General features: G+C 47.5%; 2 protein-coding genes across 6 annotated transcripts; one reads left to right on the top strand and one right to left on the bottom strand.

Moving 5' to 3' along the window:
• The first annotated feature begins 16,046 nt into the window (after nucleotides 1–16,046).
• SDR42E1 (short chain dehydrogenase/reductase family 42E, member 1) lies at nucleotides 16,047–27,130 on the top strand. Of its 2 annotated transcripts, none has more exons than XM_022583083.2 (3): nucleotides 16,047–16,135; nucleotides 24,208–24,300; nucleotides 24,871–27,130. In XM_022583083.2, the coding sequence occupies exons 2-3, from the start codon at nucleotides 24,233–24,235 to the stop codon at nucleotides 25,982–25,984; spliced, it is 1,182 nt and encodes a 393-aa protein (XP_022438791.1). In that variant the 5' UTR covers nucleotides 16,047–16,135; nucleotides 24,208–24,232; the 3' UTR covers nucleotides 25,985–27,130. The 2 variants fall into 2 exon arrangements, with proteins under 2 accessions (XP_022438791.1, XP_089759471.1); XM_089903345.1 differs by having other exon boundaries at nucleotides 16,085–16,140.
• Nucleotides 27,131–54,836: 27,706 nt separating this feature from the next.
• PLCG2 (phospholipase C gamma 2) lies at nucleotides 54,837–203,269 on the bottom strand. 4 transcript variants are annotated; one of them, XM_022583086.3, is made up of 33 exons: nucleotides 203,150–203,268; nucleotides 197,161–197,399; nucleotides 143,309–143,452; nucleotides 140,982–141,075; nucleotides 140,228–140,275; nucleotides 132,555–132,639; nucleotides 130,955–131,038; nucleotides 118,718–118,761; nucleotides 117,086–117,158; nucleotides 112,214–112,315; nucleotides 111,271–111,389; nucleotides 109,652–109,737; nucleotides 108,141–108,261; nucleotides 107,393–107,561; nucleotides 103,919–104,023; nucleotides 102,279–102,368; nucleotides 101,471–101,646; nucleotides 100,160–100,360; nucleotides 99,164–99,283; nucleotides 94,893–95,073; nucleotides 93,362–93,433; nucleotides 89,955–90,064; nucleotides 87,165–87,261; nucleotides 85,732–85,798; nucleotides 83,929–84,086; nucleotides 79,364–79,466; nucleotides 77,629–77,838; nucleotides 76,052–76,197; nucleotides 75,006–75,120; nucleotides 73,898–74,065; nucleotides 69,411–69,499; nucleotides 59,893–60,077; nucleotides 54,837–59,199 (listed from the first exon to the last, which is right to left on the bottom strand). In XM_022583086.3, the coding sequence occupies exons 2-33, from the start codon at nucleotides 197,351–197,353 to the stop codon at nucleotides 59,157–59,159; spliced, it is 3,798 nt and encodes a 1,265-aa protein (XP_022438794.1). In that variant the 5' UTR covers nucleotides 197,354–197,399; nucleotides 203,150–203,268; the 3' UTR covers nucleotides 54,837–59,156. The 4 variants fall into 4 exon arrangements, with proteins under 4 accessions (XP_022438794.1, XP_022438795.1, XP_089759469.1 ...); XM_022583087.3 differs by lacking the exon at nucleotides 203,150–203,268 and adding an exon at nucleotides 200,023–200,233; XM_089903343.1 differs by lacking the exon at nucleotides 54,837–59,199 and having other exon boundaries at nucleotides 59,963–60,077; nucleotides 69,373–69,499.
• Between the last annotated feature and the right edge of the window lie 2,415 nt (nucleotides 203,270–205,684).

Here is a 205,684-nt window from a genome sequence, read left to right as displayed (position 1 = left end):
CAGTACAGTGCAAGCAGCACAGAATAGAGCAAGATTATCACCTCCCCTATCCCTGAAGTTATATCTTTACTTATATGTCCAAAGACTCGTTTGCTTTTTTGACAGTAGTGCCCTATGGTTTACTTCCATTGTGTTTGCTATCAAGTAAAATTCCAATCTTTGTAGTTTTCTTGTCATTAAAATTACTTTGTTGTAAAATATAATGTGGAGAAACTATCCAAAATATAAATGTAAGTAAATATCCATTAGTCCATACTGATATAGATAAATGATTGAAAAAGTAAATAAATGGAGAAAAGACAAATCTCCCATGCAGAAAATTCCCAAATAATTTATGTAGATATACCCACTCAGGGAGGTGAAACAGACCTCACACTTGAGTGTGGGCTGCACATAGTGACTTCCTTCCAAAACACACAGCCTGGAAACTGAGAAAGAGAGGAACCTGACATGGAGAAACTTGACAAACTCCATCTCAGCCAGGTGATCAAGGTCAACATGACCAGTGATAAGTCATGCGATGAAAGTGGCACCATTATCATTGCAGGACATTCTACAAAACACCTGACCAGCACTCTTCAAAGCTGTCAAGGTCATCAAAAACAAGGAACTTCTGAGAAATGGTCACAGCTTAGAGGAGCCTAAGGACACATGATGAGTAAATGTATTGTAGCGTCTTAGATGGGATCCTGGAACAGAAACACAACAAGGACATCAGGTAAAAAGTATGGGCTTTAGTTAATAATAATGTATTACTACTGGCTTCTTAGTTGGGACAGATGCCCCACAGTAATAGATGTTGACAGTAGGGGAAAGTGGGTGTGAGTGTACAGAACTCCATACTACCGTCACAATGTTTCTATAAATCTAAAACTATTCTAAAATAAAAAATTTACTTAAATATATAGTAATATATAAATATAAAACTATTAATTTTATAATAAATATAATGGTACATATTATATGCAATATATTATAATGTTATTTATTTATATTATAATAAATCATAAATGTAGCAATAGATATAAATATATCTAAGTAAGCTTTTTATCTTAATAAATTTATAGGGAATTACGAAGATAGTACAGAATTTTATTTATATATACATATACATGTATGGTACATATATATGCATACATAGTGATCTATTATATATAAATATAACAAGTATTATATAATATATAGTTTTATGTATTTGAGATAATATATAATTTTACACATTATATTATATATATATATATTCCAACAAATGAAAATAAATTATAACACCTTCTTGGTCAAGAAGAACGTTGTCATGGGACTTCCCTGGTGGCGCAGTGGTTAAGAATCCGCCTGCCAATGCAGGGGACACGGGTTCGAGCCCTGGTCCGGGAAGATCCCACATGCTGCAGAGCAACTAAGCCCGTGTGCCACAACTACTGAGCCTGCGCTCTAGAGCCTGTGAGCCACAACTACTGAGCCCGTGTGCCACAACTACTGAAGCCTGCACACCTAGAGCCCATCTCCGCAACAAGAGAAGCCACTGCAATGAGAAGCCTATGCACCGCAACAAAGAGTAGACCCCGCTCGCCGCAACTAGAGGAAGCCCACGTGCAGCAACGAAGACCCAATGCAGCCAATAAATAAATAAATAAATTTATAAAAAAGGAACATGGATAGACCAAATCATTATGTATAACAGGAACGAACATAGTGTTATGGGCCAATTATACTTCAAAAACAAAAAAACTCATAGAAAAAGAGATCAGATTTGTGGTTTCCAGAGGTGGGTTGTGGAGGGGAGGGCAAATTAGATGAAGGCAGTCAAAAGGTAAAAACTTCCAGTTACAAGGTAAATAAGTACTAGTACAACATAGTAAGTATAATGAACACTGTTGTGTAAGTTATATGTGAAGATTGTTAAGAGTCTAAGTCCTAAGAGTTCTCATCACACACAAAAAATTCTTTTCTGTTTCTTTAATTTTGATCTATACAGGATGGTGGATGTTCACTAAACTTATTGTGCTAATCATTTCATGAGGTATGTAAGTCAATTTATTATTTTTTATTGAAGTATAGTTGATCTACAATGTGTTAAATTCTGCTGTACAGCGAAGTGATTCAGTTATATATATATGTATACTCTTTTTTCATGTTCTTTTCCAGTATGGTTTATCATAGGATATTGAATATAGTTATCTGTGCTGTACAGTAGGACCTTGTTGTTTATCCATTCTGTATATAAAAGCTCACATCTGCTCACCCCAACCTCCTACTCCATCCCTCTCCCAGCCCCCTCACCACAAGTCTGTTCTCTATGTCCATGAGTCTGTTTCTGTTTCATAGATAGGTTCATTTGTGTCATATTTTAGATTCCACATAGAAGTGATATCATATGGTATTTGTCTTTCTCTTTCTGTAAGTCAAATCATTATGCTGTGTACCTTAAACTTATATAGGGCTGTATGTCAATTATATGTCAATAAAACTGGAAGAAAAAATTTTAATCCATGACTATGCCCATTGCATCAAGGTTGTTTGTAGGTAAAATCCAAATCTGGATCTCAGCTTCACAGAGGAAGGTATCCTATCTTTAAGTGTAGTAACATTTTATATTTTTAGTTTGTAGGCTGCAAAACTCTTCCTGTGTAATTTTCTTAGAAAATCTTTGCTGTGATTCTGGCTGATAATTTTCCTGGGACTGTAACTAAATAATTGGACTGCAACTTAATAAAAAAATTCCCAAATTTTTCGCTTCACAGACCAGTAAACTATTTTCAAAATGAGACAGATGCACATGGAGTCACAAATATTTAGCTTTGCCAAATGAAAATGCATTAAGAAATCAACTACCGACAGTCTACACAAGAAAAGATATTTTAAAACTGAAAAGATGGACACAGTCTCAGAATAAAATGTGGTCTCATACTGATTAATTTTAACTTTATAAGAAACTTTCTATGTTGTCCTCCTTTTTCAGGTATCACCCCAGAAAAGAAAAACTTTGTCACCAAACTGGCAGCAGGCAATGGATTGCCACTTGGGAACCAAAATGTGAGGTGTAAGAATGGAAAAGGTCTTGTTCTTAAGACGACAGAATTTCATGCTCAAGAGACGTAGGGAACAAGTTATGGATTCTGTGGATAGGAAGCAGCATGTGAAATCCCAATACTTTTATCTCTGCTCTTGTTTGGGGGCCCCTCCCCTTCTTGACTCTTAGCACTGACCACAGCAAGGGGTAATAAACAACAAGCACCAAAATGGAAAAGCCAAGTACAAACGCACGCACAGGATCACATACACACACCCTTTAAGTTCAATAAGTATGTTTAAGCACGGATTACAAGGTAGTCCTCCTTCTGCCAAGTAGGTTTGTAATCTCGATTTAAAAAAAAGATTTAAACATTCCTCTGCCAACCTGGTGGTAATTTTGGCTTTAGGTACACATAGATATAAAACCTGAATATTCCAAAGTCTTTGGCTTTCTGGGACCTTCCTTCTCTCTCATAAGGCTGGAGTCCTAATGCCTCATACAGAGCTCGACATTATCCCTGAGGATTTGGGGGGAGTTACATTTCTCATAAAGCATTTCCTGCCACCAGCAGGTCCAGGTCCGGGTCTGGCTCCTACCAGCAATTCAGTTCCCTTGGACCCCAGTGATTCCCTTCAGGCGGCTGCGTGGGACCCTGAGCCCAGAGCCTTCTCTTCACACGGCAGAATGATCACCGTGTTTGTCCTCAGCATGAGGGTGAGTTGAGACAGGCTGCACTTCTGTTCAATACCCTTTCACACAATCTCCTGCGGCGTCAGCACGACAAGGCTCTCCTGTGTGACAGACTTTCCCTGGAAGCTGCAGGGTGGGAGATGGCCACTAGGGGGCTGCTCGAGGACTACCCGAGCATCAATTGCTTACCATCGCTGCTCAGTGAAACCCCTTGGCCCTGCCTGGCCCGGAGCATTTTCTCAGGCTGATCCTCTCCCCGGGACTCTACCCTGCTTGCTTCCAGTACTTTTGTGCTAATGAAATAATTAAGTGGAATAGCAACGGGTGAAACAAAGGAAAGTTTAGCTGTCCTGGTTGAAGCCGAGGTGAGGTACGGGCAGCTGTCCTGCCGGGCTTTTCTCTCACCCCTGAGGCAGCCCCAAGGCACCGCCACAGGACCCAAGGGCTCCTGGACACATGACCAGATGATCTCTGATTTAATCTAAACTTGCAGTGAGGAACCTGAGGAACAGAGAGGGGATAACATTCAACTAGAGTCATACAAACAATGAGCATCAGAATTTGGTATATAACCAGGGCTCTTGCTGTGTGTGTGTGTGTGTGTGTGTGTGTGTGTGCGCGCGCGCGCGCGCGTGTGCGTGTGTGTGTGCATGTGTCTATATGTGTGTAGTTGTGAATATATATGAGTGTGTATGTGTGTGGGTGTCTGCGGGTATGTGTGTGCATATATGTGTAGGTGTGCGATTATGTGTATGTTCACATTTGTGTGGGTGTGTGGGTATTTGTGGGAGTGTGTATGTGTGTGGGTGTGTCTGTGCGTGAGTGTATGTACGTGTGCCTGCGCTGTGTGTGTGCAAGGCTGATGTGGCTTCCATCCTTGTTCCATTACAGCTCTCTAGCCCAGCCACTAAGCATCTCCGTGGTCTCTGCACTCTGTAAACTGGAGACAATGTTAACAGTATTTCCCTCACTGTGTTCTTAGCAGGATCATGTGAGCTCACGGCCAGGTAAGCGGTTGGTACGATGTCAGGTTCAAGGTGCTCATTCAATAACGGCTGACTTCAGGGACGCTGACCTTACTCCTGAGTCAGGAGACCATCCTGACCTTCATTTTCGTGACCTTTTTGCTAACATTTCCAACCGTGGAGACCATCCACAAGCCAACTTTGCCCTTATTAGCCACTTATGACCATAAATCCAATAATGAAGCAATGAGGGTGGATGGGATGGAGTGAGCTACTAAAATTAAACAGTAAGAGATTGACGTAATAACTGGTTTTTGCTTATTTCATGGTTCCTCAGTTACTTACCTAGTGTCCATTCAGTGCCAAGAACCCTCGTAGTCCTTGAGGGACCCAGTGTGAGCAAAGGAGTGGAAAGCTGGGCTCGTGATCCATCATCCTTCTCTCCCATACATTGTATATCAGAACAACCATATTAGTAAAGGGACAGCTTTAAAGATCCATGAGCTCTGTTTTGATTTATCCACTTGGAGACTGACAGGGGTTCTCCATCCACATAGCTCTACTTCTTATGAATACATTAAGGAATCAGCCCCCAAATATTTCTGCCCATGTATCCAAATATTTCTCTCTCTCTTCTTTTTTTTTTTTTTGGCGGTACGCGGGCCTCTCGCTGTTGTGGCCTCTCCCGTTGCGGAGAACAGGCTCCGGACGCGCAGGCTCAGCGGCCATGGCTCACGGGCCCAGCCGTTCTGCGGCATGTGGGATCTTCGCGGACCGGGGCACGAACCTGCGTCCCCTGCATCGGCAGGCAGACTCTCAACCACTGCGCCACCAGGGAAGCCCTGTCTCTCTCTTCTTATTCTCCCTCTTAAATGTCTTGAAATTAGTCTACACCCCGGTCTCCACTTCCTTTTCTCACTCTTGGAAAGGACTGGAGTGTAAGAATTCTCCCCTGAAAGTGGGGGATGGTGATGACATGAATGCCCCACTCTCACTAGGCTGAATGTTTTGCCAGCTCCTTCCTGCAGCAGAAGGGAGGCCATGCGTCCCCTTCCATGTTGGTCAGCCAAGGCAGAGAAACCATTCCATCGAGGCAGTGATGACAACAGGACCTCTGAAAGCAGTTCTTGAATGGGGTCTAGAGATAGCACTCGCCTTTCACTGATCCATGGCGACATGAAGGTCATCAGTACGGACAGTGTATTGAGTCTGCATACGATTGAATTCATTTAATTTAAAGGATTATCTTTGGAGAGTATAGCCTTCCTCTCTTTTTGGCATTAAACTATCTTTTCGTGTATGAAATGGTGGTGATAGGATATCACAGTTTGGTTGTTGTTTCTGTTTTGATGCCCTTACTTGGCAAAATTAAAAGTTGGCGAAACTGCGTGTCTCCCAGATTTTGATCTGAAATCTTACCAGTGTTCAAAATTCAAAAACATGGGAGTCACTCTAACATACAACGTGGTGGATCTGAGTAAGATAAATCTTGGGTAGAAATCCAACTCTGCTACTTACCCGAATGTATGAACTGCCCTCTCTTCTCTGAGCTGCAGGCTGTTCACCAATGGTGGGATAATAATTTGTACCTCGTATTGGTTATAAAGATAATCTATGTAAACGGCCTGGCCTATCAGCGTTTTCCATGGCAGCCATTATCACAGGAATCTTTTCAGCCTCAACAAAAACTCCAGCAGTATAATTCTGTCAGTTTCCATCCCTTCTTGGGATTTACAAATTGAGAAATAGGAGCTGCAGGCAACCAATGCACAGTTTGACGTGGCTTCTCTCCTGCGGCCATGGCTCCCAGGCTGAAGGTCCACAGAAAGAAACGTGCTGGCATCTGTATCTCCAGAAGGGAGATTAAACCTGGGATGAATCTATTAGAAAGAAGGCATTTCAAAATTTGGGGGCGCAGCTGAATACCAAAAGTAAATTATACCGTAAGCCAGATGTTCCAGGAACTTCTTTTCCATTTTTTTTTTTTTTTGGCCTGAAGGAAAAGTTTTAGTTCATAATGAAAACAATGAGCAGAAATTGCTATCACAGAATTGTTCGTGGTTATTTAAAATGAGACCATTTGAAAATAATCAAAGATGTGCACAATGATTTATAGAGAAAGTTGTTCATTTCAGTGTTATTTTTCATATGTTAAACACAGAAACATCCTAAATGGCTCACCATAAAGGATTTGTTGTATAAATTACAGTACTTTCATATGATGGACTGCTATGCAGCCGTTAAAAATCATGTTGTTGGAGAATACTTAATGACTTGAGAAAACTTTTGCAATATTTTTTGAGCAAGGAGAGCAGATTATAAAGTAGAAGATATGATATGATCATATTTTATGTCCTCATAACCCAGATATCAGTAGGAACTTCCTAAACTCTGGGATCTAGGTAAGACTGGCTCAAATTCCCAATCCCACAGCCTGGGGATGTCAAAGCCTTACTAAGATTTCTTCAAGATCCTAGGGATCTACCTTCTCACAGCTCCTTCTGCTTCTTGTAAGTCACTGCTTCTCACTACCATTCTGAGCTCAGTGTGAAACCCAACCTCTCTTTTTCATTTGTAAAACAAAACGTAAAGCAGTAAAGTCAACTTTATTGAAGTTTCTCCTACTTTTAGAGGCTTGGAAGTTCAGGTGGGAGGGATGGAGGGGATGCAGGAGCATCACTGTAGTTGCATAAACAGTGGCCCCACTAGGATATGTTCAGGTCCTAAATCCATGAACTTGTGAAGGTGACACTATCTGGGGTAGAAGGGACCTTGGCAGATGTAATTAACATAAGGCTCTCTAGATAAGATCATCATGGATTATTAGGACGGACCCTAATTCCCATGAACAGAGGGAGATGGGGTGAAGACCCCGTGAAGATGGAGGGAGAAGTTGGAATTATGGTGCCACAACCAAGGAACACCTGGAGCCACCAGAAGCTGGGAGAGACAAGGAAGTATCTTAGAGCCTTCAGAAGGAGGATGGCCCTGCCGACACCTTGACTTTGGACTTCTAGTCTTTTGAACTGTCAGGACAAATTTCCGTTGGTTAAGCCACCAAGTCTGTGGTAATTTGTTATGGCAATCCTAGGAAACTAACACAATCACCGAAGTGCACGTAATAGTACCGGGAGCTTTAACAAGGGCCTACATGTCCTCCCACCATCAGCACTGTGGAGTGTCACCGACCTCATAGATGCTTCTTTGTGCTTCTCTCACTGTCTTTTTAACCCCCTCCTCTTCCTCCTTCCCTTATTATCCCATGGACTTTAACTTCTCCTTCTATCCTGCAGATTTCTCAGCTCACAGCTCACTCTAATGCCCCAATTTACATGTTCCAATCTTGCTTCACCTGCATCCTTCCCCATCTCAGTGAGGGCAAGGTCATCCTTCTAGTAGCACAGCATACAAGCACTGGACTCCCCTTGACTCTGATCTTTGACTCAACCCCCAACTAATCCATCAAGAAATCTTGCTGGTTCTACCTTCAGAACATATCCACTACCTGACGACTCCACTGCTACTAACCTGGTCCAGGCTACCATCACCTCCTTCCTGGATGACAGCAACAGCCTCCCAGTGGGTCCCTCTGATTCCACCCTTGTCTCCCTCCAGTCCATTCTCAACCCAGCACTGGAGAAATCCTTTCATAACCTTAGTGCTATCGCGTCACTCATCTGCTAAAAACCTGGCAAGGTCTCCCCGTCTCACCCAGGGTAAAAGCCAAAATCCTCAAGTGGCTCCAAGGCTAGATAATCTGGCCCCTGTTGCTCTCAATCTATGACTTCTATCCTGTTATTCATTCCATTCTAGTCACAAGGTCCTCCTTGCCGCTCCTCAAACACACGGGCAGGACCCTCTGCCTTGGAGTCTCCCTCCAGCTCTTCCCTCTGCCTGGAATACTCTTGTCTACTTGCTTAATTCTCTCACCTTCTCTGATTCCTTCTTCAAGGTCTTCTGCTCAAGGCACCCTGCCCCCACTGCCTTCCCCCTCAACCTAAGTAACAAACTCATGGCAACAGCAAAGGCTACAGTCTGTCTATCTATCTATCTATCTGCCAAAAATGAAACAGTTGTCATGAGAATGTTGTTATGTTCATTCAAACTGAAATATGAAGTCATTTTTTCTAACATGATCATTAAATATAATTTGGGGCATACAACTCAAAAAGAATTCAAATACTTTGATCTGCCTAATTGATTGCACAATGTGGAATGGCTTTGCCAACTATATGATGAATATTTTCTAAACTGAATGAGGTAAATCTTGAATTACAGAGTTGCTTTAAAATATGTTTAAGACACATGATAAGGTTAAAGTATTTTATCAAAAATATTGTGTTCACAAGATTGCATTTGTGTTGAAATGAACACTGTTTTGATTTACCCAATTGTGAGGACACCTAGTTAAACAAGATTCTTCTGAATGGAAGAATAACAGCCATTCCACAGGGATATCCCACTAATAGGCCGGAAGACTTTCCCCTGGTATTTTCTCTCTCCTTCCACATTCTCAACACCCTGTGGTCCATGTTGTGCCTTTGGTCCCCAACACCCTCCCCTGTGTTGCCCCATTTCATCCTACTCTCTTACCTAAGGCTGTCTCTCAGCTTTATCTTGTTCCACAGGACTTTGGGGAATGGTGCAGGGGCCAGGTGTCTTTCGATCCTGAGAGTGGAAGAATAGAGAGAGAAGGCAGCGCTGTGGTCTGGCTTCAGGATGGATTGCCTAAGAGATGATCAAACCTTGCAGACCACCAAGATTAACTTGCTGACACTCTGGGGCGTTCCTCTGGTTAGGAAGCCATCGGGAAAACACAGTGGAAGCAGAAGGGATGGAAAGACAGAATGAGTCCAAGAGACTGTGCGAGGCAAAATTAAACTAATATGCGAATGAAGGAAAAGAAGGGAGGTATCAAAATGGTACAGCCCAGGACTTCCCTGGTGGTCCAGTGGTTAAGACTCTGTGCTTCCACTGAAGGGGGCACGAGTTCAACCCCTGGGTGGAGAGCTAAGATCCCGCATGCTGCATGGAGCGGCCAAAAAAAAGAAAAAAATGGTACGGCCAATGACAGCTATTGCTGGAGATAAGCGATCCACTTCTGGACATCAGGTGAAGATAAATGGACCATCCCCATAAATACATCCTAGTGCCAAATTCTTATGTATTTGGGATTCGTCAGCTTGGGGTTCAGAGTTGAGACGAGGAGAAATGCAATGTTCCTTTAAGTGAAGGATGTAAACATAAAAGAATAAAAGGCTCAAGGTTCAGTCTTAGGTTTTACACAGTTAGGAGCTGGGAAGAAAATACAAAGGAGCCAAAGAAAGAAAATGGAGAGGAAAGGATGAAGGAGGAGGAGGGGAGGGGAGGAGACAGAGAAGAACAGAGAAGAACATAAATAGTTAAAGGAGAAGGCATTCTATAGGAAAAGTTTAGGATAAGCAATATCGTCTGTGACAATGCCTGACAACAAGGGAGGGAAGGTTCTTTGCAAAGAAGGAAAATCTAAACAAATGGTAAATTTTAATTTGTCTTACATAACTGAATCCCTAATGACACATCTGTGCAAGAATTACATTTAGTATCATGTACTGAACCCATAGCATTCACAACACCGCCTTTGGGTTTATGGATGCATCTGAATAGTACATATGTTGATTTTCAAGAAACGCCACGTGAATGTTCCTTGCAAACAAAGATGGAGAAATAAAAGGAACTTCATCTCTGTACTGTGTACCACCTAGTTACATTATACTGTACTGCCATGGTCTCTGAGGGAGGAAAACACTTGGGTGTGCTGTGGGTTAGGTAAACACTCGCTAAATATTGATGCATGCATAATTAAAATGACTAAAATAATCCTGGCATAAAATTACCCTCACGGTTGGAGGAGAGACAAAATGAAGTAATTTGATCATGAAAATTAATACACGTCGACCCTCGGTTTTCAATGCAGCTAAATGAAAACCCCTTATTATTCAAACCTCACTTTCCCTCCTGCTTTGTGCTTTTTTCTCCTTGCCCTAATAAGGAAGGAGGGGACAGGAACATCCCAGTGGAAAAGCCATCCTATCTAGGTGGTGGAGCAAGAGAATTATGTTTATTTTTCTACGGCAATGGCTCCTAAACTTTTACATGTATTGATTTTGCCACCCATGACACACTTTCATGGGCATATCTGGGGTAACAGGCCATCCTGTCCTCTCCCACTCAAACAACGTTGAAATTATGAAACTGGCATTATTATAGTTGTAATCTTTCTTAAGTAACAGTTTTATTGAGCTATAATCCACAAATCATACAATTCACCCATTTAAAGTATACAAATCAGTGGTTTTTAGTATTCCCAGAGTTATGCAACCATCACCACATTTCATCACCCCAAAAGTACGTACTGGTATTTCCTGGGATCAGTTTCCAAATAAACTACTTGCACTTGAATCCTTGCCTCAAGGTCTGCTTCTGGGGAAGCTCAAACTAGGACACGGTGGTTTTCTCTCACAATCCAATCGCCAGAATTCCTTGCAAAGCCTATTCTGAGATACATCACCCCCTCCTAAGAGGACTCCCCATATACAAGAAGGAAATATTGATGGGGTTTGTTCTTCATTTCCTGAAAGGAATTCAAAAGAAGCAGGTCTGGAGCAGATGTCTCCTGGAGGACAATCCCCAGTCATTGTGGGGATGAGCGTCTTTTATAACCGGCTTCTTGCACAGCAGTGGGGAATGGGCAGCTGAATGATAAACCTAGCTGCTGTGGTTGTCATTCCTAGGATTGTCTTACCTCTCACTGTATTGTCCCATGCTTGGCATGACGCTTAGAACACAGCAGGTGCCCAACACATGCTCTCATTTAATAAAGATATTCTTTGCAGGCCAAGCTGAGTTCCAGTCCACAAGAAGGGAAGAAAGAGGGCAAGCAATTTCTTTTTTAAGCTTGTGATGTAGAAATTGCACACATAACTTCCACTCACACCGTATTGGCAAAAACTTAGCCACATGCACACATCTAGCTTCAGGGGAGGCTGGTAAATGTCGTCTTTATTCTGGATTATCGTGTGCTAACAAAACCCTATTATTACAGAAGAAGGGAAAGGTATATTTTGGGTAACAACTAGCAGTCTTCCACAAAGCACACGTTGGTTTTGTTGGTTGGTGTAGTATGTTCTTTGGTTATATGCCAAGAATCCCTTCTCTTTAGAAAGCCACGTCTGACATGTTCTATAATAATCTTTCTCTGTCCAGTGCTTGGGTGGGACTGATTCCCATCTGTGGTAGGCAGAATAAAGGCTCCTACACATATCCAAGTCCTAATCCCTGGAACCTGTGAATATTACCTTCCATGGCAAAAGGGACTTTGCAGGTGTGCTTGAGTTAAGGATTTTGAGACAGAGAGATTATCCTAGATTTTCTTGGTGGACCCTAAATGGAATTATAAGTATCTTTATAAGAGCGAGGCAAAGGAAGACTAAACTATAGAAGAGGGAGAAGGCCATGTGACAACAAGGGGAGCAAAGAGAGATTTGAAGCCCTATGTTCCTGACTTTGAAGATGGAGGAAGGTGCCAGGAGCCAAGGAATGCAAAGAATATGGCTCTGTAAACTGCAAAAGACAAGGAAACAAATTCTCCTCTAGACCCTCCAGAAGGAGTCAGAGCTGCCAACACCTTGACTTTAGCCCAGTGAAATTAATTTCAGATTTACAGCCTCCAGAACTGTAAGAGAATACATGTGTACAGTTTTAAGTCACCAAGTTCGTGGTAATTTGTTACAGTAGCCATAGGAAACAAATATACTATCTCAAGGCAGATAATAATCCAGTTTCAGTCAATCAGAATATATTATCTCCAGTGTTTGGTTAAGAGATAATCACATGACCCATGACTGTCCAATCACAGTCTTCCCTGGGACTTTTGCTAAATGTAACAGAAGAAATCGTCTTTCTCAAGGATCCAAGGATAAGGAAGTTGTTGGCTTTGGTTGCCAATAAATCCCATCTTGTTGCCCTAGGAAGAGAACCACTCAAACAGTAACAAGGGGAGCTGAGAGATGGGGAGATAGAACTCTGATGATGTTTGAGGCCCTGAAGCTAGATCCAACTTTTGAGCTTCCAGTTATAGGAGCCAATCATTTCTGCCTTTGATTTACCTATACTGGGATGGATTTCTGTGATTTGCAACCCAAATAGACCTGATTAACATGGTTGGTATCTACATTCTTCAATCTCTGAAAACAGTGAAGAACAAAAGTGGCAGAGGTAAGCTTTGCTATCTCCGGGGGCCTTTTGTGACCTACTAAGAAAGCTCCAAATACCTGAGCCCTGAGCAGAGAACCCTTGGCCAAGATGCTCAAAATAACATGTAGTTTTAATTAGCACTATTTAAACTCTTAGTTTAATCAGAGAAGGAGAAAGGAAAACCATTGACCCAAATAGGATGCTTGATAATTCTGAATAAGTGCTGTAAATGCTTATAAGAGAAGGTTAAGATGCCTAATTGCTGAATAAATGAAATATAAACATTCATTTTGTTACTTGGAGAGTTCTTTAATATGTAATGGGGAAAAACAGTGTATGAAATGCCCTGCAAGTGATAAATGCTTGTTTCCTTTTCATCAATTCTTGAAACCATTAACCACCATTTAAAGGTAACTCTTTTTTTTCCTATTTATTTCTCCCTTTGGAATCTTTTTCATTAGTGGAAGAAAATAGGTTTATCCAGGAGATAGAGCAGCATAGTAGAATGAGCATGGAGTGGAGAGGGATTTGGAGTCTGAAGCCTTGGCTTTTAACCCCAGCTTTGCCAATTACTAGACCTGTGACCTTGGGTAAGTTGCTGAATCTCACCTGGGTTCCAGGTGTAGCATGAGACTACTGTCAGGAATCTCTTACGCATATCTCAGAGTTGTAGTGATAAACACCTTTCAGAGCAGTATCTCTCAGTCTTTACTGTGCATAGGAATTCCCTGGGGACTTCCAAATTTTGAAAGACTTTTGTGGATTCTTGTTACATTTGGAGTGGGACCCAAGATCTGCATTTTGAATAAGCTCCCAGGCGATGTTGATGTTGCTGCTTCGCACTTTGGGGTAACAAGGTTTAGGGTGACTTCCAGGCTCACAATGATTTTCCTTCTCTAGAAACTGCCTCAGCTTTTAGTGGTGGGCTATTAATAGTTGTGCTTGTACCCCCTTGCCAAAGCTGACTACAGTAGAGGTGATTTCTGACCCAACCTTGGCCAAAAGAAGTTCTCACCTGCAAATCCGGTTTTGAACAGAGACAACCAGAGCTGGGACATTCATTCACTTGCTCGTTCATTCGGCAGTTCTTTTCAAATTCTCTCTGTTCCAGATACTATAATGAGCAGTGGGGATATACCAGTCAATCAAGTGGGTCTGTGTCCTCATAGAGCATTCACTCTAGTGACATACAAGATAATTTCAGATAAGCTAAGTGCTTTGAAGTGATTGGCGAATTTCAAGGGCTGCAGGAGACCTACTTTAAACAGGTGTGTTGGGGAAAGCCAAGCTCTGCCTTCCCTTTCTACAGTGACCCTGGAGACCACATGTTGAATACAATGGTGTAACAAATGAAAGAAGGCTGGGTCCCTCGTGATTGTGTGCAGGGGAGCCACTCACCCCTTCTCTGAAGGCTAATTGGACTGTGATGAGAGTGAGAAATAAACGTTTTTTCATTAAACCACTGAGATTTCAGGGTTTATTTATTACAAAAGCTAGAACTGTTTACCATGAATACACAAATTGTTAAAGTCTTTCTGAGATTCTAAAAGTTGCCCTTTTTCACTTAAATTAGCTAGAGCTATTCTCTACTACTTGAAACCCAAAGAACCTTAATGGATACACTTTCTGCGAGAACCTGATGAGCTAATAGGTATAGTAAAGTATAAAGTGTTGGCCATCTGTGAGGAATTATAACAGTAAGCTGATGTTTCTGAAATGTATCCACTTTCTGGATATATTATTAGGGAAAAAAACTAAAAAAGCATTGACATATAAACTCATACTGAGGTCAGTTTCTTTCTCTGGTCATTTCTGTCTTAGAGTTCTTATTCAGACCTTTACAAAATCAACTCACTAAATTGCAGTGGAAACTAAGGAAGTAATTATAAAGTTTATAATTTTCCCTTAAAACATAAGTGCTTAGATTTTAAAAGAGTCCTTGGTGGCATAATAATATTAACATTTAAATTTGCCACAATTCTTCTTATGGGCCATCAACATGCAGTAAATCTGGGCAACCCTTAGAGGACCCTGAAATTCCCCAAAGGAAATCTGTCTTACATACTGCAGCCTTGGAGGAATCTTTTCTTCCTTGGCTACTGGTCTGAAGAGCATGTTGCTGGTCACCTAGCCCCCTCACTAGCCTTCCTCTTCTCCTCTTCTAATCTTTGTACATCCAGGGCAGCCAGAGAAAAGCTGTTCCTTAAGACTACTTGGTACAACCATATCTCAGTCTCCTAAGACTTATGGCTGAACCCCAGTTGAGGACAAGACAGACAGACAGACAAGATCAGAGAGGAAAGATTAGAGACGCCGATGCTGGGGACTTAGCTTTCTTCACATGGCCTTCATCAATTTTTATATTCCAGGGCTTGAGGTTTTCCTTGTGACTTTGTGGTCCCAGTGAATATTTAGCAGTAAATGACTTACTTCATATAAGCTTCTTTGAGTCTGCATGTGGCAAGAGAAGCGTATGAAGTCAAACTCCCATCCTTTGAGCCACCAAAATGAAATCCTTCCCAGCCAGGGGTCAATTCATGTGTGTGTGTGTGTGTGTGTGTGTGTACACAGCGCCTGCAACTTTCCATAGAACCAGACTCCTGACGAGGAGACAAAATATTGGCCTCTCCGGGAGACCTCTGAAGGTGGATGCCAACGTTCCTTTCTACATCATTTTTAAGTCTTTGGTTCCTTCAGCAGCAAAGGTTAGTCTTAGCATCATTGCCTGCTCAGTGATCAGAAATGGAACTGTAAAAATAGGGAAAACATGGAAACTCAGAGATAGAGATTTTAAAAGATACATGAAGAGTGAATATTCAGGAGTCTGGAGTCATCCATCCACCCATCCATTCATCCATACAAGCAATAACTGATTGAGCTGAGCCCCTCCTATTTATCAGGCACTGCCTGTGCTCAGCGTTGGGGGTGCACAAAGACGGAGGTGCAAGTCTAAAGGCAGAAATTGGAGGTAGTTACAGCAGTAGATGTGCCCTGAAAGGGCTCCCGCGAAGCTGGAACACATGGGTTGGACACGTCGGGGAGACTCATGTAGTGAGCATGATGCATAGGTGACTGTGGACGAGCAACCTGCACATCATAGAGATGCCAAGACCTCCGCGCTTCCTAGAGAGGCCCGGAAGTGGAGCCAGGTGGCCGGTCTGACGGCTCCGGCGATCGTGATAGGCCTGGCTTGCAAGTTCTCGAGCAGACCCGGCGTCGCTGTCGTTTTCTGGTACTGTGAGTGGGCCTGGGGAGGGGGGTCCGGTCCTCCGCGGGGACCTGGGCTCGGCTGGCGGGGGCGCTCAGGCTCGCACGGGCGTCGGGGCCCGCGGACGGCGACCCCGTCCGTACCTGCGCCGGGTGGCAGCCCAGGTGGGACGAGCCCACTGGCTTCTGGTACGGGGCGCGGTCGTGAGTGATGATGACCGAAGTCCTCCCCTCTCTCGGATTCCAAGGAGTGGGGCTCAGCGTGGCTTTCTAGAATGTCGCGAAGGTCTAAAGCACAGGCTAGCTTCTTTTTCTCGTTTTCTTTTTTCTTTTTTTTTTTTGCGGTACGCGGGCCTCTCACTGTTGTGGCCTGTCTCGTTGCGGAGCACAGGCTCCGGACGCGCAGGCTCAGCGGCCATGGCTCACGGGCCCAGCCGCTCCGCGGCATGTGGGATCTTCCCGGACCGGGGCACGAACCCGCGTCCCCTGCATCGGCAGGCGGACTCTCAACCACTGCGCCACCAAGGAAGCCCTCGTTTTCTTTTCTTTTTTTTTTTTTTTTAAAGATATCTGGGCCCCAAGCTCAGAGCTTTCAACAAGCATCTGTATCGAGCTAGACTTGATTCACATTTTTAATTTTCATCGCACTTTGGGGGTAAAGATTACCTTCTCTTGATGACAAATGATTCTGGTTTTCCATTTAAGTGGCCATGTAAGGTTACCATTTAAAATGAACGTATTTATTGTTAAAAGATAAGTAGTTTTAAATGAAACACAATAGGGAAGACATAGTACCAGAGATACCAGGTGTGACAGAAATTATGAACGTGGGAAGTGCACAACACTGCATTGTCCCAAGCCACCTGGGGACTCCTACGGACCTGGCTTCAAGTCCTAGGTCCAGCTCAGCCACTGACACCAGCATAATTTGTGGACCAGTTTGTTTGTTTGTTTGTTTTTAAAAGATTTTTTTCCAACTTTACTAGGATATAATTGACGTATAACATTGTGTAATTTTAAGGTGTACAGTGTGATGACTTGTTACGCCTATATATCGTGAAATAATAACCACAATAAGGTTAGTTAACATCTCCATCACCTCACAGAATTACAGTTTTTTTGTGTGTATGGTGAAAACTTTAAAGATCTACTCCTTTAGCAACTTTCAAGCATGTAATACAGTATCATTAAATATGGTCCCCATGCTGTATGTTAGATCCCCAGAACTTAATTCTTAGACCCTTTGACCAACATTTCCTCATTTCCCCCATCCCGAAGCCCCTGGCTGCTCTCTGTTTCTAGAGTTCAGCTTTTTTAAGGTTCTTTGTATAAATGATATCATGCAGTATTTGTCTTTGACTTATTTCACTTAGCACAGTGCCCTCAAGGTCCATTTGTGTTGTCACTAATGGTAGGATTTCCTTCCCTTTTCAATAGCTGAATAATATTTCATTGTGTGTGTGTGTATATACACACACACACACACACACACACACACACACCACATTTCCTTTATCCATTCATCCATTAATGGGAACTTAGGTTGTTTCTGTGACTTAGCGATTGTGAATAATGCTGCAGTGAATATGGGGGTGCAGGTACCTTTTCCAGATAGTGATTTCATTTACTTTGGATATATTTATGCGTAGGCAAGGTTCTTAACCTCTAAGCCTTTTCCTCATATCTGAAAAGCTGAGGATAATAACTACCTCAGAAGATTGTCCTGAGGCTTCAGTGGTAAACCTTAAAGCACCTAGCCCATAATAACTAATAAATATAGCCATAGTTGTTATTTTCATTTTAGCAAGGAGGAAACAGGATCAGAGAGGTTCAGTGACTTTGCCAGGGTCACACAGGGAATTGGTGGGAGAACCAAGTCTAGGACCCAGATTTTCTGATATCTAACCTAGGAAGCTTAACCCTGCCTCCAAACTCTACCTCATGGGAGGGGATGGGGCGCCTCCTGCCTCCCCGCTGGAAATTGGAAGGACTCCTATCAGGTTGCAGAATATGTTAGCTGTTAAAGCCCCTACAGGACTCTGGTCAGCACTGACTTGGCTGCTTCAGGTCAGGGACTCTGCACAGCCCCGAGTGCTTGTTGTGGTTGAGGCGTAAGCTGTGGAGTCAGACGCACCTGGGTTCCAGTAGGTACAGCTCCCTGCTCCCCCATCTACTAGCTGCAGTAAATGGGATTAAGCAATTAGTACTCGCCTCAGAGGGTTGTTAGGAGCGTCAAGGGAAATGATTTGTGGGGAAGGCCTAGCGTGATGCCTGGCACACAGTAAGTGCTTAATAAATGCCAGATGACAGTACTTTGATGTGTTGAAGTGGCAGGCATGCTGACCTAGAGGGGAGGAAGCACAAGTGTAGTACTTGCAGGTACAGCAGAAAATGGCATTTGAAAAGTTTGCAGAGCATTCCCTGCATTTGGATTTACCGGGTGTGTGATCCACCAAATACTTCTCGTTCCTGCAGACATTCCTGGGGAAGTGGCCTAGGCCTGTATGGAGTTTATGTGGTTGTTTGGGAAGCAGGTGGGCAATACCAATTATAAAATTATGTAATTACTTTTATCATAAGCATCATGAATAATTGCAAGGATCTTTTGTGCAGCAAATATCTAGGCAAAAGGAGTTTGAGTGGGTAGCTGGATGAGAAGATAAGGTGATGAGAATTAGCTTCCCTGCCCACCGTCAGTTGTATTCAAAACTGTGTGTGCAAATACCACTGTTTGTCATGAGTATATCAACCTTCCGCTTAATGCTGTGCCCTTAGTTTTCTTCCCAAATGCATTTGGCCTTTTAGGTTTTGCACCTCACATCCTTTTACCTGTATCAGGGTGACTCTCCTTATTGTTTCTAACTTCTTCATCTTTATGGCCTTGACTGCTTTGTATTGAACACAAATAACTTTCAGATCACATATGGAATTTCAACAGCACCATTTCTAAGCCCTCTAGTCTCAATATACTTTCCTGGTCTCAATCCAGTAAGAACACAGTTACCTTTTGCCTCTGGTCAGTACTTGGGCAGTAATTTAAAACACACCATCAAAGGGTTAAACTACCTGGAGATATTTTTATCTGCCTTAAAGTAAATACAGTAAATTTTTGTTTTTATGAAAGCCATCTTCAATTCTGCTCTCTGTTCCGTACTCTAGTGGCACCTAGGTTTGTATATTGCATTATAATACCGGAGAGTTAGTGGCATCGTCCTGTTGAACCCTGGAGATGAAGGAACTGTGTGCATAAGTTAAGGTTCTTATTACTGATCCTTCGCAGTTAATTAGGTCTTTGTAAATCTAAAGTACTCCCAGTCATTTTTATGAGTTTCTTCTCATAATTTCCCTGTGAGATGTCAATTTTATTACCCTCGTTCTATCTTAGTATTATCAAGGGGTCAGGCAGATTTTAAATTTCATTTCTTCTTGTTTGTAATTAAGATTCCTTTTTTTGGATCGTGTGCTTAACCTTAACCTGTATCTACTAAAATGACGGCTCAGATCACATGTGACCCTCCCCCCCACCCAGAGGGAAGCAACTACTGAACAAAGCCACGTTTTGGAAGAGCCTTAAAGAAACTGAGATTATAAACACTGGTCTGAGTACCCAGCCCTAGAAGGAATCGGGTGGAAACTAATAAAACAGAAGCCATGAAATATGAAAAATCAGGCAGCTGATTGAGAGAAAACTGTGTACACTCTCCTTCTCCCCGCTGGCTTAGTGTTCGTGGGAATTTCTTTTGGTTGCCTGCAAAATGTGTTTGCAGCGATTTTTCTGTGCTCGTTGACGCAGGGAACCAGGAAAGGAGGAGGTGGCCTCTGGGTGATACCGTTTGTTAATGGCTGGTCATCTGCGAAGGTTGCAGGCTTCTTTCATTGCTGTTTGTCTTGTGAAATGATTACGTTTTCCTTACTCGTCACCACGCGTCTGACCCTGCAGATCAGGTCAGTTACACCAGTTCTTGCCCCAGATCATTCTGGAACGAGTTGGAAGGTAATGAGGAGTAGCATGAATAGGCCTGACAGGTACCCTGAAGCATTGATAATTTAACTTGTACATTCCTGGCGTGATTAATGTGCACATGAGCCATGACTGACCTGTGGTCTTATGACTGGACTGGAATGTGCAGTTTTAAAAAACAAAGGACAATGAAAGATTAGGAAGAATTTCTGTTGGAAAATTTTTAACTGGACCCTTTGAGGCCTTGTCCATTTTCTGATTTCCTTACAGAGGAATTCTTGTGGAGATGCTAAGAATATGTTAACCTTTTTTATCTGGCATCCTCTTAACGAAAACCCTGTTAACCAAACAGAGCAGTTTTAAAACCCATGTGGGCTGTTTCGGTTAATGACATCACCTTCCTCACACTTCAGCCGGGCCCCGCCTGTTGCCGCCGCCTCATCCTAATTTCAGTTGAGCACCCTGGCATTTCACCCTCATCGGCCCTTGCCTAGACTCTTTCATCCTCCAGGGAAAGCTTAATCTTTCACAAGGACCAAAGTGAGCCCGATGTTCCGTAAACGTACAAAGACCCTCTGTTGTCTAGAGCAGCGGTCCCCAGCCTTTTTGGCACCAGGGACCGGTTTCGTGGAAGACCATTCTTCCACGGACTGGGGACCGTGGGCGGGGGCGATGGTTCAGGCGGTAACGCGGGCGATGGGGAGCCGCAGATGAAGCTCCGCCCGCCCGCCGGCCGCTCACCTCCTGCAGTGCGGCCCGGTTCCTAACAGGCCATGGACCGGTCTATAGAATAGGGAACCCCTGGTCTATAGAATAGAGTTCAGGCTCCCCCAAAGGGGATGCCAAGCTGTCTCCAAGCCGACTCCAGCCATCTTTCCGCCCTAAATCACCAGCCACACACTTCGGCTTCAGTTTGCACGCCCCGTATCGGTTGCCCAACACAAGCCCACCCTGTTGCTCTTCTGTTCATGTGTTTTGCCCCCTCAGCCTGTAGTAGCCCTCTGCCTAGCCTCAGCCTGCCTCCGTCCTCCCGTTGTCCCTGGTCCGCTCTAGTGCTTACTCTTCAGTGAGGTCTTCTCGGACCTGCCCTTCAGAATCAACATATCCCATCTCCCTTCGACCTCGGTGCCCCCACGTCACCTGGTTTATACCGACATTGCAGTAATCTTGGTTTCTCCTTTTTGCCATGTACTTTAGGTATTTGTAGAAGCTTCTCTCCTCCAGCATAAGCTCCAGAATGCAGGAATTCTGTCTCATTTTGCTTTATGTCATTTTCACGCCAGAACTTTTATTTTTAAGAGATGTTAAATTAAAATGGCAACATTGATTGGCATACATAATAACGACTCTTAGACACTGCAGTGCCCTGCATAATTTGTGCCCATCATCATTTTACTAAATTGCATGTATTATTTCACAGTGTTCAAAATCATCCATAAGCAACAAATACTTGTGAGTATCTACTGTCTCTGAGGTTCTGGTGGGAACACGCCAGTGAGAAAGGCTGAAGGTCTCGGTTCTCATGGCACCTATGTTCTGTTGGAAGGAGATCGGTAGTCAAAAAGGAAACAAATAAATTTAGATAGTGAAATGTGCGATGGAGAAAACAGAGCAGCGTTTAGATAAGGGAGAGCTCTTCAGGAAGGGGTAATCAGAAACACCTCTTTGCGTTGAGTAAGTGGCCCTTGAGCAGACCTAAATATTGAGAAGGATGCAGCCAGGCGAAGATCTGGTGCAGAGGTGGTTCACCAGAGGTGAAGCAAGAAGTGTGTATAGGGACTGCCCTGGTGGCTTAGTGGTTGAGAGTCCACCTGCCGATGCAGGGGACATGGGTTCGTGCCCCGGTCCGGGAAGATCCCACATGCCGCGGAGTGGCTGGGCCCGTGAGCCATGGCCACTGAGCCTGCGCGTCCGGAGCCTGTGCTCTGCAACGGGAGAGGCCACAGCAGTGAGAGGCCCGCGTACCGCAAAAAAAAAAAAAAGAAGTGTGTGTAGACCTCAGGGCACAGATGAGCTTGGCATCTTCAAAAAAGGGGAAAAGTTCAGGTGGCTGGAGGGTAGAGTACCAGTGGTGGAAGAGTGAGCTGAAGTCAGAGAAGGAGGTTGCCACCAGGTCATGATGGTGACAGTAAGAAGTCTGGGTTGAAATGTCAGTGACTGACATCTTTTGTGTTTGGAAGCAGCATCTGTTAACAAAGTCACGTGATTACGTTAAATGATAGAATTGACTACAGCAAGTTTTATGGCTACTCCAAATCCAAGTGGGAGTGTTCTGCACTCCGAAAATAATAGAAACATAAGGTCACTGTTGGGTATATTAAAGGGACACCGGGACGTTCATTCTTTACGGATTTTCTTGTAAGCACAGCAGTGGCAATTGCTTTGTCAAACCTTGGGACTCCATCAGCCATCCTCCACATCATTTTGCTCAGTTTTCCTAATATTTCTCAGTCTTCTGCATACCCTCAAGCCACTGAGACAGTCACTTGCTGAATCTTGTCTTCAGCTGTCACACCAACTGGTTTCTGCCTGAATGATCTGATTGGCTTTCCCGGCACTCAGATCTCCTTAGTAGAGTTTTCCAGAAGAACCCAACAAACTTTTTGTAACCCTGTGCTTTTGAGAGACCTAATCATGGTATGTGGGAATGTAAGAGAAAAATCAAATCCCCAGACTGTAGAGCCTGAAGAAAAGAAAATTCAAGAAGTGACATCCGTGGAGCACCTGCACTATGTCAGGCATTTTTCATACACTACCCCATTTGGTCTCCATAAGCCTGTGAGCTTATCATTAGCTCCGCTTTTTAGATGCAAACAACAGGCAAAGAGAGATGAGCTTGTCCAAGTGATAGGGCTCTTGGTTGCTTGCAGTCTCCCTGTCTAACCGCACCGCTGAGTGTCTCCAGTGACTTGAGTGAGTGTGTGTGTGTGTGTGTGTGTGTATGTATGTATTCCCAACACATTTGAGGACCCGCATGCCTCCTGTTCCATTTCTTCTTAAGTGGAAAGAGTTGAGTGGCCCGCTTTTTGCTTGTTCTGTTTTGTTTTTGAGAGAAAGGGCTCTTGGAGCCTTGAGAAAATAATAAAAATATAAAAATAATTATTATTTTAGCATAGAAGAGGAGGGAGGGAGAAGCAAGATCCCCATAGGTATTGAGCACATGCTGTACTTAGAAGATTTCCTGGGTGGGGGAACATGGTTTGCTACACAAAGGATGTTTTTGTCCCCCCCCCCACCTTTTTTTTTTTTTTACATATAGGGTTAATAAAACACCAGTATTTTTTTAAAATAAATAAATAAATTTATTTATTTTTGGCTGCATTGGGTCTTCATTGCTGCACGCAGGCTTTCTCTAGTTGCGGCAAGCGGGGGCTACTCTTGCGGTGCGCGGGCTTCTCATTGCGGTGGCTTCTCTTGTTGCAGAGCACGGGCTCTAGGCGCATGGGCTTCAGTAGTTGTGGCTCGCAGGCTCAGTAGTTGTGGCTCACGGGCTCAGTTGTTGTGGCACACGGGCTCAGTAGTTGTGGCGCACGGGCTTAGTTGCTCCGTGGCATGTGCGATCTTCCCGGGCCAGGGCTTGAACCCATGTCCCCTGTATTGGCAGGAGGATTCTTAACCATGGCACCACAAGGGAAGTCCCAAAACACCAGTATTAAACTGTGCTGTAGTGTGCTGTTTAAAAACAAAGATGTTGGAAATTGCTTTAAATTTCTGTCCTGGATTTTTTTCTGGTGTGTGGGGAAAATGCCTCTCCCTACCAAATGTGAACGACTTCTTTTCCAAAAGGCTCTAATTTTCTGAGGATTCAGAATAAATGCCTTACATTTGGGGAGTGCTTTGTGGTTTTCAAAGCACTCCCATGTACGTTATCTTATTTAACCTTCACATTGACCTTGCCAGGCAGTCAGGGCAGATATTACTGTTCCCATGATTCATAGGTAGAAATGTGAAGCCCAAGAAGAGAAAGGAGGGGTGTGGGGAGGAGTTGGTTAATGTCACAAAGCCATGACGGGAACCCAGGTCTTAGCTTTTCTTTCTACTCGAGCGATTGCCTTTTTGTTTTTGTTAACCCCACATGAGGGACAATCACATTTACGTCTGGATCAGTAACAGTGATGCGTACTGCTTTCTTATAGGTCCAGTTATCCTTGACTGCCATATATGGATTCCCAGAACTCTCTGAAGGAAACAGTCCTCGTTACGGGAGGAGGTGGCTATTTTGGCTTCCGGTCAGTGCATCTGCAAAATCTGTCCATGGAGTTATTTTATTAGTAGTTGCTGGGAAAAGTATAGCTTTCAGCTCACACTAATGCGGTGTAGACTTTTACTTGTTTGTATAGTGTTAAACCAGGAAAAAACCGTGTTGCCCACAGCTCAGATACTGAAATGGAGAACTACAGGTACATGCTGCTTTAAGAAAAATTCTTTATAAAGCCATTGAATTCGGGAGGGGAGATATGCACACTACCGAAAACAGTTTAACATAATCGCTGTTTTTTCACAATTACCTTATCATTCATAAATATTCTGAAGAATAGATGGTGGGTCCTAGAATGGGGGGTGGGGGAATGTAACATGTAGACATCACCGTCTTTGAAGATAAAGCCTCTCTCATTTTAATTTAAGTGAATGTGAAGATTCTCATTTTTGAATATTTGCATAAGTAAGACTTGTACCAGTGAACATGTAAAGTGAGGAGCTCAGGATAAGCCAAGATGACTGGGAAAATTATTTTACACACTTTTCCTAGGCACAGCTTAATAGTGATTTGATCTAACTTTTACTCTTGCTTGTTTCAGCCTAGGCTGTGCTCTGAACCAGAAGGGAGTCCGTGTGATTCTGTTTGACATCAGCAGCCCTGCTCAAACCATTCCAGAAGGAATCAAGTTTATCCACGGAGACATCCGCCACCTCTCTGACATAGAGAAAGCCTTCCAGGATGTGGATGTCGCTTGTGTGTTCCATATTGCCTCTTACGGTATGTCAGGGCGCGAGCAACTGAATCGAAACCTGATTGAAGAAGTGAACGTGGGGGGCACAGACAACATCCTCCAGGCTTGCAGGAGGCGAGGGGTGCCAAGGTTAGTTTATACGAGCACCTTCAATGTCATCTTCGGAGGTCAAGTTATCAGAAATGGAGATGAATCTCTGCCTTACCTACCTCTTCACCTCCATCCTGATCACTACTCTCGGACCAAATCTGTTGCAGAGAAGAAGGTGCTGGAGGCCAATGGTACAGCCCTGGAAAGGAGTGATGGGGTCTTGAGAACCTGTGCTCTGAGGCCGGCTGGCATCTATGGGCCTGGAGAACAGAGGCACCTCCCCAGGATAGTAAGCTACATTGAGAAGGGCCTGTTCAAGTTTGTGTACGGAGACCCCAAGAGTCTGGTTGAATTTGTCCATGTGGATAACTTGGTGCAGGCTCACATTCTGGCTTCAGTGGCCCTGAAAGCTGACAAGGGCCACATTGCCTCTGGGCAGCCCTACTTCATCTCAGATGGAAGACCTGTGAACAACTTTGAGTTCTTCCGGCCTTTGGTTGAGGGCCTGGGCTACAAGTTCCCATCCATCCGCCTGCCCTTGACTCTCATCTACTACTTTGCTTTCCTAACCGAGACGGCCCACTTCATTCTGGGTCGACTGTACAACTTCCAGCCCTTCCTCACCCGCACCGAAGTTTACAAAACCGGCGTCACACATTACTTTAGCCTAGAGAAAGCCAAGAAGGAGCTAGGTTATGAGGCTCAGCCATTTGACCTCCAGGAAGTAGTAGAATGGTTTAAAGCCCATGGTCATGGCAGAAGTCCTGGAAGTCGTGACTCTGAGTGTCTTGTTTGGGATGGGCTGTTGGTCGTACTCTTGGTTATAGCAGTTCTCGCATGGCTGCCGCCTTCTGTGATTCTGTCAGTGTGAAGGAGGAGCTAGAAATAAGGAGCTGATCACACTTGCTGAGATGGTTTTCAAGAAACACAGGTTTCGGACTTGGTGGCACAGTGGTAAAGAATCCGCCTGCCAATGCAGGGGACATGGGTTCAAGCCCTTGTCCAGGAATATCCCACATGCCGCAGAGCAACTAAGCCCGTGTGCCACAACTACTGAGCCTGCGCTCTAGAGCCCTCGAGCCACAACTGCTGAGCCCGCGTGCCACAACTACTGAAGCCCCTGCGCCTAGAGCCCGTGCTCCGCATCAAGAGAAGCCACCACAGTGAGAAGCCCGCACACTGCAACAAAGAGCAGCCCCCGCTCGCCGCAACTAGAGAAAGCCTGCGCACAGCAACGAAGACCCAACACAGCAAAAATAAATAAATAAATTTATAGGAAAAAAAAAACCACACAGGTTTGAAAAATAGATAGATAGATAGATACCTGGTGTCAGATTTTGGATCTCCAAATCGCTGCTTAAGAATAGATTCTTGGATTAAGTCTTCATTTCCTACCTCCTTGCACAAACCATGAAGGGAGAAATAGAAGGGAAAGAGGAAAGAGTTATGGGGATATATGTATAACTGATTCACTTTGTTATAAAGCAGAAACTAACACACCATTGTAAAGCAATTATACTCCAATAAAGATGTTAAAAAAAAAAAGATAAGTTTGAGATTTGGTTCCTTGGGTCCTTCTTTCGATCAGTACAGTACAAGTCATTCTGGAGCCATAGAGCTAAGCTTGCTTAGATGGGAAATGTCTTGTTTGAATTTCTCAGAAGCCAAAAATGTACTTACTTCCATTCCATACACTCGGTATCTGCTTCACGTGGGCTAAAACACACACTGATACGGGAACGGCAGAATGCTAACAGGCTTGAAAATGTGTGAAAAACACCAACTGGGCTACATCCCTACAGCCCAAGCCTCTGAGGAGATGGTGGCCGTCACAGAGGAGGTATTTGCTGTTCACGGCGTGCGTTTTGGGAATTAGCTTTTGCCCTTTGTGACATAAGGGTGTTATGCCTGTGTGACCACATGGTAATGTTGATGTTGACACAAATCACAAATAGACCTTTCTCTTGCCTCTCAGGATTCTTTTGAAGGTTAAATTAGACAAGGCATATAAAGTGCCACTCAACATGCTTAAGCCATTTTTTTTTTTTTTTTTTTTTTGGTGTACGCAGGCCTCTCACTGCTGTGGCCTCTCCCGCTGCGGAGCACAGGCTCCGGACGCGCAGACTCAGCGGCCACGGCTCACGGGCCCAGCCGCTCTGCGGCACGTGGGATCCTCCCGGACCGGGGCACGAACCCGCGTCCCCCGCATGGGCAGGAGGGCGCTCAACCACTGCGCCACCAGGGAAGCCCTAAGCCATTATTGTTATCAGTATTGTTATTATGCATTCCTTATGAGGGTTTTCTTCCTCAGGGTATTCTGTTTAGAGGGTGCTGATGTGACTGACCTTTCTGGAATGCCTTTGTGGTGTGTCCTCAGAGTCTGTAACGAGCATGTTTAAATATATTCAGTGTTTGTAAAGTTGTGGTCTCCGAGGAGAGATCGAAGTCTAGGAAACAGCTAAAAAGCTGATGATTCATGAGGATGTTCAAGCTAATGATGCCATTTGCAATTAAAAAATAAAGCATAACTCTCAAGTGATAGACTGGTTTTCTTACTGGGAAGAATTTCGGTTCTCTGAAGGCCACTTCCAGTGAGGAATGTTCTGAACGATGGCAGCATTGTCTGGCCACCCCGGTGACTGCTGTGGCACACGTTCAGGTTGCACTGTTGCATGGGAACCAAAGTGGAAAGAAGACCCAGAGTCTTTACCCATTCCATGATTCCAGCTATAGAAAGGACAGTATTCACACATCTTAAGAAGGACAGATGGCTGTGGAAAGTCATGTTAGAGTTGTCCTGAGAGTATTTGTAGGAGGAGGATGCTGGAGAAATAGGCCCTGGCACCTGCCACCTGGCTGTTTTGGGAAAAGCGCTCAACTTGATACCAGAAGACCTGTAACCATGAATATCTTGTGTGGCCTTAACCAAGTAGCTGAAAGCCTCTGTAGGGCCTCATTTGCCTCCTTTGGGAAATAGGAATGACTGTATTTGCCCTTTCTACACAGGGTTTGTTGTGAGCGTAAAATAAGACGCAGCGAAAGTACTTCTAATATATAAATTGCAATGTGAATATGAGGTGGTGGTAGTGATTGTTTTTAGTAAAGTAACTGTAGAGTCTTTTATACCATGAGATGCTTTTGCTTTTTAGTCTGAAGTGAAGTTGTCTGAGTACCTACAGCATATGTAACACTCCAGGTGCTCAAGGGCAGGTTTCTCTGCCCTTTACAGACTTACAGTCCAGTAATGGCATGGTGTGTCCATACGCAAAGGTGACTGAGAAACCAGGTAAGTACAGGAAAACATTGATCCGTTGTTACTGAGAGGTCTCACAGACTTTCAAAACATGTTTTTAATGAAGTCCTTCAAAAGAATGATAGACATTTCTCAGTTTTCTTAAATTAGGTATACTGAGCACGGGGAGGGGGGTGTGTTTCTTGTTTTGTTCTTGTTTTACACAATCAAGGTGTCTAAATGAAATTCAGGATTGATAAGTGGGCTTTATTGTCATCCAGGTATGAGACATTTGGCCTTTCTGCAACATTTGACACAGTTGTCCGCCCTCTCCTTGAAACACAGTTCCTTTACTTTTCATGCACTTGAACTCTTTTGGCCTTTCTCCTTGTGTTAATTATTTATTGCTCCATAACAAGTCACCTCAAGACATATCTTAAAATAACAAACATTACCTTATAGTTTCTGTGGGTCAGGTATTTGCGTGTGGCCTACCTGGGTAAGCTTTTGCTCATGGTCTCATGAGGGTCATCTCATGATGTCAACTGGTGCTGCAGTCATCAGAAAGCTTGACTGAAGCTAGAGGATCCACTTCCAGGATCATCCCCGTGACTGTGGGCAGGAGACCTCAGTTCCTCACCACGTGAGCATCTCTGTTGGACTGCTTGAATGTCCTCATGACACAGCAGCTGTCTTCCCCCAGAGCAGGTGATTCAAGAATGCAAGGTGGAAGCTGCAGTGTCTTTCATGACTTACCCTCAGAAGTCACACACTGCACTCCACAATATACACAGTTCCCACAGGTCAATCCTCTTCAGTGTGGGAGGGAGCTACCCAAAGGTATGAGTACCAGAAGGAAGGGGAGTGTTGGGGGCCATCTTGGAGGCTGGCCTGTACCCTCTGACTCATCCTTCCTTTTCCAGGAAAGGTAGCTCATATACAGCTACACAGTTTTCTCAGCCTGCTTCCACTCAGTAGAATTTGGGGTGTCCAAAGGCCTCTTTGCCTTTTGTACCATATCCCTGTCAGTCCTAATTATTCTGAACACTATGTGTCTCCTCTGAGTCTTCACTGCAGTTCACTCCATTAGGCAAAAGCCACACCCACAAATTTCTTTGAGATACATTCTTCTCTACTTGGGGTTTCTGCTCAGACTGCTGAGGGACAAGTGCCCTTAAGCTTCCTAGAAGCCTTGCTGTTTGAACAGCCCTCTGAGGCACCCCCTTAGGTCTCTCCTGGGTCTTAATAGATTTTAGCTACAACCTTGGTCGTGCACTGTCATTTCCATAATATATGGGCTACACAGGTTAGCCCTACTCCACATGGGAGGAGACTCAAGGACATGAATACCAGGAGGTGGGGATTATTGGAGGCCATGTGGGAGTCTGCTACCACATTTCTGCATCTCACCAGTTTTCCCATCTCCTCCACACCAGTTTTACATGGTAGATTTCTTCAGTGCTCAGTGCTAGGCCCTCTGCTAACACCAAAGTTTCTCCCTAAGTGATCTAGTTCAAGCCCCTGGTGTTAATCTCTATTCTGAATACATACTACTACGTTTATAGTCCCGGCCCAGACCATTCTTTTCAGCTCCAGACCCACCCAGCCAGCCACCTCTGCATCTCCGCCTGGATATTTCACAAGCACCTTTCAGTCAACATATCCAAAATGGAATTCACAATCCCTCCAAAGTCTTACAGGGTTCCTTTCCTTAACAGATGTCACCAGGGTTGAATTTCTCATGCCAGAAATCTGGGATAATCTTTGACACCTGCCTCCTGTTAACTTGACACACCTAATCCACCTTTAGCCCTTGATCTTACCTTCTACTCACGCCCAGTGTACAGGTGTTACTTCTCTCCCCTTAGGCTCCAACAATAGCCTCTTTTCTCTTCCATCTGCATCCACTTCTGCATCCCTCCATCCCTGGATCCATTCTCCACATACCAAGCAGAGTGGTCCTATAAAGATGTAAATCTATGTCACTTCCCTGCTCAAAGCTCTCTAGGTTTAGGTTGAGAGTCCTCACTGTAACCTGAGACTCTGCCTGATCTGAGCCCCACCTACTGCTCCCTGCTCATCTCACACTATGTTACCTTCTCTGCCCAGCTACACTGGCGTCTTGCAGGTTCCTAAGTTCCAAGCTTCTCACACCTCCTGCCCCACTTATTGACCTTATCATGTTTATTTCATATGTCAGCTTAATTTTCTTCCAGAGGCATTCTATGATCCTAACAATTTAGGCTTGGTCCTCCTGCTACAAGCCCTCATAACACCCTGCTTTTATAGCCTTTATCACAACCGTAATAGTTTGAGTAATCATTTGTGGAATGCCTGTAAACTCCACGAGGGCAGGAACTTCATATTGCTTGCTATTGTACCCCTCGTGCCTAGTACAATACAGGAATTCAGTAAGTATTTGTTGAATTAATGCTATTTTTCTTTCTAAGGGTGACTATCCCTTTCTGTCGCGTATATAACTTACTGTTACTAATCTCTTGAAGACTGGGAAAATATCCAACCTATTAGAATTGTGTGTTGACTAAGTCAAGACTAGATGAAGTCTAATAAATAAGTAATGTTATTCTCCATATGATATGGTGGCACTCCCTCCATATCTGAGCCGAAACTGACCACTTTAAAGAACTCAATCTATTATCTGAAAGGCAACTGCTTTCCTTTCTAAGGTCAGGAGATACTGCAGTTGAGGAATTCCATTATTCTACGGTTCCCAACTTTCCTCCCCTTTCCTCAACCATGGGTGGAATCCCTAAACTTGCACAGAGCCATGAAATGATGGCCACACTGTGGGTATGGAGGCTCTCCTAGACGCCTGGGCATAAGCCACCCAGTACTGCCACCCCAACCTCTGCTTCCAAAGAGTAGGTGGGCAGTTATCGTAAGCCTTTTGGAGGATCACACCATGTGACAAAGACTCCTGTCATGGAACCCAAAGGTAATGCCAAAGCTGCCCATGTCTGCAAAAAGGAAGAGGGGCCTAGTACGCCTGTTCAAGCCCCTGATGTCCTTCGTGCTGCTCCTGTCATGGGTGGCAGAGGTGCCCTGTTACGAATTGTAGCAGTTACCTGAGGGCCAAATGACCAATTGTGACACCAATTTACCTAGGCTATAGTATTTCTCAAGCCTACAGAGTAGGCCCAGGGATTCTTTTCAAGAGGTTTAATTTTCCTAAATCACTTAACATGGTGACTGTAAGAAAGCCAGTATTGCTTTGTCATAGATTTAATTGGTTTACTAACAATTCTTGGGGCAACTTCTACCTTGTATTCCTTCCAGATCTCCAGCAGTTCTCCTAGCCTTACAGACACGTTAGAAGAAATAGCCTGCAGAATTCTACCCCCCTCCTCGCACCCACCCTCAACCCAGCTGTGCACCCTGGAGCTAATGGCCCCCCTGTTAGCCGGCAGTGGCAGCTCACACCAGCAGTTCGTGGCTTATTAAAACTGCCGCTGTTTGCTAGCATCCCTTGCGGTGGCAGATGACACTCCACTCCCCTTTTCGAAGCCAGAAACCCATTCCCAGCCCTTCGGTAGGGCTGACCTCCACTTGCAAGGCCTGACCAATCAGAAGGCTGTCATCCTTCTGACCGCAGTCATTGGGCCAAAGTGAGCCAATGAGCGTCCTCCTCTCAACTTTTCTCCGAAAGCTCTGGAGGGCAAGTATTTTTGCGGAGGTTGCTTCTGTGGGGTGGGTAGGCTTTGGGGCTACCGTGGACTGGCCTACCCCGAAGGAGAGACTGAATTCCGATAATGTTTGGGCTCCTAGCTCCCAGCTGTGAATTAAGTACAGCCGGACCAAGAAATGGAGAGAGAGGAGTTCCTTGAAGAAGTCACTGCGGCTCTGCCACCCACCCGTGCCCAAGGCTAACTTCATCCTGGATCATGCTGTCATGTGAGTCTCGGTATATTTTATTTTCTGCTTAGTCTTTTGAGTTGGGTTTTTCTCCATGAATTGGAAAAGGTCTTGGCTTATAGTCTCCACAGCCCACTCCTGGGCACAGGTGAACATACTCTGTGGTTTCCAAAGACACTCCATTCTCCTGTGTGCCCTCTTCCTTAAAAAGGGGGCCTCTTTTAGCTCCTGGGGAACTGAACATTTGCTGGAGTTCTTCCAGAACGGACTAATTTCCTTTTCTAGAGTCGTGTACGTTTGGGCTGGGCCCGTGTTGAAGCAGTCTTGTTCAACCTCTCTTGTTCTATGATAAGAAAATTATTTGACAAAGTAGTTTGTTCCTCGGAATTTTGGCGTCCTGTGAGCGCAGGGACCATGCCTGTTTTGTTGAGTTCTTTATTTAGAGAACATGTTCCTTCATCGATCCAATAAATGCTTGTTGATTGGCTGAATGCATTTATCAGCCAGGTGACCTCACCTGAGATTACGACTCTGATATCCCAGTTATTCCTTCCTTTAAACCTGTAGCTCCCACCCCTACCTGAAAAAGAGAACACTGGAGGCCCAAGTTTAAAAATACAGTATTTAAAAAGACAGTATTCCATACAGTATTATTAACCACAGTCATCATGCTGTATATTAAATAAAAGTCTCTAGATTTATTTCTGAGGCTCTCGTGACAAAAAAAGCTAACTATGCGAGGAGAAATGTTAATTAGCTTGACTGTAGTAATCATTTCACTTTGTCTATGTATATCAAGTCATCATGTTTTGCACCTTAAATATATACAATTTTGATTAAAAAAAAGAAAAGAAAATACAGGTTCTAGAGGAGTGATGTCATGCAGAATAGGAGAGCGGGAAGCTCTAGGGTCAGTCCTTTGCCAAAACAACCACTAAACTGGGAGGAAATTGAACCAACAATTGCAGAACCCTTATGTATACTTTAACACACACACACAAGAAAATATATATATGCGTAAATATATGCAAAGTCTGAACTCTTCCCCTGGCGATTCTGGTTCAGGTCTGTGTGTTGGGAATCTGCACTCCAGGTGTTTCTTATCGTCCAACAAAGAGGTGGAAAATGCTGCCAGATAACAAACACGTGCTCCCTTTGCAAGACGCTAAGTGAGCGGCTCCTGAATTCTCATTGCTCTTCCCCTTCCAGTGCTTTGCTACAGCAAGTGCTCAGCACACCTTTGCTGAATGAATGGAGGGGGAGATGGGGCTCACCAAAGGACCTTAGACTCAGGTGGCCTCCTGCGTCCTCTTTTCAACAATAGGCCCAGTTGTTTGTTGACTGACAAGCACGCTACTTCTCAGTGCTGACTCCTCCAGGCCACCTGGAACCTGCTTCCCTTGGCCAAAAGGATCCTATTTAGCAACCCATCCGGTTGGGCCTGGTTACCTGATCTTTTGGGCACAAAGGAGCCATTTGCTATTGAAAATCTAACCAGAAATGGAGTCAACCAGACCACAGCATCTCTAAGCTATGCAAATCCATACGACGTTACCCTTCTGTATTTTAGAACTCCATGCACACCAGGGAAGATACTTCTGCTATTGAACTCAAGTAATTATGACGGAGGCAAAATCTAGCTTACTACCAAGAAATCACATATAACAAAATGACCTGGGCAAGTGTCTTTCAGCCAACAGGGGTTGATCTGCAGTAATTTGCAATGTTTATTTTTAACAGTTGGTTGAAGCATGCAAGTAATTAAAAAATTCTTCATTACTAATATGTCGAATTTTAATCCTGGCAAATATTCTAGATGTATTATTTTTCTCCGGTCCTCCAGGGGAGCCTTATTACAGATCTAAAAGTAAAATACTTTCTTACCAATACATATTTTTAGATTTTGTTATTAGAATGAGTTGCCATGCGCTCCTAACCACCTCTAGGAGCTAGTGTCCTGAATAGCTAGTATGAAATGCTGCCCAGCTTTGAAGAGAAATTATTTGCTGTGTTGCTGGGGCAATTACAACACCCTCACTGAGTTGGGGTCATGCAACCTCTTCAGGGGATTTTTGCCTCTGGGCATGTTTATCACTGGGATAATGATGGATGTAATCCATCACTCTCATTAACGAAATTATTCAAAGAAGGTCATTCTTACTAGTTAATTGCTACTATTTGTTGAGCTATGACTATGTGTAAGACTCTCTATATTTCTTAAGCTCATTTAATTCTCTCAATGCTTTAAAAGTGGGCACTTTTTATCATCTCCAGTGTACATGTGAGGAAATGGAGCTCTAGGGAGGTGGAGTATTCTTGCCCAAGTCACTTGGCTAGGAAGTGGCAAAGCTTAATCCAGACACCAACTCTTTTTTTTTTAATTGCAGTATAGTTGATTTACAATGTTGTGTTAATTTCTGCTGTACAGCAAAGTGATTGAGTTATACATTTATATACATTCTTTTTCATATTCTTTTCCATTATAGTTTATCACAGGATATTGAATATAGTTCCCTGTGCTCTACAGTAGGATGTTGTTGTTTATCCATGCTGTATATTAATAGTTTGCATCTGCTAACCCCAAACTCCCACTCCATGCCTCCCCCAACTCCCCTTCCCCTTGGCAACCACAAGTTTCTCTGTCTGAGTCTGTTTCATAGATAAGTTCATTTGTGTCATGTTTTAGATATAAGTGATATCATATGGTATTTGTCTCTCTGACTTCACTCAGTATGATCCATGTTGCTGCCAATGGCATTATTTCATTCTTTTTCACAGCTGAGTAATATTCCACTGTGTATATGTACCACATCTTTATCCATTCATCTGTCAATGGACAGATGCTTCCATGTCCTGGCTATTGTAAATAGTGCTGCAGTGAACATTGGGGTGCGTGTGGCTTTTTGAATTATGGTTTTCTCAGGGTATATGCCCGGTAGCGGGACTGCTGGATCATATGGTAATTCTATTTTTATTTTTTTAAGGAACCTCCATACTGTTCTCCATAGTGGCTGTATCAGTTTATATTCCCACCAACAGTGCAAGAGGGTTCCCTTTTCTCTACACCCCCTCCAGCATCTATTGTTTGTAGATTTTTTTGATGATGGCCATTCTGACCATGTGAGGTGATACCTCATGGTAATTTTGATTTGCATTTCTCTGATAATTAGTGATGCTGAGCACCTTTTCATGTGCCTCTTGGCCATCTGTATGTCTTCTTTGGAGAAATGTCTATTTGGGTCTTCTGCCCATTTTTTTGATTGGGTTGTTTGTTTTTTGATGTTGAGCTGCATGAGCTGTTTGTATATTTTGGAGATTAATGAGATGGTATTTTTTAAGTTTCAGGTAGATGATACCATGCTAGAGAAAAAATGGTAACCTATGCCTCTTTGCTTTAAATTTTGATATATTTAAACACTTACAATTGTTGTTGAAACTGCACAGTTCAGATTGGGACTCGAACTCACAATCTCTGAACCACACTCCTTTGCATGGCACTGGAACCCAGCCACACTTCAGGTGTGACTTGAACTCACAATCTCCCAGCAAAAACTGCACACCTGGTCACAGGACTTAATGAAGCTCAGGTTCTTTATCTCTCAGTGCAGAAGGAATTCAGCGAGAGGAAAAGTGATAGGCAAGTAGATTATTAATATAGGACGTTTGTGAGGGATACAAAAGGGCAGGTGAAAGGGCTCTGCCCCGAGAATTAAGTGGGCTACATTTTTATAATTAAAGGAAAGCGGGGAAGGAGAGAAGACCACCTTCTTCCTCATTCTTTGAGTAGATGTCAGGCTTACATCACTAGCTCCTCCTTCACATCAGGCAGGAGAGTGTTTGACCCTGTGAGGCCAAATAGGACTGTCATGGCGCTATTCAAATCAGCAGAAGGGTGGTAACATACACTAAAATATGTTAAATCATCTCAGGTCTCAGTATAACGAGGGTCTTCTGCTTCGGGATGTCACCTTTCCCTTATATTCCTGTCCTTGGTCCTAAGGATCATTATCTTGCTGAAGTCGACCAGCAGGATGCAGGCCTCATTTTTTTCGCTTAATGACCTAGGGCATATCTTGTCCTTTTATTTAGGGTTTTATAGTTCAGCAAGCCTGCTTCTTTTCGCGGTGTTCTGATAGTTTTCCTGAGCTATCATTAGCTCACAGTGGTCTCCCCAAATTCCCTAAAGCTCCTTCTCTATCTATAATCCTCCAGTGGGATTTCTAAAGCTACCTGTGTAACGATCATACTCTATCCCTATCACTGTGTCTTGGTTTTAAAGCTGAAAGGGTCAAGCTCTTAATTCTGTATGCAGAATACTTCTTTTCAGTTTTAAAGTAACTATAGATAATTCATAAATGAATTTTCCTTATAAGAAGTTAAAACACTGCAGACGAGGCTGAAGAACCCTTTTACCAATGTGTCCCAAATTATGTATATGTAGGTATTGTATAGCAAATTAGGCTGTAGTGTTCATTACTATTTCCATACTATTGTATTCTACCTCACATTTTCTTCTGCTACTTGTGTTTCTCACTGAATTGTGCATCCTGATGATCTACTGGTAATAGTATATATTCCTTGTTTGCTGATGTAGGAGGTGTGCAGGTATATGAATATGGTGACTGTATGTCCCAGGTCTGACTGTATGCCCAGGACAGTTGTGATTTTATGCCTGTAGTCCCATCCGAATTTTTAATACTGCCCCTTTTCACTCTCAAATGTGTCCCATTTTGTTTAAGGAATTATATGGTCACTCTCTATATAAGATACTACAGTTATAATAGAAAGGATTACATATTTTCCCATAATATCTTTATTACAAGTTGTAGTGAAGTGGTTTTGAGGGAAAAATAATCACTTTGAATGTGTACAGTAGAATCTAGTAGGAAATGCTAAATTCTGAGTATGCAGCAATATTCTACCAACACTGAAATATCGTTATAAAATTACCTAGCTAAACAGAATTTTATGTATGTGTTTATTGGCAATCCTTTAATGTAACTGGCAGCAAAACAAATTTACTGGTGGAGGAGAAGGTAATCTCACATCCGAGAGTGTGAGAGCAGACACTGGCACTGTACTACACTGAATGCTGGTAACTAGAAAAAGTCATGATGTAAAACATATTTGAAGGAATGCCTCTACCATGCATGCAGAATAAAGCAAATAAAAATGGACAAAGCCATGTAGCAAACTGTAGTACGTTTGAATAAATTCCTCTGCCAGTAGCCATTGTGCATGTAAAAAAGTATTTCAGCCAATATTGGTACAAATTATGCAGGACAATGAATACACTTGAAAGAATTCCAATACCAACCTTTTGATTGAAGTAAAATAAACTATTTCTCAGGATACCATGGTATTCACGCAACAAGAAAAACATTTCAATTCAAATAGAACTTGCTATTTCAGTAAATACAGCAACCTAAGTCCAAAAGTATTTGTAAAATGCATTATAAATGTTTTACTTTTCATTTTTGCAAAATTTTAAAAGCCATCTGTGCTGCCTGAGCGCCGGTAATTCTCCTTATGATTGGCCATCACCGTGCTAGTAGTTGAGTCAATAATAGCCTCAAACGATGCATTGTCATTCTCAATATTATGGTTATTATTCTAGTAATCACATTGCTGCATCAAACTTGGGAAAGCCTGGGCCAGCCCCATGGCAACAGGTGCTCAGGTGGAGCTGCCAGCCTGTGGCTCCCCAGGTGTGGGAAAAGCTCCTGTTCTATGTGCACACCAGAACTTCCCTAACTCATGTCGCCACGCACCTCTGGTTGTGCTCCATCTGATTTCCCACCTCCCTGCCGGTCTCCCAACGTCATCAGCGTGACTCACCTGCCCTCAAGGGTGAAGTCTGAGTGCAGGGAGGTCCAACTCCTAGGGTGCCTTTCTGCTTCCCACCCTGGGCACGATGCTGGGCTGCAACTTGGCTTGAAGGAGGAGACTAGGAGTGTGAGTTTGGTGGCCCCCAGTGTAGATCTTGCCTTTGTGATACTGGACCACAACATGTGTGACACTTTGTGATATGATGATGTTATGGAACCTGTCATATTTATGACCACCATAAGGTAGTCATACCTAATTCTTTTAACAGCTGCTTAGTATCAGTGGTTTCTTCTCACACCCATTGTCCAGAACTGAGACACACAGCGACTCCTAGACCAGCACTGGAAGGTAGTGAGGGAGATGGGGTCTGGGTGGGGCTTGGGTTGGGTTGGGTTGGCCACTCTGTTCGTCTGCCTCTGAAGTGGCTGCACAAGTTTACCCTCCCCCCAGACCTGCTAGTCCCTCACCCCAGTTTTCTCACATTTAAATTTTTGCCAATCTGATGAGTAAAAAATGATTTATCATTTTAAACAATTTACACTCCTGTGATTACTACTGAACATAGTACCTCGTCAAATACTTGGGAGACCTTTGGGTTTTCTCTCTTTTGAATTGCATGGTCACATTTTTCTCTCACCCTCTTTGTATGGGTTTGTAGGATATATTCAGGGTCATGTCTTTTATCACATAAGACATGGATAGGGTCAGGGGAGGACTAATTGGATGAACGTGGTCAAAACGTACGAACGTCCAGTTATAAGGTAAAGAATTACTAGGGATGTAATGTACAGCATGATAAATAGAACTCACGCTGCTGTACGTTGTATACGACAGTTGTTAAGTGAGCAAACCCTAAGAGTTCTCATCACAAGAGGAAATTTTTTTCTGTTTCTTTAATTTTGTACCTATATGACATGACAAATGTTCACTAAACTTGTGATAATCACTTCGTGGTGTATGTAAATCGCATCATTATGCTGTATGTTAACCGTATCTCCGTAAAACTGGAAGAAAAAGAAGGCATGGACAGTATCTATCTCCACTTGCCTTTTAACCTTGTTTCAGTTGTCTTTTAAATTATATAGTACTTCTAATTTTGACATCAAATTAATGCATCTTTTTGGGTTTTCTTTTTTTTTTTTAAGAAGATGTTGTGGGTAGGAGTTTATTAATTAATTTATTTATTTTTGTTGTGTTGGGTCTTCGTTTCTGTGTGAGAGCTTTCTCTAGTTGTGGCAAGCAGGGGCCACTCTTCATTGCGGCGCGCGGACCTCTCACTATCGCGTCCTCTCTTGTTGTGGAGCCCAGGCTCCAGACGCGCAGGCTCAGTAGTTGTGGCTCACGGGCTTAGTTGCTCCACGTCTGATCGTCCCAGACCAGGGCTCGAACCCATCTCCCCTGCATTGGCAGGCAGGTTCTCAACCACTGCGCCACCAGGGAAGCCCCCTGTTTTTCTTTTGATATTTATTTGTGAAAGTCTTTCCCATTCAGAAGAAAAAATATCGAATATTTCTTATAATAATTTTAAAGTTCTGTTTTTATACCCTGTTACCTTTATCTTGTATTTAGTTGTATAGACAATGGGAAGTAAATTCCTAACTTGGTGTCTTCTCAATGAACAGTCACCTGGCTCAGTATAATTGGATTACTTATCCTTCTACTAAATTCAAATTTGTTCTCTCCCTCCCCTTCTCTGTCTCTCACCCACCTCCCTTCCTCTCTCTCCCTCTCCTCCCCCCTCCCCTCCTCCCCTCTCTCCCTCCCTTCTCCTCTCTGTCTCCCTCCCCTTCTCCCTCATCCCCTTCCCTTCCTCCTTCCCTCTCTCCTCCTCTCTCTCCCTTCCCTACCTCCTCCTTTATGTCTCCCTTCCTCCCCCCTCCCCCTCCTTCTCCCTCTTCCTCCCACTTGTGAGTGTTTATACAAAAACCAAAATCAATCTTGAAGTGATATCTGCAGTCCTGTGTTCATTGCAGCTTTATGCCCAATAGCCAAGATGTGGAAACAACCTAAATGTCCATAGACAGATGAATGGATAAAGAAAATAATGGTATATACATACAGTGGAATATTATTCAACCATAAAAAAGGAAAGCCTGTCATATGTTACAACATGCATGGATCTTGAGGACATTATGCTAAGTTAAATAAGCCAATCACAGAGGACAAATATGGCATGATTCCACTTACATGAAGCATCTAATGTAGTCAAACTCATTGAAACAGAAAATATTAGAATGGTGGTTGCCAGGGGCTGAGGGGAGGGGGAAATGGGGAGTTGTTGTTCACTGGATTTAAAGTTTTAGTCATGCAGGGCTTCCCTGGTGGCACAGTGGTTAAGAATCCGCCTGCCAATGCAGGGGACACGGGTTCGAGCCCCGGCCTGGGAAGATCCCCCATGCTGCGGAGCACCTAAGCCCATGAGCCATAACTACTGAGCCTGCAGTCTAGAGCCTGCGAGCCACAACTACTGAGCCTGTGTGCCACAACTACTGAAGCCCACGCACCTAGAGCCTGTGCTCCGCAACAAGAGAAGCCACCGCAATGAGAAGCCCACGCACTGCAACGAAGAGTAGCCCCCGCTCGCCACAACTAGAAAAGGCCCACATGCAGCAACAGAGACCCACCCCAGCCAAAAAAAAAATTAAAAAAAAAAAAGTTTGTCATGCAAGATGCAAAATTTTACAGACGTGCTGTGCAACACTGTGCTCATTGTTAACAATACTGTCCACTTAGAAATTTAAGTCGGTACCTCATGGTATCTGTTGTTCAACATGGTTTTTCAAATATTCTTTTGCGTTAAAGTTTGGTAGAAGTTGTCCATAAAAATCATATGGAGTTGATGACCCCTGGAGGGCAGGTCTTTGGCCACTGTTTTTTCTTTGATTGTAACTGGATTGGTCTAGCTTCTAGTGATTCTTGGACATCTAATCATTTTTATCTTAATATAATATTGTCTAGTTTGTCTAGGCTCCCAAATGTTTATTATATTAATAGAGTTGAGTATAGTCTTTTCCTTTCGTTTTTAATCTGTATAGTTATGCATGCTCTTTTTTCTCTCCTAGTACTGTTCATTTGCACTTTCTTTGCTTTTTTCCTTAATTTATCTATTTTATTTATTATTTTAGTCTTTTTAAAAGGTCCGTTTTATCAGTTTTATTAGATTGTAGTTTCTCTGCATCATGAATTTCTTTTATATTAATTTCATTTTTTACTTTTGAGGTTTTTTCCTAGCTTCTAAGTTAAAAGTTTAGCTCATTTATTTTCACTTATTCTTGTTTTGGAATAAACACACTTAAAGGTTTAATTTTTTTGAGCAGAAGTTTTGTCCTTTCCCTTTAACCTAAAAATATTTTAGAAATAGGTTTTAAAGTTTTCAAGTGTAAGGACTTTGGGGGGATATCTTTACTTTGTTACTTCTTGTGGCAGTGAATTTGGACTTGTATTGGAGCTATTAAAAGAGTTCTTCCTCTCCCAATCCCCAGCCCCTGTGGCTTGGTGTCTAGTGAACATTTATAAATGTGCTGTGCTTGGACGAAACAAGTATCGTCTGTATACAAAGTTCAGTGTGTTTGTAGAAGCATATGTGTGCACTTGATCAAACTGTGACTTGCATTACTCAAAGGTTCTGTCCTTATTTTGTCTCTTTAAGCTATAGATTTCTGAGAGAGAACTCTGTCCCTCACTGTAATTAGGAACTTGTTGATTTTCTCTCCCAATCTGCTTTATGCTCTTCAAAGCTATGCTGTGAAAAGCATAAACGTTTGTGCCTATAACAGTTTGGGGCAGTGTTCTTGTTGTCAATGTAAAATGTTGCCCTTAGTGGTACCTACCTTGCATTGTAATTTGTCTGATTTAACAGTGCTACACCAGCTTAGCTTTTATTCAGCTTTGCTGGGTTCACCTTTTTATATAACTTTTTTCTTCCTCTCTTTCTGTTCTTTTTGAAAATAAAACTTTAAAAATAGGAAAGATGAAAAGATAATATAACGGCATCTTTTCATTCCCCAGAATTATTAGCTGCTAATGATAACTGTTTCTTTTAGTATGTCTCCCTCAGTCTCTCTTCCTCCCTCTGATCTCCACCCCCCCGCCCCCCACCCCCGCTGAACCTCTCCTTCTCCTGCCTTTATTTTCCATTGTTAAATATTCTTCAGTTTTGGTGGTCACCTATGGACGAGAGAGAGTGAGCATGCCTGTATACACTTTTGGTAGAGCAGTGCTGCTTGTGTGTGTGTGTGTGAGTGTGTGACGGATAATTTTATTTTTATTTATTTATTTAAACATCTTTATTGGAGTATAATTGCTTCACCATGTTGTGTTGGTTTCTGCTTTATAACAAAGTGAATCAACTATACGTATACATATACCCCCATATGTCCTCCCTCTTGTGCCTCCCTCCCACCCTCCCTATCCCACCCCTCTAGGTGGTCACAAAGCACTGAGCTGATCTCCCTGTGCTATGTGACTGCTTCCCACTAGCTATCTATTTTACATTTGGTAGTGATTATATAGGTCCATGCCACTCTCTCACTTCGTCCCAGCTTACCCTTCCCCCTCCCCGTGTCCTCAAGTCCATTCTCTACGTCTGCATCTTTATTCCTGTCCTGCCCCTGGGTTCTTCAGAACCTTTTTTTTTTTAGATTGCATATATATGTGTCAGCATACAGTATTTGTTTTTCTCTTTCTGACTTAATTCACTCTGTATGACAGACTCTAGGTCCATCCATCTCACTACAAACACCTCAATTTCATTTCTTTTTATGGCTGAATAATATTCCATTGTACATATATGCCACATCTTCTTTACCCATTCATCTGTCGATGGACACTCAGGTTGCTTCCATATCCTGGCTATTGTAAACAGAGCTGCAGTGAACATTGTGGTACATGACTCTTTTTGAATTATGGTTTTCTCAGGGTATATGCCCTGTAGTGGGATTGCTGGGTCATATGGTAGTTCTATTTTTAGTTTTTTAAGGAACCTCCATACTGTTCTCCATAGTGGCTAGATCAATGTACATTCCCACCAACAGTGCAAGAGGGTTCCCTTTTCTCCACACCCTCTCCAGCATTTATTGTTTGCAGATTTTTTGATGATGGCCATTCAGACTGCTGTGAGGTGATACCTCATTGTAGTTTTGATTGGCATTTCTCTAATGATTACTGATGTCGAGCATTCTTTCATGTGTTTGTTGGCTATCTGTACATCTTCTTTGGAGAAATGTCTATTTAGGTCTTCTGCCCATTTTTGGATTGGGTTGTTTGTTTTTTTGACATTGAGCTGCATGAGCTGCTTGTAAATTTTGGAGATTAATCCTTTGTCCGTTGCTTCATTTGCAAATATTTTCTTCCATGCTGAGGGTTGGCTTTTCGTCTTGGTTATGGTTTCCTTTGCTGTGCAAAAGTTTTAAGTTTCATTAGGTCCCATTTGTTAACTTTTGTTTTTATTTCCATTTCTCTAGGGGGTGGGTCAAAAAGGATCTTGCTGTGATTTATGTCAAAGAGTGTTCTGCCTATGTTTTCCTCTAAGAGTTTTATAGTGTCTGGGCTTACATTTCGGTCTTTAATCCATTTTGAGTTTATTTTTGTGTATGGTGTTAGGGAGTGTTCTAATTTCATTCTTTTACATGTAGCTATCCAGTTTTCCCAGCACCACTTACTGAAGAGGCTGTCCTTTTTCCGTTGTATATTCTTGCATCCTTTATCAATAATAAGGTGACCATATGTGCGTGGGTTTATCTCTGGGCTTTCTATCCGGTTCCAGTGATCTATATTTCTCTTTTTGTGCCAGAACCGTACTCTCTTGATTACTGTAGCTTTGTAGTATAGTCTGAAGTCAGGGAGCCTGATTCTTCCAGCTCCGTTTTTAGTCTCAAGATTGCTTTGGCTATCCGGGGTCTTTTGTACTTCCATACAAATTGTGAAATTTTTTGATCTACCTCTGTGAAAAATGCCATTGATAGTTTGATAGGGATTGCATTGAATCTGTAGATTGCTTTGGGTAGTATAGTCATTTTGACAATGTTGATTCTTCCAATCCAAGAACATGGTATATATCTCCATCTGTTGGTATCATCTTTAATTTCTTTCATCAGTCTCTTATACTTTTCTGCATACAGGTGTCTTGTCTCCTTAGGTAGGTTTATTCCTAGGTATTTTATTCTTTTTGTTGCAGTGGTAAATGGGAGTGTTTCCTTAATTTCTCTTTCAGATTTTTCATCATTAGTGTATAGGAATGCAAGAGATTTCTGTGCATTAATTTTGTATCCCTGCTACTTTACCAAATTCATTGATTAGCTCTAGTAGTTTTCTGGTAACATCTTTAGGATCCTCTGTGTATAGTATCACGTCATCTGCTAACAGTGACAGCTTTACTACTTCTTTTCTGATGTGGATTCCTTTTATTTCTTTTTCTTCTCTGATTGCTGTGGCAAAAACTTCCAAAACTTTGTTGAATAATAGTGGTGCGAGTGGGCAACCTTGCCTTGTTCCTGATCTTAGTGGAAATGCTTTCAGTTTTCCACCATTGAGAACGATGTTGGCTGTGGCTTTTTCATATATGGCCTTTATTATGTTGAGGTAAGTTGCCTCTATGTCTACTTTCTGAAGGGTTTTTATCATAAATGGGTGTTGAATTTTGTCAAAAGCTTTTTCTGCATCTATTGAGATGATCATATGGTTTTTCTCCTTCAATTTGTTAATATGTTTTATCACATGGATTGATTTGCATATATTGAAGAATTCTTGCATTCCTGGGATAAACCCCAGTTGATCATGGTGTATGATCCTTTTAATGTGCTGTTGGATTCTGTTTGCTAGTATTTTGTTGAGGATTTTTGCATCTGTTCATCAGTGATATTGGCCTGTAGTTTTCTTTCTTTGTGACGTCTTTGTCTGGTTTTGGTATCAGGGTGATGGTGGCCTCGTAGAATGAGTTTGGGAGTGTTCCTCCCTCTGCTGTATTTTGGAAGAGTTTGAGAAGGATAGGTGTTAGCTCTTCTCTAAATGTTTGATAGAATTCGCCTGTGAATCCATCTGGTCCTGGGCTTTTGTTTGTTGGAAGGTTTTTAATCACAGTCTCAATGTCAATGCTTGTGACTGGTCTGTTTATATTTTCTGTTTCTTCCTGGTTCAGAGTCAGAAGTTTGTGCTTTTCTAAGAATTTGTCCATTTCTTCCAGTTTATTTTATTGGCATATAGTTGCTTGTAGTAATCTGTCGTGATCCTTTGTATTTCTGCAGTGTCTGTTTTTACTTCTCCTTTTTCATTTCTAATTCTATTGATTTGAGTCTTTTCCCATTTTTTCTTGATGAGTCTGGCTAATGGTCTATCAATTTTGTTTATCTTCTCAAAGAACCAGCTTTTAGTTTTATTGATCTTTACTATTGTTTCCTTCATTTCTTTTTCATTTATTTGTGATCTGATCTTTATGATTTCTTTCCTTCTCCTAACTTTGGGAGTTTTTTTGTTCTTTTTTCTCTAATTGCTTTAGGTGTAAGGTTAGATTGTTTATTTGAGATGTTTCTTGTTTCTTGAGGTAGGATTGTATTGCTCTAAACTTTCTGCTTAGAGCTGCTTTTGCTGCATCCCATAGGTTTTGGGTAGTCGTGTTTTCATTGTCATTTGTTTCTAGGTATTTTTTGATTTCCTCTTTGATTTCTTCAGTGATCTCTTGGTTATTAAGTAGTGTGTTGTTTAGCCTCCATGTATTTGTATTTTGTACAGATTTTTTCCTGTAATTGATGTGTAGTCTCATAGCGTTGTGGTCAGAAAAGATACTTGATAGGATTTCAATCTTCTTAAATGTACCAAGGCTTGATTTGTGACCCAAGATATGATCTATCCTGGAGAATGTTACATGCGCACTTGAGAAGAAAATGTATTCTGTTGTTTTTGGCTGGAATGTCCTACAAATATCAATTAAATCCATCCTGTTTAATGTATCATTTAGAGCTTGTGTTTCCTTATTTATTTTCATTTTGGATGATTTGTCCACTGGTGAAAGTGGGGTGTTGAAGTCCCCTACTATGATTGTGTTGTTGTCGATTTCCCCTTTTATGGCTGTTAGTATTTGCCTTATGTATTGAGGTGCTCCTAGGTTGGGTGCATAAATATTTACAATTGTTATATCTCTTTCTTGGATTGATCCCTTGATCATTATGTAGTGTCCTTCTTTGTCTGTTGTAATAGTCTTTATGTTAAAGTCTATTTTGTCTCATATAAGAATTGCTACTCCAGCTTTCTTTTGATTTACTTTTGCATGGAGTATCTTTTTCCATCCCCTCCCTGTCAGTCTGTATGTGTCCCTAGATCTGAAGTGGGTCTCTAGTAGACAGCATATATACAGGTCCTGTTTTTGTATCCATTCAGCCAGTCTGTGTCTTTCGGTGGGAGCATTTAATCCATTTACATTTAAGGTAGTTATTGATATGTATGTTCCTATTACCATTTTCTTAATTTATTTGGGTTTGTTATTGGAGGTCTTTTCTTTCTCTTGTGTTTCCTGCCTAGAGAAGTTCTTTAGCATTTGTTGTAAAGCTGGTTTGGTGGTGCCGAATTCTCTTAGCTTTTGCTTGTCTGTAAAAGTTTTAGTTTCTCCATCGAATCTGAATGAGATCCTTTCTGGGTAGTGTAATCTTGGTTGTAGCTTTTTCCGTTTCATCACTTTGAATATGTCCTGCCACTCCCTTCTGGCTTGCAGAGTTTCTGCTGAAAGATCAGCTGTTAACCTTATGGGGATTCCCTTGTATGTTATTTGTTGTTTTTCCCTTGCTGCTTTTAATATTTTTTCTTTGCATTTAATTTTTGATAGTTTGATTAGTATGTGTCTTGGTGTGTTTCTCCTTGGATTTATCCTGTATGGGACTCTTTGTGCTTTTTGGACTTGATTAAGTATTTCCTTACCAATGTTAGGGAAGTTTTCAACTATAATCTCTTCAAATATTTTCTCACTTCCTTTCTTTTTCTCTTCTTCTGGCAGCCCTATAATTCAAATGTTGGTGCATTTAATGTTGTCCCAGAGGTCTCTGAGAGTGTCCTCAATTCTCTTCATTCTTTTTTCTTTATTCTGCTCTGCAGTAGCTATTTCCACTATTTAATCTTCCAGGTCACTTATGCGTTTTTCTGCCTCATTTATTCTGCTATTGATTCCTTCTAGAGAACTTTTAATTTCATTTGTTGTGTTATTCATCATTGTTTGTTTGCTCTTTAGTTTTTCTAGGTCCTTGTTAACCGTTTCTTGCATTTTCTCCATTCTATATCCAAGAGTTTGGATCATCTTTACTATCATTACTCTGAATTCTTTTTCAGGTAGACTGCCTGTTTCCTCTTCATTTGTTTGGTCTGGTGGGTTTTTGCCTTGCTCCTTCGTCTGCTGTGTGTTTCTCTGTCTTCTCATTTTGCTTACCTTACTGTGTTTGGGGTCTCCTTTTCACAGGCTGCAGGTTCGTAGTTCCCATTATTTTTGGTGTCTGCCCCCAGTGGCTGAGGTTGGTTCAGTGGGTTGTTTAGGCTTCCTGGTGGAGGGGACTGGTGCCTGTGTTCTGGAGGATGAGGCTGGATCTTGGCTTTCTGGTGGGCAGGACCGCATCCGGTGGTGTGTTTTGAGTCAGCTGTCTTGCTAGTTGTTTGGCATAGGGTGTCCAGCACTGTAGCTTGCTGGTCGTTGAGTGGAGCTGGGTCTTGGCGTTGAGATGGAGATCTCTGGGAGAGCTTTCACCATTTGATATAACGTGTAGTTGGGAGGTCACTGGTGGACCAGTGTCCTGAACTCAGCTCTCCCACCTCAGAGGCACAGGCCTGACAGCCACACAGCTCAGAAGAAAAGGAAGGAGAAAAATAAATAAATAAATAAGTAAAATAAAAGAATGTTATTAAAATAAAAAATAATTACTAAAAATAAAAATTTTTAAAGTAATTTAAAAAACGGAAAAAAAAAAAGAAAGGAGAGCAGCCAAACCAAAAAACAAATCCACCAATGATAACAAGCTCTAAAAACTAACTATAGTAAAAAAACAAACAAAAAGACAAAAAACAAAACAAAACAAAATGCACAGACAGAACCCTAGGACAAATGATAAAAGCAGAGCTATACAGCCAAAATCTCACACAGAAGCATACACATACACTCTCACAAAAAGAGAAAAAGAAAAAAAAAATATATATATATATATATCGTTGCTCCCAAAGTCCACCACCTCAATTTTGGGATGACTCATTGTCTGTTCAGGTATTTCACAGATGCAGGTACATCAAGTTGATGGTGGTGATATAATCCGCCGCTCCTGAGGCTGCTGGGAGAGATTTCCCTTTCTCCGTTCGCACAGCTCCTGGGGCTCAGCTTTGGATCCGGCCCCGCCTCTGTGTGTAGGTCGCCTCAGGGTGTCTGTTCTTCGTTCAGACAGGATGGGGTTAAAGGAGCCGCTGATTAGGGGGCTCTGGCTCACTCACGCCGTGCAGAGGGAGGGGCACGGAATGAGGAGCAAGCCTGTGGCGTCAGAGGCCGGCGTGACCAATATTGGCACCAGCCTGAGGCGTGCTGTGTGTTCTCCCCCGGGGAAGTTGTCCCTGGATCATGGGACACTGGCAGTGGCAGGCTGCACAGGCTCCCGGGAGGGGAGGTGTGGACAGTGACCTGTGCTCACACACAGGCTTCTTGGTGGCGGCAGCAGCAGCAGTAGCGTTTCATGCCCGTCGCTGGGGTCTGCGCTGATAGCTGCGGCTCGCGCCCGTCTCTGGAGCTCATTTAGGCGGCGCTCTGAATCCCCTCTTCTTGCGCACCAGGAAACAATGGTCTCTTGCCTCCTAGGCAGTTCCAGACATTTTCCCGGACTCCCTTCCGGCTAGCTGTGGCACGCTAGCCCCCTTCAGGCTGTGTTCACGCAGCCAACCCCCATCCACTCCCTGGGATCTGATCTCCGAAGCCTGAGCCTCAGCTCCCAGCCTCCGCCCACCCCGGCGGGTGAGCAGACAAGCCTCTCAGGCCGGTGGGTGCTGGTCAGCAGTGATCCTCTGTGCAGGAATCTCTCTACTTTGCCCTCTGCACCCCTGTTGCTGCGCTCTCCTCCACGGCTCCGAAGCTTCCTCCCCGCCACCCCCGTCTCTGCCAGTGAAGGGGCTTCCTAGTGTATGGAAGCCTTTCCTCCTTCACAGCTCCCTCCCACTGGTGCAGGTCCCGTCCCTATTCTTTTGTCTCTGTTGTTTCTTTTGCCCTACCCAGGTACGTGGGGGGTTTCTTGCCTTTTGGGAGGTCTGAGGTCTACTGCCAGCATCCAGTAGGTGTTTTGTAGGAGTTGTTCCACATGTAGATGTATTTCTGATGTATTTGTGGGGAGGAAGGTGATCTCCACGTCTTACTCCTCCGCCATCTTGAAGGCCTCCCCCCGTTTTTTTTTAAGCAGTTTTTTAAATTTAGTGTACTGTTCAGGTGCCAGTTCTTTTTTGTTTTTTCAGTTTTATTTAAGTATAGTTGACGTACAATGTTGTGTTAATTTCTTCTGTACAGGAAAGTGGCTCAGTTATGCATATATATATATATTCTTTTTCATCTTCTTTTCCATTATGGTTTATCACAGGATATTGAATATAGTTCCCTGTGCTCTACAGTAGGACGTTGTTGTTTATCCGTGCTGTATATAATAGCTTGCATCTGCTAATCCCAAAATACCATTCCTTCCTTCCTCCCTACCTTTCCCTTGGCAACCACAAGTCTGTTCTCTATGTCTGTGAATCTGTTTTTGTTTCATAGATGTGGTGTGCCTTGTATTTTAGATTCTGTATATAAGTGATATTGTATGGTATTTGTTTTTCTCTGTATGACTTACTTCACTTCTAGGTCCATCCATGTTGCTGCAGATGGCATTATTTTATTCTTTTTGATGGCTGAGTAATATTCAATTTTCTATATGTACCGTATCTTCTTCATCCATTCATCTGTTGATGGACATTTAGGTTATTTCCGTGTTGTGGCTATTGTAAATAGTGCTGCTATGAACATAGGGTTGCATGTATCTTTTTGAATTATGTTTTTGTCTGGGTATATGCCCAGGAGTGGGATTGCTGGGTCCTATGGTAGTTCTGTTTTTAGTTTTTTAAGGAACCTCCATACTGTTCTCCACAGTGGCTGTACCAATGTACATTGCCACCAACAGTGTAGGAGGGTTCCCTTTTCACCCATACCCTCTCCAGCATTTGTTATTTGTAGACTTTTTAATGACAACCATTCTGACTGATGTGAGGTGGTACCTCATTGTAGTTTTGATTTGCATTTCTCTAATAATTAGTGATGGTGAGCATCTTTTCATGTGCCTACTGGTCATCTGTGTGTCTTTTTTGTAGAAATATCAGTTAAGGTCTTCTGCATATTTTTCAGTTGGGATTTTTGTTTTTTTTTGTTCTTGAGTTGTATGAACTGTATAATTTGGAAATTAAGCCCTTGTCTTGTCCCCTCATTTGCAAATATTTTCTCCCATTCCATATGTTGTCTTTTTCACAGTTCCCTTTGCTATGCAAAAGCCTGTAAGTTTGATTAGGTCCCATTGTTTATTTTTTGTTTATATTTCTCTTGTCTTGGGAGATGGACCTAAGAAAACATTGGTACACTTTATGTCAGAGAATGTTTTGCTTATGATCTCTTCTAGGAGATTTATGGTGTTATATCTTACGTGTAAGTCTTTAAGCCATTTTTTGAGCTTATTTTTGTGCATGGTATGAGCGTGTGTTCCAAGTTCATTGATTTACACGCAGCTGTCCAACTTTCCTAGCACCACTTGCTGAAGAGACTGTCTTCTTCTCATTTTATATTCTTGCCTCCTTTGTGGAGGAACAATTGAGTGTAGGTGTGTGTGTTTATTTCTGGGCTTCCTATTCTGTTCCATGGATCCATATGTCTGTTTTTGTGCCGATTACTGTAGCTTCACAGTATTGTCTGAAGTCTGGGAGGGTTATCCCTCCTGCTTTGTTCTACTTCCTCAGGATTGCTTTGGCAATTCTGGGTCTTTTATAGTTCCATATAAATTTTAGGATTATTTTTTCTAGTTCTGTGAAAAATGTCATGGGTAATTTGATAGGGATCACATTAAATCTATAGATTACTTTGGATTGTAATGCCATTTAAAAAATATTAATTTTTCTAATCCAAGAGCACGGGATATCTTCTCATTTCTTTGAATTCTCGTTAATTTCCTTTATTAACGTTTCGTATTTCTCAGCATATACATCTTTCACGTCGTCGCTGAGGTTTATTATTTTATTTTTTTTTGACTTTAAAAGGATTGTTTGTTTACATTCCTTTTCTGATAATTCATTTTTAGTGTAAAGAAATGCAGCCAATTTCTGTATGTTAATCTTTGTCCTTCTACCTTGCTGAATTTGTTTATCAGTTCTAGTAGTATTTGTGTGGAGTTTTTAAGGTTTTCTGTATGTAGTATCATGTCATTTGCATATAATAACAATATGAGCTCTTCCCTACCAATTTGAATACCTTTTCTTTCTTTTTCTTGTCTGACTGCTGTGGCTAGGACTTCCAATACTACGTTGAAAAGAAGTGGTGAGAGTGGGCATCCTTGTCTTGTTCCAGATATTAGCGGGAAGTTTTTCAGCTTTTAAGTATTATATTGGCTGTGGGTTTGTCATGAAAAGCTTTTATTATGTTGAGATGTGTTCCCTCTATACCCACTTTCGTAAGAGTTTTTATCATGAATGGATGTTGAATTTTGTCACTTTTCCTGCATCTACTGAGATGATCATGTGGTGTTTGTCCTTTCTTTTGTTGACGTGGTGTATCACATTGATTGATTTGTGTGTGTTGAACCATCCTGGTGACCCTGGGATGAATCCAACTTGGTCTTGGTGTATGACATTTTTAAGTGTTGTTGGATTCGGTTTGCTAATGTTTGGTTGAGAATTTGGGGGACTACATTCATCAAAGATATTGGCCTGTAATTTTCTTTTTTGGTAGTGTCTTTGGTTTTGGTATCAGGGTGATGGTGGCTTCATAGAATGTCTTTGGGAGTGTTCCTTCCTGTTCATTCTTTAGGAAGAGTTTGAGGAGGATCGGTATAAGTTCTTTGTAAGCAAGCCTGCTTTTACATTTCTACCAAGCAGAGCAGCACTTCCAATATTTAAAAAAGAAATAAAACACACTATAGAGCTAAAACTACCTTTTCTTATCTCACTCACTGCCTTCCCTCCAACACAATCATTGTCTTGACTTTTGAATGTTCCTCTCTGTCCATTTGTATACGTTTACCTATCTATCCATATGTCTGTTACAAGCAATATGTAATATTGTTTTGCATGTCGTTTTTTAAATGTGTATAAATGGTATCACTGGGTATGCATGGTTCTGCATTTCGCTTTTCTCAAACTGTATTGTTTAAATGTATCCATGTTGTGTATATGTGCTGAGCTCCATTCCATTTCACCTCCTTATACTATTCCATCTTTCAAATAGCCTGCATTTTCCTGCATGTCCTCCTACTAATTTGTGTTGTTCCATTTTTTTTCCTTTGCTATCTTTGAGTGTATGTAGCTCCCTCCACTCAAATTATAGTTGTGAGATCCATCCATGCTGTTACAGCTCAGTGATTTGTAGTCGCTGTGTTTGCTCCATTGTGTAAAGACACACAGTTTAACAGTTGTGCAGTAGATGGACAGTAGAACTCTTTCAGGTTTTGCCTCGTGTGAATCACAGCTACAGACAGTCTTGTACATGTCCTCTGGAGGCATAGGTATGCACTTCTAGTAGGTATACAGTTGTCCCTCAGTATCTGTGGGGGACTGGTTTTAGGACCTGCTGTGCTACAATACTCCCAGGATGCTTAAGTCTCATAGTCGGCCCGCCTTATCCGCGGATTTGGCTCCTGCAGATTCAGCCAGTGTGGATTGGAAACATAGTACATTACCTGAAGTTTTGTTGAATCCACGGACGCGGAACCCACAGATACTGAGGGCCAACTGTATTGAGGAGTGGAATTGCTGGTCATAGGGTATGCACGCAGTTACCTTCGAACGTCTTTACAATGTAGTTTGCTACCAATTTACAGAGCAACCAGTTGCCCTACATTCTTGCTAGCAATTGATAGTATTGTTAGGCTTTTCAGTTTTTGCCACTCCAGTAAGCAATTAGTGGTATCTTATTGTCTTAATTTGCATTTTCTCTTACAGATAATGAGTAAGCATCTTTTCATTTGCCTCTCAGCCATTTGGATGTACTCTTGCCAGGTGCTTATTTATGAAATACACCTTTCCCTAATGAATTGTTATTGATTTAGAGGGATGGAGTCACATTTTGACTGAGGTTCTTTGTCAGATAGATTGTTACAAATGTCTTCTTCCATCCTGTTGCTTTCCTTTCCATTCTACTAATTATATGTTCTGATAAACAGCAGCTGGGAGCTCTAGCAGAGTCTAATTTTGTCTTCCTTCAGGGGTAGTGCTTTTGGTGTTCTGCTGAAGCAACTGCTCTCTGAGATTGTGAATGCCTTCTGCAACTGCTACTGTTTTATCTTCTCCATTTTGATTTGTAATCTAACTGGGCTTGATTTTTTTTTTTTTTTTTTTTGGCTGCGTTGGGTCTTCATTGCTAAGCGTGGGCTTTCTCCAGTTGCAGCGAGCGGGGGCTACTCTTCGTTGTGGTGCCTAGGCTTCTCATTGCGATGGCTTCTCTTGTTGCGGAGCACGGGGTCTAGGCTTGCAGGCTCAGTAGTTGCAGCATGCGGGCTCTAGAGTGCAGACTCAGTAGTTGTGGTGCACGGGCTTAGTTGCTCTGTGGCACGTGGGATCTTCCTGGAGCAGGGATCGAACCCGTGTCCCCTGCATTGGCAGGCGAATTCTTAACCACTGTGCCACCAGGGAAGCCCTAACTGGGCTTGATTTTTGTGTGGTGTAAGTAGGGGTCAGATTTCGTGTCTATTGGTGATGCTAAAATGAATTTGCTTAATAGATATAAATAAATAAATAAATGGCAAAAACTGTGAGTACTGACTCACAGCCAATGATCAATTGAGTTTCCACTGGACACAATTTGCATTTCTAGGGGCAAGAATCATCTGAATTACTCACAGTGGAAGGTGTAGAATCAGACAATCAGGACAGCTGGTAGCCTAAACATGTATTGTTCTTTGAATTCTCCTCTGAACCAGTTGTAACATTTTCTTGGTTCCTTTGTTAATAAAGGAGTTAAATAAATTTTTGGACATGTGTTCAATTTTATATCTTTATGAGAGTTATGATTTTATCTGTTTTTAAAAAATGACCTTTTAGCAGTTCTAATTCCTTTGCTTTTCACTCCTCCCTGTTTACCTTCAAGTGCAAGGGTTTGTCATAGATTGTTCTCAAGCTTTTGGACCAGGGTGACTCGTCCAGTCATCAGTGGATGAGGGCTGGGGATAAAACAGTTGTAAGGTACACAGTGTGGCTTCCTGCAAACGGGACTTGATGACAAGAAAATACAATGGCTGACAGCTCTCCTGTGCCCTATCACTTAGTCGAGAAATACAGGTGTTTTTAGTAGCATTATTGCCCCTCTAGCACAGAGCATTCTTCCAAAGACTGACAGATTGCAGAGGGGTCACGTGGTAGTTGTAGAAACTTGGGTTTCTACATAGAGTGAGCTTTTGCTGAAAGGAAGACCAGTAACCGAGAGAAAAGAGTAAAGGATAGAAGAACCGATTGTTTAAAGAGAACTGCAACTGTACCTATCTCGTGACCGACCTATTTCTTGTTTTTAGGAGAACAAAAAAAGTGAATAGCATTTAAAAACAATAACAACAAGATGCTTCCGGGTAGATTGCTGTATTCAATGAGACCAAATTTTATTTTTTTTAAATGTGACACAGCCGTTAAACTTTCACGTTAACAACAGCCAACATCTGTGTAACTCATTCACACGATCTTCTGTGTACACACAAGCACACACTACATAAAAAATAAATTAAGCTTTAATAATGAAACACATTTACAAATGCATCTTCTTAAAGCCTAGCAAAAAGTAAGAAATATAGACACTTCTGAGACAGGATCACTGTAGAAGCTGGCTCTTCAAGAAGAAAATATTTTGAGAATGAAAAGCCTGAGACAAATCACTGAGTATTCTTCAAATGCCAGTTTTGTAATTCTGCATATTTCTTCATCTACTTATTAGCTTTCTGTTGGCAAGAATATAGCTTTTAGGGTTGTCTCCAAAAAGTTAGATGTCACCTAAGTAGAAAGTTAAGCTACATTCCTTCTGAAAATTAAAAGAAGTAGAGCCCCTTTTAGCTGTCCTTATTTCCAAATACGACTCATCCTTAGTGGCCCTAGATCAACGACTGTAAAATTTTATGTTCAGAGACCTCAGCAGTGAATTTTGAAAACCGGTGTATGCCCTTACACATTTCCAAATTGATGTCTAAAATTTCTCATCCTAAATAGTTGCAAAGGATCGAAGTGCCGGCATGTTGTAGATGCTGCAAAATGGTTACATCCCCTTTAAATTTAGCCAAGAGGCTCTAAGTACAATAGGTGGTAGCCACTACCATCCTTTCAAAAAATTAAACAAGGCAATTTTTTAATGGTAGGAAATGCTACATTTTTCGTTTTTACTCACTGAATTTGTATTTTTATTCTACTTCCCCCTCAAAATTTTAGCCCAATTATTCTTGGCTTTTATGTTGTTTAGTTGCATATCTGTAACAAAATTACATATCCTGTCATCATAAGGCTCTTACATATTTTAAACTTCTTCTGGACTGAGTTTAATAAATAAATAGGGTGCACATTTTAATAAAGTACTAAATAAACACAGTAAAATTTCATTGGCAATGTATCACTTAAGGAGCTGAAGAAGGCTTCTCCCTCCAACTATTTCATCTCTGTATAGATTAATATTATCTTTGTTAGAATTGTCACGGTACAGTATCACTTCTATTCTCCCTTTTCGATTTTATGTGTGGAAATATTGGTGGTCTTTCACAGAGATAGATGGGAACAGAAGGAATTATGTGACAGCAGCGTAGCTGAATTCTTCCAACTCCTTCAGAACTACATGCTAAAATAAATACTCAGAAATCTTGGGTGTTCCTTCCATTTTGTTGAAAGCAAAGAATTGGGAACCACCAGCATTGCAGAAGGATTTGTATCCTGTTAAGAGGCTCTCACTTTCCAAACACCATATTTTGATGTTTACATCTTGAGTCATGCTCTACAGTCAGACTGACTATGGGGAAAGATGGTTTCTTCGGTAAGGAGAGAAAAGGGCATTTTCTCGGGCAGATGAATCTTAGGAAGGAGTACAATAGGAAGGGGAGGATCTGAAAATTGATCCACTAAAACTAACTCCTTGGAAAGGTCTGGTAGATTGCTAGGGGTAAGACTGGCCCACTTTAAAAATTATTGGCCTTGGGGGCTTAAGTTTAGTTTTTATTTAACTATGTCATAAAACATATAAATTATTAGATGATGTCGCCTTCTTAATTAATAGAGCAGCAGGTCCTCAAATGTATTCCACTGTAACTAGTCCCGTAAGATGTTTGTTGGCAAAAGTGTTCTCAGATCAAATTTGGGAAAGGGATATTCTACACCCCTCTTCACTGTGCACATTAGAATAGCCAAGCTTTACAGTAGAGAAATTAACTTTCTATAACCTAAATTTCACAAACTCAAATGATCTAACCAGCCTCCTCCATTTATATTTCCACGTAATAACGGATGTTCACCATTTCCTTTATCAATTAGAATAAAGACTATTTTACACATAGCAATCATGGCTTGACTCCATCGATGTTCCTGCTATTTCAGGTTGTTCCTATCAATCACGATTCTCCTTGACCTGAACTGGCTGTGCTCATTACATGGCTGTTAAACCACAATCTCAGCTAGATATTTTATACTTAGGTTATGTGGCATCTGGGCCCCTCACTTTCTCTGTCTCAACCTAGAGAATCCTACCACCACCAAGAGCCAGATTAATGTGTTACCCTATTAAGGGGAGAGTGTAGTGCCAAAGCAAATATTCTCTAATGGTGGATTCAAGTCACTGTAGCACGGAGGAGCAGGAGCCGGTTTTAGGGGAGAGGGTTCTTCCCAGCACCATTGAGAGTATAAACCCTCTCATGTGCCTGCTCTGTCTCTGCATGAGTATGGCTTGGTATGGATTCTACGAGATAGCAGCTGAAAAGATGCTTAGCTTCTGCCTTCTGTGCTACCACTTCTTAATTTTTTTGACACAGTAGCAGAAAATCCATTTTAAGCAGAAAGGGGATCCTGGTCTTACCTTTTGGCTTTAAAATGGAGTGAGGTGGAAGGTTTATGTCTTTTATTCATCCCTAGCTGAAAACAGGTAATGACATCAACACCTGAGCTTGTAGAGGTAATGCTGGAGCCAAAAGGGGCTTGTGGCTGGAGGTGCAATAATTAGGCTCCAGTGGCTTCCTGGCCAACAGCCAATGGGGCACTGGCCACAGAGTCTGAAAATTCCCTCCATGCAGTGTTCAATTCAGTGCCTTTTCCATCTAACCTTTCTTGAATGTTGATTTGAACATTTGCTACCATCGGGAATATTCTTCCCTCAGTTGCTGGCTGCCAAATAAAATAGCAACTCCAACTCAAGGAATAACTAAGTAATAAGAGCATCCTGACCAAGGTGAGGCTGTTAGGTACACTCAGGGCTTCATGAAAGATAAAACGCATTTCTTTTAGAAGCACATGGATAGGTTCCATGAGACCGGTAACCATGGCTTTTTTTTTTTTCTTTCCTTAATTTTTTTAAGACCTGGAACCCCCAGACTTTGGCACAGTGCTTGGTGTATGGAAGTACTTGATAAACTTCGGCACAGTGCTTGGTGTATGGAAGTACTTGATGAACTTGCGTGGAATGGAGGGATGGGGTCTTTTGATGAGACAGAGCATGGCTGCCTTTAAGGTACTCTCCAGCTAATTCGTGCACGCTAAACCCAGGATAATAAGGGGCAGGCGGAGTGGATTTCTAGGACACAGTTCCATCCAAGTAAAGCCACCAAGACTGACTGCTGGTTTGTGGCTCCCCAGCAGTCACTTGTTTCCCATAGTTCCCTTTTGTCTCCTAAGTTAGTTCTCAGTTCCCTGTGACCAAGTTGTGGCTCTACGGACCACTCCCCACCCCCCGCACACTATCCTCGCCTTGAAAAAGCCTTATTAAAGCATCACACTGTACAAATCATTAAACTGCATCTCAAGATGTAGAGGAGGATCATCTTGTCCTAAGTGAGTCTGCCCCTTTGTGGGTGGCCGAATCTGAGATTCTCTGTAGTTTCCTAAGGCTTCGCTCACTGCTCCAGAAAACTGGATAATCCAGAGAGCCTACCCTGTATCACGCCGTTTAAGCAGTGAGTGACCTCTTGCCTGTGGACAGCTGCAGCCCCGGAGCTTCCCTGTGGCTATGCAGCCAGCTCATAAGTGGACGGAGCAGGGGTGAGTGAGAAGCTGGCCGCGCCTTCAGGGGCTCTGATCAGCTCTGTAAGATTTCCACCCTTGACCCCCACTGCCCCAGTCACGAAGCAAGTCTCTGTCTTACTGGATGGGCTCCACCCCCAGCCCCGTGCCGTGTATGGCAGCAGGTGGGTTCAGCCTGCTGGTGGCAGTTAAAGTGCTTTGACCCGGGGCAGGGCGAGGGCTCCTCTCTGGGCCCTGGTAAATTCTGATGGCCTTAAGTGTGTTCAGATCGTTTCCAGAATCTAATGAATTAGTTCCTTAGAGATGGGGCTCATCTTCTGTGGAAGTCAGTTACCTGGGTCTTTAGGGGCCAGGGAAGGAATCCTGCTCACTCTACAGGTCGTGCACAGAAGCTCTAACCGATCAAGAGTTGCATTGCTTTTATTCAGTGAGGTCTGGAACACGAGAGGCCGAATGTGAGCAGGTTTTGGGGGTCCTCTATAGAGACTATAAGTTAAGAAATTGTCCAAGATGAGAAAGTTACCAGGAAATTACCCCAACTCATGCCACTTGGGTCGACTTCAGAAACGTCATCTCGCTGACAGGCTTGAGGAGAGGATGACCTCACACATGAGCATGTTCCCAGGGTCCGAAGAGAGCACACAGTCCTACATGCAAACACACGCGCACACACGACACCTTTACACATGGAGCCGGGCTTCTATGAGTAGAACTTGCTGTTGCTGACTCTCTTCTCTCTTAACCTGAAATGAAACAGATTTCACCGTCATCCATTAGTCTAGGACATGGGCCATGTGCTGAACTGTGACATTTCTCTGTCCACACATGTGCAGGATATTCAGGGCTGCAGGGTACAGGGCAGAGTTGGGAGAAGTGAGTCCCTGGCAAAGACACATAACTTCCGTGGATCTGTTTCCTCACTGGTCGTCGTCCTGGGGTCACTGCTACTGTGTAGGCGTGGTCAAGATGAAATGAAAGTAACATGGGTAAGGAGTCTCCACGCTGTCTGCAAGGAAGGTTGCTGCTGGTGTTTCTTCACGATAGCTCTTGGTGGAGCAGGACTGCCTGGCACACTTGGCTGGGCCTCCTTACGCGTCCGTAGCACAATTCAAAGCATCCCTTGTTGCGGAGGGGGAGGGATTCTGTTTCGATTTAGGGACCACTGGACTAGCCCATGCTTGGGAAGTCTAGAAGCGTTCCTTAAACAGTAGTGGTCGTGGCTTATTTGCACTCTGACCCTCAAGTGTCCCTCTCATGAGGACAGTGCGGCTTAGGGAAGGTGCAGATGCGTAAGCTCTAACTAAGTAACTGATGGAGCAAAGAGAAGTAGAGTCAAGGGTATCAGGATTTCTAAAGATGGAGGCTTTCCCGCAGCCCTGGCCCCAGGGCCCAACATCACAGTGGCTACAGGGTCTGCGGGCGGGGGGCTGACCCACCTGCGGTTGCACTTCTCCTGGTACAGCTGCAGCTGGTTCTCGTTGACGTTGAACTCTCTGACCAGGGCATCCCGGTTGGCGCTGCGCAAGTTCTGGTGTGTGTCGTACAGAAAGAGCTGGTTGTTCAGTTCTTCTTGCCGCCTCCGCAGCTGGCGGCAGGAGGAGTAAAGCTCCTCTTCGCTCTCCTGGAGAACAGAGGTGAGAACAACCATGTGGGCACAGTATCCTCCAAACCAGGATGTGGGGCATGGCACCTGGAGGGTGTGAGGGAAGGGAGCACAGGGCAGACCTGTCATCTGCTGGGACCTTCCCAGAAAATCTAGGGCCTCTTGTAACCAAAGATAAACTTGCAGTCACTTACTCCATGGGAAGCAAGCAGTTTAGAAACTCTGGTTCTCGAGGAGGGGGAGCTTTATTGTGAAACACTGAAATAACAAATGCACTGCCCACTGATCCTGTTTCTTAATCAAGTCTGTTCTTTTGTGGGTCTGTGTCACCTTCTGGCTCTCATCCAAATGCAAAGGCTCTGTGCTTATAGTGGAACACAGCAGGTGAGGCAGAGGGCAGCCTGGATGGGAGGTAGATTAGTGGTGGCCTGGGAGCTGGAGTGAGTGGAGACAGCTAATGAACAGGAGTTGCTTTCTGGGGTGATGAAAATATTCCCAAACTGGTCATGATGATGGTTACACAACGCTGAATAGACTAAAAACGACTGAACTCTATGCTTTTAAGTGGGTGGAATATACGGTATACGAATTATAGCTCAATAAACTTGTCACCCCTGCTGTGGCAAAAAGAGGCACGGAAACATTAGGCTATACCCCCAGAGATGGGCTTGTCACTCTGGCCAGTAACGACGACTCCCCTGTCACCGCCGCCCCCAGGCGTGTGACCCAACCCAGGCAGATGGGTAGCAGCCCTGGGCCTCTGGTCAGTGCTCTTGGTAAAAAGCAAGTTTCTTTTCTTGGGGATCAGTGGAAAGAGTGATGATGATTGTTTCCAGTTGCTAGCGGTCCCTTTGCTATCGCGTCGAGAAAGAGAGGGAAACAGAGCCACTGGGAGAGCACCTGGATCCAGCCATGACTGTAACAAGCCCTACTCCTAAACCCTGCAGTTGTCCGAGCCAAAATATTCCCCCATTATGCTAAGGGGAAAAAAAAACCCTTATCGGGTAAGGTGTTTGTATTTCAGCATGGGAGGAGGAGGATGTGTTGCCTCACTGATGTTTTTAAGAGGTCTCTATTGTGCAAAGGATGGCTACTCAGGGGGTGGGTCTAGTAGCTGTTACCACTGGTGCAGTAGGTCGAGAGACTCCAGGGCTACAAAAACGGGCATCCATATACACAAGTGGGCTTCTTTTGTCATTTATTTTTATAAAACGTGGCTCAGACCATAGCTTGGTCTGAAATATTTTTCTCACCTTAACGACCTAACAAACCATCATGGATATCCCCGGGGTAACAGCTAGAACTCTGACTTTGGAGAGTGGGGAGAGAGGTGGTAAAGGTTATTCTAGCCACTGGCACAGTGCCGAGGAGTAAAACGATGATTGTCTTTGCACAAGGAGTGGAGGTAAAATGGGTGGTTCTTGGTAACTGATTCAATGTACTGAGTGAGGCACTGGCAGGGGTCCATAGTGACTTCTCTTAAACGTTTATCCTTCCTCAAGGAGACCAGCTTTCCTTCCTATTAAAACTAAAGCAAAACAAAACGAAAGCCACATTGAAGTCTTCACGCTGTACTACAAATGGTCTCTTTTCACCTGCTCTCCGCCTAGAAGAAAACAACTTATGTTGCTTTCATATATGTAATGATGAGTAGCACTGATGTATATACACTACCAAATGTAGAAGAGATAGCTAGTGGGAAGCAGCCGCATAGCACAGGGAGATCAGCTCAGTGCTTTGTGACCACCTAGAGAGGTGGGATAGGGAGGGTGGGAGGGAGGCTCAAGAGGGAGGGGATATAGGGACATATGTATGCATACGGCTGATTCACTTTGTTATACAGCAGAAACTAATATTGTAAAGCAATTATATTCCAATAAGGATGTAAAAAAAAAATACACCTTTTCCACTAATGCTTTTAAAATTGCAGGGCTTTGTCTCCTTTTCTGAATCCCAAAGCATTTACAGCTGTGATATAATTTAGTCCTATGAGATACAACATACATTCAGAAAAGTACGTAAAACATATATACAGTTTAGTGAATAACTATAAAGCAAACAGCTATGGAGACACCAGCAAGTCAAGAAACAGAGCATGGTCTACTCTATGTACCCCTCCCAATCAAGACTCCCTCCTTCCCTCTTAGAATTTTGTGATAATTATTTCCTGGCTTTCTTTTGAGTCTGAGTTGTCACAAAAATTTAGTTTTTCTTTTCCAAGTCAATGGTTATTTCTGTTTTCTAATACATGTATCTTACCAATTTTTCTCACCATTGCTTCTTGCATTACATTCCTTCTTGCTTACCATGGTCATTCTTTTAGCAAAGTTTATTAGTACTAAATTATCTGTCTTTGCATTTCTGAAAATACCTTCATTTTGCCCTCGCTCTTGAATGGTAGCTCTTAGGATGTAGAATATCTAGACCCACAGCTGTGTATCTAAGGCATGTTGAAGGTACCCTTAGTCTTCAGGCTGCTATTGCTATACATGGAAGCACTGCTGTTATGTGTCAGTCGTCTGTAGTTAATCTGTCTTTTCTTTTATAATTTTCTCTTTACTCTGTATTCTGCCATTTCAGTAGAATATGCCTGTATGTGGGTCTCTATACTGCTCTGTTTATAGTTGGAGGATGCTTGTCTCTTCAATGCTGGAACATTCTCAGCCATGGTTATTCCAATGTTAGAGCTTCTCATTTTACGCTTTTTTTTTTTTTTTGCCCTTTTAGTATTTTTACCTTGTCTTGCTGTATTAAAGCAAATTCCCCAAACACAATCTTCACATTTATTAATTCTTTCCTTAACTGTACCCATTCTGTAATTTCCTACTTATTAATCTTTAAAAACTTTTTTCAGGACTTTTCAATTCGTCTTTCCAGGGATTTCTTTATTGGTCCTTTCATTCCTACCTTTTCTGATTAATTTTAAGAAGGGTGGCTCTTTTTAAAATCCATGCATCCACTGGGTTCCCTTTTAAATTTTTTTTTTAATTTCAAAGTTATTTTCAGATTCGCTGGAGTCAATTCTCTTGCTTTTGTGCTTGTGAGCTATATTAGCATTATTTTCCTTGAGTGTTAAAATTTTAACGTGCAAGCTCATCTGGAATGGGAAGTTTCTTTCCTCCCTCAGTCTATACACAGGCATCTGGTTTTCTGAATGCTCTAAATGGGGGACTCCCAAGGGCAGGGCCAGCAGTGTTACAGTGATAGTCTGGGGCTCTACGTTCTCAGGAATACTACTAACCCTGTCTGTGTCCTGGCTGCAGGGCTGTATCCACTTTTATCCCATCCCCTCAAGCAAGCAGCTGACCGCTGGCCTAAGTCCTGGGCACCTGCCAAATCTCTTTTTATCAAGGGTGTTTCAGAAGAGTGAAGCCCACTGGCCCCAGGCCATCTGTCTGTGTACAGCCTATGTACAGTCCCATTTGTATTAGCACACAAAAATGAAATACGTAAATTATGTATCCAAACACAAGGAGTAATAAAAAGAACAAAAGGCTAAGGAAAGACTGAATCAGTGAAGATAAATTTAGAAATGGCTGAACTGGTAAACCCAAATACAAAATAAATGCAAGAGCGAGGTTGTTTTATGGGAAAAACACAAACACAAGTCAATGAAGTAGATAATCCGTTATCTAAACTAATCTAGGAAGGTATGGAAGGCTTGATTTGTGATCCAGGATATGATCTATCCTGGAGAATGTTCCACGAGCACTTGAGAAGAAAGTGTATTCTGTTGTTTGGGGATGGAATGTCCTATAAATATCAATTAAGTCCATCTTGTTTAACGTATCATTTAAAGCTTGTATTTCCTTATTTATTTTCATCTTGGATGATCTCTCCATTGGTCAAAGTGGGGTGCTGAAGTCCCCTACTATGATGGTGTTACTGTCGATTTCCCCTTTTATGGCTGTTAGCATTTGCCTTTTGTATTGAGGTGCTTCTATGTTGGGTGCATAAATATTTATCATTGTTATATCTTCTTCTGGGTCGATCCCTTGATCATTATGCAGTGTCCTTCTTTGTCTCTTGTAATAGTCTTTATTTTAAAGTCTATTTTGTCGATATGAGAATTGCTACTCCAGCTTTCTTTTGATTTCCATTTGTATGGAATATCTTTTTCCATCCCCTCACTTTCAGTCTGTATGTGTCCCTAGTGGGTCTCTTGTAGACAGCATATGTACGGGTCCTGTTTTTGTATCCATTCAGCCAGTCTGTGTCTTTTGGCAGGAACATTTAATCCATTTATATTTAAGGTAATTATCGATATGTATCTTCCTATTACCGTTTTCTTAATTGTTTTGGGTTTGTTATTGTAGGTCTCTTCCTTCTATTGTGTTTTCTGCCTAAAGAAGTTCCTTTAGCATTTGGTGTAAAGCTGGTTTGGTGGTGAATTCTCTTAGCTTTTGCTTGTCTTTAAAGGTTTTAATTTCTCTGTCGAATCTGAATGAGATCCTTGCTGGGTAGAGTAACCTTGGTTGTAGGTTTTTCCCTTTCATCACTTTAAATATGTCCTGCCACTCCCTTCTGGCTTGCAGAGTTTCTGCTGAAAGATCAGCTGTTAACCTTATGGGGATTCCCTTGTATGTTGTTTTTCCCTTGCTGCTTTTAATGTTTTTTCTTTGTATTTTATTTGATAGTTTGATTAGTATGTGTCTTGGTGTGTTTCTCCTTGGATTTATCCTGTATGGGCCTCTGCGCTTCCTGGACTTGATTATTTCCTTTCCCGTATTAGGGAAGTTTTCAACTATAATCTCGTCAAATATTTTCTCAGACCCTTGCTTTTTCACTTCTTCTTCTGGGACCCCTATAATTCGAATGTTGGTGCAATTAATGTTATCCCAGAGGTCTCTGAGACTGTCCTCAATTCTTTTCATTCTTTTTTCTTTATTTTGCTCTGTGGTAGTTATTTCCACTATTTCATCTTGCAGGTCACTTATCCGTTCTTCTGCCTCAGTTATTCTGCTATTGATTCCTTCTAGAGAATTTTTAATTTCATTTATTGTGTTGTTCATCATTGTTTGCTCTTCAGTTCTTCTAGGTCCTTGTTAAACGTTTCTTGTATTTTCAGCATTCTGTATCCAAGATTTTGGATCATCTTTACTTTTATTACTCTGAATTCTTTTTCAGGTAGACTGCCTATTTCCTCTTCATTTGTTTGTTCTGGTGGATCTTGTCTTTCTGGTGGGCAGGACCATGTCCGGTCGTGTGTTTTGGGGTGTCTGGGACCTTGTTATGATTTTAGGCTGCCCCTCTGCTAATGGGTGGGATTGTGTTCTTCTCTTGCTAGTTGTTTGGCATAGGGTGTCCAGCACTGTAGCTTGCTGGTCGTTGAGTGGACTAATGTGGCTCTGTTTATGTACTGAATTTTTAAATTCAAAAGATAATTTTATTTTTGGTTTCAGATTCCAGAAGGTCTTTTTTAGAGCTTTAATGTACCTCCAAATAAAGCACTGATGTGTTAGGGTTCTCATAAGATGCTTCCGGCAGCTCTAGTTCAACTGCCAGGCACCTGTACCGGGTATTCACCTGGTCTTTCCTAGTCGCTACGTGCCTGGTTTTCCACTGCATGCTCATGGCTTTGTATGTGCAGCAGTCCCACCAAGGCACTGGGACACGGTGGAGGCACCTGGTTTCTGCTGTTTGGGAGCAGCACTGGTCCAACTCTGGCTGTTGAGGCACGAGGAGGGCCTTTCTCTCTGTCTCCAGGTCTCCTGACTGACTGTAAAGAAGTCTTTCCCAATCTCCAACGCCAGGTCCAGCTCAGCTCCCGAGTGCAGCACCCCCTACTCATCCTCCGGGACTTCAGTGTGCCCCGCAGCCCTTCTCCAGAGGGATATGTGTGAATCCACACATCGGCTCCGGCTGAGCCTTGCTGGGAACCACAGACCCTGGTCTTTCCAACTAGGCCACTCTACCCCTTGTACCTTAGCTCCCACCCAGCATGAAGGTGAGCGCTGCCGACCCCGGGATCTGTACTCAGAGATCCTGGGGCTGCCAGTTTTCTCGAACGTACCCTCCGGATACTGCCAGCTTGCCCGGCGATAATAATTAGGGTGACTATTCGAGCTTCCGTATTTCTCCTGCTCCATTCTTCTGAATCTCACAAGTTTAGATCATTTGAGTGAAGGAGGCCATTTTCAATTAAGGGCAGGATTGCATATAATACATCAGCTTAAAAGAAACTGTTTACTTCCAGAGCACAATTCGACATGTATCCAAAAATATATGGTCTTCTTTTATTTTCCTCTTTGACCTACCATTCCATTGCGGAGTAGCTAGCCTCAGGAAGTAATTTTTAATCAATGTTATATGAAGACCTTCATTATTATAAAGTGAAAACCACCTAACTGTCCATCAGTGGGAGAAAGGCTAAGTGAATTAGGGACCTCCACCTGATGAAACAGGCATTAATGGCTTTGAAAATGGTAAGAATATGGAAAAATGCTTAGCATCATCTGTGAAGTGAATAAAGGGCACATATTCATATTATATGAATCCAACTATGAAAAATATCAAAATGCTAGCAGTAGTTATGTACAGGTGGTTTATGGGATTTTTCCAACCCCCTTCCTTCCTTTTCCTACTTCTCAAATTAAATATCATAGGTAATAAAATGGTGTTAAAAAGACCCTTTGTAAACCATATATACAGCTAACAGAGTAACAGAATTGATAAGTGATTGTGACATTTAAATGGCTTCTTCAGAAAGGGCTCAACGTGCTTGCTGACATCTTTCTGGGGGCTTTAAACTCTTATCGCGGCCAGTGTTTTACGAGTAAACTCCATCTCAGCTCGCACCGGATCAATCATTTGCTCAGACAAGGCTTTCTGGAAGCTGTTTACCAGAGAGTGTGCCTAGCGTCACAGAGGATACAGTGATAAATAAAACGCGGTTTGACCTTGGGCACCCAGGTGTCCCAAACACACACCTCTCATCACAGTGTGGGGCACAGACGGTGCCTGTGAATGGCTTACAACCAGGTGACAGATGTGGAATTAAATAAAAGCTCGGGAAGCAGTAGCAAAGATGAAACCTGCACGTACTCAGACAACTTTTCCCCCGGGAACCCCACACAAAGCCCCCTCTTCCCCCCACCCTCTCAGTGGCCTCCCCAGCAGAAGCTTCCCTCATTAAGGAAGTCAAAGCTGGATAAATACATTTTCTTTTAAATACACTAGTTGCATCTGCCGCCGTTGCTACCTAGTCATTTAAATTCTTTATAATGCTTCCGGGTTGTTTAACGACAGCTTTGTAGAGCAGTGTGTAGACGAATGCTCAACGAGGACTACCAGGAAAGGGAGGAACGTACATAAAAATTTCATGTCGGGCTTCCCTGGTGGCGCAGTGGTTGAGAGTCCGCCTGCCGATGCAGGGGACACGGGTTTGTGCCCCGGTCCGGGAAGATCCCACGTGCCGCGGAGCGGCTGGGCCCGTGAGACATGGCCGCTGAGCCTGCGCGTCCGAAGCCTGTGCTCCGCAACGGGAGAGGCCACAGCAGTGAGAGGCCCATGTACCGCAAAAAAAAAAAAAAAAAAACAACTTTCATGTCGAGCTTTTCTGTCACTTCGAATCATGAAAGGTCATTTTTTGGATCCATAATTTAAGGCTCAAGTGAAAACTGATCTTCATATAAACATTACATTTACTTTGACAGAGTCCAAAGTGCTAACATTTAAAGTTTGTTTCAAAATGGAAAACCTTCATTATCCATCCCCTTATCTTTTTCAGACAGTTTCATCATCACGAGCTTATTTTATACCACCAAACTGTCACTGAGGTTCTTTGGCCCCACCTACCGTGCCTGGTATTTTTGCATCCTCTTCCACCTTGATGCTTCTAAAATGCTTTTGAAACTATCAAGGTTATCACAACTGAACGGAAGGCAAACAGCTATGCAGAAAACCTAACGTTAGGCTTTTTACTGCATGGGCGAGGACTATCCTTGCCTTCTCTCTTCCCCATTGGATGGTGCTCAGCTCTACAGGCACACCTGGGAGATACTGCAGGTTGGGTTCCAGACCATCCCAATAAAAAGTGAATAGTGCAGTAAAGCGAGTCACACACATTTTTTGGTTTCCTGGTGCATGTAAGAGTCACGTTTCCACTATACTATATTAACTATGTCTAAAAATCAATATTAACTATGTCTAAAAAACAATGTACCTACCTTAACTAAAAATACTTTATTGCTAAAAAATGCTAACCGTCATCTGAACAAGTCATGGTAATAACAGCCAAGATCACTGATCACAGATCACCATAACAAATACAGTAATAATGAAAGAGCTTGAAATACGCAAATTACCAAAACGGGAGCCGGAGACATGAAGAGAGCAAATGCTGTTGGAAAAATGGTGCCAACAGACGTGCTGGTCACAGGGTTGCCATAACCCTTTAATTCGTTTAAAAAACGCAGCATGTGCAAAGCGCAATAAAACGAGGGATGCAACACTGACCAAGCCCATGTCAGCCCTCCGGGTTTTCCAGGCTCTCCCGAGAGAACTGGGCGAGCACAGATTCACCCAGCCCATGCTGAGTGTTGCGGTTAGGGGAGTGGAAAGACCTTGGGAGATCGTACTGGCCACACATGGGGCCTAGTGGGGTTCGTTCTATAAGAGAGGCCATCACAAAGACTCGGAAGCTCTAGAATCACAATACATACCATCAAACCCAAGACCTGAACTGCCCACTCCTCGGTGCTGCATTCTTAACCTTGGTCCTCACCAACCTTATCTCATCCTCTTTCATAATTCAAGGAGGCCAAGCCCTTTCCATCAAGCCTACCCAAACTGGTTAACCAAAGGAGAGAATAAGTATCTTCAAGGCTGCTGCAAACCAGAAGAACAAGAAGGCAGGCTCCACCAACAGCAGACAGAACCACAAAAGGAGTGCCGCTCGCTGTGGGAACTTGAGGTCCATGAATTCCCTTCCCCAGGACAAGCCATGACAAAGCTTTGCTGAATGCTTGCAGACCTTTGGAAGGGATTACCGAAGACCAACAGGTGAGGTAAAGCACGCAGGAAAGATGCGTTTACCTAGAAGAGCACTGTCTTGCCTGGCTCTGGCTGAAATGAAACCAGAGAACTTCCAAAGAGCTTCCCCCTTTCCGACTACACAACCTCTTCACAGAATCGTACAGCATCCTGCCAGAAGAGAGGCCGCTGGAAGGAAAACCCTAGGACCTCGGAGGAAATCTGTAGCTAAAAGGAATCCTTCTTTTGTGATGTGGCATGTTTGGCTAGATAATTCTCCATGTGTTCCAAGTCCCTCAGCCATACTCATTGGTCGTCTCCACCCCACCAGCAGACATACATAGCTCAGGGCACCCCAGCTGGAGGGTCTCCACCCACCAGGACTGGCCGCATCTCACAGAAAACCAGGAGGGAAGCCAGCTCCATGTCTTCACTGTAGCCGTTCTTCAGAGGAACAGATCTAAATCCTGCAGAGTGGAAAAACAACACCAAGGCAGGCAGTTAATGTCACACCTTTGCTTTCTTGGAGTACCCAGGGATCACATACCCAGTACAAGGAGCAGAGGAGTCAGTGCCCCATGCTGGGGGCTGACTTCCTTCCTGGAAGCCACAGGTCCCACCCTGATGGTTGGGGGGAGAGGCTGCAGAACACAGCCTTGACTGACAGGTCCATCCGGAGAAGTGAAGTTAAAATACCTGCCATCTAGAAATGAAAATGACTCACTCAGAGCGAATAAAAACCCACAGAACATTGCACATTGAATTCAGAGCGACTACAGCTGTAATTTCAATTCCTTAAATACTCCTGATGAGGCCAAAGACTCAAAGGGTTAATGAATCCCCACATTGAGTTTCTCCACTTAGCCCTTTACTAAGCTTAGGACGAGGGAGTGTTTTCTCTTTAAAGATTTCCAAGGGGAAGAAATCTTCCTGCCCCCTGGCAGTTCACAGCAGCATTGATCATTCTCCTCTAAAAGCCATTCCCAGTTTACAATTAGGACCTGCGTCTAACGGTCTTTTAAATGTTTCTTTTTATTTAGGAGAGGGTTGAGGTGGGGCTGAATTCCCCCCACCCCTCCCCATTAGGTAATATTTAAGGCAACACCTCTCAAAGTTGGTTGGTTTGCTTGTTTTGGTGAAGTAGTATAACTGAATACACAGTAGAAATGAAAGTCTTGCTTCCACCCACTCATAACCCCTTATTCCAGAAGGAACCACTGTTAACAGTATCTTTCCAAAATAGCCTATGCATATGTTTGTTTCCCTTAAAATCGCAAAGGATAGTACCCTGCCCAGCAATTCTGTACCTTACAGTTTCCATTGACCACTGTATCTTAAGGATTTACTGTATAGCCCTAGTATCACTTTGAAAGTTTTTAAATTGAAATATAGTTGAAGTGCAATATTATGTTAGTTTCAGGTGTATTACATAGTGATTTGATATTTGCATACATTATGAAATGATCACCACAGTAATTCTAGTAACCATCTGTCCCCAAAGTTTGTACAATATTACTGGCCATATTCTGTGTGCTTTTATATTATATCCCAGTAGCTTCTTTGTAAGGGGAGATTTGTACCTTGAAAGCTTCTTATTTGCACTGTATCTACTGATTGTCTGGGACAAGCAACGCTCAAAGTAGGGCATGTGGGCTAGTTTCTCTGTGCCTTCCACCACTCAGGTTTTGGCTTGTTCGATGACTATTCTTATTTCTCTTAGAGAACCTTTTTTTAGTCTGTCAGTTGATTTATCACCTTTAAATAATATCTGTTGAATCCCTCACTTTCCACTGCTAATGATGAGGAAATTGGCATGCTTACGTAACCCTATAGCTTCTCTCCCTTTTCCTCCCCTAATCTGGGTAAGCTGTATTATTATTTCTCCATCAACGTGGTGTGTAATATTTGTGTTCCATTTTGTAACCATAATTCTCCCACAAAGGGAGGCTTAGTTCTGTAAAAGAACGTGACAAGGAACACTTGTATACTCACAACCTAAATCTTACCATTAACCTTTTACTATACTTATGTTTATCCACCCACCAATCTATCATGTGTGATATTTACTTCATATTTCAAAGAAAGATGAAGGCCTCTGTACACTTCTCCTTATGTCAGCATGAATCTCATTAACAAGAAGTCAATATTTGTTCAGTGTCCCTTTTGTGATATAAAATTTACACACAATGAAACGCACAAATCTTTAAAAATGTCCAGTGCTCACCACCTTCTTACTGAACTGAACTTTTCCATCGGTATTTTGGCTGGCTAAATTCGTCTTCTGTATTCTTGAATACGAGCTCATGGGACATATAATCCCTGGACTGTGCGTGTGTGAACACATCCATCCTGTGATTTTACACTTGAGTGACAGTGTGAGTGGGTATAAAACTCTCAGAGGATTTTGGGAACACTGCTCTCCTTGAATTTTGCTGTAGAGAAGTTTTCTGGCCTGTTTTCCCCTTAGAGGTGTTGGGAATTATGGTGATGTGGATCAGCTGTGGGTCTTATTAAACTGCAGATCCTGACTCCAGAGGTCTGGGATGGGGCTGAGATTCTGCATCTCTACCGAGCTGATCTATGAACAGTGCGGAAGCAGTCAGTCTAGGTGTTGATTGACGTTAGAACGTGCTGAACTGCTGTGCGCTGTGGCGTTCTGGGGGGCAGCCCGTGCACCCCGAGCAAAGTGGTGCGGCCCAGCGCGTGCCTCCAAAGTTGGAGAAGTGAGCTCTGTCCCTCCTTCGGCTGGACGTCTCCAGTTCCACATACCTCCTGTCACTGTCCAAACCTCATTTTTAGGAGCAGCCCTTCACATATATTGGGAGTAGGGCTGAAGGGTGTTTGCCGATTTCACTAAAAATAGTTTGGTTCCGTTTTTCTTCTTACTGGTTTTGGTTACATCACAGAGGAAAGGGAAATAGAGACATCTTTTGACACAGCATCAGTATTTTTGGCTTATTAGGAGTAGGGGAGGCACTGAGGGTGGCCTGCGGAGTAGGGAAGAACAGGGGGTTTGAATCCCAGCTCTGGTCGGAAAGGTGTGTGACCTTGACCTAGTTCATTAACATCTCTAGGCCCGAAGTGCTTATATTTAAAGAGCGGAGATGAGAAAACCCCTTTCACAGGACTGCTGTGAGGATTAAAAGAGAAAGAGTTTAAGGCACCAAGCACAATAAAGGCTGCTTCCTTCTTTCCCGAGCTCCAGCTGGCTTAAAAGCTTAAGTGCGTCTCTAATGACAATGGGCAGAGTTTATTTTCGAGTTCCATGCCTTATGCACAAAGGTATTGTTACTCTGTGTCACGCCTTCCATCAATATGGATGTACGAGGCAGTGCTAGCAGCGGGACAGAGAGAGAAGGTCTTACTGGGAGCATCTCACAGCTGGGGGAAGGGTCACGTTTTTTATCATCCTTGAGATGTTGTTTTTTAAATCTCTCCAAGCTAAGCCGTAGCATTTTCTAGATGATTCGACAGGACACTGTTAGGTGGCTGGTAAAGAGGGTTCCTCGGCTGACCTCTCTCTAAGCCTTGGGAGGGGCTATGGTTCACATCCCTCCTCAGGGACCCCGTAAGGAGGGGGAAACAGCAGAACCACTGCTCTGTGCAGGATGAGTCCAGGGGAGGTGGATTAGGAAGGGGTGGGCACAGTTACCACAAAAAGAAATGTGTCCTAAGCCTTACTTATTGGGCTCATGTAAAAGAGGCAAATCGCAGAGTAAAGTCCTGCGGCTAAGTTGCTGGGTTTAGTTTCCAGTGGGGCCAAGTTAACCAAGGGGGCTGGCAAACGTCAGGCCTCTTGGACCTTCCAGCTGCGTGCTCACTGCTGTCATTAAATCAGGAAGATGGTACTTCTAATCAGACAAGTTAAGTATTTCTCAAGTTCCCGTTTCACCTACTCATTCGCTTAGGACTGTGTTTCCTCGATAGGGCGGGCAGCCTAGGTCTCACCGGGTTTTCTCCGAGTGCCCTCTGAGGAGCTGGCTACACATGGAGATTCCTGGGCCCCCCCCACCAGCCTGGCTGAATGGGAACACCCTGGGATGGGCCTGCATCTTCTAACTGGAGCACCCACACACACAGGTCTAGTTGTAGAAATGATTAGGTGTATATGATATAAATGTAGGGACTATCTGGTATGCTCCAAGTTTAGAAAAAATTTAAAAAAAAAAAAAGGAAACAGGACCCAAGGTTTCCAAACAACATCAAGAGCAAAGACTATCTTTGTATACAAATCACTGAAATGACAGTGATCTTTTGCTCTCAAAAAATGACCCTTGGAAAATAGGGGAAAAGTGAGTGACCTCATGAAGAATTTAGAAGGATCTATGACTGGGGTCTCTCAGCAATACAGGGCCCTTCTCAAAGCATGAAGGGGTTTCGTGTGGGAAAGGAATCACAAGAAGAAGAAGTGAGTCAACCATCCCAACCTCATAGAAGAGGAAGGTGGTGCTCGGACAGCCCAGGTGACTTGCCCAGGGTGACGTGGGGAAAAGCAGGCCTAAGACTGTAGTTCCGGGTCTCTTCCTTCCCCGGGAGCACCTTACCAGCCCCTGAACCTGCCTGAGGAGAGGCCAACAGCTTCTAACCTTCCAAAATGAAACCAAACTACAGTGCCAGGTGGACCGTCAACTAATAATCCAGTTTCGGATGCAGAAGCCCCACTGTGACCAGCCCAGCATCTCATCCTGCCACTTGCCGCGGTCCCTGTCCCAGCTCACGGGAACTCCCACGAGATCAGCTGTCCAACCTACCCATGATTTAATAGAAGCCAGGAAAAAGGCTTTTTTCATTCTTTTCAAAGCCAGCAGCCCAGACCCAAAAGGATGCCAATCCAAGCCAAACATTATCATTAAAACGGGTCTTACCTGATTTGATTCCTTTAATGGGGAAAGTGGCATGCGCGAGAAAGTTGGGATCGCTGAACATATCTTCCTCGTAAACCACAAAGCGTAGAAACGCGAGGTTTGGGTCATAAATTTCAAATGTCACCTTCTCCTGTGTCGGAGCCCAAACAGGGCTTAGGCCGTTGTCATCTGGAAGGAGATCCAAGCTCACTTAGAGGCCCCGTTCGTCCTGCCCCCTCTTGGTTACACCATCTCTACATCCGTTGGCTGTGAATCTCTGTAGCAACAGTGTAAATACACATCTAGGCCAGGAGCTAAGAAATAATTTTTTTCCAATGCCATCACAGGCCTGGCCCTCAGTAAGCAGGTGGGGAGGCGACCACCGCCCCTTATAGATCTCCCACCTCAACCCCCTGGGATTGGGGGGTGGACAACAGTGCAGGAACAGGTAGGTTTGGACAAGAGAGAAGGAGACATGGGAGCCACATCCCTCGTCTGATGGGGGAGGTGGGTTAGGCGCTCTGAAGAGATAGTGGGGTTTGGAGTTGCCAGGGGAGAACCAGCCTCAGGGAGTAAGGTAAATAGTTAACTTTCACCCTCCACAAAGGCCAGTTTCACTGGTCAGCACGTGAGCTGTTCATCGGGCTACCTTCTACCAGGGGCAGTGGTCCCAAGCCTTAAAAGGCCCACAGTTCAGTTTTTTCCAGGCTTCAGATGGCAGAACAAGCATTCTCTGGGCTTCCCTGCCCCCTGTGGGTTAAGATCACCCAGGTTGGGCCGCAGCCTTTTGGGTCGGGTCAGCCACATCCTCTCTTAGCCCTGGACTCAGTGGGTAAGCAGGTGAGGGCTGATACACAGAACAGGGGACACCCCAGAGTGAGAGGGAGCTGGAGCCTTGCCGGGGCCTCCCAACGTGAGTTACAGGCTGCGAAACACAGCAGTGGGTCCATGTCCAACTCTTTCATCACGTGGCCCTTTGTTTCTCCTCCCCGAGCTCCCCAGAGCAGGCAAGGGGGATGAAGGGAAAGACCTGGACACCAGTGCGTTACCGAATCCCCGATGACTAGCATCCCCAACCTGTGATTCAACTCGCCTGAAGTTTAATTGAGGAAAGGACCCAGCAACTTACTCACAACTGTTGTTTTGAACTTGTTGTTGTCATATTCGGCTCCGCATATTTCCACCTCCACAAAGGGACATGCAATACTTCGTCCAGGTTTGGGGAGATGACGAGCCCCCAGAACCTAGGACACCAAAAGCAAGGATTGGAACTCTCCCGGCTCCATCCTGGGCAGAGCCAACAAGTTCCACGTGGGTGGGTTTTCATTTCTTCACTGGTGAAGTACTAGACCCTCCTACAGTGGACACCCCTACTGCTTCCCTTTTGTGGATGAGGAAATAGGGGTGGAGAGTCAGGGAGGATTCCACAGCTGTTAAGGATGAGCTGGGATGGCAGCCCCAGTGCCAAGAGACTCAACAGGTGGACCTCACCTGCGCACAGAAATGCATATGCCCAGGCCCAGGTAGGCACCTACAGAGATGGAGTTCAGTCACTCAGTTTTCCAGCCCCTCCCAGGAAAGGATGGGGGAGAATGTGGAATCCTTTTTGCAACAGGCCTTTTTTTTTTTTAATTTTTAAGAACTTTGGTTATTTACATATGCTTCAGTTTCTCTTCCTTAATCTTATGAGAAATGCAGTTCATTTCCCTACTTTGCATCATTTCCCAAATGGGAGAAAACAAAAACTCTAACAAAGAGACAACACCTTCTCTGAAAGTTGGACCAGTTTAGAAAAGCTTTCACCCCTCAAAGTGGCCACGATGGGGACAAGCTCTCTCCTCCACAAAGACCAGAGAGCCACTTCTCACATGTTTGATTCCCCATTTTTTCTGACCAGATGCTGACCTCACAGGGACCCTGGTGAACCCAGCCAGAGACAGATTCATAGCTCGCCCCCACAAACAAGGGGAGGTGACCAAGCTGGACCTGGGAAGGTGCCCTTCCCTCCCCTCTTCCCCTGCAATGACCGTGGCGGGCACTGCAATTAAGATCCTGAACCGTGTCTGGGTGTTGACGGTTTAAACCAGGTGACCGGTGTCCTTAGGCAGCGGGCTGGGCCATCCCCACGCTGCACAGCCCGGGCCCCCTGCGCGAGGAAGGAGGGCTGGGCCTTACCTTGACCGTCAGAGTCATCAGGATCTTCCTCTGGGACTCGGGCGGCATGGGGTCGTACTTCTCCGCCCTCATGCTCTCGGGCTGCAGGACGTAGCCAGTCCGCCCATTGAGGGAAAACAGGGCGTGATTCATCTGCAGGTACTTATCTGGGGAGGAAAGATAACTGCTGATAAAGTGAGGCAAGGAAAGGGGCCCCACGGTGCTGGGTAGGGGATGGTTTATACCTTTTTCCGAAAATAATTTGAGGCAGCTGTTAAAATAGGTATCAGACTCAAAAATATGGGTTTAAAAAAATCCATTAAAAACCAGTGTTACGGGAAGAAAATGTGGGATTAAAAAAATCTCAGACTGGGGACACCTTTCCAAGTAAGATACAAAATCCAGAATGTATTCAAAGCTAAAAATTGCCACAAAGAACAAAATTTCCATAAAAGTTGATGTGCTGTAGAAAAATCAATTTAACTCAACTGACAGGTAAATATCTATATATAAATTTAACCTGTTAAGAAATATCTGGTAACTGTGTGCTGTGAATACCTAAACCCCCTTAGAAAAACTGGGTAAGAAGCATGAATAAAGTCTGCAGAGAAGAAAACACAAATGCTTCTTAAGTACATGTTACTCATAAAAAGAGCAGTTACCAGTAAGGGAAGCTGTGACTACAATGTAACATCAGTTTTCACCTATCGAAGACTGAAAAGTTTTGCTAAAACTAAGTTGGTGAACTTTTGCCAAAAAGGGGGTAAACGTCTCGCGCGCTCGTACTCCTGCCTGCAGTCCCCATGGAGGGCAGGGTGGCTAAGTGTCTTCGCTCAGACCCTCCTGGATACAGGGGTGCAGTGGTTTTCCTCAGGGCCAAGTTGATCAAAGCTGTTTGACCCAGCCTGCACTACTGAGAATTCTGCCCCACAGATGTGCTTCCATATCTGAAGTGACGCTCACGTAAGGTTACAGGAGGCAGTGCCGTCTGTAGTAGCAAATGAAGGGAAATAACCTAAACGTGCCTCAGCAGGGGATCAGGTGAAGACCTTATGGTTCTGCTCAGGCACAAAAATACAAAGGAGACGACTGATCAACAGGTCCTCCAAAGAGGCTTAAATACCCACCAAAGTGCAGAGCATCGTGATTAATGCCACCCTTTGCATAAAGAAGTTGGGCGTGTTGGCCTTTCCCAGCATATGATTATCTCCAGAAGACAGCCTGGGCAGCAAGCCCTCAGAGAAGGATGGGCCCCGAGAGGGGACCGGAAGACAGCCACTGAACACCTGAATCCATTTGCCTGAAGCTCAATTCCTAGACTTGAGTGTATTTCCTGTCTCTCTTAAACGGGACTGACTCCGCGTCTGTCACTTGCCATCACGGAGCCCGTCACACGAGCACCGGGCATGCCCAGGGGTCCCCTTCATCACCCTGTTCAAGGGGATGAGCCTCGCGCTAGCGTGCTGGCTGAACTCTGACAATTCCTAAGACAAACTACGCGCTCTGGCCACCACATCACACCGCTGGCCCCAGCAGACTGTGCCTGGAATAATGCTCCATCGTCTCAGATTTATTGGCCACAATCAGCCCCCTTTTACCTGGTGTCTGGAAATTGAGTGCCACCATCTGGGAGCCACACAGCCAGAGGCGGAAGGGGTCGTAGTTGGAGGAGTCCACCCGCTGTCCCTTGGGGTAAACGCGGGTCAGGCCCTTTTGATTGTATTTCAAGAGATCGTTGGGTTTCTGTCTGACGATGCTGTCAGCCTTTGTCTCCACGAAGGAGCGGATTTCTCGGAAGTCGGGGTTTTCTGCACAGAGAGGGAGCCGCATTTATTCTGTGTCTCGCACATTTTCTTAACGCCTAATGTACTGGTGGGATGTGCAGGTCGTGAAATGAAACCAGGAATCTCTCCCGGATGAGACATTCAAGTGGTTATGACGATACTGCCATAATTGGTTCTGCTGTGGGCTTTCCCCTCCGGGGCGGTGGCTGGGGTGGGGGGGCGCTCCCAGATATTAAGAGGGAGCCCAGTGTTCCCACAGCCTTTTAGTCTAGGATTATTGTAATTTACTTTTGGTTTAGAACTACCAGTAGCCTTGTACAAGAAACCACAAAAGCGGTACAGTTACGGAAAGGGGGGTGTGGGAAATGGGATCTGCAGGGAGGAGGAGATCTGAGGAGTGGAAGGTGCGGACGTTGGATCCGGCTTCCTCATCAAAGGTGTTGCAGGCACAAGATGAGTGAACCCAGCACCTTGGTGGAGGGAGAAACGAATGCCAGCAGGAAGGGATGTGACAGGAGAGGGGATGCCTGAGTGGGTGAGGGGACAATGAATGGGAGGAGACTTGTGGGAAAACGCAAACAATTCTTTGCTCGGATGAAGCTCTGCTGCTTCACATCCAGCTGTGGTAGGAGAGCTCTTAACACGCTGAGCGTGGCCGCGTCTGGTTCAGAGCTATGACATCTTTCCCCGTGTGTGGAGGTACCCAGGGACCAACCTCCCAGTGACCACTAACGCTGAGGTTTAGTACTGCCGCTCTGGTCCTCTGCCTCGGAATTACAGATTCTTGAGATCAGAGACAGGAGTTGCTCAAAAGGAGGAAGAAACTATGAACAGGACCATTATTAGATGAAAGAACTTGCTACTTTGGAGGATTTGGTAGGAGATCCATTTTTGCATCCTTCTGCAGCAGGCCAAATAATGGCCCCCAAGGATATCTAGGTCCTGGTCTCTGGAACCTGTGACTGTGTTCCTTATATAGGAAAGGGACTTTGCAGGTTGATTAAATTGAAGGGCTTGAAAGGGGGAGATTATCTGGCCCTAAGTGAAACCACAAAGTCCTTATAACTGAGAGGTAGAGGGGGATTTGACTACGTAGAAGAGAAGGCAATATGACCACAAAGGTAGAGACTGGAGTGACATGGCCACAAGCCAAGGAATGCCAGCAACCATCAGAGGTGCAAGAGGCAAGGAACAGATCCTCCTCTGGAGGGAGTGGGGCCCTGCTGACACCTTGATTTCAGCTCAGTGATACTGACTTTAGACCTCGGCCTCCACGACGGCGAGAGAATAAATACGTGTTGTTGCGGCCACCAAGTTCTTAGTAACTTGTTACAGCAGCAGAAAAACTAATCCACCCTTTAAGAGGGTTTGCCTTCTGAAGATACCAGAAGGGCCTGTTTCACCAGCATCCTTGCCCTGAGGACAAACTGAAGGGGAGGTTCCCACTTAGCAGAGTTAAGACGAGTAGGAACGGTTTTCACAACGCCAGACTCAAATGGAATCAAGAGTTTTCCCCGAGGCTGGGGGGCAGAGTGATGGGAGACGGTACCTAGGTTGTCCTTGGTCTTGCTGGTTGGTTTGCAGTAGACGACCAGGTCCGAGAGCTCGATGGCGATGGACTGGTTCTTCTCCCAGTACTTCATGTTGTTCTCCTGTGTGGACCCAATCTCGAGTTTCAGCCCTCAAGCCGGCACCTGCGAAATCCCATCCTCCCAGCACCTGGCAGGCGTCTTCCTCCTCTGGGTCCCCTCTTCTCTTTGGCCCTCACACATGCTCACATCTTAAATGTGGTGGAAAGTTCTCCTCTCCCCTGCCCGTCCTCTTACTTTGGAAATTCTCCACCAAGCTGTCTCTACCCAGGATCGGTGTCTAGCTCGGTCTCTGACCACAGCTCTCGAGAATACAGGGGAACGAGGGCTCTTCTCTGTCACCACCCCTCTCTCAACCCTCTGCTCTCGGCGCGCTGCCCTATCCCTCCTCCTGAAACCACGCTGTGATAGTTCATCAGATTCTAGTTCTCAAGCCCAGGACCGCTCTAGGCCATGGCCTCCCTGTGCTCACTTGCTGTCCCCTGCACCCCACCTCCCTGCAGCGTGCGCCTCTCTGTGCCGAGGCCTCTCCACGGCCCGGGCCACACACCAAGGACTTGGGAGCCACTCGCCCTCGGAGGACCCACGGTCAGATCCACCTCCAGGTAAGGATGGGCTCTCACTCCACTCCAAACCAGACAACCCTCTCTGGCCTCACCGACTTCTGACCCATCCCCCATTGGCCAAGCGGGGGAACCCTAGAGAGAATATCGTTCACAGATGATAACGTTCACCATCCGGGAGGCGGCTTAGCTTCAGGCAGTGCACGCTAAGTGCTTGATGGATATTATACCTAAGCCCACACGTCCCTGAGAGGTACAATTTATCTCCACTCTTCCACGACATTACAGCACACACAGAGGTTGAGTAGCTTACCCCGGGCTCCACAGCAGGCCGAGACCAGATGCTTAAGCGATCGGCCTCACCTGTGTTACCACTCTGCTTCGCCCCCTCTCTCCACCCTCAGCCACCAGGTGCGGGAGGAGGCCTGTCTGAAAGGCCGCCAGGTTCACATCCCAGGTCCCTCTGAAGCACAGCGACGACGTCCTGGCCCCTCATCCTGCCGCCCCCATCCTCCTCCCTCCTCTGCAGGTCCGTCGGATTCTGGACGCCACCCAGATCACTCCTTCCCCAGGACGCCTTCCTGGGTAACTCCATCCAGGCCTGGGAAGGAGATGCTGCATCCCTCAAGCCTTCCAGAATGCCCACTGCCTCACCCGGTCTTGGCCTTGCACTGTCTCTCGTCCGACTATCTATGTTGGTGCCTTTCAACACTAGTGTCCAGACCAGTGTCCACACTGAGACACATCCCTTGGGAGCAGGACCCTGCAGGTGGTGAGTCTTCTGGTGACAGGTGGTGATTTGGTGACAGGAGCATCACAGTGGTTACAACTGTGGGGGACTGGACTCAGAGGCGGGTTTGAAAGCTGGCCCGATTTGCTGGCTCTGCCCGACGGCACAAGTCACCTAGCCTCTCTGTGCCTCAGTTTCCTCAACTGTACGATGAGGCTAACTTGAATACCTAACCTCCTGGAGCTATTGAGAGAATTAAAGAAGGAGGCCTCTGCCCTCACCGATCACGTGGCAAACAAGGGGTGCGACACGGATTGCCCCAGAAATGCCTTTCCGGGCCAAGGACAAGAGCATCCACTTTTTAAACAAGCAGGCGCGGGCACCCGATTTCTTCTGTAAGAATGCCTCCAACTCATGACTGCTGACAAAGATCCTGGGGCCCAAGTGGACCCTGGCAGTGACCAGCAAACGAGCTTTTTACATGAGCTCCGGCAGCAGCCACATCACCGGGGAAGATCTGAACGTGAAATCTGCCCTAGTTCGTCGAAGCACACCCAGCTTTCACCAGCCCTTCCCACACTCCCTGAATGTTCCTGGGCACAAAGCAAGCTGTAGCGGCAAGGCTCAAAGGGCTGGTGTGGGTGGGACGGGCACGGAGCAAGGGACAAAGAAGGTGTCAGCCAGATCGTCTACGGCCAGATGCCGTCAGGGAGACTGAAGCATTGTCTAAGCTCAAACCTCAGGTGTTCTTTCCTAATCCTTGTGTCAGTTTGGCTTTGTCCTCTTAGTACACAATTTTCCCCGCAGGTTATTTGGGGAGAGGAAACCCTAGCAACAACACAGCTCACTTCTAATGACAGTACGCCCACCTGAAGTAAGGGTGGGTTGAGCCAAGCCACAGCTGTGTCCACGTGTGGACCTCTGCCCTCACCAAGCACAGAGCCATGACGGGTTACGGGGCACCACTTTTCTTCTCAGCCTCAGCAGAAAACAGTATCAGTTCACGATGAAATACCAGTTGCTACTGCAAAATTGTAGAACAGTTACTCTCCAGACCCACAGGCCATCTCAGAGTTTGAAATGACAACACGCTTCATTGGTCAGCCTTTGGAAACTCACTAACTAGATGAATCTTAGTGACTGGTCTTCTGCCATTTGACTGAAAGAAGCCAGAGATGATGTGAAATTACAGAGCCCTGAGCAGGTTCCTAGGGCCTCGGTGAGGAGTTCCTGGCAGTGAGCTGAGAGCACACCTCGTGTTGCTTTCCCAGTGGCAGCATGGATCCACCTTGCTTGTTCCCACGCCGGCAAGCCCTATGGCTGGTTGTGCTCAGAGTGGAACCTTTGTCAATTCTGCTGACTCCTGTTCTGTTTTTTAACATTCGTATGAAACGTGGTAAGACTAAGCTGATGTAAAAGCTAATTAAAAAGGAATGTAGACCAAGGCAGCGAACAGCAGCCTTCAAGAGCTAGGCTTAGCTTCAGAAACCGTCATGTGCTGGGGAATGAAGGGGACAGCCTTCAAGTGAAGTCACATTTTCCTCCATTAAGAGAAAGGGAGAGAGCCAGGAAGCACCCGGCCGAGGGTGTCATCGCCATGCCCCTCCCCTCCGAGCCCCACACTCAGATGGGGCGTGAGTGCCTGAGAATAAAGTGGCTAAAGGCTTCCTCCTCACTGGTGTTTTTCTCCATTCTCAGCTACACGGGCCTAGAATCCCAAGTACTAGGATATGCTCAGGACAGTCACATGCTCGCAAATGGTGCCATGCAGACCATGACGACAACCACTCAACTGACAATGAAGACACACCTAGAAGAAGACAGGAGGAAGTTACCTTTCAGAGGAACCCCAGGACAGTGGCAACCCCCTGGGCCTCGGAGCCGCACTGCATTGGAGGCACCGAGGGCAGATGAGGTGGCCCCATGGGGGAAGGTGGGAATCGCCTTGTTGGCCACAAGCGCGTGGTTCATCCCAAGTGACTGATGTGATGACGTGACAGGTCTTGCGAAGAATAAGGACCCATATGTAGGGCCTCTGACTAGATTCTGGGATCGGGGAAGGACGGCAGGCCCTGTCAGGGAGGGTGCCCATCTGAACAGCTCTCGGCACAAAGTCTTCTAAAGAAGAGGACTTTACTCCAGGGTGTCGAAAGGATGAGTCGAGGGGCCTCTGGTGACCACAGACTGGCCAAGTTGCAAAGTCCCCCACAGGGGGAAGAAAAGATCAAACCAGGTACACTGGAGGAGGGAGACTCATCAATTATAACCCGAGGTCAGAGGGATCCAGGAGGTCCTGAGAAAGCCTTAAAGTCAGTCATAGAAGCAACTGGGTATATGGGAAACCCTAGAACTTCTTCCCAGTTCCGTGGCCACAAGAAAGAGCAGACAGCACCTTGCTCCGTCATCTAAGACACAGCAACACTTCCCCATGTCCTCCTGGCATGAAGACAACATGATGATCAAATCCTGTGGTGACCTGAGCCCTTGCCGTGTGTCAGGCTCTGGGCCAGCACTTTCTATGCATCATCTCCTTTCATCTTGTGAGTTAGGTATCTGGCTCCTCATTTTACTGACAAGGAAACTGAGGCCCAGAGAGGTGTGGTTACCTGCCCAGGGTCCAGCCCTGCCAGGATGCAAACTCCAGTTGGCTTAATTCTAACCCTCCTGTTCTTACCTAGAACCTCGCCCTTTTCAAAAGACCTCCAGACAAACCCTAATGCTCCATTGAGGATAAACCCTCAAAAGCTCATTCCCATCAAGACTGGAAGTTCCCCCCACAAGGATACAAACTTCTGGAAGGAAAGGGCTGTGTCTTATCGATTACAGTATTCCCAGGGCCCTTTCCAGTCCGGAGACGTGAGCTCAGTCAACGTGTGCTGGAAGGATCCAGGCTGCTTTGAACAGTATTTAGAAACAAGAAAACATTCCAAACGAGGAAGGCAAAACTTTCTTGTTAAGACACACAGGGCCTGACAGGCCCCAAACATCAAGGGTCACTGCACACACCGTGAGCCTTCAAAGGTTCAAACCAGACCCAGCTCCGCAGGTGGACCTCCAGTACCCGTTTCCCCTCCGCAGTGCTCCTATCGTCTGAACCACCCCCCCTGCCCCCCGAACTCTGTGGGGCCGCTGGGCCTGCTCCTCCGGCAGCCCAGACCCACCCCACCTCAGCAGAGTACCACAAGCCTGAGAATACCAGGCCCACCTGAGCCCAGGTGAGCAAAAGGCTTACCTTGGTGTCGATCTTCCAGGTGATCTCCCGGATGCTCTGGAACCACTCAAACAGCTCCTCCACCTTGTCTGTGGCAAACTCCACCGGAGGGTCACCCTGCTTCTTGGGCTCCAAGATAAAGACGAAAGGCTTCTGGTTCTTCCCCTGTGGGGCCTTTACTTTAGGAAAGGATAACAAAAGGCCTGATCAGCCTGTTAGAAAGCCAAAGAAGAACAGATTTCCACTTCCCCAGGCCACTTCTCTTATGACCCCAACCCAACCATCATTGTCAAAGCGCTGACCGGGACATCTACCTTGTATCATCAGGTAGCGGTCCACGTCTTAATGCGCAGTTCCTGTCAATGTGACCTTATTTGGAAATGGGGTCTGCAGATGTACGGAAGGATCTCAGGATGAGATCATCCCTGCATTTTGGGTAGACCCTAAATCTAGGAACCAGTGTCCTTCATCAGAGAAAGGAGAGGGAATTTGAGGCAGAGACCCAGGGGCGTTAGTTGGCCATTGAAGATGGAGGCAGAGACTGCAGTGATCAGCTTAAGCCACGGACCGCCAGCAGCCATGAGCAGCTAGGCATGGAATAGGTTCTCTCTACAGGGAAAGTATTTTCTGGAAAGAGAAAATGAAGGCTACGAGAGGAGAAATTATCGGCCACATGATATCACCAACAAAGATCTCTGGGCTCTCACGTGCCAGGCACTGCTCTGTATCTTCTTTAAGTCTAATCACAGCTTTTTGGGGTGCTACTCCTGCCCATTTCACAGGAGGGGAAACAGAGACTTGTTGAGGCAGAGTAACCCACGGAAGGTCACAGAGCTGGTAGTGGCAAAGCTGGGGCTCAAGTCAGACCCGACTCCACGCTCCCTCCTCATCACCCTGAGCCACGTGCCTGTGCAAGTTCAGCGCAGGATGATACAAAGGGTGACAGCAGGGCGGGCGCGAGCCCCCAGTGCCCCAGAGCCAGCTCGTCTGACAACTCGCAGTGGAAGCTCAGGCAGCTTCTGTGGTCACTACGGGGCTTGGTTTTCTCATCTGTTAACTGGAAATGGAACCAAGAATCCTTTGCCCACCTGCCTAGACTAGTGGACTGACGGACTACAGCAGGCACGGAGGCCGGCTATGGAAACACGGGCTGCTCAGAGAAGAAAGGCGCTCTGGTTTCTTGCCCAGAAAGTCTCTCCTCACTGCCTTCAGCTCCTTCGTCTGGAAGCTGCTATATGCTCACTTCAAAGGCCCAGGAAGCACCATGCAAATCACACCCCTGCCACCATGGTTGAGGCTGTGGGCTCCCTCCTGCACCAGACTCTGAGGGGGAGGCCAGGTTTCCCAACGCCCAGCTGAGCTGCCAGGAGGCTGCAGCTCTGAGAGGGGAAATGACAGGCCCAGGGTCTCGCAGCAACTGAGAGGCAGAGCTGGGCTAAGAACCAGACACCCCCAACTCTGTGCTCCACTGCAGCCCAGCCAATGTCTCAGCTCCTCCTAGAAAAGCATGGGAGACCCAGGCAGACCCCTGCAATGAGGACGATGATGTTGGGAATAACAACAGCCAACGTTAGTCCAGCACTTAATATATACGTACCAGGGTATATAATAACACCAGATTACAGCGCTTTACGGATGTTAACAGCATAGCAATCAAGATGTAAGATGACAGTCATTGACCAGCTTGGCCCAATACTCAGCTTCGGCATCCGAGTCGAAGCTAGAAGGACCCAGGACAGCTGACCCCCTGTCTGGGGCGGTCCTGAGGCCAGGCTGGAGGGAGATTTGGGTGGGAATCTGGGCTGAGACCATGTGTGCACATACCAACATTATAGGTGTTGAGATCCAGTATTCCTCTGCAAAGAGACCCTAAGGGATTGTCTTCAATAATCTGTGAAGAAACAAGACATAACTCACGTTCGCCTTAAAGGGAAGAATGAAAAGATAACCAGTTTCCAAAGTATACCGTTTAGCACAGGCACTGCCTCTGGAACTGTTTAAAATGCACTTTCATTACAGGCTACGTCCAACGGGGAGAGAGCTAAATAACGAAGCATGTTGCTGGTGGGGACCCAGCAGCGAGCAGGTGCTGGCAGGTTCAGCGTTTCATTTTCCAATCTGTAAAAAGGCACCTTGTGAATTCCAGAGCAGGTTTCGAAGCATTTCCATGGATCTGGTTTCAGAAACACCCTAGACCCTTTCTTCTGACATTATCAGGAAATGGGACTGGCCTCCTTTCCAAGCCCAGCTCAAGAACCTTCTGTGGCTCCCTGTGTCCTATGGGAGCAACACCTAAGCTCTGCAGTCTCGCCTCAAGGCTTTCCGGGCCCTGCTCAGTCTTCCAGCTCTTCCTCTCGCGAGGCACATTTGAACCATCCCAGGGGTCAGGTGAGGTGGGGAGTTTCCTGGTCTCGGGAAAGCTGGAAGAACTGTGTATCTGCCCATCACATGTACTACCCCACCCCTCCCCCAGGCTAATGCCGACTGTGCGGGTAAAGGGCAATGCGGGATGGACACAGCTGGGGAGGGGTGTGTGTGGGGGCGTTCACGTCTCTGCCTCAGGCCTAGCGCAATGAACAAAACTGTGTTTCCACTACCACACCTTTGCTTAGGCTGTACCTCCCACCTGCAGTTCCCTTCTGCTGGTCTCTGGCTGCTGAACTCTAACTTGACTTTTAACACTCAAAGGCCTCTTCCTCCATGCAGCCTTTCTAAAGTGTCCCGAGTCCCTTAGAAGAAAGTCTAAGATTCCAGCCTTGGAGCACCGCTGTCGCACTGAAAGTAGCTGCTCTTCGAGCCTTCTGAGCAAGAGGCAGCGGGGAACAGAAACCAGGTTTGCAATGTCACCAGGAGGGCCTCGACACACCTTTCCCTTGGGCCGGCCTGCTTACATCAAGCACGTTCTGAATGTCAGGCTGGCCAAACGAAATGTTTCATTCGCAAGCCGTTCTAAACAAAGGACATGGCCGTGGCCGTTTTCACTGCGGAGGGAATTCTGCAGATGCAAAGGCTTCCAGCCCAGCGCAGCAGCCTGATTTGAAACCTGACTGTCTTGTCACAGTGACCGTCACCCACAACTCGGGGGACAGTCCCAATTTCCCCGTCACTCTGCTGTCCCTGTTCGGGAGCTCCTTGGGGAACACAGGACAATGCGTACAAAACGTGGAGCTGGCTCAGTGGACCCCCCCAGAATAGGATCGGTGGGTCCCTCCCTGTGATCGGTGGGTCCCTCCCTGTGATGAACGATGGAGACTCACCTGCTTTTCCAGGTCCTCCCCGTCAGCTGTTGAAATGTCTTCAACGTAATTGGACGGGAAGTACTGCTGGATTCTGGTTCCGTAGTCTCCTTTCCACCTATATGGAAACACAGAGGGGATCAGAGGGCCTTGGCCAAGCGATCATCACTGCTCACCAGCTCCCAGCCGATGGGGGAGGGGGAAGGAGGCAAGTGACTGAGTGGCCGGAAGAGGGGGTCGTTATCTGTGACAGCGGAGCCTATCAAAGGGATCCTCTGCTTTTTTTTTTTTTTTATCAGCAGTGAGTGCTGGAGGTCACGTCCTCCCCTTACCATGATCCTAGTGTTTGGTCAAAGCCACCAAAAGTCAAAAGTTTCAGTGCTTTAAGTGGACATCAGACGCCATACAAGACAAAAGCTCAGCTCTAGCAGAGGCCCAGCCCCCTTTCAGGGAGGGCTGTGAATTTAGAGACAGGGGTGGGATAAGGAAGGTTCTGGAGCCAGACGGCCTGGAATCAAACCCAGTTCCACCATCAGCTACAAGGTGTCTGTGCCTCAGACCCTCCATCTGTACGTGGGGATCATCCCAGTGCCTCCCTCAGAGGGTTTTATTGGGACTATATGAGTTAACATACACTACAAGCTTTGAGTAGCACCTAGTACATATTAAGCGACCAACAGTGGTGGTTCTTGTTACTCGGCTAAAATCGTGCCCCCCACCCCTGACCTTCCCACCTCTGTAGCAACACTAATAACACGAGACATAATCAACTTTTGTACATGTCTTGATTCAACCAAACTGGCGGCACCTCCAAGGTGTGCCCCCAGGTCCAGTGCCTGGACATGCAGGGCTCCTCCTCCAACCCCTCTTGTGGGCCACTTTCTGCAGCCAGGGGGCTCCTTCCAGAATGCACCTCTGACCCCACCATGCCAATAGCTCCTGAGGCCTTCAAAATTAAGCCTAGACTGTTCAGCCTGGCGATCAGAGCCTGGAACGCTATAGCCCCAGGGGCTCCTGGACCCCGACTCCTACCTCTCTGTGACTTGAACCTGATATTCATTCCAGACCACCTGTGGCCACCTCCCCATGTGGCCCTGCCGTGCTGTCTAACTTCTATGCCTTGGTCCATGCCCTTTATAGCCAGCTTGCTCCTAACCATTTAAGACTCAGCTGGGGCCTTCCTCTTCCAAGAAGCCTTCCCTGACTGCCACCTAGGCTGAGTGCTCTTCCTCTGTGCTCCTTGGCATCTGTTCCCACAGCTGTCAAACCAGTCCGCGCCTTATATTTAACTTAACAGTTATACATCGGTCTTCCCCTCGACGTGAGACCTTTCTCGGTCTTAATCAAATCTATCCTCGGGGGCGCTTAACAAATGTTTGTTAACCTGAACAAGCAGAGAGGACTGACTGTCCCACGACCTGGTGGAAACACAGAATTGCCAGTTGTGAGCCTCTTTCACACTCTTTTCACCTTCATTTCTCCAGACCCATCTCCAGCAAAGTCTGGCTGTATTCAGGGCAACTGTATGGACCATTTGCCCAGAACTGAATGGTTTATACCTGTGGTCCAGATGTAGTGTCAACACTGCGTTCCCTCCACTCTCGAATGCATCGTGGTTTGAACCACAATTATTTGGTCCTCTAGTATGGGAGGATGCAAAAAAATGTGGTCTGAGGCAGGCATCCCACTAGGTGGCAATACTGTCACCAGGGAGAGAATAAGAAATGAGGGCACCTCAGCTGGGCATAAGGTTTACCCTCAGTCCCTCACTAAAGGCACTTACTCCAGTCTCTTAACTCATCTTGAGACAAGATCTCTGGGGATCCAGGTAAGAAGTGGGTTGGAAAGAGGGGGTTCTCCAAATTAAAAAAACAAAAAGAAAGTCTGAACACCTCTGGATCTAGCACATGAGTAAGTAAAAAGTGTGGCCTCTTGAGTCAGAAGGCCTGGCTTCAAATCTCAGGCTGCTGCGCGACCCTGGACAAGTTACTGCACTTCTCTGTGCCTCAGTGTCCTCGTCTGTGAAATGCAGGTAAGAACAGAACCAACCTTATAGGATCACTGTGTGCATTAAATGAATTATTTCAAATGAAGTGCTTAAGTGCTTGACAATGCTCCATTCAGGCTGTTGTTCAGATTTCTAAGTCAGGTCCAAGCTATCTTGCAAGAGGAAGAGGTGCCAATTTTGTGAGGTGCTTGAGTCACTGCAAGTGCTCATGGTTATGAACAAGTCCTTATGGCTCTGAAGTAGGAATCATCCCATGAACCCACTTGCCTAGGGACCTATGGATGGGCAGAGAATTCTTATTCCCAGGTGAAAAAGGAGAAGAGATAACTCAACCCTCAAACACCCAGGTGCCTTTGGCCTAAAAATGTACCTCTTCAATCCAGGATGGGGCCATCGCATAGGGCACGGGACTAAGCAATAGCACAAGAATTTGAATTTAAAATAATGCACAGGCTTGTGCTCTTTAGTAGCTGGACCTTGGAAAGCTTCATTCACTGCATCTATAAGTGGGGATAATCATAGTCCTAACTCTGCAGGGTTGTAACAAGGATTTGGTTAATGTATGAAAGCAGTCAGCATAGTGCTTGGCACACAGTAAGACCTCAAGAAATGGCAGCTGCTATTATAATTAAAATAATACATAGTAAGATGTAATGATATGATAAAGGACATTAGAATTGTTATTGTTATTTATCCACTTTTCTGAATACAGCATGCATCAGTCACCTTCCTACAGAAAGTACAACAGGTCAAAGCCAGCCCAGAACAGCAGATAAAGGGGTCAGAGCTCCCCTCAGCCTTACCAGCCCCCAGGCTCCTTGGAGACATTGTGGATGAGGGCGCCACGGCAGAAGCTCAGCTCATCGTTTCGCTTGGCTTTGTAGTCATACAGAGCTTTCACGGTTCTCTGAGGCTTTCAGGGAAAACAAGAGGGTAAAGGTCAGGCCGGGCGACAAGAGCAGAAGGAGGCGGCTGCATTTTCTGGCACATTTGGTTCTTCTCAAAAGAGAGGGAGGCTTTAGTCCAAGGTTACCGCGCCATCTGCTGGTGAAGGGCTGGCATTGCCAGGGAGCCACAGCCCCCAGGACGTATACCAGGGAGTGGGGATGGGGACTGGCCTAAGTCAGAGCCTAGGGCACCTCAGAGTGAGCCAGTATTGCTCGATTTCCTCAACAAGGAAAGGACATGCCTTTCACATTAAGCCACAACCTCCTCCTCTGAAGTCCTCAGTGCCTGTGCTCCCGGAAGTCCATCCTCCCGGAAGTTCAAGCTCAACACCGTTTCTGGACATCCCCAAGCCTCACCAGCATTTTCACCTAGGCCAGTGATCCCCTAACTAGGCTCCTGAAGGGTGCTGACATTTTGCAAGAGTAACTGAGGTGCTCCTCCGTGAAATTCACCAAAAGGAGGTCTCTGCACTGGCAGAAACAAGACAGAACTTAGGACAAAATTTCTCTTCAGTGAACTTGCTTTAATGCCGGCTGCTTGGCAAGCATAAATCAATGACAAAATGAACACCCACACACACAGCAAGCAAACACTAACAGGAAAACCTCAGAAACAACCAGCCTGTTTAGATCAGCAGCCGCCCCTCCCCCAACCCAAGGAAATGGGGATGGGGGTTTTATAAGGAATCCATAAAACTGCTCCTCAGAGCATGGGCTATGGAGTCAGATACATGGGTTAAAATCCTTGGTTTGCCCCTTCCTTACCAGCTATATAATCTTGAGGCGCTCTCAGCCTCAGTTTCCCCATCTGTGAAACAGGAATTAAAACTTTACATACTTCACAGGGTCACTGAGACTATTAAATGAGATAATGCATGAAAGGATAAAAATGACAAGAGCTAGCATTTCTTAGTCAAAGCCCTGTTCTAGGCCTTTTATCTATAGTATCTCCTTAATCCTCACAACAACCCTAACAGGTAGGTAAGCAGTAGGAGTATATCCTGTTTTACAGATGAGGAAGTAGAGGTACACAGAGGTACACAAAGAAGTATCCTTGCCCAAAGTCAACCAACTGGTAAAGTGACTGAGCAGAGAAAGAACCCATTAATATGAGTTACTGCCATAGTTCGTGATGTTCCATAAGAAGCAATGTGGGTTTTATGAACTTTGCCATAGGAACCTCCAACCAGAGTTTTCGCCCTTGACTCCCCCACCTGCAAACAGTGCAGGCTCTACCTGTGCATCCTGCTTCAAGGGCAGACTTAAGGACCAGAGCCACATCTTACCCCATGAAATCCTATAGGTCACTGCCAGACTCCAAGGCCACGAGGAAGGTATAGCCAGTGGCAGAGGGGGGTGCCATATAACGGCTTCCAAAGGAGCAAGTCTCCAGCCTGACAGATGGCAGGAGAGGTCCTCATGTCAGGTCCCTCATGAACTAGAGAAATGAACCACCACTGGATGACCAAGCAAGCATGTAGCACAGCAAACTGGCTAAGAGTGCACTCCTGGGAGCACCCAAATCCCAGCTCCACACCTTCCTCAGCAATTATTCAACCTCTGTGTACCTCAGTTTCCTCATCTGTACAACGGGCACAAAAATGGTACCTAATGCCTGGGGCTGTTATGAGGAATAATGAGCCATCATGTGCTTAGAACAATGCTCGCTATGTGGTCATCAGTATGTGTTAGCTGTTATTACTGATCTAGTCACTCCAGCTCTAAGAGCTCATTTAAAGGACATAAAGCAAAAGATACAAAGCCTCACAGGTGAGCAAGTTCAGTTTAGTGTAAATGAGAAGAGCACAGCCTAGAAACAACCCAAATGGCCACTGATGGGGACACAGCCAAATGGACACAGTTACCCAGAATATTCTACAGCATAAAACACACTCTCTTTTTAAGTTAAAATTCCAGTCCATGTACTTCATCTAAATTGCTTCGCTTACCAGGTTAAACAAAAATGGTCATTAAGTAGCTTAGCAGTGGAGAAACTCAACCTGTGGCCAAGCAGCAGGTGTGCAAAGCAGAATAAAAATGGCAGGTGCTGGTGGTGGTGACGCTAAAATACACCTCCACGCGGACAGAGACGAGAAGGGACGGAACACCCAGAGACGCAGACAGCTACTGCACTGGGATGGTGAGACCAGGGCTGGTTCTTTTTCTTCCTTTCAAAGTGTTTTCTTTAATTGTTACATCATTTTTTCAGTCACAGTAATAATAATTTTATTTTGAAGCACTCACCATGGTCTGGCAGCTTGCGATCAAATTCTGCATACAATCATGTCTTACTTGGCTCACTGAGTGTAGGAAGACTTTCTCTACAACTTGGTTTAGTTGCCAGGATTTTATAATGGGGAGATTTCACCTCAAACATCCAGATTACTGGCTTGTCTCGAGAAATCAGAAGACCCAGCCTGATCTCTGGAAAGGCAGCCATCGACTCCTAATGGGGGGCGGCTGCCCTTGAGATGGGCTGTGTGTCCCCAGTTTACCGTGGCCTCCACCAAACCCTGACACCTGGCTGACATGAGGCCATGTCATTCTCATAACCAAAGCATCTGTCACTACTAATAAAAGTTTTTGCTATTCAGCCAAGTCCCCTAATGCCTTTCACACCCAGTTCCATTCACCCACAACTTTTCAAGACTTCACTTCTTGCTGAAAGGGATTTGCATTGGCCAAGGATTATAAGTTTAAACAAATTTCTCTCTGGATTTCTACAGAGCCCACCAGCAGGGCCCCTTCCTAAGTGAGAACTGTACACTAATCGTGTACCAGACAGCCCCCCAAACAGAAAATTCGCCGCAGGCTCCAACTGAATTTGAGATGAAACCAGGAGCTGCGGGCTAACAGTAAAAATCCAGGCCCACCTGCATGAAATTACACAGCAGCTGGGGTGGGAATGTAAGATACCGTTCGCACTGCAAAGAGGTCACTGAACCAAATGAATTTATGAACACCACAGGCTCGGTCACTTAGCAAGAAACATGTGAAAGACTTTTAATTAGAAGCTGTGTGGCCCAAAGGTGGTTCATCAAACTTCAGAATTTTAGCAAAACACAGTCGCGTCTGGATGGAATTCTATTAACCTCTTCCCTGAAACTAGATGTCGTGTTGTCAATCATCATTTTCTTCTCAAAAAAACATTTTGGGGGGCCAAGTTTTCCAAAATGCTCCCTTACCCTCTTTTAACTTGGGGGTGGGCCCCATGTCAATCTAGTGACTAAGGAATAGCGTGAATTGGAAGTTCGGCACTGTACCATGGAAGGGCTGATTTCACTGGGATCCACATACATCCTGCTGACATCATAGAGGGAGTTTATATCTCTTTCCTGAAAAAGAATAGAGAAAAATAAATGGAGCCATCCAAGCTCCCGGGACAGCCCTTACTTAGAACAAGGATGCTAGGCATCTTTGTGGTTTCCTGCTCTCTAGTAGAAGAGCTGAAACCTCATAGTTTACTCACCTTGCGAGTGGAGACAGTAAAAAGCTATTAAGAAGTTCCCCCAAACTTGGAAATTTTACCCCAAAATGAGAGCGGCCCCCATGTGGGCCTACACTGTGCCAGGCACTGTGCTCCTTTGTAAGAAAAAAACACACCCTGAGATCCAGTGGTGTGCTGGAGCGAGCTCACCGCTCTTCCTGACCACACTCAACGTCACCAGCTTGATGCTGGCCACCGTGGGAGTATTTACACCACAGAAATTGGCAGATGCCACAAACCAGGGCTTTGTTTCACAGAGAGGTGGGTAAACGTCCACCAGCACGCACTGAAGATCCCTCCTGCCCTTCCTCTGCCTTTCTCACTGGCCTTTAGCCCCACCAGCCACATTCCCGTCTCGTGCACGCCTGCTCCCCCACCCCCGGAACTGGCCTCCTGACAGCTTCCCGGCCAGTCTGCTCCCTGGGCTCCCTTCTCACCCTCTGCAGGAGGCCTGCTCCCACCTCTGTGGCCCCAGTCTAACGAAGTGCCCCATCCCTTAGCACACCATCCTGTTTTCTCTTCTTCGTTGTAACACCCTGCCCGGTGAGTGTGTGTCACCCAGCTCCCTTTTCTAGAGCCCAAATTTCCCAGCGGCCGATGGTATTCCACCATACTCCCAGTATCTAGAACAGTTCCTGGCACATGGTTGGTGCACAGTAAATCTTTTTTCAATAAGTTAATGACTCTGTCTGATAGGAACTGAGACATGGTAATCAGATCGGCTGTCTTCTCTGCTCAGAACCCTCCCAACGGCTCAGAATAAAAGCCCGTGTCTCACGGTGGCCCTACACCACGCAGTTCTATCCTTATTTAGTTCTGCCCCCGCCCTGGCTCACTCACCAGCCACAGCAGCTTCCTTTCTGTGCCTTCAGGCACGCTTCTCACCTCAGGACCTTTGCACTGGCTGTTCTTTCTTCTTCCTCATAGCTGCGGGTGCCCTCCTCCACCTCCTGTGTCTGCCCACATGTCTCCTTGTCAGCAAGATCTTCCCAAGCACCCTTGAGAAGTGCGGCCCCTTCCCCATCACTCTATCCACTTATCCACCTGCTCAGTGTGTTTTTCTCCATAGCACTTATCATCCACCAGCTGATACATGCTCAGTATATTTTTTAAAATTTCATTTGTTGTCTGTCTCCCCTGCACTAGACTGTAAGAGCCCAAGGGCAGGGTCTTTGTCCACGCTGTTGGACGTAGAGCCGTGTGGGGCACACGTAAGTGCTCAAGAAAGGTTTGCTGAATGAACAAACAGATGAATCGTAACCTCAGACAAGATATTCCACCCAATCTCGAGTGAGTCAACCACCTACCATATTGTAGCGCTCCAGGAGCTCGGGGGTCACGGGGTAGCGCAGTTTCATCTTCCGGTAGAGTGCGTGCTTCTCGTAGTAGCTGACCAGCTCCACGAGGCTCTCGAAGTAGGCGGAGGTGCCCAGCACGAAGTGCCGGCCGTCCCGGTTGATGCGACAGTGCTTCACCTTGCCCCTGGCCCTGGGGGGAGACCACATGGTGCTGATATCCTGGCAGCCAGATGGTGACCATATAAGCCCACCAATTAGAAACAACCTAGTCATCCAACCTAGGGGACCAAATAAATGAAGAGCACACAGCCCTCCCATGGAATACAATGATGTAGGTCTTTGCAAAACAGATACAGAAGAACCGGTACCTCAGAAGAAACACTTCAGAGTGACTCAACAGCTATAGCTCCTCTGGCCCTTCCCTTCCTCCCCAACTATAGGACTTGACTACAGAACACCCCAGTGTCCAGATCAGGGCCAGAAAACTATGGCCCACAGATTAAATCCACCCCCCTCTCCTGTTTTTGTAAATAAAGTTTTATTGACGCACAGCCATGTTCATCTGTTTAGGTACTGCCTGTGGCTGCTTTCACTCTGCAACGGCAGAGCTGAGCAGTTGCAACAGAGACCATCTGGCCTGCAAGCCCTAAAATATTTATCCTTTGATCCTTTATAGAAAACATTAGCCCATCTCTACTCGAGAACTCTGGGACTTGATGCCCAAATCCTTAAATCTTATCTTCAGTGGTCCAACTAGTGCACAAATGGAATTTTTTTTCCAAAAGGGGAAACAAATCTTTTATTTCCTCACCTATTTGAAACAAGAGGCAGAAAAAAATCCAAAAGAGAATAGAATCCTCAGTCTTACTAGCTTTTATCAGCAAGAATAGAAATATCTGTGACAGTAAGTTTGACCCTAACTTTACAGCCGAGAGCATCTTGAAAACTGCAACAGAAATAGTTACTATGCTCAAACTACTTATCTTTTTTTTTTTTTTTTTGCGGTACGCGGGCCTCTCACTGTTGTGGCCTCTCCCGTTGCGGAGCACAGGCTCCGGACGCGCAGGCTCAGTGGCCATGGCTCACGGGCCCAGCTGCTCCGTGGCATGTGGGATCCTCCCAGACCGGGGCACAAACCCGTGTCCCCTGCATCGGCAGGCAGACTCCCAACCACTGCGCCACCAGGGAAGCCCCCAAACTACTTCTCTTTTAAAAATTTTGCACCTTAACAGACATTTTTTTACTGTTTTAAAAAATACATCCCGTTAAGCCATTTCTTCCAAAACTCCTATTTTAAAAAAAAATGCTAGGAGACTACTTCTTCAGCAGCTAACGTGCGATGATATTTTATTAAATATTTATTTTAAAAAAGAAAAGAAATACTGCTGAGTAAATAAAACAAGTTGCAGAATGAAACTGTAGTATGATCCTATTTTATTTTTTTTTAATGGAACAAAATACCACTAACAGAATGGCGCTATATATTTTCCACAGGTACACACATATGTATGTAAAAAAATTTTTTTTGAGTCTTGATGGAGACACCAGTTACAAAACTGTGCTTTCTACCAAAACAAAGATTGAGATGGCAAAGACCATAGGGGGCTTTAGCTTTCACTGCAGTATCTTAACTTTTTATAAGGCTAATATACTTACGTAGTGAAAAATTAATTTTAAAACTTTATACAAAAGCTCCACAGGGCAGGGAGGCTCTGGGGTACCGAGGTTAAGAGCATCAGTCAGGTTCTGGCTCCTTCCCCAGGTAACCTCCCTGAGCCTCAGTTTCATCATCCACAGATCTGGGGACGCACAGCTTCTGTCTCAAGGTAAGTGTCAGGACTGCTGTCTGTTAGGTAACCCAGGGTAAGCCCTTTGCAATGTGTCTGGCACCCAGAAGAAACTAAAGAAATGGATGGTTGGGAAAATATACACAGCCAAGCCAAAACTTCCCTGGGAGACAGAACAATCAAAAGGGGAGAACAGGGCTGGAGTATGAGCCTCCCAGAGTGTGTTGCTATGAGCCAGTGAACACTAACGCCTGAGGGCTTAGCTTCGCGATGAAGCCCCTCATCCCATGGAGGGGCACCTCCCACCACTCACACCCAGAAAACAACCTCGTCTCTGCATGGATTTGAAAGCAGACACTTCCCTCCTGTGGAAATCTATACAGAAGGTTAGTATATGTTCCCAGGGCCTAGAACGGCACCTGGTACAGAAGAAATACCCCCACAAATATATGGGGGGAGGGAGGAAGAAGGGGAGTCACTTGTAAGTCCTGTGATGACACCTCTCATCCCCACCGGACCACTGGCCTCATGAGAGCAAGGGATGGGCTGTTTTTATCACTCCTGAATTTCTAGACCTGACCCAGAGCAGGTGCTTATCAAACATTTATTGATTTCTAAAAAAGAAAACCTCCAGCTCTCAGGGTGCCTCCAATCTCCTGGGGAGGACAGATGTGCAAGCAGAACACGGTGGATGTATATAAGCTGAGTATCAATCTGGGAGCCCGCCGCTTCATCCATGCATTTCCAGTGACCCCAACCTCATCGCCAGCTTGAAGGTGCCCAATCAGAATCAAGTTACCAGGCTCAAGCAGGGGCCAGTGGGAGTACCTCACAGGACTCATCCTCTGTGGATGCTGTCCTGGCACCTCAAGGTAAAGTGAGAACAGAGCCAATGGAGTGTAACACCCAGATGCTCAGAGCTAGTCTCCTGAGGGTCACAGACGAGGCTTGTATCCGAGTGTGTTGGAGGCCAGTTTCACCTCTTGGGCATCTCAGCCTGTAGCCACTAAATCCCCACCTTTTTTCTTTCAGCCACAGAGTTTGGTTTCTGTCCCTTGCACCCAGAAGCACCCCGACTGACGACAGACTATAGCACAATGCGACCCCCAACATCCAGCCCAGTGCCTGGTACAGCACAGATTCAATTAAACACATCCAACTCCCATCCAGGGGTAGCAGGCACTGTAAAGAGTTTTGGGGAAAAGAGCAAAGACACCCCTCTGTTGGCAGCACAAAGCACAAAAGAGCCACGCTGGATGGAGCTGGCACACAGTAGGTCCTCAATAAACAGCAGTGATAATGACCATCACCACCCCCAAGAAGGAAGCTCGCGGGTAATGGGGGGATGGGGGGCAGACTGGAACAGTAGCCAAGGGGGATGGGTGAGGGCAACAGGAAAGGGAGGACAGGAGCAGGCTGGCACACCAGGGCCCCGACTGTGCAGCCGGTAACCACCTTCACCACGGGGAACCGTGGGCCCAGAGCTTCCAACTCCTTCCATTTTTCATGAGAAGCAATCTGAATTTCCAGGTAAAACTCCTCCGTTTTTAACATCACCGTGCAGGCTGAGCAAAACACCCAGAGGCCCAACTTGGCCCACAAGCCTCTTGCTTAGACCTCACAGTAAAGCACGCAGCCTCTGGAGGAGGACAGGCCTGAGTCTGAAACCCTGACTCAGCCTAGGATGAGGCTGTGTGGCTTTAGACAGGTCAATTAACTTCTCTGGGCCTCCATTTCCTTACTTGTAATAACTGGATCTACCCCTCATGGGCTACAGTGATGGCCTCGAACAGGTGAGGCCTTGAAGGCAGCCCAGTGTCCCGAACATCAGTTAGGAACTCAATATCTGGTAGCCAGCATTCTATTACCATCATCAAGAATACACAGGGAAACCCTGAAAATGGGGAGATGGAGGGAAAGTATGACGAACTGGGTCTGAACCTCCCTCACATTGCTTTTGGTAGAAATTGGAGGAATTGGGCATCTTGGGGTAGAATTAACGTAGAGAACCGCAGTCCTAGAAATGGTTGGTCCATACGACCACTGGCAGTGGGGTGTCAACTGTGGATGGGAGGAAACAAGATCTACAACATCACCCATCTGGGTTGCCAGGGCTGCCTGGGTTCGAATTCCAGCTCCACCACTCACAGACTGCATGTCTCTAGCAGGTTATTTAATCTCCCTGTGCCTCAGTTTCCTCCTCTGAAAAGTAGGGATCACGGTCATGCTGATCCCACAGTTGTTGGAAGATGAGATGAATTAATATAAAACACAATGCTCCTGAGAATACAGACCAGTGCCCAGCACACTGAAAGCACACATCAGTGTAGTCTGCTCTCACTCTTTACTATCGCCATCGTCGTGGTTGACAGACACCCTGGGCGGAGGACACAGAGCTGAGCCTCCACCTGCAGTTCCCCCTTTGTTCTCCACACCTGCCCTTCCCAAGCCGTCTCTGCAGAGCACACAGTGGGCTCCAGCCCGTGCACCTACCTGAAGGTGATGGCGTAGGAGTCAGAACCTTCCCGCTTCCGGATCAGGAAGGCCCCATCCCGGGGAACCCTCATCAGCATGTCCTCCGCTTCTCCGCGGCTCAGCCCGTCATAGTACCACCTGTAGCACAGGGCCGGGAAAATGGCCGAGGGAGAGGCCGCTGAGACCGGCAGCAGAGGAGGAAACGGTGGGTTCCCGGGATGCCTGAGACACGGCCCTGGAACCCACCACGGAAATTACACAGTGGGCCTCCGTATCCGAAATAACCTCTGAAGACAGAAGTTTTTAAAAAGATCACCCAGACACAGTTTGGGTGAAGCGTTCATGTAGTGGGTCTGCTTGGAGCCTAAGCGAATAAATCAACTTACATCTTCACCCACCCCGACCCCCCCACCCCCGACCCAAGCATCAGAGGGTGGCACAGTCACCACAGTGTCTCAGAACAGCAGAGGCAGAAAAGATAGGGAATAGGGTTTTTAGGTTGTTTTTAAAGATGTGAAATAGCAAATTTTACGGCAATCCATCTAAATATGGACAAGAAAAGTAAAAAATAAAGGTGTCATAGCTACATGGCCTCCTGTGAAATGTGCATTTGAGCAGCCTTCTGCTTAAAAATTACTCTTTGCTTTTCACAACTAGTTAACCCTTTGCAAGGCCTAACTGATACTCACTTTACAATTATTTTTTCGCTTTCAGACCAAATGGAATGAGCTTGGGCAGAAAACAGTAACACCGGGCCAAAATTATCTCTGAAAATCAACGCTCAAGACCTCAGGACCACGAGGATAAAGGAGAAGAAAGGAAAGGAGAGGAAGAGGGAGAGGAGAGAGAAACAGGCCATAGGTAACTGGACAGCGGCCGCCCTGGGGAACTGCAAGAGACCCCGGTGGGCCCGGGTGAGGCGCCCCGTGGGAATCTGGGCCCCAGCACACCCTCCAGGCTGGTGTTTCTGATCCGTGAACGCAGTCGCGCCCCCAGAGCACAGGGCACACGTACGGCTTCGACTCGTGCGGGCTGGGGTTGGGAACTGGGTCGGTGAGCCGGAGCTCGAACTCGGCACAGCGCAGGTGCGTCTCGCTGTAGTGCTGGATGAGGGCATAGATGCTGGTGAACATGAGGTTGTCAGTCAGGTAATACTTCAGGGTCCCGCCCTCCATGGTGGAGCGGATCCGGCAGTGCTGGACGCGGCCCGACCGCCTGTCGGGAGAGGGACCACGTCAGAGCCCAGGCCCGGCTGGCTGGCCCTTCCCGCAGCCGGTGCGGTAGAGAGCACAGGGTGGGCCAGAGCTGCAGCCAGGGCCCCCAGGGGTGGACGCTACGTGCGGCCACACAAGCCTCCGTCTGCTCTTAGCACCGGCCCAGCGCTTTCACACAAGTTGATTCTTGGGGCTGGGTTCCAGACCATTCTACCTACTTCCTCTACCCGCCGTCCCCTTTCACCTACGTAACTGTTCCTCTGGAGCCAGACAGCCTAGGTTCCAATCCTGACTCTGACACTGAGGAGCTAAGTGACTGTGAACAAGTGACCTGTCCTCTCTGAGTCTCCCTATTATTACCCTAGTGGTCCAACAAGGACAATGATAGTATCCTCCTCACAGAGATGTCCTGAGGATGAAACGGGATCACACACAGAACGTGCTCGGAACGCTGCCTGGTAACTGGTAAGCATCTTACAGGCGTTAGCTGTCGCGATTATTTGTATGTTGTTAATATTAGAACTTTTATCCTTCAGGTCTCAATTTAAACACCACTTCTTTCAGGAAGTCTTCCTGGATTATTCTCCCAACATCACACTAGACCCCTCTCTTACAGACTTTCATAATGTCTTGCGCTTTTCCCACTGCACATGTCACAACGAGAATTATGTATCATTTGCCTGATTCCTTTTCCACTGTTCATCTCCCTCCTGAAACTCTAATCTCCATCAGGACAAGGACCTTGTCTGTCTGTCACTGCTAAGTCACTGTGCCTAGCACAGAGCAAGTACCCAATAAATAAATACCTTTTGATGAATTCATGCACAGATGACTGAGTGAGTGAGTCAATGAGCAAGCTCACTACAGCCTCACCCACAGTTCCCGTAAGGCCACTTTACAATTTTAAATACTGCACTGAAATATCGCTAATCTTGTTGACTATGTTTGGGGTCCTCACCCAAGTCTTGCCCCACACAGCTCACTAAATAAAGTCTGGGTTTCCAGCCCAGCCCCACCCAAGTCTGGCCTAAGCTGCCACCACTTGCCTCACGGCACCCCACCCCACCAGCTGCGAGGAGAAGGCGTGTGCCCCGGGGAAGAGGGCCATTACCAGAAGGACAGGGTGTAGTCATTGGGGTACGTCTCGCTCTCCCGCACCAAGAAGGTCCCATCCTTGCCCCCCGTCTCGGCGCAGTATTCCTGCAGCAGCTTCTCGGCGCTTGTCCTCTTCTCCACCTTCTTGTGGAACCACTTCTCCCCAAAATGCAGCTCCGTGGGGGCTATATCCTGGGCCGCAAAGAGAGGAGGGGTTTCTGAAAACCCGGACCAGACCCCCAGTATCATCAGACTAGTCCCTCTGTGCATGCTGATTCCTGAATAACAGACTGGGCTGGATAACAGACCAAAAACGGCCTCAGCTCACTTTTACCCCGAGAGGTCCGGGAAGCCAGCCTCCACTGCCCTCCCCACCCCCCAGCCACCTACTCCTGACACCTCCCCATTTGTGGTGGCCTCCTGGAGTTCTGAGTCCCGGGATAAGGGGTGCCCAGTACAGCCCTCAACTCTACTGTACAGGAAGCCTGAGAGCCATAATACCCTGGGGGCTGCACTCAAGGGACAGTACCAAGGATGACCAGCAGCCCCGGGGGAGAGGGCAGGAGAGCCAGGAACCAGGCTAGTGGGTAAGGCTGGACAGAACATCCAAAGGTCCCCATCCTCCCCAGGGAGCACAGGCCAAGCACGCCTTTCAGAGAGCAGGAAAGACACCTGAACCTCACTGGCTAAGCACGTGGGCCAGCCAGCCAATCCGAGAAGAGCCAGGCAAGCCTTGGTACCCGAAGAGGCAGCTCCTTGGACTGAGCATGTCCAGGCCTGCCGGCCACAGGGTGAGAGCAGCATTACAGGAGGTGTCCACCTACCGGGGGCTGTTCACCTTCCGTAGTCTGTTCAATGTCGTCGCTGAAGGACAGCTTGGCGTCAGCAATGGCGCAGTAGTGCCGAGTCCATCGCTACAAAGTGAAACCAGCGTTAGGGCTTCCCCAAAGTCTCCGCTCCGTCAACTCTGAGGCCCAAGGCCCCTGCCTGGCAGCACCCCAGCATCCACTGGGGACTCGCCTTTCCCACTCTTGTAGCCGTTTATGGTGGTTTCACAGAATTCGATCCCCTGTGAGACATTTCTTTTAAAACATCTGTTTATTCTGGGGTTCTTCTGGCATTTTCAGGGCTTCTTTATTCAGTGTGTCTAAGGGTAGACACGACGTAGTATTGTATTCCTTTAATCTGAAGGCTTTTAGGAATGATGGGATTGTTTTCTGTGTGTGTGTCCTCACGACTGTCTTTTTCCATTTCACCCATGTTTTAAGACTTTCAGGATTTCTCAGCCAGCCTGTCTAGAGACCCTTTCTTCAACATTTAAATGTGACTTAATTCTATATTTAAATTTCAACCATTTTTAATTTTTATTCCTAGAATATAAGAATAGACGTGTAAAAACATACTCAAATGCAGAAAGACAAACATAACATGATACCACTTAATATGTAGAATCTAAAAAATAATGCAAATGAACCTATACACAAAACAGAAGCAGACTCACAGACGGAAAACAAACTTAGGGTTACCAAAGGGGAACGTTGCGGGGAGGAATACATTAGGAACATGGGATTAACAGATACAAACTACTATACATAAAATAGATAAGCAACAGGACCTACTGTATAGCACAGGGAACTATATTCAGTATCTTGTAATAACCTATAATGGAAAAGAATCTGAAATACATACATATATATATAACTGAATCACTTTGCTGTACACCTGAAACTAACACACCATTGTAAATCAAATACACTTCAATCAGTGAATCAATGAATTGATCAATACCTACTCAAATGGATTGCCATGTTAGGTTATGGGATATGAGAAGTGGCATTAACATTCAAAATGCCTCATTCCCATCAAAAAATAATGTTTCCTTGGGACTCCCCTGGCGGTCCAGTGGTTAGGACTCTGCGCTTCCACTGCAGGGGGTCCCGGGTTGGATCCCTGGTCAGGGGAACTAAGATCCTGCAAGCCATGTGGCTCGGCCAAAAATAACAGTAATAATGTTTCCAGTGGAACTGCCTCAGATTGGAGGACACTAAGGGGTTAGGACAACGAACTGCATTATCACATCCGAGATTGCATCCTGGGTCAGAAAAAGGACATGAGTGGACAAACTGGAATAAGGTCCACAAATTAGCTGGTGGTAGTGTGCCCAATGTTCAATTCCTCGTTATGATAATTATACTCTGGTTACAGAGGATGTTACTATTTGGGGAAACTGGGTGAAGCACGTATGAGAACTCTCTGTGCTTGTATGTGTGTGAGAATCTAGAGTATGTTACACTGAATATAAAACTACTTCAAAATAAAACACTAATGATGCAAAAGAAAAATAGCTTCCTTAAAATGACAAATTCACTTGGCACAAAGTGGAAGTGAGACTGGAATCCTCCCGGAGCTCTCCAGCAGGCCGTAACACATTCAGGGCTCTGACAAGGGGCGCGAGAAGACGCACCTGGTCGATGGAATCCCACATGTACAGTTCACCCTGCTGCCTGTGTTCATCTTTCTTGTCCTCCACGTTGACATCCACGTCGCCTCGGGGGCCCAGCTTCTTATGCTGAGGGGAAAAATACACAAAGCCTGTCTCCCTAAGACCCAGGTTAGGATCTGTGAGCCAGCAAACATTCATTCACATCAGCCAAGCATCCACCGGATCGTCCCACCTCAGGGCCTTTGCACTGTCTGTTCTCTCTGCCTGGCTTCTCTCTCACTACACTGCACTCTGTCTGTGCTCGGCGTCACCTCCTCAGAGGAGCTTCGCTAAAAACAGCCCACACTCCCCCTCCCACCCCTGCCACTCTCTAGCCCCTGGTCGTTCATCTTCACGCTCTTTAGCCTAAGTGTATCTAGGTATCTATCTGTCTTCTGTCTGTCTTCCCTGCTAGATTATAAGCCCCATGAGGGCAGGGACTTTGTTTCGTTCCCTGTTGAACCTCCTGCACTAGGTTAGCAGATACCGCTCGATAAATATTCAATGAATCAATGATGCGCCCGCATTCTCCAGCACACAGAGGGCAAGGCAAGATCACAGCCAGCCCACGGGCACAGGCCGTGCAGGGCAGTGGAAGGCACACTGGGGATGTAGAGTTAGAAGACCTGGGTGCAAACAGCACTGCTGCTGCTTTATCGGCTGTGTGACCCTGAGCAGGTGGCCGCACCTCTCTGAACCTCTCATGTCTCATCTGCAAGCCTAAGATGATTACGACAACGTCCACCTGGGCGAGTTCACTGACTGCCCACGTGGACTAGCCTTGATAAGTCCCAGTTGTGGTGACCTGGTGGAGGGAGCTCAGGATTGGGAGTCAGACCTGGGCTTGAATTCAGGGCCTATCACCTTCCTCGCTGTGTGGCCTCGGCTGCATGACAATCTGTCTCAGTAACTTCCCCTGTAAAATGGGGGTAACAGGGACTTCCCTGGTGGCCCAGTGGCTAAGACTCCGCACTCCCAACGCAGGGGCCTGGGTTCGATCCCTGGTCAGGGAGCCAGAGCCCACACGCCACAGCTAAGAGTTCCCATGCCGCAACTAAAGATACCGCATGCCGCAACTAAAGATCCCACATGCCGCAACTAAAGATCCCACATGCCACAACGAAGACCCAGCGCAGCCAAATAAATAAATAAATATATTTTTAAAATGGGGGTAACATAGCCCCCCGTCCCGTAAGGCAGTGGGCGTGTAGGATACCTGTCCATAGTGCAGCACGACATAAATGTTCCATTTTGTTCCATCTTTGGCAGGAACTAACTGTGTAACCACAGCTGAGTCAACCTCTAGACCTCAGGGTCCTCACCTGTCAGGTGGGCTGGGGGCCCGGGATTATCAGTCCTGCAGGTCTGCCATGAGACTGAATACCACTGACGACCGTGCCCAGCCCAGTGTGTGGCACTCAGTGATCACGTCACAAATGCTACTTCCACCTCTTTTCCCTGAAATTGAAAGGGCTGAACCAAGAGGTACCACAGGTGGGGCAGTGGGAGCTCTAAAAGGAGTCTTCACACCCTAAAACAAGCACTGGAAAATACCTGGGGACACGCAGAGAGCTGTTCTAACAGAAACGGAGGGAAGCCACGGGGGAGCTGGGAACAGAGAGATGCAACAAGGTTCCCTGAAGACTGACTGCCAAACCTGAGGAGCCCTGGACACCTCCCCAGCCCGGCCAAGCACCCTCTGCCTCTCATCCTGCCTTCCTCACGCTGGAAGTTTCCCTGAGCGTCTCAGCGGAACCTGCCCCAGGATCTTAGCCGATTTCTCCAAATATGCTGGTGCTTTGATCCCTGAGGGCACCAGCCTCCTCCTCTCTGGATGGGCATCAGCCAAAGCCCCCTCACAACTTGGTGTTTCTCTGTCAAGCGGTTTGTCTCCCTATAAGACCGTGATCTCCTGGCATGTAGGAAATGTCCCCAATGCATCTTAGTGGTCCAGTGACAATCTAGGGAACATACCACGCGTTCACACTACCCCACCTTCATGGATGTCATCCCGAAGCCGAAGGGCCTTCTCCCTTCTCTGCCTGGTAAATCCCTGTCTGTCCTTCCTACGAACCTGCCAGCTGTCACTGAAATCCACGCCGCTCCTTCCACCGATGGCTGCCCAGCTAGAGTCAGCCCCTGCAGATGGTGCGGTCATGTGACTAAGTTCTCACGCACTGGACACAACAGCCCAGGACTGTCCAACTGATGTCCCACCTGCTTACCAGGAATCACTCGCCCTGGACCCCTCACATTCCCGTTTCTACGAGCTGGAGCCCAATGTGCCTTGCAACCCAGCATGGACCACACACAAGGACAGTGGCCCCTAGGGCAGAGCCTTCGCCAGTTCTGTGGCATGGACCCCCTCTGAAGTCTGGGGAAGACTACGGATGCCTTTCTCAGAATAATGTTTATAATGCATAAAATGAAAAGAGAACCCAATTATATCGAAATACAGCTACCAAGTAAATAAAAAATACTTGCAATATACTAATACATGTACTTCTTCACTAACATCTTCCAAAAGATCTACAGGCAGATCTAATAACCATCATAATTTTAAAGTAGTGACAAGCACACGTTATCTTGAGATATTGGCAACAACGGTAGAAGTGCTATGAAATTATCCATGATTTCTGCTGGTGACGAAGCCTCAAGCGGCTTGTTGCCAATATTCATAATGGAAGGAAATGTTAAGTTTTACCTACATGTTAATAAAGAGGCACCATTTTTGCCCAAAGTTCACATGCCACCACCTCACAAGTTTTATCTGTGGACTCTCTGGGGGTCTGCAGAACCCCATCTGAAAACCCCTTCCCTGGGAGGCTGCAGACCAAGATAAGAACATCCTGAGTCCCCGGACAGCCTCGCGGACCAGAGCTCAGAGCTCCTAGAATACTCTCCCGCACATCGAGTCTTGAACTTACATGACTGAAGCCACGGTCCGTCTGGTCTCTTGACCCTAGTAATATATATGCCCAAACGTCACCCCTCCTGGCATCTGTGGTACAGCCGTCACTCATCCCTCCCCACAGCCACCTGTCGCCCCTAGTACACGCAGCCCTCTGGGGCAACTGTTCACTTCCAGCCCACCCCCCACGTGAGAACAGAGCCTGGGTCGCTGGAACAGCCCCAGCTCCTCACGAAGGCCTGACGCAGAGCGGGACGTGGTGAAGACTGGCCAAAACAAATGCACGGGAGTGAGTGAACACTTCTGGGGCACCTGCTGTGGGACAGGGCAGTTCCAAGCGCTCCGCACACGGCCTTCCGCGCGTTACGCTCGCGGCACACGAACGACGCGGGTTCTGTGGTGAACCCCCAGACCGCGAGGATGCAGAGGCGGCGGGAGGTGAAGCGACCTGGCCCGGGTCAGGCGCGAGGTCAGCGAGGAGAACGGGGAGCCCGTGCCCCGAGCCGCCGGCTCTCCCCACGTGAGCGGCAGCCCCGGGCCGCTACCTTGATGATGATCTTCTCCCGCAGCTGGCTGGGCGACGGCAGCTGGTCGGCACTGGCCTCCGTGGGCTTGGTCAGCAGCAGGTCGCCGAACGCCTCCTTGAACACCCTGGCCATGTGGCGCTGCTGCTGCAGGCAGCAGTGCTCCTCGATGGACAGGATCACGGGGAAGCTGCGGGCGGGGAGGGAGGGAGGGGCGCTCAGCAAGCGGGATGGGCCGCGCCCACGCAGGGCTGCCCAGCCCGGCCTCCGGGACCAGGGCGTGCCCTGTGCTCTCGGCCTAGGGGCACGCCAGCACTCAGCTGGGGCTTCTCAGCAGTGACTTTGGCCAGGATGGAGCCCGGGGTGGGCTGTGTGTGTGCGGGGGGGGGGGGGGGGGATCTGTGTCGCTATGTGGGGTGTACATGTGTGTCTGTACGTGGAGAATATACGTCTGATCGTGTGTCTGCGGAGGGGGTGTCTGTGTGTCTTTGTGTTCCGGGGGTGTCCTATGCGGGCGGTGCCTCTGCACGTGAGCATCTGTGTGGGATGTGCGTGAACGTACGTGCGCGTGCGCTGGGGGGAGGGGGCGTCTGCGCCCATCCGTGGGGGGGCTGCCCGTGTCTGTGAGAGGGTGTGTCTGAGCGTGTGTGTGTGTGTCCATGTGGGGTGTGTCTGCAGGGGGGGTATGTTTGTGTGTGTGTCCGTCCACCCAACCCTAGCCGCCTTCCCCTTAAAGGTGAACCACCAGGAAGGAAATCAGCCAACTGACCTCGAGGTGACAAAGGCATGGTCCTTGATGGCCTGCACGACGTCATCAAACTTGATCTTGGTGGTCCGCGTCCAGCCGTGGTAGATGATGGGCTTCCCGTCGGGCCCGTCCCAGCAGTCCACTGAGGGCAGAGACGTGCAGTCTCAGTACCCGCGCCTCCCTAGTCCACTGAGGGCGGCCACACTGCCCGGGTGACGACCGCGCCACCAGCCCCGGCCCCCCGCACTGGCTCAGTCACCAGGACCCCAGGGCCACACCCGGCATCGCCCTCAGGGGCCACCAACATGAGGACGCGTGTTACCTATGCGGTTACAGGAAGATTTTGGTCGTCTAATTAAAGGTCCCGCTGTCCAAAAGAAACGAAACGTTTCTTTTTTAACAAGAGATTTATCATGTGTTTTAGCTTCTGATTTGACTTGTCTAAACCTTGGCTTGCTTCTTCTGCCAGCAGAAAGAATACAGAGCAATGGGAAATTTATTTTTAAAGATTCACGGTAAAATATTCAGACCGAACTAGGTTATGCAGAAGGTGAGCATCTCCTATATTTTTGACCCCCAAAAATAGGAATAGGAGCTGACAGTTTCAAACTTGATTTTTTCACATTTGCTTTTTCCTAAGGGGGCACAAAGGCATAAATTAAGCAACACTGTAGGAATAACTGCCATTAAGGTCTGATACCATGACGGATGCTTTTGATAAAACTGGAGCCTACATCAGCGGTTTGTGCCTCTTCTCAGCCCAGTACAGCCATGAGCCTCTGGCGCTGAGTCGGGCCGGGGGCGAAGGGTGGGGGGACAGGAGGAAGCACCAGCCCCCGGCCACGTCCGGGGCCTGGAATCACCTCTGCCGGGGTGGCTGTGAGCAACTGGGGACAAAAGAGTCAGGGTGGGGCTTCCCTGGTGGCGCAGTGGTTGAGAGTCCGCCTGCCGATGCAGGGGACACGGGTTTGTGCCTCGGTCTGGGAAGATCCCACATGCCGCGGAGCGGCTGGGCCCGTGAGCCATGGCCGCTGAGCCTGCGCATCCGGAGCCTGTGCTCCGCAATGGGAGAGGCCACAACAGTGAGAGGCCTGCGTACCGCAGGAAGAAAAAAAAAAGAGTCAGGGTGGCAGCCACGGCAGGGCCGTTGCTAAAGCACGCAGGGTGTCTGCTGCGTCGAACACAGCAGCCCAGAAAGAAGCCGAGGGATAGGAAGACAGTAAGGCCGTCCTGGCTACTGGCCTCCCAGCCCCTCCACTGTATCCGGACACTTTCTGGAGCCCAAGGTGCTGTGGCTCCAGCCTGGCCCGGCTCAACACCACTCCTCGTCGTGGCGACCTTCTCTTCTGGGGAAAGGTCTCCAGCTGGTGGCCGCGTGGCTCACCCCAGATGCTACGGGCACCTGGGTTCTCCCTCCATCTGTCCCGTGCATCCCCATTACTCGGGCCTCCAAACAAACAAAGCATCCAGCAACAACACGGCCAGTCTCAGCCCGCCGACCGCGTGGCCGCCAGTGCGAAAGGGGTACTCACGCTCAATGCAGCGGCAGCCCATCCGCAGACAGCGGATATAGGCCTCCGGGGACGACTCGCTCCGAAGCTGGTCACCCGTGAGGTACCTGGACGAGAGGAGGTGGGCGGCTGTGTGGGAGCAGGCCTGCAGCTCAGGGCATCCCCGGGGAACTTCTCAGCCCGAGCTCCCAAAGCCTGAGTTCTCCCTGTCTACAAGGACCCCCATTTAGGATCCAGGCCAGACACATGCAGTCGTGTGGCCAAGCCAGTCATCAGACTCAGGCCGTGATCGTGGGCTATGAAGGATAACCATCCTGGCAATCCAAGTGTGGGCTCGAGAACGTGTGTTCTTTCGAGGAGAATTTGGTCAAAGGGTGTCAGGCAGGAGACTGACGTATGATGATAAATTAACAGCCCCCCTGCCCCACCGCTGCCCACTAGGCCCTCAGTCTCAACAGGGCAGAGATGGGCCATCATTCTGATACCAGGGCCCCAGGCCAAGCACAGAACAGATGGAACTTACCACCCCATGAACTATGTCCACCAAAACTGACGTGAAAATATCTATTTTTCTCGCTCTCCTCCTGACCACATTCCCCCTTTAAGAGTCTGTGGTGCTCAGCTGTCTTCTAGGTTTGGCAGGACTGACCATTCTAAGACACAAACTCAAACCAACGGACATGGTGGGGAAGAGAGAACCATGAAGTCAATTTGCCCCGGAAAAGGAAGGTACCTTCCAAAATGCCTGGAGGTGAACTTAAGGGCCTTCTCTCCAACTCCTGCCTGGACTGACACTTGGTAAAGTACCAGTCGACAGCTCTCTGGATGCCCAGGACCCAAGGCCTCCACCCCCTCACCTGACAAAGCAGACTGAGTAACAGAATTTGAGTATAACACCCATTTCTCCCTTCCCATCTGCTCTTTTTTGCAATCTTCCAAAGATATGCATTTGAGTGTGTTGTTCTCTGGCCTAAAAGCTATCAGCGGCTCCCACTGCCACTGCCCTCGCTCTGACCTCAACGATTCCACTCAAGCTGACCCTCCTGTCCTCCTCTCCTGCCACTCACCCTGCCAGGTTCTACACTCTAGTCCTACCAGAACCCCCCCCCCAGTTCCTCCTGCCCCTGGACCCTCACACATGCCGTTCCTCTGTCTGAACCCTCCTCCTCGCCTCACCACCTGTTCTTCTCTCACCAACTCTGGCTCGTCGTGAAGACTCAAAGGAGGCCTTTTCCCCTCCAAGCTCATGAGGACAGGGTTGCTCCTGCCCTTTTCACTGCTGTATCCCCAGCACCCAGCAAGCACAGGGCCTGGCACAGGGCAAACTCTCAGTAAATATCAGTTCAGTGACTAATTCAATTGCTTTCCTGTGACTACTAAGAATGAGATGCCCAAACAGTGCCAACCAGCTCTGTTGACTTGCTTCTTAGGGCCACAGAAAAAGGTTTATTATTGCAAAACCAACTGGGAGAGAGAGATGCATCCCCCCATCCTCCAGAAGCTTTCATATATTCCAATCTGAGCAGCGAGGGCCTGCACTCTGCCCACTGCCCACGCGCTTTGCCAGAGCAGTGCCCCTGAGCGCCCACCGTATTGCCCTTCACCTGCCTGACCCGCTGCAGGCTCGCGGTGAAACTCACGTGTTATGTGATGAGGAGATCCAGTAATGAGACAAGGGGTTGTTCATGTCCTGCACATCCACCACGTCATACTTCTCATCCCAAATGCTGTTCTCCCGGGAAAACAGGTACGTGAGGAACTAGGAGAGTCACAAACACAAAGAGGGGATCATCACACTGAGGACGGGTGGTGCCGGGTTCTTTTGGGTCTGTGTCAACACGGGGAGATGGTACATGAATATTCAACAGATGGTCTCCAGACCTCAGTTACCCAAGTTTTCAGTGCAGAAAACTCAGACTGCAATAGGCTGTACCAACACACGTTTCATTGACCTATACAGTATTTACCTTTTTAATGTGTATCCTCAAACATGTGAGGCTACAAGAGTATATGCTGCCCATATATAAGTTCTAAGGAATAATAACATTACGAACATTTGTGAACCTACATGAGGAACAGAACATGCCAGTATCGTAACATCTAAAAGGCAGGAAATTTCATATCCCAGTTCCTGACCCCTTAAAAAAAAAAGAAAAATCAGAAGATCGAGTGACAGTGGGTAACACTCTGTTTCCTGGGAACCACGGTACATGGGACTGGAGCTCCCCAGTTCCCCCTCACACAGGGCCAAAAGCACCCATTTCCACATCGTGCAAGAGCCCCAGAAACCTTGGAATTTCCTTGCTCTACTTGTAATGGTTAGAGACTCCCTGGCAGCACACGCCCTCTAGTGACAAAAGCAAAGATCCCGCCCAGGCTACAGGATCAAATAGAGGAGGAGAAAAACCAAAGGCTGTGACGGTTCAGGGCCTGGAAGGAAAAAAAAAGAGTTCTGGACTAAGAGAGCCAGCCTCGGGGCATCTAACAGCAAAGCCCTCCGAGGGAAGAGACCCAGAAAATACACCTCGGAGGACAGACACCTGAATCACAAAGCCATGCCAACAGGACGAGGGGCCCACTTACCTCATCCACAAACAGGAAGGGCTCGGCAGTTTCTCTCATCGTGTCATCAATGAACTTTGTCATCCGCTCACGGACTTTGTTCAGATCCTGGGCCCAAAGCTCCTTAGAATGATAAAGAGAACAAGAAATCATCAGAAAGAGGAACTGCAAAATTCTTTGCCTCTCAGGATCCGGTTTCAGTCGAAGACCGAAACATGGACGTATTCTGCATGCACATGCAATCGAGGCCTTACCCTGTGCATGGCCAACATTCTCCCTAAAGGACCAGAGAGTAAACATTTTAGACTCTGGGCCCCAACCATTCACTTCTGCTACTGTCGTGCAAAAGGAGCCACAGACAACAGGCACACAAATAGCTGTGGCTGCGTTTGTAAATAAAACTTTATTTATAAAAACAGGCAGTGGGCCAGATTTGGCCCCTGGGTGTAGTCTGCCGACTCCTGCTCTACGCTAGTTCTTTATACGCGTTATCACAAGGAGGCGGGGAGCACAGTTACATCAGATCCCTGGGGTTACTCGCCTGGCTGATGCTGAGCAAGTTACACACCTTTTCTGTGCCTCCTCATCCATTACATGGGAATAATGGTACCTACGCACAAAGGCTGTGACGGGCTGGATGAAATAAGGGTCTGTGCTTAACACAGCACCTGGTACACGGAAGGTGCTCAAATCACAGCACTGTGTGAGCAACCGTCATCCTCCCATGACATCTCGTTTAGTCCAGAAAACTCTGCAGGTCACACACTGTCATCGTCATTTTACAGACAAGGAAACAGAAGCTCAGGACATCACATGATGATCCCAACTTCACACAGCTGGTAAGTAGGAGAGCTGGGCTTCCAAATAACTGAACTTTGGAAAACGGATCTAGAATCAGTCCAGATCAGTGAAGCAGTGTGCTGCTCATACAACAGTAACGTCTGAAAGATACATGACCAGTTCAAAAGCAGCTTCTGCACGGTCTCAGAACTTCGAAAGCCCTTTAGAAAAAGAATATATAACATAAAGTAACTTTATTGTTTTCCTCCCCAAACCCTATAACCCCAAATATTCATAGACAAGAGGATGACACCTGACGACACCTGAGCCATAGATTCCACTTTGACTCATGTTTCTGGGTTCCAAGTATTCTAAAATCTCCATCTTTAAGAATCATAAAAGCAGATGTGCTACCCGACGTGTGCAGTTGGACGGGAAGGGTCAGATCAGGACATTTGAAACAAGGAAAAGCTTAAGGGCAGACACAAATGAGGTGGGTGCAAATCAACAATAAGCCTTGCTGTTCATCCTTGCAAATCTACTTGGATAAAGGACACCCAAAAGCTGGGAGCTGGGGGAGCATCCAGTTCATTTGAATACAGCAGTGATGCAATCCTTGAATACCAGAACATGAAACTCAAATTGTAGGATACTTAATGCAAATGCCTTGCCAGCCCTAGACGCCCCCAAAAGGCCAAAAGCTTCCTGCTTCCTTCTCCTAAAAAGCTTTCGCATAAAAAAACATGGGTAGTGGACTTCCCTGGTGGCGCAGTGGTTAAGAATCCGCCTGCCAATGCAGTGGACATGGGTTCGATCCCTGGTCCAGGAAGATGCCACATGCCGCAGAGCAACTGAGCCTGTGCGCCACAACTACTGAGCCTCTGCTCTAGAGCCCATGAGCCACAACTACTGAGCCCGCGTGCCACAACTACTGAGCCCAACTACTGAAGCCTGCACACTCTAGGGCCCGTGAGCTGCAACTACTGAACCCGCATGCTACAGCTACTGAAGCTCGCGCACCTAGAGCCCATGCTCCGCAACAAGAGAAGCCACCGCAATGAGAAGCCCATGCACTGCGCACCACAACTAGAGAGAAAAGCCCACGTGCAGTAACGAAGACCCAATGCAGCCAAATAAATTAATTACTTAGTTAATTAAAAAACAAAAACAAAAAAATGGGAACTTAGCTGCTATAACCTGGAACTGCACTGGCTGTAAATAAGAAATCTTCTGCCTAAAGGAGTTTAAAATATGAAGAGTCTGGGGGGGTGGGTAGAAAAATGTATCTACTTGGTGTGGGGTATTGAGTTGGGCAACTATCAGTATAATAATGAAAATGATCAGAGTAGTGATGAGAGGAACAAGCATGGTGAGGCCGTCAGCACTGGGCAGGGGCAGCTCACCGGGTTCTGTGCTCAAACTTGTCACGTGGTGGCTCATTTTGAACTCACATAAGCCCAGGCAGGACATATAATATTATTCTCCAGTTATATAAATAAGAAAGCTGAGGCTTCAGTCATTAATTAAGTTGACCTAATGATGACCCCAAGACCAATGCAGGCACATCAGTTCTGGGTCAGTCAGTGTCACCCATGCCTCCCAGGGCTGGACTGCGGCACATTTAACCAGCCCTCGAGTGGAAACTCAGGTCAGTTCCAAGTTCTCACTTCTATTAAAAATGCTGCCATTATTTCTTTAGGATAAGTTCCTAGGAGAGCAATTATTTAATCAAAGTATATAAGCCTGTTTTCAAAGTTTTCATTTTAATTGTGTACTGCCAATGTGTTTTCTAAAAACCTGTACTAATTCGCACACCAAGTGCTACAGTGGTTATTCCACATATGAGCATCCACCACCCCCAACAAACGTCCTAGGTCACTGACTCTGCTCCATGCCAGCATCCCACAGAGCGCTGGGAGCTGGGACGTTCAGGGTCCACGAAACGGACGGCTCAGGGGCCCCATCCCTGGCAGCACATCTTGTTCCCATCACGCGCACCCACACACATGCTCATGGGCTGTCTGCGTCCTAACTCCCGGATGCGGGATCCTAACGCCCTGTACCTTGCTCCTGGCCCACAGCCCTGATCTCTGAGGGCAGCCCAGCCACGGGGCCGGTGTAGAGAAAGCCTGTGACCCTCCCCTGGAATAACATTACTGAGCACGAGGTGGTGGATTCCAGGATATAAGACTACTTGTCTCTAGGAGTTTAACCATTTAACTTCAACAGCTCCCTACAAAACTGAGTAATTCAGCGCAAGGAAGCACACGGTGGAAAAGCAAACAGCCTGGGCCTCTGTCTCTGCTTCACTCTCCTGGCAGCACCGCACTGTGCGTGTAATCGTGCTCAACAGAATTCACGGATCCCCCCTCGGTTCACCTGCCCTGGGTCGTAGTCTCAGGCGGGGCAAGGAAGCCTTCTCTTGGTCGCTGCCATTCACCCCACGTGGGGAAAGCGCGACACCTCAGAGCCCTCGGTCAGCGTTCATCACGCACCACGGCAGCTACCAGCTCTGCCCCTCGCGCAAGCGTGCGTCTGTTTATGTTCCCTACAATCAATGACATCTGAGCGTGGGATGTGTACTGCCTGACGGTAGGAAATTCGTGTTCATTGTGAAAGGTGTAGCAGGGGTATTATGGCCATGTTTTCTAAAAAAAAAAAAAAAAAAAAAAAGTCCATTTCATAAGAGAGACATGTTGAAGTATTTTTAAATGGAATGATACACAGTCCGGGGTTTACTTTAGAATTTGCCAGCAAATAAATGAAGAAGGAAAGAAGGGAAGGGAGACACGTGGGTATGGAGACGGAGGATGGATGAAATTAAAGTGGCAAAATGTTCTTTGTAATCACAGTGATGGGTACAGGGTGGCTTATGATGCCAGCCTGTCTACTTTTGTGTATGTTTGAGATGTTCTATAATACACAGTATTTTTTTAAAGTAAATGAACTGAATATTACTATGGAAAAGACTATATATTGTTATTATGAAAAAGAGTCTATTAAAAAAAAACTAAAGAGAATAAAAGTAAATGAAACTCCAGTGATATAAATAAAAATTTGAAATAGATATGTGACTACGCAATATATATGTACTCATACACACACACAAAGATCAAGGCCATGGGATTCCCTGGTGGCGCAGTGGTTGAGAGTCCGCCTGCCGATGCAGGGGACACGGGTTCGTGCCCCGGTCCGGGAAGATCCCACATGCCGCGGAGCGGCTGGGCCCGTGAGCCATGGCCGCTGAGCCTGCGCGTCCGGAGCCTGTGCTCCGCAACGGGAGAGGCCACAGCGGTGAGAGGCCCGCGTACCGCAAAAGAAAGAAAAAAAAAAAAAAGATCAAGGCCATCTTGTCTAATCCCCACAATTCTGAGAGGTAGGGTTCTCATCCCCACTTAAAGAGGAGGAAAGTGGGGCACAGAAAGGTCAAACCACCTGCCCAAGGTCACACAGCTGGTGAGAGGATGTCAGGTTTCTCTCACTCTAACTCAGTTTCTCAGCCGAGGCACTACTGACATGTGGGGTTGGGTAATTCCTTGTTGGGGGGCGGGGAGCTGACCTGTGCACCTTTAGTTATTGAGCAGCATCCCTGGCCTCTACGCACCAGATGGCAGTGGCAGCTCTGAGTTGAGTCTGCAGCCATTGCCCTGGGGCAGAACCATCCCCTAGAAAACCACTGCCCAACACAAACTCTGACTCAGCCACCAGCTCAGAGCTCACACGCAAACATTCCGGGAGACGTCCACGTGTCATTTGTTTAAGGACGGCTGTGCCACCTTATCCCCCAGAGGACCCGCAGGCTCATCCACCTTAGTCACACCCTCCACGAGTCAGGGAAGGCTTCCTGGGGAAGCGACACCAGAGATGAGCTGAGAGGAGCAGAAGCCGGCAGGTGAGCACACCGTCCGCCCGCCCTGTGGTGTCCTCCTTCCCTTCCTCCAGCTGGGGCCTGGGAAAGGGGCTGATGAGAGGCCAATCTGATTCCAGAGTCTAAGCCCCCGAGGTGGCACTGAGCAGGGAAACGACACCTGTTTCATGACGGCAGGTGGTGAGAAGGTGAGCAACCGCTGGGGCAGCCCCACCCCAGAAGCCCCTGCCCTGCTGTCCTCTCACCTGCTGTTCATGTAAGAGAAACCGCTGGAAGTCATGCAGGTGAACAGCGGAGGCATCCGGCCGGTCGGTGTTGCTGTCCTCGGGGAAAGGGAGGGTGTTGAGAGAGGGGCAGCCAACAGTCAGGAGGCGATCCCAGCCAGCAGGACGGCCACCCAGACACCCTGCCGAGTGCCCCCTGCAGGGCCTGGTGCAGGCTGGCCAACAGGAAGACGAAGGTGACCCAGACGACATGCCTGACCCAGGAGGATTCAGAGGGGCCCTGACACCAGAACCTGGGAGAACTGGGCCCTGGAATCTACACTCGGCTGCTCCCAGGTGGTCCAGGTGCAAGGCAGAAGGAAGGGGGAGGGTGGGCGGGCGGGCACGGACAGGCGTGGACAGCAAACGCCCGGGCAGGGCTGGATGTGGAGAGCGTTTGGGATAGGCAATGCTGGAGAAATGACTCCAGAGTTGGCTGAGCCATAGAGGGCTCTGAAGCAGAAGTGTGGGCCAGATGAAGCCCCCAACTCTGGCGGACAGGGAGAATCAGTTGGAACCTGCAAGATGAGAGCCGTGGAGCGAGCAGAGGCCCGCTGCTGGGAGAGTTTTCCATTTGACACGGACCCCTTCACCCTGAATAAAGGGAGATTCCACCTCGGCCAGCAGCTTGCTGACTGATGGCCTCGTGGAGAGGATGCTCACAGCTACCAGAAAACCAGAACCTCACTGGACTGGCAACGCTGTTCGCTATGGAAAGTGCATCCGGCAGAGCAGGGCATTCCGGGGAAATCTGTACTTTTCCCTGAGCACATGCAGTGAGGGTGGAAGGTGGAGGGTCTCTTTTGAAATACAGGAGGTAAAACAAGCTTTAAGCTTTCTCTCTTTACTACACACTCAGGGTCCAAACGTCTGTTGTCTTTGAGTGCATTTCCAACCTTCTTTCCTAACCAGCCTCATGGTCCAACAATACTAATCTTTTCATTAAAATACCACATAAGAATTGGATTCATTTTATATACATTTTGGAGTCTTGGGGTTTCTGGCTTAGAATGTAACTGAGGGAACAGTTGCCAGGGCATCCTCATCAATGAGGGCTGCTTCCAAAAAGCAGGCCCAGGTCAGCGGGCCGCAAATCACATTCTAGGCGCTATTAACTCCATGGCAAACATTTCTCCCAGGTAGACAGGCTCGGAGGACATAGACCACTTTATAATTAGGGGAATTAGTAAGTGTAGTAGAGGTCCTGACAAGTCCTGCAGCACTTAGGTTTTAATAATAATATCATTATCACTATTTACGAGCCCTGCCACGCACCACAGGAAGCACTTGATATGCTTCGACTCATCTGAATTCAGTTCACTCTGCTTAGCCAGGAATTTCCCCAACTCACCTCTGGGAAAGGAGGTCCTGAAGCAAGCAGACTTCTCTACAGAACCTTCTGGGTCACCCTCCCAACATTCCACAGGCCCTGTTGCTGTGCATGTTTATTCGTGGCACAGGCTTGGGATGGCCAGTTCCCCAATAGGGGGACCCCACCAGTGCCTGCCAGAGAGGTGACCTCCTGGAGTTCCGATGGCAAGGCTGGGAGGACCCACAAGGGCACCAACGCCCGGCACAACTACCCAGAACAACAGCCCCCCAGAGGTGCCTCACCCCAAGATGAACACGGAGGAATCCTTTTTGAATTCGTCAAGAATCTAAAATAGAAAACAGAAGGAACACACCCATGAAACAAGAACGTTACACAAGTCGAGCCACTTAATGCAAATAAACAGATGTTTTTGTTGTTAAAAACTTATCATTGTCATTTATGTGACTTGCAAATGTTCAAATATTTACATCCTTACACAAAAGGTGGAAGTCTTCCTCACCCCTTGCGAAGTCTTTTTTCTGAAAAGCAATCACTCGATAATTTGGCAGGTCTCCGTCTCGAGTTCGTTTTATGGATATTCATTTAATTCTATCTTATCATATTATATTACATCTATGTCTCCCAACTTTTTGCTGTTGTTTCAAGCTTTACGTATTAGTCAGCAACCTCAAATCGCCCTACCTCACTACTTTCAAAACCCACAGTGTATTCCATAACCTGTCTGTCTTTCAATTTTCTGCTATTATATCCAGTCCTACAAAGAACGTTCATACATATATATCTTTGTCCACTTGTGCCAGCATTTCCACTGGGTAGTTTCCTGGGCAGGAAAGCGCCTGGACACGGGGTGTGTACTTTGGCAGATTCACCAAATTGCTTTCAAAACAGCTGTCCTGACCCGCAGGCCCACCAGAGAATGCACACCCTTTTCTGCACCCTCACTGGTACATTTCCAATCCTTAATATTTCAATGAGCTCATTTCTAATCCTTGAATTCAAGAGAAAGAAACAAATATTGGACAGCTCTGGTCCTACACTTCATGGCCTACTGATCTCCCAACCACTGATGGAAGGATGGCGAGCTCCTCCACCAGGAAGGCCTGGGGTCCCTCCACTCACTGGCCAGGCATTTTCCACATGCACGCGCACGCATGCATGCATGCACACACTCACACGCCACACACAGGCACACCCATACTGCGTCTATTTCTGGCTAGGTAGCATCACTGAAATAATCTTTAATGAGACTGCGATTGGATAAGCATTTGAGTAATTCAGGGCACAAATGGAAATGTAGCCCCTGGCAGGTTACAAATGCTAACGATATAAAACAACTCCTGCTCTAGATTCCCCAAGTCCTCCTGCCAAACTGCTTGCACTCCAGGATGACGTGGAAACTCTATGTTCTAGAAAAGCTATCCACAGGCCCCTGGGAAGAATCAGGGGATCTGCATAAGTCTGTGCAAATATGTTTTTTTTTTTTTCTGGAAAGATGATCCATAGCTTTAATGAGCATCTCAAAGAAGTAGGTCACCAGAAATGATTAGGAGTCACTCTTTTAGAATGACTTAGAAGTACTTCCTTTCATTTATGTGTCATTTACAGCATGGCTATTGATTTTAAAAAGAAAAGGGATTTTAGGCAGTGCCAGCTGTTTGTTATCTGGAGTCATTTGGCCCTTAGATCACTGGGTCAATCTGGTGCTTAAGGCCGGATCCTTTCCAAACCCAAATCCCGAAACTGGTTTCCCTACATCTGGAGAAAGGCCATCCGTGATCCCCCTTCAACTGTCCACTCCACGCGGTCCTTACTTAAAACCAGCCCCTTCCTTGCCTTGCCTTGCGATGATGTACAGAAAAAGCTGCACCCCATTTCAGCTACATGAGGAGCTGGGATGAAGGAGGAGGTGCCTCTACTGTGGAGATGCTCCACAGCCAGGGAAGACGGGGAGCAACACCTCAGCTTCCCTACCCCTCTGCCTGCAATCTCCTGTCACCCCATTTGCTGAACCCCCTGGAGGCAGAAGTGCCTGGGAACTTCTTTGTAAGAATCAGCCCCTCCGGGTACAGAGCAGGGCAGAGAACGCACTAAAATCGAAGAGGCAAATATGACCAGCCCAGGGCTCACCACTCAGGTAGCACACATGGAAGCAAACCCAGTTCTCTCAGAATTCAAAGGCCAAGCTGCCTGAGGATATGTTAGGATATGGGCAGAATGCACTGGGGGGCAGGGGTCATGGGAAGTGGGAGAGAGGAATCAAGACGATTCCTGGGCTGTCCCAATGGGGCGGCCAGGTATGGGTTCACAGCAGTGCAGATGGGGGTCGGTGCTGAGTATCACGCTGCCTCTTCTGGACACTCTAGCGTGAGATGCGAGGCAAGCTGGCAATCAGGGGAGTCTGGCATTCAGGGGAGACATGGGGGCCGGAGACATGTGTTTCTGGGAGTAATCAGCATAAAGATGCTATCTGAAGCCGGGGGACCAGACAGGATCACACCAAGAGTAAACAGAGAACACAAGAGTTCTGTGGACTGAGTTTTGGGTAGGGATGTACAAAAAAACAGCAATAGCATGGTGGGTCTTTTCCTGAAAGCAGCTGGGAGGCCAGTCTGGGGGTCCAGCGGGTACTGGGCGTTTCTCCGCCTGGGTGTCAGCATAACTGCAGGGAAAGCTGTCCCTCACCATCTCTGGCCACAGACGCTTGAGGACACGCCAGTGCGTGTGAGCTGGGGGCTGGCTGAGGAGCTGACGGGCACTGCGTGGTCCCCCGTGGGGTCCACTCAAGACTCTGGGGGACCAGCGGGTTGGTGGGGCAGAGGGGAGTCACCAGCCCCCTCCGGCAGCAACTGGCTTAACAACTGCTATCAGCACTTGCCGGCTAAGCACCGGCCTCACCCGGGTCACGCCAACCATCAGACGCCAAGAAACTGAAGACCCAGCCAAGGAGGCTGAGAGCCAGCAGGAGGCGACGTACGAGAAGAAGGAAGACAGCGCAGCACCCAAAAGCCAAGCGACAACATCAAGGAGAGAGTGGCCAACTGCCACGCGGGTCACATGCCACGGAGCAAACAAAACAAAGACCAGAGGGTGGACCACTGTACTTGTCAAGGCGGAGGTCAGTGGTGATGTGACAAGGTGAACTGCTGTGGGGTAGGAGGCATGGAAACACGACTGGAATGGGCTCCAGAGGTGGAGGGAGGGAAGCAAGCGCAGATGGTGGTGTAGATGGCACTCTTGGAATAGGTCACTCTACGGGGTCAGAGAAATGGGGCGGCAGCCGGAAGGGGGAGGTGTGTCAGGAGGATGTTCTAAAGATGGAAGAATGTGCAGCATGTGCTATGGGTAGAACTGCGTCCCCCAAAAGACACGTCCAAGTCCTAACACCACCTGTGAACGCAGCCTTATTTGGAAACAGGGTCTTTGAAGATGCCATCAAGTTAAGTTGAGGTCATGCTAGATTAGGGTGGCCCTAAATCCAATGAATGGAGTCCTTACAAAGAGGGAGATTTGCAGACAGACACACAGGGAGACGGTGCCCATGGGATGATGGAGGCAGAGACCGGAGAGGTGCGTCTACAAGGTAAGGAGCACCCAGGATCGCCAGCAAACGGCAGAGGCTGCAGAGAGGCGAGGAACAGATGGTCCCCTAGAGCCATCAGAAGGGGTGTGGCTCTGCCCACACCTGGCTTCAGACTTAACCCCTAGAACTGTGAGAGAATGAAGTTCTGGCTCTTTTCAGCCACTCAGTTGTGGGTCCTTTGTTACGGCCGCCCTGGGAAACGGACACGGCACGTTTGCGAGCTGATGCAGGGCAGCCCCGACCTCAGTTACTCCTGTGCCGATCCTATTAGGAAAGCAGTAAAATAAACCCTGTTTCAGAAGCAAGAAACGGGCTCAGGGAGCACAAGTAATTGTTCCAAGGTTATATACCTAGAACGTCAAGGGGCCAGAGTTTCAACCCAGGTCCACCCTGGTCCATCGCCACTGCCCCACACAGTATGTGCAAAGGCACATAATATAAATGACAACATCCTAGCAACGAGGGCAGAACGCTCTAGATACTATGAGCACACAGGGGAGGCAGCAATTAACTTATCTTCACACTGCCGTGTACGGTTACATGGCCAAATCCAACCAAGCCAGGGCATTCAGCCCTCTGTGACTCTGGGCAACACCTCTGACACCCTGCGACCCCAATAAAGGCTCAATAAGGTCAGGGCGACGTCTGTTTAGTTGACCACTGTGCCTTCTTGAGTCACCCGTTTGTTGAATGGATGACTAAAATGATAGATTAATTTCTCTGGGGAAAAGTAAAAGGCTACAGGGAAACTAAATTAAATTAAAATTAAGTTAAAAGGCTACAGGGAGGGCTTCCCTGGTGGCGCAGTGGTTAGGAGTCCGCCTGCCAATGCAGGGGACACGGATTCGGGCCCTGGCCCGGGAAGATCCCACATGCCGCGGAGCAACTAAGCCCGTGAGCCACAGCTACTGAAGCCCGCGTGCCGTGCTCCACAATAAGAGAAGCCACTGCGATGAGAAGCCCGCGCACCGCAACGAAGACCCAACGCAGCAAAACATAAAAAAAAAAAAAAAAAAAAAAAAAGGCTACAGGGAAAAGTAACCTATGACTTTTGGTCCTCAGGAGAAGAGGTAGTTACCAAGCCAGACAAGGGAAGGGGCTACGCCAAAGGGAGGGGACAGAAATGACGGCCCGGAGGCCCAGAGGTCCACCTAAGGTCAGGGAACCGCATCTTCCCACATCGTTGTGGGTGATCACATCCTCTGGGGCTGTAACTTGCTCTACACGGTCTCTGTGCTTTGCAGGTCATGTGAAGCGGCCATGGGGACAGACCGCAGTGATAGGAAAGCTAACCCGATTCACTGCTAACTTCGGCACTGGGGACCCTCCTCTCCCCTGACCACTGATTAGGATAGCCTGTGCTACTCCCTAGACTCCTCCACCAACATACGACAGAACGTTAGTTGCTCTCTTCCCACACGCTCGCACCCATGGAAAATCTGGAAGAGGAAACATCGAACTTCTCATTGAATGTATAACTGTAGGTATAATCATGGGTAGGCTTGCAGGTATTTTAATTTCCTTTTTATTTTATGATGCACTTTCAACTTTTATGGACTGAATATGCATTACTTTGCTGGTAGTAAAATGTATCCAGATATCAGAAACAAACTTCCTGTCGAGGGCTGCCTAGTCTCCTGCTTCAGCACATGAGATATCAAAGGACACGTGGGGAAATCCACTGATGGTGACCAAGGTGGTCTTTTTGTTTAAATTTATTTTACTGAAGATTACAATGCTGTGTTGATTTCTGCCGTACAGCAAAGTGATTCAGTTATATACATATATCTATATAGATATCTATATATTCTTTTCCATTATGGTTTATTACAGGATACTGAATATAGTTCCCTGTGCTATACAGTAGGACCTCGTTGTCTGTCCATTCTCTATATAATAGTTTGCATCTACTAATCCCAAACTCCCAATCCATCCCTCCCCCACTCCCCCTCCCCTCTCCCTTGGCAACCACGAGTTTGTTCTCTACGCCTGTGGGTCTGTTTCTGTTTCACACGTAACTTCAGCTGTGCCATATTTTAGGTTCCACATATAAGTGATATCGTATGATATTTGTCTTTCTCTGTCTGACTTACTTCACTATGATAGTCTCCAGGTCCATCCACGTTGCTACAAATGGCATTATTCCATTCTTTTTTCATGGCTGAGTAATATTCCATTGTATATATGGACCACATCTTCTTCATCCATTCCTCTGTTGATGGACATTTAGGTTGCTTCCGTGTCCAAGATGGTCTTTTAGAAACAGGACAGAGAGCAAGCGCACCAGAGGCCGGCTGCCCTCACCTCCTCCCAGGGGGGTCCTGCCTCGTGAAGACAGGCTGACCGTGACAGCAGATACCACGCTCTGAGGGCAGCTTTGCATGCCAGACCTGGTGCTGGCTGACTCAGACCTTCCAGTTGTTTTTTTTCCTACCAGTTCTTTTAATCTTCACAACAACCATCTAGGATAGCCACCGTCGCCCCATGACGGTCAGGAAATTTAACACTGCTCCTAGCCAAAAGCAATGCTAAAGGAAAGTCAGTGCCACCTTAAATTATAGCAGAGTTGTTTTCTACTTTAACAGGCAAACAAGCAACAGAAATCACCTATATTCAGACCCCAGTGGGATAGTAATGGGACGGCAGAGAGCTGTGTGTGTATATGTTCCCTGGCACATTGCAAGGCTGGGAAGGCATTGGTTCTTTCAACTGCACTGGACATAATTTGTGAGCCGATTACTGATTATTTGTGAGCTGCTGGAGAGCGACTCAGACTTGGGGTCATGGGAACCCATGGTGGACAGACGGCCCCAGGATTTCCACCTCCTGGTATGCAAACCCTTGCCTTATCCCTGTAACTTGCAAAGGTAATGGAGGTACACAATTATGTGCATATAATTACATGATGATGTTTTTATATGCTTGGAGAACCTGTCTTGCTGGCTTTGAGGAAACAAACAGCCACGTAGGGAGCCCCATACATGGAGAAGCCGTGGGCAGCCACTAGGAGCTGCGGGCAGCCAACAAGAAGCTGGAGCCCTCAGTCCTACAACTGCAAGGAACCGAATGCTGCTACCACCACATGAGCATGGAAGCTGATCTCTTCCCATCTGAGCCTCAGATGAGGCCACAGCCTCAGTGGAAATCTTAAATGCAGCTTTTTGTGAATCCCCAAAGCAGAGAATCCAGCCTAAGGCACACCTGGATGCCTGAGCCCCAGAAACTGAGAGTACAAACGTGCATCGTGGTAATACTGTTATGTACATGCCAGCAATACAGAACTCATACACATAATACGTAAGCAATACATAAGTAATACAGAACGCTAACGCATTTCCAAACTAATCTACTAGAGGGCAGCAAGAATAGAGCATGTGAAACGGCAGGGGGTAAAAACAGATGAATCAACAGTAACCCAACCACCTCATCCCATGGGGTTGAAACTCCAGTCCTGGGCCAAGACCAAGAGCGGTATCAGTCAATCATCTTCGCTCATAATCAGGTAAATGCCAGACCCCCAGCCTCCAGTAACCAAGGGGGGACTTCACAGGTTTGCTGGAGAGGCAGCAAAGTAGCAGTGATGAAGCTGGGTATTAGGTTCAAATATTTAAGGAAGAAAAAACACAAGGTCTTAGGTTTGCTTCAAAACCATCTGAGGAGAGAGAGGTGGGTAAGGGCATAGATGAAATAAGATGACCATGAGTTGACCATTGCTGAAAACTGGCTGCCAGGTGCTTGGGGGTTTGTTATACTATTATCTCTGCTTGTCTCTGTTTGACATTTCCCTTAATACCAAAGTTTAAAAAATTCAAAAGAAGTACCAGCGGGTGGGCAGTGAAGCTGAGCATAGGAGCACTCAAATTCTAGCTCTGCAGCTTTACTAACCTCACGACCTCCGGCAAGTAACCCGAGTGTCAGCAAGTTCATCCCCAAAATGAGGATAATAGCAGTACCTCTCCCACAGGGTTGCCAGGAGAATTCAATGTATGTAAGACATATAGCACAGCGCCCAGCACAGAGTTCACACTTAGGAAACGTTAGCTCTGATCTTTATTCACAATACTGTTATGACAGCCTAGTTAGAGGTATATCCCCCCGCCCAGGGGGACACACATGGAATTAAATTTCTTATCTTCCTGCTGCTGCCAAACTTTTGGAAGCTTTGAGGCTTCACAGCAGCAACGTAAGCGGGTGGTTAGACACAAGGAGGGATTGGCCACTTCAAGTTGGAAACCTGTAGCTACTGATAAGCAGGACCCCACTCCCTGGATTTAGGTCTGGGCATCACCAATCACCACGAAGGGCCCTGTCTCCCCAAGGAGCCCAAGAAAGCCAGCTGCGCCCCTAACAGCACAGAGGTAATGCTTTTCTCTGCCCTGAGCTTCCAGTGAGGAGCTCAGTAAGTAAATGATATGCTGACAAGGGAGAAGCATTTACCTACACAAAAGCACTGAGGCTTCTCAAGTTGGCCAGTAACTATCTATAGAGCCTGAGGCTTTGTTATTCAAATTCCAAGTCACTGAATTAAAATATGCAGTGGCCAGGTTGGACAGTTATACCCTCCAGTGATGGAGAGGCTGTTGACCCAGAAGGTCTTAGGGACTGGGTAGGTGACATAAATTAGCAGAGAGAGCTGGATGGGGAGTTGGGGGAAGGGCTGGGGCAAACCAGAGAAAGCATGCTTCCCTCCGCTCAGAGGTTGCCAAATATAGCCAGATCTCGATTTTTTTTTTTCCCCCAAGAGAAGTGAAAAATCTGGATCTTAATAAGAAATCTCCCAAGTTTTAAATGTAGGCAATTCATTTAAAAAACATTTAAACCATTAGGCCAGGTACAACCGAATGCTGGCTGAATGTGGCATGCTGGCCACCAGGGTAACCTCTGGTACGTACAGATGTTTTTCCCCAAAACTGGGCCATCTAGGGTACCCCCAGAGGACTCAGGGATTCTGCAGAAATCTGACTCAAATTTCTTTCCCTTCCTTCTCCCTCTCAAACACACATACATGAGCTTTAGAAAGAACCACAATGAAAGGTGCTCTTATGTGGAATTTTATCACGGCGGAGACCATCGGTGGTGGGTAACCTGTATTGGCAGATGCAACAGCTTTTATGGGAAACTTATTCCCAAGCTTCACCTGCTCTCTGCCTGATGAGACAGTATCTTGAAATTTCCAGACAAATGATTATAAAACCTGTTTTTTGCAACTACTTATCTTGAGCGAATCAAGTTTTTCTCAGTTCTGGTCAACTGCCTAAGACAGCAATTGTCATTGTTCTGGATTTCATTTATATACTGTCTTCACAACATTTTCATTGCTCTCAAGAATTGATTATGAATGAAAGGTACAGATTTTAACATAAAAAGTGTTCTGGTCAGCTTTTATGCAGCAGAGTTTTCTTAATTAAGGTTTCGTACAAAAAAGGGGAGCAGGGTTAGATAGCTTTAAAGCTGTATAGCCAATGACCTGATTTAATACCTTCATTTTACAGAGGAGGCTGAGTGACGGGGGGAAAGATGGCTTTCCCCAAAACCACTTGGTCAGGTAGAGGTCAAGTTGGGGCTGGAACACAGGTCTTTCAACCTCCAAAGCCTACGATCTTTCTACTCTATTTGGCAAACCAAGAACTAATTATCACTTGTGTGAAAAAGTGAACACACTGCAACTGAATCTTTTACTCTATGAAATAACGTATTTTTCCCCAATCTACGCAGACAAGAAATGCTTCTCCCTTTTCTCTACCTCAGATACATCCGAAGTCCCAAGGCCAGTGGTCACCTATCAGGAGGCCTCACCCTGCGGCCAGCCTGCAGGGAGAAGGCAACTGTTAACTGTCTTTCACACTCATCCCTTTAAAATGCCTGCACTCTTGACCTCCAGTCCCTCGTCAGTCCTCCCCAGAGCCCGGTGGGGCCGGAATCATAGCCCCAATTGCACAGATGAGAAGACCGAGGCTGGGAGTGGTCAGTGGCTGTCCCAAGATCACACAGCCGAAGAAAGCAGATCCGCCTTGCTGCAAGTCCTACCCACTCTCTACTCCCTCGCGGCTCTGCTCTGGACCCACCTCGGCCCCCTGCAAAGCCCTTTTCCAACAGTAACAGCAGTAACTACCCACCAGGCATGCCACTCCCTGCACTGAACTGAATGCCTCCCTTTTTAAGCCTTATGCTTTATGGGAAATTTTTTTTTTTAATTGCAAAAGTAATGTGCTACTTGGAACAAGTTGAAAATGGAGTGGTGCAAAGACAAATTTAATTATCTCTCTTGAGCATCTTTCCAAATCCCTCCAGGACATACACAAAATCAACATTAAATATGAGGGACTTCCCTGGTGGCGCAGTGGTTAAGAATCCGCCTGCCAGTGCAGGGGACACGGGTTCGAGCTCTGGTCCGGGAAGATCCCACATGCCGCGGAGTAACTAAGCCCGCGCATGACAACTACTGAGCCTGTGCTCTAGAGCCCACGAGCCACAACTACTGAGCCTGCGCTCTAGGGCCCACCTGCCACAACTACCAAGCCTGCGTGCCTAGAACCCATGCTCCGCAACAAGAGAAGCCACAGCAGTGAGAAGCCTGCGCACCGCAACGAAGAGCAGGCCCCTCTCGCCACAACTAGAGAAAGCCCACATGCAGCAACGAAGACCCAACGCAGCCAAAAATAAATAAATAAAATAAATAAATTTAAACCACAGTAATCTATTAAAAAAAAACATTAAACGTGAGGTGTGTATACTCTTCCATACCTTCTCCTTGGTCATAAAAACACTCACAAACATATATAGGAGGAGTACTGTTTGTTACCAAAAAATCAGACCTAGCTCCTTGCATGAATCTGCAGCTGGTTTTCCTCACAAAATACCATGAACATCCCTCCAGATGGACAGAAACACAACGGACTCAGGCTTCTTAACCAGCTGCACAGTGTCGCACAGTACGGATGGACCATAACTTACCCAGCTTTTGCTCTACTGAGAGGCATTCAGATGGCTCCCAAGTATTTTGCCAGCATAAGTAATGCTGCAATAAACAATCTAGTGATACACTCTTAGGTCTCAGTGCTTTCATTTCTCTAAAACAGAGGCCCCAAAATGCCACTGTCAGGTCAAAATGTATGCACATCTTAATTTAATTTTAAAATAGCATATTATCTTTTTTTAAATAAATTTACTTATTTAAATTTATTTTTGGCTGCGTTGGGTCTTCACGGCTGCCCACGCAACTCTAGTTGCGGCGAGCAGGGGCTAGTCTTCATTGCGGTGCGCAAGCTTCTCACTGCGGTGGCTTCTCTTGTTGCGAAGCACAGGCTCTAGGTGCGCGAGCTTCAGTACTTGTGGCATGTGGGCTCAGTAGTTGTGGCTCGCGGGCTCCAGAACACAGGCTCAATAGTTGTGGCGCACGGGCTTAGCTGCTCCGTGGCATGTGGGATCTTCCCGGACCAGGGCTCGAACCTGTGTCCCCGGCATTGGCAGGCGGGTTCTTAACCACTGCGCCACCAGGGAAGTCCCAATAGCATATTATCTTAATTGAAAAACATTCTCATTAACAAGGAATAAAAGTATAAAAAGAACAACACACAAAAATCGCTCAACCCAGAGACAAGTTACTATTAATAATTTGGTAAATTTCCTTCCAGAACAAGATGATAGAGTTAGTAGAACTTTTTTTACTTTAATAGGCTCAGACTAAATTCCAATCAGACTGACGGCCACTCATATTCCCACCGCGAAGGTATGAGAGCACCATTTCCCCACACTGTCCCCATAGCTCTATAACATTTAAAACTTTTGCCAATCTAACAGATGAAAATATGATGTCACTGCCATTCCCACTTGATATTTCCTTGACTAGAAGGGAGACAGAACACTTCTCATGGGTCTCTTAGGAACATGCCAGACTTTGAAACACAGGGGAAACAAAAACATCATTCGATCATTTGCTCAAGAATCATCTTACCCATGCAGATGGCCGACAGGCACAAGAAAAGACGCTCAACATCACTAATCATCAGGGAAATGTAAATCCAAACCACAATGAGATACCACCTCAGACTCGTCAGAGTGGCCATCATCGAAAAGAGCACAAATAACAAACGCTGGGGAGGGTGTGGAGAAAAGGAAACTCCCTCCTACACTGTTGATGGGAATGTAGACTGATACAGCCGCTGTGGAAAACAGTATGGAGATTTCTCAGAAAACTAAAAACAGAGTTACCATATGACCCAGCACGTCCACTCCTAGGCATATATCCGAAAGAAAGAAAAGCACTAATTCGAAAAGATACATGCACCCCAATGTTCACAGCTGCATGATTAATAACTGTCAAGATACAGAAGCAACCTAAGTGTCCACCAGCAGATGAACGGATAAAGGAGATGTGATAGATATACAGATATATAGACACACACACACACACACACACACACACACAGTGGAATACTACTCAGCCATAAACAAGAATGAAATATTTGCCATTGGCAACAACACGGATGGACTTGGAGGGTATCCTGCTAAGTGAAGTAAGTCACACAGAGAAAGACAAATACTATGTGATATCACTTACACGTGGAATCTAAAGCATACAACAAACTAGTGAATATAACAAAAAAAGAAACAGACTCACAGATACAGAGAACAAATTAGTGGTTACCAGTAGGGAGAGGGAAGGGAGGAGGGGCAGTATAGGGGTAGGGGATTAAGAGGTACAAACTATTACATATAAAATAAGCTACAAGCATACACTGTACAACACAGGGGCTATAACCCATATTCTATAATAACTATAAATGGAGGATAACGTTTAAAAATTGTGAAACACTGTATTGCACACCTGTAACTCATATAATATTGTACACCAACTATGCTTCAATTTTTAAAAGTAAGGTAAACTAAGACTATCAAAACCTTCAAAAAGGGAATGGGAAAAAAAGAATCGTCTTACCAATTTCTGCTGTTCAAACATAAGTTTTTTATAGAAGAGATGGAACTGTTCAAAGCTGAGTTCATCTTTGTGTGCTCCTATTTCCTGTAAATATATAAAAAAAAGTGACCACACGATTTTTCTTGTCCACCACAAGAATGCCTCTTCCCTGTTCACAGAAATACCATGGCTCTGCTACAACACTGGTTAAAATCAAACTTGCATTCCTCTGAACCCAACTGTCCACAAGTTTCCTAATTTATCTGCCTGGAGAACATACCCACCAGGGATCCCTGGTAAGATCCTTCCCTTGACTCTCCAGAAGGGAAGGATCTTAGCCAGAATTCCAAGAGCCATAATGCAGAACTCCTCCTTTGGGGGGCAGAAGACACTTTCAAATCTAGACATATTCATAGGGTATGTACTGATAGGTCATTTTTAAAAGCATAAGAAAATGAACCGAGCCCTTAGAATGAACAGAGCTCAACTCCAGTCAAGGTCTGTCCCCTGAATGGCTTAACAGCTTTGGGCAAATCACTTGACCCTCTCAGAGCCTCCGTTTCTTCATCTGTAAAATGGGAGAACCACCATTACCCTCCTCGGACTTCCTTGAAACCAAACCAGATAACATCCACGTAGCACCTGCTTGGTAAAGGCTTGATAAGGAACAAAATTCCAACTATGTGGCAGTCAGTGGTAAATGCCTCTCCCATCTCTCTTCTGTCAGTCCCCACCCTTCTCTGGTTTTGCCTTCTTGGACCAGTTCGAATGATGGGGGCGGGCCAAAAGATGGCTTGATAAGCCATAAAGTGGGTTAACTGTTTCAGGAGCTCACTGGTATAAAAATGAATGAGCTTCTTCAGCTGAGGAATCCTGTGACATGCCCCTGTGAGTCCACCAACTGGGACTATTGGGATGGAGTGTTGTTGGGTTCCTTGATGAGAGTCAGTATCTCTCTGAAGGCCAGAAAGAATGCCTATGGATCACCTCCGTCCTTACACCCTTCAGAAGAGCCCCACCTGACCTATGCTACCCCATCACTCATGGAATGACCCGCCTCAGATCTACCAATGGCTTAATTACACAAGAACATAAACAAATTAAATGATGGGCGGAAGGAGGGATGGAGGGATGGGAGGATGGGTGGGAGGAAGGATCAGTGGATGAAGGGAGGGGTGGGTGCGAGGAGAGGGGAAGGGCAGAGAAGAGTCGCCTCTGACAACTATGCTATCAGGACCTGAATACAAAACGCCACATCCCTGGCAACCTACATAAGGAATCTTCCATAATATTTTCCAGAAGAAACACATGTGTTCATATTATTAAAAGGAAAACAGGCTGTGGGGTAGTGAGGGAAAGGGAAAGTTGGACTGGTGGAAACGTCCCAAGTCAAGCAGCTCAGTGAACATGGTCTTCGTGGATGACGTCCTCTGCCACGACTGAGAACACGGGCCTAAGATCTTCACACAATCCCTCTGTCCGGACTAAGATGGATGAATCTGGAGGCGGGGGACTTCCTTGGGTACCATTCAATGGAGCTCAAAGGCACGTGGTGGCTTCATGGGAAAGGCACACGTAGCCCTGGATTCACAAAATCGCCAGGCTGAGACACAAAACTTACCACGAACTTATCTTTGAGGAACTTGGCGCTGCTCACTTTGAAGTTGACCAGGGGCAAGATGGTCTTCAACTCTCGGAGGCTGATGCTGCAAAAGAGGGGAACCCCAGTCCCGTCAGCCTTGAGGGGTGTCAAGAGTGGAGGATCTGGCTCCTCCCATCAGCTCCCATCTCTATGAGAAGACCCGCCAACAGCTGTTAGTGAGCACTAACTGTGAACAGAGACTCTGGGATCAAGACACCCGATGTGCAAGGCTGGTCTCCACCCTTCAGGGATGGCCGTGGACACGGATCACGTAGGAGATTCGCAGTGAGGGCAGAAATGGTGTCGGATAACCTCGGCAGATGCGAAATGTCACAGGGGTTCCAGCCAAGAAGAGGTCACTGAAGGCCAGAGACAGGCAGGGGAAGGAGCCAACCTTCTCTGAACACCTACTATGTGCCAGGCTGCCCCGGGGATCTCCAGGCAATGACGTCACCTCGCCCCTCGCTACACCTCACCCCCCCCCACAGTATGCATTCTCGAGCCCCAGGGTTCAGAACAGGCAACGGGGATGGGGGCAGGGTATGCGGCTCAAGGTCGGAGCTGGTCTGACGACCTGAGGAGGCAGGCACCATTATCACTCCACACGGCAGGTGGAGAAACCGAGGCTCAGAGACGTTGGGTGCTAGCACGCGGCGGGGGCGGACTCCAGTGCAGCCTGCCTCCGGGTCTGCCTGTAACCACTGCACTTGAGGCCTCTCAGGGAACGCCACGAACAGTGACGGTGGGCGGCGGGTCAAGGGCCTGAGATCCAGACCCTCGTGGCTGCAGAGCCACGTGTCTGGCAGAGCGAGAGAGGGTGGTCTGGGCGGTCTCTGGCGTGGCCAGAGAAAACTGTTCTGCGTTCCTGGAGACGTCAGACTAGAAAGGGGCTGTGCGTGGCCAGGAAGGAAGTCTGCCCGGGCTGTGGGCAGGAACGGCCCAGCTTCCGCCACACTGTCTACTCGGCCTCTGCCAGCACGCCCGGGAGGAAGCAGCAGGCCACACTCGGCAGCTGCCCCGGGAGACCGCCAAGAGGACTCCTGGCCACCCCAGTGTCCCCACCTCCAGCATCCCTGTCTCTCATCTAATGGCCTCCCTAACGTGGGAGACCTTTATGGGCCACGTGTTCCCCACCTCCCACCACTCCTGGGGCCGGCACCCAGGGCTTTCCCAGAGAGACGGTGAGGGCAAAAACTACCCCCTCCCCACGGGCACTGAACAATCATGTCAGCTTCCCTCCTCAGCTTGGCGTGGTCCCAGATGCTACAACACTGCACCCTGGGGCAGCCTTTACCAAACAACTGAGGTTGGCAGCCCCACGAAACTTACCTGCCACCCTGAGGCTGGTAACCAACAGCTCCACCACCCCCGGCTTCTTGTAACAGTAATAAACATTCATTAGTGTTTACCTTAAGCCAGCCACTGGCCAAGCACTCGTCACAAATGAACCCACTGAATCTTCAAACCAATCCCAGGAGGTAGGAACTATGATCTCTCTTACAGATTAGGAAACTAAGGCACAGAGAAGTCAAATAACTTACCCAAACTCATACAACCAGTAAGTGTCAGTGCTGAGATTCAAACCTCAGCGCTGCCCAATAGAATTTTCTAGGATGATGGAAACGTTCCGTATCAGGGTTGTCCAATGCGCCTAGGGCAACCAAGGAACTGAATTTTTAAATTTTTATTTAATTTTAATTACTTTAGATTTAAATAGTCACATGTGGACAGTGCAGCTCTAGAAGCCTGCTTCTCTAAGTAGGGTCCCTGGAACGCCAGTATCAACATCAGTTGGGAATTTGTTACAAGTGCACATTCATGATCCCCATCCAGACCCAGTGGAACAGAACTTCTGCAGGACAGGCAGTGCACCTCTGGGGGTAAAGCCCCCCCAGGCTGTCCGACGTGCTGGAGCCAGGACTGCTGACCGCAGGGAACCTATTTGCATGCCTGCTGAAGACAGAACTGGACCGCACACCTGCCTCCCACCTGCACGTCCGACCCTCCCGCCTCCTGAAGGCCAGGCTGAGCGAGAACAGGAAGTGCACACTCGGTTTATGCAAAGTCAGTGTCACATGCCGAGGGGCAAGGGGCAAAGTGGGAAAGAGATGTCCATAGAGACAACCTGCTCCCAGCCCGTAGGTCTGCTGGCCCCTCTGCAGGACTCAGCCCGTGAGCCTCACCCTGAGGAATGCAATTCCAGTGACCACCCTCCACCCCCGAAGGTTCAGGGGCTTTCGCAAGGGGTATTTTGACCGAAGAAGTTTTCCCCTAATGCACTGACCTTAGAACCTAATTCCCAGGTAAGAGGCAACTAAACTCTAGAGACTCAAAAAGGGGGGGTTTCTGGAAACCTGGTCAAGATTAATGCTAAACGATTCATGCCTTTGACTCAGTCTCCCCAGGCCTGGAAATGTTATAAGGACGAGAACGTTCTGGTTGTCCCTTGTTACAATGCTATGTCTATGAATGAAAAGGGAGGGCTTCGTTCATCTGACCAACACTACAAAGACCGAACCAGCCAGATCCCCGACCTCGAGAGCCCCCACCGGTGTGAAGAGCAACAACAGGGGGAAGACTCTAAGAAAGCAGAGAGCGTCCGGCCGACGGGACAGACTGGCACTAAGACCGAGAATCCTACGATGACCCGAAACACGCTTCTCGTGAGGGTCGCTCCATAACGTTCCCTCTGAACGCAATTCAGTGAAACTGTGAACATTAATAAAAACCGGACACAAACTAAATGACAAACAAAAGACAACTTTTCAAGCCAAATATCAGATCCCATTGGTTGAATTACAATGTAGGCGTTAATACTGTTCCCAAAGAGTTGCAACAAAATGTAAACGTGTTTATGGTTTAAGGTGAGGTGAAAATAGTTTCCCCTCCTTGCATGTGGACTGGACTTAGTGACTGATTCGCAGAAAATAGAGCGGGGGCAGGCGGCGGGGGCGGGGGGTCTTTACGAAGGAGAGATCTGGAAGACACAACCTTGGCCAAGTAATCAAGGTTTCCAACACCCTTGACAAGCCATGGTGAAAGCAGGCATCTCTTGAGCAAGGTGAAGAAAAAGACCTTCACCTCCGTGATATTCTTCCCAAACACAACCTCAGGTTACCCTTAACTCCAGTCTAAGCATGACAAGAATATCAGACTAACACAAATGGAGGGACATGTTACAGAATACCTGAGACCTACTCCTCAAAACTGTCAAGGTCATGCAAGACAAGGAAAGCTGGAGAAACCGTCACAGCCTAGAGGACACCAAAGGGGCAGAACAACCAAGTACAATGTGGGGTCCTGGGTGGGATCCAAGACCAGGAGAAGGACACTGGTGGAAAAAATGGTGAATTCCAATAAAGACTAGGGTTTACCTAACAGTCATATAGCAAATGTGGTTTGTCAAGTTTTGACATGAATGATGTGAACCGTAGGGAAAACTGGCCAAAGGGGTATATGAGAAATCTCTGTACCATCTTTGCAACTTTTCTCTAAATGTAACATTATTCCAAAATTTTAAAATTAGTTAAAGAAGAACACAATGTAAAGTCATATGTATAGTTACATATTAATGAAGTAAAATGAACAAACCAATAAATAAAGTTGAGGATGGAAATCTACTGAAAACAATTGTACCCAGAGTTAAACAGTGCCTACCATTTAATGTCAAACTCACACAAATTTTTTCTAGTTTTCAGTATTTCCAAAATTTTCTATAACGAACATGAGTTACTTTCATAGTATATATACACTACCAAATGTAAAATAGCTAGTGGGTAGCAGCCACATAGCACAGGGAGATCAGCTCGGTGCTCTGTGACCACCTAGAGGGCTGGGATAGGGAGGGTGGGAGGGAGACGCAAGAGGGAGGGGATATGGGGATATATGTATATGTACAGCTGATTCACTTTGTTATAAAGCAGAAACTAACATAACATTATAAAGCAATTATACTCCAATAAAGATGTTTAAGAAAAACAAAAAAACATAGGCTTGGGGGTTCCCTGGTGGTCCAACAGTTAAGCCGCTGAGCTTCTAATGCAGGGGGCACCAGTTCAATCCCTGGTCAGGGAACTAAGATCCCATGTGCCTTGCGGCACGGCCAAAATATAAAATTAAATAAAACATAGGCTTGTTTACCATATCTAAAAAAAAAAGTCCATGTGATATTTTTAAATGGGCAAAGGACTTGTCTAGATATTTCTTTGAAGAAGATATACAAATGGCAAAAAGCACATGAAAAGATGCTCAAGATCTGTAGTCATCAGGAAGATGCAAATCAAAACCAAAATGAGATACTGCTTTACACCCACTGGGATGGCTGGAGGGAGGGAAGGGGGTGGGGGGGAAAGAAGGAAGGGAGGAAGGGAGGGAAGGAGGGAGGAAGGAAGGAGGGAAGAGGGGAGGGAAGGAGGGAGGAAGGAAGGAGGGAAGAGGGGAGGGAAGGAGGGAGGAAGGAAGGAGGGAAGAGGGGAGGGAAGCAGGGAGGAAGGAAGGAAGGTTAGGTGTTGGCAAGGAAGTGAGAAAAAAATGAAATCCTGTTGCCCTGCTGGTGGGAATGTATAATGGTTGCAGCTGCTTTGGAAAACAGTAGGCAGTTCATCAAAAACTGGAACAGTATTACCATTTGATCCTGCAATGCCACTTCTGGGTAATGCACAAAAGAACTGAAAGCAGAGAGTAGAAACCCATATTCACAGCAACAATACTCACAATAGCCAAAAGGTGGAAGCACCTGGAGTAAGTGTCCATGGACAGATGGACGCATAAACACAATGTGTTACATGCACATAGTGGAATATTATTCGGCCTTAAAAAGGAAGGAAATTCTGACACTTGCTACAGTAACGTGGATGAACCGTGAAGACATCGTGCTCAGTGAAGTACGCCAGCCACAAAACGCAGCATCCTTCCACTCATAGGCCCATAGGAGTCAAATTCACAGAGACAGAAAATATTGGGCTGGCCAAAAAGGTCGTGCAGGCTTTCCCGTAAATGTCATTTTACAGGAAAACCTCAACGACCTTTTTGGCCAACCCAATAGCACAGCGGTTACCAGCGGCTGCAGAGGGGGTAACAGAGTGAGGGCTAAATGGGTACAGAGCTTCAGTTTTGCAAGAGGGGTCGAGCTCTGGAGGAGGATGGTGATGGCAGCACAGCAACATGAACGCACAGACGCGTATGCTGAAAATGGCAAGCTTTATGTTATGTCTATTTCACCACAATGAAACCAATACGTAATTTTCAGTCAAAGCAGGTCACGGTGGGGAAGGGAAGATTTCTGCCTTTTACCAGCTCAGTGATGAGTTAAGCCACAGCTGACCGGCTAGGTTGCTGTGGACAAGTGATCTAACCTCTCCTGGCCTCAGGATCCTCATAAAATGGACCGGAGGGTGCCCAGCTCGCCAGTCTGAGAGCCTTCTTTCCGTAAGCTTTCCCCAATTCCCTAAGTAAGGAGAGTGCTCAGAACGGCGGGTGTTACAAAGTGACTCCTCAGCAAACGCCAGCTGCTGCCATGTTGCCTCTCGAGAGGCTGAAAAGGGAAACATGCTCAGGCCAACAAAAACCCGGGACTGGACACTGCCCGAGCCGGGCCAGCCCACAGTCTGCCTCCCATCCCCAGGCTCTTTCCTTCGTGCTGCAGCTCCTTTGTTTTCTTCCAGGAAACGGGACCACTGTGCGAGACAGGAAAGGAGGGAGACTGGCAGAAGTCAGTTGCCCTTTCACTGGCACCTTGGTCAAGTTCCTTTTGAAAAACTCCCTCTGGGCCTCCCAGAACCACAGGAAAGGTGGGATTTTCCACGTGTTGACAGAGCAGCAGGGCTCTGCCAAGCGGAAGGGAGGTCGGGGAGCGGGAACGGCAAGCAGGGAACAAGGAATCATGGCCAGAGACAGACTTGCTGTCTGCTGAAGGTTCTGGAAAGGACTTCTCTGTAAAGGACTTGCAAGAATCCATTCTGAGCGAGAGAGCTGGAGGGAGGCTCCCACTTCTTGACAACAGAAGTTGGAGAAGCAGACTGTGGAACCAGATCAACAACGCCATACCCCACCATGTGGAGAGAGGGCCCAGGAGGGCTCCCTCTCCCAGCTCTGTGCCAACCTCAGCTGTGATTCACCCCAAAGCCACAGAGAAGGGAAACAGTCATGGGAGGCTCCACCTCCGAGACTGAAAGAGGCCAGTGTGTATAAAATCCCCCAGCACGGGGACCTCGTTTGATCCACCCTCCGTAACACGGGCCAGGCCCAGGTGTGGGACCACAGAACGCTGGCTGAGAGGAGGAGGGAGGGAAAGGAAGATGGACAGAGACACGGACTGAGCTGCTGGCTGACCTAACAACATCACTAAACTTTGCACCGCTTCCTGGTTACCATCTGCAAAGCATCCCGTGGGGCACGTGTACAAGAGACCACAGACGCTCTGAAATCAACAAGTGATGGATGACACTAGCCTGACACTAGAATGCCTCAGGGATGGAAAGACTTTCAGGAACAAGAGAGTTGAGTTGTAGAGGTTACTTGTTGCCTCGTTGACGTGATGCTGACACATCTTAATGGAGAATGGAAGGAAGGAAAAACATTTAAAAACTTTCAGAGAGGTCTGATGTGAGGCTAAAATGATACAATTGATTGCCAAGAGCTCAGTACCGTGCCTGGCATGCTGGGTGCTCAATAAATGGTGTTTTTTTTTTATCATTACATTATTAACAAGAACTGGATCATAACCGAAAAAAAATGCAGAGGATGTTCAACCTCGCCCATAAACAAGGAAACGCAAATTTAAGCCAAAATCCACTGCTGCCTTTTACCCACAGATTAATAAAGGTCAAACTCTGGAGACACAGTGAAACAAGTACTTTCTTGCACTGTTGGTAGAAAGAGAAATCGCTACCACCTCTCTCAAAAATCTCAGACCCGAGGACGCCTGGCCGCTGGAATTCCTCTTCCAGGAATTTATCCTGCTCATACCCTCATCACCAAAGTTTACAAAAAGGGAGATGTGAAGGCTTTCACAGTATGCTAATAAAGGACCAGGAACAACTTCACGTCCATCAAGAAGGAAATTATTTCTCATCAGTTGGAGAATTACACTGCACCCATCCAAGGACAAACCGCATTGGATACAAAAATGCCTGGCATGGAGCGCTGTGTGTGCCGACAGGGAACCACTCCAAGACGTGCTGTTCAGTGAACCAGTCAAGAACACTGAATTACATGTTATCACATCGCCCCACTCACGTCCACCCAGCCCTTACGACCATCGCTACTGAACTGGGTTTACCTCCTGATGGTCAATCTCCCAGCACAGAGGAAGGGCAGGCACCATGGTGACCCTGTGTCTCCCCGGGACACAGAAGGGGCTCACATGTGAAGGCCTAAAGGACGTGCTGCAAGTGCTCCACAAAAGAGAAGCCACCTCTGCAGGTGGACTGGAATTTTCCACCGCAGTGAGGTCCCGCACGGGTAGAGATTCTGTCACCGTGACCCCCGCCACCTAGCACTGTGTCCGGCACCTTGTAAGTCAAATCTAACTTCATGAGGAGCTTTCCACAGCAGAGAACATGCTCCAACCCCCTCAGAATGTTTAAAGAAAGAATGAACATCCGAGTCCAAAACCATCGGGAGAAAACTACAAAAATGTGAGCGAATCTTACCTGTTTCTTCTGGTCTGATCCACAGAATAAATCTGCTTTCGCAACCAACTGGGAAGAGAGTTGAGACAAAGAAAGAAAGTTAGAAAACAGCACAAGTCTAAGTGAGTTCTATAGGATGCGACAAAGGAAACTGGAAACGAAAAGGAAGGTTTTCCAACTTTCTAACTCAGGCCACTTGGGAAGAAGCAGTTTCTCCTTGTGGTTGAAATGCCCCAGCTGAGCCAAGAGGCCCCTTTGACAGAGGTTGGCAATCTTTAAACTGACAATTCCCTCTGATGATATTAGTTAATCCCCAAAAAGCTGGTAAGGAAAATGGTGTAAATCAGAGGGTTTTGGTTTGCTGGAGGGACAGTAATTCACACACCAATCCCATCCAAAGGGAGTGGCAGGTGGAAAATCCCCGGACCGCAAGCCTGAGGTCCTTTGATCAGTCAGTTTAATCCCTCTTCCTAAATCCTTTAAGAAACAAGCCTCGGGCCCTCCCCTCAAACCCAACACCAGTACGAGCTTCTGTCTCAGCCCCAGGGCCCTCCTCACTCCAGCAGGCCAACACCAAGGCCCAGCACTGAGACAGGCTTTTCTGTGAGATGCTGGAGAGTCCACAGCCACTAATGGGAACCTACTGCATACAGGACACTCAATGAGCCTCCAAGACGCAAAGCTCCCTTTTCCTTTCTTTCACCATATTGGCTAAAGGGGGCAGAATAAATGCCTGAGTGAGCGAACACAGAGATAAACAGGCCAAAACCGTCACCTCTCAATGATGGTGGGGGTGGATGCGTTCATCACTTCCTGGTGCAAGATCTTCAAGCCAGAGAGCCACTTAGTTGCATCTTCTTTAGAGTCGGCTGTAGAGGTGAGGGGACAGAAATGCTCTGTTACTCCCTGGGAAGACAGACCACTGCTTAGGGACCCCCCCCCCCACACCTTCCCAGCCCCACACAGACCACGGGGCTGGGAGGAGCCTGTGCTGGTTCCTAGGACCTACTTTTTGTCTCAGATGAGGCCATATGCCCATGGTGAGCCTCCTACAGCAGGGGTGGCAAGCCGGTGACTTTTTAAGAGTTTTAGCCCTATGCTAACAAACAAGAGGCAGGACCTGGGATAACTTGTACCACAATCCTGAGCAGCCCTAAGCATCTCCCCTGTTTCTTTTCAAGGCCAGAGAGAGGGGTGGAAAGTAGGTGATGCTGATGCCTGTAAGGGAAGCGGCAACAAGTACCAGTTAAGAGCTTGGCGTCATCGCCAAGTCCCAGTGTACCGCTTCAGGGCTGTGTGATGTTCAGTTGGTTACTTAACCTCTCTGTGCCTCATTTCCTAATCAGTAAAGTGGAGATGGCAATGCAAACAACTAGTCCAGTTATTAAACATCTCCAAACTAGGGAGTTTGCTAGTCTAGATAGAGCATGCTGAGGTTTCTGCTCTCACTCTTCCCATGTGGATGAGGAGAAAACTACAGCTCAGAAGAGTGATGGGACCTGTCCCAGAGCCAGTAAATAAGAAGCTGGGATCCAGACATCACCCTGGCATCCTGGGCTCCACGTCTTGCTTGGGCTTTCATGGCCTCCCTACCAAGAAGAGCACCCAGGCTTCAGCCTGCAGGGGGGCTACGTGGACAAAGCTCTGAAGGGACACAGTCACGGGCCCCTCTCTCCTGCCCCATCTCTGCCTCCTGCTACACACCATCAATCAGACGGCCACCCAACACTTCCTACATCCAGCTTGCTAATTTCCCTCCTCCAAGCCCTGGCACATGCAATGTCCTCTCCCTGGACCATCCTCCCTCTTTCATCCCAACTCCTACTGATGCCTTAAAACCCAGTTGAAAAGTCACCTCCCCTGCAAAGCCTTCCAGGGAATGAGGCACTGTGTATTCCTGCAGCACGCTTATGTTTGGACTACTGCTCTTATCGCAGAGTACTCTAAGTTCCTGTCCACACGTCTGTCTCCCCAAGTAGACTGTGAGCTCCTTAAAGGCAGCAACTGGGTCTTATTCCTCTTTACAGCCCCAAGGACACGTAGTACAACCTGGCACAGGGCATATGCTCAAAAGATGCCTGATGCAAGCATGAATGAGAACTCAAACCAATGAGACCTATCTGACCCTAAATTATATGTCTTTTATAACTGAGTTGTAATAGTTCTTAAATATTCTAGATATGTTTTTAATCAGGCATACGAATTGCAATTTTTTTTCTCTATATTGTGGGTTGTCTTTTCACTTTTTTTTTCTCTCGGCCGTGCTGCATGGCTTACAGAATCTTAGTTTCCCCACCAGGGATCAAACTCAGGCCCCCTGCAGTGGAAGCTCGGAGTCCTAACCACTGGACCGCCAGGGAAGTCCCTACCTGACCCTAAATTCAATGTCTCTAACGCGACTCAGCTTTCACGGTTTCCCCCCACTTTGGTCTACTTTTAATGCTACTTATTTTCTCTCTCGTCAGTCATGATTGTACGTCAAGTTCTAAGTCAATACATTCTGGGATTAGACCTGAAGGCAGCTACAGGCTTCTGCCCCTGAGCGAAGTGCCTGTGCTTTTTCACAGCCCTTCTCCTGGCTGCTCAGAGGCCTCTTGGACTTTCTGGTGGACTCATAGGGATGGCCTGAAATCTCGCCTCCAGATACACGTGTCTCCGTGTGTGCACGTGTGTGTGTGCATGTATGCGTTTACTGTAAGTGCATGTACGCATGTTTACATGTGTGAGGTGGAAGATTTCAGGATAGTTCCTTCGGATCAGTTAAGCTGAATAAATGGTGCAGGCCAGACTCTGCTGGACGAAAAATGTACCCGCCTTCAGCTTTCTGCATGAGCCAGGTAGGCCCTTAACGTAATCCTTTCCACGTGCCAGTGGAGTCGGCATTATTGGGCTCCCCGTTTCACAGCTGAGTGAACCACAGCTCAGAGAGGCTGAGTCGCTTACCCAAAGTCACACAGCTAGAAAGGGACAGGGTTAGGATTCAAAACCATGACGCCCTAAACACGCATTAGCGGTTGGGCAGGTGTGAGCATCCTGCTAGTGAACTTCCTAGGAAGGAAACGAAGACCCAGGGAGAGAGAAAAGCACATGTCATGCACCCACCTGCTAAGCTGAGCGTGCTGAGGACGAACTGGGTGCCATACAAGATGGTGAAGCAGCACTCTTCCTTCTGACGGACTGCTTTCGCACGCTCAAAATCCTTGGAGTTCTTCCCTGGGCGGATTTCCTTTATTTCCATGATATCCACTGAAGGAAAATTAACATCAGCCAATCAGAAGCTGGAGTTCACTCCATCTGAGGCTGCAGCCATGTGCCTGCACCCCAGACACACAGAGCCCAGCTCTTCACTCCCCAGAGTGAAGACAAGCTGGGCCAGCCCCACAGCCCTGTCCATCTTGCAGGATTATGTGCAAAAAATGAAATGCTTGTTGTTCTGAGCCACTAAGTACTGGGAGACTTGTTGTACAGCAATAGATGACAGAAAAAGAGGAAACCCATCCTCCCTAGAACCCCTCCTGCCACGTGATGCCAACTCACTCCTAGCCAAAACCTACCTGGCCAGGATGGCACCTGACCCAAGGGTGACCCCTCCCTCCATGGGATGGCCATCTGATCTAAGGGTGACCCCCCCCCACACACAGGGTGGCCATTTGGTCCAAAAATGACCCCCTCCCCTCACAGGATGGCCACCTGATGCAAGGGAGACCCCCCCCTTTCCTGTCATAGGATGTCCCGTGAACTAAGGAGTGTCACAGAGTGACAAGTCCATCCATCCTTTCCTCCCTTTCTTCTGTCAAAAAAGCACCTTGTCCTGGGATGAACCCATTTCACGTGCTTGAGGTGAAGATGATCCACATCCCGGCACCTTTCACCACAACAAGCCAAAGGAGGGGCCGAGGGTCCCAGGAATGACCACAATGTCCCACCCTTGGCACGGTGATGGGTTCAGGGATGAGCACATGGCCTAAGCTGCCCCCATCAGCATCCTCCTGGGACTTAAGTGGCCAAAGCTATTCATCAAATTTCTCCTGCTGCTGCTGCCAGGCTGACAAAACGTGGGTCTAGGGGTAGCAGGCCATGTGGCCTGCCATACAGAAAGCAAAGATTCATCCCTGATGCACTACTGAGCCCCTGGGTCCATTTGGGCTTGAAGCCACTTCTGCGCTGGAGCATGCTACCTATGTGACCCAATAAATTCTCTTTTTTGCTTTGGTTAGTGGGAAATGAGTTTCTGTCACATGTAACCATAAGAATCCTGGGACATACATCTTTGTTCTTACACTGCACAGAGAAACAGGAAAGAGGTATTCCTGGAAATGAGAGAGTAGGGAAGGAGACCTCAGCTTTGATCTGGGATCAAGGAAGCAAATAGACCCAATTGAACAAAGGCATTTTAGGGTCAGAATTGAACTGGCAGGAAAGGTTCACAGCCACTCACACAGAACAACAGGAGGAGGAGACAGAGTATTAAATTAGGGGAGGAGGGGATGGAATGAACCAAAGCCTTTTTTTTAAAATTTATTTTTGGCTGCGTTGGGTCTTTGTTGCTGCACACGGCCTTTCTCTAGTTGCGGCAAGCGGGGGCTACTCTTTGTTTCGGCGCACGGGCTTCTCATTGCGGTGGCTTCTCTTGTTGCAGAGCACGGGCTCTAGGCACGTGAGCTCAGTAGTTGTGGCTCACGGGCTCTAGATGCAGGCTCAGTAGTTGTGCCGCACGGGCTTAGTTGCTCCACGGCACGTGGGATCTTCCCAGACTAGGGCTCAAACCTGTGTCCCCTGCATTGGCAGGCGGATTCTTAACCGCTGCGCCACCAGGGAAGCCTGAACCAGAGGCTTCTCACTTTCTTACCATCGATCTAGCTAGACTGAAAACAGTTTGGGGGACAAGAATCATGAAGTAAAGTGAAAAGACTTTAAATAAACAGCATTTGTTCTGTACCCTGTGTGTGGTGGTAGCTACACAAGTCTAAACGTGATAAAATTCCTTGAAACTATACACCAAAACAAAAACAAACAAAAGTTGAGTCCACATAAAAAATGGTGAAAACTAATTAAGGTCTGACCACTCAGCCATAAAAAAGAACAAAATAACGCCATTTGCAGCAACATGGATGCAACTAGAGATTATCACACTTAGCAAAGTCAGTCAGAAAGAGAAAGACAAATACCACATGATATCACTTATATGTGGAATCTAAACTATGACACAAATGAAACTATCTACAAAAGAGAAACAGAATCAGGGACATAGAGGATAGACTGGTGGTTGCCAAGGGGGAGGTGGGTGGGAAAGGGTTGGACTGGGAGTTTGGGATTAGCAGATACAAGCTGGTATATGTAGAATGGATAAACGACAAGGTTCTACTGTAGAGCACAGGGAATTATATTCAGTATCCTGTGATAAACCACAAGGGAAAAGAATAGAAAGAGAATGTGTACATATGTATAACTGAGTCATTTTGCTGTTCAGCAGTAATTAACACAATACTGTAATTCAACTATTATTTAATAAAAAATAAATTAAAAAAACTAATTAAGGTCTGTAATTTAATAATATTTTACCAGTGTCCATTTCCTGGGCTTGACAACTATGGTTATGAAAGATGTTATCACAGGGGGAAATTGGATGAATGGTACACAGAAACTCTGTGTTATTTTTGTAATGTCATCATGAGTCTAAAATTATTTCAAACTAAAAAGTTTTTTAAAACACTTATCAAGGGACTTCCCTGGTGCAGTGGTTAAGAATCTGCCTGCCAATGCAGGGGACACAGGTTTGAGCCCTGGTCCGGGAAGATCCCACATGCCACCGCAGCGACTAAGCCCGTGCGCCACAACTACTGAGCCTGCGCTCTAGAGCCCACAAGCCACAACTACTGAGCCCACATGCCACAACTACTGAAGCCTGCATGCCTAGAGCCCATGCTCCACAACAAAAGAAGCCACCGTAATGGGAATCCCGCGCACCACAACGAAGGGCAGCCCCTGCTCGCCGCAACTAGAGAAAGCCCGCGCACAGAAATGAGGACCCAACACAGCCCAAAAATAAATTAAAAAAAATTTTTTTAAACCCACTTAATTATGGGTGGTCCTATTATGGGGGTGGGGGTGGGGTCAAGGGGTCCTTCATTCCTCAAAAACTAACAACAAAACACAGAGTCTTTGTGCGCGCTCAGATTCACAACCTTCTGGGGGGTTAAATCAGCACTGCTGATTTACCTGCTTCAGCGGTTATCTGAGAACATCTGAGGTATTAATGTTCGTTCTCAGAAATCAGTTACTTACCCAACCCAGCTGCCTGCCGGTTAGGAGCCCAGTGGCCTTAAGCAATACTCTTTTTTTCCTAGCTAGTCTAACAATGATTATCTAACCATTCTCTTTCCCCATAAAATACCTCTAAGAGGGAATTTCTGAATTGGCCAACTGTGAGCTTTTTTCCTTACAGCAAAATTATAATAAAAATTTGATGCGTTCATAACTAAAGAGAAAAATTTCAGATAATGTAACACTGTCTTCAGGCAATCACCAAATCTTATCAATTCCTTCTAAATCACTCTTGAATCTATCTTCTACCCATTCCCAGGGCCAACACCATAATCCAAGCCACTGTCACCTCTCGCTTGCACTACTGAAGTAGCCAGGAGCTACCCCCATAGTCTTTTCTATGAAATGCAGACATGCTCCAGCCACCCCTGGGCTTCAAGCTTGCCGATGGCATCCCAGTACTATTAGGGCTAAGAACCAAGGCCATGTGATGACCCTGCCGACGCCATCTGGATCAACTGTGCATCCTCACCGCTGTGCTCCAGCCACGCTGGCCAGCAGCTTGCATTCACTCCCCCACAGGACACCACCGCTGGCTCTGCTGGGGACACTCTTAGCCTAGTTAGTTAGCTCCACGTTCTTCCTCCCAGTTTCAGCTCGATCACCGTCAGATGCACAGAATACCCTCCAACCACTGCTATTACACACACCAAGCCCCTCTTCCCCACAGCACTGAAGAAGCCAAGTGCTTAGTGGTGTGAACCATGGATTCATGGCTCCTTCCCTAGATGGTGCATCTTTCCTCACCACTGTATCTCCACCCCTAGCGGAGCAACTGGTACACAGTGGGGCCCAATAAATAGCTGTTGAAAGAGGAAGCGGACAGAGAGAGATGGAGACACAGACGGGGACAGAACTGGAGACGGGACAGAGGGGGAGGCAGAGGGAGACAGACACACACAGATACGAACACACACAAATGGAAACAACCAGACAGGGTAAAAGAGGGGCAGAAACAACCAGATATGAACAGAAGACAAGCCATCCAGATGAGGGAGGGAGGGAGACACAACCATGCAACGTACAAAGTCAGAGAGAAAGAAACATGGGAAAAGACGGGAAAAGACTAAAATATAAACAGCCACTCTGACGATGCAAGCAGCCCTGACCGTCCCTACACTGCCCTTCACTTCGGTGCAAGCAAGGATCCTTTGGAGGCCAGCCCTGTCCCAGGAAAGGGCCGCAGGCATCCGCCCTCGCCAGCCAGGACTGGCTGCCTCCATGATGTCATCCTGTTCACTTCCCCCTTTCCTTTCCCGGGATAAGAACTGGCCTATTCATCGTGCTTCTGATAAGACTATGCTCTCTCCACTGGATTGCCTCTGTCCCATTGTCAGAGATCAGCTGATGATGTGTGTGGGTCTATTTCTGTTCTCTCTATTCTGTTCCATTGATCTAATCGTCTATTATTTCCCCAACACCTCACTGTCTTGATAACTATGGCTTTCTAGTAAGTCTCAGAGTGGGGCAGCAGGCACCTCTGACTTCGTTCTTCTTCAATAGTGTACTGGCAATTCCGGGTGTTTTGCCTCTCCATAGAAACTTCAGGGTCAGACTGTCAATATCTACAGAATAACTTGCTGGGATATTGATTGGGATCGTGTTGACTCTACACCAAGTTGCAAAGAACTGACATATTGAGTCCTTCTATCCATAAACGCAGAGTATTTATCCAGCATACTTTGTCAGCCAGACACTCTCCTGGATGTACACACTCCTGGCCTCCAAAGGTCTTACAGACACACTAGCTTCATCCATGCGACTAGAAATAAAGGCAATAATAATAATCACGTACCGCTCTTACAGAGCGCTTCCTATATGCCAGGCACAGCGCTAACGCTCTGCACATGTCACAGGTCGGTTCCCTGGAAGCCAAGCCTGAGGCAAGGACTCTCTTTTAGGTTTTTATTGGGCGGTGGGGTGGCGGGAGGGTGCTCAGAGGACAAAGGACTGCAGAAACAGATGAGGCAGGAGAATAAAGCTAGGCTGTGGTCCCAGCAGGGGACGGGCTTCAGCGTGGTCACATGAGGCGCTGGAGCATGGATCACACCAGGCAACTGAGTCTCCTGGAAACAGCGAGGCTGTCCTTTTGCTCTCCCATGACTGTCCCCATTATACAGATGAGGAAACAGGCATGCAGAGGTGAAGTACCTCGGCCAGGGTCACCAGCCAGCAAGCGGAAGAGCCAGGATTTGAACCTTTACGTTGCTTCTCACGGTCAGGCAGGCGACGCTGAGAAGCCACGTTAGGACACGCAGCCCTCTTCCCACCGCGCTCCAGTCAGCAAGTCTCACCGTACATGGGCCTCCTGGCTACGTCGGCTCTCATTTAAGTGACTTCTCAACACCGCCTTCCCTCTCCCCCTCCCTGCACGGATCCAGCCCGTCATTTTTACATCTGTGCCATAAAGTTCCTCACCAGCACCATAGGCATTCATAGGTTTCTTTGTTTGCTGCCTATCTGCTCTCTCCTCTAAGCCCCAGGAGGACAAGGGTCGTGTCCGCCCTGTTCACAACCGGAGCCTCACACCCAGCTACGTCAGAGCCTGGCTCAGAGCAGAAATTCAGACTGCCGCGGAATACATGATTAGGTTTCCTGGGTGTCTTGGCTTGGCTTCCCCCAGAAGCGGACCCTGAGACAAGGATTTGAGCACATGCAGTTTATCCAGGAGCTGATCCCAGGAAACACCAGCAGAGGAGCAGGGAAGTGAGACAGAGAAGGGAAGGCGCTGACAAGGAGGCTGCTATGTCATCATCCTGGTACCCCAGGGGCACAGGGAGCTGCATGGGGATCTGGGAGCCCCTTAGAGTTTGCCCCACCAAGAGAGGGAGGGAGCTGGGGTGTTATCCCCCAACCTCCAACTGCTATTGGTTGAGGGCCGCTTTTAGGGGGTCTTAACTCCCCAGGCCTCAGGCAAAGAGCTGCAGCATTCACGGCCAAGTGCCTTTAACGTGCAGCAGTGATTACTATGGCAGCAGGGTTAGGCCTCGGCATCCTCTGCTGGATCTGGTTATCGAACTGGCAGCTTCCGTGCTACCCCCATGGAACTCGGCGATCAGATGTTTGAGGGGTCAAAGCTGCAATGTCTCTCTAGTTCAGGCAGGACAGTGGCAGATGTGGACAAGTCCCAGTTGTTGAGGGAACAGCGTCTCTGGGCTCCCCCAGGAGAGATCCTACATGGAGACGGGACGAGATGTTACTGCCCCTGTACATTCTGTAGCCCCACAGGTATCCTGGATCAGCAGGTGGTTCTGGAATTACAGGTATCAGTGCGCTCCCTCGCTCACTCTCTCTTTTTAATGTAACAGCTTTTTTAAGATATAGTTCACATGCCATACAGGTCATCCACATGAAGTATACAATTCAATGGCTTTTAGTATATTCACAGACTTGGGCAACCACCACCAGCGTCGATGTTAGAACATTTTCATCCCCCCAAAAAGAAACCCATACCCTTCAGCCTCCACATTTCCCACTCAGCGCACACCAGCCCCCGGACAACACTCATCTACTTTCAGTCTATAGAGACTGGCCTGTTCTGGATGTTTCATATAAAGAGAGGCATACGATACGTGGTCTTTTGTGTCTCGCTTTTAAGTTCACTTGGCAGAAGATCTCTGAGGTTCCTCCGTGTTGTAGCACGTGTCAGTACTTCATTTTTATGAATGAATAATATTCCATCGTATGGATTTGGTCTATCCATTTACCCACTGATGGACATTCGGGTTGTTTCCACCTTTTCGTTATTGTAAATAGTACAGCTATGAACATCTGCAGACAGGTTTCTTTTTGAACACCCGTTTTCAGTTATCTCAGGTTTCTGGTAGGAGCGGAAATTGGTCCTCTATCGACTATACCCTCAGGGCTGCAGGTGTAACGGTGACGTGCCCCCTTCATGCCACGCGGCTGACCAGCCACCAACCCGGGCCAGCGATGGTGCTCGTATGTAGGTGGCCAGTCACTTGCTGTGCATGAGCCACCACCGAGCCCTTTAAAGCTGTCACCACTACTTCCCAGGCCTTCTGGGCAAGCAGGGGCCACCTCCAGAGACACACAGGTGCTCACTCTCTGGCCACCCCCTTGATTACCAGGGGCCCCAGGAAGTCAGGAAGGAAATCCCTGGCCAGTGGGAGTGGTTTTCTATTTGATAACTGGCAGAGTCTGCAAGGGCCCTTTGGGCATTTTTGTTGGCATGCCCAGTACTTGATCTTGCATCACACGGGGGCACCTTCCTTGCTAAAGGGTGGTCCCACCACACCAGGGGTGCGGAGCAGCAAGAAGCGTAAGGCTGGCTGCACCCAGCCGGGTTAATCCCAAACCACCTTTCGGACCTGCCGCTGGGAATAAAACCCTAGTGCCGGGGATGCAAATCCACAGGTTTCCAAGGGTCCCCCAGGTCGTGACAAGCCCATGGCTGGTGATGAGCAGATAAGACTCTGGAACCAGTCCACCTGGGTTCAAATCCAGCAGGTGGTTTCAGGCAGTAAGTTCACCTCTTCCTGCCTCCGTTTCCTCATGTGAGCAACAGGAGAAATAATGGTCTCCCCACGCGGTGTTCTTTGAGGATTAAATGAAAGTGTGTCCGTAGGTGTGCGTGCATGCACGCGTGCGTGAGAATTAAAATAGTGTCTGGTAATTTTAACTAATGAAGATGTAGTAACTTCTAAGTGCTTGTCAGCTACTATTTTTTTAATTATTAACGCAATGGAATAAAGCTGAACTCACGTAAGGCCTAAGGAAAAACACCATCTCTCAACTTATCTGTTGTGGAAACTGAAGAGGCGGGTTCTTACGTAGTGATGTGGAAAAGCTCCACAACAGCTTACATCAACAGGATACCAGATTTATGTGCCTGTATCTGTGCGTGTGTGGGTCCACATGTATGTACAAACGTGTGCATGCACATCTTGTACACAGGTGCCCGTTGCTGTGCAGATTCTCACTATATTAATATTTACTGTAAGTCGCAAACATTTTTTACCTAAAATGCACCACAAAGATCACACACCTGCTACAGGAAGGTCAGGTGCAGGCACCTGTGGAAATACTGCTGTGTATCAGTCTGCATTAGAGAGCAACATGTCCAGTGCTCTAACGCTGAAAATCATCATGCAGCAAACCTAGTGTCCTGCCCACCCTATTCAGTCTTAGTGTCTACTTCTGGCAAGCCAGAGTCCAATTTAGATGACCTCTTTAGTATTTTTAACAGATCTCATTGTCATTTCTATCGAGTTACAAAGTAGTTACAGGGCAGAAAAAAATCAAAATTCAGAACCAATGCCGTGTAGTATCATATGTATGAGTAATAAGTTCATTAAAGCATCAAATCATTAGGTATTTGTTGCTGTCAATGCTTCGTATGGTTACAGAAATATTTGATGGGCTGGCTTCTAGGTGATTAAGGGTGTCAAGCAATACTGGGGAAACTGGTTGGGTTTTTCGAGCTGTTGGTAATGTGCCACCACTTGTATCCATGTAATATAATACACATATAATATAATACACATATACTATAATATAATATACACATAATACACTGCTATCCAAAGAAAGATGCTCTCTATTGTGTTTTCAGGAATGCATTAGGCTCAGCTAAGGAGGGATGCCTGTATTTGTACATGTGCTCATATGTGTGTAAAAGCATGAGAAAACGTTAAAAAAAGAGATTCCCACCAATTTGCTGACCACAGGGATGACTGGTGGGAAGGGGGATGGGCAAACGGTGGCAACGGGAGCTTGATCTGCACTGGTTGAAATTCTGGCCAAGGGGCACAGAGTCGGTAAGAGGACCGACTTTACTTTCCAAGTCAGCTCTGGTGGCCAGAGCTCGGGCCGAGTGTGCTCGTGCAGTCGGGCTCTGCAGCCGTGCTTCCTGCTCGAAGAAGTGAGATAACACAGCCACAGAAGCAAAGCCTTGTCTCTGAAACCTCCCCCTGCTTCCCGGCATCACCTCGGGTCTTCCCCAGGTCCGGCCACCCCTCCCCACCCATTACCTGCAGACGCACACTTGGGGTTCTCTGCCCCCTCTGTCGGTTGTCCCCATGCCCCTGTTCTTCGACTCCTGTTTCCTTCCTCCTCCCACTCTTGATTCTGGGCCGCTGTCTTGCTGACCCCCCGCACGCCTGGAACGTCCTCCTAGCCTCACATGACCTATTCCCCAATTTCCTCACTCGACCTCAAGTGGCACCACCCCCCAACAAGCTTAACAAAGTATCTTCAAGGAAGCTCCAGATGTACCCAAGGGGAAGAGACAGAGAAGGTTCGGGGACCTTCCTGCACATACCCACCACCCTCCTTTTTCCATCTTTCAGTCATTCAACCAACCAGGTAGGTAGTGACCATCTCGCTGAGTGCCAAGGATGAAGCCGACAGGCACGGTCCCCGTCCCCAGAAGCTCAGAGCCTGGGAGGACAGACCCTGTCCGAACCTGCACACAAGCACGTAAACCCACCGCCACGCTAAACACCTCAAGGGAGCAAAATCAAGTCTACACGGGGGCTTCTTCCCAGCAAGGAGAAGAAAGGCTTCTCGGGGGCATGCATCTTGGCTGAGTTCTGAAGGCTAGAGTTATCCTGGTGAAGGGGGAGCAGAAAGCCCTGGAAGGAGTCCCGGGCTCCAGAGACCCTGGTTCAAATCCCAGCTCTGCTTCCCAAAGACGCCTGGGAGGTTGGGCAAGTCACCTCCCTTCTCTCTGCAATGTGTTCATCTACGCTCACAGTGGTACAGTAGCTCCTCCACGGAGCTGCTCTGCAAACAAGATGAAAGTACATTAAATAAAAACTGCAGTGGCCCCCAGGAGGTCTCACAGTCAGGGTTAGTTGAGCTCTTGGGATGAATGTTCTTTCATAGCATCTTTCAATAACACCTTCGCCACTGCTGGTGGTTTCACTTTGTCTCAGTGTTGCTCTGTCTCAGTGAAGGACCCTGCTTTAAAAAACCAAGGGTGTGGGGTTATTTCACATACACAGCAGCATCTGACCTTGAAGTCAGATAAAAAAAACTGAGATGCACCACAGAGCACAGTTACAAGAGGTTCAACGTGGGAGAGGAGAACGAGCCCAACTTTAAAAGAATCTAGAAGACACGTGCTTAAAGTTCCACTCTACTTGTCCCGGCTATGCAGCTTGGGACAGGTTTCTTTATTCTAGCCTAGCCTCTGCCTTCTTATAGGTAAAATGGGGAAATAATATCCCTCCCACAGGTAGACATACCTAAAAGAACTTGGTAAAACATTAAAAATTATTTTAAAGCCTAGAGATGGGAAGTGAGGGGGGCCGTTCTCATCTTCCTTGTTGAAAATGTAAGAAACAATGGATGAGACTGCGCTGACAGCCAGAGGAGAATATGCCACCTCATGCTTCCACATAGAGACTTTTCTAGAATCACAACACGCAAATAATTATTTAGCTGTTCCTGGAATGCTCTGTATCCAGGCAGAAATGCTTGAAGGACTGTTTTACGGGTGTTTAAGAGTTTTAAGTGATCCTGGAGAAACTGACTGGCCTCCTCTTCCCTCCGGGGACTCCCTCTCCCCATGGGAGCAGGGAACGCTCTCGGACAGCAGAGTCTGGAAGAAGGAACAGGGCTTGCCCAGCTCAGCGTCCTGGTCCAGCTCTGGTCCAATCCATCCCCCAAGAACCACATGCCCTGCCCTACTCCCTGCCACATGGAGTGGACATCCAACAGTGCGAGTGACAGAGTGAGCAGGTCAGGGGTCAGGGGCCAGAGGTCAATTCTAAACCAGACTCTTAAGGCAGCTCAAACACAGAGCAAACCTTCTCATAGCCAGTTATGAGTTACCTGTGTTTCAGTTCTTGTTTCCAAACTCAAGAGAAGATGAGAGAAAGAGGAGTCTTATGAACTGGTCAGCTGAAACCCCAAGCACTAACTAACCATCAAATATAATTCTTTAAATATGCATTGTTTTAGTGTCACTTAAACTTCATGTTTCCTCCCTCCTGCTGGAAATGAAATGAGAATAATCCCATGCGTGTGATATGGGAGAGGACTTTAATAAGAGTAGCGACATTTTTTTTATGTCTTGTGATGTATTTTAATAGGAATTGGAAAAATACAGATCTAGCAGCCTCTAAACTGTGAGATCAAAGTTCCTTCTCTACAAATTTAAGTTAAAAAGAGTCCATTTTAAAATATGTATTAGGTATATAAAACAGGTATGGTGCAGATATTTCAAAAATCATTAAGGCATTAAAGGAAGGGCTCACTCCCTAACGCCCAGCCTACTGAAATTTTAATTTGCTTTGCCTCAGAGCAGTATTGTGAATCAAAATTACACAGAAGGCCTTCGTTGTACAAAGGCTATATATAGACATTTCCCCCACTGGATCAACCAGTTTTTGGTTTGGGGTTTTTTGGAGTCATATGTGCTTTTGACACTTTCTCAAATGTCAGTCATTTGATTATCAACTTTGTCAGGCGAGCCGTATCTGCACTCTTTGTCTAATATTTATCTTTAAATCAACTCACCTTTTTCACTTGAACAGATGTATTTTAAGAATGGGTTTATGCCTTACGGTAAGAAGAAAACCAGTCCCGCCCACCATACATTATAGGAATTGTAAAATATAACGCAGTCAGTGGAAACAGGACAATGTTAAATTCTGCCTAAAACCAGCTGATGCCAAAAGGAAACCCTCATGTGCTTCTGCATTGTAAGAGGACAAAAGCAGGCGTATTAGAGGGCGTGAGGCCGAGTTCACCATAGTAAGACTCACAGAAGGACACAGAAGCAAAGCGGTGGTTACCTCGTGGGAACAGTGGCCACAGAGCTGGACATGTGTAAATTTGAGCTCAGGCTCACCTCGCTTGCCTTTTACCATAGGTTTGTTATATCTTATTAAAGAAAAATGCCTTTCAAAATGAGACGTGTTAAAATTTTAGAAATGCAGGTAGGTGTGGTTTATTAAGAGGGATTTCGGTGGTGATGGAACTTCCAATATCTTGACTGTGGCGGGGGATACGGGGACCTACCCATGGGATAAAATCGTACAAAACAAACAGATACACACAGAGTGTAAGGACAACTGGGGAAATGTGAGTAAGTCGGGTAGTGGACTGAATCAGTGCGAGCGTCCTGGCTGTGATGTCACACTACAGTTCTGCAAGATGGTACCACTGGGGGAAACAGCACAGTCCCCCTGGAAAATGAATCTTCATTTATCTCAAAAGAATCTTCAATTATCTCAATGAAATTTTCAATTAAAAATACAGAGTATGGGGCTTCCCTGGTGGCTCAGTGGTTAAGAATCCACCTGCCAATGCAGGGGACACGGGTTCGAGCCCTGGTCCGGGAAGATACCACATGCCGTGGAGCAACTTAAGCCCGTGCGCCACAACTACTGAGCCTGCGCTCTAGAGCCTGTGAGCCACAACTACTGGGCCGGCGTCCTGCAACTACTGAAGCCCGCGCGCCTAGAGCCCGTGCTCCGCAACAAGAGAAGCCACCGCAGTGAGAAGCCCGCTCGCCGCAACTGGAGAAAGCCAGTGCGCAGCAACGAAGACCCAACGCAGCCAAAAATAAATGAATAATAAATAAATAAATTCATAAAAAAAAGAAATACAGAATATCAAGAAAGAAAGAAACCAACCATGCTAGTAGCAAACAGATATTCTCCCTGACATGACCAGAAAGACCAGAAAGGAACTTTGAAGGGAAGGATGCTCCCACCACTGGCTCACGTTCCAGAGGCCCTGCCTGGAAATCGTGCTTTGCCAGGGCCCCGAGCATGGTCTCCCCTGGGGGACACTGGGGACAGCATCCCTTACCCCTCCCCACAGGCTGATTCTCCATTCTAGGAGCCAGCCCTGTGCTCCTCCCTCCACCAGGAATCCATACTATTTCTAGCCGGACCACAAACAGATGCGCATGGGGCTGGCCGATAAGTCAGGCACTGAAACCCAGAGGAAGTGGCCTGCAGGGGACCCACGGCGGGGCCTAGCTTGGGGCCCCACTCATTCTGCAAAGGCCAAGGACGGCAGCCAAAAAACACAATTTCTATGTACGTCCGCAAGGAGCCTGAGTTCTCAGCACCTGCAGAAGGACAGCGTGGGTTCCCCTTGTAACAAGAGAACAGCCTCTCGTCCCATCTTCCCCCTGCCTGACCTCAGTCCAACCAGCAGCACTACACATAAACACACACTCATTCTTTGAGTCTGATGGTTCTTTTCTTGTTATTTTTTCACAGGAAAAGAAAGGTTCTGAGAATACAGACAATTATCTCAACTTTGACCAGGTTTGTGTAGAGAAAATTCTCGAGGTTGACTGATGTTGAATCTTCCCATGGAAAACGCTGGTCCTCGTCTTTCTACCAGGAACCTCTTGGCTTCAGAGGAAACCAAAGAGGAGCAAAAGGGCAGGGAAGCCACATTCACAGAAACATCTAGTCCAGCCAGGCAACATATCAGGGATTCTGATGTGAGCCGAGATCGTCATCTGCGTCCCAAAGATGGGGACACTGAGACTGAGATGCCTGACTTTCCAAGGCCACACTGGTGGAGCCAGGACTTGAACCCCAGCAGTCTGGTTCCCAGCCTGTGCTCTTAATCACTCTACAGGGAAGAAAGACCTCCCCGCTGCTCAGACCTCACCCTGGGCCAACTGGGTCCTGCTAGATTCTTCCTCTCAGGAGCATCCTTGCAAGGGTCTCGGCTCCGAAAGCCCTACACAGACAGCAGCAACTCTGACAGTTCACAGTTTACCGACCACCAGCCAAGTATATAATACTTAGTGTCCATTACCTCAGTGGTGCCTCCTGCAGCCCTAAGGGGTGAGTGGCCACCGTTATCAGCACCCCCATTTTGCAGAGGAGTAAACAGGCTCTGGCGGGCTGGGTGACCCGGGTGCGAGCCCTGCTGGTCCAGCTCCAGAGCCGGCACACTCCAGCACCCACCCAGGCGGACTCAACAACCAATTCCGCCAGCAGAAAACGGAGCCCGGCCAAGGTCAAGCCCAGGGTAGAAACACCTGAGTTGGAGGGAAAACAGACCAGACCCTTCTTACAAAATATTTATTAGGTGCCAGAGCTGACCTCACCATCTCCTTAATCCTCTGCCAACCTTGGGAACAAGCCCCCATTTTCCAGGCTCAGCTCAGGAAGGTGAAGTCATTCCCTCAGGGCCACCTGGCCGGGCCTCGATGCCAAAGGCAGCAGGGCGGCGATGTGGTTGGTGGTGGTATAGAGAGAGAGCCCCGCCAAACCGGGGAGCCTGGCTCTCTCCCCTCCCCACTTCTATTTCCGAGCGGGCTGCTCCCCCAAGGGCCTCTCCGAAAACCCTTGCATGAGCAGGACAGATACTGGCTAAACGTAGCTCCTCTCTTTGAAGCCAAGCCTCAGGGGGCGGAGGGAGGTGCCAAGCGTATTCGGGGCTCCCACTGCCAGAGTCAATCCCTGGATGAGACAGGCAGAGATACCTTTTCACCCTCCGGCTTCTCCTGCAGGCACTGGGCCGTGCTGGCCAGAAAAACGGCTCAGGACCCTCGGAGTGACTGACAGGGCCATGATCAAGGGAAAGGGCTCCGAGGGACGAGGACAGGCCACAAAAGAAGGCCCTGCTCTTCCAGAAGCCGTCCCCAGAGTCCTGCGGTGAACACACGACACACTGGTCATTCCCACCCGGCCCTCCCGGCCTAGAAAGCCCAACAGAGAAGTAAAGCCCTCATCCTTTAAAGGGGGATTTCATCCTGGGGTCCGTGGGCCTTCGTGGGGTCCTTAAACCCCCAACACAGTGCCTTCCAGGCAGGGAAGGAGCAGACTCTCCGGAAGCCCAGAAGCAGGAAAGAGCATTCATCTCAGCTCAAGGCCCAGCTCAAATGCCCCCTTTCTGGGAGGGCTTTCCTTCCTCTTCTCAACTTCCCCTTTCCGGGTCCTCATCACACTTATGGTAATTACTCGTTCCTCTGCGTTAGCGCTACAACCTTGGCGCCGGCCCCGGACAAGCATGGCACGCTAGAAGCCTTCACGCTAGAAGCCTTCAAACAGTTACAGGCGCGGACGCCTGGACCTCTGGGAGCCTAACAACCGCCTGTGCCGGCTCCCATCATGCTCCCTTACAGCTAACTGGGCACCCGCGGTCTCCCCCGCCAGACCCAAGGCAGGAGGGCCAGCCTCTGCCTCATTCTTCACCTTTGCAGGAGTGGGGCCTGGCCCTCACGATGCCCTCAGTCAGCTCAGTATCAGACTGCTCACAGAAGGTTAACTAAAATGGCAAATTCTGCTCGAAAAGGAAAAGGAAAGAATGCATCAGGTAATACGCCTTTATCTCCTCGCTACTTAACCTGAGGATTATTCCTGAAAAGCAGCTGCCACGTGGAGCGGAGGCCGGGAGAAGGATGCCGACCATCTATCACCACCATGGAAATGATGCTAATAGCCTCCCAGTATCCACAATGCGTCAGGCACTGCGTGCATTTCCTCATCTGAGCATCAGATCACCACAATATTATTATGATTACTCCCATTTAACAGAGGGGAAGACTGAGGCTGGAAGACTAGAAAGCCGGCAGCTGGTAACTGGCTCCAGGCTCCCAAGCCCAACGGCGGGGCATGACCAGTTCCAGCAAGACAGCAGCCTGCAGATGTTGGTCCCTTCTGCTGGGGGCAGAGAAGGGCCCTGTGGCCCCTGCTTTGCCTTTGCAAATGAGTTTTCACTGTGGTTAGCGAGCCAGCCCTTCATTTCCCCACGAGGCTCAGAGTTTTGCAAACCAAGGTTGCGGGGTAGGGGGTGGCAGTTCCTGTTACAACGAGCTAGAAGGTGAGAGCCTTCCTTCCCTTTCAGAGTGGGCAGGGCTGGGGCAAGAGGGTCCCCCAAGCACTCCAGTCCAGGCAGGTCCACCCCGAGACCTCCCTGCACAAGGATATGAGTCCAGCGCGGGGGCATGAACGATTGTCTGACTCCACAGCCTGGGGCGGAAACCCACAGCATGCCTCCTCTTTCCCAGTATTTGCCAGGGAGCCAGGCTGTGCTCCCAACTGGAGCTCGGGGCAGCAGAGGGGCAAGTCCCAGCCCCACGGTCACTCCACCCACAGCCCTGCCAGCTCCCATTCCCCCTGCAAAATAGAGACACATTAAGTAGGGTCAGGCTCATGGAGGTGATGCGGGGATTTAAGGAGTCGACAGCTCACATCACAGAGGTGCGCAGGACACAAGCTGGTGCTAAATGCTCACTGCTGTCACCCACAGGTCATCACGATGAGGGTAATGCCCAACCACTCATCCAGTTGGCAGAGGTGCTGAGGGTCCACGGGCCTGGCCCAGTGGCAGGGGCTGTGGAAACCAAGCAGACCAAATCCCTGCCCTCAAGGAATTATATTCTAAGGAGGCAGACAGGTAAATCAATATGTATTATATCTGGTGGTGGTAAGTGCTATAAGAATTAAACCAAAGCAGGGACTTCTCTGGCGGTGCAGTGGTTAAGACTCCGCGCTTCCAGTGCAGGGGGCGAGGGTCTGATCCCTGGTTGGGGGACTAGGATCCTACATGCTGTGTGATGCAGCCAAAAAAAGAAAAAAACAAAGTAGAGTGAGGCCTGGTGGGTGAGGGGGTACGGAAGAAGCTTGGGTAGCAGGTGTGATGCGGGAGGCCTCCTCGGAGGAGGTGCTCTCTAAACTGAGGCTTGAAGGAAGCAAGGGCAGATCCATGTAGATGTCTGGGGAAGAATATTCCAAGAAGAGCAAACAGCAAGTACAAAGGCCCCGAGGGGAAATGTGCATGCTGTGTTCCCAAGAGGGAAATGTGCTTGTGTGTCCTGCATTCTGCTAAGCTCCTGGATGTGAGGAACAGAAGGGCGCTGCCCGGACACACTGTATGTGCTCCCTGGAGCCTCCATGGCCCCCAGTGCCTGCCCATCTCACCTCTCCCACCTGTACACTCTGATCACACCAGCTCCACATCTGTACATTCAGTCATTCCTCCTGCCTGGCGCACACACCTGTACGGCCTTTGCACCTGCCTGGAGCCCCATCCCCGCACCTTTCTCATCCCTGTCCACCGTCACCCCCTGTAGCTAGCCGGCTCCCTCTGGGGTCCTCTGGAGTGTGCTCGGCCCCCAGTGGGTGGTCGTGCCGTGTCCTTTTATATACTTACGATTACAGCTTTACTATGAAAGACAGAACTCAGGAACAGCCAGATGAAGAGAGAGGTACAGCAAGGTTTATGAGGGTCCTAAACACAGAGCTTCCATCCCTTCTCTTTGGGGAATCAGGGCTCAGCACTCTCCTGGCACATCGGCATGTTCACCAACCAGGAAGTACCAACAAGCTTCGGTGTCCGGAGTTTTTCAAGCTGGGATTTCATTGCATGGACATAATTGATTGAACGTAGACCTCATGATTGAACACAATCTCCAGCCCCCCTTCCTCTCTTCTCTCACTGGAGGTCAGGCTGTTTTAACATCCCAACCCTCTAATCACAAGTCTGGCTTTTTGTTGACCAGCCCCATCCTGAGTCATCTCATCTCATTAGTATAAACTCAGGTGTGATCCAAACGGCTCTACATAATAAGGACACTTATTTTACTTGGGAAATTCCAAAGATTTCGATTCTCCTTCCCAGGAACCAGGGACAAAGACCGGCCCAATTCTTTGTTACACAGCAGTAGGTCTTCTTGAAGTCCCTGCACTGCTAACAAGGAGGCTTCTTGCCATGATTTTTTGAGACCTACTAAATGGCTAACTGTCCCCCTCTCACTTCTGCATCTGCAGCATTCAGTACCTGGCACCAAGGCGGGACTCAGCCAAGAGGCAGAACAAGGCCCCTGGACAGTGACGTGGCAATCACCAATGCCACTGGAAACGCACACTCCTTCCCCAGGCGATTCCACCTCTCAGAGTCCATCCACCCATGAGAAACACCCACCCAGGCTGACTGTGGGGCAGCTCACACCTGCAGAAGGAAAAGAGAATCAACGTGCGCGTCCATCACTGGAGGAGTTGAGCAAACTGGCTCTCCTCATCCACGGATCCCTCTCCACCAATTAAAAAAGATAGACCTACACATAGTAACGTGGATAAATCAAAACAACCCAGTGCAACGTGCTGCTCTGGATAGATCCTGGAACACAAAAAGAACATCTGTGGAAAAGCTGGTAAAATCCAAATGAAGTCTGAAATTTAGTTAATAGCCATGCACTGATGTTAATTTCCTGGTCTGGGCAAATTCATCACGTAACATAAGATGGGAGCGTAGGAGAAAGGCACGTGGGAACTCTGCATCTCTGCAACTCCTCTGTATATCCAAATTATTCCAAAATTAAAAGCTTAGTTTCAAGAAATGCTAAGCACAGAAAAGGCTGCAAAAGTTTGAAATTTTATACAAATGGTAATGACTTTTTATTTAAAAGACACAAACCGGGGCTTCCCTGGTGGCACAGTGGTTAATCAGCCTGCCAATGCAGGTGACACGGGTTTGAGCCCTGGTCCGGGGAGATCCCACATGCCGCAGAGCAACTAAGCCCGTGCACCACAACTACTGAGCCTATGCTCTACAGCCCGCGAGCCACAACTACTGAGCCCACGTGCCACAACTACTGAAACCCACGGTCCTAGAGCCCATGCTCTGCAACAAGAGAAGCCACCGCCATGAGAAGGCCGCACACCAGGACGAAGAGTAGCCCCCGCTCGACGCAACTAGAGAAAGCCTGCGTGCAGCAAAGAACCAACACAGCCAAAAGTAAATAAATAAAAGAAAGAAATTTTTTAAAAAGAAAATAAATAAATAAAAGACACAAACCAACTGTCATGCGTATCTGTGATTCCAGCTACCCCAGTGTATGAAAAGTATAAGACATAAAAGAGAAGGGTAGGGACTTCCCCGCTGGCACAGTGGTTAAGAATCCACCTGCCAATGCAGGGGACACGGGTTTGATCCCTGGTCCAGGAAGATCCTACATGCTGCGCAGCAACTGAGCCCGTGTGCTACAACTACTGAGCCTGCGCTCTAGAGCCCGCAAGCCACAACTACTGAGCCCACACGCCACAACTACTGAAGCCCGTGCTCCGCAACAAGAGAAGCCACTGCAATGAGAAGCCTGCGCACTGCAACGAAGAGTAGCCTCCGCTCACCACAACTAGAGAAAGCCTGTGCACAGCAACGAAGACCCAATGCGGCCAAAAAAAAAAAAAAAAAAAAAAAAAAAAAGAAGAGAGAGAGAGAGAAGGGTACACATCTTCATCACGAAATGGTTATTTCTGGGAGAACTGACAGAGGGCTTTATAGCCGTGTCTATAACATTTAATAAAAAGAGATCTCTAGCAAATATAATGAAGAAAATGCTAAGAGCTGGTAAAACTGGGTCATGGTGCATAGGTACGGTTTATATTATTTTCTATGCTCTGCTTTTTATGTTTGAAATATTTCATAATTTAAAAACTCAAACATGTATTTATTAAAATAATTAAAAGTTCATGAATGAGTGAAAAGCACAGAAGCAGAAAAAGACAGGACAGAGCTAAGGCACATGCCTGATCATCATTAAAACCCAGATTCTGTGACGTTGTGACTATTTTTGAGTCTAGAAATCTTTAAGAGATTCAACACTCACAGCAGAGACTTCACTCAGTGTTCCCTCTAAAACCAGGATGCAGCTGGTGAGATAATATGACACAATCTATTAAAATGTTCAATGTGCACACCCAGGAATTCCACTTCTAGGAACTCGCCCTGCTGCAATAGGAGCACTGGTGCACAAAGATGCAGGTCCAGGGGCATTTCTATTCTGGATGATTGGAAGTGCCCTCCTGTCCACCAGTAGGGAACTTGGGTTAAAGAAACGACAGCGCAGCCACTGTCTGGAACACCAGGCAGCCATCCAAAGAGAATGGACCAGACCCACGTGTACTGATGAGACAGCTGCACACAGCACAGTAAAGGCAAAAGGCGAGCTGTAGAACAACGCGCATCGTGTGGGCCTATTTCTGCTTAAAAAACTGTACATAAACTTATGTACATAAGTGTGCATATGGATATACACATACATAGGAAAGATGTAAAAAGAAATACACTAAACGGTTAACACTGGTTACCTCAAGATTTGGGAGAAGGAAGGACAGAACATTTTTTTTCCTCACTTACATTCTCTGAGTTTGTTATAGTAAGCAGGTAATGCTTTTGTAATAATACAGCAAGAATGAGGCCCCTTCGTCTCAATGTTCACAGTGGCTAACTGACAAAACAAAGACCTGGAAACATAGTAAAGGCAGAAGAATAGGTGATTTACCTTTGGTTCAGCCACACCATGGGTTATTACGTAATCAGTAAAAAGGGTGTAGTAGACTATCTGTGTCAACGGAATTGGAGAAATTTCCTGAGCTATTATTCAGTGACAAAAGCAAAAAAAAAAAAAAAAACAACAACCCTCTGTGTACACAGATGGTCAAACTATAAAGAAAAGTGAAGGGCTGGTTGGTAAGGGAGGAGGGGCGATTGGGAGGATACAGGAGAAGCTTCTGGGAGCTGGCAACATTCTCGGTCTGGATCTGAGTGATGGTTACATGGTAGTTCGTCTTATAATTAGTCATTATACTGAATATTTAATGTGTGTTGTTTCAAATAAAAAAAATTTAAAAAGCTTACAGTCATACGGTCAAGGCCACAGAGTCTCTATAGTGACCACATGCGCGTAGCTCAGCCACCCTGCTTCTCATCAGCACCCTACCCTCCTTGCCTCTTTTTTTTTTTGTTTTTTTTTAAAACACAGCAAATGCTCTCTGGCTACAGGACCTTGGCACTTGCCAGGATTCAAAACCCATTCTCTCGTGGCGCTCACTCTTCCCTCTATGCCAGACTGCCAGGTGCATCTCCAGACCCGAGCCAAGTCTGAACAAGACCAAAACAAACGTGAGACCCAGACAGAGGGCTAGGCGTCAGGATGCCTGGGAGATGTGCGGTGTCTCCCTGGAAAGAGGTCTCTAGTGATAAACGCCAGGGCTCTCGGCCTTTCTCAGCTCTTTTTAAAATTTTACTCCAAAATTTGGAAAAGAGAAGGAATGCAAATTGATGGGAAAGAAATTCACATTTACTGAAACCTTGGATGGAGCACACCTTTCACGCTCTGAAAAACACTACAAGTTCAACCGCCACAGCAGCTTCACAAGGCTGGTGCTATAAAGGTCAGCAGAGTCTCTGAGGAGTTCTATAACTTGCTTAAGGTCACACAAGCATGTCTTCCCAGGATCCTCTGTGGACCCTGCAGACCCACTGATTGCAACTGTGGCCGAAACGAGCAAAGGACAAGGCACCACGTGCCACGCAACAATAAGAATCACAAACACCCTCACCGGCCTAAAACAGACTTTACACTCGTTGGCCAGGGAACTGCGTCTGACTGCAGACATGTTTGGTTAGGTCAGGATCATGTTGCTTATTTGTTTAAATGAGTCAGCACGTTTTAAAAATGAGCCGATTTTGCATTAACGACCTACGTTTCCAGCTGCGGATCTGTCGACCCTGAGCCTACAGTGTGGGGTACGATCTGCTCACCTCGTACCGGGCACACACGGGCTCCCCACCCACCACAGTTCCCACCCACCCTCGCATCTCACCCACTCTGCGGCCCAGGTTTTCTGTCATTCATTCCCTAGACCCTGTCCAGTTCTCTTATTTAGGTCACCTGCCTGGCCTCCTACAAGTAGATGAGTTTCTGGCCCTTCACCTGGAACAGAGTAGGTAGAGTTTTAAAGGAATAAGTGCAAAGTTCTGTTTTTGGACCTGAACACTTAACTGATGCTGTACAGAAGTAGCCAGAGCTCCAGAACAGCAGAGACCCTTTATAACCGCAGCAGACATGAATTTACTAGGCTCCTTCTCACACATCACATCTACGGGGTCCCAGGAAAACGTCCAGTGAGTCTTGATTGCAGCACAGGGTCACAGGGAAATGCACCCTCAGGACACTCAAGCATGGTGACACACAGTCCGTAGATCATGAAGCAATTCCTTAGGGGACTGAGGAGGCTGAACCGAGAGGAGTTCAGGGCCAAGTGCCCTGGCTTCAGTCACCTGATCCAGAGGAAGCAGGAGCCTGGTTCTGCTCACCTCCAGCCGTAAGAGCCAGACTTCCAGGTGGGTACAGGAAGAAGCGTCAAAAAACCCAAGAGGTGCTCAAAATTGTCTCAGGCCACCTTGAGAGACATACTGGAAAAAATCATGGCAGAGCCATTCCGACTAAGTGGCTTCAGGAAGGTCACACTACTTTGCGAGACTCAGTTTCCCCATCTGTAAAATGGGGAGGCTTTATAAGGAGGATTTATAAAGCACCAAGGACAGAGGTTGTTAAGACCCTTCAGAGGACACGGAAAGTGGCCGCTGCTGTTAGGATTTTTAGTGCTTCTCCACCAACCACCACCATTTATACAGGATATCATTCTAAGTCCTTTATATATTTTAACATCTTTAATTCTAAAACATCCCCATGACATAGGCACTATTTTTTTCCCATTTCGTCCGTGAGGAGACTGAGGCACTCAAGGTGAAGCACCTGGACCTCAGGAGTGCACTGCTAAGTGCAGAGCTGGGATTTGAACCCGGGAAGTCCATCTTTGGAATCCACCCTTTTGCCATGACACTTATGGCCTCCTACTACCTGTATGAGGAAACCGGTTACATTGGATGTTTTTCTCAATCCTCCCCTCCGTCTCTGAGCCCGGATCCTAGTGCTATGCATCTAGCAGGCGGCAAGCATACCTCCAGATGTGGCGATAAAACCCACAGACCTTGGGGGCAGGGTTGGCGTCGAAGGTGAAGGAGAGAGAGTGGAGTCAGGAGGACTCCAGTTTTCTGGCATGAGCCACTGGGTGCGTGTGGTGAGCTTCTCAACAAGGTGGAGAAACAAAGAGTAGGTTTTAAACAAGGAGGCCTTAATTTTTTTTTTTGGCTGGATCACGCGGCACGAGGGATCTTCCCAGACCAGGGATCGAACCCGTGCCCCTGCATTGGGAGCTTGGAGTCTTAACCACTGGACCACCAGGGTAGTGCAAGGCCTTCATTTTTTTAGTGACACGTTCCATTTTAAACAGTTTCAGCTTAAAAGACTTACTAGAGGTCCAAGGAGGGATAACCAAGACGCAACTGGACATTTCTAGAGCCCCTACTCCAAGTTCGGAGATTCTCCCAATGACTTTTATGAGAAACCTCCCGCGGCCCCCAGTCTGGTTCCACGCCTTTCCCGACAATTCCACGGCACCCTGCACATACCCCTGTCGTAGCATCATCACCTCTTGTCTATCTCCCCCGCAGACTGTGAACCTCTGAGAGATAGGATCCTGCTTTATTCAGCTTGGTCACCTCATTGCCCAGCAGAGTGTCTAGAACATGGTCGGTGCTCAATACATCTTTACTAAATGGGTCAATCTAAAAGATCTTGGAAGGAGATGCATATTTGGGAACGTATTCATTCCCAAACTTAAGAGGCTTAAAACAGTACAAATTTATGATCTTACATTTCCTCAGATCAGAATTCCAAGATGGGTCTCACCAGGGCTGCTTCTTCCGGAGGCTCTGGGGAGAATCCGTTTCCTTGCCTTCTCCGGCTTCTAGAGGCCGCCTGCGTCCCTTGCCTGTGGACCCTTCATCTTCAAAGCCAGAATCTTTCAGCCTCTCTCTGACTCTGATCTTCGACCTCCCTCTTCCATCTTTTAAAGGCCCCGTGATGTCCTCGGGCCCACTTGGACCATCCAGGATCATCTCCCATCTTAAGCCCCTTAACCTACTCACACCTGCGAAGTCCCTTTTGCCATGTCAGGTCACATATCCACAGGTTCTGGGGATTAGAACCTGGACATCTTTGGGGACCACTACTCTACCCACACAGGGGGGTGTCCTGGGAACGGACCAAAAGGGTAGAGGTCACAAGATGGCAACCAGTGAGATGACCCCCGCCATGGGATGTGCTTTATTCCTCAGCCCCAGTGCTGTTCTTTCATTACAACACGTACTACTGAATTTCAATGCCCAACTCCTACCACGGTCCATCACCTCACAAATGTGGCACATGAGGAACACGGCAAGAAGGCCCACGACGCACCCAAACAGGGTCCCAACAGAGAAGCACGGCCAGCCCTGCAGTCAGTCCCACTCAGCACCAGGGCCTGCTTCTCCACGGAGGTTGGCAGTGGTCTCACATCTCCAGGGGTCATTTGGTGCCACATCACAATAAAAGAATCGTTTAAAAAAATTAAATACAAGCCCACACCAGACAGAGAGGAGCTCGCCTCAGAGAACGCCGGGCAGCGGAGTCCCGTCCCCGCCCCATCTGGAACCTGACACAGCGGTGGGCGAAGGCGGCACACAGGAAGCCTGGCCCCGAGAACGCATGGCTCGTTTCTCTTCCTGCTCGAGAGAGGAAGCCTTTGTGCAGCAGTTCCCCTAGCCACGGGGGCTCGCGGCCGCCTGACCACAGAGACCGAGGCGCCGAGGCCAGGCCCCAGGGAAGCCAGAGTATCTCACGTCCCAAAGGCCTGAGCAAAACAGTCCATCCAAGCCAGAAGGGTAAAAACATAAAAATGAGCATAGGGGCCATCACGGGAGGTGACCTCCTACGGAACATCAACATAGCAACATCAACCTGGCAGGCTGTGCAAGCCTCTGATGGCTGCTGTAACAAAGTCCACAAATCTAGTGGCTTAAAGCAACATAAATTTATTCCCTTTCAGTTCCAAGGTCAAAATCAGTCTCACGAGGCTAAGCTGGGTTATCCAGGTATGGGCAGGGTATGGTCCCTTCTGCAGGCTCTAAGGGAGAACCCATTTCCACACGGTTTTCAGCATCCAGTGGCCTGGCCGTCTGCACTCTCTGGCTCGTGGCCCCTTCCTCCAGCTTCCAAGGACATCTCTGCAACCTCTGCTTCTGTCATCGCCTCTATTAACTCTGACCCTCCTGCCTCTTACTTAAAAGGATCTTCGTGATCACACTGGACCCACCTATCCAGACCATCCAGAATGGGCTCCCCTCTCAAGATCCTGAACTTAATCCCATCTGCAAAGTTCCTTCTGCCACATAAGAGAACATATACCCACAAGTTCTGGGTATTAGGACGTGGACATCTTTGGGGCCATTATGTAACACCCTACCTTTCAACTCTCCCTATCAGTGATCTGCAGAGGAGCATGGTATTACTTCAAAGACAGCTTTGCAAGTATCTTTCCAGGAAAGCCAAAGCTTACCCTTCCCTTCACGCCTACCACATTTCCAGACACTGAGGCACAAGTTCTGGGACAAGGAAAGAGGGTAAATGAAAAAGAAAAAACAAAAACAAAAAAAAACTCCCTATCTGCAGCAGCCAACCATGTGTCAAACGCAGGGCAAGGTGCTTTGCATACACACTTGAGAGTCTGGTCTCACCTTTGCCAGTTAGCACAGAGGAGAATGAGGCTCAGAGAGGTTAAGGAACTTGCCCAAGACCTCACAGCGTGCAAATGGTGCATCCGGGGTTCAAATCCAGGCCTGTCCGGCTCTCACACTGGGCTACACAGAAAAAACTTGGATCTTTTTGAGATTTTTTTTTTCCTTTTGGTCCCGAAAAGTTGTTCACAGTAAAACCCCTTCCTTTTGGGTAGGAAATTATGCAAAGCATGTGCCACTGCCTCCACTCGCTTGGAGACTGAGCAGAGAAAGATCTATTTGGGGGCTTTATGCTCCAGTGATCTGCTTACTTGGCCTAAAACTCACCACCCACTGCTTATACATTTTTTTCTACAGAGGCCACTTCCTGAGGCTCAAATGAGGCAAGCTGGTGAGTCTGCCCAGCAAGACCAGAGCCGGCTCAGAGCAGGATGCAGGGCAAGAAGCAGGGCCAGCTCTGAGCAGGTCAGAGACCCCAGGGCCCGCCTCAAAACAAAACCGAACCACATTAGAAGCGGCAGAGTCTGCCTGTTAGCCTGTCGCCAAAATGCACAGCGTCCAAGCCTGCGACAAAGGCAACAGCCACGGAGGCTGCCCTTTTTATTATTTTATTCATTCATTCATGTTATTCAAAGGAGCCCCGGACTGAAACCGCCTGCAATGTCTATCACTTAGCTTTTGGGGTAGTTTGTTATAAGCAACAGATAACTGAAACCATTATTACTACTCTCAGTAACGACCACCATCATTCAGCACTCGCCGTGTGCCAGGCATTCTTCTCATCACTCACAGGAACTCATTAAATCCTCACAGCAATCCAGCAAAGTGGACCGTATTTCCCCCCATTTTACAGAAGGGGAAACTGAGGTGCCCAAGGTCATCCATCAGAAGGGCGGGTGGAATACCACTCATCAATAGAAAAGAACAGGCTACTAGGACCTGCGACAACACACATGAACCTCAAGAACACCACGCTGAGTGAAAGAAGCCAACCACAAAATAGCACATACTGTATGTGCTATTCCATTTATGTGAAATTCTAATACACACAAAACAAGCCCAGAATGGCAGAAAGCAGGTCAGGAGGTGCCTGGCGCAGGAGTGAGCGGGCGGGTGCTGACTGCAAAAGGAACACGAGGGAGCTTTCTGGGGTGATGGAGGGGTGGTGGTTACACATGCATACACGTGTCAAAATGCACTTAACCATATTCTTAAAATGGGACCATTGCATTGCATGTAAATTATCCCTCCATAAAGTTCATTTTTTAAAGTTTTTTTAAAAATACCAGATACGGGCTTCCCTGGTGGCGCAGTGGTGGAGAGCCCGCCTGCCGGTGCAGGGGACGTGGGTTCGTGCCCTGGTCCGGGAAGATCCCACATGCCGCGGAGCGCCTGGGCCCGTGAGCCATGACCGCTGAGCCTGCGCGTCCGGAGCCTGTGCTCCGTAACGGGAGAGGCCACAGCAGTGAGAGGCCCGCGTACCGCAAAAAAAAAAAAAACCACCAGCTCCCATGATGCTCCCCTCCATCCTCCTCCCTTATGCCAAGTTGATGAGGTAGGCAGTCCTCCGTTTCCATGGAAACTCATGACAAGGGGCACCCTCATGGAAACTACTCCAACCATTTCCTTCTGCCTGCGAGTGCCAACCAGGCCTGCCACATCTGACGAAGGCTGTGCTTGGATGGGTGGCTCTGGCCTGGCTGTCATCCAGACCACAGGGGCCTCCAGAAACACTGCCCTCGCTGGACAGATGGCTCCTGAAGCTCAGGTCCCCAGAGCTGCATCTCACTACAGCTGAAGGGTATCGCTAGGCTAGGCAGGGGAAGGATGGCATTCATCCACTGAGGTGATGTGTACAGTGTACCCAGCGTGTACTGGTCATTGGGCAGTGCCCTGGAACACCGAGCAGAGCAAACACGGCCCCCTCCAAGGGCTGACACAGACGCGAACCCACAGAAATAAGGCGTAATCACAAGCTGGACGAAGCTCCCCAGGAGAAGGGCGTGGTGGAATGAGAGAGAAACACGGACGCGTGCCAGACAGGGAGGCAGGAGGTCAGGAGTCAACTGAACTCAGATCCGGAGCCAGAAAGGCCCTCACCAGCGAGGAAACCGAGGCACAGACGGTGGACGTGGCCAGAAGAACTCTAAGAGCTTAAGACAACCAGCTCACTGAATTCTCACGACCGCCCTACGAAGTACTGCAATCCTCACTTGACAGATAGGGCACTTGGGCCCGCAGAGAGGAAGTGACTGAGCCACGTCACATGGTGGGAAGGAACAGAGAGGAGATGACCCCCAGCTCTCTCCATCGTGCCCCTCCCTCCCAGAATCTGACTTCTCCTTTCAGTCTTGCTCTCAACCCCGAAGATTCACTTAATCCTTTTTTCCCTCCCCCAGAGAGGAAGGGACACTAGACTAAACGCTCCATGCAAGCAGGCAACGTGTCACGACCAGGCACATGTGTCAAAAGTACTCAATAAATGTGTTACATGACAGAATTATCACCCACCCTCTGAAATGCTGCGTTCACATTTGCAGTCTTTCCTGAAGGGCAGGTGCAGTTTGAGAACTTCACTTTGACCAACTGTGTTTACTGAAGCTGTAGTCACACAATATACAACTGATAAAGTACCTTGACAAGGCAGTAGACAGTGACCCTCAAGCGGGTGCATTTCATCTCACACCTCCTCCCACCAAGAGGGGTATCCCTCACCTTGAATCTGGGCCGGCCTCGTGACCTGCTCTGACCAACAGGATGAGACAGAAGTGACACTGTGCAAGTTCTAGAGCCCAGACATCAAGAAACCTTGCCGCTTCTGCCTCTGAGAACATTTCTTTCTTTCGTTCTTTTTTTTCTTTTCTTTTGGCTGCCCGGCATGTGGGATCTTAGTTCCCTGACGAGAGATCAAACCCGCGTCTCCCGCATTGGAAGCGCAGAGTCTTAACATCTGGACTGCCAAGGAAGTCCCATCAGAACGTTTCTTTGAGACCGCCACATTAGGGATCCAGGCTGGCCTGCTGGAGGACGAGAGGCCACACGGAGAACAGAAGCCCCCAGCCAACAGCCAGCACCAACCGCCAACCACGCAAGTGAGGCCATCTCGGAACGTCCACTCGAGTGAGGCCAGCACAACCAGCAGAGGAACGGCCTCAGAACCGTGCAACGTAACAAATGGTTGCAGTTTTAAGCCACTAAGTTTTGGGGTAGTTTGTTACAGAGCCATAGCTAACTGAAACTATTATGACCACTATCAACAAAAACTACCGTTCGTTTAGCAGTTACTATGTGCCAGGCATTCTCCTCATCACTCGTACATTAACTCATTTAATCCACACAACATTCTGATAAAGTGGATAATGTTTTCTCCTACTCTACATAAAGGGGAAGCTAGGGTGTCAAGAGGTGAAGTGACTTACCCAAGGACACCCACCGGTGACCATCTGAACTCAGATCCTCTGACTCAAGCCCACAATCTTAATCCCTTACAATAATAGCTTACATTTATTCAGCTTTCTCTGTATGTTAGCAATTCAACAAAACGCTTTGCATGAATTAACTCACTAAAAATTCACCACAATTGGCAAGGTAGTTGTGACTAACCTCATCTTATGAATGAGGAAAGGGCCCAGAGAGGTGAAGTAATGTGCTCCAGGTCACAGAGCTAGAGAGAGAGCACGCCAGGATTTGGACAGACTGTGTGGTTCCAGTGTGTTGGTTCTTAACCACTCTTCTACACTGGCCTCTCTCTACAGTAACGAAATTCCTTATGTCTCCCAAACTGATACGTTCATTCTAAAGCCACACGACTGCCTTTGGATCAACGCTGCCTACTTCTCTGTGAACATGCTGACGGCACACACAACATGTACCACTCTTTAACACAGCCCACGTCCGAGCTTCACAAACAGGCTGGAACACCACTCGTGGTCTTTGGGCATCACACACACATACACACACTCTCTCAAGCTCCCCAGAAGAATAAGACTCCTCTCCAGCGTAATAATAAAAATAACAACACCTAAGAAAGCTTTTTGTTCTTAGCGAGGGGCAGATGCTTTACAGGCCCTAAAGCATTCTATCATCACAGCTGCCCAGGGACAGAGGTGCTAACACTCCCATTTTACACATGGGGGGACTGAGGCCTCAACGTCCTCAGAGAGGCCTTTGTTGACCACCCCACCGTGGGTTCTCTCGCCCCTTGAATTGCCGTCATTAGTAAAGATGGGTCTTCGTCTTCATTTCCCTTTCACTACCCACCTCTTCCCACCAGCCTACGAGGGTCACGAGAAGGATCTTGTCATTTGCCTATTTACACAGCATCCAACACCTTTAGTGCCTGTCAGGCTCTAAGCAGGTAGCTGAGCAACAGGTACAGGAGCAAAGAAACTGGCTCAGAGGAGAGCCACAGCCCAGCTGAAAGAACCGGGACGTGGCCCCGGGCATCCGAGCCCTGCCCCACGCACAGTAACAATGTGTCCACCATCTTGGCTCTCCCTTCTGGAAACCCACCTTCTCAGGAGTGAGTAGTCATCTCTAACCAGGGACAAGGGCCCCTTCTCAGACTTGTCACGTGGCCCTTTCATGGCCCAAACCGGGTAGTGCCGAGCAACTCAGTGTCTGAGGGCTAACTGTAAGGGTGCTAAATAACACGCATTACAGGCCCTCAGAGGTTTCCGCCAAGAAGGCCACAGGCATCTAAGGAGCCAGCTACACCAGGGTTGGGACAACAACAGGCATCAAAACTGGATCCCCCCAAGGAGGTGGAATCCTGTGGCTCAGGCCCTGGGCTGCCTGAGAGGGACTTGCGCTCTGGATGGCTTTGGAGCTCCCTTAACCTTCGGAAGGGCCAGGAGAACCTCAGGGCCACAGGATGAGTCGACAGAACCCAAGCAGGGCTGGGCAGAAGGGAAAACAGCCCCCAACCATGGCGGTTCTAAAGAAACAAATCAGGAAGCCTTGGGGGCGGGTCTCACAGCCCCCAGACATCCCCCTGGATGGACAGGTCACCCTGCGGCTGTGTCTTCTGCCTCTGGGACCCTGAGGGCTCGGCCGAGCATAAGCAGTTCACTGTCCTGCGTGGCCCCCACCTGCTCAGGCCGAGACCCCCTGGGGAGGACTCAGAGAGGCTCACCGGCTAGCCTGGCCCCACAGGGAGAGCAGAGACCCTCCAGGTGAAAGACCCCTCCCCTCTTCCGTCCAGAAAGCCTCCACGTGCAACGGCTGCGTCCCCCTTCACTCACACTCAGCACGAATGGCCATCGCAGGAGGTGGCCTCACGGCGCTTTACTTTAAGCCTCTGAGCTCCCTGACGGTGAACAATGACTACACATTCCTTTCACCCCCGGGAAGAAAGAAGCGCTTAAAAATTAACCTCAACAACCAGAAGGTTTAGTCCTGGAAGAAGATTTGTCAGGTTGGCACGACTTCTATTATTATTATTTTTTTTTTAATTTATCCTTGGCTGCGTTGGGTCTTCGTTGCTGCGCATGGGTTTTCTCTAGTTGCAGTGAGCGGGGGCTACTCTTCGTTGCGGTGCACAGGCTTCTCACTGCGGTGGCTTCTCTTGTGGTGGAGCACAGGCTCTAGGCGTGCGGGCTTCAGTAGTTGTGGCGCACGGGCTCAGCAGTTGTGGCTTGCGGGCTCCAGAACACAGGCTCAGTAGTTGTGGCGCACGGGCTTAGTTGCTCCGTGACATGTGGGATCTTCCGAGACCAGGGATCGAACCCGTGTCCCCTGCATCGGCAGGCGGATTCTTAACCACTGTGCCACCAGGGAAGTCCTGGCAGGACTTCTGAAACAAGCAGTCCCAGTAGTTACAGAAGTAGCTACGTGCTAGCATGATCCTCAGCACAGACGTTTACAGAGCACTTACTCTGGGCCAAACCCTGTGCTACAAACCTAGCACGTGTGAGCTCATTTGATCCTTACCCCAACCCTTGATAGTCCCACGGTACAAAGAAACTGAGTTCAGAGAGGTTAAATCAACTGCCCATGGTCACACAGCAAGGGAGCACAGGGCCATGACAGGGGCTGGGGGCTCTGCTCTCCAACCTCCCTGTGCTTCATCTCCCATGGGGTGCCTTTCAGTCCAGTCCCTGCTATACTCACCTCACTAATCCCCCCAGGCAGGTCCTCTACTCCTGAACGCTCTGACCTAAGACTATATCCCTACCCCTTGGCTCAGCTAAAACAGGCAGGTCGCCTCCAAAGACTATGTCCACCAAGGACAACAGTGACATAAACAGTGGAACAGAAAACAAACAGCAAAGAGACATTCCATCCCTCAGACCCAAGTGCTTCCTTCTTACTGTGTTTTAAGACGCTTGTACAGACCCTGGCCTGGATTCCCCATCCTCTACCTCCCACCCTCTCTCCCTGAGGAGGAGACCCTCTTAATATCCCCTTACCAGAGCAGCCTTCTGCACATCCAGACATGTCCAAGGTCAAGGCCCAGAGAGTCAGAGAGACTCCCTGGCTACCAGTCTTATCTCTGGTGGGTTAAAGACAGCCACAAATTCTGTGCCACCCGTCCCATTACGACGTAGAATCTACTTCCCTCCCCTTGACTCTGGGCTGGCCTTGTGACTTGCTTTGACCAGAAGAACGCAGCAGAAGTGACACCTTGTCACTTTCGACCCCAACCCTTAAGAGGACCTGCAGGTTCCTCTCCCTCTTGTGCCCCCCGCCCACAGAAGCCAATCACCATGTAAGAAGTCCAACTACTACGAGACCACTGAGCTGTGAGAAAGCCCAAGCCAGCCATGTGGAGGGAGGCAGACAGACAGACTGACTGCAGCAAGGAGCATGGAGGAACAGACACGACCGGAGAGCCTTCTTGGGACTTCCAGCCCAGCCAGTAGCTGACCACATCCAGGTGAAGCACTGCAGTCAACCCCCAGGAGGACAGAACCACACCCAGCCGAGGCCTGCCCAAATTCCTGACCCACAAAACTGTGTTCTGAGATGGTCTGTTATACAGCAACAGAGAATTGAAACATCATCCCCAAACTGGCTTCCAGGCCTGGGGGATGGGGAGGCAGAGGGCGCATCGCCTTCCCAGGAGACTGACACCAAGAAAGGTCTCCCCCTTTGTGAGTCCGGGACCCTGGGTAAGCAAAGCCATCCCCTACCAATGACACTGCCAACAAAAGCACTCAATTAACACTGAGCTAAAGGCTTCACAGAGCTCCCTCTGATCTGCACACCAACTCACAAGGCAGGTACCATCACTGCACCCATTTGACAGATGCAGACACTGAAGCAGAAGTCACACACAGACAGAGGAGCAGAGCCAGGACTCAAGCCCAGGCTTGTCCAACTCCAACACTGCTGCTGTTACACGTGATGTGACCTCCCGCAGCCCATCAACTGCCCCAGGGTCCCCCCAGGAAGTGCACACTCACAGCCCTCTGGGACACAGGTCAGACTTGGCCTCGAGCCACAAAGCACAGCCACTGGGACCAGAAAGGCCACAGTTGGATCAGTTTGGCTGCTGTTCCCTGGGCTCCTATCAGGTATGAAACCTTCCGTGGTCCCTCAAAGAACGTGTCAGAACTTATCTTCATTTTCATTACAAAGGCAGTTGTGTGTGGATTCTACCAATGTTTGCCAGATCCCCCAAACAATAATGTCCGTGAAATTAAAGACCATGTCTATTTCGATCAGAACTCAACGGTTCCCTGCCCTTGGCAAATAATCAGTAGCTATTAAATGAATAAATAATGGGAGGAATGAATTCAGCAATGATGAATAAAAGCAAAGAGACAGGGACTTCCCCGGTGGCGCAGTGGTTAAGCATCCACCTGCCAATGCAGGGGACACGGGTTCGAGCCCTGGTCCGGGAAGATCCCACATGCCACGGAGCAACCAAGCCCGTGCGCCACAACTACTGAGCCCACGTGCGGCAACTACTGGAGCCCACACGCGTAGAGCCCGTGTGCCACAAGAGAAGCCACTGCGATGAAAAGCCCGTGCACCACACCGAAGACCCAATGCAGCCAAAAATAAATAAATAAATTAAAAAAAAAAAAAAAAAGCAAAGAGACAACCAGTTCATTGGCAGCCTCTCTTCCTGACTAGCCTTTGAGAGCCACAGCTGAGACGTGTTCTCCCGACCTCGGTTCCCAAAAGGCTTTCACGACCTTACAGTAGAAGAGGCTAATTCTAAGGAAACAGACCTTCTTCCCTCTCAGACTTGAGGTGTGGTACCTCCTGGGGCTGTGGGAAGAGCAGGCAGAAGGTTCTAGAAAGCAGGACATGGGCCTGAGTTTCTCGCCGAGACTTCCAGTGGGTGGCTTTGGTGGCAGGAGACGCTCTCTCAAGCCCGAGGAAGAAGCCAGACACGTGCTCCCACCCGTCCTCTGGCCTCTGCACACCCTCTTCTAGAATTCACATCACTGGTTCAAGTGGGGGGCCCCAAGACCAAAGCAGAGCCAGTCGTACCCCTGGATTGACATATACAGTCAATTCTCACCTTTCAAAGCAGTTACATTCTGTAAAGTCACTGTAAACACTGAATAGGCAAATATGGAACCATTACTCCTCGGGGGGAAATACAAGGTTAGGTTTCTGCGAGCCTCTGGTCACAACATTTTCCTCAACTGATCAACACAAAACCTTGTTTTATATGTTTGTTTAAAGACACCTTATTTAACATATATTGTTGATTCCTTAGCACTGAGCTCACAGCCAGCAGCAATGTAACTCACGCCTGGACAAAGCTTATGTAACACCTGTTATTTTCTCCATAAGGCATAGCACAGCCTTCTTGTGCTTCATAGGAACACTAGACAGCCGTCGGGGGCCTTTTAAATGACAAAATCACACCCAAAAGGCAAAAAAGTGAGAAAAACGTGGTGCTAACTAGCCTGTTACACTATGAGAGCTGAAACAAGCACGCAGCCAGCTGGGAACATACCTCGGGCAACTCCAATGTTCACGGCTCTAGGAACTCCCTGGCCGTCTAGTGGCGGGGACTTGCACTTCCACTGGCAAGGTCCCAGGTTCAATCCCTGGTTGGGAAACTAGGATACCGCAAGTTGAGAGGCGTGGCCCAAAACAAACAAACAAAAAAGCAAAAAAAAGTTCACGGCTCTACGCATGTGCACAGATGACTACAGAAGCCACGAGGTTTGGTACGGGGGTTACAAATAAGTTTTAGCGAGTAAGCAAATTTGGAAAGGTGGAATCCACGAGTGAGGACCAAGGGTAGATGCTGAGGGCAACTGGCACTCTCGTAGGGCTGCTGGGCTGGGGCTGCTCATGGCTACACGATCTGCTCTATAGCGAGGCCTGTCTCTGAAAGGAGAGAACAGGGCAAAAAGCAAGGACCGGCAGCAAGGTGAGCAAAGGACAAGAGAGACAGTTTCCGTTTCTGCTCCCAAGACCCCAGCTCCTTGGATCTGGTGAGTTACAGAGCATTCTTCTCGGCCACACATTCCAGTATATTCTCCTTTTTGCTTAAGCTGGTTTCTGACCCTTGCAGCCCAAAGATTCCAACTTGTGCTCGGGGCAGTGGAAACTGGGCATGAGATACACTCTCTCTAAAGTGAGGACAGAGGTGACAGAGAAGACTGGGCAATTGGCAGCAAGAGGGGAAAGGCACATGCATATGTACGTGTACACACACACACACACACACACACACACACACACACACGTGCTCCCCAGTCTGCAAGCTGACCAGGGCCACCCGGGATGCAGGGCACCCCCAGAAGAAGGTTCTACTGGGACTACCAAATAATTTGCAGAAGCACAGCTGGAAGTGGACGCTCAGGCCCCGGGGATCAGGTGTCACACCTAAATCTAGAACAGATGCCCAGGCAGATGGCAGAGCCAGCAGGCATGCACAATTCCACATTTTCAGTCGCTGTGGGAAAATAAAGCCACCGGACCTCATGAAGCAGGATGCAGATTTGCCCTCGGGATCATCACCAGCTGCCACATGGAGAACACCTTTGTTGCTTGGGGAAGAAGGAAGACTATGGGGATCACAAAGGAAGTGGGTAATGCAAAAAGAGGAAGTAGGTATATTCTAGAAGTGCACTGTCCGATACAGTAGCTATTGGCCAGACACAGCTCGTGAGCACCTGGAACTGAATTGGTCTAAATTGAGATGTTCTGCAGGTATAAGACACACTAGATTTTGAAGACTCAGAACAAAAACAAAAATGTAAAAATCTCATTAATAATTATATTGCGGGGACTTCCCTGGTGGCACAGTGGTTAAGAATCCACCTGTCAATGCAGGGGACACGGGTTCGAGCCCTGGTCTGGGAAGATCTGACATGCCACGGAGCAACTAAACCTGTGAGCCAAAACTACTGAGCCTGCACTCAAGAGCCCGCGAGCCACAACTACTGAGCCCACGTGCCACAACTTCTGAAGCCTGCATGCCTAGACCCCATGCTCTGTTACAAGAGAAGCCACCACAATGAGAAGCCCATGCACCGCAACGAAGAGTAGCCCCTGCTCGCCACAACTACAGAAAGCCCGCATGCAGCAATGAAGACCCAACGCAGCCAAAAATTAAAAAAAAAAAAAATTATATTGTGTACATGTTGAAATACTTTGGATATGCTGAGTCACATAAAATATATTATTAATTTCACCTCTTTCTTTTTTTAGTGTCGTGACTAGAATATTTGAAACTATGCATGTACCCGGCATTGGTGGTTCTCATTATATTTCTTTTAGACAGAGCTGGTCTAGAAGTAGCCTACCTTGGCTACAGCAGAATGGAGAGGCAGGTGGGTGGGCAGTGTGATGGGATGGGGGAAAGAGCAAGTGAGGTCTCTGTTCAGATCTTCCGCCCATTTTTAATTGGGTTGTTTGTTTTCTTATTGTTGAGTTTTAGGGATTCTTTGTATATTCCGGATACAAGTCCTTTATTAGTCACGTTGTGCAAACATTTTCTCCCAGTCTATGCCTTGGCTTTTCAATCTCAACCTAAAGTTTTTATAGCACATAGTGATTGGGGAAATCTGACCTTATTAGTTCCTCTAAAAGCCTTGGTAACCTTTGGTTGACTTGCCTAATTCACTTAACTCACCAGTAATAGGGTATAACTCACAGGTTTATTGTGATGACTGGACACTATACATGAATATCCATACACATGATCACATGGGTACATACGTGCTTATAATATCCAGCATGATGCTGACTCATGGCACATGCTCAATAAATGCAATAATTACTCTGCCTTCAAGATGTTCCTGTCCTCTTGTCGGCAGTGCCTCCCAGTTCCCCCCCGCCAACTCCCCTTAGAGGGTAGCTGGCAACCAAATGGCAGGCAGAAGGGCTCAAGCAGACAGTTAAGAAGGGAGGAGGCATTTCCACGGCTCTGTGAAAAGACTCACCAAGTATGGACACCCTGGGGACAAGGCATTAAATCTTGAAGTGATGGAAAATCTGTGCCACACCTCAGCCACCACATCCAAGTGAACTTGAACATTTACTAGCGAAAGTAAGATGAGCCAGCCCATTCAAAAAATGGTCCTGGGACTTCCCTGGTGGCGCAGTGGTTAAGAATCTGCCTGCCAATGCAGGGGACACAGGTTTGAGCCCTGGTCTGGGAAGATCCCACATGCCATGGGGCAACTAAGTCCGTGTGCCACAACTACTGAGCCTGCACTCTAGAGCCCGTGAGCCACAACTACTGAAGCCTGTGCACTAAGAGCCCGTGCTCTGCAACAAGAGAAGCCACAGCAATGAGAAGCCCACACACCGCAGTGAAGAGGAGAAGAGTAACCCCTGCTGGCCGCATCTAGAGAAAGCCAGCATGAAGCAATGAAGACCCAACGCAGCCAAAAAATTAATTTAAAAATTAATTTTAAAAAAAGATTAAAAAAAATAATAAATAAAAATAAACTAGAACAATGGGACTTCCCCGGTGGTGCAGTGGTTAAGAATCCACCAGTCAATGCAAGGGACACGGGTTCGAGCCCTGGTCTGGGAAGATCCCACATGCCACGGACCAACTAAACCCATGCGCCACAGCTACTGAAGCCCACGCCTAGAGCCCGTGCTCCGCAACAAAAAAAGCCACTGTAATGTGAAGCCCACACACCGCAATGAGGAGCAGCCTGTGCTCGCCCCAACTGGAGAAAGCCTGTGCACAGCAACGAAGACCCAAAGCAGTTATAAATAAATAAATAAATAAATTTTAAATAAATAAATAAACTAGAACAATGAGGCAAAAGGAAGATGCAAATCAGAACCACAATGAGATATGGTTCCCTCCCACCAGGATGGCTAACATCAAGACAGATAGACAAGGGACTTCTCTGGTGGTCCAGGGGCTAAGACTCCCAGCTCCCAATGCAGGGGGCCAGGGTTCAATCCCTTGTCAGGTGACTAGATCCCACATGCCGCAACTAAAAGTTCGCATGCTGCAACTAAAGATCCTGCATGCCACAAATAAGACCCGGTGCGACCAAATAAATAAATATTTGGGAGAAGAAAAAGACAGACGAGAACAAGTGCTGGTGAGGATGTGGAGACACTGGAACCCTCATACACTGCTGGCGGGAATGTAAAATAGTACAGCCACTTTGGAAAACAGCCTGGCAGCTCTTCAAACAAGTAAACAGAGTTACATGTGACCTGGCAAAGCCACTCTTAGGCATACATCCGAGAGAATGAAAATATATTCACACAAACATATGTACACAAATGTTCACAACAGCATTATCCACAATAGCCAAAAAGTGGAAACAACCCAAATGTCCATCAAGCGATGAACAAAATATGGTCTATCCTTACAATGGAATATCCTTCAACCATAAAAAGGACTGAGTACTGATACATGCCACAATATGGATGCCCACTGACAACAGTATACTAAATGAAAGTAGTCAGGTGCCAAAGGGTAGACAGTCCGTTTAAACGAAACGCCCAGGACAGGCAAATCTATAGACAGAGTAAGTAGTTCCTCCTCAAAAAGAAAAGAAAAAAAAAAAAAGTGGTAGATCATGGTGGAAGATATTCACTCAACAGCACACAGTTATTGAGCACCTACTGACGGCACTGGTGCCAGAAGCTAGAAGTACAGAGACCAAACAAGACAACCCCCGCCTTAAGGAACTAGAGTCCAGTCTCTTCATTCCAGACCCAGCTCTGGTCGGCAACTCTGCATAGCCATACATTTTTGGAACCAACTTCAAAACGAAAGACGGTCCAGAGCCTTATTCTCGAGCAAGGAAAATGACACCCAACTCACATCCCAGAAGAGAGCCTGTCCTAGTAAAACGCATGAGCTGAGCAATCAGAATAACTGTAACTAAATCCCCACGGTTACCCTTGGAAAGTTCCTCAGCTTCCCTCAGCATCGAATTTCTCCTATTAACTTTCTGGGGTTACTGTGAGGCCCCATCAGCAGCCTCGGCCCACACTACGGGCTCCTAAGTTTTCCGCCACCATCCAAAGTGGTCCTGTTGATGTCACTGCGAGACCCACAGCCTTCAGCCAACAGGGGAATCAAGCTGCTAGATTCACGGCCTAGGACAGAATAAAGGCAAACCAGGAGGAGAAGGACGCCCAAACAACACTCACAAGACCCTTCATTTGCCTGTGAATTTCATATCTGTAAAAGATGTGAGAGCCCATGGACATCCAGATCCTGGTAGGGGTGGTAGGTGGGCATACAAGTCGGTGAAGCTTTCCTGGGGACAACTGAACTCTATGCCCAGAGCCCTCGACACAGCCTGCCTTCCTCCCAGAAATTCTTCTAGAAATTTATCCTAAGGAAATTAACAGGGATGTGCCTACGAGTTAGATATGAAAATGTTCTCGGGATCACTGTTTGACATGGCAAAATAACAAACTACATAATATACACATATAGAAGTTTGGTAAAAAATAAAAATATACATAAATAAAAATTATGAAATAAGGTAGAGGGACTTCCCTGGTAGCCCAGTGGTAAAGAATCCACCTTCTAATGCAGGAGACGCGGGTTTGATCCCTGGTCAGGGAACTAAGATCCCACATGCCGCGGGGCAACTAAGCCCTCGCGCCACAACTACTGAGCTTGCGCGCCTCAACTAGAGAAGCCACACGCCGCTAACTACAGAGCTCACGCGCCCTGGAGCCTGTGCGCCACAACTACAGAAAGAAAACCCGCAAGTCGCAACTAGAGAGAAGCCCGCGTGCCACAAATGGAAAGAAACCCGAGCAGACCACGCACCGTAACGAAAAGATCCTGCCCGCCTCAACAAAGATCCTGTGTGCTGCGACTAAGACCCGACGCGGCCAAAAAAAAATTAAGGAAAATAAATAAATTAAATAACAGCTATTAAAAAATAAGTAAGGTAGAAAAATATAGCCATTTAAAACAAAATGGAAGGCATATACTTGGGCTGGAAAGATGTTCACAACTGGAAACCACCTAAGTCTCCATAAGCTAAAGGACAGGTGCATCTATCAAGGTGAACTAATGTAGTAAAAGAGCTATGGGCGGTTCAGATAAAGCTACTGATGCTGTGTGGATACCTCACAAATAATATAAACTGCAGACTAAAATGTTTGAAATAAATGTAAAAAGTATGCATGGGAATGACACTTATCAAAGCATGATACTGGTTTCTCCAGGGAAGGAGGGGTATACGTGAGGACTTAACTGTAATATTTAATTTCTTAAAAACAGACAAAAAAGATCCAAAGCAAATACTACGATGTGTCTATGTTGATTAGGAGGGTGTATTCATTTCCTATTGCTGCTGTGTAACAAATTACCACCAACGCAGGGCCACCATTTATTATCTTTTTATTATCTTACGGTTCTGGAGGTCAGAAGTCAAATATGGGTCTCACTGGGCTACAATCAAGGTGTCAGCAGGACTCTCTTCCTTCTGGGGGTGCCGGCGAGAGTCCATTCCCTTGCCTTTTCCAGCTTCTAGAGGCTGCCGGCATCCCTGGGCTCATGGACCCCTTCCACCTTCAAAGCACTGACTTTATCACTCTAACCTCTGCTTCTGACATCACGTCTCCTCCTCTGACTCTGACCCTCCTCCCTCCCTCTCTTTTTTTTTCTTTTTTAAAAATTTTATTATTATTTGTTTTTGGCTGCGTTGGGTCTCCGTGACTGAGCACAGGCTTTCTCCAGTTGCGGCGGGCGGGGTCTGCTCTTCATCCCGGTGCGCGGGTTTCTCACTGCGGTGGCTTCTCATGTTGCGGAGCACGGGCTCTAGGCGCGCGGGCTTCAGTAGTTGTGGCTCGTAGGCTCTAGAGCGCAGGCTCAGTAGTTGTGGCCCACGGGCTTACTTGCTCTGCAGCATGTGGGATCTTCCCGGATCAGGGACTGAACCCGTGTCCCCTGCATCGGCAGGTGGATTCTTAACCACTGGGCCACCAGGGAAGTCCCTCCCTTTCACTCATAAGGACCCTTGTGATGACACTGGGCCCACGCAGATAATCCAGAATGATCTCCTCATCTCAGAATCCTTAACTTAATCACAGCTCCAAAGAGCCTTTTGCCACATTGGGCAGGAGTCACAGGTTCTGAGGACGAGGATGTGAATACCGGGCTGGGGGGCAGGGTGGTTTATCCCCAGAATACATAGAAATAATAATAATAACGATAGCAGTAGTCGCAGTAGTAGTGGTCGTAATAGCAGCAGCTAACTCTTACTGAGTGCTCTGAGCCGTCCGTGAGGCCCAAAGTGGGCTAGCTAGCTCTCCTAATCCTCCTGAGAATGCGGTGAGGAAGGCGTTACTATTACCCCATTTTATACATGGGAAAATGAGAAGCTAAAAAACTTGTCCATGGTCACAAACGTTGTAAGTGACAGAGCCAAGATCTGAACCCAGGCAGTCAGACCCTAGAGGACATGCTCTTAAGTACACAGGCGTTTGTCACCTTTGTCTCTACACCAATCTCAACATTTTAAATAACTCCTAAAGAGAAGAAGGTGGTCACGATATAGCACAAAATGAAAAATGCATATTACTAAAGAGTATTATGAAAGGATTATGTTTTGTAAAAATGTAACTGTGTCTTGCAAAAAAAAAAAAAATCTGGAAGGGTTACACCAAGTGTGAACACGCATCCCTCTGGGTCGGGGGTGGCGAAGAGTTCGTAATCCTCACCAAAGTTAAAAATCTTTCTACTAGGGGCTTCCCTGGTGGCGCAGTGGTTCAGAGTCAGCCTGCTAATGCAGGGGACACGGGTTCATGCCCTGGTCCGGGAAGATCCCACATGCCGCGGAGCGGCTGGGCCCGTGAGCCATGGCCGCTGAGCCTGCGCGTCTGGAGCCTGTGCTCCGCAATGGGAGAGGCCACAACAGTAAGAGGCCCGCGTACTGCAAAAAAAAAAAAAAAAAAAATCTTTCTACTAATGGACACATGTGGCTTCTTCAAGAAAAACAAAGTAAGAGCCGTTTAATTAGGGGGAAATAAAACCACGTCAGAGGGGCCTTGCTGGGAGCTGTCTTCAACAGGAGATGGGTGTAACTTTCACCATCGGCCACCCCAGCTCAGGCCCTTCTTGCCTCCCCAGGGACATCGGTCCTCCCCCCGGCCAGGTCCCTGCTCCCACCAGCAGAGGCTGGCAGCAGGCCAGGAGTGGCCTGGAGTGGCCAGGCATGGCAGGCAGGTGACACCTGGCCGGTGAGATCCAATCGGACTGAGAAGCTGAGGCAGGGAGCCCCCAGCGGGCCCCCAGTCCTGAGGTGTGTCCGCCCCTGTGAGTCCTGGAGGCCTCCTCCTGCCATATCGCTCTCGACTGTGCGGTGCTGACTCTAACTCTGCTAGTTTCCATTCTACTGATCAGCAAGTTCCAGGCTTTTCCTTCTCAGAACAGAATCCTTCACACACAGACACTTCACCCCTCAGAACTCACTCCCAACCATGGCCACCGGCACACCTCGTGTGAGACGAAAGCATCTTACAGCTTCTCCCTGCTGTGCCAGGAGTGTGGAAGAGGCCCTCCTGCTCTAAAGTGGCATCAGCACCGGCCCTGTTTACGAAACTTCACCGCTGCCCTGTGGACGCTCCTCCTCCAACTCCAGGCCTCGCTGGACCTGCGGAGGGAGAAAGGCAGGGAGCTGGGCTGCCCGCCGACGGCCAGGCTCAAACCCAAGGGACCTTAAGCCTGTAGGACCCCTACCCACACGGGTCAGGAGGGGCCAGCCTCTACATGGGTGGGCTACACGACGGCCACCCCCAGCGCCCCCAGGCACACACAGATGCGGCACACACAAGCTCTGTCAGGCACATACCATGCGCGTCAGACGCACTTACAAATGTAATCCTCACTACCATCCTACAGGGTAGCCCGGCCATTCATTACCCATCTCACGCATGAGAAAACTGAGGCAAGCACAGGCCCAGGCCAGAAGCATCAAGTGTGGTTAAAGAAGTTGTCACAGAGCTGTCCTATCTTAACCCCAGACACTGCCACCTCTGGGGAGAGAGAAGGGGACAGAGGCTGAGAGGGCAGCCAGGTGTGGTTTCCCGGATCTATCTGCTGACCACGTCTCTGAGAAGCACCCACTGCAGGTCAGGTGTGGGCCAGGTGCTGGGATGCCTCCCTGGTGATCAGAAGCCGTGGGCCCCAGCCTCCCGGAGCTCACAGTGTGTGGGGTGACAGGCACCGAGGGCCTGGCTCTGGGGTCAGGCATTGCCAGGGGGCAGGAAAAGTCAACACCAGGATTTCTGGCTTCAACCTCAAGGTGCACAGCACTCAGGTCTCTTCCAAGGCAAAACAAGACGTGTCACTTCGCCCGCCTGACATGGGAAAATGTTCGTTTACAGCGAAGACAGACGGGGGTAGGGGTGAGGGTGGGCTGGGGAGGGTGGAGGGGGAGGCAGATTATTTTCTTTCCTACAGGATTCACCAGGGGATGCCTTTTAATAGCTCCCTCCCCTAGTCAGACATGCGTAAGAGATCCAACCTGCCCCCACTGTTGGGGACCCTCTAATTGCGTGAAGCAGGAACACATGTGCCTCCCAGGGCTTGGCACTACAGCACAGATGCTCCCTGTGCCGTCCCTCTGGCTTCAGATGTGTCCACACTCCAGCTGCCCCTCTCTCCTGTCCTCTCCTCCCCAACGGCCAGATGGACTTCTGGGCTGGGACACTGAGATCCCCAAAAGCCAGACCAAAAGAGAGTCCTGTCCACACCTCCACAGACATTCGGAGCACAGGGAACTGGATGGACCACAACTAACCAGACACGCACAGCATCCTCCAAAGAGGAGGCTTGGTTACTAGGAGAGAATTCAAGGGATGTACTTCCAAGAGACGGGCAAGAAGCCTGAGCCATGGTAACGAGAGCCAACCTCACATAGCGCTTCCCCTACCTTTCTAAGTGATTTACCTTCAGGAGCTCATCTGATCCTCCTGAAGACCCTATAAGGTGGGTACTGTCATTCTTCCCATTTTACAGGTGAGGAAACAGAGGCACAGAGAGGGAAGTCTCTTGCCCAAGCCACAGACTTGGGACTCAAACCCAAGCAGGCTGGCTCCAGTCCCCACGTTTAACCAGCACACAACACTGCCTCTCACACCCTCACAGCCAAGACCAATGCAGCCAGGAACTGAGATGACACTTGGAGTAAAGCAAGGGCTCTTAAATTCCTTTACAACAAACTCCAGCTTGTCCATATTATCTGCGGCCACGTGGATACATCAACCGCTGGGTTCACCTCCCTGCCCCTCGGGCTCCTTTTAAAAGGGAGTGTGTTAGTCTGCTAGGGATGCTGTAGCGAAACACCCCCAACTGGGTGGCTTCAACAACAGAAATGTATTGTCTCCCGGTTCAGATCAAGGTGTTGGCAGGAGTGGCTCCTTCTGTGGCTGTGAGAGGGAATGGCTTCCCAGGATGTCGGCAACCCTCAGTGTTCCCGAGCTTACAGAGGCATCGTCGTGCGTGTGTGTGTGCACGCGCCCTCTTCTTATAAGGACACCAGTCATATGGGATTAGGGGGCCATTGTGTGCCAGCATGACCTCATCTTAACTAATTACATCTGCAAAGACCCTATTTCCAAATAAGGTCACCTTCTGAGGTCCTGGGGATTAGGGCTTCAACACATGAATTTGGAAGGGAGACACAATTCACCCGTAACAGGGACCCATCTCTGCCCAGAGTCCTGAAGAAGCCAGACCATGTTCTCTATCAGGAGACCCGTCTAACCCACCCTCCACACCAAAGCTGACCGGAGATGACACTGGTCTCAAAGGCAGCCAACCCCCGAGCACGGGCTCAGAAGACCCAGCCAATCAGAGGCATCCATCGTTGGGAGGCTGGGACCCAAAGCCTTCATTGATGGGGCGACACTGTCAAAGTGGAGAGCTTTGCTGGGGAGGGTCTAGCCATGACTATGAGGAAACCTAAGACGGCCGACAAAGCCCATCTATGGAGAGACGTCACCACCGGCAGCTCTTGTCACATATGGGATGGGCGAGTCCTCAGTGCCATCACCTCCCCTTCCCAGGAGGCCCAGTGCAAAGGCTTTTCATTTCCCTGAATTCCTGCAAGAATCCCTAAATCCCTGCAATCATTCTATCCTCTAGCCATCAGTGGGGCTCCTACAGCCACCTCTGCATCTTCCAAAATTAGGGGCTGTGGAAGAGCCTGGGGGACGCCTGACAAGCCCCTTTCCCATTCTTCCTGGCACACAACTGGGCCACGTTTCCCAGCATCCTTTGTAGCCAGTCACATGCCAAGTTCTGGTCAGTGGAAGATGGGAGGGAAGAGGCACATCGGTCCCAGAAATGACCCCTAAAACCTCCTAAGCCATCCCCCACTCTTCCTCTTCCACCACATGCTGGCCGAAGAGAAGACCCTGCAGTGGCCTCAGATGCCTGAGGGGACAGTGGTGTCACCAGACAGCAGAGCCCCACCCCCCAATCCCACTAGACCATGGCCTGAGTGAGAAACTTGCATGAGATCAAGAAATCATTTGTCACGGCTGTTAGGCTAACCTGACTAATACAGAAGCTTTATTGCTGTGCCCTCTGCCCAGAATGCTCTCCCCTTAGAGCTTCTCATGGCTCCCTTATCACCTTTCAAGTCTCAGCTCAAATGTCACCTCCATGGAAATGCTCCCCTGAGGCGTGGCCTCCTAAAACAGCGCTCTTCACCGGTGACTCTTTGCCAAGGTGCCCTGCTTCTTCCTTTCCTAGCACCCAACACGATCCAGAATGACTGGATGATTAGCCTGGCTTTTTCTGCCTTTCCCGTGGCACCGTAGGCTCCTCTGGGGGTCCACACTGTCCCGCTCACCACGCTGTCCCCAGGTTCGAGCACCACGCCCGACACACACCAAGCCCTCTGAGTGTTTGCTAAACCAACAGACGGCTGAATTCCAATCACACCAAGTGACGGTCATCCAGGGCAGAAGACAGCCCTTGAACAAACACAGAAACCGATTCCTCCACTGACCAGCGTACAGGCAGGTCTCCATCAACGTCAGGAACGAAAACAAGAGCTCTATTTCTCACACCAGCAGGCTCCGCCCTAGGGAATCCGCACCCCGGAAGAGGAGGAGGACAACCCATTCGGGGGCAGGAAAGAAACAAGGATCTCGTCACATCAATGCAAGTTCTCATATTCACGTCAGCCTTTCCACAATGCCACTTCCCTTCACGTCGGATGCGGACAAGAGCAGCAGATGCTTCAGCCCCCGCCTCCTCTGTGCCCAGCACTGCTGAAAGCAGGTTACATGTATTGCTTCATTTAATCCTCACAGGAGCCTTAGGAGACAGGCTCTTTTACTATTCTCATTCTACAGACGTGGAAAAGAGGCACAAAGAGGTGACATGAATGGTCCAAGGTCACCCTCCAGTGAAGAGGCAGGGCTGGGATCTGAAGCCAGGCACTCGGGCTCCAGAGCCTGTGCTGTTACCGTAACTGCACATCTATAATCAAAAATTGTATGTACTCACATACACACACACACACACACACACACAAAATGGAATATTACTCAGCCATAAGAATGAAATAATGCCATGTGTAACAAGACAGATAGACCTAGAGATTATCATACTAAGTAAGCCAAACAGAGAAACACAAATACCACAGGATATTACTTATATGTGGAATCTTAAAAAAAAAAAAAAGATACAAATGATCTTATATACAAAACAGAAACACACTCACAGACACAGAAAACAAACTTATGGTCACCAAAGGGAAAAAGGGGCAGGGGACAAATTAGAAGTTTGGGATTAACATATACACATTACTATATATAAAAGAGATAGGGCTTCCCTGGTGGCGCAGTGGTTGAGAGTCTGCCTGCTGATGCAGGGGACACCGGTTCGTGCCCCGGTCCGGGAAGATCCCACATGCCGCGGAGCGGCTGGGCCTGTGAGCCATGACCGCTGAGCCTGCGCGTCCGGAGCCTGTGCTCTGCAATGGGAGAGGCCACAACAGTGAGAGGCCCGCATACAGCAAAAAAAAAAAAAAGAGAGATAACCAACAAGGACCTACTCTATAGCACAGGGAACTATACTCAATACTTCGTAATAACCTATAAGGGAAAAGAATCTGAAAAAGAAGTGATATATGTATATGTATAACTGAGACACTTTGCCGTACACCTGAAACTAACACAACATTGTAAATCAACTATACTTCAATTAAAAAAGAAAAAATTTTCTTTAAAAAGAAAAATAAGTTTGTACACACTGGGGGCATTGGTGGAATCTTATTTCTGACGGGACACTTGACTGACAGAGCTTGGGAACCACTTTCAGACAATGGATTTCTTCTTAGACGGAAGATGCCAGTGGAAAAATAAAACATCTATTTCTCCATCGTTTGAAAAACACTTTGTTAAAATAAGAACTTGGAAAAATACTCTTTTTTTTTTTAAAGATGGGTAAGAAGCTCAAGGTTGGATTTCAGAAGAGGCCAGGATACAGGACGAGCCCATTTCAGCGCCCCTGGCTGTGTCCTCACTTGTCTCCACCGTGGGGTCTCCAGCAGGCATGTCTGGCTCCCTGCTAACCAGGCACCTCTCGAGTCTCCTTCCCCTGGCACCTCAGCACCAGGCAGAGCGTATCCTCTGCGCGAATAAGGAACCGGTGCCTTCCCTCCTGTCATAACGAAACCTGAACGAAGCTGTCATTCTTAGGTCCCCAGCAGGGTGCTTCTCTATCCCATACAGCACTCAGACATCTCTGATATCATGTAAGAGGAGACAGCAACACAGAGCAGAAGACTTGCGACTCTGAAGGCAGGTTGAACGAAGGCAAACTGTAGTTCTGCCCCTTCCTGACTGTGTAGCCTTGGGCATGTCACCTAGTCTCCCCAGGACTCGGTTTCCTCGTAATAAAGTGGAGATGATTCCTGCTTCCTGTTCACAGGGTCACAGGCAAGCCAAGAACCTCACACCAAGGAAACAGAACAGCTCCTATTTGCGAGAATCCCTCATTCACGGGCAGCCACCACTTGCCAAAAATAAGCAGACGGAGAAAACACGCGTAAGCAGAAGTGAAAACTTGAGGATAAAGGGCCCATTCAGTCGAAATGGACATGGTCCACGTCCTCAAAGGCGGCTCATTGCACAGCTGGCCCCATCCACACTCCACAAACAGCTGGCATCACACTGGCTCCTGAGACGCATTCCAGACCGCCCTCCCAAATGGACAAGATGCAAGAGGACCCCAAAGGTTCAACTCAGAAAGGTCCCCAAGCGGGCTCCTTTCCAGCTGGAGTCTGCGCAGCTGGTGCCCCTGGAAAAAAAGAAAAACCAGAGAGGCAGCACTTCCCGGCATGAGCTCCCTCCCGACATCCAGAGCCTCAGGAGCCAGTGCAGGAAGGAACCCAGGGCACCACCTTGCCCATCAGCCTTGGAAAGTAAACGGGAGAATGACAGCCAAGAGGTGAGTGTCTGGCTGGAGACCATCGTCTTTATTAGAAGCCAGGCCTTGGGACTCCCATCCATTAAAATATGTACCTTTTATATACAGATAAAACATGTACATATAAAAAAGTACATAAGGACTTCCCCTGGTGGCGCAGTGGTTAAGAATCCGCCTGCCAATGCAGAGGACATGGGTTTGAGCCCTGGCCCGGGAAGATCCCACATGCCGCGGAGCAACTAAGCCCGTGCCCCACAACTACTGAGCCCGCGCGCCACAACTCCTGAAGTTCGCACGCCTAGAGCCCGTGCTCCCCGACAAGAGAAGCCACCACAATGAGAAGCCCGCGCCCTGCAATGAAGAGGAGCCCCTGCTTGCCGCGACTAGAGAAAGCCTGCACGCAGCACTGAAGACCCAACGCAGCCAAAAATAAATAAATTTATTAAAAAATAATTTTAAAAATAAAAAAGTACATATAATAAAATCCATTTGATTCTCACCCTTATCTTATTGGTAGGGACTATTATCATTTCACTTGACCAACAGGGAAACAGGCACAGAGAGATCAAACAACCTGCCTTGGATCACGCAGCACCTAGTATTTGGTCAAGCAGGGAGTTGAGCTACAAGTCTGGATCCAGAGTGCAGCTGTTCTCATGGTCACTTGGCTCCAAGGTGGCTGCCGTCAACTTTTCCCCGCCCTGGACGTGCAAGCCTCGCCCTCCCCAAGTGGAGATTTCCCATGCTTTGAACCTGAGCTGGCCCTGGTGACCTGAGCACGTGACTTTCTGGGAGTTCTTGGGCTAAGTCATAAGAGGCCCAGCAGCTTTGGCCTGGGACTCTTGGAACACGCACCCAGGGGGGACACCAGGCACCATGTAAGAAGTCCAGCTACCCTGGGACTGCCACGCAGCAGGTGCTCAGCCAACATTTCCAGCTGAGCCCAGGCTTCCAGCCATCACCACCACAGCATCAGACATGGGAGTCAAGATTCTGGAACCTTTCAGACCAGGTGACATGCCAGTTGAGTGCCACCTCAGTCCAGGCCACAAAGAGTAGAAGAACCGTCCAGCTAAGCCCTGTCCAAATCACTGACCCACAAATCTATGCGCTTGCATCCAATGGCACCTACTGACCCCACTTCAGGGCAGGCGTCCTGCTGGCCACCTGACAAGCCCCTCCCTTAACTCTGCACATAAGCAGCTCCTCTGCTATGAGGCCTCCCCCCATTCCCGACCACCCCCCATCCCCACTGAGGGAGACAAGAGCCTTCCTTCCTCGCCAAGTACCCAGCGCAGACCTACACTGTGTACCGACCACACGATCCTGCAATGCCCAGATGCTGCATCTGTTCCCTCCAGGGCAGGGACTCCATCCTTCCTCCTCTCTCTTAGCAGAATCTAGCACCCAATATGACAGCAAATATGGGCTGAATACATGACACAGCTCCGTCATGACAAGGTCCAAAGAGAAACCCGAACATACCCAGTGCCATTTTACGGTTCTAAGCAAAGCAAACGCGTGACTTTAGACCAGGACTTCTTAACCTTGGCACCACCGACACTTTATATGGGATTATATGGGATAATTTTGTTTGGGCGGGGGCGGGGACTGTCCTGTGCATTGTAAGGTGTTTAGCAGCACCCCTGGCCCCAATCCACTAGATGCCAGAAGCTACCTCCCCAAATAATCACAACTAAAAGTACCTCCAGGCATTGCCAAATGCCCCTGAATGGGTGGGGATGGGATTGCCTCGGCTGAGAACCACTCCCTGCTTTGCACAGTGGGACCCCTGGGGGTCTACCTTCACCCAGGCCTGAAAGGGGTGTTGTGACAGCTGTCCAAAGGTCACAGGCTGCTTGCCAATTACCCCAGGACCACACGCTCGTGCTCCCTCCTGTTTGCCTCTCCCTTGCAGACGCCACAGTAACCTGGAGGATCCCGCTAACTAGGACCCCTGAAGCAACACTACAGCTGTGGGGGTCCCCCCAGGACACCCCTATGTCAGGAGGCTGAAAATGCGGTGCTGAGAGTCCCCATCTAGGGCCCAAAGGCCTATTCTTTCTAAGTGGTCAGGGGAGCACCTTTTCTAAGCTCTTTACTCCCAAATTGGGTTTTCTGTTGCTTTACAAACACTACTGACACAGCCATAGCACACAGGCTTGCCAGCGCACGTTCAAAAATGCAAACGTGTTCACACCATCCCTCTTCTGAAAACACTTCGGTGGATCCCTCCTGCTCTCCAGAAAAGGTCCAAACACCTAAGCAAGACTCTGCTGCCCCGGACAAGCTGGATGCCACTTGTCATCACAGCCAATGGCAAAGAAAAGAGCAGCAGTTGCCACCGGTCCAGGGCTTACCCCGTGCCGTTCATCATGTCCGACCCTCTGATGTATCGACGCATTTACTCATTCCCAACTGCAACCATGTGCACGGATACCAATATTACTCCCATTCTGCAGATAAGAGAATTAGATCTCAGAAAGTGCATGTAACTTGCCCTGCAGTCACATGGCAAAGCTCATCAAATGTGCTGGAAGCCAAGCTCCACACTGCTTGTACCTAATCCAACAATGTAGGCTCTGCGAGGACTGGAGTCTAATGTAATTCCTGCTGTATCTCCAGGACCTAGAATAGTGCCTGGGAGAGCAGGCATTCAAATACAGATGGATGGAGGTAAGGAAGGATGGGTGGAAGGAAGGATGGGTGGAAGAAAGGAAGGAGGGAAGGAAGGAAGGATGGAGGGAGGGAGGGAAGGAAGGGTGGATGGACTGATGCAAGGATGGAGCGAGGGAGGGAGTCTCTAGAGCAGTACCTACCAAACCTGGCTAGCTACCAGGATCACCTGGGGAGCCTATTAAAATACTGAATCCCAACCAACCTGGTGAATGACACACATCCTCAGCCACTCCAAGGAGGAGGAGGAACTGCTTTTGGTTAATGAGTGGGGAGAACTATAGTGTGTGGATTTCAAGAGGCAAAATCCTGTCTCACACCCATCAGAACTTTCGGGAGAAAGTTCCAGTAGGCTGTATCTTTAAATGCTCCCCCCAGGTGTTTCCGATGTTCAGCCCCCAGAAGAGAAGGGACCAGCCATCCACTCTCAGTGCAGGACACCTGTACTTACCATCCATGCCCTTTCATCCCCAGGCAGGCCCCCACCCCCGCCCCAGCTGCGACAGGTCTCTGGGCCACCTGGGAGGTGGAGTGTGGCCAATGCAAACCAAACTGGGAGGAGAGTTTGCTGCCTCCAGACACGGGCACTTTCAAAGCCGGGCTTCTGGCTCTGTGCCACCGGAGGCCTGCTCGGCTCCAAAGCTAGGAGAAACCTTTTGGAAAGCTACTTAATCTCACTCATGTTAAAAGAAATCACACGAAGAACTACACCGAGCTATCAGAGACCACCTGTGAGCGGCCAAGTTCAGAACCCCATGGCAGAGTGGATGAGGGTGTGGGGAACAGGAGGTACCCTCAACACCACGTGGGCCTCTGTGGGATGTTCTCCAACTGTCCTTTCAAAGTTAAAACAGCCTGTACCCTTTAACTCAGAAATAACACATACAGGAAGCTGTCCTTCAGGTAAACACAAAATATGTGTGCATGAAAGCATAACACAAGGATAACCCTCACACACAGTTGGTGGGAATGTAAAATGGTGCAACAACTTGGAAAATAGTCTGGCAGTTCCTAAAATGATTAACAAAGTTACCATACTGACCTAGGAGCAATGCTACTCCTAGACAGATACCCGAGAGAAATGAAAACACACAGCCATACAAAAAATCACTCATGAATGCTCACAGCAGCAGGATTCATAGTAGCCAGAAAGTGTAAACAACCCAAATGTCCACCAACAAATGAATGGATCAACAAACTGTGGAATATCTATGCAATGGAATATTACTCAGCCACATAAAGGAGTGAAGTATTGAGACACACCACAACGTGGATGAACCTTGAAAACACTGGGAAACACTGTGTTAAGCAAAAGCAGCCAGTCACAAAAGGCCAGATACTATATGGTTCCTTTTAGAGGAAATGTCCAGAACAGGGACATCTATAGAGATAGAAAGGAGATTAACGATTGCTTAGGGCAGGAGAGGTGGATGAGGAACAGAGGGATGGCTAAAAGGTAGAGGGTTTCTTTTTGGCGTGATGAAAATTGTGGTAGTGGTTGCACATATCAGAATATACTGTTCATTTTAAATGGATCAATTATATGGTATGTGAATTGTATCTCCATAAATCTGTTACCAAAAAATTTTTTTTAAAAACTAGAATCCGGGCTTCCCTGGTGGCGCAGTGGTTGAGAGTCCACCTTCCAATGCAGGGGACACGGGTTCGTGCCCCGGTCCGGGAAGATCCCACATGCCGCGGATCGGCTGGGCCCGTGAGCCGTGGCCACTGAGCCTGCGCGTCCGGAGCCTGTGCTCCGCGGCGGGAGAGGCCACAGCAGTGAGAGGCCCGCGAACCGCAAAAAAAAACCAAAAAAAACTAGAATCCAAGTATAGTCACTGCAGCTAATGACAAAAGACTGGAAAGACCCAAAGTGTCCGTCTCTAGGGGTTAAACTGTTACACTGTAGCCAGAATGCTATGTGGCCATGAAAGAAAAAGGCAGCTCAACAGGCCGATAATAAACCACCTCCCGGATAATTGTTAAATTAAAAAAAGAAATCAAAGTGCAGAGGTGTATGTAGTAGGTACCCATTCATGTAGGAAACACAATGCACACATCACACGAGCACAGAATACTTCTGGAAGACCAAAGAACTTGGTAATGAGCTTGCCCCTGGAGCAAGATGTGGGCTGGGGAAGAGACACTTATTTAGAATCGTCTCATTCTCCCCCAAGTGTACGTTTTAATTCCTGAATTAAAAAGTAGCCAATAAAAAAGTCAAATTAAACAAGTCTCTGCAACTGAAAATTGCTTAAGTCTCCTAACTCTGTTTGTTAAAAACAGTCTTAGAAACTTTAGGAACTGAGCCAATTGCCGAATGTAAAGAGGATGGGGAGAAGAAGATGCCTCCACCTGGACCAGAACTTCACTTGAGAGCTACAGAACATTCAGCAATGCGCTCTGTCCACCTGGAGCTAAAGCACAGGCTTCTCACTCTGCTCGTCTGGCTACCAAGCTATGAGTTTCCACAAGCTCTGGCCAGTTAAGCCCTCAAAGGGCAGACGGCTTGACCATCAGCTCGAACCAAATGGTCCCCGATGCTGTGAGACAGGGAGCCCAGCCCCTGCCATCCCGGGTGAGCTGTCTGGATGTCATTTCCAAGTTGGCCCACGCGGGCTCCTGTTCCTTCACCTGCTGTTTCCTGGCTAACTTCCCCCACCTGCTCTGAACCCATTCAGAGACCCAGACAGAGCGGCCCCGCTTTCACTTTCAGAAGGTATCAAACCGACAACAACTGCCGTGACCACTGGTCTGGGCAGGAAGGGGAGGAGGTACTCACGGAAGCCCTCGATCTTATCGGCCGTCTTGCTCCAGGCCACCTGCTGGGTCTCCATGATCACCTGGACAGTCCTCCGCTCCGGGGTGGACTTGCGGAAGCTGAACACCGTCATCACCGTGCCCAGCTCCAGGGCCCTCTTGATCTGACTCTTCTCGTACTCCGGAAGGGCGTCCACGTTGACCGTGGTGCTCATGGTTGCCGGCTCCAGGGGGAGGCAAGGAGTGAGAGAACGAGGGAGGCTGGAAGGGCGGAATAAAGGAGGGAACTGCTTTTAGTTAACTGAGCGGGATTTGGCTTCGACTTCAACAGTCAAAATCCTGTCTCATGCCCATCGGGATGAGTTTGGGGAGAAGGTTCTAGTGGCGGAGACTCGCTGGCCGCTCAGAGGGCCCAGGCAGGACATACAGAGGTTTAAATGGAAGTGAGGTGTGGGTGGAGCCCTCAACCTCAGTGACCCAACCACTATCCCGGCTTTAAATAACCAAATCACCCCAGCCTGGCTGTTACCACTCCTTCCCCACATACTCTGATGCTGTGGAACATTTGAATAGCCAAAGCAGCCCATACTGACTCCTGTCCCCACCCCTGACACCCTGCCAAGAGATTTCCAACCATCCCTTTACTTCCCGAGTGAAGCTGGGAACAGGAAAAAAAAAAAAAAAAAAAAACCCTTCCGAATGTGTCCATGGAACTGGGGCAAAAAGGGCAGAAGACAGCAGGACCCAGCAGCCTCACGTTCAAATCATGGTGTAGGTTCCCACTGACCGTGTGGACCTGGGCAGACTGCGTGACCTCCGTGAGCCCCAGTTTCATCGGAACAGTTAGGAAGCCACCTGTGAAGCACCTGGTGTGCCGCTCAGCATCCAAGGGGTGTCCTTGGCGATCCCTCATCCTCCTGCACAGTTGGCATTTCCCAGAGAGGTGTTTGCGCCCCAAATCTCAGAGCCTTCCTTGTCTGGTTTCTCTCACGCCCACATCCAATCCACAGGCAAACCCAGAATGCAATCAGTCTCACTGCTTCACTGGTCCCTCCAAGGATCTTATACTTGGGTCATTCTGATCGCCTGCTAACTGGTCTCCCTGCTTCTGCTCCAGCCCCTACAGTCCACTCTCAGACCAGGAACCAAAAGGATGCTTTAAGAACAAGAGTGAAATCATGTCGCTCCCTAAGCCCCTGCTCTGCAAAAACCCTCCCCCAGTCTGCCTCCCAAATGTCCAAAGACTCACTGCCCCTCACTCAGAAGGGACTTAACTTCAGGCTTGCAGACTGCAGCCCCTACCCCAAGTCACTTACACCCATAGGCTGAACTGCCACCCTTGTAAAGGGGAAGATGACAGATGAAAGAACCTCCAAAGGTTCTTGTAAGGATTGAACCAGATAATATATCTCAGCCCGTAAAACAAAGATGCAAAGTCAATGCTCCTCAGATTTAGCTCCTGCTACTGCCACTATCCACTGTTCCCTGTATCTTTCTTACCTCCTCCCCTCCTCCAAATCCCTTTAAGCTCCCACAGTTGCTACTCTGTAGAGAAACCGGTGTTCAGCCAGGGCTGTCTGGGCCTCCACACTGGCTCAGCCTCCCCACAGCCTCTTTGCCAAGTTGCTCAAAATCAGGGCCTCAGTTTCCCCAGCTGTATAATGGGGATAACAATACCACCCTCGAGGGGCTCCGGAAGGACTAGATGCTACAATGTATGTACAGCCCCCAGCATCTAGCAGGGCCTCTGATCATGTTAATCAGCCAGCTGGTCAAGACATTAATCAAGGGTCAACTCTATGACAGACATGGAGGGTGGACTTTTATGCAAATGAGGGGTGCAGGGAGCGGCCCAGGCCCTGTCCTTTGCTCCCTCATCCCTCTACCTCACACCCACAGCCAAAGGCACCTCCCAGGTATGCTGACAGACCAGCGATAAGGTCATGAATTACACCTGCTCTCCACCCATTTGGAAAGGGACCAGTCAGCTCAATGACTCTGCAGTAGCAGAGACATGGGGGTGGGGGTAATAAAGGGAGTAGCAAGAAGGGGTCCCCAACTTAGTCTGGGGTAAGGCTGGGAACTGCCAGTGCTCATAGGAAGCTTCTGGGGGAAGGCGGCATCTGAATCCAAGCTTTAAAAAAAGATGAAGCGGGAGGGAACACTGTTCTGGTCAGAGCAACAGGCTTAAGCAAAGGCCCGGCAGCCGGACTACACCGTATGCCAAGAACTCTGCCTGACCTGAGCCTCCTGCCTCACCGCCCTCGAATCCAGGTCAGGGGATGAACAAGGTGCCTGAGGCCAGTCTCATCCTGGTAAACTAGCTGCTTATCGGCCCTCCCCAGGTGCCTGCACCTGCCATATCTTGTTCATCTCATTTATCTCAATGAGAAATACCGGAGGTGAAAACTCAAGTCCTGGGAGGTGAAATCATGGGATCAAGGTCACAGAGACACATGGTGACACCAGGATCGGAACCCCGGTCTGAATCCCATGCCCCTGCTCCTTCAGCACCCGCCTTCTGGAATCCAGAATCTGGTGGCAGAATCTGGCCAGACAGTAACTAACTTGGCAGAGAGGTCAAAGGACTTGTCCAAGGTCACACAGCTGGAAAGTGTCAGAACCAGGATTTGGACCAGGTCCCAGCCATACACCTCCTGAGTTCCCCACTCCCAGGGCTCAAGGCCCACGTGTAGCAGGGCACAAATAGGAAACACACAACCCCTCACAACACTGCCATGTAAACCAGCCAACCGGGAAGCACCAGGGCCCTCAGTTCTTTCTGACTCTGGGAGGGCCTTGGTCTTAACCTTCCCAGGATTCTGGTTACTTCCCACTTAGAAGCCCAGGGGATTGGTTCAACCATAAACACCAAGTCTCTCACGTCCCTCCCCAAGAACTGGGAAGACATCCTCACAGCCACAAGATCCTTGGAGTCAACCACCAAAATCCACCGGCTCCCAACTCAGCCTTCCAGAGTTCAGTGCTCAGCAACTAAGGCAAGGAGGTCTCCGAGGCCTTCACCCCAGGGGAGGGCACTAGCCATCACAGGCAATTTCTATTCTCCTTCTGCTTTCAAAAAAAAGAAAAAGAAAGAAATAGCCTCGAAATCCCTTTTTTGTTCCTGTTTCTCATCCTCCCTGGGTAACTTTATAAAAGTGACTTATGGTGTAAATACAAATGTGGCTGAGATTTAACGAGATTCTACTTTTCATGTCCTTCTATTCGAAATAAGCTTCTGGGAAAGATAAATATCCTATGATACTGCTTATATGTGGAATCTAAAAAAATGGTACAAATTAATTTATTTACAAAACAGAAATAGAGTCACAGATGTAGAAAACAAACTTATGGTGACCGGGGTGGGGGGGAAGGGAGGGGGGATAAATTGGGGGACTGGGATTGACATATACACACTACACTATATATAAAATAAATAACTAATAAGGACTTACTGTATAGCACAGGGAACTCTTCTCATTACTCTGTAATGACCTATATGGGAAAAGAATCTAAAAGAGAGTGGATATATGTATATGTGTAACTGATTCACTTTGCCGTACAGCAGAAACACAACATTTTAAATCAACTATACTCCAATAAAAAATTAAAAATAAAATAAAAAATAAACTTCTGGGATACAAGGACCCAGAACGAGGAAGCGGGGGAGTTCTCTTCAGTGCTGTCTGCACATGTTAGAGAAGCACAGAATTTCATACAAAATCCCACGAAACAATTCTGTTAGACTTTGCTACAGTTGCATCCCTGAGAGGTAACAGCCCATCCTACAGCCCGAGGGACGTTACTGCTGCATCTCACACCCACCCTGCAGCAACAAAGCGATACATATTTTCTTTTTTTTATACTTAAAAAAATTTTTTTTATTGAAGTATAGTTGATTTACAGTGTTGTGTTAGTTGTAGGTGTACCACAAAGTGATTCAGTTATATATATATATATATGTATATATATATATATATGTATATACTTTCTGAGATTCTTTTCCATTATAGGTTATTACAAGATATTGAGTATAGCTCCTTGCACTATACAGTAAGTCCTTGTTGGTTGTCTTTTTTTTTTTTTAACATCTTTATTGGGGTATAATTGCTTTACAATGGTGTGTTAGTTTCTGCTTTATAACAAAGTGAATCAGTTATACATATACATATGTTCCCATATCTCTTCCCTCTTGCGTCTCCCTCCCTCCCACCCTCCCGATCCCACTCCTCTAGGTGGTCACAAAGCACCGGGCTGATATCCCTGTGCTATGCGGCTAAAGCGATACATATTTTCATTGGAGGAACAAAGCAGTGTCAGCTGGGGCAGGTAGGAATGTGCATTACTTCAACTTTTTTTTTTTTAGGGCAACCTGTGAGCACCTACTAAAATGTAAAACATGTATATGCTTTGATCCAGTGCTGTGCAGAAACACACACAAAAATATTCACAGAAGCATCATTTGTAATAGAAAGAGAAAAAAAAAACAAGAAACAATTCAACAGCTCACGAATGGGGGTGCTCCCTTAAATGATGGGACACACACATTAAAGAATGCTCAGTAGCTATGGGAAAGAATGAGGAAGATTTACACGCAATTTGATCTGGAAAGATTCGTGAGGTGGATGAAAGAAGAGTTGCAAACTAATAAGCATAAATATAATGACCTTTTTTAAAAGGCTGTCTGCTTATAAATCCAGGAGGAGTGGTTACTTTTGGAGAGCGGGAGAAGGTAAAGGGTCTGACCTGACTTTTTACTGATTTAAGTGCTAACATAATGGATGAGCTTTTCTGCTCTGTGTTTTTAAGTGTTTTCCAAATGAAGACGTGCTTTCAAAAATTTCCTCACCCGCAATTTTCCATCAACTCCACTCAGCCAAAGGGCTCTTTATGGGGGTCCTGGCTTGGCCTCTTCCAGAGGAGTTTCACAGGCTCCAGGTAGAGGGAGAGGGAGGGGGGAGGGCTGCAGCATGATTAGGCCATTTCAGCATCAAGGAAACCTGCAGTGAGTATCGTCCTGAGCTGGTACACACGGGGCATTCATATCTTTGTAATAGGGGTAACTGCCTGAGGCGGCCAGGGACCCCTAAATTAAGACACCCTGCAAGACTGTAGCTAAGGATGGCGGCCCGAGCCCCAACGCAGGGCCCTTAAGCATGGGGTGAAGAAGTGGCAGATAAGGCCCAATTCTCCACACAGCCCTGGAATGGAGGCCTGGGTGGCCCAAGTACCCAGGGGAAGAAACTGAGGCTCAGAGACTCTTCAACTTGCCCAAGGTTACACAGCTGGAACCGAAATTCGAATTACACTGACTGACAAGGCCACCTGTTTCCCATGCGCGTGCCACCCCCCTCCATACTTTCTCACTCCAGTTCAAGATCAGGGTGCTACAAGAGCCCCTCCCGGGCCCCCTCTGGAATCCAGGCGCCAAGCGCCCCCCGCCCCCCGTCGAAACGGGACACATCTTTCCCGCGAATTCTTCCGCTATGGGGGTAACGACCTCTCTGGGATTCCACAACATAACCAGGAAAACTCAGAGACGCACATAATGATGCGTATAACTATTGCGCGGGGAGACGGCATCCTGAATCCCCCGAAAGCTCTGTTTCTCAGGGCGAAGGGCTGCGCCTGGAATCAACAAGCCCTGGGCACAGAGGTGGTCAGGAGACACGCCCGCCCCCCCGGCCACCGGAGCCTACACCACCAGCGCTCGCACGAACCCCAGACCGCAAGCCGCGCCGCTTCCTCCAGGCTCCCATTCAAAGCCGGACGGACCCAGGACACCAACCGACGAAGTGGCGCCGGCCCAGAGTGAGGAAGTGGCCGGCGACGGAGCCAGGACCCCCGCCGTCACCGCGCCGGCCCCGGGCACAGCGGGCGGGGGCCCCGACGGCGTGCCCCACCCCTGCCAGCGCCGGCAGCGACTGGGCGCAGGTCCCCCCTGGACGCCGCTCCCCGAGCGCGGGTTCCGCGGGCCCCCGCGTGCGCTCACACCCGGCCGGGCCACTCACCTGGCCGCGCCCCCGCTGCGGGTCCCGGCTCTGGGGTCCCGCGCGCAGCCGCCCGCCGTCCTGGCTGTGGGCACTCCCTGCCGCGCACGCCCTCCGACGCGGGCGCCGTTACTTCTGCTTCGGCCGCGGCCGCGCGCCACGTGACTCCTCCGGGGCCGCCCCCCGCGCCCCGGCCCGCCCCACCCCCGGCCCGCAGCTCAGGGCACCCCCGGCGCCGCGTCCTCCCTGGGGGCGGACCAGGCCTGGGACCCCGCCTCCGCCGGCCGAGAAAGAAACTGAGGCAGCGGGAGGGGATCGACCTGCCCCTCCTCACTTGCAAGGTGGAGAGAAAACTTCCAGATAGACTAGCTTCTATGGCGCTCCTACTGCACACACGTGTTTTACATGCATTTAATATACTCCCCGTAATCACCGGGAATTGGCAGGTCATGGCCCTAATTTGAAATCGTTACTGAGGCTGCGCTGGTGACCGCCTCTTACTACATGGGGCAAAAGCCACATAAATACCCTCAGCTCAGCGTTCTCATCTGTCAGACGTGATCAAAATAGTGCCGGCCCCAAAAGTCTGTTGTACGGAACTTAGAACACTAGGGGATTGATCTCCCATTTTCCCAGTGAGATTATTTTTTATGGCTCACTTTATAAACTTCTAAGCATATAGACGACATGGTCGAATGCCTAATGATGGTATTTAATTGATTCATTTAGCTACACCAAGCCTACCTCAAGTCACGTATTGTATGATGTAACATATTCTTTAAGAGAAATACTGCTTTTTTCCATTTTCCTGTTTCATGAAGCAATTTTATTCAAACCTTTCATATGCATTTTGCCTACAGTCCATTGTGACTGTAGCCAGCTTTCCAGTCACCTACAGAGCTGTCAGGACACGTCAGTTCTACTCGTAAGCCGCTTGAGTTACAGCATTTTTTAAATCTATGAATATCGTTCTGGCTGAAAATATAATACCTAAAGCCACAGGGCTCATTCACTGACTTTAGGCAATCTGGACTCATTTCTTTCACTGCTCCTAGCTCCGGGGTGTACTAGTTGCTATTCCCCACAGATCACTTACTGCACCATTTTTTAAAGAAATCTTTGAAACCACGTGTAATCATGGGGCCAACTCCCCAGGAATGATGGCTGAATCTGGGTTAAATTTCTTTGCCTTTTTCTTTTTTAACAACTTCAATTTATATTTATTTCCATCGATCCTTTTATCATTTCTATTTTGGTACATGTTATCTAATGTACATAATATATTGTTACAACGATATATGTGTAGAATTTCCTTTTTTTCTTTTTTCTTTATTTATTTTAGGCTGCATTGGGTCTTCGTTGCTGCGCGCGGGCTTCCTCTAGTCGCGGCGAGCGGGGACTACTCTTCACTGTGGCGCGCGGGCTTCTCATTGCAGTGCCTTCTCTTGTTGCGGAGCATGGGCTCTAGGCACATGGGCTTCAACAGTTGTGGCATGTGGGCTCACTAGTTGTGGCTCACGGGCTCTAGAGTGCAGGCTCAGTAGTTGTGGCACACGGGCTTAGTTGCTCCATGGCATTTGGGATCTTCCCGGACCAGGGCTCGAACTCGTGTCCCCTCCATTAGCAGGCGGATTCTTAACCACTGCGCCACCAGGGAAGCCCTAGAATTTATTATTACAAAATCCATGTGTGTAGGGAACCGTGTTAAATCTCTTGCTGATAAAATGAAACTAAGTGCAATCAGCTTTGGAAACCACGGTGGGAAGCCTTGGCTCCTAACCTCTGTCCAGACAGATACTAATTCTGGCTGGAGTTTTCCCTGGTCCCTGGGGATCAGGCAAGCAAAGAACATGTAGCACACGCTTCAGCTCAAAGAACTCTCATTTAATCTGTGACTGGGAGCCTACAGCATTTTGGGAGTTAAAATGTCTGCTGTGTTTGAGATGGTGGTCATAGGAGATGGCAGTGTGCTTTTTTCGTATCTCTAACTACTTTTCCTCTTTGCCTTGGTTTTCGCTCTCAGCTGAACAGCTAAAGGAATGCAGTGCCATGAATGGGAGTGTCTGGGGTTCCTCGTCGTGGCCTCTTTTTCTCCAACTCCAACTTGATTGTTCAAAATAAAGTCACTGAGACGGAAGCCCTGGTTCTGGGAGGGCTGAAACACGACATGGCACTTCTACTCCAAGGCATAATGGGTAGGGGGAGAAGCCACCCAATATATTCAGATACATATGGCAGAGCCCCCTGTCATGACTTAGCTATTTTAGGGCTCAAGGGCATTAAGTCAGTGGGTGGTGGAGGCTGGATTTGAACCCAAGTCTGTCTGGGGCCAGAGCCCATGGGCACACAGGCCCACTGCCCGTCCCCGGCATTAACAGGAGGCATTCAGGCAGGAAGAAGTGAGTGTGTAACCACTCCGCACGGATTCACAAATGGGTCAGGAAGTGACCTCAAAGGGTGGAGGGAACTTTCTTTTCCTTTTCATATAAGAAGAAAGAAAAGCGGGAGGGGGGGAATGACCTGAAAGAAAATTGCGTTTTAATCAGCATTGTCTTG

This window comes from Delphinapterus leucas, chromosome 20 (genome assembly GCF_059928025.1).
Source record: "Delphinapterus leucas isolate spDelLeu-1000000601 "Yukka" chromosome 20, BTC_Dleu_Yukka2, whole genome shotgun sequence".
Lineage (NCBI taxonomy): Eukaryota > Metazoa > Chordata > Mammalia > Artiodactyla > Monodontidae > Delphinapterus > Delphinapterus leucas.
Note: the sequence above shows the minus strand (reverse complement) of the source record. Positions and strands in the feature narration are given on the sequence as shown.

Bases quoted from the DNA above. Each gene is read 5' to 3' on its own strand.
- SDR42E1 (XM_022583083.2), top strand. From the start codon at position 24,233: ATGGATTCCCAGAACTCTCTGAAGGAAACAGTCCTCGTTACGGGAGGA. The intron at 24,301-24,870 runs GTCAGTGCATCT...TGCTTGTTTCAG, and splicing joins GGTGGCTATTTTGGCTTCCG to CCTAGGCTGTGCTCTGAACC.
- PLCG2 (XM_022583086.3), bottom strand. From the start codon at position 197,353: ATGAGCACCACGGTCAACGTGGACGCCCTTCCGGAGTACGAGAAGAGT. The intron at 111,390-112,213 runs GTAAGTGGGCCC...TGACTCTCCTAG, and splicing joins CCTTCCTGTTTGTGGATGAG to TTCCTCACGTACCTGTTTTC. The intron at 108,262-109,651 runs GTGAGTACCCCT...CTCTGCCCTCAG, and splicing joins GGGCTGCCGCTGCATTGAGC to TGGACTGCTGGGACGGGCCC.